General features: G+C 40.6%; 3 protein-coding genes across 5 annotated transcripts; 1 reads left to right on the top strand and 2 right to left on the bottom strand.

Moving 5' to 3' along the window:
- Nucleotides 1-1,866: 1,866 nt before the first annotated feature.
- On the bottom strand, nt 1,867-141,871 carry LOC124596494 (diphthine methyltransferase). 3 transcript variants are annotated; one of them, XM_047135652.1, is made up of 5 exons: nt 141,761-141,871; nt 137,945-137,992; nt 86,465-87,118; nt 27,216-27,354; nt 1,867-2,318 (listed from the first exon to the last, which is right to left on the bottom strand). In XM_047135652.1, exons 3-5 carry the CDS (start codon nt 87,111-87,113, stop codon nt 1,970-1,972), a joined length of 1,137 nt encoding a protein of 378 aa, XP_046991608.1. In that variant the 5' UTR covers nt 87,114-87,118; nt 137,945-137,992; nt 141,761-141,871; the 3' UTR covers nt 1,867-1,969. The 3 variants fall into 3 exon arrangements, with proteins under 3 accessions (XP_046991608.1, XP_046991607.1, XP_046991609.1); XM_047135651.1 differs by having other exon boundaries at nt 141,592-141,816; XM_047135653.1 differs by lacking the exon at nt 137,945-137,992 and having other exon boundaries at nt 141,592-141,817.
- On the bottom strand, nt 141,078-141,422 carry LOC124594688 (cyclin-dependent kinase 2-associated protein 1-like). The gene has a single exon (XM_047133054.1). It carries the CDS (start codon nt 141,420-141,422, stop codon nt 141,078-141,080), a length of 345 nt encoding a protein of 114 aa, XP_046989010.1.
- A 33-nt stretch (nt 141,872-141,904) lies between the features above and the next one.
- On the top strand, nt 141,905-188,887 carry LOC124596495 (ragulator complex protein LAMTOR2). The gene is made up of 3 exons (XM_047135654.1): nt 141,905-142,099; nt 154,555-154,717; nt 188,477-188,887. The coding sequence occupies exons 1-3, from the start codon at nt 142,032-142,034 to the stop codon at nt 188,621-188,623; spliced, it is 378 nt and encodes a 125-aa protein (XP_046991610.1). The 5' UTR covers nt 141,905-142,031; the 3' UTR covers nt 188,624-188,887.
- The last annotated feature ends 54,906 nt before the right edge of the window (nt 188,888-243,793 follow it).

Here is a 243,793-nt window from a genome sequence, read left to right as displayed (position 1 = left end):
AAAAATTGGGTCCAAGTCTATGCCTGGCTCAAATTTTAATTGTGCTCATTCTGATATACAGCCTTAGCAGGCTCATATTTGCAACTGCAGATTCATTTCCTGTATTTGTTGATGGCTGTAGTCAACTACAGTGCCTGTTCTTTCAGACATGCATGCAGGTCTGAAGGAACACTGCGTTGTACTTCTTAATAATCCACACATTGCTGTTTTGTCTTCAACTTTTGCTATGTCTTGAGTGAGAGCTGAGGACCAAAAGATGTATTCAACGAGTTTGCTTTTATGAATGACACACATATTCTTCCCTCTGAATATGGAGATAATTAAACACACACACACACACACACACACACACACACACACACACACACACACACACACTCTACTAGAACATTCGTACTATAATTGAGAATTGAAATATAACTCTTTTCTCTCCCCCCCCCCCCCTCGCCCCCGCCCTCCCCACTCTCCCCTTTACCGCTGCAGTTATGAATACTTCCTCCCAGGAAGATCTGTATTTTCTATAAAGAAAATTCTGTTGTACAATTTTCCTGTTTCATACATGGTATACTGCTTGTCTGCTGGCTGGAAGCTGGGTCACAATCTTGCTATACACCACTCAGCTGTTGAATCTGATGTTCCTGTTACTAGGCAACCCATCAAATGCAGGCGACCTGAGAAAATCAGAATGTAATCTCTAATTTGAATGAGAGAGATCAAAAAACTGTAAAAACAAAATTTGAATCTGTTCTCGGAATCATGTAACGGTATCTTAACACACGGATCAAAATTGAACATGAGTCTCATATGAAAGCATAATACCAACCCAACCGCCCTGTTATTTGTATGGTCATATTACAAGTATGTGGTGGCTGAACGAATACCGATGAATATTCCCACATTTAGTTATTCAGCTATGTATACTATAACTACATGCACTTGTCACATCACTCCTCATTTATTGTGTAAAGCCATGGTGTAGCCTGTAGAACAAATGATGTCATATGAACACTACTATTAAATGTGAATGCAATTAGCATTTAGTTTATGCTATTTATTTGGCTCTTTTTCAAATACTTTGTTAACTGCAAAACTGTACAGATCTCATAAATGATTCCTATGACTCTTCTCAACATTGCTGTGAATATCCAAGAACTGGCAGACTTGTTTTTGTGAGAAATATATGAAATGAACCATGTACTTAATGACTCTATCAATAATACTTTGTGTGATTCATGTCATTATTAGGTGAGTGTAGCATCCATTACCATATATAGAATTTTTTACATGCGACTGTATGTAAATTTTCTCATTTATTACTTGTAGACGATCAAATGATAACATCGTGTATGTTGTACCACTAGAGTTAGCTTCTCACCCAGTGTTCATCTTTTTCAATGAACAACTATTTTTCACCTTGTTTCATCTGAGTATTTCTGGGAGTAGAATGTACATTTCTGCTACTTCCATATTTGCACAAATAAGTGTACTTGAAGATATGAAAAAGTGTGCTAATGTACTGAATTAGGAATTATTGCAAAGTTGACAGCCTTTCAAGAAGATAATTAAGTAATGTAAAACTTTAAGCATCGACTATTTCTAGGTACGGTAGTTAACTTTTGTTCACGCAATTACTACTGATATATTGTATGTGTAATATTGTGTTTAGCACCTGAAAGAAGAGATTGGATGTGGCGTTCTCATGACATTTCTTTGACAAAAAACTGTGGAGTTTAAGTAAGTCACACGAATGAAATTTTTTTCACGCAGAATAACTTGCACTGTTAGAAAAACTTGTGCAGTGCATACACTGTTAGGGAGATACCAACTTTATTATCAGTATCCACCAAATTATATTATTAATCATCATTTCATTACATGCTAAATTATTTATTTATTGTTATATGTATTTTTCTTTCATTGTACAATAAAGTGTATCTCTCATTTCACTCAGCTACAGCTATCAGCAGTTTTAGCTTACACAGTCATCTTTGTACAATCTAACAGCAGAAACACACAACATGTGGTCATAGAAGGAACATGTGCTGATGAGGAATGAGTCATCCTGCTTTGGAGATGGTGCATGGCACCAGTCAGCTCCGTAGGCAATGCTAGTGTGCTCCCCCTCGTACTCGCCGAGCAGTTGCAGGCAGCCCCGTTTAGACTGAACTAACCGAAAACCGCCATAGATACAAGCAGCAACGATGTGCTCCCCTGTATAGGGATCCCATTTGACACGCCAGATTCCACCACCCAGTGGAAGTGACGAGATAGGTTGCTGTGTGCTACGTGTGTCCCACAGCCTCAGTGTCTCGTCGTAGCTATGCATACAAAAGAAGTCAAGATTTCAACTGGTGGAAAGTCCATGATGAGATAACAACAACAACAGAATAAGGAGGCACTGAGTCAAAAACAGTCACAATGAAAAGAATAACAGAAATATTTAAGCTTTCAGAAAAAAGTCCTTCCTCAGAGGTACAACCAACACACATGGCTACTGTTGTTGTTACTGTTGTTGCCTGTAAGCTTAAATATTTATAATATTAGTTTCATTGTGTCTGTCTGACACTCAAAAACTGTAATTTGATACATACAATAGATAATAGCTCCGGTATACTGGACTGATATAAATGAAAAACAACTAACGGCCAGAGCAATTCAAAGGATGAAAATATAGTTATTTAAGTGTATTCTAAGATAACATATATTAAAACATCCTCCAAATCAAATTATTTACAAATCCTTTTAATGTATGAAAACTACATTAATTAATTTTCATAAATAAATTTTATTTCTCAAACTCTTTGAGTATAAAAAACCATCAATTAAAAACTGGAGAGGAATTGTGCCATATGCAAGACACAGTTTTACAGTTTTAGTTTCACCCAGACATATTTCAGCACTTTTGTGCTACTTTCAGTATGTTTATTTGTCTATTTTCTTCTTCACATCAAGCTACTACTTGTATATACTGGTTGTTTCAAATGCACTATTCAGTCTACTGTTTGTCATTGTGTTTGTTTTAGTGTTTCTTCTATTGCTTGTGTAAAGTTAAGGGGGTAGGACGTCAAACGGGCTGACTTGGAGCATGAGAGGCACTACGGGACATTTTAATATCCACTGTCTATACTTTTACGAATAAATCCATACAATTATGTCAACACGACCAGAAAGGATCCAGGATTCATACCCATAGCAGTGGAAGTTCAAAAACATAACAAAATAAATATTTTTACTTGTGAAATTTCATCATTTTTTCACTTACTATTGGCTGCATTTGTTGCTGTAGGTACACTTTTCTTCATAAGGAAGTGAGATTCTTCGATGAATTTTGCACAGCATACAAAATATACTTACAGGTGTATGAAACTCTAGAATTATTAAAAACTGTAGTAAAAATTTAGATAATTAGCAATAAAATTTGAGATTTTTTCCAAACATGAAGTTTAAAATGTAACACCTCAATCATTTTTTCATAAATTAACTAAATTCTAGAGTTTCATACCCCTGTAAGTACAGTTTGTATGCTGTGTAAAATTCATCGAAGAATCTCTCTTACTTATGAAAAAATATGTACCTATAGTAACAAATGCAGCCAATAGCAAGTGAAAAAAATGATGAAATTTCACATATTTTGTTATGGTTTTGAACTTTCACCACTATGAGTGTGAATTCTGAATCCTTCCTAGTCTTGCTGACAAAGTTTTATGAATTCATTTGTAAAAGTATAGACAGTGGAAATTAAAATGTCCTGTGGTGCCTCTCCTGGTCCAAATCGGCCCGTTTGACGTCCTACCCCCCTTAATGCAATTGTTTCTTTTGCTGTTGTCATTGCACATGCATTTTGTATAATTTGTTAGCCAAGCATGTTATAAGAACAACATGTGAAGTGGTGGCAGAAACTGTGCTTGGCTAACAAATCATACAAATCTACATGTAGCAACAACAGCAAGAGAATTGAGCATGTTAGCTTGACACTTCATATTCAATTAATAGCTTCATGTGAGAAAGAAAATGCACAAATAGGCCTAAATCTAATGAAGATGGCACAAAAAGTGATAAAACCTGTTTGGATGAAAACAAAACAATAAAACAACATCTTGCATAAATAAGAATTCCTCTCCAGTTTTTCTTAGCAGACACAGAAATGAGAACTACAACAGCTCTATTATTTACAAATTACATCATGCTTTTGCTACTGAAAAATTTTCAGTTCTGGATTATTTTAGCAAAATAGTCAATTTACAAATCCTGTAATGATTAACTTTCACTGAGTACTCTTCTTCAATTCAATAATCAATGCAAAAATTTTAATTTTGAAATGAAGTGTAAAAGTGTAGTAATGAGCTCAGAAGCAGCCTGACAAGGTTCAACCTACAGTTTTTGAAAGAAAACTATTAAAAACCAGCTTGAAATGCATGTTAAAGAACTTCTTACTCCCACATTGTAGGGAGGGAGATATTAGAGCTGTTATGGTTCTATATTTACACACAGTATTAAGCAAAGAATCTAGAAATGTACTCAAGCTTATACTGCTCGATTACAGTGATGAGACTATACTGATTACATTGCACACAGAGGCATTTAAAGAATCATTCTTCCCACGCTCCATGTGTGACTGTGTCAGAACAAACACAGTGAAATAAGTAATTCTGAATATGAAAAATGCAGGAACAAGTCAAGCTGAATTTTAACATTAACAGTGCATTACACTATGTCGTTAAGGTAATGCCACAGAGTATACAAGAGATCTATGGCATTCTGTGCAGTACATTTTGGCGCACCCACTTTCACATAAAAATATATATTGTTCATATATACCCAAGAGACTGAAACAGGAGGAAACACTAACATACAGTGCAATGTTGAGTGCCATCTTCTGTTCACTTCAAAGAGGTTTGCAGAATATGTATGTAGATGTAGATGAAGTGTAAAACAGCTGCAGAGTTGTCACAAACATGAATTAGTGAAAGGAATGAGAATATTGTTTCCATGTGTTGGGTTGTACTACAGCCTTTGTGATGACTGATGCTGGTAATTTTTAGTAATTTTTAGCACTGCACTGACTGACACCATTGCCACTCACAGGACATCATATTGAAGCTTCAAGCTGATTTGGTAATTTCACAGCAATGATTACTGTTAAATGCCAGACGTAATTTGCAGTGGTAATGTTAGGATCAGATTAGAATGTTGGTTTATAGTCATGTGTCTCAAATCTGTGAGAAGAGCCATCAGATTCAGTAAGTGTATTAGCTTTAGTCCAAGTATCTCCACCAGCTTTATTGCTCCGAAGACTGTGGACAAAAGCATGCACAAGCTAACAAGTTCAAAAACAGTTTTACAAGCAACCCAAGGTTTTAAGGAACATTGTTAATAAAATCAACAAACTGTATTACTATACTGTAGTTAGAGAGCAAGGAGGGAGGGGGGAGGGGAGGGGGGGGGGAGGAAGGAATGAGAATTCTTATGGTTCTTGCCGACTAACAGGCTTTAAGCCATGTGTAGACACTGATTTCAGCTACAATTTAGGCATTTTTTGAGAGATATTTTGGAAAGGATGATGTGTGTCTCGAGTATGGAGTGTAGGTAACTGTTTGGGTCATATCCTACATTATGCCATTAAGGTTGAAAGCCAGCACATCACAGTGAATGCACCTCATGTCAGAATGAAGATGATGCTTCAGGAAATAACTTTTCCACAGATACACTTCATATTTTTATTCCTTTGTCACAACTTATTTCAAGATTTAAGCCACTTTATCAAGTTCTCATGCTTGTTGAAGCCAGACATAAGTTGTCATAACAGTATATAGGATTACAGGAGTCAGATCACATCTAACACAGCTGTTGACCTGTGAGGTAGCTCATTTTAGATGTGATCTGGCCTTTCCGATGTGACGTGTACTTTGGTTTTATTCTAGGTGATGCTGTTTACACCACCAACAGACATTAGTTTGAGAAACACAACACTTAAGTAGATTTCAAAAACCACTATGTTAATATGACATGATAGTTCATCTGGTTATGATGCTGTTTGCAGCAGAATATTCAAATGTATATATGGAAACAGTAACTGTTCTCAAAAGAACAGATACAGTTGATGACCGTGCAGCTTTTCCCTGGAATAAATGATGATTAACTGAAACCCTCAGCTGCCGACAGGTGTCGTTGATTTACCTCGATGTGGACAGCTGAAAATGTGTGCCCCGACCAGGACTCGAACCCAGGATCTCCTGCTTACATGGCAGACACTCTATCCATCTGAGCCACCGAGGACACAGATGAATATCGTGACTGCAGGGACTTATCCCTTGCATGCTTCCCGTGAGACCCACATTCCCAACTGTCCACAATTCTACATATGTAATGCACTTTATAGATATCTGCCCATCCACTCATTACTCGCGCACACTTTGGCGATTCCCGTAAGTGTTTGGGCAACCTGTGCGCATTCGCACAGACGAAAGTCAATGGCTGGGTAGCCTTTAACTGTATATATGGAAACAGTAACTGTTCTCGAAACAACAGATACTGTGGATGACCATGCAGCTTTTCCCTGGAATAAATGATGATTAACTGAAATCCTCAGCTGCCGACAGGTGTTGTTGATTTACCTTGATGTGGACAGCTGAAAATGTGTGCCCCGACCGGGACTCGAACCTGGGATCTCCTGCTTACATGGCAGATGCTCTATCCATCTGTAATGAGTGGATGGGCAAATATCTATAAAGTGCATTACATATGTAGAATTTTGGACAGTTGGGAATGTGGGTCTCACGGGAAGCATGCAAGGGATAAGTCCCTGCAGTCGCGCTATTCATCTGTGTCCTCGGTGGCTCAGATGGATAGAGCATCTGCCATGTAATCAGGAGACCCCGGGTTCGAGTCCCGGTCGGGGCACACATTTTCAGCTGCCCACATCAAGGTACATCAGCAACACCTGTCGGCAGCTGAGGGTTTCAGTTAATCGTCATTTATTCCAGGGAAAAGCTACACGGTCATCAACAGTATCTGTTCTTTCGAGAACAGTTACTGTTTCCATATATACAGTTAAAGGCTACCCAGCCATTGACCTTCGTCTGTGCGAATGTGCACAGGTTGCCCAAACTCTTACGGGAATCGCCAAAGTGTGCGCGAGTAATTAGTGAATGGGCAGATATCTATAAAGTGCATTACATATGTAGAATTGTGAACAGTTGGGAATGTGGGTCTCACGGGAAGCGTGCAAGGGATAAGTCCCTGAAGTCGCGCTATTCATCTGTGTCCTCCGTGGCTCAGATGGACAGAGCGTCTGCCATGTAAGCAGGAGATCCCGGGTTTGAGTCCCGGTCAGGGCACACATTTTCAGCTGTCCACATCGAGGTAAATCAACAACACCTGTCGGCAGCTGAGGGTTTCAGTTAATCATCGAATATTAAAATGTTGCGCTGACGTGATAGGGCTGGCTTGACAATTATCTTTGTAACTTGTCAGTGACTCAAGGGATATTTCCTAAACGATTTAACATACGTGGTAGTGAATTCACATACAAAAACTGGGATAAGAAATTCACCCCTTCCAGAATTATGAATTTCACTTTTGTTGAAAATAAGGACTTCAATACACTACTGAGTCATTTTCCATAGCATAAATTTCTAACTGCAAATTTGGCTTACTAAGTCTAGATTTTTAATGACCAGTTCCAGGCAGTACAGCTATCTTTAGATCTGATTATCTGAAAACTCACCACAGCAACTGTTATCAACTCACTCTGGCTTTTTTAGAACACTTTCTATAAAGGAGCCCCATATGGTCTCATAAATGAAAGCATGGCAGATCCAAACGACAATACAATTTCCCCTTTGGCACCGTCAATGTCATCATTCACTACTGTACTTTAAACGTAAACTTAAGTCCTATAGTACAGTAAGTTTAATCTTTAGAGCTGTCAGCTAAGCTTAAAGGCATCTTTAATGCTGTCAGCCAAATTTAAACTGTATATTTCAATTATGCTCTTGTTCATTTGAAGAGTGAAACTGGTAAATAAAAAATACAAAGTGCGACTTGCAGCTGCTTTAAAAAACTTAAAACGAGATATACTCCTTAATGATTTTGTCGCTAATACAAAAAATCAGTTTCAGGCAAATTGTGATACTGTTATTGTTGGTACATTATGTGAACTTCCCAAGGCCTTTGTGTGGACCTTAAAATTCTACTTGGAAAAATAAAATATTATGGTACTACTGGCTCCCTTCTTGTATCAATGAAGTTTCACCTTCACATCAGAAAGCAAAGAGTAACTTTAACAGACTTACATTCATTCACTTTATTTGTGGTGATATGTAGCTCCCCAGAGAAGTGAGAAGTAACCAAACATCCTTTTTGCCATTGAATCATACTCGTGAATGAAAACTATAAAATAAGATGTTCCAAGTAAGAGCACAGATATTTTCTGGTACAGTTAGTTTTATTTGCATGTGGTGACTGATTCTGAGGGACAACACATGTCCTATTTACATTTATTTATGCTGGCCGCTGTGGCCGAGTGGTTCTAGATGCTTCAGTCCAGGACCGTGCTGCTGCTACAGTCACACGTTCGAATTGTGCCTCGTGCATGGATGTCCTTAGGTTAGTTAGCTTTCAGTAGTTCTAAGTCTAGGGGACTTATGACCTCAGATGTTAAGTCCCATAGTGCTTAGAGCCATTTGAACCATTTGAACATTTATTTACATTTGCTTTGCATGGAGCCATCACAATGATGGCTTCTGCAATGTCAGAAATAACAGTATGACAATAATCACGCTTAGAAAACATGTTATATACTGTAATTGTTGCATCTTGTAACTATTTTATAATTTTATTACATTAAAGCTGATACACAACTGATTTATGTTACAACCAGTGTCATAAAATTCGTTTAATGAATATAAACTTCTTTCCATCAGAAAATATTTTTATTTTGTGTTAAAATCATTCCACATATAGTTTCTTAGAGAGTTTAGTAGTTTGTTAAACAAAATCAAACCACTGCTGTAAGTGTTCCTATCTGCTATTTTTTAATGTTATTCTTTTCTGGAATTAGTTATATTTTGTCCTTGTGCTGCTCTCATGCAGAATCTCAGACATAAAACTTGGCTGCCACAGAGACCATGTCACACTCATTCATGTAAGGTGGCCAATATAACTGGCCATCCCTCAGAATCTAAGTTTATGCATATGCACAATCTAGCAACACTGTAGGATGTGGAAGTGTACAAAGGAAGTGCTGTCTTTCTTTGTGAACCATTACAGAGCTGTACCCACTCATGGTCTAATGGTGCCAACATGGTAGGTCAAGTATGTTTGGTCGGAGGGCTAGGTGTCCTCAGTGAAAAAAAACTCTGACCTTGAACAAGTGTCATGTAGCATCCACTCAGACCTACTGACAAAAGCAAAAACAAACAAAATGAGAAAAAAAGTAGATAAAAATTCACAAATTTGAAACCCCTCTGTGCCTCCCCACTCCCCGTTTTTTAATTGAATTTCAGATGTCTGTTAAAGTTATGTCTGTTGGAACCTCAAAGATAATTTGCTTCACTGTCTAAACCACCAGACTTTCAGAAACAATTCTGCCAAACAGCTTGTGGTTGTGTCAAAATTAGAACACTTCATGCTCGAGAGTTTCCTTGCCCTACAGCAGCCATTGTCCACACATGACCCATCGCCTAACTCCAAGTGCCATCTGATCAGGTAAAAGTGATGCGGCACTATGGGTGTATTATCTGTTATTTTCTTATTTGCAGTTGTTGCATCTATCTTGCAGTTCCATAATGTGTCATGCATGACTGAAATTTATGAACATTGTTCAAGTGTTGTAAAATAGACTCACAAGTGAAAAAATTCCTCACATTTAGATGTTTTATTTGGTAGCAGGTTAATAGAGGGGAGAAGGCAACAAAGGCAGCTCAGAACCTGTGAGGTAAGTGCTTTTGGGAAAACACCTCAGAAAAGGATTTTCTTGTTTCAAGAAAGATCATTCTGACATTCAGGAAGTGTTGGTAACAGACATAGCCTATATGATGAACTGTGACCATTTCAATGTCATGTGATATTTGCTCCATGTTTCCCTTAATGTAATTAGTAAAATATCAAAAAGCTCACTTTGCTGTAAGACAAGTCCTTAAATAAGAATCTGCGAGTGGTAGTAATGCACAAAAGGAAACAGCCTCATACATGGCAATGTACAGTCATAAAATTGCATACGCTGAAGCTGATACAGCCCATCCAAAGATAATGTGAGATGTGGCAGACCGACAACGACAGCTACGAGTTGGGGGAATCCCTATGTTGAAATGGGCCACATTGGGTGGAAAAGTGGCAATGGGGGACCCTCTGCATCCAGTGAGAGAGACGACTGATGTCTGTTCGACGACGTAGTGCCTATCTGTTTGTTAGCTGCTGTCAAATAAGATAAATTTCTCTGTTTCCTGGAAGTGCAAGAAGTGTGAAGAGGAGGCTTTTATGTCAAAGAGCTGCTAATGAGTAATGCTCAACTGTGTATCAGATGATTCACCGTACGGCTTCCGTGGAAGGGGATATTCACTCTGACTGGAGCAGAGTCATATTTTCCAACTAGAAAATATTTGCTGTCATTACTGATGCCCCTGTCTAGATAAGATATCAATAAATTGATTGTATAGAGTACTGTAAATGCAAATGTTTCGGATAAAACTGTCTGTACATTATTGTGGTGCAGAACACTCATTATAAAATCTGTTCCCCCTGTTTTATAGTTAACCTGTTTCATTTTGCATTTGTCAAATAAATGAATTTGTGAGTGGGTTTCTTAACAGCTAACTGGTTTTAATATTACTAGGTGTATCAACCATGGAGAGAGTGCTTCAATCTGAATTATCTCATGGAAAGTGAGATAAGTGGACGTTTTCCTGTTGGTATTTGGGGTTACATCTCAGCTTGGTGAGCAGGGTGGCTGTGGAAAATTCAGGGAAACCTGAATGGAAAAGTCTATGTTAATATCCCAGAATACATATTGAAGGCAAGTGTTGAGTTGCTGTATCTTCAACAAGACATCCATTTCCTGCAGACCAATAGCAAAAAGCATAAAGTTTTTTATGATTTTCAAATATTCATCCATCCATTTCCTAAGTACTACAATTTGTTGAAGTAACCATCCTACTCTGTTATCTGGTATTTTCCTGATGTCCCTAGTATTTATAGTTGGTTGGTTGGTTGACTTGGGGGAGAGGACCGAACAGCGAAGTCATTGGTCCCATGATCATGGATGGTAGAGGAAAGAACAGGAGATTGGGGGGGGGGGGGGGGGGTGAAGTGGAAACAGGGAGAGCATGGGTGCTCCAGAAATCCTACATACAGGGGGAGGGGGGGGGGGGGGGGCACCGGCACCACCACTGACCTGTAGGGAAAAGGGAGGAGGACCTGGCTGGTGTGGAGGCAAGGTTAATGTCTCCGTAACCAACGCCTATGCTAACTGAGGAACTAATTTCAGAGGAAGATTCGAGGACTTATACCTGAGAGTACAAACCACTTTCATGAAGAAAATTGAGAACAGACGTAACCGTGCAGGGCTCATCCACTAACAACTGAGACAAGAAGGATGGGAGGGCATATTTAGAGCAAAGGGCCAAAAACCACGGGCAGTCCAACAAAATTTGGATTACTGTGAGTGCAGCCCCACAACTACAAAGAATGGGCAGAGGAGGGGGTGAAGGTTGGTTCATTGCACAGTAAAAAGACGATGGGTAAATCTAGTATGGCCAATACAAAGATGGCAGAGGATGGTAGATTACCATCAGGAGAGGCAGAGGTAAGAAAGCCAACATGACGAGAGTCTCCTTGATGGCACGAAGTTTATTAGACAGAGAGGTAACCTCCCAACATTCAGTCCATGAGTGAGCAAAAAGGGATTTGATGTAAAGCCTTAAATCTGGCCCCAGAGGGTTCGTGGAGAATGGGAGAGAGGTGGTCAGATCAGCAATTTCAGTGACTGGGATATCTACAGGGCCAGGAACCCAAAGGAAATCAACCAAACAAGCAGCATCACCGAGATCAGCGACAAGGTTGTGGGTGGCCAAGACCGAGGGGTGGCAGGAAAACTATCGGGTGATAGTCATAAGGTCACTCACTGAGTCTGTACATAATAAAACTTAGGTGAGGAAGGACTGTTTAGCAAAACACAGGGCCCAATAATGGCCATCAGTTCCTCAGTAAATACCCCACATGTGGCAGGCAAGAGATGGTGCTCCATGCCAGCAGAGGAGATGAAGGCATACCCTACATGATCAATGGATTTACAGCCACTGATGTAAAAATCAATGGCATGCTGAAACTCCTGTAAAAGCATTCAGAATGCACAATGGGACACCATTGCTGTGATGGAGGCTTTCAGTCTTTGGAAAGGATCCATTGGAATCCGTGACAGAGGTACTAACAAATAGGGGGGGGGGGCAGCTGGGAGAATGGGGGGAAGAGGATAAGGAAGGGAGACAGAACGCATGGTGGAGAGAAGGAGAGAAGCGAGGCAGAGCACAATCGATAAACCCACCCATGGGTGAGCAGTAGGTGGGCAATGATCCAAAGCTAAGAAAATAATAGAATAGGAAAGGTGAGCAGGAGAAGAGTGGATAGTGATGGCATAGGAAACCAGGAGCTGGGACTGCCAAATGGAAAGAAGGATCCTAGTGTCAATCAGAAAACTATTGACAGGGCTGGTGCAAAAGGCACCGGCGGCTAAATGGGTATCACGATGGTGAACCAGGTCCGAGAGGAACTATATGAAAGGGGCACCTGATCCATAAACCTTACAGCCACAGTCCATATGGAACAGAACCAATGCCAGTAAAGGCAGAGAAGGGTTGAACAATCCACAAGGAAGTGAAGGGCACAGAGTTTATGAAAACAGCCAACCTTTAGACAGTGGATATGGGCCAACGAGGTAAGTTTGTTGTCAAAAAGAAGACCCAAGAAACAGAACTGGGGGACCACAGTCAGATGCTGGGAATAGAGGTACAGCTCCAAATCAGGATGAGCTGTAGTCCAGTGACAGAAGTGCACCAGCTGCAATTTAAAGGGAAAGAACTGAAAAACATGCGGGAGTGTCCGTGTGGAAGCGCACCAGATGACACCCTGGAGCTGTCGTTCTGCAGAGGCCACTGAGTGGGAGGTAGTCCAAACACAGAAATCATCCACATAGGAAGCACAGGTGACCAACAGTATGACAGAGGCCACAAGTCCATTAATAGCAATTAGAAAAAGGACACATAACACAGAGCCCTGTGGAATGCCATTCTCCCGGATCCCCCGTTATCTGAAAACATTGCCGACTGGACTTTGAATGATCGGTGGGACAGGAACTGGCAAATAAAAATTGAGGGGGCCACGAAGACCCCACTTGTGGAGCATAAGGAGGATACGTTGGCATCAAGCTGTGTTGTAGGCCTTACAAAGATCGCAGAAAACAGTGACGAGATCGTGCCACAGAGAAGAGGCCTGTTGAACTGCAGTTTCAAATTGAAGCAGATGATCAATTGCAGATCGTACCTCCCAAAAGTCGCTCTGGTAAGGGGGTAAAAGGTCCCGAAATTCAAGGACCGATGTGAGCGAACGAGCCACCATCTGTTTGAATAACTTACAGGAAACATTGGTCAGGCTGAAGGGCTGGTAACTATCAAGGGACAATGGATCCTTGTCATGCTTAAGAACAGGAACAACAATACTGTCTCTCCATTGAGAGGGGAAAAGGCATTGGAGCCAAATATGGTAAAATGTCTTGAGAAGATTTATTTATTATTTAGGAGGACTGAGGTGTTGAAGCAATTGGTTAGGGATGGAATCAGGGCCAGGAGCTGAAATGTGGGAAGAGTTTGCCAGAAGTAGTTCCCATTCAGTAAAAGGTTCATTATAGGGTTCTGCCTGTTAAGGGATAAAACAGAAGCAGGAAGCTTCAGATGGATAGGAGGACGATGCCGAAGACATCACAAAATGGGTCGCGAAGTGTTCTGTGAGAACTGATGGATCAGTACAAATGTCACTTGGAAGGGCAAGGCCTGGAACGGATGACTGCTGCTGACAACCTTGCAGGGTGCGGAGTGTAACCCACACCCTTGATGAAGGGGCAGAAGAATCTAGAGAGGAGACAAAGTGTTACAAACACATCCGTTTGCTCTTCTGGATTAAATAACAGGGGCTTTGATGTGAAAACGTTTGAAGGTAATATGACTGGCAGAGGACAGGTGTCACTTAAGATGTTGCATGACGCAACGACAATCACAGACAGCAATCGCAATAGCCGTGCTCCACTGCGAAACTGGCCGACACCGAACGGGGCTTGGACAGTGGGGAATGGCAATGCAGCCAGCACGGATTATCAGATCACAGATGCATTAATCCAACCTGACAAAGAAGGTGGAAACACGACCTGTGTGTTATACAGAGGCCAATCAGCACGATGGAAAGCCCGGCGGGGTAACCTGGTCATCAGGGGGTGAAAAGGGGACGAGAGAATCGACGGGAAGTGGTCACAAACATAGAGACCGTCGTGTGGCGACCAGTGTACAGATGGAAGAGGAGGAGTGGAAGAGAGGGAAAGAGCAGTGGCAAAGAAAGTGCTCTATGCAGCACTAAAATGAATAGGGGAACCATTATTAAGAAGGCAAAAGTCAAACAGTAACAGCTTCCAATGTGGTACGAAGTGGGATCCACGTACTAAGAATATCCGTACGGACCAACGTGTAGACACCACCAGAAGCCCTCAAAGGGCCGACCTGGTTCTGACAGAAAGCACGAAACCCATGAAGGCACAGTGAGTGAGCATCATTAAAATGAGTTTCCCGGAGATCGACACACGCTGCCGAGTAGAAGGCAATAAGGGATTGCAGCTCTGGGAGGTGACGGTAATAGTCATTACAGTGCCATCGAATGATCTCGAAGTGTGTATCCAAACGGGTGGTGCATAGGTCGGAGCCAATCACGTCGCCAGATCACCGACGACGATGGGGTCACGTCCGTCAATCAGATGTCAGACTCAGGTTACGATGGGGGAGATGGTACCTCCGTGGGCACCGGGGTGGAGTCTTCTGTTCCTTCTTCTTCTCTTTTGGAGGTTGAGGAGCAAAGGGCACAAAGGGAGAGCAGGCTTCTGCAAGATCGAGAACCAAAACATAGCAGGTGACCTCGGGGTGCACAGACAGTGTGTCCCGTGGCCGACATGTGGTAGACGTGGAGCCCCATCACAGGCAGACGCCGAAGGAGGGGGGCATTTCCTCAGCTGGGGAGGGGGGGTGGCACCCTGAGTGGAGGGCACGGGACCCGGAGGAGAGGGGGGAGAAGAGAGGGGGACAGGACTTGGGTAAGGAAGTGGTAGGAAGGGGAAAGGATGTAACAGAGGCAAACGTAGAAGACTTTGACACAGGGTGGAGTCGGTCATATTTTTGACAAGCCTAAGTACAAGATAGATGATCCAGGGACTTATACCCCTATATCTTCTTTTCTTTATTGTAAGCTGGGCAATCTGGTGAGCACGGAGGCTGGCAGTCACGACAAATTACACACAAAGGTGGTGGAACACAGTAGCTTCTGTCACAGAGAGTGTATCTGCGTCACCACAAAGAGCGTCCCGCTATACAATGGAAACACGTGTGCCCAAAAAACAAGCACTGAAAGCACCTCCTGTTTGGTGGCATGTACAGCTTCACATCACATTGGTAACACATAACCTTGACCTTCTCCCTTGAAAGCCAGAATAAAGGCACCGGTATAGGTGCAGTTGTCTTTATGACCCTCCTGCACACTTCGAACAAAATGAATGCTGTGTTACTCCAGGATAGCCCAGAGTTCCTGATCAGTTTGAAGGATGAGATTCCTACGAAAAAGCACCCCCTGGACCATATTCGGAGACGGGTGTGAGGTAACAGACGTCAGGATGTCACCGAGACGATCACAAGTGTGAAGAGCTGCAAACTGTGAGGCTGAAGCAGCTTTGATCGACAGGGAGCCCGACCGCATCTTACTGAGAGACGCCACTTCGCCATATTTGCCCTCAATATTCTCCACAAAGAACAATTGCTTTATGGTGGTGATTATGTCCCCATCCATCGTAGTACAGACCGGATAGCAGGGAAAGTGTTTTATCCCGAGATGGTGAACCTGGCCCTCCTGCAAGGTGTGGCCAGGAAAGGAACGGCTGCAGGGTCACACGAAGCAGCGTTCAATGACGTGCTACCATTCGAAGAGATGGCCGTTTGAGAATGGTCAGATTTTTACAGTCTGATAGCTGCACACGCCATATGTGCCACAACTAGGGCCATCTGGCACAGCGGCCATTGCTGGCATTCCGATGCTCCGGGATGACAAGCAACAACTATACGGCATACATACGGAGACGACAGCTCAGGAATCAGTAGTGTGATCCCTGTGTCGTCAGGGGGCTCAGCCAAATAGGTACATAACAGCCCTACCACACGGACTGGCTACACGTGCTGGTCACCTAGTTGGGGGAAGGGGGCTACAGTGGGGAAGGATGAGAGAAAGGAATGGGGGGAGAGGAATCCACACCACAGGCTCACACTAAAGACAGAAAATTTAGAAGTGGAGATCAAACACCAAGGGGGAACCAAAAAGTCAGAAAGAATGAAAGAGGAACAAAGTCGCGAGGAATATAGGGAATGAGGTCAATAGCCAGCTCGACATAAATCAGAACAGCGAGAAAGGGGAAGGAGGGGGCGTCCCGCTATACAATGGAAACACGTATGCCCAAAAAACAAGCACTGAAAGCACCTCCTGTTTGGTGGCATGTACAGCTTCACATCACATTGGTAACACATAACCTTGACCTTCTCCCTTGAAAGCCAGAATAAAGGCACCGGTATAGGTGCAGTTGTCTTTATGACCCTCCTGCACACTTCGAACAAAATGAATGCTGTGTTACTCCAGGATAGCCCAGAGTTCCTGATCAGTTTGAAGGATGAGATTCCTACGAAAAAGCACCCCCTGGACCATATTCGGAGACGGGTGTGAGGTAACAGACGTCAGGATGTCACCGAGACGATCACAAGTGTGAAGAGCTGCAAACTGTGAGGCTGAAGCAGCTTTGATCGACAGGGAGCCCGACCGCATCTTACTGAGAGACGCCACTTCGCCATATTTGCCCTCAATATTCTCCACAAAGAACAATTGCTTTATGGTGGTGATTATGTCCCCATCCATCGTAGTACAGACCGGATAGCAGGGAAAGTGTTTTATCCCGAGATGGTGAACCTGGCCCTCCTGCAAGGTGTGGCCAGGAAAGGAACGGCTGCAGGGTCACACGAAGCAGCGTTCAATGACGTGCTACCATTCGAAGAGATGGCCGTTTGAGAATGGTCAGATTTTTACAGTCTGATAGCTGCACACGCCATATGTGCCACAACTAGGGCCATCTGGCACAGCGGCCATTGCTGGCATTCCGATGCTCCGGGATGACAAGCAACAACTATACGGCATACATACGGAGACGACAGCTCAGGAATCAGTAGTGTGATCCCTGTGTCGTCAGGGGGCTCAGCCAAATAGGTACATAACAGCCCTACCACACGGACTGGCTACACGTGCTGGTCACCTAGTTGGGGGAAGGGGGCTACAGTGGGGAAGGATGAGAGAAAGGAATGGGGGGAGAGGAATCCACACCACAGGCTCACACTAAAGACAGAAAATTTAGAAGTGGAGATCAAACACCAAGGGGGAACCAAAAAGTCAGAAAGAATGAAAGAGGAACAAAGTCGCGAGGAATATAGGGAATGAGGTCAATAGCCAGCTCGACATAAATCAGAACAGCGAGAAAGGGGAAGGAGGGGGCAGAGGGGAAGGAGTGAGGATAGGGAGGGAGGGACACGGTGAAGATAATGCAACCCGGGAAGGAAGAACGAGCTGCAATAGCTTGGGGTCCCGTGTGTACCAGACGTGACTCACGAAAGAACCGTGAGCCCCTGGGGAACCCCAGTACTGATATTGCATTTTGTTCTGGTCATTGGGTCCTTAAAGTAAGTCCTCTTTGACACTGATACGTTTTCCCTAAATACATTGGTGAGGAAGGTAATGTGTCAAAAGGTGTATCAAATGAATTGCATCTTCCCTTTTTTATTTTGTAGATTTGCCTTCTTTATTCCTTGTAGTTATTTCAGATTTTTTATTGTTTACAGCTAAATTGTTCTGTTCTTTGTCTTCTGCATGTAAATTACTGTTGCTTCCAGTCAGTTCTCTGCTCGATTCCTGAGGGTTCATAGAGACATAAATCGCACACAGCTGATTTTGCATTGTAGCTATGAATTTTCTCCGATATGTTAGAATGATTTAACGGTAAATGCTTGTTTTATTGTTATTATTTTTATATTCACATGTGTTAAGCATCTATCATGACTGTATCATTACTTCTGAGATAGTTGAACAGCCTGACTTGATTAGTTTTAGTACCCAAAGTTTTTACATGTTTGTTGAACTCCCTAGTGATTTTCTCCACTGATATTAATTTAACCATCTGGTTTTTTAAGTTACTTCAAACTTCCTCTTATGTAAAGCATGGATAGCATCTTCATTGTCATGTTTATTTTCTAGATCTGCAACTACTGCTATGTCATATTCCTCAAATTTTCTTGTACAGTTGTTATTTGTTACTCCATTGAGGGAAGTTTTTGTGCAACACTGTTGCCATGTAGAAGTTAAAATTGTCTAATTTTTTTGTACATCTCATTTCAATACAGCACCATTTGCATCTGACTCAGCCAACTGGCATTATTATGGTTCTCAGCCAACTAGCCAGCTATGACTCTCATCATATGTTGTGCTCGGTAAACTGTGTTCCTAATCGGATTGTTTAATCTACATCTCTCAGCTATGACAGGACCTCAATTCTTAACTGCTGTAGAATATACTAATACATAGTGCCAGTGACAATATATTTCTTAAGTAGAATTAGATGAAATGAGTAGATAACAATTTATTTGCAGTACCACAAAGCAGATCTGTTCAGTATCGGTTTAGGGCCATGACAGCATAAAGCTAACGGCATTTGTTCCACGATCACAGGACCTCAATGTGTGGGACGAGGTATCAGTGTCACTGCTGTGCAAACTACAAATGCAAGTGACATTCAAACAAATATAGAAAATGCATGCTGGGAGATACACCATCACACAATTAGTGGAATAACTGCCACAGTACCTTCAACAAATCTTATGTTGTCATCCCCATTAAGATATGAAAGACAAGCAACAATAAAAATTGCATAAAATATCCCTGTGAAGTATTGTAATGCAATGGCACATTACAAAATTAATGTTTACTAAACCTGTGCCCTGCATGTTACATTAACTGCAACAATAAACAGTATGCAGTTTGTTTATATTTGCTGACTGACTGATCCTAGGATATAAATAGAAAGACATCAACTTGGCTGTGAGTGTAGTGTGCAGATATACTTGTCAAGTAGCCAACATCAAACTATTCACAGATTTGACAGAGCAAGTGGAACCAGTAGGATGTCATTAGTAATCAGAATACTGTCCACTGGCTTTTGGCCCGAAGAAAAAGTAAGATGGGGTGACACCAAAATTTACACGTCACCCAAAAAGGAATTAAGGAGCTTTTTTTGCACTTGGTAGCAGTACACAAGTAAACTATTTTTCTCAGAAGCAGATAATTTGATTCCTCCTCTCAATTCAAAACACTTGTTTCAATATGAAATAAGCACACGGCACAAGATTGACACGAGTTTGTTATTGTAATCACAATCAGAAACATTGAAAACACCTGGAATTTCTCCATTCTTTCATCTGACAGGCTATTTCCTTTCAGCATTACTACCACTCACAGATTCTTATATAGGTACATGTGGATATAGCATGTTTCTGCACAATGCGCCCTATGTGGCGGTTTTTTTTTTTTTTTTTTTTACTAAATTTCTGACACATTCACCCAGAAGTACTCACCCCACATGCAGTACAAAGGTTCTGTGCCAAGTCTGTTGCCTTCACCCCTCTCTCTATTTTACAAAGTCTCGAACAATATTCCAAGCATTCAAAACCCAATATGTAACAACAAGATAAATGTTACAACTGCAAATAAGAAAATGATAGTCGATAATGGACTCGTAGTGACACGCGGTGTTTGCCCAGTCAGATGGCACCTGGCATTAGGTGGTGGGTGGCATATGGCCAGTGGCTGCTGTAGGGCAAAGAAACTGTTGAGTGTGAAATATTCAGATCTCCCCCTCCCCCCCCCCCCCTCCCCCCCCATCAACCATAGACCTTGCCGTTGGTGGGGAGGCTTGCGTGCCTCAGCAACACAGGTAGCCGTACCGTAGGTGCAACCACAACGGAGGGGTATCTGTTGAGAGGCCAGACAAACATGTGGTTCCTGAAAAGGAGCAGCAGCCTTTTCAGTAGTTGCAGGGGCAACAGCCTGGATGATTGACTGATCTGGCCTTGTAACATTAACCAAAACGGCCTTGCTGTGCTGGTACTGCGAACGGCTGAATGCAAGGGGAAACTACGGCCGTAATTTTTCCTGAGGGCATGCAGCTTTACTGTATGGATAAATGATGATGGCGCCCTCTTGGGTAAAATATTCCGGAGGTAAAATAGTTCCCCATTCAGACCTCCGGGCGGGGACTACTCAAGAGGATGTCGTTAACAGGAGAAAGAAAACTGGCGTTCTACGGATCGGAGCGTGGAATGTCAGATCCCTTAATCGGGCAGGTAGATTAGAAAATTTAAAAAGGGAAATGGATAGGTTAAAGTTAGATATAGTGGGAATTAGCGAAGTTTGGTGGCAGGAGGAACAAGACTTTTGGTCAGGTGAATACAGGGTTATAAATACAAAATCAACTAGGGGTAATGCAGGAGTAGGTTTAATAATGAATAAAAAAATAGGAGTTCGGGTAAGCTACTACAAACAGCATAGTGAACGCATTATTGTGGCCAAGATAGACACGAAGCCCACGCCTACAACAGTAGTACAAGTCTAGCTCTGCAGATGATGAAGAAATAGAAGAAATGTATGATGAGATAAAAGAAATTATTCAGATAGCGAAGAGAGACAAAAATTTAATAGTCATGGCTGACTGGAATTCGATAGCAGGAAAAGGAAGAGAAGGAAATGTAGTAGGTGAATATGGATTGTGGGCAAGAAATGAAAGAGGAAGCCGCCTGGTTGAATTTTGCACAGAGCACAACTTAATCATAGCTAACACTTGGTTCAAGAATCATAAAAGGAGGTTGTATACATGGAAGAATTCTGGAGATACTGACAGGTTTCAGGTAGATTATATAATGGTAAGACAGAGATTTAGGAACCAGGTTTTAATCTGTAAGACATTTCCAGGGGCAGATGTGGACTCTGACCACAATCTATTGGTTATGAACTGTAGATTAAAACTGAAGAAACTGCAAAATGGTGGGAAATTGAGGGGATGGGACCTGGATAAACTGAAAGAACCAGAGGTTGTAGAGAGTTTCAGGAAGAGCATAAAGGAGCAATTGACAAGAATGGGGGAAAGAAATACAGTAGAAGAAGAATGGATATCTTTGAGAGATGAAGTAGCGAAGGCAGCAGAGGATCAAGTAGGTAAAAAGACGAGGGCTAGTAGAAATCCTTGGGTGACAGACGAAATACTGAATTTAATTGATGAAAGGAGAAAATATAAAAATGCAGTAAAGGAAGCAGGCAAAAAGGAATACAAACGTCTCAAAAACGAGATCGACAGGAATTGCAAAATGGCTAAGCAGGCGTGGCTAAAGGACAAATGTAAGGATGCAGAGGCTTACCTCACTAGGGGTAAGATAGATACTGCCTACAGAAAAAGTAAGGAGACCTTTGGAAAAAAGAGAACCACTTGTATGAATATCAAGGGCTCAGATGGAAACCCAGTTCTAAGCAAAGAAGGGAAAGCAGAAAGGTGGAAGGAGTATATAGTGGGACTGTACAAGGGAAATCTACTTGAGGGGAATATTATGGAAATGGAAGAGGATGTAGATGATACTGCGTGAAGAATTTGATAGAGCACTGAAAGACCTAAGTCGAAACAAGGCCCCGGGAGTAGACAACATTCCATTAGAACTACTGACAGCCTTGGGAGAGCCAGTCCTGACAAAACTCTACCATCTGGTGAGCAAAATGTATGAGACAGGCAAAATACCCTCAGACTTCAAGAAGAATATAATAATTCCAATCCCAAAGAAAGCAGGCATTGACAGATGTGAAAATTACCGAACTATCAGTTTAATAAGTCACAGCTGCAAAATACTAATGCGAATACTGTACAGAGGAATGGAAAAACTGGTAGAAGCCGACCTCAGGGAAGATCAGTTTGGATTCCGTAGAAATATGGGAACATGTGAGGCAATACTGACCCTACGACTTATCTTAGAAGCTAGATTAAGAAACAGCAAACCTACGTTTCTAGCATTTGTAGACTTCGAGAAAGCTTTTGACAATGTTGACTGGAATAATCTCTTTCAAATTCTGAAGGTGGCAGGGGTAAAATACAGGGAGCGAAAGGCTATTTACAATTTGTGCAGAAACCAGATGGCAGTTATAAGAGTCGAGGGACATCAAAGGGAAGCAGTGGTTGGGAAGGGAGTGAGACAGGGTTGTAGCCTCTCCCCGATGTTATTCAATCTGTATATTGAGCAAGCAGTAAAGGAAACAAAAGAAAAATTCAGAGTAGGTATTAAAATCCACGGAGAAGAAATAAAAACTTTTAAGGTTCGCCGATGACATTGTAATTCTGCCAGAGACAGCAAAGGACTTGGAAGAGCAGTTGAACAGAATGGACAGTGTCTTGAAGGGAGGATATAAGATGAACATCAACAAATGCAAAACGAGGATAATGGAATGTAGTCGAATTAATCAGGGTGATGCTGAGAGAATTAGATTAGGAGATGAGACACTTAAAGCAGTAAAGGAGTTTTGCTATTTGGGGAGCAAAGTAACTGATGATGGTCGAAGTAGAGAGGATATAAAATGTAGACTGACAATGGCAAGGAAATCATTTCTGAAGAAGAGAAATTTGTTAAAATTGAGTATAGATTTATATGTCAGGAAGTCGTTTCTGAAAGTATTTGTATGGAGTGTAGCCATGTATGGAAGTGAAACATGGACGATAAATAGTTTGGACAAGAAGAGAATAGAAGCCTTTGAAATGTGGTGCTACAGAAGAATGCTGAAGATTAGATGGGTAGATCACATAACTGATGAGGAAGTATTGAATAGGATTGGGGAGAAGAGGAGTTTGTGGCACAACTTGACAAGAAGAAGGGATCGGTTGGTAGGATATGTTCTGAGGATGTAGGCTGCAGTACGTACTGGGAGATGAGAGGGTTTAGATGCAGCAGATCAACAGTGGACCAACTATTTACCCTACGTCAAACAACTGAGAAATGCTGGGAATATAATACAGACATGCACATGCTCTTCATTGACTTAAAAAAAGTCTATGACAGTGTACATGTGGGTATTATAATCATGGCACTAAAAGAATTTGAGTTTCCATCAAAAATAATTCGCTTGGTGGCATTGTGTCTAGAACAAACACTCTGTAAAGTGCAGACAAGTACCGGTCTATCAGAACAGTTCAAAGTTCGAACTGGCCTCAGACAGGGAGACACCCTCTCCCCTATATTATTCAACCTTGTGCTGGAAAAAATAGACTGGGAATTTATGAAAACTGACCTCATTGGAATACCCTTAGACAACATGTCCATGACCCGACTGGCATACGTGGATGATATAATCCTAATCAGCGGTAGTAGAGAAGAGCTCAGAAGAATGGCAGGCTCGTAATGCAAGATTGCCAGTAGGGCAGGCCTGCAAGTCAGTGAAGATAAGACAGAATACATGGTCCTGAGCAAGTCAGCAACAGATGGGGACCCGCTCACTGTGGGCAGTCTCCGATTCAAAATGTCAAATACTTGCAAATACCTTGGTAGTTTCTGCAATGATCAGAACATCTGTGAAATCAAAATAAATGCAAGAATTGTTGGAGGCAACAGAGCATACGTTAGCCTTCAGGATGTGCTGAAGAAAAGATCCCAGTCAAGAAGTTTTAAGATCAGGCTGTACCAAAGTATGATTATGCCAGTGGGTATGTACAGTTGTGAAAGCCTGACCCTTAGGAGAACAGACGAAGAGAAACTACTTGTTTTCGAATGAAAAATCCTCAGAAAAATATATGGTCCTGTGATAGATTCACAAACAGGGGAATGGAGAATTTGACAAAACCAAGAATTAAAAGAGCTTTACCCATCAGCCTGACATTATAAAATGAATAATAGGAAGATGGTTGACCTTGGCTGGACATGTAGCAAGGATGAATGAAGGGAGGATATCCCACGATGTGTTTCTGGGAGCTGTAGCTGGAAGGAGATATCGAGGATGGCCGCGGACAAGATGGAAGGACAGTATTGACAAGAACACTGAGGACATGGGACTAGGAGCGGGTGAGTGGTGGCAGGAGGCTCGCAATCAGGAGTGATGGAGGAGTGTGGAGCAGGATATGGTCACTAAGGCCCAAGCCATGGATAAGTAAGTAAGTAAGTTTTAATTGTAATTTCTGTAAATTTAACTTTAAACAATGTTTAGCTTCAGGACCTATTATTGTGACGATATATAAGAGCCCGATTTTTGGTTGCGGGATAGTCAGTTCATGGCCGAGTTTCACAAGAGTAACCTGTGCTGGTTAGAACAACAACAATGCTTCAAATTAACTGTGGAATAAGTGTCTGCTCCATATATACCTGATCATTCTTCAAGAACTGTGAACTTTGTGGTTAGGTTTTTACTGCTCGTAGATGTTCAACAGTAAATTATTGTAGCGGTATGTGGAGGTTCGCCTGCTAAATTTTAATGAGGGTTATTGGAAGTTATAAAACAGTGCACTGGCCATATGACTGTGTATTATTAGGGGGTTGTGAAAAGTGAAATTAAAGTACTGTTAAATGCAACTGTGTATCTGTTGGCTACGTTATTTACTGTAGTCTGTTTCCAAATTACAAACCCCAATTTTCAGCCAGTGTAGCAAGGCAGTAGTCAACACTGAGGATAACAAATGAAGAAATAAAAACAGGTGAACTGCTACAATATGTACACTCTAATGGGTTTACTGCTAATACTAACAATCTGTTTCTGAGAAACTGTGTGTTACACTACAGCAATGCAAGACAGAACAATAATTTCCATGTAGATTTTCTCTCTTTACATACAGGTCAATGTAAGGGTCTTTACTACAGTGTGAAGGTCTTCATTGAGTTTCCATCTGATATAATGCATGAAATAGGGAATCTCCATAGATTAAAAAAAACACACACATACCTTATTGACTACTCAGTCTATAAATTATCGGGTGGTCTAGAATCAGTATTTGAAGATTCATGACAGCTGAATGACAAGTAGTAAACTGACATCTAGTTGCAAAGAATGTTGCTAGTCAATGTTCTATGACAAATATTGAAGTGTTAATACAGATAGTTAGCTAGCAATATGTGACAAACTCTAGATATTTAATACAACTGAGAAAGCAAGAGCTTGTGGTGCAGTAGAATGCACATATGTCCTAATATGGGGTCAAACACTGAGATTTAAAGGGCTTGTATGGAGGAGGAAGTGTTGGCTCATATATAAACTGTTACTGTGCCATTTACATTTTTATATGTATTGCTTGAGGTTCTTGTGAATGGCAGAATAGCAATTAGCAGTTGACAATGGGTCAGAGGTGGAAGGGGGAGAAATGTAATGTGACCAGTAGATAGCAAACCACCTCTGACAGCTGTTGCACTCACAGTGGAGGGAGGGCAAATGGTGCAGCATAATGTCATCCACAGGTGAACATACAAAATGTAATCATAATTGTAAAAATGTCATGTTAAATGAAAATGTGAGTTCTTTGAATGTTCTCATGATGGTGATACCAGACACCAAACTTTCACTGAAGGCAGCTTGTAGCCAGCATATTGAATAAACATGAATGTTAACTGCAGGTTTGTCGATAAAAATTTGTGCGAATAAAACAATAACAAAAAAAGTCAGCCTAAATTTGGTAGATCTATGTGACCTATAAAATGGTAATGCGATTGAGCATTTCTGGTCATAACAACATACAACGTAGAAAAACAACAAAATTTGTTAAACCACAATGAATCAAAATAATTATTACTATATCCTAGATTATTAAAAACAAATGTCAAAAGCTTTTTACAAAGTAGAAGCATTCATATTAATGGTCCTATGTTATATTTAGTTTAAGACATCAGAGACATTTTATTTAAGTTTAACAATTATTAAATACTGCCTGTTACCCATGGCTATGCTCGCAAATCGATAGTTCAGTTATGACGAGTGATGGTACCCCAGTAAGCTATTGTACACGCAATAACGTCAACTGCATTCACGTGTCTGCCTCTTCTTGTAAGCACAGCTCACAGTGGGCCCTGACGCAACACACGGCAACACACAGCACTGCTGCTGAGTGGTGCCTGTGGAGGGGCATTGGCATCTGTACATTGTACGGCATATACAGTTTGCTACAAATTTAATAATTTTTTAACTCGGTTTATGTTCACTGAGGTGAGAAAAAGATATTCCATTCTTTCCTTCATCCTCCTAGTGGTTCTGCTCATGGTTCAAGCTATCTCCATACCACATTTCATCAACATTGGTTCAATGGTTTAGTTGCCTGGAAATATAACCAACAGAGTTAATTCTGCATTTAACAATATTGGTATGGAAGTGAGGATTACACACAATGAGGATTGTATAAGTATTGTACCCCAACCCTCAGCCAAGGCTGTGCTTGCATGTCAATAGAGAGAGAGAGAGAGAGAGAGAGAGAGAGAGAGAGAGAGAGAGAGAGAGAGACTCACCACTCTCACACTCACTCTCTCTCTCTCTCTCTCTCTCTCTCTCTCTCTGAAACACACACACACACTAGCAGCTGCAATAGACGCATCTCCAGTGCCAGATTTGTGTGTGTGTGTGTGTGTGTGTGTGTGTGTGTGTGTGTGTGTGTGTGTGTGTGTGTTTTTTGTTTACTAGACTAATAAATCCTTGACCAACAGATATAAAATAAAAAATATATATGTTTGTGATGGAAGACATTGGGAATATCAAATTTGCACATAACTGCACAAGGAAAAAAAAAATTGCAGGCCAAATTTTTACATATAATGTCATATGATTTATGCCACAGAACATACCTTCCTGAAACCAATGTATTGGGATGCATTGCATTGCAGTGTAGGCTTGTCACACCTGTTTCGTGACTCTTATTTGTTACTGTTGGTTGACTAACGCCACATCTCAAATCGAAGGTGTGAAACTTGCAGTCATCTCCACCTTTCACAACAGAAAAAATGGTTTCTATGTGTAATAACATTCACCTGTGTTCTTTTTGGAAAGAATTGGCAAGTTTTAAATGATCATGATGTCATGATAAAACTTTTTAAGACCAAGAATCTGCTATCACTTTCCATTCAAATCTATAAGGGTATTCATGATAATATAATTACAATTAAAATATAGATTACAAAATACCAGGGGCGTTCAATAAGTAATGAAACACTTTTTTTTAACCCTATTTTTCAACAATCTCCAATCAATGTGATGGCCTTATACCACCACACTGAGAGGGCCTGTATGCCCACATGGTAGCACCCTACTGACCGATGTCAGAGTCAGTGTCTTGCTGCACTGATACCCTTTTCATAATTCGTATACTGATTCCTGCAGAGTGCATCCTTCATTGAGCCAAACAGACGGAAGCTCTTTATGGGCTTCTGTTAGGAAATGAGAAACCCAGAAGGCAAACATCTTTGAGTATCCCCACTTGTGGGCAGTAAGTTGTTCAACTGTGATTCAACGATCACCTCAAATGAAAGTGTCCCAATGTTCCAACACTGCAGGAGTCACAGCTGTGTACGGCCAGCTGGCACATGGGAGATCGGACAGGTTTGCACCTCGTTGCGACGTTGACAGGTACCTCGCCCGATGACTCGCCCTGCTTCTTTTCACTGCCAGGTTGCCGTAGACATTCTGGGAGCATCTATGAATATTTTCGATGCTCTGGTTTTCCACCAAAATGAATTCAGTGAGAACTCCATATCTCTATTACATATGCCACTTTGAAGGCTACGTATAGTGCTGCCACCTATTGGAACTTTATGAAACTACGGGGGTTGAAGCAGGAATATTCCACAATGTTCCACAATAAATTCTGCATTTTTTCAAATGAAACTGGTTGAGAAAAAAATGTATTGGATTACTTATTGAATGCCCCTCATGCAGGTCACATGAAGTAGAAAAATAAACATGGCAAGGTAAGTTTTCGTAGAATGCAAACAATCTAGGAGTTTAGGAGACCACAACCAAATAGTTACATAGTTGCATGCTGAGTCATTTAGAGGCACACAAAAAGGGATGAGAGCTTTGCTAGCTTTTGGACAAATTCTTTAACAAAACACACACACACACACACACACACACACACACACACACACACACACACACACACACAGTGCAGCTGCATTTGTCTGAAAGCTAAAAACATTTTAATTGTTTTTTTGTGTGCCTGTTGATGACTCAGTGCTTCTACTATTTGGTGAAAAGCAGAAAATTATTACACTATATGTATTACAGTGCTGTGTTGAAACTTTTTTCCTTGTAGCCATATGGAATGTCGCTAAAAGTTGCTGCCATGTGCAATGAGCAATTAACACATAACTGATGTGAGCACCTCTTACTGCATTCCTTAATTTACATTTTAAAGAGATGGTGCAAACAAATTCAGTGAGGGTGACACTTGAAACAACTCCACTTGTGCAAATAATGTACAGGAGTACCCGTGGTTATTCCCAAATATTGTCAGGAAGATTCCTGTACATAACTTGATAATTTTCCAGTAATTTTGCCTTTATGTCGTCATAGGTGGCCTGCTTCAGTTATCTTTTCATTAATAATGGTAGGGTCTAATCCACCTAATTTCTGGCATTGGGGGGTTAGCAAGTGTTGGAGATGGTCAATTTCACAGTGGTACTCTGAGAAAAATAGGTAAAATGGCACTGAAATTATTAAAAGCTGTGTGCTTACAACCATGGTCTGAAACTGAACCCACATTTAAAACTGGAATATGAGGGTAGACTCTAAAGACATGTCAATATGTATAGTATTCAACTGTGTTCCCACAGAGGTTTGAAACCTGCTTTGCATATAAATCAACAAAGAGAAACCTTTGGTGACAGAGAAGACCAACAATAGAATTAGCAAATAAGTAGGAAAAAAGTGCACGACCAACTGTTCTGGGAGACGGTGAAGCACCACAGAACAAGTTGATGTGGGAATTATAAGTAGTGCCAGTGTAGACCAGAATAAGAAGTACAGCATCATATACAGAATACAGTGCAACCAGCAATGAGGGATGGCCGCTAGTGTGAGTACTGCTGAAGATATATGCAGCACAAACATGTTGATGCTTTCTTGACCATTTAGATAAATTGCCTGATGGCTTCTGCACTCAAATGTCGGTGCAACAGCTACATATAATCTGCAGCTGCAAGCTCGATTCCAGTCCACCACCAGCAGTGGAGGGTGAGCCACTCTTGACGGCTAAATGTCAGAAAAAACATCGAACAATTAAGAGACAAAGAACATAAGACAGAAGACAACAGGCAATTTGTTATATATGTATGGGGTATAAATTGCAATTTGTAATTGGAAAAACAATTTCTTGGTAGGGAAGGGTCAGCACTGTATCTGGGATGGAGACTGCTCTACAGGTATAGAATTAACTTTGGGTATGCTTTCGGCAAAATGTGTTGGGCCCTTAGGTTTTCATGTTGTACGTTAATGATCTTGCACACAATATTAATAATAACCTCAGATGATGCAGTTATATATACCGGGCGAGTCGGAAATCGCAGTACACCCCCGTTACTTCAAAAACGCTGCAGGAATGGGGAAACCAAAATTTTCCAGCAAGGTATGGGTGAGGTGGTCCAACTTTTATGCTATGCACTGAACATGGGTGCCATCTTGAAATCGGCCATCTTGAATCTAAGCTTTTTTTTATGTAAAGGGGGGGGAGGGGGGGTCATGCGACATATCAAATAACATCAGCATTTTCTGACATGTTCATTCCTGCAGTCAGATTTGAAGTAGCAGGTATAGTTCAAAAGTTACAACACATTTTGGTAGAAATTACAGATTGAACTGTTCTTCATAAAGGACAGTCATTTAATATGTTCAACACTGTGTCCCTCACGGTCAATGCACATTTGAAGGCACTGAATCCAACTGTCTTGCATTCACAAAGGTTTTCCACAGAAATGCCAGCTAATGCTTCTTCAATGCATTTCTCGAGATGGTGTCTGTTCCTTATTGTCTCCACATATACGGGTTGCTTTAAATCACCCAACAGATAAAAGTGGAGCAAGATCAGGTGATCTGGGTGGCCACTCCATGGAACCACATCAGCCAAACCAATGTCCACAAAACTGACCATCTAACCACTGAGTAACAACTGCTCTGTTATGAGGTGGAGTCCCATCCTGTTGAAATTAAGAGGGAAAGCTGTCGTCTTCATTAAGAACTAACAGAAACACCACTTCTTGCAGCATTTCCAGATAGCATTGAGCATTTAGGTTCTGGTCCATGAAAATGGGTCAACTTCCACACCACACCATAATCTTTATGTCACCAGCTACCTCAGACAGTTCCATCCAATGTGAATTCTGGTTACTCCAGTATCTGTGGTTGTGATGGTTGACTTCACCACTGACAAAAAAGTTTGTTTCATCACTGAACAAGATACTTTGTGCAAAAGAGTGATCTTGTTGAACTTGCTCTGGGGCCCACATATGCAAAACTGCATACGTCTGTCTGTGTCATCCCCTGCTAGGTGCCAGAGTAGCCGAATCTCGAACAGATGCTATCAGTAAGCACGAAGGATTCGTAGGATAGATGCCTGGCTAATTCCACATTGTATGACAAACACTATGTGCTGCAGTGTGGGCTCTTCACAAAGAATGCCAAAACCACTGTCGGGGTTGTATCATCAGTAGCATTTTTTGGACGGCCACTCTGTCCCTTAGCCACAGTCCCACTTTCTCCGAATTAGGAAATTAAGCATCTGTCAGTGTCATGTGAAATTGGAGGTCTGTCTGGGAGCTGGTTGTTAAAATCTCCCACTGCAACATGGACACTCCATTCTACAGACATTAAAATAACCTCAGTTTTCTCTTCTTTCGTCAAAGCCATCTTCAGTTACCTGAACCATAACTGCTATTTCAAACATGTTTACAGGAATGCCCTTGTCAGGAAATGCTGATGTCATACGATGTATCACACGACTCCCTTCCGATTTAAGAAAACTGGCTTAGATTCAAGATGAAACAATGGAAACTCTATGTAGGAATATCAACAATGTAGGAAAAGACAGATTGCTGTTTATTGTAAAGAAGACACATCAAGTTATAGACAGGCACAATTAAAAGACACTCACATATAATTTTTGGCCACAGCCTTTGTTAGTAAAACACACACACACACACACACACACACACACACACACACACACACACACACAGAGAGAGAGAGAGAGAGAGAGAGAGAGAGAGAGAGAGAGAGAAGTACGCACACCTCATGCACACGACTGTCAACTCCAGAATCTGGGGCCGGAATGCAACATCACGTGGGATGCAAGCAGGAATCTGCACGGTGTGGGGAAATGGAAGGGATAGTAGTTTATGGGTGGGGAGAGAGACGAACACTGTCTGGCAGAGTTCCAGGGACTCGATTGTCACCAGGTGCAGCATTGGAAGGTTGTGGGGCAAGGAGTTGGGGGAAAAAAGGAACAAAAAAGGAGAGAAGTGAGGAAAGATGGGCAGATGCGTTGGCAGGGGGCTGCAAATAAACGCGATGGGAAATGAGAATGGGGAGGAGACAATAGGACGGACGGGGTGGAAACTGTCGGGTGGAGGGCATTTGGACAGTACGTTACCGTAGGTCGAGGCCGGGATATTTACAGGAGCGGAGAATGTGTCGTAAGGGTAGCTCTCACCTCCACAGTTAAGAAAAGCTGCTGGTGGAGGGAAGGATCCAGATGGCTCAGGTAGTAAAGCAGAATACATCAACCCAGCACTTCCTAGTCTAGTCCTGTCACACATTTATTTACCCCATAAGAGGCCACCAGTCATTTACCAGCTCTGCTGCAAACATTGCACAGCTTTTTATATTGGTTCGAATACCAACTAATTGTCCACCGGGGTTAACGGCTACCAAAGTAGACCACCCTGTGGCACAACACACAGCTGAACACAACAATGGCTGCTGCACTACTTGAGCCGTCTGGGTCCTTCCCTCCACCAACAGCTTTTCTGGAGTATGCAGATGGGAGTTATCCTAACAACACATTCTCCATTCCCGTAACTAACTCTGCCTCAACCTACAGTAACATACTGTTCCCGTGCCCTCCATCCAACGGTTTCCACTCCCTCTGTCCTATCATCTCCTCCCCACTCTCATCTCCCACCTTCTTTATTTGTTGCCCCCTGCCAAGGTATCTGCTCATCTTTCCCTGCTCCTCTCATTTTTTGTTCGTTTTTCCCACCTCCTTACCCCACAACCTCCTGGTGCTGCACCTGTTGGCATTCCAGTCCCTGCACACTCCACCAAACAGCTTTCGCCTCTCTCCCCACCCATACAGTACCTTCCCTTCCCCTTGCCCACCCTCTACAGATTGCTGCTTGCATCCCATGTGATGCTGCATTGCAGTTGGTGGTCATGTGTGCTTGAGGTGTGTGTGTGTGTGTGTGTGTGTATTTTAGTTTTACTGGTGAAGGTGGTGGTTGACAGCTATATGTGAGTGTCTTAATTGTGCCTGTCTGCAGCTGGACATGTCATCTATACAGTAAGTAGCAATCTGTCTTTTCCTACATTGTTTAGCTTCAAGATGGCCAATTTTAAGATGGCACCCATGTTCGGTACATACCGTAAAATATAGATCAACTCACCAGTATCCAACTGGAATATTAGAGTTTCCCCATTCCTGTAAGGTTTTTGACATAATAGGGTGTACAGTGACTTCTGACCCGTCCTGTAGATTAGGTTAGTACTGCCTGCAGAAAGCTGCACAAATATTCAGTTGAATCTCGAAAAAATTTTAGAGTGGTGCAATTATTGGTAACTTGCTTTAAATGTTCAGAAATGTAAAACTGCATGCTTCACAACATGAATAAAAATTGAAGTGTCCCACAACTACAGTATCAGTGATGCACAATTCAAATTCGTCAGCTCGTACAAATACCTGATGCGACACGGTAGGGATATGAAATGGAATGATCGCATTAGCTCAGTTGTAGGTAAAGCAGGCTGCCCACTTTGGTTTACCAGTAGAATACTAGGGAAAGATCTTTCATCGGAAAAATTCCCTTCAGATGCTCACATCTTCAGATCGAGTCCTCTCTGCACCTGTACACCTGTATGACTTCCTATCACTACTTAAATCATTAGGTCAATTTCATAATTGTCTCTTCACAATCCCTCTCCATCATCCCTCTCTCACCTCCCTTGGCCCCTACAAGATTATCTAAGATATATTGGTCAAACCACTCAGGACATCTAACTGTGGCTTTTTACTTTACTCTCACTGAGAAGCTCCCTGCCTTTTTAGACCAACATCTTCAACCAACCGTTCATAGCCTATCCTTTGACTAAAAGGTGCTAATCACTCTTACCACTGGCTCTCAACAATTCCTGGCGCTTCACCACCTGTCTCCCTGTTTATCAATGCCGATGCCACTTCCCTTTATATCAGTATCCCCAATCCTCACAATGTTGCCGATGTCGAACGCTACCATCTCTGACAACTGGCTGAATCGAAATGTACCTCTTCCAGCCTGGTAAACGGGACTAACCGTACTCTCACTCGTAACTATTTCCACATTAAAGATACTGTCTACAAATAAATCCACGACACTGCCATTGTCATTCAAATATGACTGCCCTATGCCAACATGTTCACAGGTCATATACACCGATGAGCCAAAACATTATGAATACCAGCTAAACAGCTTGTTTGTCCATCTTTGGAACAAAATACGTCACTGATTCTGCATATCCAGAATCGGTAAGGTTTGTGGAGGTATGTGGCAATTCATCTCTACTCACAAGTCATGTAATTTACATAAATAACAAGCCGCTGATCTGCATATGCGGTGATGGTGCCCGATAGTGACCCAGATGGGTTCCGTAGGATTTTCGTCATGTGAACTTGGTCACCGATACACCAATGAGAGTGCACTATAATGCTCCTCAAACCACTGTCGCATAGACAATTATATTGCTGAAAGATGACACTGCCGTCGGGGAAGACACTGAGCACGAAGCAATGTAGGTGGTTCACAGTTAACAATTACTACCAAATGTCCCAGACAAGTGCAGGAGAATATCTCTCATAGCATAATACTGCTACCACAAACCTGTGTCCGTGGCACATTGCACCTTTCAAGCTGCCATTCACCTTGACGAAGGCGTTCATGAAGATGACCATCGACTTAATGTAGCAAAAGCGTTATTTTTATTTTTGATTTACACGTCAAGTTCCGTAGGACCAAATTGAGGACCGAATCTCCAAGGTGATGGAACGTGTCAGTACATAATATTTCAATGTAAAAGTAATACCAGATAAAAATAAGTCAAGCCATCAGTTTAAGTACATGCACTCAACAATACAACAAGAACCAGCTTCATTTTTCAAGGAACTTCTCGACAACATAGAACGAGTGACCCATGAGGAAACTATTCAGATTCAATTCGAAAGTGTGTGGATTACTGAGAAGATTTTTGAATCCTTGTGCTACCTTATAGAAAATGGATGCAGTAGTATAATGCACATCTTTCTGCACATGAGTTAAAGAAGTCCGATCCAAATGCAGGTTTGATTTCTGCTGAGTATTAAATGAGTGAAAGCTGCTTATTCTTGGGAATAAGCTGATATTGTTAACAAGAAATGACAGTAAAGAATATATGTATTGAGAGGCCTATGTGAAAATACCCAGATTATGAACAGGAGTCAACAAGAGGTTAACAAACTTACACAACTTATTGCCCGAACCACCCATTTCTGAGCCAAAAATATCCTTTTATAATGGTAAGAGTTACCCAAAAATATAATGCCATATGACATAAGTGAATGAAAATAATCAAAGTAGACTAATTTTCGTGTCAAACAATCACTTACATCAGATACCATTCGAATAGTAAAAATGGCAGCAATAAGTCTCTGAACAAGATCCTGAACGTGGGCTTTCCATGAAAGTTCACTATCTATCTGAACACCTAGAAATCTGAACTGTTCAGTTTCATATGCCCATTCTATGAAATTAAAATGGCAGGTTTAGTTGAATTGTCTGTTAGAAACTGTAAAAACTGAGTCTTACTGTGATTTAGCATTAGTTTATTTTCTACAAGCCAGGAACTTGGGTCATGTACTACACTATTTGAAACTGAGCCAATGTTGCACACAACATCCTTTACTACCAAGTTAGTGTCATCAGCAAACAGAAATATTTTAGAGTTACCCGTAATACTAGAGGGCAAATCATTTATATAAATAAGGAACAGGATCCCTGGGGCATCCCCCATTTGACTGTACCTCACTCACACCCCACATCACAGCCATTCTGAGCACTGTGAATACAGTACAGTCTGTTGCTAAAGTAAGAGGTGAAAGAATTGTGAGCTACTCCCCGTATTCCGTAATGGTCCAACTTCTGGAGCAATATTTGTGATCAACACAATCAGATGCCTTATTTAAATCAAAAAATATTCCTTGCATTCGAAACCTTTTGTTTAACCAACCCAGTACCTCACAGAGAAAAGAGAATATAGCATTTTCAGTTGTTAAACAACTTCTAAAGCCGAACTGTACATTTGATAGGAAATCGTGTGATATAAAATGATCAATTATCCATACATACAGTCTTTTCAATAACTTTTGCAAACGCTGATGACATAGATATAGGTCTAAAATTATCTACATTATCCCTTTCTCCCTTTTTATAAAGGGGCTTTATTACTGAGTACTTTAATCGTTCAGGAAACCGACCATTCCTACAGGAAAAATTACAAATATGGCTAAATTCAGGGCTAAAATGTGCAGCACAGTACTTTAATAATCTGCTAGACACTCCATCATAACCATGAGAGTCCTTAGTCTTCAGTGATTTAATTATTGACTCAATCTCCCCCTTGTCTGTATCACAGATGAGTCTTTCAGACAACAGTCTCGGTGAGGCATTTGCCAAGAATGTTATACGATTCCCTGTAGAAACTAAATTTTTATTTAATTCACCAGCAATATTCAGAAAATGAGTGTTAAATACTGTACACATATCTGATTTATCAGTAACAGAAATATTTTTACTGCGAACTGACTTTATATCGTTGACCTTGTGCTGCTGACCAGACACTTCCTTCACAACTGACCATATGGTTTTAATTTTATCCTGTGAATTAGCTATTCTATTTGCATACCACATACTCTTTGCCTTCCTGATAACATTTTTAAGCACCTAACAATACCGTTTGTAATGGGCTACAGTAGGTTGATTGTGACTACTTCTAACATTTTGATATAATTCCCACTTTGTTCTACCTTATATCCTTATCCCACTCGTCAGCAACCCTGGCTGCCTATTACTGCTAGAACATTCTAATGGAAAGCAACTCTAAAAGAACACGAGAAATGTGTTAAGGAAAGCATTGTATTTGTCATCTGTTATTGGCATTATAAACATCCTGCCACTCTTGTTCTTTGATGAGTTTTAAAAAGCTCTCTACTGCCGCTGGATTAACTTTCCTACATACTTGGTAATTGTATGTGACATTTGTTCAAGTACAAAAGCCTTTTAGTGTTAAAATTTGTGTATCATGGTCTGAAAGGCCATTCACCCTTTTACTAACAGAATGCCCATCTAGTAAAGAAGAATGAATAAAAATATTGTCTATGGCTGTGATACTGTTCCCCTGCACCCTAGTTGGAAAAAACACAATCTGCATCAGATCATAAGAATTTAGGAGATCTACCAACATATTTTTTCTTGCACCATCATATACTCAATTAATATTGAAGTCAACACATATAACTAATTTCTAGTACTTCCCATAAAGTGAATCAAGTACCCTCTCTAGCTTGAACAGAAATGCTCTGCAGTCAGTGTTAGGGGACTTATAAACAACAACAATTAGAAGTTTAGTTTCACTACATTAAACTGCCCCTGCACAACATCCAACTACTGTTCAGCGCAGTGCCGTGATACATTTATGGACCCACTCCACAAGGAACTCCTTGAAAAATGACCAGCTAATCTGCATCCTGGTAAAGGCAGCTTCTGAATTGTCAAATTATTTAAGTGGTGCTCCGATATACCAATAATTTCAGAGTCAACATCTATACTATAAGCAGTTCACTAACTTTATCTCTAATACCTCTTATAATCTGATGAAATATGCTAATTCCTTCTCTATTTGGTAAAATGACATCCTCTGAAGGTGATCTCTTAGTTAGAGGGACTTCCTTTAAGAAGGTATGCCTATCAGCTGACTTCAATCTAAAAAAATGTGCAGCTCTAACACCAACTACCACAGGAATTTTCCATGAGTGATCCCACCACCACCCACTACACTGTCACCTACAACCTTTGCCAGCCTCCCCTTCCCATACCTATTGAGGTGCAGGCCATGCCTACTGAAATCCGATCTACTGATAGACCCTACTGGCACCACTGAAATGTGACCCATGCCCCTATGTGCTATCAGTGCCCTCCCCAGCCCCATGTTAACGTGACTAACAGCCGAATTAAGGTGAGGCCGATGATAATGCTGAAACAGTTGCACGAAATGCACATTAGTGCCACCAGTTTGAGTAGCTATCTTTATCAGGTCACCACCTACATCATATTCCCTGTCTCTATCAAGACTGTTCCCTGCTCCACCCACTATCACTACCTGATCCTCCTCCATAAAATTCCTACTAACTCCCCTATGCTGTCAGTCACTTGAGCCAACCCTGCACTAGGCTTCACAATGCTGGTGACCTGGTACTCACTCCCCAACACTTCCTGCAACTACTGGTCCACACCTCTACTGTGCAAACTACCTAGCAACAGAACCTCCTTCTTTCTGTTAGACTTTGCAACTGACCTAGGCTTCCTAATTGCTGAGGACTGCTGTATGTTTCCTACACCTACAGCTACAAGAGGCTCCTCTCCACTCAACTCTGACAGTTGGTCAAATCTGTTGTATATACATAAAGTACAACTGTTTGAATACCTCCTCCTCCTAGCTGCCTTCTTGCCAACTGCAAGTTCCCATTCCCCAGCACACTTCAGCCTCCTCAACCTATCTAGTTCTACATCTACATCTGCATCCATACTCTGCAAGACACCTGACAGTGTGTGGTGGAGGGTACCTTGAGTACCTCTATCGGTTCTCCCTTCTATTCCAGTCTCGTATTGTTCATGGAAAGAAAGATTGTCGGTATGCCTCTGTGTGGGCTCTAATCTCTCTGATTTTATCCTCATGGTCTCTTTGTGAGATATACGTAGGAGGGAGGAACATACTGCTTGACTCCTCGGTGAACGAATGTTCTCGAAACTTCATCAAAAGCCTGTACCGAGCTACTGACTGTCTCTCTTGCAAAGCCTTCTACTGGAGTTTATCTATCATCTCCGTAATGCTTTTGCGATTAGTAAATGATCCTGTACTGAAGCGCGCTGCTCTTGCTTGGATCTTCTCTATCTCTTCTATCAACCCTATCTGGTATGGATCCCACGCCAGTGAGCAGTATTCAAGCAGTGGGTTAACAAGTGTACTGTAACCTACTTCCTTTGTTTTCAGACTGCATTTCCTTAGGATTCTTCCGGTGAATCTCAGTCTGGAATCTGCTTTACTGACGATTAATTTTATATGGTCATTCCATTTTAAGAGGAAGTGGGATATGTCCGGAAATGCTGAAGATGGGCAAGCATACAAAAGTGCAAAGAAGGAGGCAAAACGAGCCATGGCTAAAGCTAAAGCTGAATCAGTAAGGGAGGCATACGAACAACTACAGAAAAATCAGGATATGAGACAATTGATACGGATAGGCAACTCAAGAGATAAAGCTTCTAAGGATCTAACAGCAATAAAACAAATGAAAGATGAAACGGGAATAATTCTGCATGACCATGGAAAAATAATCCAAAGGTGGTTGAATTATTTTGAGAAATTGCTGAATGAAGAAAATGCAAGAGTGAGAACTGAGGAAGGAGGGGCAAACGAAGGATTAACGATGGATACAAGTAGAGAGGAAGTCGAACGGGCAGTTTAAAAGAAGAAAAATGGGAAGGCAGCTGGCCCAGACTAGATCCACGTAGAGGCATGGAAGTGTCTCGGTAAAAAGGGAATTGAGTTCCTTTGGGATTTAATGAAGAAGATTTGGCGAGAGGAGGAGATGCCAGGTGAGTGAAGAACTAGTGTACTGATCCCAATATTTACGGGGAAAGGTGATGTGCAGGACTGCAGTAACTACAGAGGTATTAAACTGATGGCACACACAACGAAAATTTGGGAAAGAGTTATAGAACCAAGATTACGCAAGGAGACTGTGGTGTGTGAAGAATAGTTTGGGTCCATGCCTGGGAGAGGAACAACTGATGCAATATATGCTTTAAGGTGAATAGTGGAGAGACATGGTGAGCTACAAGTCGATATACATAAGGCTCTCATTGATTTGGAGAAAGCATATGACAGGGTCCCAAGGGACAAAATATGGAGAAGCATGAGAGAGCAGTGCGTGCCAGAGAAGTATGTGAGGGTAGTGAAGGAAATGTACAGAGGAGCAATGACACAGGTGAGAAGTAGTGTGGGCATGACAAAGGAGTTTCCAGTAAAAGTAGGGTTACATCAAGGGTCTGCACTTAGTCCCACTCTCTTTGACCTGATTATGGATATGCTGGTGAAAGATGTGAAGAAGGAAGCACCGTGGAATATGATGTTTGCGGATGATGTGGTTCTTTGTGAACAGAGCATCGACAGACTTGAGGAAAAGCTGGAGGATTGGAGGAAGGAACTAGAAGAAAGAGGGGTGAAAATTAGCAGTACAAAGTTAGAATATTTAGCACTGAAGGATGTGCAGATGAGGTCTTGCAAGATCCAGGATGATGAGCTGAAATCGGTCTGCAAATTTAAATACCTGGGGTCTTACATACAGAGGGATGGAGGACTGGAAAGCGAGATACAACACCGAATACATTGCGGTTGGAACAACTGGAGGAAAATGAGTGGAGTGTTGTGTGACAAGAAGGTGAGCATTGGGTTGAAAGGGAAAGTGTACAAGTCGGTGATAAGGCCTGCTATGATATACGGGGCAGACACATGGCCAATCATAGTAGCCCAGGAAAGGGAAGTGGTGGAAATGAGGATGCTGAGGTGGATGTGTGGGGTAGCAAGGAAGGACAGAATCAGAAATGAATTCGTTAGAGGAGCTGTGAAAGTGGGACCCGTGGGGAAAAAGATACAAGATAGCAGACTAAGGTGGTACGGACACTTACAGAGAAAAGGGGAAGAGTATATCGGAGACAGAGTTGACGATATAAAGACCGAAGATGAGGTGGAAGATTAAGATATCCGGGGACCTAAGGGAGAAAGGATGGAAGAAGGAAGAGGCAATGGATTGAGTACTATGGACGAGAAGGATCCAGAAGAGCAACGCCGACCCTACGTGCTGTGGGACAAGGCAATGATAAAGAAGAAGAAGAAGAAGAAGAAGAAGAAGAAGAAGATTCCATTTTAAATCACTCCTAATGCCTACTCCCAGATAATTTATGGAATTAACTGCTTCGAGTTGCTGACCTGTTATATTGTAGCTAAATGATAAACGATCTTTCTTTCTATGTATTTGCAGCACATTACACTTGTCTACGTTGAGATTCAGTTGCCATTCCCTGCACCATGTATCAATTCGTTGCAGATCCTCCTGCATTTCAGTAGAATTTTCCATTGTTACATCCTCTCGATATACTACAGCACCATCTGCAAAAAGCCTCAGTGAACTTCCAATGTTATCCACAAGGTCATTTATATATTTTGTGAATAGCAATGGTCCTACAACACCCCCCATGCGGTGCACCTGAAATCACTCTTACTTCGGAAGACTTCTCTCCATTGAGGATGACATGCTGCATTCTGTTATCTAGGAACTCTTCAATCCAATCACACAATTGGTCTGATAGTCCATATGCTCTTACTTTGTTCAATAAACGACTGTGGGGAACTGTATGAAACGCCTTGTGGAAGTCAAGAAACACGGCATCTACCTGGGAACCCATGTCAATGGCCCTCTGAATCTCGTGGGTAAATAGCGCGAGCTGGGTTTCACACAATCGTCTTCAAAAATAAATCAATCGTGTTCAAAAATTCTACAACTGATTGTTAGAGATATAGGTCTATAGTTCTGCACATCAGTTTGACATCCCTTCTTGAAAACGGGGATGACCTGTGCCCTTTTACAATCTTTTGGAATGCTACACTCTTCTAGAGACCTACGGTACACTGCTGCAAGAAGGGGGGCAAGTTCCTTCGTGTACTCTGTGTAAAATCGAACTGGTATCCCATCAGGTCCAGCGGTCTTTCGTCTTTTGAGCGATTTTCATTGTTCTTCTATCCCTCTGTCATCTATTTCAATATCTACCATTTTGTCATCTGTGCGACATACTAGAGAAGGAACTACTGTGCAGTCTTCCTCTGTGAAACAGATTTGGAAAAAGATATTTAGTATTTTTGACTTTAGTCTGTCATCCTATGTTTCAGTACCATTTTGGTCACAGAGTGTCTGGACATTTTGTTTTGTTCCACATACCGCTTTGACATAAGACCAAAATTTCTTATGATTTTCTGCCAAGTCAGTACATAGAAGTTTACTTTCGAATTCGTAAGGCTTTGGCTATGTTTATGCTTGCTGTGAAGTTCCCTTCGCTCCCGTAGCAGTTTTCTAACTTGGTTGTTGTACAACGGTGGCTCTTTTCCACTCTTACAATCTTGCTTGGCACATACTCATCTAATGGATATTGTACGATGGTTTTGAACTTTTTCCACTGATTCTCAACACTATCTGTACTTGAGATAAAACATTTGTGTTGAGCCGTCAAGTACTCTGAAATCTGCTTTTTGTCACTTTTGCTAAACAGAAAAATCTTCCTACCTTTTTTAATATTTCTGTTTACGGCTGATATCACTGATGCTGTAACCGCTTTATGATTGCTGATGCTCTGTTCTGCGTTAACTGTTTCAAACAGTTCGGGTCCGTTTGTCAGCAGAAGGTCTAATATGTTATTGCCACAAGTCAGAAACAGCTAAAATTAAAAACACCCTAGGGCTTAATTATATAGAATCTGCAGTTGTATTAGCTCTCATTTTAACTATAATGTTCTGTAGATTCTTTGAATTAAATGCTACATCCATAGGCTGGAAGAAAGAACAGATCACACCTGTCTGAAAGAAGGCTAATAGACATGATCCCCACAACTACCACCCAATCTCATTGAGATCCATCCAAGATAGATTCCCAGACCATATTCTGAGTTGTAAGATGATGTATTTTCAACTGAATATACACCTCCATGTCAACCGGCATTAAATCTGCAAACATCAACCACACGATACCTAACTTTCCCTTTTCTCTCAGGACATCCGTTGGGAAAGTTGTCTACATCTACATCTACATGGATACTCTGCAAATCGCATTTAAGTGCCTGGCAGAAGGTTCATCGAACCACCTTGACATTTCTCTATTATTACAATCTCGTATAGTGTGTGAAAAGAACAAACACCTACATATTTCAGTTCGAGCTCTGCTTTCCCTTATTTTATCGTGGTGATCATTTCTCCCTATCTAGGTCGCTGTCAACAACATATTTTTGCATTCGGAGGAGAATGTTGGTAATTGGAATTTTGTGAGAAGATTCTGTCACAGTGTAAAACGCCTATCTTTTAATGATGTCCAGCCCAAATCCTGTATCATTTCAGTGACAATCTCTCCCATATTTCGCAATAATACAAAACATGCTGCCTTTCGTTGAACTTTTTCGATGTACTCTGCCAGTCCTATCTGGTACGGATCCCACACCATGCAGCAGTATTCTAAAAGAGGGCAGACAAGCATAGTGTAGGCAGTCTCCTTAGTAGATCTGTTACATTTTCTAAGTGTCCAATTTAAGTTGTTCGTAATTGTAATCCTAGGTATTTAGTTGCACTTGCGGCCTTTATATTTGACTGAGTTATCGTGTAACTGAAGTTTAATAGATTCTTTTTTAGCACTCATGTGGAGGACTTCACACTCTTCATTATTTAGGGTCAGCTGTCAATTTTCACACCATTCAGATATCTTTTCTAAATCATTTTGCAGTTTGTTTTGATCTTCTGATGACTTTATTAGTCGATAAATGACAGCGTCATCTGCAAACAACCTAGAACGGCTGCTCAGATTGTCTTCCAAATTGTTTATATAGATATGGAACAGCTAAGGGCCTATAACACTACTGTTTTACTTGATGACTTTGTATTAGTTACTACAAACTGTGACCTCTCTGACACGAAGTCACAAATCCAGTCACATAATTGAGATGATATTCCATAAGCACGCAATTTCACTACAAACAACTTGTGGGGTACAGTGTCAAAAGTCCTCTGGAAATCCATAAATACAGAATCGACCTGAAATCCCTTGTCAATAGCGTCAACACTTCATGCGAATAAAGAGCTAGTTGTGTTTCACAAGAACAATGTATCCTAAACCCATGTTGAGTGTGTGTCAATAGACCGTTTTCTTCGAGGTAATTCATAATGTTTGAACACAATATATGTTCCAGAATCCTACTGCATATCAACGTTAACGATATGGGCCTGTAATTAAGTGGATTACTCCTACTACCTTCCTTGAATATTCGTGTGACCTGTCCAACTTTCCAGTCTTTGGGTATGGATCTTATGTCGAGCGAACAGTTTTATATGATTGTTATGGATGGAGCTAATGCACCAGCATACTCTGAAAGTAACCTAATTGGTATACAGAAGACTTGCTTTTATTAAGTGATTTAAGTTGCTTCATTATCCTGAGGATATTTACTTCTATGTTACTCATGTTGGCAGCTGTTCTTGATTCAAATTCTGGAATAATTACTTTGTCTTCTTTTGTGAAGGCATTTCAGAAGGCTGTGTTTAGTAACTCTGCCTTGGCAGCAGTGTCTTTGATAGTATCTCCATTGCTATCGTGCAGAGAAAGCATTGATTGTTTCTTGCCACTAACATACTCCACATATGACCAGAATATCTTTGTATTTTCTGCCAGGTTTTGAGACAAAGTTTCATTGTGGAAACTGTTATAAGCATCTCGCATTGAAGTCTGCTTCTGAAAAAGATTGCTAATCTTGGGGATTTTGCATATGTTTAAATTTGGCATGTTCGTTTCATTGTCTCTGCAACAGTGTGCTGCCCTGTTTTGTGTACCAAGGAGGATCAGCTCTGTCATTTGTCAATTTATTTGGTATAAATCTCTCAATTGCTGCTGATACTGTTTCTCTGAATTTAAGCCACATATCTGTCTACTTTGAGGTTCGCCGATGACATTGTAATTCTGTCAGAGACAGCAAAGAACTTGGAAGAGCAGCTGAATGGAATGGACAGTGTCGTGAAAGGAGGATATAAGATGAACATCAACAAAAGCAAAACGAGGATAATGGAATGTAGTTGAATTAAGTCGGGTGATGCTGAGGTAATTAGATTAGGAAATGAGACACTTAAAGTAGTAAAGGAGTTTTGCTATTTGGGGAGCAAAATAACTGATGATGGTCGAAGTAGAGAGGATATAAAATGTAGACTGGCAATGGCAAGGAAATCATTTCTGAAGAAGAGAAATTTGTTAACATCGAGGATAGATTTAATTGTCAGGAAGTTGTTTCTGAAAGTATTTGTATGGAGTGTAGCCACGTATGGAAGTGAAACATGGACGATAAATAGTTTGGACAAGAAGAGAATAGAAGCTTTTGAAATGTGGTGCTACAGAAGAATGCTGAAGATTAGATGGGTAGATAACGTAACTAATGAGGAGGTATTGAATAGAATGGGGGAGAAGAGGAGTTTGTGGCACAACTTGACAAGAAGAAGGGATCGGTTGGTAGGACATGTTCTGAGGCATCAAGGGATCACCAATTTAGTATTGGAGGGCAGCGTGGAGGGTAAAAATCGTAGATGGAGACCAAAAGATGAATACACTAAGCAGATTCAGAAGGATGTAGGTTGCAGTAAGTACTGGGAGATGAAGAAGCTTGCACAGGATAGAGTAGCATGGAGAGCTGCATCAAACCAGTCTCAGGATTGAACACCACAACAACAACAAATCTGTCTACACTTATATCATTTATTTGGAAGGAGTGGAGGTTGTCTCTCAGGAAGGCATCAAGTGAATTTTTATCTGATTTTTTGAATAGGTATATTTTTCATTTATTTTTGGAGGGTTTGGAGGTTACAATATTCAATCTCGCTATGAGAATCCTGTGTACACTAATCCCTGTGGCGGTTTTGTTTTAACCCAGGATTATTTGTTGCTAACAGGTCAAGTGTGTTTTCACAACAATTTACTATTCACATGGGCTCACAAACTAACTGATCGAAATAATTTTCAGGGAATGCGTTTAGCACAATTTCAGATGTTTTATGCATACCTCCAGAATTAAACATGTATTTTTGCCAACATATCAAGGGTAAATTAAAGTCATCACCAACTATAATCGTATGAGTTGGGTACATGTTTGAAATCAAACTGAGGTTTTCTTTGAACTTTTCAGAAACTGTATCATCTGAATTGGGAGGTTGGTAAAAGGATCCAATTATTATTTTATTCTGGTTACCAACAATGACCTCTGCACATACTATCTCACAGGAACTATCTACTTCAATTTTGCACTAAGATAAACTACTCCTAACAGCAACAAACAGCCACTGCCAACTGTGTTTAGCCTATCCTTTCGGAACGCTGTTAGGTTTCAGGTATACCAATAGGTTCTTCACAAAAATTTCATCTGAGCTTATGTCCGACTTTAGCCAGCTTTCAGTGCCTATAACAATGTGAGCATCAGTGCTTTCTATTAGTGTTCGGAGCTCTGGTACTTGCCCAATACAGCTATGGCCATTTACAACTGTTATACCGATGGTTCCTGTATCTACGTTCCTCCTGTGTTCAGCCTGCACACTTTGTGACTGAAGCCCTTCTTGTGTTTTCCCGAGACCCTCTAACCTAAAAAACCACCCAGTCCACACCACACAGCCCCCACTACCCGTTTAGCTGCCTCCTGTGTTAGTGGACACCTGACCTATTCAGGGGAACCCGAAACCCGACCACCCTTTGGTGAAGTCGAGGAATCTGCAGTCTACATGGTTGCAAAACCGTCTGAGCCTCTGATGCAGACCCTCCACTCGGCTCTGTATCAGACTTCTGCAGTCGGTCCTGTTGAGTATGTGCTGCAAATGGTCAGCTCTGCTTTCCTCTTGCGAGAAAGACTGACAACCTTCACCACTTCTGTTAGCCGCTCGAAACCAGAGAGAATCTCTTCTGAAACAAAGTGACACACATCATTGTTACCGATGTGAGCAACCATCTGCAGTTGGCTGCACCCTGTAACTGAGTGCTACTATTAATTCTGTCCAAACATCCACAGTACCAGAAAAGTGTATACTGCTATAGTTCTTTAAAGATGGCAGATTGCACACAACAGCTCTCAACTTTTAGACCTGCTTGACATTGTGCCACTAGAACAGAAATGTGGCAACACCTAGGAAATAACCAATAACATTTATTAAGAGTTGTTGTTGTTGTTGTTGTGGTCTTCAGTCCTGAGACTGGTTTGATGCAGCTCTCCACGCTACTCTATCCTGTGCAAGCTTCTTCATCTCCCAGTACCTACTGCGACCTACATCCTTCTGAATCTGCTTGGTGTATTCATCTCTTGGTCTCCCTCTACAATTTTTACCCTCCACGCTGCCCTACAATACTAAATTGGTGATCCCTTGATGCCTCAGAACATGTCCTACCAACCGATCCCTTCTTCTAGTCAAGTTGTGCCACAAACTTCTCTTCTCCCCAATCCTATTCAACACCTCCTCATTAGTTATGTGATCTACCCATCTAATCTTCAGCATTCTTCTGTAGCACCACATTTCAAAAGCTTCTATTCTCTTCTTGTCTAAACTATTTATCGTCCATGTTTCACTTCCATTTATTTATTAAGAGTATATTACAAAATTGCACTCAACTTCAGTACAGTTTGATGCACAGTACTTCACACTCTGAATCTAATACAATGAAATATAAATAATTTTGCCATCTCTAGGCAGTCTACAATATTGTCACTGTGAGTAAAAGAAATATTGCAGACACATGTGATTGACCCTCCATTCCATAAATAGTGACTGCTAAGTTGGAATGTAGTCTCGAAGAGCAGTGCTACGCTGGTCAAAGACACCAAACTGAACTGTCTGACTGCCCGATAAGAACTGTCCTAGTGCCCGGGCTGTGTCGTGTTTCGAGCCTGCCATCTCTGCCAGTACAAGGTGGAAGAAACTAAGATACTTCAGTACACAAAGTAAAAGTTGTGTAATGTGATGCACCTCCTGAAGAGAGAGAGAGAGAGAATGGAGGTTTATACAGCATGTCATCCTACAGATGGGAACCTATGTCAGATTAGGGTGGACTTGAAAGAGGAATGACCACATTTTTTAGAGTGATGGGAGGAGGAGGTGAGGAGTGTGCATCACATCAAGCTCGAGTATGATGGGGAAAGGGTAACTACCCTGTAGCCGGCCGGAGTGGGCGAGCGGTTCTAGGCGCTACAGTCCGGAACCGCGTCACCGCTACGGTCGCAGGTTCGAATCCTACCTTAGGCACGGACTTGTGTGATGTCCTTAGGTTAGTTGGGTTTAAGTAATTCTAAGTTCTAGGGGACTGATGACCTCAGCAGTTAAGTCCCATAGTGCTCAGAGCCATTTGAACCATTTGAACTACCCTGTAAATTTGGCAGAGTGTAGAAAACTTAGCAAAGGGCAAATGTTTTATTTGAAATTAGTTTGCCTCCAGATTGAAGAAAGAATGATGTAACAGTAATAAGGGAATTATGAGACTTACCTATTTCTGAGCTTCACTGTACTGGCTGTACCACGTTCTGACATTTGGTCCAACAAAATAAGACTGAAGTGCTGGCACATCTCTGAATCTATCAAATTTAAGTTGCAATGCAAGCAAAGTTTCACTGAACACAGTTTTTTTATATGAGAAATATAAACACATTTAGACTCTTATCAGTTCTGGAACCAAGAGTTCCCTTTGGCCAATATATTATAATTTAATGAATAATTGTAATTAAAAAGAAAAAGAAAGAATGTGGACTTGATGAATCTTCATGTAACATAAATTTGAAAATGTTAAGGAAATACTTCAAGAAAACAAATGCCGAGTATTATTAAGGGTTACAGAAAATGTTCAGTGGTGAGTTTGTAGTAGTATCCGAGGCTATGAAATGTATGCCTCAGTGATGTAAAGAAGTACAAGGGTCATTAGTGTGATATCCTCCATTTGAAGTTGGGGAGTATGTGGTGTGGTGCCCCATAACATTTCAATGGGAAAGACCATGGTACAACATTAGGCTTTTTAAAGTATGGAGGATAGCTGTGTGAATGAAATACTAAAAGCAGCTTAGATGGAGTTTGTAAAAATAGTACACTGATGAGAGGGGTGTCTTTGTGCAGTGTGCAGAATCCAGTGAGATAAGGCAGTGTGTGTGTGTGTGTGTGTGTGTGTGTGTGTGTGTGTGTGTGTGCGCAGCCTGAGCAGTGAGCAGGAGCGTACACTTGCTGATAGAGCGCACCATTCCATGCTGCCACCAGTCGATGGTGCATTGGAAGGGCTGCCATAGAATATGGAAGCAGAGCACCCCAAGACTTTCAATGATAGTAAAGACACAAAAGAGACTGGCTGATTTTGGGTGAAGCTCCAGATCAAAAGTCACTGATTATATGGTTGCAAATTGTAATTGCATAAGTTTATGGAGGAAAATACAGTGTTTAAAGCAAAGTCACTGTCGAAAATAATTTACGTAGGTAAAGACGGCAGAAACCCTGCTCTCTTTCAGGGAGGCATTCGCACTTCGGAAAAGAAGTTACCGAGCGTGGCAAGAAGTCGAGTTGAAACTGACTAGCAGGTCTAGCTGATGACTACGAAGGTGGTTTGAAAAGTTCTTGGAACAGAATAGAAATAAAGTACTTACTGAAACTTTTTTTCTTATTTTTCAATGTAGATTAATGCACTCGGTCCAACGATGTTCCAGTGCCTCGATCCCATCTCAAAAATGACTTTCCTCCAGGCCTGCAAAATAGTTGTCAACTCTGGCTATCAATTCTTCATTTGAGCTGAATCTTCATCCACCAAGAAAAATTTCCAGTTTTTGGAAAATATGGAAGTCTGACAGAGCAATATCAGGTGAGTAAGGCTGGTGTGGCAACAGTTCATACTTTAGTTTGTGTAATTTTGCCATGGCGATGGCACACGTCAAGTCACAGCACACATCTGGCAGATAATTTTCTTCATTTCAATTTCTTCAGTTAAAATGTGATATACCCTTTGGATGACATCTGGCAAGCATGAGCAATTTCACACACTTTCAATTGGCAATCCTCCATGACTATTTTATGTATTTTTGCAATGATTTCTGGAGTAGTGACACATCTTGGCCAACTGCTGCACCAGATCACATCTAATCTCTCCCGACCAAATTTAAATTCATTTGTCCACTTGGCAACAGTTGAATAGGAAGCCGCAGAGTATCCCAGTGTATTCTGGAAATCAGCACGAATGTCCTTTGCTTTCACACCTTCCTTTATGAAGTACTTCATCACTGCTCAAATCTTAATTTTTTCCATTTTCACAAATCACTAACAAATCACTATGTGGGAACAATAACAGAGCCATGTCACCACCACAGTTCTCTTACGAGATCACTGATGTGGCATGTGTTTACAGGCAACAGTCCAATGAATATCATGTGGACAATTCGTTGCACTAGCGCTAATCTCTCGTGGTATTTACGAGAACTTTTCAAACCACCCTCATATTATTAAAAGCAACCATCAGTCTCGTGTTAACATATTGTACATTCAACCACTTACAGGGAAGGTGGTGTTACACCTGGTGTCAAGAATGCTGAAGCACAGCAGCACCAGGGATTTTGATAAATTCCACATATACAGACTGGCAATGACCAGAATAGTGTTTCTGAAGAAGAGAAATTTGTCAGCATCTATCAGAGATTTAAGTATTAGGATATCTTTCCTCAAGGTATTTGTCTGAAGTGTAGCCATGTATGGAAGTGAAAGATGGATGATAAACAGTTTAGACAAGAAAATAATAGAGGCTTTTGAAATGTTGAAGATTAAATGGATGGATTGCGTAACTAATGAGGGAATATTGAATGAAATTGGAGAGTCAGGAAATTTGCGGTCTGACATGACTGTTAGTTGATAGGACAAATTCTCAGAGATCGAGGAATTACCAACTAAGTTCTGGAGGAAAGTGTGAGGTGTGAAAGTCATAGGGGGAGACTAAGGGATGAATCCAGTAAGCAGGTTCAGAAGACCATAGGTTGCAGTAGTTATTCAGAGATCAAGAGGCCTGCACAGGATACAGTAGCATAGACAGCTGCATTAAACCAGTCTTCAGACCAAAGACCACAACAGTCAGTACATGAAAAGACAGCTATACATTTTAGCTTTCAGCCAAAAAGTCTTCTTATGAAGTAGAAACCACAGACACATTTACACAAGCAAAACTCACACACTCATGATACTGTCTCTAGCCACTGTTTGAACTGGTTCACAAGCTTTTCCCTCATAAAGATCTTGATGACTTGAGTTATTCCAACATTAAGGGCAAGCTGGGTACCTATTTTCAAAATACTCTTCTGGTTGCGGTGGCACATCAAAAATTCTATCATACGTATAAGGCATCTAACTGGGTGACCACCTCACAGGGTCTTACTCAAGAATTTCACTTCAAATGTGAAAACAAAGACTGTTTTCTTTCATATGTGGACAATGCAGTGAGGAATATGTTAATTATTCACAACTCAGATGCTGGTCAATGCAACGACCGCATTCATTTGGATAACTGCACATTACAGGGGAGCTTAACACCTCTGCAAACTTTCGAACAAGCCGAAATCTCAGATCGGATGCTTCACTGCAAGGAGCCTCAAATCTTTCAGATGACTTTTCAGTGTTCTGTGATTCCCTCTGATACACAGAATGGTCACCGACAACAAGCACCTACACCTCAGACTACCCCGCACTCAACTTCAACCAAACCTTCCTCTCAACATTTTGTGACTGTCGACAGACAGTCTTGTTCTACGTGCACAGAAAATCTTTATTTTACCATCAGTTCAGCCATAAGGCTGAAGTTTGTCTCACAAAATTATGTTGTACTGACAAGTACTTCACTTCCATCAGTTCCACAGGCAATTTTGTTCGTTTAGTTAATCTTAATGGTTTTGTGCATGCAGTATATACTGTTAGGCCAGATGAGGTTACTACTGACGAAAAGCACAACACACACGCATACAGTCAGTCTTCTCTCGCATAGCAAGTTGGACTCTAGTGTTGTTAAATCGGATACTGCAGACTGTGTTTTTTCACATACTGATGCTGCTGTGTTTGTGGATATCAATATTAATGCACAAGTGATTCATTTTCAAACAGACACTGGTGCACCTAAGTCTCTTATCAATGTCACTACTTATGCCTTAACTGAATCTTCAAAGTTACTGAAATTGACTGGCACTCTTAAAAGTCGCAGTTGACATGTAGTGCCAACTAAAGGTTGTCATGATTCATGTGTTCATTATAAACCGACTACATTGCCAGCTCAGTTTCCCTCACACAGCAGCCAATATCTCGGACCTCAGTCTCTCCCTGCATCTGTATTCCAGGTCCCCAGTTCCAATGGCTGCATTCATCTCACGAATGTGGCAGACCACGGGACATCACTACCTCCTCCTCTGCCCAGACTACAGTTATCGCAGCTGTGAAGTTAGCTCCACCTACGTTCCGTAGGTTTTTTCCGGTTACACGTGGCTTCATTGTGTCGGGGACCCTCACGGGCTTCCCTAATGTGGTACAGGTGGACGACCGGGCCACAACCCCACGGTCCGAGCATTCATCGTGGATGATCCTCGAGTCATCCTAATGGATCACAAAGTCTCCTCAGTGACTCATAACTTCCTCTCCCACTGCACAGCTCACAGCACCTGGCACATCGACCGTGTGACTGTTTCACCCGCACATTTAACACTCAGATGCGACAGCCAGTAGTTGACTTCCCTCTTAAGGACATCTTCCTTATTTTTCTTTCTGCTTACAGAAATGCCTCCCCCCACCACCACCACCACAGTGCATCACAACAGAAAGTTGCACAGGTGTCCGATGTGGACCTTCCAGTTCCGGTCAGTATTCCATTGCCGGGACTGCGGGCATTACTAGCCACTTACAGTCCAGGCCGTGATGTCCGAGAGGGGGAATCGGACAGGACAACACTGCAACACACACTGAAATGCCACAAGGGAGTTTCGACAGAGCTGTGGCCCACTGTCGCCGGTGCCAGATCGTCACTGGTGTCGATTAGATACAGAGATCTGCATTGCCAGATGCACCTGGAGGTGAGGTCGCAGACAGATGCCATCCACAACTCGTGGTAGCAGCTGACGACAAAGAGGTTTCTCCTCTTCCTCCTGCGGGGAGGGAGGAATGTCAGATACTACTGCTACCCTGCCAGATACACTCCTTCCCACATCACTGTGTTCTGGGTTGCAGGCAACACAGAGAGCAGTGCCAGTCCGACAGCTGCTCAACAGAGGTCATCTCGAGCTGAGGAACTACTTTTCTGTGCATCCCTTAGGCACCAGTCCGAGACTACAATACAATCACCGGCCCAGGAAAGCTGACCGGCGATAAGCTTGCTACCTCTGACAGCCGCAGTCAATCATGTGACTCCTCTGCATACATCTGTGTGGTGTTATAATCTGTGACTGACGGTTGCACAGGTAGTTGCATTGTGGAGTCACATCCCTGAGATATAATGTTGAGTTACAACTGGCAGTTGTTCTGTCAAAGTGAATTAATTTGGATTCTATCTCTGAATACACCACAGCAGTGGTGAACTATTTATTGTAGCAGCACATTTAAATAATGTAATGCTATTAGGACTATGTGTCAAGTATAGAATGGACGATTGGAAGTATTCAGAGTTCTCACCAAGGTATTTGTGAGTTACAATAAAGTAGATGATGATGATGATGATGATGATGATGACGATGACGATATTTGGTTTGTGGGGCGCTCAACTGCGTGGTTATCAGCGCCCGTACAAATTCCCGACCTTTGCTCAGTCCAATCGCGCCACTTCCGTGAATGATGATGAAATGATGAGGATAACACAAACACACAGTCATCTCGAGACAGGTGAAAATCCCTGACTCCACTGGGAATCAAGCCCAGGACCCCGTGCTTGGGAAGGGAGAACACGACCGGGAGACCACGAGCTGTGGACACAATAAGGTAGAGTTTCTGGACTTTAACTAATTTGTTGTGCAGTGATTTACTTCTCTCCTTTTCTGCTCCCCCCGCCAATATAACCATCTGACTGCATCTAGCTGCTCTACCTTATACCCACCTCATCCCTGTATGGTCCCATGAGCTTCCTCCACCTCCACCCCCACCCTTTTATCTCTTCCCATCCCTGTCCCAGAATCCTCCTTATGCCCACCACCCGGATTGCTTCTCCCAACATGTGGTGCATGTGCATGTGTGAATGAATATAGGTGTGTAGGTGTGTAGGTGTGTGTGTGTGTGTAGGTGTGTGTGTGTGTGTGTGTGTGTGTGTGTGTGTGTGTGTGTGTGTGTGTTTTGTCTGCATTAGAAGAAGACTTTTTAACCAAAAGCTGATGTGTTCCCCCCCTCCACCACAGGATTTGATAAAAAGCAAACTAGCTGTAATCGTACATCAAAATTTCTACAGATTTCAAATGGTACACAGTGACAACATGTCTGGGAACCCCTGCTGCATGAATATTGAAAACCCCCAAAAATTCTACATAAAGTACTAGAAGGACGTACAATGAACAATTTGGAGGAAATGGAAATTTTCACTCATATAGAAAAATATGCAGAACACAACCTCAATAAACAAACAGATTTTAAACATAAAAAATACCTTAAAAATTTTATTGGCATTATAAAATAGAAAAGGTAAATTATTGCAACAAACACAGAGCAATACAACACTAATCATTTATGTAAAAACCACAAGAATACTATTTCTCCTCAATTAAATGTAATCAATGACTTTCTGTAAAACAGAAATTCCTTTGTAAACATATAGTTTCGTTGGAGCCAAAGTTGTCAAAGACTGTCAGAAATAACTTTAGAAGAGCATGAAAATAGAAAGTAAACATATAAATAACATGATCATACCATAACAAAAAGACAACTGACATTTGTGCTCCGCAATATGCCATATGGACCACGTCATGCCAGCTGAGACATAAACATAAGTTGCCATACATAGACATCGACTAACATAGATATAAGGAACACTATTATATCTATTATACCATATTCACAGGTAAACTCGATAACAGCAAAATGCTCAAACAAGCTCATTGTGTAACTTGTATCGCTACTATCAATTACATAAATAGTGCAGCAAAAAACTTGTAAGTAAAATAAAATTATCAGCACCCTTTGATGAGCTACTGAAGCATTTGCAATGAAGTACCATCATCTGAAGCACTTCTAAAAAGCAGTACAGTTCCCATGACACTTGTTACTGAAAGCTGGATAGAACTCAAATTTGATAACAGTTATATTGTTGGAGTAGCCTACCTACACATAAGTGTACATCGAATGGACAGGTTAATGAGAAGTGCAGGTGGATTATTTGTCACTGTAGCCACGAAGCTCAGACCTATCGAGATATAAAATGAAGCTGCATAAGAGACTTTGGGCAAGAATCAGAATCAAGTGTTGGTATAGAGGTACATTAGGAACTTTCTATTAACCAGCAGACTGGTCTGGATACAAGCAAAAACTCAGTACACTAGTAGGAATATTCTCCAGTGATATTGTTATCACTGGAGGAGTTTTAAATTTTCAGCAACTAACTGTGATAATTAGACAAGCTATCCCATGAAACAGTATTAAATACCCAAGTAGAATGCTCTCCCCAACACAAACTTCAATTCATATTTTCAGCTTATTTACCCCTTACGTTGTCACTATTGCCAGGGCTCTCCGGCATTGGAATAGCACCCCAGCACATTAAATATCTTCTCTAAAAGCCACCTACAACAGATTGGTGAAAAGACTAGCCTGACACATCATATTCACATGCATATCAATACAAAATACGTGAATAAATAGTGTTTACACTCACGTGATATTAATTTAAAATTATCATGCATATTTTATCTATATTTTTTATAATTAATCCTTTTTCAAATTTCACTTTATTTTCAAAAGATAAAATCCTTGCTAACTGCCTGCTTCCACAAACAATATTTGTAGATCTAACGGCCTTGATTGACCTCAGGATGAAAAGAACGCATACACAAGGGGAGACATAAGGCTGCCTAGCCATTGTAGGGAAAAACAACAACAACAACCACTTTCATTGTAGTGATGTGAGGCCATTGCCGAATTTTTGTTATCCCCCCATCAAACTAAACAAGCACGCAGTGTACTGATGGACGAATAGAATGTAACATGTTCATTGTTCAAAATCTATTCTACTTTCAGTATGTGAATAGTTCAACAGGAGATAACATCAAAAACACATACTTCAAAGTCTAGTCCTGCAAGACTATGGCTATTAGAGATTCTGTACTATATGACAGATGGAAAAATTATGTTCTCAGGTTTTCTTGCCAGTTGGGAATTGCGAATTTCTTCTCACATCTTTCGACACCAGAGCATCTGTGAAGCACATTATCTTGTAAATATTGCTTAAAATAATGCTAATAGCCACTGGAACTCAATGGTCACTTTTATTATAATTTTTAAGTTTCTGGGTTCAGTTTTGATAGAAAAGGACAAGTAAGCGGTGTGAAAAATGTCATACCTATAGGTCAAAGCACACATGTTCTTAAAATAATGCACCAAGTTTTGATTTTTTAAAACTTTTGGGTTGTAACAAACATCTACTTAGTGACAGGAGAGCTGGGAAACTACAATTGCTGAACTTTATAGAACTTTTTTATTTTATTTTTGTTATTTTGCTAAAATTAATTACCAGTGTCCCTTAACAGTACAAAATACTTATTACACACACTTGTATATAGCGTTTTGTTTCTTTCTTGTGTTAGGTTTCTGGTTATAAAAAGTCCCAGTCAGCTCAGCATGCAGATGGACGGTTACGTGCAGTAAATATTGAGTGAAAACATTTTACACCCTGAGTAAATGTACTTGCCTGGTAAGACCAGTAAACATTTGTTATTTAGCATTTATCATTTCTAGAAGGTTCTCAAAATGTCTTATGTTTGTAAGGTTGGCTGAAATATTCCATGTTTTTATAAATATCAGCACTCTCCATCCAGAAGCCAATTCTGTTCTGTTTGTACACTGTTGTCCAAAATAAATATTCTTTCAGTAAAGTGTTGCATTTCACTGATGATCCCTCCTTCAGACCTAAACTCAACTGTGGTTACAATGTGGCACTGTTTACTGTTTGGTGGAGACACCCTCAAAACATATGCATCATCGTGGCTCCAATGTAAAACTCACCACCTATGTGTACAGCAACCAGAATACAAACAGTTTGTTGTGCCCTAGGTCCATACAGTCAAGAGACCAATGGATTCCAAAACAGCAGTAAGTTAGGCATCTGTAATTGCTTTTTTGGAGATGCTGGTCAGGACATGATTAAATGGCTGAAAGGATTTTATATAGTCTGTAAATGCAACAGGTTGGATGACCTGATGTTTTAGTCCACTTTACAGAAGAAAATCACAGAATGTTTTGGCCTTATGCGATACTGCGAATCTCAAAATGACGGAAGGTGACAAACTCTCACACTTTGCGAAAGGAGTCACAGAAGGTATGTACCAAACTCTTCTGGTAAAGGCTGTCACAACATGAAGTTACGAGCATCTTACGGAAAACTTTTCCATGATTAGAGGTCATCAAACTCAGTGCCTGTGCTTCAAAATGATGTGTTCTGCAAGTAACCTTGCATTTTATGGATCTGTGGCACTTGGCACAACTCTGGTGACAATCAAACACCCTGACTTTTGCCGTAGTTCGATTCACAGTATGTGGTTGCGCACTGTCATGAAGGACAATGGAAGCAATCATAACAGCTAGTGCATTACGTGTCGTAGTAAGAGCAAATAAGAGGTAGAGAGTAACTAGTGTTACCAGTGCAGGGATTTCAGTTCATATGTGTCAATGGAGTAAAGAAACAAGTTTTAATGAAAATGAGATACAGAGACAAAACAGTGAGAAATATTGTTACAGTGGTATTAGATCCTATTGCGGGAAAGAATCTCTCAGTACACCGTGCTTATGTCACGAGTTTTTAGAAGGGCAGAACAAGGGTAAGGCACGTAGTACGGAGACTACAATGAAATTTGCAAATATTGATGTTTCTTACAGAGAAATGATAAAGCAATACTATTATAGGGGATTATTATTTATGATTTAGCAGTCAATTAAAGAATAATTTAATAAAATAATTAGTTAACAGATACACAAGTTGAAAAAAAATGTTTGAATGAGACAATGAAAATATTAGTGTATCACATAATTAGTCAGTTGTTTGTAAGGAACTCATAGTGGATTTAAAAACATACATTCATTAGTTAATAAAATTGTCACTTGGAGGTTCTTTTGAATTTGCCACTTGGGTCAAATAAAGATCATTATTATCAAAGTATTCAGCATATGGAAAATGTAAACATTTGTTATTATCTTGTTTCTAAAATGTATGTTTTTTTTCATGTAGGCTACTCATACTAAACTTAATGGTGGATGGAAACACAGGAAATTTTGGAGCAAAAATAACCAGATGACATGCCTATGCCCCATAAACTGGCCCAGGTGTAAAAACCGTGCCTTCTGGGCACTGGTTGACAAGAAGGCTGCTGACGTCCCAGCAGAAAATTACCTCATTGTCACTAGTGACCTTAATGGACACATGCTGGACAAAGAAAAGAAGATCACGAGGCCCACAGTGGACATGGATAGGAGAGAAGAACGATGATGACAAGAAAATTCTCAATTATGCAGAACTCACAATCCGGCCATCCCAAACACTTGGTTCAAATATTATAAACTCACCCAATCACATTCTATAGTGGATCAAACCCAACTAAGATTGACTACATCCTAGTTCAATGTCAGAACCTCAAAGATGTGTCAGATGCAAAAGTTGTTCCGTGTGAAACTGTCAGAAAGCAACACTGAACAGTCATCTGTAACATTAGATTTAACCCACCGAGATCTAGGTACTGTATCAAAAACAGACCACAAAGAATCAAATGGTGGTACATAGAGGGGAAAAAAGGCTGACATTAAAACAGAAATTACAGTGCCACCAATTACCACAGCTGAAGATAGGTCTACTAAATTGAAGGTACGCATTCGCGAAATCGTGTACTATATTCTCGAAACATCAAAACTAGGATGACAGAGGATCAACAGAGACATGTCGTTTTGGAATGACAACGTTAAGAATGCTGTATGCAAGAAGAACAAATTTTACCACGAGTTTCTTGCAGACAAAACACTATCTCATTGAATGCCAACCAACAAGTCAGTAGAGAGATGAAGGAGGTCGTTCCAATCAAAAAAGCAGACAAGTATTCAGATCTCTACTTGAAACAAGATACACACAGAGGAGAACATAACATTTATTAACTAGTCAAATCAAAACCTCAGAAAACTTCAGAAATCTAACACTTTCACGGCATCAATGATGAAACAGGTGAGCTATCAGTCGACCGGAAGACAGCGAGGAGACTTCTGCAGAGCTACTTTGCGAGAATTTCGGCAGAGGAATTTTCCAATCCACCAATACCGACAACATCAGCAAACAAAGGACCAGTCATGGAAATTAAAATTGCTAAAGTTGAGGCTTCTCTGAAGGAGACCAAGAGGTGGGAAGCCACTGGCCCTACTGACCTCCCAGCAGAGCTACGGTGTTCTCAACAGCGGAATTCGCCAGATTGGCTGACAGATCTTTTTAACCAGAAGGTAGAATACCAACAGAGTGGCAACAGAGCACCAACGTACTAGTCTTTAAGAAGTAAAGAAACCCCTCTGAGTGTCCTAATTACTGTCCAGTTGGATTACTGAGTAACAAAATTAACAACTTTGAACTCATTCTTAGCAAAAGGATTTGTGACTAGCTCAAAACACAAAGAACCATGCTATATTTTTGAAAAATTGTGGCAGAACTGATGCAATCCATGCTCCATAGCTTCTGGTAAAAAAGAATGACCCACAGCATCTTGAAATGGCTTTCCATAGGCTATCATATGAATCATGTGACCTTATATGTTTTGCGTTTGGAGTGACTTGTTAACTGGGTACAACTTCTGTAAGCAAAACTGAGGACCTATGACAAATGGCTGCAGGGGCATCAAATTACTTTCTCTGGTGATGGTACTCACTATTCCAGAGAGTGCCACAGAAGAATCGATAAGCCGTGCTCGAAGCACTCATAACACAGCTGCCGTACGGGTTGGCAGTATGAACTGTACCCAGGTGTAATAATTTCAACATCAAATGATGTGGACATTTCACAAGAAGTATCATTTAAGTTGAGTATTTCTTTGTATTTAATAAATAATATTTTATTATTAATTGTTGGGTACCTTCTGATTCAAATTTTTGGGTTTTTTAGGTTAGAGAATTCCCTCCCTAGGCCCGACAAGACGCCTGCTGTGACGCAACAAGGTAGCAGTAGGCAAAACGCAACAGGAAATGACAATATTAATGTGGTAATAGTAAACTGCATGAGCATCTATAGAAAGGTCCCAGAACTGCTCTCATTAATAAACGGTCACAATGCCCACATGGACGGAAAGTTGGCTGAAACCAGATTTAAACAGTAACGAAATTCTAAACTCAGATTGGAATGTATACCACAGAGACAGGCTGGACAGTGAAAGGGGAGGCGTGTTTATAGCGATAAAAAGTGCAATAGTATCGAAGGAAACTGACGGAGATCCGAAATGTGAAATAATTTGGGTGAAGGTCATGGTTAAAGCAGGCTCAAACATGGTAATTGGATGTGTCTATAGGTCCCCTGGTGCAACAGTTGTTGTGGCAGAACACCCGAAGAAAAATTTGGAAAATATTTCAAGTAGATTTCCCAACCATGTTATAGTTTTGGTGGAGATTTTAATTTACCAGATATAGACTGGGAGACTCAAACGTTTTATAACAGGGACAAAAATCCAGTGAAATTTTTTAAAGTGCATTATCTGAAAACTACCTTGAGCAGTTAAACAGAGAACTGACTAACATATTAGACCTTCTGCTGACAAACAGACCTGAACTATTTGAAACAGTTAACGCAGAACAGGGGATCAGCAATCAAAAAGCAGTTACAGCATTGGTGATATCAGCCATAAATAGAAATATTAAAAAATAATAATATAATATTAAAAAAGGTAGGAAGATTTTTCTGTTTAGCAAAAGTGACAAAAAGCAGATTTCAGAGTACTTGATGGCTCAACACAAAAGTTCTATCTCAAGTACAGATAGTGTTGAGGATCAGTGGAAAAAGTTCACAACCATTGTACAATATGCATTAGATGAATATGTGCCAACCTAGATCATAAGACATGGAAAAGAGCCACCGTGGTACAACAACCGAATTAGAAAACTGCTACAGAAGCAAAGGGAACTTCACAGCAAACATAAACATAGCCAAAGCCTTGCAGACAAACAAAAATTACATGAAGCGAAATATAGTGTGAGGAGGGCTATGTGAGAGGCATTCAACGAATTCGAAAGTAAAGTTCTATGTAATGACTTGGGAGAAAATCCTAAGAAATTTTGGTCTTATGTAAAAGTGGTATGTGGATCAAAACAAAATGTCCAGACACTCTGTGACCAAAAAGGTATAGAAACAGAGGATGACAGACTGAAGGCCAAAATACTAAATGTCTTTTTCCAAAGTTTTTTCACAGAGGAAGACTGCACTGTAGTTCCTGCTCTAGATCGTCGCACAGATGACAAAATGGTAGATATCAAAATAAGTGACGGAGGGATAGAAAAACAATTAAAATCGCTCAAAAGAGGAAAGGCCAGTGGACCTGATTTTACACAGAGTACACAAAGGAACGTGCCCCCCTTCTTGCAGCGGTGTACCATAGGTCTCTAGAAGAGTGTAGCATTCCAAAAGATTGTAAAAGGGCACAGGTCATCCCCGTTTTCAAGAAGGGATGTCAAACTGATGTGCAGAACTATAGACCTATATCTCTAACAATCAGTTGTAGAATTTTTGAACATGATTGATTTATTTTTGAAGACGATTGTGTGAAACCCAGCTCGCGCTATTTACCCACGAGATTCAGAGGGCCATTGACATGGGTTCCCAGGTAGATGCCGTGTTTCTTGACTTCCGCAAGGCGTTTTATACAGTTCCCCACAGTCATTTAATGAACAAAGTAAGAGCGTATCGACTATCAGACCAGTTGTGTGATTGGATTCAAGAGTTCCTAGATAACAGAATGCAGCATGTCATCCTCAATGGACAGAAGTCTTCCGAAGTAAGAGTGATTTCAGGTGCACCGCAGGGGAGTGTCGTAGGACCGTTGCTATTCACGAAATATATAAATGACCTTGTGGATAACATCAGAAGTTCACTGAGGCATTTTGCGAATGATGCTGTAGTATATCGAAAGGATGTAACAATGGAAAATTCTACTGAAATGCAGGAGAATTTGCAATGAATTGACGCATGGTGCAGCGAATGGCAACTGAATCTCAATGTAGACAAGTGTAATGTGCTGCAAATACATAGAAAGAAAGATCGTTTATCATTTAGCTACAATATAACAGGTCAGCAACTCGAACCAGTTAATTCCATAAATTATCTGGGAGTAGGCATTAGGAGTGATTTACAATGGAATGACCATATAAAATTAATTGTTGGTAAAGCAGATGCCAGACTGAGATTTATTGGAAGAATCCTAAGGAAATGCAGTCCTAAAACAAAGGAAGTAGGTTACAGTACGCTTGTTCGCCCACTGCTTGAATACTGCTCACTGGTGTGGGATCCGTACCGGATAGGGTTGATAGAAGAGATAGAGCAGATCCAACAGAGAGCAGCGCACTTCATTACAGGATCATTTAGTAATCACGAACGCATTACGGAGATGACAGATAAACACCAGTGGAGGACTCTGCAAGAGAGACGTTCAGTAGCTCGGTACAGGCTTTTGTTGGAGTTTCAAGAACATACCTTCACCGAGGTGTCAGGAAGTATACTGCTCCCCCCTATGTATATCTCGCAAAGAGACCACGAGGATAAAATCAGAGAGATTAGAGCCCACACAGAGGCATACCGACAATCTTTCTTTCCACAAACAATACGAAACTGGAATAGAAGCGAGAACTGATAGAGGTACTCAAGGTACCCTCCGCCACACACCGTCAGGCGGCTTGCGGAGTATGGATGTAGAAGTGGGTGTGGATGCAGATGTAGATATAGAAGATAACCTATGCTGTCCTCCTGCATTCCCAACAAATTGGCACAATTGGAAATTTCTGCTTGATATACCGTTTTCTCGACAGTGATCATCAGATGGTGGAAAAATAGTGTAGTGCTTGTGCATAATACTTTACTGTGCATGTAGGTAATTTTCTGTTACAGAAAGGTGGACAGCAGAACTTAATTTAACAGTATTTCTCATTTATCTCACATCTGTGTGATCCATTATTTACCATGATGCCTAATGAGTATGTGAAGTTACATGAAGCATTTTTGTCTCAGTCACACCAGATCATGCAGGTCGTGGCTGCTCATCAAACATTGCCACTTAGACAAGAGGGACAAAGCGATAAAATCGTTGTCTCACTTTTTTGTTGTTATGATGAGAAGGTAGAAGACTGGTAGATTTACCTTCCACAGCTACAGCAGCACTTTGCAGCCTACAGTATCAAAGGTGAGGATCGTCGATCATTTTTTCTAAGCTGAGTTGGCAAGGAGACTTCCAGTCTCCTCGTCAAACTTTTTCACAAGTCTGACCTGGAGAAGTGCACTTATGAGCAGATTATTACATCTCTGACAGATTATTACGACAACAAAATCCACGTTGCTGTCGCTCGATTCAAATCTTTTCATTGTACCAAATGACCACAGAAAACCCACAAGGAATGGCTAAGTGGTCTTATTAGAAATTGCAAATCTGACTTGTGATGTGGGAAATCATTTGCCAATGAAATGCTCTGTGGCGCAATTGCTCAGAATGTATCATGCCAGATGTTCTTGAATCATGGGAGACTTGTGATTTAGCAAACACTTTCATGTCATTTTGTGGAATCGCTGCTGTTGATAAAGTGTCACAGCAAACAGCTGACAGCAAGCGAGGGCAGTTACTCTTCTGCGGGTTGGCACAGGCACAACATTCTCAGAAACGAGAGATGTATTCGCACAAACCTACATTACGTGCATCTGCCGGAAAGAAGTTAAAATCATGCCCACAATGCTTTGTCCATCAAAAATGTAAACTCTGTCCTCATAAAGATGCTGCATGTTTTTTCTGTAACGTACCTGTCATGTACAGCAAGTCTGCTCTTAAAAGTTATGTTTACAAAAGCCTTACACACACAGACAGCAAGGAGAACACATGGACGTAAATGTTATTAATGCCACAAAAATGTCAAGTCACGCAGACATCTGGTACTGCTAATAAAGGAAAACTTGTCCAGAGCTGAGCAAAAGTCACTAGTAGTTCAAAGAAATTGTTTATACCTCTGAAAATTGGTCAGTGTGAAGTGCAATTTGAACTGGATACAGATGCATCTCTTACATTACTGAATCAATATACTTACAAATTGCTTGGCAACTCATCATTGCTCCCTTCAAATATGTGTGTGATGACTTCAGATGGCGCTAAACTTGACACTTCAGGAACATGTGTCTTAAATGCTACTTATAAGAAAACCACAAATTCAGTGACATTTACTGTCCTTCGTGCCGCTTCGAGTCATAACATGTTTGTTTCAGATGCAGCTGATCTCTTTGGACTGAAAATGTGCTGCACCTGGCTTCTTTAAACTTCTTTTACCGATGTTAATGCCTTATGTGGTGAATTTCAAATTTTATTTGATGGATCTTTGGGGTGCACAAAAGATTATGCTGCACATATTACTCTTCACCCAGACACAATTCCAAAGTTTTGTAGGACACTTCGTGACAAAGTTGCAACGGAGCTATGCCGCTTGCAGAGCACTGGTGTTTTACAGCCTATTACAGCAAGTCAATGGGCATCACCTCTCATTGTAGTAACCAAACCTAATGAAGACATTATAATTTGTGTGGATTTCAAATTGCTGTAAATGCCCAGACCATAGTCGACACTCTTCCTCTGCCTCGCCCTGAAGATCTTATTGATAAACTTCAATCTGGCACATATTTCCCCACAATTGATCTAAAGTATGCCTACCTCCAAATACCACTGGATGAAGAAACCCAACAGTTCACGACGATCAATACTGACACTGACCTCTTCTGCTTTCAACACTTACTGCTCGGCAGTTCGTCTGTTTCTGCATTATTTCAAAAGTAATTAGAACAACTATTGAGTAATGTCCCATGTTGTGCCACATATCTGGATGATATTTTAGTTTTGGGATCATTGCCTGAAGATCACTTGAACAACTTCAGAAACGTTTTTACTGTTTTAGTTTCAGCTTGTCTTAAATGAACTGATCGTGGCAAGTGTGAACTTTTTGTTCTCGAGTTGGAATATTTAGCCATTTGATTGATAAAGCAGGCATTCATCCAGCTGAAAAGCATTTGGATGCTATTTGCTGGCTACTGGCACCAAAGAATTTGTACAAACTAAACACTGTTTCGGGGAAACCCCCGACACAGCTCAGATCGCTGCTCTGTTTGATCGCCTTCGGCAAAAGCGCGTGTCTTTTCAATGGACGAGGCAATGTCAACGTGCTTATCAAAAACTTAAGAATCCACTTCTCAATGACTCTCACCTCATGCCTTTTGATCCAGTGAAGCCACTTGTCCTTGCAACAGACTCCCTCTTTGTCACATAAAGTCGGCTCCTCAAAACGACCCACTGCATTCGCATCCAAGTTGCTCGCCGAGACCCCACATAATCACAGCCATATAGAGAAGGAGGCTTTGGGCATCGTCTTTGATGTTTCTAAGTTTCACCAGTATCTCCATGGAATGCGGTTTACTTTAATCACTGACCACAAGATATTGATTTCTTTGTTTCACCCATCCAAGAACATAACAGATCAATCAAAAATGGTTCAAATGGCTCTGAGCACTATGGGACTTAACATCTGAGGTCATCAGTCCCCTAGACCTTAGAACTACTTAAACCTAACTAACCTAAGGACATCACACACATCCACGCCCAAGGCAGGATTCGAACCTGCGACCGTAGCGGTTGCGCAGTTCCAGACTGAAGCGCCTAGAGCCGTATGGCCACACCAGCCGGCAACAGATCAATCAGCTAAGAAACTTCAAGGTTGGGTATTGATTCTTTCCAATTATAATTATGATATTGTCTATAGGCCCACCACTAAGCATGCAAATGCAGATACATTTTCACGTCTGCCAGTGAGTGAACACACAGCTTTCGATTCTTTGGAAGATCCTCATTGTCAACTGGATCAGTCTGAACTTGAAACATTGTAATCCCCCTGATCTACATGTGGATCACTGCGATCTGCAACTGGAAGGACTTTCTCAATTCATTTGACACGGATGGGTGACTAACAGACTGGAGATCACGGATACTGTCATTTGCCATTAATTTACACAACATCAGGCATTGCCATTACAGTAAGGTTTTATTCTGGTCCACTCACCAAACGGATATACTCAAGTCCTAGTTCCTCACGAGTGTCGAGCTTCTGTTTTGAGCCAGATCTACACTGGACATTAGGGTCTAGTTAAGACCAGATAGCTCGCTCGTCGATATTGTACTCGATTTGGACTCAATAATCGGACTTGACGCATCACTGCACACTGTCACACATGTTCTGAGCATTCTGCAGGACCTCAGCAAGAGTATTTCAGTTGACTTTGTTCTACTGTTCCACGGGAATGTATTCGCACTGACTTTTGTCGACCATTCTGGAATACAAGATGGGTGATTGTAATGGACACATACAGTAGATTTCCATTCTGCATCTCTATTCACTTTACAACATCAATGAGCACCAATTGCACATTGAAGACTATTTTCCGTTTAGACGGATTATCGAAAGTGATTGTTTCCGACAATACACCTCCATTTGTTTCTGCAGAATTTGGCCAGTTTTGTTTCCTCAGTGGTATCAACATTTGACTATGGTGCCTTTTTCACCAGAAAACAATGGGGAAGCCAAATGCTTTGTATGATCATTTAATGCAGAAGCTCTGCCGAGGACATTTCAGAGAGAACACTCTTCCCTAATTCCTCAGTTCTTGTTAATCTCTGCCTTCTACTAGCAAGTCTCCAGCAGAGCTTCTACACGGACATCCTCACAGTACTATTTTGAGCTTATTGCATCCCCAAACTGTGCATCTCTTCAGCAGTACGCGCACAAATTTTGCAGTGTCTGACAAAGTATACTTCCACGTGTACAATCGGCAACAGACCCGGGAGCTGGGCACCGTGGTTGCTGTTCGTGGTCAGGCAACATCGCATCAGGTTCTCTGTCGCCAACTACCGTCGAGGACACCCGACAGTTCCCCAGTGTACGTTTAATTGTTTTCGCAAGACAGATTCGAGGTGCGGGCCAGCAGGTGTCATCTGCCACAGTTCTGCTACCAGTCCCCTCATCTACGTCCAGCAGCAGTGCTCCTCCCCACCCCCACAGCCAATGTTCTCCACACAGCTGCCCAATGACGGTGCATCAACTCAGAGAGGGAGAGGTGCGGTGACGGTAGTTACTACTCCAGAGAGTACCGCACCACAAACGATAAGCCGTGTTCAAAACACTCGTAGCACAGCAGCTGTACGGGTTGGCAGTATGAACTATCCTGACGTTTGTAAGAGCTGCAGCTGCCAACCCATGGGAATCACGTGTGTGGACAGCAATCGGTTGATGTCTCTTTAAATACTGGAGTACTAAGCTATGGCAGACCACTCTCTTCAGTGCATCAAGTCGTGTACAACCTCCAGTCCACAAGCTGAAGTGTTCGTCTGTTGTATCTGGGACTCGAGTTCCGTAGGCATCGTAGGCCAGCTCTGGACTCTACGCAGGCATTACCCACAGGCACAATGACAGGAATTTATTATTTTGGAGGACTTGCAGTAATTTCGCCATCTAACTGTCCTGGAAATTTCACAATAATAATTGTTTAGGTATCATTTTATTACTAATCTTTCTGATAACCTACACCTTTCTCCTGCCATCCCAACACTTAGGAGCCTACCAAGGCTTGACCTTATCACCATTGCTGTTCACTCTTGTAATGGACACTGACTGTCACATCGGACCTGCACATGCCATTACCACAGACAGTTCTTATGCTGATGATATTGTGTTGGCTGGAGAAAACAAGTTTGATCTCCAGCACCAAACACAAGTGTGGAATGACCGACTCACGCAATAAGGTCTTTGTATCAACAAAAAGACAACTAAGAATGTGACATCAGATGTGCAAGAAGTCGGGACCGTCAATGTCGACGGAGAAGATCTGCCGAGAGTAGCGGAATTTAAGTATCTCGGTTCTACAATCTCTAGAGGTGGTCAACTCACAACCGAGGTAAACGCGAGGACACAGGCAGCCCAGATAAAGTGGTGAATGACAACAGGTGTCACCTGCGATCGCCGGATTGAGAACAATCTGAAGTAAAAGATTTACCGGACTGTCACCTATACTGTTGCTGTATATGGCACCGGGTGTTGGCCAACTGCAACACAGGCAGAATGATGACTGGGGGTCAAGCAGATTATGACGCTTAGACAGACAAGTGGCATCACTCAGCTGGATCGTGTTTGAAATGACACAATTGGGATACATATCGAAATAGCGCCAATGCAGAAGAAAATGCGAGAGAGCCTCTGTGACAGTTTGAATTCGTGTTGCGTGCAGAGGACGATACCACTGCAAAGGCAGCATACACAGTGCAAGCTGTGGGAAAGAGACCTGAGGGACAACTCAGTGACGGGCTGACACTCTGCACAACGGCTCGAATGGTGTAAATCTTCATCCAGACATGGCCCACGATCGAACAAAATTGAGACAGTGAATCCACTCAGCAGACCCTACATCGGGCAGGACAAATGCTAAAGAAAAAGAAGAAGATAACTAGATGATATGCATTAAGAGCCAAACCAGATGAGCAGTCACACAAGAGATGTGGTTCACGTTTTCTCACGTAATTATTGTCGTAAGGGAACACGGAGCAACTTTGGTCAGTGGGTAACAGTGTTTCGAGCAAAGTTAATGCCTCTGTGCCACGAGCTCTCAAAGAATGACCTTGAGTTGTAAGTGGTGTTAAAAAATATTACGGTGAAAGGCAATGCACCACAGTAGGGTGAAGAGAGATAAATTTCCCATGTGTATTGTGTATAATGGTTTGTGTATTCAGTCAATTTTGTATCTCTGTAGTGTAAATTGTGGAAAAATCCTCTGACAGATTTCTTTGGGATGCTCAACCACCCAGTGGAAAATGTGAGCAAAATATTCTCCTGTTTTTCATAAAATTTTGTAAAATCAAATAATATTTTGCTAATGATATTAGCACATTTTGTATACCTAATCAGTACTCAGAAACTGATATTTGTTGGCTTAGATATAGCGTTTGAAGTGTTATGTTTCCTATGGTATTAATTCAAAGAGTCTGTTAATGCAGTTAACCATAATTTAAGGAAATCTGTTTAGTAGCCACAAAATTGAGCAATCAAATTGTGTGTTTGAAAGTTTCAAAATACTGTAAATAATTAGATGATGGAAAAAAGACAAATGACGATGATGATGATGATGATGATGATGATAATGAAGAGAGACATAAAATGACCTAAATTGTACAGGCTGCTCCTAAAAATTGTAAGACACAATCCTAGTGTTCCCAAAATTGCAAATTTTTGTTTGTAAACCCCCACAATTTTAAAAAGAAATTAGCAAAGTGGGATTTGTACAGTACCCCTTATTTTTGGTTTACGTTTTATTCCTTATTTTCATGATTTACATTTTACATCAGGGTTGCAGATACAAGCAGCATTCAATAAGCCGAGGCAGCACTATGGGTCACAGAGCAGGGAATGAGACTGCAGTTGCCTAGTGTTCCCAAAATTGCAATTTTTGTTTGTAAACCCCCACAATTTTAAAAAGAAATTAGCAAAGTGGGATTTGTACAGTACCCCTTATTTTTGGTTTACGTTTTATTCCTTATTTTCATGATTTACATTTTACATCAGGGTTGCAGATACAAGCAGCATTCAATAAGTCGAGGCAGCAATATGGGTCACAGAGCAGGGAATAAGACTGCAGTTGCCATGCCAGCTGAAGTAGATGCTGGATCACCTGGCATTGCCGGTACACAGTGGGGTGAGGTGCTGAGGTTAGCTGTGAGAAAGACAGCACGATACATACATATACGACAGCCATTCTGGCATGAGGACAATAATTTTGTTAAATAAATATTTAGTAATAAAAGTCACTTTTTTCACAACAGGTATTGGAGAAACTCACTGGTCAAAAACACTTTCTTACAGGAATATTATGATGTGAGAAAGCAGTCATTTCAGCAAACAGAGGAATAATGTTTAAGCTAACGAACTTGTACAAATAACTATGATGTTTCACAATTGTACGTACAAGATCTAGAGTGTGCCATAGTTGCCAGTCACCAATAGGATTCTCTTCAAACTAGATCTGCTGCAAAACCATGCTCTAAAGAAACTGCTACTTTTGAGTTAATAAGTAACATATTGTTTCATTTATCATCAGGTTACAGTATTTTTGTAAATACACACATCTTAAAGGCATCCATAAACACTGTTTCAACTAATATAGCTTCCCACATCATCACCTGGAAATTACAGGATATGGATACGGAATTGCAGTTTCCAGAGAATCTGATAGCACTGATACTGTTTCTGTGAGTGATGTCAACTACAAGAGTTTTGCAGCAAAATAGGTAGGAAGAAGACCTATGCAACGACTCACTATAAGATAATCCGAAGATGGGTTTTCTTAATCTCTGTAAGACTCAGATGGGAAAGCACGGCCAGTCAAACTTTACATCCCATATGCCATGTTCTATGTTCTTCCTAACTAAGCAGAGACACTTCTTCTGGATGTTTAGTGAAAAAGAGGGGGGGGGGGGGGGGATATCTTACAGGTTCAGCAGTGTCATCTGTAAGTTAGGGTATTTGGAGAACGATCTTGTAACAGAAGGTAATAAGTTAATAGTAGGAAGTGCAGGAAACAGTCTGGACCACAAATGTAGTTATACAAATGGTATAAATCAGGCGGAAAAGACTGGGTGTGGTGGTGGAATGACGGCTGTACAGTGCTGGAATGGAAACAGGGAAGGGGCTGGATGGGTGAGGACAGTGACTTAATGAAGGTTGAGGCCAGGAGGGTTACGGGATCATAGGATGTATTGCAGGGAAAGTTCCCACCTGTGCAATTCAAAAAAGCTGGTGTTGGTGGGAAGGATCCATATAGCACAGGCTGTGAAGCAGTCATTGAACTGAAGGATATCATGTTCGGCAGCGTTTTCAGCAACAGCGTGGTCCACCTGTTTCTTGGCGGGCATTCATGTGGACAGACAGCTTGTTGGTTGTCATGCCTAGATAGAATGCAGCACAGTGGTTGCAGCTTAGCTTGTAGACCCCATGAGTGGTTTCTCAGGTAGTCTTGCCTTTGATGTGACAGGCGATGTTTGTGAATGTAGGTGATGGCGGGAGGATGTATGGGACAGGTCCTGCATCTAAGTATATTACAAGAGTATGAGCCATGATGTAAGGGGTTGGGAGCAGGGCTTGTGTAAGGATGGATGAGTATATTGGGTAGGTTCAGTGGATGGCGGAATACTACTGTGGGATGGGTGGAGAAGGATAGTGGGCAGGACGTTTCTCATTTCAGGGCACGATGAGAGGTATTCGAAACCCTGGTGGAGAATGTAATTCAGTTGCTCCAGTCCCGGGGGTACTGAGTTACGAGGGGAATGTTCCTCTGTGGCCAGACAGTGCGATTTTGGGAGGTGGTGGGAGACTGGTAAGATAAGGCATGGGAGATCTGTTTTTGTACAAGGATGGGAGGATAATTACAGTCAGTTAAGGCTGCAGTGAGACACTTGGTATATTTCAAGAGGGACTACTCATCTCTGCAGATGCGACGACCACAGGTGGATAGGCTGTGCAGAAGGCATTTCTTGGTATATAACGGGTGGTAGCCATTGAAGTGGAGGTATTGCTGGTAGTAAGTAGATTTGATATGGATGGAGGTACTGATGTAGCCATCTTTGAAGTGGAGGTCAACATCTGGGAAGATGGCTGGTCGGGTTGAGTAGGACCACATGAAGCAAATGGGGGAGAAGTTGTTGAGGTTCTGGTGGAATGTGGATAGGGCATCCTCACCTTCGATCCACACACCAAAGATGTCATCAATGAATCTGAACCAGGTGAGGGGTTTAGGATTCTGGGTCCACCACACCTAGTCTTTTTATTTCTCTCCTTTTCCACTTCTTCCCCCCACCCCCCACCACTGCCCACCCCTCCGTCTAGGCTGCAGCACTTCACTGTCCACCAGCCCCATGATACTATCCCTCCCCCTCACCACCCCTGCCTCCTCCTTACTCCAACCCGGTCACCACTCCCATCACGCACTGGTGCTGCTGCTTTCAGTTTCCTGAGACTGCAGGGTGTTTCAAAAATGACCGGTATATTTGAAACAGCAATAAAAACTAAATGAGAAGCGATAGAAATACACCGTTTGTTGCAATATGCTTGGGACAACAGTACATTTTCAGGCAGACAAACTTTCGAAATTACAGTAGTTACAATTTTCAACAACAGATGGCGCTGCGGTCTGGGAAACTCTATAGTACGATATTTTCCACATATCCACCATGCGTAGCAATAATATGGCGTAGTCTCTGAATGAAATTACCCGAAACCTTTGACAACGTGTCTGGCGGAATGGCTTCACATGCAGATGAGATGTACTGCTTCAGCTGTTCAATTGTTTCTGGATTCTGGCGGTACACCTGGTCTTTCAAGTGTCCCCACAGAAAGAAGTCACAGGGGTTCATGTCTGGCGAATAGGGAGGCCAATCCACGCCGCCTCCTGTATGTTTCGGATAGCCCAAAGCAATCACACGATCATCGAAATATTCATTCAGGAAATTAAAGACGTCGGCCGTGCGATGTGGCCGGGCACCATCTTGCATAAACCACGAGGTGTTCGCAGTGTTGTCCAAGGCAGTTTGTACCGCCACAAATTCACGAAGAATGTCCAGATAGCGTGATGCAGTAATCGTTTTGGATCTGAAAAATGGGCCAATGATTCCTTTGGAAGAAATGGCGGCCCAGACCAGTACTTTTTGAGGATGCAGGGACGATGGGACTGCAACATGGGGCTTTTCGGTTCCCCATATGCGCCAGTTCTGTTTATTGACGAAGCTGTCCAGGTAAAAATAAGCTTCGTCAGTAAACCAAATGCTGCCCACATGCATATCGCCGTCATCAATCCTGTGCACTATATCGTTAGCGAATGTCTCTCGTGCAGCAATGGTAGCGGCGCTGAGGGGTTGCCGCGTTTGAATTTTGTATGGATAGAGGTGTAAACTCTGGCGCATGAGAAGATACGTGGACGTTGGCGTCATTTGGACCGCAGCTGCAACACGGCGAACGGAAACCCGAGGCCGCTGTTGGATCACCTGCTGCACTAGCTGCGCGTTGCCCTCTGTGGTTGCCGTACGCGGTCGCCCTACCTTTCCAGCACGTTCAGCCGTCACGTTCCCAGTCCGTTGAAATTTTTCAAACAGATCCTTTATTGTATCGCTTTTCGGTCCTTTGGTTACATTAAACCTCCGTTGAAAACTTCGTCTTGTTGCAACAACACTGTGTTCTAGGCGGTGGAATTCCAACACCAGGAAGATCCTCTGTTCTAAGGAATAAACCATGTTGTCTGCAGCACACTTGCACGTTGTGAACAGCACACGCTTACAGCAGAAAGACGACGTACAGAATGGCGCACCCACAGACTGCATTGTCTTCTATATCTTTCACATCACTTGCAGCGCCATCTGTTGTTGAAAATTGTAACTACTGTAATTTCGAAAGTTTGTCCGCCTGAAAATGTACTGTTGTCCCAAGCATATTGCAACAGATGGTGTATTTCTATCGCTGCTCGTTTAGTTTTTATTGCCGGCGTGGAATATTCGATACGCCGGGAAAACTTCAAGAGTCACATCAAATACCTCGTCTGGGAGGAGATGGCATCTAACATCCAGAAGTTGGATAAGTTACGAAATAAACGTGTGAGATTGTTAAGTGCTTTATGTTTCTTACTGAAATGCCGGGATAATGGCCTTGTTCCAAAGTTCGCCAGAGTGACACATTTTATTAAGACCGCCGCTGCGAAGTTCATCACTCGTAAAGCAAGTTTAGCCCTTGTGAAGGAGAGGATACGCTTCACTCGCCGGGAACTGGACTTTGTTTCGAAAGAGCTGTTTTATTTGCATATTGAGATTGCATCTAATCTTCCTTCCCTCTCCTGGGAATGGGTCGATGGTGTAACATGGGCCAAATCGGACTGGGTCCACCAGGAGTATTCTTTAAGACAATCATCGAAGTTCGACCGACTCTCAGCAACGTCACGACTAGAAGATGTTTTTCGACGCTCCGTAGTAAATTTCACGGATAAGGATTTAGACAACGTGACACTGTCGGTACTTGGGAAAGGTCTGAACTTCGCACCGACACCTAGGACCTTACCTTCAACAGATTTTATTAGTGCTGTTGAAGAAGCTGTCAGGCCTCTATCCAGTGAAAAAGCAGAAGAAATCAGGCGGGAAACATGTCGCGCCCTTACGAGAACTCGGCCTCAGAAGAGCAACATTTCTTCAATGGAAAGGGCTGCGCTGCGCAAGTTACGGGAAGATACTCAGACGGTGGTCCTTCCGGCGGATAAGGGGAATGCTACTGTGCTGTTGCCATGTGATATGTATGATCAGAAGATATATAGTTTGCCGAGTGAGACAACGTACAAGAAGCTCGATAAAGACCCTACTCGGAAAGTAGAAAGGAAAATGTCAGAGTTGCTAAACTCCTCTTCTCTGCCGCAAGAAGTTGTGAAAAGATTGAGACCTCACAGTTCTGTTCCACCGAGGTTATATGGTCTTCCAAAGATCCATAAGGATAATGTGCCCTTACGCCCCATCGTGAGCAATGTCGGTGCTCCAACATATGATTTATCTAGTCATTTGGCTTCGCTACTGAGACCTTTTGTTGGCAAATGTACGCACCATATTCGCAACTCTGCGGACTTTATCAATAGACTGAGAACACTACAGCTGAAGGATTCGGACTTATTAGTAAGTTTCGATGTCGTTTCACTCTTTACGAGGGTCCCTCTTTTGGATTCATTGTCACTTATCGGCTATAAGTTTACGGCCGATATAACGGCGCTGTTTCACCATGCCCTGTCCTCTACTTACTTTCTATTTAATAATGAATATTTTGAGCAACTTGACGGTGTTGCCATGGGCAGTCCTCTGTCCCCTCTGGTGGCAAACTTTTATATGGAAGACTTTGAGGAGAGGGCTCTCGATTTGGCGATGTTGAAACCAAGTCTTCTGGCGGTGCGTGGACGATACCTTTGTAGTGTGGCCTCACGGTGAAGAAGAGCTTTCACGGTTTTTACAACATCTGAATTCCATCCACACAAACATTCAGTTTACGATGGAAGCTGAAAAGGATGGTTGCCTACCATTTCTGGACGTCATGGTTAAACGCAGGGTGGATGGGTCATTGGGGTATTCGGTCTATCGAAAACCCACGCATACGGATCTGTACCTGCAAGCGTCAAGCTGTCATCACCCGTCACAAACTATTGGCGTCCTTCGAACGTTGGTGCATAGGGCACATGTCGTGCCTGATAAAGACAGCCTTGCAGACGAATTAGAGCACTTGAAATCGGTATTTCAACGTAATGGATATTCTGCACATCAGGTCAGTACTGGTTTAAGGAGGAAAAAACGTGACCACCAACAAGATCAAGAGGATAAAGAGGTGTTTAAGTCCATAGCATTTCTCCCAGATGTCGGGAACATTTCATCGAAAGTAGGCAGAATTTTAAAGAAACATCGTGTGAAAGCAATCTTCCAGCCACCTACAAAGACTCGTGCTCTTCTGGGCTCAGCCAAGGATGACCTGGGATTATGGAAGGCTGGAATTTATAAAATACCTTGCGAGTGTGGGAAAGCCTACATTGGTCAAACCACACGCACAGTACACGACCGCTGCGTTGAACATGAGCGTCACACTCGCCTTTTACAGCCAAGTAAGTCGGCTATAGCCGAACATTGTATTTCCACAGGACATACTATGGATTATTCGGCCACGAAAATCTTGGCCCCATCGAGATCCTTCTGGGATTCAGTTGTGAAGGAATCCGTGGAAATACGTTTAGCGGATAATCTCATTAATCGTGATGGCAGCTTTTTATTGAATAAGGCCTGGGACCCGTTGATTTCTTTAATTTCAACCAAAAGAAAACTTTTTATGGCTTCTGACACGTCGAGCGACAAGTAATTTTAATATTGAAATTTTATTGTTTTGGACACGTCTGCGTGCATGTTTTACTTTTCTCACGCATTCGATTGCGCTCCATAGATGCAGTAATATTGTAGAGGGCCTTGGAATTGACAGGTGGCGCGCATGCTACGGTAACTTGCGCATGCGCGCCTGCGGCACTTTTACGTATAAATAGAGCGACTTGCACTAGCAATCTCCAGTGTCAAACACTCGCCTGAAGATGGCTGTAAGGTTGTCAGCCGAAATATCGTGGAAAGAAGTCGATGAGATCCGGCTGCAATCTCGAAATCTTGTGAAATATTCGATACACCGGGAAAACTTCAAGAGTCACATTTTGATGTTGCTGTCATTGGAGAAGCTTAATGCACTTCACCACTTCACATAACATTTCTCCAACTGCAGGCTCTTGTGTAATGTACTTTCTTACATCACACATGTTATTTAAGATCAGTTGTTTTTTATTAGCGATATCAGCTAACATATTCAAGTTTAAATGCAATCCCCCAATGTCTAGGTCATTTTTGAAAAACTCAGTTGATTTTTCCAAATTTGTTTCACCTCTGTTTACTAAAAGCAAGCACTCTTGTTCAACTGCAATGACCTGTGTGAGTCCAGTTGAAGCAAACCGCTCAGTAACGCAAGATTGCACCATTTCAAAAACTTCAATGTAAATAGCTTTGAAGTATTCCTTTAGGGTTTTGAAAGTGTGCAGTGAGCTGGCTTCATTGTTTTCATCCTTCTTTGGCATACTTTGATTCCAAGGAAGCAAAGGATCATCAACTTGTGATGGTTTTTCTTTGAAACACAATTCCCAAAAGTGTTCAAAACTATCACGCCTTCCATTCAATATACAAATCAAGCCCTCATATATTTTTTCCATATCAGCAACACTTACATGAGGGCATTGAATTTTGTCATTGACATCCTCTACTGGGTTCACTGCATGGCCATAAAGACATAAAAAGAAATAAGTCTTGAATTGTAACATTGACTCAAGGTAGCCGCACATTTGTAACTTGCCTCTATATTGCCCTCTTCAAAAAACGTTTCAAAAAAACTCTAGAAGTTCTTCAACGTTTTCCAATATTCTCAAGATACTAGCTTACATAGTCCATCAAGTCGGGCAAAGGGGTCGTAGACCAGATTGGTCATTGGCGCTCTCACAGCGTATGCTCCTGAAAAGTCCCATCCTTTCGTTGTATTCCCTTGCGGTGTTTATTAAGCCCTTGGCTAAAGCATTAATATCCCTCATAGACATAAGATGGCGGAGACTGTCTACAACTGCCAAGTTTAAACTGTGAGCAGTGCCGTGCACATAACGTGCTTTCAGCTGTATATCCAACACTAACTTTTTTAGTCCTTTGAACTTCCCTCTTGCCTCCCATACTCGAGGCACCATCATAGCACTGTCCTCTTAAGTTATCCATTGACAAATCAAGATGAGCAAAAACGTCTTTTACGATACTAAACAGAGTTTGTGATTCAGTGTTGGGGGTCTCGTATAAGCCAATAAAGTCTTTGTTGATGATTAAGGAATAATCAACAGTACAAATACAAAATGACACTTGTTCGTGAATCGAAGAATCACTTGCTTGGTCAACCATAATACAAAAATGTCCAGTCTTCTTGATTGAAGCCAATACCTTTCTCAATGCAGACTTTCCTAGGAGATCAATGATCTGGTTTTGAATATCATGGGATGCCCACTTATACCCTAAATGCCATAACCAATCTTTAAACTCAGGTATGTCATTCTTTCAGATTTCCAACAATTGAAAAAAATTTGAGTTTACATCTTTATGCCCTCTAATTGCTAGTCCTTGTCAGCATAGAAACTGCATGATAGTAAAAATTGTCTCAAGAGCTAAACGGCCTTTCTTCATATCACTATCTCAATGTTCATTAAATTGGGAGGCCACACTTCAGTTAGTGATAGAATTTAGTTTCAGAACACCTTCTTTATGCGTAAATGTATTTTCATGAAGACAGAATTTTTCAAAAGCCTTTTTCCAGTTAGAAAACCCTACAGAAGTAAATGTGTCTTCTTTTTTGGAAGAAAATTGTAATAGACTTTCAGCATCTCCCTCTTTGCAGGTTTTGCAAAAAACTTCTTCGGTAGATGCTTCATATTCTAGCCATGTATATTTGATGAATCAAGACTTCTGAAATGATCTTCCCTTACCGGATTGTCCAGGTTTCAGCTGCGAATGGTTCTCGCCTGAAGATAATGAAGCAGTTGATGACACAATAATTGTTGGAGGTTGACTTGCAGTATCATCAACTTCCAAGTGTGCCTTTTTGGTAACAAATTTATCCATTGCAAACTTAATTCACTGTACACTAAGAGACTAAAGTAAATGAATAAAATATACTCATATACGAGGGTCGGTCAAAAAGTAATGCCTCCCATTTTTTTTCTACTTAAAGAAATTAAGTTAAGTGAAAAATTTGAATTTGGCGCCATTCCTCAAACCTTCTTCTGCAATCCACTGCAGTAGTAACTTTCTGTGTCAACAGGTGGCAGCACAGCAGAAGTTTGTAAGATGGCCGACATCGATGTTCGTTTGAGACAGCGTTGTGTGATTGAATTCTTGAATGCAGAAGGTGAAACGCCCATACGCATTCATGAAAGACTGAAGAAGGTGTATGGTGTTGTGACAGTGGATGTCAGCACTGTTAGACGATGGGTTCGTCGTTGTAAGGAAGCTGAAGGGCAAACACCGTTGACTGACGAAAAGCGGAGCGGCAGGCCGGTGAGTGCAGTGACTCCACACAACATTCAGCAAGTTGATGACATCATTCGTGGTGACCGTCGGGTGACTGCAGATGAAGTGTGTCGCATTATTTCTCTTAGTAAAGGCAGTGTGATCACGATTATTAAACAATTGGGGTACTCAAAAGTTTGTGCACGATGGGTTCCAAGAATGTTAACCGATCAGAATAAAGAGGCAAGGAAAACAATAGCCTCCCAACACTTGCAGCGCTTCCGTTTGGAGGGAGATGAGTTTCTGAAAAAAATTGTGACCGGGGACGAAACATGGGCGCATTTTTTTGAACCCGAATCAAAGAGGCAGTCAATGGAGTGGCGTCACACAAGCTCGCCGAGGAAGAAAAAATTCAAAACTGTGCGATCGGCAGGGAAAGTTATGGCAACAGTTTTCTGGGATACAGAGGGTGTGATTCTGGTTGATTTTTTGGAGCAGGGATGCACAATAAATTCTGTTCAATACGTCACAACCCTCAACAAACTTAAAGCACGTCTTCAGCGAGTTCGCCCAACAAAATCAATGGCAGATGTTCTTCTTTTGCATGACAATGCAAGACCACACACCAGTTGTCACACCTCTGACGAGATTGTCAAAATTGGATGGGAAGTTTTGCCTCATCCCCCATACAGCCCTGACCTGGCACCATCAGACTTCCATCTGTTCGGGCCACTAAAAGAAGCTCATCGTGGGATTCATTTTGAAGATGAGGAGGCCGTCAAAACATCCGTGCGTCAATGGCTTAGGAAGCAGAGCTGTGATTTTTACCGTGCTGGGATACATGCCCTTGTTCAAAGATGGACCAAAACTGTAGAGATGGGCGGAGATTACATTGAAAAATGACAAAATGATCCTCAATGTTGTGGTTTTCAACCTATGTAATTGCATTTAAATTTCCTGACAATTAAACGTAGAAAAAAAAATAGGAGGCATTACTTTTTGACTGACCCTCGTAAAATAGTCCACTAGACACTAAAGTCGGAAAACTAAACACGTCGGCAGCATGCACTGAACGAAACTATCCACACGGAATGACTGCAACAGCAGGGTGGGGTTTATATAGCCGCAGCATTGTAATGTCTCGAAGCGTCAAGGTGATGCAAGGTGGAGGGTTTCAGGCACTTCTGCTCCAGTCCTTTTGATGTCGCCGCGGCTGCAGCACTGGCCCATTGGCACCAGACTTTACCCGAAGGGTCGCACCGGGACAGATTATAAGTGTGCCCGCAGCACCATAACATTATCATGATTCACACCACTCATTTTCAGTTAACCTGCTTACTACCATAATAATTATTTGTTTTAACTCATTACTGAATGTATTTTAAAAAGTAGCTATTGGCAAACAAGGAAAATAAAAATTTCCAAAATAATTTTGTGATTTTACAAAGAATAATATAACTAATAATTTTCTTAAATTTTGGGGGGGGGGGGGGGGGGCTCCACACCCACAAATGAATTTTTGAGGGGGTTCGGGCCCCCTTGGGCCCCATAGAGGGTTGAGGGTTAATTTGGGGGAAGGAGACCAAACTGCGAGGTCATTGGTCTCATCGGATTAGGGAAGGATGGGGAAGGAAGTCTGCCATGCCCTTTCAAAGGAACCATCCCGGCATTTGCCTGAGGCGATTTAGGGAAATCACAGAAAACCTAAATCAGAATGGCTAGATGTGGGATTGAGCAGGTGTCCTCAATATAAAAAATTGTAAAATGATTCCAGCAGAGCTGGTATACGATGTGGCTACTTTCACAGGTGGACGATTCTCTGATGGGGTAGGATAGGCCTGTGACAGGACTAGAATAGGAAGTGCTGGGTGGGTGGATTGGGCAGGTCTTGCACCTGGGTTTCTATGGGTATATGATCCTTGGGCAAGGAGTTGAGGGTTGGGATTGGCTTAGCTATGGACTAGGATGTTGTGGAGGATGGAACACCACTTCAGGAGGGGTGGAAAGGATCTTGTGTACGATTTCCCTCATTTCAGGGCTTGACAAAGGGTATGGTTCAGTTTCTGTAGTCCGGGATGGTACTGGGATGAAAGGGCACTCCTTTGTGACAGTTTCTTGGGGATGGTGGGAGGACTGGGGGTGTCAGGAGAAATGGCATTGCAGCACTGTTTGCAGACTGGGTCTAGGGAATAGTGTCTATCTGTGAAAAACTATGAGGACCAGGTGAACCAGGTGGCAGAGAAGGTGTTGAGGTTGAGAAGGAATGAGGATAGGGTGTCTTGCCCCTGAGTCCAGATCATGAAGGTATCACCAATAAACCTGAAGCAGACTAATAGTTTGGCATTTTGGAAGGCTTGGAAGTTCTCTAGATGGCCCATAAACAGTTTGGAATGGACGGTGGCTGTGCCACGGTTTTGTTTGTATATCTTACCTTCACAGGAGAAGTTGTGGGTTAGGATAAAGTTAGCAAGGTGTACGAGGAATGAGGCAGTGGGTTTGGAGTGTGAAGGACGTTGGGAAAGGTAGTGCTCAATAGTGGTAAGACTAAGGGCACAAGGGTCGTTGATGTATAGGGAGGTAGGGTCAACAGTGACTAGCAGAGATCCGTGTGGCAATGGGTTGGGGATGGTCGAGAGAAGGAAGTGATTGTTATCTTTGATATGCGAGGCTAGATTATGGGCAATTGGTTGGAGGTGTTGCTCAAAAAGAGCCAAAATTCTTCTAGTGGGGGCACAAAACTGGCTACAATGGGGCTTCCAGGACTGTTGGGTTTGCGGATATTGAGGAGCATGTAAAAGGTAGGTGTGCAGAATGTCAAAGGGATGAGGAGGGTAGTGGATTCAGAAGAGAGGTTCTGGGAAGAGCCTAAGGCTTTAATAAGGGATTGAACGTTATGTTGGACTTCAATTATGGGATCACTCTGGCAGAGTCTATAGGCGTAGGTGTACGACAGCTGGTGGAGGCCTTCCGCCAAGTAGTCACTGCGACTCCTAATGACAGTGGTGGAACCTTTGTCTGCAGGTAGGATGATAAGATCAGAATCTGGTTTGAGGTTGTGTTCGGCTGTCGTTCCTTCTGCTGAAAGGCTGGTGTTCTGAGGAATGGACCTGCGGAAGGATGGTAAAGCCAAGCCAGAGGTAATATATCAACGAAAATAACCAGTTTTTTAAAATATAACATAATTTTATAGATAAAAAATCTACTCAACAAGTGGTAGCAGGACAACATGCATATAAAGGTATTAAAGTCTGCAAGCTTTCAGAGCCAGTGGCTCCTTCTTCTGGTGGATGTGTTGAAGAGGAAGGACAGGGGGTGAAGAAAGAGGACTAGTGAGGCTTAGGAAAAGAGGTCGAGATTGGAAAAGTTGTAAAGAACCCCATGTCAGAGGAGACTTACCGGATGAGATGAAAAGGAAAGACTGATAGTTTGGGGATTGCAATGGGCAAGATTTGAAACCCTGAGAGCTTAAAGGTGAAAGATAGGGTAATATGCAAGACCAAGATTACTGCCAAAGAGTCTTGCACGAGTTAATACGAGTGGAAAGCTAAATGCACTTCATGTGATAGAGGTGGAAAAGGGGGGGGGGGTGAAAAATAGATACGTCAGAAAATGACAGATATAGAAAACTAACAGAGAATGAAGAAAGGAATAGTGACTCCAAAAAAAATACTGTGACCAAAGAAATTCTTGTAAATAAGGCTAGATGGGTGGCGAGAACAAAGGACATGTTGTAGTGCCAGTTCCCACCTGCAGGGTTCTGAGAAAATGGTGTCTGGGGGAAGAATCCGGACGGCACATGTGGTGAAACAGGCACTGAGGTCACAACTGTCATGTTGCAGAGCATGCTCTGGAGCAGGATATTTTGTGTTGCCATTATACACTCTCTACTTACACCTATTAATCATCACTGATGACTCGGTGGTAGTCACGCCGATGTAAAAGGCTGAACAGTGTTTCCATAACAGATAGTATAAAACATGTGTTGTTTCACAAGTGCCTGTCCCATTGATGGTATATATTTTTCCAGTTACAGGGCTGATATAGGTGGTGGTATGAGGAAGGATGCATAGGGCAAATCTTACAGTGGGGAGTCACAGGGGTGGGTGCCATAAGGTAGAAAATGAATGCAGAAGTATAGAGTCCCCAAGGGTGGTGTGCAAAATGTCAGGCAGAGTGGACTTCATTTCAGTGAATGAATGTAGGAAGTCATAACATTGTTGAAGTAGCTGATTAATACATTCAAGATCAGGACAATACTGAGTGACAAGTGGTGTACTCCTATGCTGTCTTTTGGAGGGATTGGATGTGATGGCCTGGGTATCTGCTTCTGAACTAGGATGGAGGGGTAAGTTATGTCCAGTGAAGGCTGAGGTAAGAATGGTGGTGTATTTGCTGTAAAGTGTATGCATCTGCAAAATACATTTGCCTTGAATACCAAGGATATATGGGAAGGACCATTTGACATGAAAAGGATTGCAACTGGCAAAATATAAGTATTGTTGTTTGTTAGTAGATTTAATGTGAACAGAAAAGTGTAGTTGACATTCAGTGAGGATGAGATAAACGTCAAGAGGAGTGGCATGGGATTCAGAATAGGACCATATGAAATTTAATTTGGAAGATTGTGTTTACAGATGCCAAGAAGAATCAACCTTTCACCAGAAGAAAGTACAGCCATACATCATCTCAAAACAAATCCTGACCTAATCATCCACCATCATCACCATGAATCGCAGTGAGTACATGGCAGAAGGCCTCCATCAATTATCTTACGCCTACATTTATAAACTCTGCCAGAGCGATCACAGCCTAGAAGTCTGACATAACCTCCATCCCTACTTAAATCCTTAGACCTTCCCAGAACCTCTCTTATGAATCCTGTTCCTTCATCATCCCTGTGACGCCCTGCACACCCACCTTCTTCATGCTCCACAATATCAGCAAACCCAACAATCCTGGAAGCCCCACTGTAGCCAGTTATTGTGCCCCCACTAGAATAATTTCGGCTCTTTTTGACCAACACCTCCAACCAATTGCCCATAATCTAGCCTCCCATATCAATGATCACAACCACTTCCTTCACTGACTCTCGACCATCCTCACCCCATTACTTCATGGATCCCTGCTCGTCACTGTTGACACACCAACAGCCCTCAAGCCCTTAATCTTACCACTCCTAACCACTACCTTTCCCAATGCCCTTCACACTCCAAACCCACAACCTCATTCCTCGTACACCTTGCTAACTTTATCCTAACCCACAACTACTTCTCCTATGAAGGTAAGATATACAAACAAAACCGTGGCACTTGCATGCCACCCTCCAATCCAAACTTTTTATGGGACATCTAGAGAACTTCCAAGATGCCAAACTCTTAGTCTGGTTTAGGTTTATTGGTGATATCTTCATGGTCTGGTCTCAGGGGCAAGACACTCTGTCCTCATTCCTTCTCAACCTCAACACCTTTTCTCCCACCTGCTTCACCTGGTCCTCCTCAATCCAGCACACTACCTTCCTAGACATTAACCTCCTCTTCTCCGATGGCTCAGTCCACACTTCTGTCCATATTCAACTCAGCTGTCATACCTTCCAGACTGAATAATCCCTCCCATACTGTCTGGCCACCTGAGAATGCCAAATCTGTAGTGACAAGAACTCCCCTGCCCGGTACACCCATCACACCCAGGAATCAGCTACAAAGGAATGTCCCTGTTGTCACCCAATACTGCCAGAACAACTGAACCACATCATTCATCAGGGCTTTTACTAGATATTGTCGTGCCTTGGAATGAAGGTACATCCTACCCAAGATCTTTCCCATCCTCCTAAAGTGGTCACCCATCCAACCTCCTCAACATCCTAGTCCATCCCTATGCCACTCTGACATAACCTCCATCCCTACTTAAAGCCTTAGACCTTCCCAGAACCTCTCCCCAACCCCTTGCCACATGGATCATATTCTTGTGGAAGACCGAGGTGCAAGACCTGCCCAATCCAACCACCCAGAACTTCCTATTCCAGTCCTGTCACAAGTTTATTCTACCCTGTCAGAGGCTGGGCCACTTGTGGAACCAGCCATGTCATATACTAGCTCTGCTGCAAACATTGGTATGACCACCAACCAGCTGTCCACCAGGCTCAATGGCCATTGCCAAACTGTGGCCAACAGCAAAGTAGACCACCCTGAGATACAACATGCAGCTGAACATAACATGCTTGATTTCAGTGGTTGCCTAGTAACCTGGGCCACCTGGGTACCCCAATCCACCACCACCACCACCACCATCTTTTCTGAACTACACAGATAGGAGTTACAACACATTTTCCACTCCTGATATTATCCCAGCCCCAACCTATGGTAACAAACTGTCCCCTTCCCCTCCACCCAACAGCTCTCATCCCCCCTCCCCCCTGCCACCATCCTACTCTCTTCTCCCACCCTCTTTGTGTGTCACCCTCCACCAACTCATCTGCTCATCTATCCATTTCTCTGCTCCTCTCCTTTTTTGCTCCCCATTTCTCTTCCCCCCTCCTCATCCTCCTGCCCCACAGTCGAAAGTGCTCTTCTCTCTCTCTCTCTCTCTCTCTGTCTCTCTCTCTCTCTCTCTCTCTCTCTCTCTCTCTATCTCTCTCTCTCTCTCTCCCTCCCCCACCCCACCCCACCTGTGTCATGCTGTCCCTTCCCCTTCCCTGCTCCCTCCAGATGACTGCTTCTGTGCTACCTGACAGCTCAATTCTGTTCCGAGGTGCCGGAGATGTTGTCATGTGTGCACGATGTGTGCTTGCTCATGTGAATGAATGGATGTGTGTTTTCTAAACTGAAGTTGGCTTTGGCCAAAAGCTATGTATAAGTCTCTTTCTGTTGTGCCTGTCTGCAAACTGAACACGTCTCCTTTATGGAGTAGCAACCTATCGCTTCTTTATATTATTGTTATACATTAATTTTATTTTTACACACTCCCCCCTTCTCTCTCTCTCTCTCTCTCTCTCTCTCTCTCTCTCTCTCTCTGTGTGTGTGTGTGTGTGTGTGTGTGTGTGTGTGTGTGTCCACATCTAATGTATAGATGTATGTGGCTACGTTATGTGTATTACATGTCTCACATACACCTCTACTTTTCAATCTATCTTCTTTGGTTTGAAGATGGCACAGTATTTATGATGCACTATCTTTGACATGCTTTACTCCATCTTCTCTTACCTTCCTCTTGTCAATTCATAGCCTAAGTTAGGTGTAGCTTGCATCCACTTTTCCTTCTTTCTCCTTTTTTCCTTCCCTCCTCTCCTGTCACTGGTGAAGGAACAAAGCTATGTTTCATTTACTTTCATCAGTTTTGCATGACTACTGGCTGTACTGAGGTAGAGTGAGTACTGGCCAGGCCATATGTCGTTTGGATATTGCTAATTTGGACTAGGAACAGCTACAGCATCTAATACAAAGATTGGCACAATAATATGAAGACTTTTGAACGAAAAGTGCTCGAAGTCTAGAAATACAGGGAACAAACATGGTGTTTATCATTTGCTGACACTTTCTATTAGTAGGGCATACATGCTCTATAATATACTTTTATGTTCCATCTTTGTAGTCAACACATGAACAGTCAAACTAATGGATATTTGGAGCAATTTTTAATAAGCTTACCTGTGTAAATCACATTACTATTCCAGTAATCAAATGCTGTTATCCAAGCTTCAGCATTATGTGCTTTCCACTGTTGTACAATTTCGAGTGTGTCATCTTTAAGCTGCGCGAGAGTGATAATTCCTCTGGAATCGCTAACACAAACATGAGGATTATCAGTACTTCGACCAGTAGACCAATCGAGTGAAAGTGCCAAAACACCTTTTGTGTCAGGTGCACAGATGCTGAGTTCTGTAAGCTTATAAAGCTGGCACCCGTCACTCTCTGGTTTACATTCGGGCAATCCGTCACTGGGTTTCACGTTTTTCATTTCATATAAAACCACGTAGCCAGCTTCATTTACAACACACAGTAAAATCTTCCCTTGTATTTCCTTATGACACCACTTGCTATCTAGTACAGCAGGCATTGCAAGGACTTGTAAAACTTCAATTTTATTTTCAGAGTTAAATCTCAGCAAATATAAACGGCCATATTTTTTTTGTTCTGGGTTACTTTCAGGATTTGTCTCTGTTCCTGTGTTTTGTGTTACTTCTAGCTGGTAGGTTCCACATACAAAATAATCCTGGCATGGAGGCAATGGACACCACTCGACAGAGTCTGCACTGAGTTCGGTATCCCATGATGAGAGAGTTGTTATAGACACCATTTCATCTGAAATGAAACAAATGATGAAAAGTTAATGAGCAGTACACTCTAAATCATTTTTAAACATGTAAAATGGATAACTGCCAATGATGGAGAAGAGTAGTCAAATAATAATATAAGGATCTTCATTAAAATCCACATTACACTGAAAAATTAACATCAATGTCCCACATAAGGAACAAGCTCTCATTTTTCAGTACAAGAAGAAAGAAATAGATATTGACTCTGAAATTATTGGTATATCAGAGCACCACTTTAATAATTTGACAATTCAGAGGCTTCCTTTACCAGGATTCAGATTAGCTGGCTGTTTTTCAAGGCATTCTTTGCAGGGTGGGGAAGTGGCAATATACATAAAAAATAGTATTCCATTTGAGTCCATAGATGTATCACACATTTGAATGTTGTGCAGGGGCAGTTGAATTTAGTGAAACTAAACTTTTAATTGTTGTTGTTTATAGGTCCCCTAACTCTGACTTCAGAGCAGTTCTGTTCAAGCTAGAGAGAATTCTTGAATCACTTTGTGGCAAGTACCAGAAATTAGTTATATGTGGTGACTTCAATATAAATTTTGTATATGATGGTGCAAGAAAAAGGATGTTGGTAGATCTCATAAATTCATACAATCTGATGCAGGGTGCAGGGGAACAGTATCATCGCCATAGACAATATCTTTATTGATTCTTATTTACTAGTTGGGCATTCTGTTAGTAAAAGGGTGAATGGGCTTTCAGACCATGATACACAAATTTTAACACTAAAAGGCTTTTGTACTTGACCAAATGTCACATATAATTACCAAGTCTGTGGGAAAGTTAATCCAGTGGCAATAGAGAGTTTTTTAAAACACGTCAAGGCACAAGAATGGAAGGATGTTTATAGTGCCGATAACATAGATGACAAATATAATGCTTTCCTTAAAACATTTCTCATGTTCCCTGAGAGTTGCTTTCCATTAGAATGTTATAGCAGTAATAGGCACCCAGGGTGGCTGACTAGTGGGATAAGGATATCATGTAGACCAAAGCGGGAATTATATCAAAATGTTAGAAGCAGTCACAATCAAGCTACTGTAGCCCATTACAAACGGTATTGTTAGGTGCTTAAAAATGTTATTAGGAAGGCAAAGAGTATGTGGTATGCAAATAGAATAGCTAATTCACAGGATAAAATTAAAACCATATGGTCAGTTGTGAAGGAAGTGTCCGGTCAGCAGCACAAGGTCGATGATATAAAGTCAGTTCGCAGTAAAAATATTTCTGTTACTGATAAATCAGATATGTGTACAGTATTTAACACTCATTTTTTGAATATTGCTGGTGAATTAAATAAAAATTTAGTTTCTACAGGGAATCATATAACATTCTTGGCAAATGCCTTTCTGAGATTGATGTCTGAAATACTCCTCTGTGATACAGACAAGAGGTAGATTGAGTCAATAATTAAATCACTGAGGACTAAGGACTATCATGGTTATGATGGAGTGCCTAGCAGGACATCGACATACTGTGCCGCACATGTTAGCCCTGTATTTAGCCATTTTTTGTTTAGGAATAGTCAGTTTCCTGAATGATTAAAGTACTCAGTAGTAAAACCGCTTTATAAAAAGGGAGAAAGGGATAATGTAGATAATTTTAGACCTATTTCTATGCCATCAGTGTCTGCTAAAGTTATTGAAAAGGCTGTATATGTAAGGAAAACTGATCATTTTATATCACACGATTTTCTATCAAATGTACAGTTCAGCTTTAGTAGTCAGTTAACAACTGAAAATGCTATATTCTCTTTTCTCTGTGTGGTACTGGGTTGGTTAAACAAAAGGTTTTGAATACTAGGCATATTTTTTTATTTAAATAAGGCATCTCATTATGTTGATTACAAAATATTGCTCCAGAAGTTGGACCATTATAGAATACAGGAAATAGCTCACAATTGGTCACCTCTCACTTTAGCAACAGACAGCAAAAGGTCATTATTCACAATGTTGAGAATGGTTGTGATGTGGGGGTCTGAGTGGGGTACAGTCAAGTGGGGAGTGCCCCAGGGATGAGTGTTGGGGCCACTCCTGTTCCTCATTTATATAAATGATTTGCCCTCTAGTATTATGGGTAACTCTAAAATATTTCTGTTTGCTGATGACACTAGCTTGGTAGTAAAGGATGTTGTGTGCAACATTGGCTTGGTTTCAAATACTGCAGTTCATGACCTAAGTTCATGGCTTGTAGAAAATAAACTAATACTAAATCCTTAGTTTTTACAGTTTCTAACAGACAATTCAACAAAATCTGATGTTTTAATTTCATAGAATGGGCATATGATCAGTGAAACTGAACATCTCTAATTTATAGGTGTTCAGATAGATAGTGAACTTTCATGGAAAGCCCACGTTCAGGATCTTGTTCAGAGACTTACTGCTGCCATTTTTACTATTCGAATGGTATCTGATGTAAGCGATTGTTTGACACAAAAATTAGTCTACTTTGATTATTTTCATTCACTTATGTCATATGGTATTATATTTTGGGGTAACTCTTCTCATTATAAAAGGATATTTTTGGCTCAGAAATAGGTGGTTCGGGCAATAAGTTGTGTAAGTTCGTGAACCTCTTGTTGACCCCTGTTCATTAGTCTGGGTATTTTGACACTAGCCTCTCAATACATGTGTTCTTTACTGTCATTTCTTGTTAACAATATCAGCTTATTCCCAAGAATAAGCAGCATTCACTCATTTAATACTCAGCAGAAATCAAACCTGCATTTGGATCGGACTTCCTTAACTCATGTGCAGAAAGGTGTGCATTATACTGCTGCATCCATTTTCAATAAGCTACCACTCGAATTCAAAAATCTTAGCAGTAATCTATACGCTTTCAAATCAGAACTGAAGAGTTTCCTCATGGGTCACTCCTCCTATGTTGTCGAGGAGTTCCTTGAAAAATTAAGCTGATTCTTGTTGTATTGTTCATTGCATTTACTCAAACTTATGGACTGACTTTTTTCAGCTTCATAAACATTTATTTTTTTCTGTTATTACTTTTATGTTTTAATTTCATGTACTGACATGTTCTATGACCTTGGAGATTTGCTCCTCAATTTGGTCCTATGGAACTGGACGTTTAAATAAAAAATAAACAAACACAACAATACTAGGCATTTCAGAAGTAACTTCTATTTGTATGACAATGAGCTTTAGTGAATCATTAGTGAATATCATTTATTTCCAAGTGCATAGGTGTCTCAACCTGTTTGCTAGAGAGAAAAAGGTAATGTGATCACCCATCAATAGCAACATCATCATCATCTGTTCTTTGTTTTAGTTGATCATTATACTTACTCCACTATCTTTTTACTAGCTTTATTCAGAATAATCTTAACATGCTTGTTGCATCCAGATATCTCTCACTTCTCTCTCGGTTGTCATTCTGGTACATCAATTTCAAATTAATGCTGATACAATTTTCAGTATATGACCAATTTTTTTGCAACCAGTACATTTACTTCTAGCTAAATGAGTTATTCAACAATATTATGAAAAGGAGAGATAGCTACTTATGGTAAAGATGATCCATTGTGTTGCAGACAGGCACAATGAAGAAACAGTTATACATTCAAAGTGGACAACTGGTTGGTAGTCACACCAAAATAAAAAGTTGTACAATGGTTGTAGCAGAGCTAGTATACAACATGGTTGCTTTCACAGGTGACCTGGCCTCTTCAGTTGTACAACAAGCCTGTGACAGGACTGGAATAGGAAGTGATGGGCAGATGCATTGGGCATGTCTTGCCCCTGGGTCATATCCCTGTGACAAGGGGTTGGAACTGGGAGTGGCTCCCTCACCTTCTTGTGTTTCGCACTCTGACAATGTACACCCTTGCCCTTTCTTCTTCGCTTCTCCTCTCCTTTTCTGCTCCCCACTTTTCCCCCTACACTCTGGACACTGCACCCGGCAGTCTCTATTCCCTGCAAGCCCCACCAGACACCACTTTTCTCTCTCTCCACCCCCTAGTACCCTGATATCTCTCCCCCTTCCCCAACCCACTACAGATTGCTATTCATATGACAGTCACATTCCAGCTAGAGCTGTAGTAGCGGTCATGTGTGTGTGTGTGTGTGTGTGTGTGTGTGTGTGTGTGTGTGTTTTACTTTTTCTGAAGAAGCCTTTGGCTGAAAGCTATAATGTGTAAAGTCATTTCGTTGTGCCTGTCTGCTATTCAACAGGTCGTCTTTATGGACAGAAGCAATCTGTCCTTTTCCTAATACTGCTGATAGAAGAACCTGAAGTTTCCATAACAGAGTCATTTAAAATTATAAAAGGGTAGACTGCTATTCACCATGTAGAGGGGGTGTTGAGTTGCAGACAGGCACCATGTCAAAGACTAATAAACCTCTAAGCTTTCAGTCAAAAGGCCTTCTTCAGAAATAGAAGCACAACTCACCCACACACGGTCACTTTCTCCAGCCACTGTAGCCCACCTGTGGACTGCAACTTGTTTGAAGTGAGCAGATTTGGGGGTAGGTAGTAGCAGTAAGGAGGCGGCATGGGGAAGGGAGAGGAGGAATGGTGGGGTAAAGTGTTGTGCAGCCTGCAAGTGCATGCAGGTACATGGTGGGGACAGGATAGGGCTGCTAGGTGCAGAGTTGAGACACTGTGCTGTAGGTGGGGCAGAAATGTGAGAGGGGAGAAGCAGAGAAGGGAAAAACGACTAGTGCACGTGTTGGTGGAATAGAAGGCGTGTGTCGCTAGAATGGGAGCAGTGAAGGGGATATGTAGGTGGTGGACTAGAACTAATGTAGGTTGAGTGCAAGGAGGGTTGGAGGGCAAAGAGTACATTGTAGGCAGAGTTCCCACCTGCACAATTCAGAAAAGTTGGTGTCGGAGGGAAGGATCTATATGGCGCAGGCTGTGAAGCAGTCGCCGAAATGAAGGACTTCGTGTCAGACAGTGTGCTCAGCAACTTGGTGGTCCAGCTATTTACTGGCCACAGTTTGTCAGTGGCCATTCGTGTAGACAGTCAGCTCATTCGTTGTCAAACCCACGAAGAACATAGCACGTTGGGTGCAGCTTATTTTGTAGCCCTGCCTCTGATGGAATAGGACATGCCTGTTACAGGATTGGAGGAGTTGGTGCTGGGAGGATGTACGGAACAGGTCTTGCATATAGGTTTATTGCAAGGATATGTGCCATGAGGCAAGGGGCTGAGAAGAGGGGGGATTACAGATGGGCAATGATACTGTGTAGGTTCAGTGAGCAGTGGAATGCCACTATAGAATGGATGGGGAGGATAGTGGGTAAGATGTTCCTCATTTCAGGACATGACGAGAGATAGTCAGAACCCTGGTGGAGAATGTGATTCAGTTGTTCCAGTCCTGGATGGTAGTGAGTGAAGAGAGTAGTGTTCCTCTGTGCCAGATGGTGGATAGAGACAAGGCACAAGAGATCTGTTTATGAACAATTTGATCAGTGAAGGCCTCAGTGGGACCCTCGGTATATTTGGAAAGAGACTGCACGGCACTAAAGAGGCGACAACCACGGGTGTCTAGGCTGTATGGAAGGGACTTCCCGGTGTGGTATGGGTGACAGATGTCACAGTAGAGGTGTCCTCAGTGGTTGGAGGTACTGAAGTAGCCATCATCGATGTAGAGATCAACATTGAGGACGGTGGCTCGATTGGTAGAGGAGGACTACCTGAAGCGAATGAGGGAGATGGTGTTTAGGTTCTGTAAGAATGTGGACAAGGTGTCCTCCCCCTCAGTCCAGACCACAAAGATGTCATCAATGAATCTGAACTAGGAGAGACGTTTGGGATTCTGGGTGGTTAGGAACGGTTCCTCTAGATGGCCAACGACTAGGCCGTCATAGGATGGCGGCATGCAGGTGCCAGTTGCTGTGCCGTTGGTTTGTTTGTAGGTGATTCGTTAAAAGGAGAAGTCATTATTGGTGACGAGAGAGGTTGTAGGTTTGGAGTCAGTCAGCCATTGGAAAACATAATGTTCAGTAGTGGCAAGATCAAGGGCACTGGGGATATTAGTGTAGAGGGAGATGGCATTAACAATGATGAGTAGGGCACTATGTGGTTAAGAACAGGAATTGTGGAGAGCTGGTGGAGAAAGTGATTGGTATCTTTTATATAGGAGTGTAGGTTACCAGCAGTCTGCATGAGAGCAGAGATTCTGTGAGGGCACGGTAACTGGCCACAATGGGGCATCTTTGGTCAGTGGGTTTAAGTACTTTAGGAAGTATGTTGGAGGTAGGAGTTCAGACGATGGTGGGCATGAGGGGAGAGGGAGATGGGGAGGGGGAGGCGGAGGGAGAGGAGGAGGGAGGGGGAGGGGGAGAGGGAGAGGTATAGAGAGAGAGGGAGAGGGAGAGGGAGGGGGAGGGGGAGAGGGAGAGGTATAGAGAGAGAGGGAGAGGGAGAGGGAGAGGGAGAGGGAGAGGTTCTGGGATTAGCCTAAGGATCTGAGGAGGGAATGGAGATCTTGTTGGATTTCTGGAATGATTGCACTATCAGCAACTGAGAGCAGCAGTACCAGTGCACGATGGGAATGGAGGCTGGGTGCTGGGAGGCTGGGACAGGGAGAGGGAGCGGTGGCAGCCATCGGCTCGCTGCTGGGGAGCATGCGGGGACTAGGTGGAGAGAGGGTAGGGCAGCTTTGTGCAGTCGGGACGTAAGACGGAGGGCAGCGGAGAGGTGGGGACGGAGGGGTTAGTGGAAAAGGAGAGAAATACAAAGTATGGGTGCAATGGTGGAATGAGGGCTGTGAAGTGTTGGAACAGAAAAAGAGAAGAGGCTGGATGGGAGAGGACACTGACTAACAAAGGTCAAGGCCACGAGGATTATGGATAGGTAGGATATATTGCAGGGAAAGTTCCCACTTGCTCAATTCAGAAAAAGATGGTGTCGGTGGGAAGGATCCACATGGCAGAGGCTGTGAAACAGTCACCAAAATGAAGGATGTCACGTTTGGCAGCATGCTCAGCAACAGGGTGGTCCACTCGTTTCTCGGCTAAAGTTTCTCGCTAGCCATTCGTCCAGACAGACAGCTTGTGGGTTGTCATGTCAGCACAGTGGTTGCAGCTTAGCTCGTAGACCACGTGACTGGTTTCACAGGTAGTCCTGCCTTTGATGTGATAGGTGATGTTTGTTACTGTACGTGGTGGTGGGAGGATGTATGGGACAGGTCTTGCATCCACATCTAGGTCTTTTACAGGGGTATGAGCCATGACGTAAAGGGTTGGAAGCAGGGGTTGTGTAGGACTGGAGAGTATATTGTGTAGGTTCAGTGGACAGCAGAATACTACTGTGGGAGGGGTGAGAAGGATAGTGGGTAGGACATTTCTCATTTCAGGACACGACGAGAGACAGTTGAAACCCTGGTGGAGAATGTAATTCAGTTGCTTCTGTCCTGGGCGGTACTGAATTACGAGGGGAACTCCTCTGTGACCGGACAGTGGGACTTTGGGAGGTGGTGGGAGACTGGAAAGATAAGGCAGTGGAGATTTATTTTTTTACAGGGTTGGGAGGATAATTGTGGTCTGTCAAGGCTTCAGTGAGACCCTCGGTATATTTCGAGGGGGACTGCTCGTCACTGCAGATGTGATGACCGTGGGTGGCTAGGCTGTGCGGAAGGGACTTCTCGGTATGAAATGGGTGGCAGCTGTCAAAGTGGAGGCATTGCTGGTGGCTAGTACGTTTGATATGGACAGAAGTACTGACGATTTTCACATTCTCTCATTCACTATTCACTAGCTATTACCTCAACAGAAAAAAATGTACAGGACTTTTTTAGAAAATGTAACGTAGATAAATTTCCCTAGGGATACATTTTCCCTAGCGGCCATAGTTTTTGAGTTATTAAAAAAAAAGAAAAAAAAAAACATACAAAAGTGATCATTAAATGCATCCCCACTCCCACATTCAGCCCCAGCGAGTCAGGATTTCTAGTATATTGTTCGCGGCACTCCTTCCTACCACAGCCCAAAAGTTTGTGACTATACAAATTATTTCCCACATTTGACCTTTTTTGGTGTCCACTGACTGGTCTTATTACGCCAGCAGCTTAGTTGAGCATTTGCAAATTGTAAAACTGACATTTGTGTAAATTTTACTTAACACTTTTGTGACTTTTAACAGCATAAAATAAACAATTATATCATTGTATTCATCAGGCTTTCTGACTATGAAACTAGAGTGCTTGTAAGGGTTAATTTTGGATAGAACTGTCAACATAATTAGTTTTAGTGTAATGTTTACAAAAGTCACTTTTATTTCATTACCCTAACAAGTGCATTTAAATTAACAATGTTAATGAAATAGCCAAATATGGTGGTGGCAGAACAGCCCAATCAAATGAGACCAAAAAAGGTCAAATATGAGGAACAGTTCGTGTAGTCGGAAATTTTTGTACAGTGGTAAGGAGGGAGTCCCACGAACATTGTACTAAAAATCCTGACTGGTAGCGACGAATCTCGGGTTGCCAGTGTATCTGAAGATCACTTTTGTGTGTTTTTCTTGAGTAACTCAAAAATGGTGGCATTCAGTGAAAACTTATCCCAGTACAAAATTTAGCTGCACTAAATTTCCTGCAAAAGGATCCCGTCCATTTTTTCTGTAGAACTAATACTACGCACGTAGCGAGCAAAGGAATACAAAAATCTCACATGTGGTTTTTGAAGGCCAGATATAAAATTTCAGGTCGTATAAAATGATATTGGTAGGGGCTGCTCAGTCACCCCGTACATACGACACGAACAGCAGGGATCCAGACAGACCTCCCCGGGGCACATCTGAAGTCAATTCCACACCTGTCGACGATTCTCCATTCGAGGTACCGTGCCGCAACCTCCCTACCGAGACACATTTCAGTCGGTACACCATAAAATCATACCTTTGCCAGTACACGTTAATGTGATACCGAGACAAATGTTTCTCGGAAGTCAAAAAATGTCGCACACACTGGACTGCCTCGGTCCACAGCTTATACTACGCTGTATTAGAAAAGAGTGCATCCAGCTTCACTCGACCAATATTGTGGAAATCCGTGCTGACTGGCACGGAGAAGATCATTATCTTTGAATTCAAAATATATTCTAAGGTTCTACAACAACTACTTGTGAGTAGTTCTGTGGCTCACATCTACAGCTGCTCTTGTGGAGAGGGTGTTGCCTTTGTTTCCTCCAACAACTGGGCACCATTTTTTGCTCGAGGGATCTAAAGTATTTTACGGTTAAAAGAGGAGCTAACTCAGTCAAAAATACAGTACAGACTCTGACAGGGACTCCGTCGAGCTCTGTTCGAATTTAACGACTCTGACTGTTTCTCGACTCCATCGATATACCTATTTCACTCGTCTTTGAGTGGTGAGAGAATTAAATTGGGGCAATACTCTTACAGTTTCCTTTGCAAAGGAAAGTGGTGGGAGAATTAAGTTGAGGCAAAACTTCTAGACCTTCCTTTGCAACGAAAATTTTCAAATGGCGTTCAGAATTTCTGCTTTTGATTTGCTACATTCAACTTCAGTTCCTGCCTAATCCGTGAGTGCCCTTACATACGACCACTATTTCTTAGTGTTTTGTGCGAAATCTTTTTATAATATTCTGATACCGGATGTCACTGAAGGCTTCGTGCAATGGCCTCTTGACAGCCGAATGCATTTAATTCAGTCTCTCTCTCTCTTTCCCTTCCCCCCCCCCCCTCCCCCCAAGCCTCTATGGCCCTATAGAATGTCCTACACTTATTATGCAGTAACATCTATTTCTTTTGAAGTTTCTTTACAGCGGCTGTATACCGTGGAGGTTTCCTTCCATCTTCAACCGTTCTATCTGTTAAGTGCACGGTCAATCATTCTTTTAAACTTGAGCCACAGTCCCTCTACAGGCTCCTGCTCAGAGCTCCCTGACACATCTTTACCATCAAGCTAAGGAGGAGGAGAAATTTTGTCACACCCTATAGAGAATATTCTTTGACATGTCTTCTCAGCAGACCACTGGAGTTTCTCTCAATGATGAACTACAGAGAGTAGAGCTCGGCATCGTAGAGATCGCGATAAAGCTACGGTGCGGATAATGCGATAGATTTAGAATAACGAACTTGTCTTACAGCGAGGTGCTGCCAACTGTATACAGTTCCCAGTTAACGGAGATATTATCTGGAAGAGAAGAACCTAGTAGACTGTCTTACACGAGGACTCGGCGGTGAGCAACTACTTTTTGTATACAACTGACGGAAGGCTCTTCCGCGGTTTATACATCCTGAACCATGTCGGCCACCCGATAACTCTCCTATGACTTATTTAGTAATTGCATTCTGAAAACTTTCCCTTCTCTGTCTCCAAAGCAGTTTGTACAAAACATTCATAACATTCTAAATTCTCCACAACATAATAGCCTACTTTTTTAAAAAGTTAACTCTAAGGTTCAATAATAAAGACACCAATTTAAACAATATAACCTGACAAAATGAAAATTAAGGATCTGTTTGATCACAATCAGTTTGTTTGCTTTAGGGAAGGTAAAGGCACCAGAGAGATGATCCTAACATTGGAAGCAAGACAAGAAAACTCGAGATATCTACATAGGATTCATCATCCTGGAAAAAGCATTTGACAAGGTAAAATGGTGTAACGTATTTGAAATTACAATAAAAATAGAAGTAAGCTATAGGGACCGATGGGTAACATACAATACTTACAAGAAACAAGAAGGGGCAAAACGCTTGGAACACCGAGAATAAAGTGCTCAAATAAAAAACTGCATACGACAGAGGTGCAGTTTTGCACCCTTCGATCTATAAATAGAAGAAGGCAATGATGGAGGTGAAAGAAAGGTTCCAGAGAGGGATTAAAGTTCAAAGTGAAATAAAATCAACAATAAGATTTGCTTAAGACATCATTAGACTCAGTGAAGGTGAAGAAGAATTACAGAATCTGTTGAATGGCGGCAGACAGTTCAATGAGCAGAGAACATGGATTGAGAGTAACCCGAAAAAAAAGATAAAAACAATGAGAAATAGCAGAAATGAGAAAAGCGAGAAGATTAACATTGTAATTAGTGATCACAAAGTAGTAGAAGCTGAGGACCACTCTACCTCGGAAGAAAATAACCTGTGACAGGCGATGCGAGGAGGACATAAAAAGCAGACTAGCAAATGCAAAGTGGTATTCCTGGCCAAAAGAAGTCTGTCAGTATCAAATACAGGCCATAATATGAGGAAGAAATTTCTGAGAGTTCAACAGCATTCACCACGGATAAGATTCATCTGAGAGTGTACGTTTGGAGCGCAGCATTGTATGGCTGTGAATCACGAATTATGGGAAAATCGAAACAGAAGAGAAATGAGGCATTTGAGATGAGGTGCTATGGAAGAATGTTGAAAACTGGGTGGACTGATAAGGTAAGGAATGAGATGGTTCTCTGCAGAATTGGTATAGAAAAGAACATGTATGAAAAAACTAACAAAAAAGAGGGACTGTTGGATAACATGTGTGTTAAGTCATCAGGGAAAACTTCCATAGCTGTAGAGGGTAAAAGCTGTAGATAATGACAGTGATTGGAATACATCCACCAAATAATAGAGGAAATTGGGTGCAAAGGCTACTCTGAGAGGAGGATGTTGACACAGAAGAGGCATTTGTGGCAGGACGCATCAAACCAGTCAGAAGACTCCTGGGCATTTCCTGCTGATATTTTGCCCCTATACAGACTGTTTATTCGATATTATGAGTAGATCTCAGGTTTGTGTGGAACAGTAAGTCTCACTTGGCACAACTCCACACAGGTTTCATACATAATATACACGATTCTACACATCTAACATTAAACATTTAATATCGTAGTTATAAAGGAAATTTGTGGTAAGTTCTATGGGACCAAACTGCTCAGGTAATCAGTCCCAAAGCTTACACACTACTTAACCTAACTTAAACTAACTTGCGCTAAGGGCAACACGCACATCCGTGCCTGAGGGAGGACTCGAACCTCTGACAGGAAGGGAGCCGTGGGAACCGTGGCGAGGTGTCTCAGACTGCACGGCTACCCCACACGGCTCGTAGTTATAATTAAGTGTCCAATTACTGAACAACTCAGCAAAACACTGAGTCATCACAATTCTTTTTAGATGGACATAAGAGCATATTACTGGTTACTGACATATTTAAACTACACTAAATAACAATTACATATGCTACTACACAACAGCACAACCCTTCACAGACCACAGAGTCTTGTAAGCTGGTTCTTATACGACTTATATCCCAATGAGCAACACAGCACGGTGGTAACAGACTGGACTCGCATTCAGGAAATGCTAGTTCTAATACTTGTTCAGCCATCCAGATTTAGGCTTTCTGTGGATTCACTAAATGCCAGGACGATTCCTCTGATGTCTTTCCCTGGTAGCTCATGCTCCACCTCTACTAACCCTACTTTCAGTGAGGACCTCCCCCAAGAAAAGAATCACGTACATTACGCAACAGCCATTCATACATCTGTCAGCCTTATAGAGTGATTCTAATTCAGCTCTTATTGGGAGATAGTTTGTACAAATACATTAAAATCTTTATCAAGCTTCCAAACTGTGGAATGAGTTAACAGCTGTGGAACAGACTTGGGCACATCATACTGAATGCAAGCGGTGCAGTGCAGGAGCCACAAACACTCCGTAACAATCAGCTACTATCAAATTAACTGAAAATTTGAATAACAGTATACACAAAGAATCTATGTCTCTAGGAAAACGTAGTATCACTTCCTACCATATAGTCTTTAAGTGTTCTGTATTAGTAGCTGATTTTACCAAATTTAAGCTTAGTACTTGCAAGAGTATGGGAGGCAGGGTGGTTCATAACAAATGCTGACTCCATCATTGTCATAGTGCATGTCTGTTGAAAAAACACCTATAAAAACATTACTGTCTGTAAGATGTGGAGTAATAAGAAGCTTAGTTCACTGTCAATCAGTGACACATTTTTATGCTGTGGAGACTGTGAATGGGCTGCATGGTAGGAGAAATAGCAATTTAGCAGAATGGTAAGACACGATTCAACTGTTATGTGGCGGTTGTCATCACCAGTTTGGCTTACACGGTACAATACCCTGCCTCAATACCAATTGTTTTAATCTTGGATACGTTGCAAAAATGGTGATTTAGTATACATCTGTGCTGTAGTTTGAATCATACCAAATCAGATGGTTGCATTATTTCATGACAGAAAGTATTTTGCTCAGTACTGGACGGATGATTATTAGCAAAAGTACGATTATTTAAGATATCGGACATGATTTGTGATTGGTTTACCCTTTTCAGAATGGAGAGTTATCAGCAGAAGTACAGGTAAATTCAGAAGTGCCCCACGGAAATGTGTTGGGATCCTTGTCGTTCATAGTGTATACTAACAACCAGACAGACAATACTAGCAATAACCTCAGACTTTTAGCAGATGGTACAGTTATCTTTAATGAAGTACTAGACTAGAAGGCTACATAAATATGCAGTCACATCTTCAACATATTTCAAAGTGGTGCAAATATTGGCAACTTGCTTTCATGTACAGACATGTAAAACTGTGTACTTAACAAAACACAGAAAAGTAGTATGCTATAACTACAACATCAAAGAGTAGCAACTGGGATCAGCTGACTAACACAGGTACCTTAGGGTAACAATTTTTTGGGATAAGAAAAACAGTAGAATGATCACATAGGTTCAGTAGTAGGCAAGGAGATGGTAGACATTGACTCATTGGCAGGATACTGGGGAGGTGTAGCCAGACCACAAAGGTTAGTGCATTTCATCTTACAATATTAATGATGTGTGTGGACAAACACCAGACAGGATTAGCTGTGGACACTGAACAAAGGGCATTACCAATTGTCACAGGTTTGTTTGGCTCACTGGAGGGTATCATGGAAGTGTTGAAAAACCTAAATTCACACATTATTTAGGACAGACACCAATTATCCCTGTTTACAAAATTTTAAGGACTGCCATACCACTCTACTAGGGGTTGTGGAGCCAAGATTAGACAGCATGCAAATGGGAATTTAACCAGTCATTCCTCCCATTGTGAATTACCACAATAATTACTTTCCGCCATGTACTTCACCACGTACCCCCCCATGAACGATGGACCTTGCCGTTGGTGGGGGGCTTGCGTGCCTCAGCGATACAGATGCCCGTACCGTAGGTGCAACCACAACGGAGGGGTATCTGTTGAGAGGCCAGACAAATGTGTGGTTCCTGAAGAGGGGCAGAAGCCTTCTCAGTAGTTGCAAGGGCAACAGTCTGGCTGATTGACTGATCTGGCCTTGTAACACTAACCAAAATGGCCTTGCTGTGCTGGTACTGTGAACGGCTGAAAGCAAGGGGAAACTACAGCCATAATTTTTCCCGAGGGCATGCAGCTGTACGGTATGGTTAATGATGATGGCATCCTCTTGGGTAAAATATTCCGGAGGTAAAATAGTTCCCCATTCAGACCTCCGGGCGGGGACTACTCAAGAGGACATCGTTAACAGGAAAAAGAAAACTGGCGTTCTACGGATCGGAGAGTGGAATGTCAGATCCCTTAATCGGGCAGGTAGGTTAGAAAATTTAAAAAGGGAAATGGATAGGTTAAAGTTCGATATAGTGGGAATTAGCGAAGTTTTGTGGCAGGAGGAACAAGACTTTTGGTCAGGTGAATACAGGGTTATAAATACAAAATCAAATAGGGGTAATGCAGGAGCAGGTTTAATAATGAATAAGTGCAGATAAGCTACTACAAACAGCATAGTGAACACATTCTTTTTGCCAAGAAACCACACCGCATGGACGAAGTGTCGATCGTCACCTTCGATGACCGTGTGCACGTGCTCTTAACAGACACCGCGGCCCCGCCCAACAACAGGCAGTTAAATGTCAGTGTAGTGCATATCCTGTCCCTCTCCCACGAGTGCGGCCCATCAGAAATTCGCGCGTTCATCTCATCGGACAGCTCGACCTGCATTCGGGGCAGGCACTCCTGCACCACACCGCAGGCCATTCCACACGCCTGCTCTCAGGCCGGCCGACGCATCGTCCGACCCTGCCGGTCGATTGACTACGAGGTGGACCTGCCGCCAACCACTCCGCCTCGACCGAGATGGAAATCCCGGTCGTGCGCCTGCCACTTCACACAACTACTACCGACACCGACGCCCACACGACCTCCGCTCTAGCCTCACAGGTGGTACTCCGTACTGCGGGGAGGGGGGCTGTGGGCATCGAGAGGTCGTATTGACCACGATTAACACCATAACTCTTATTGCTCTGCCAAGCCTCCGTGTTAGTTTTTAGTTCTGTTCTGTATCTCAAGCTGTGTACACGTTTATGGCTAACTACGAAATATATCTCTACGTGGAATTTTAATGGGGATAGTTATTGCACTCAACCGATTATCATATCCTGTTCCCATAAGGCCAATGTCAATGTATCCAGACTAATGAACAGAGGTCGAAAAGAAGTTGCAAATTTACATCAGTTATTGCCTGAACAGCCTGTTTCTGAGCAGAAAATACCCTCTGAGAATGGGAAGAGTTACTCCAAAATATAATGCCATACATCATAAGTAAATAAAAATATGCAAAGTAGACTACTTTTCATGTCGAACTATCACTTGCTTCAGACAATGTTCTAATAGTAAAAATGGCAGCATAAAGTCTATGAACAAGATCCTGAACATGAGCTTTCCATGACAGTTTACTATGTATCTGGGCACCTAGAAATTTGAACTGTTCAGTCTCACTAATAAAATGCCCTTTCTGTGTAATAAGAATGTCAGGTTTTTTTTTTAATTGTGTTATAAACTCTAAAAACTGAGTCTTAATGTGACTTAGTGTTAGTTTATTTTCTACAAGCCACGAACTTATGTCTTGAACTGCACTATTTGAAGCAGTGCCAACATTGCATCTAACATCCTTTACTACCGAACAAGTATCATCAGCAAACAGAAAGATTTTAGAATCACCTGTAACACTAGAAGGGATATCATTTATATAAATAAGGAACAGGGGTGGCCCCAGCACTGATCTGTGGGGTGCTCCTCCCCTCCCCCCATTTAACTGGACCCCACATCACAGCCGTCCCCCGTACCACAGAGAACGACATTTTTCTGTTTGTTCTTAAAGTAAGAGGTGAACCAACTGCGAGGTCCTCCCCATATTGCACAATGGCCCACTTCTGGAGCAATATTTTGTGATCAACACAATCAAATGCCTTTGTTAAATTAAATAAAAGATGCCTAGTGTTCGAAACCTTTTGTATAATCCATCTAGTACCTCACGGAGAAAAGAGCATACGGCACCACGCACAATCACTACCTGATCCTCTTTCATAAAGTTCGTACATAACTCCCCTAAGTTAACAGTCACCTAGGTCAAACCTGCACTAGACTTCATATCCTGATCAGTATCAAAATCATACCAAATTCTTGAAAAATTTCTTATGCACGCAGTAGTAAACATGCGAAATTTGCACTTCCTTTTTGGTGCAGAGTTCCTGACAATGTGTACGAGACCAGATGTGTGTTAACCAAACAGAGTGATCACACAAAGTCACCCAAGCTGTAGGGAGAGGTTTAATCTCCCTGAGCTTGTTTCCACAGAGAGACAACTAATGTTTGTACAAGATGCAAATAATCTTTTGCTCCCTGTACTTTGCCCCCTCTGATTCAAAATCTGAGAGAGTGTAGTCTAGGCAACATTGTCAAAAACTTCCTCTAAAGCTACAAATGCTATAAATAGTATGACTTTATTCACAGATAATATTATCTCAGCAACTTTAGTATATATTTCTGAATAAAATTCAGTTGTCAGTTGCGCGATTGAAGTGTTCCCTTAACATCCATTAAGTTGTTTTTCCATTCCTTGCAGTAATTGTACCTCTACAAACCAGTCTTCGTGCTGACAAAATATTCTTACCCTGTAATGCCCTCTAGAAACATCTGACAGCTGTGTTGCTCCAAGTGGTCATTCGATAGACTGCCGTAGCCAGTACACAAACAACTTTGACATATTTATCAGTGGCAGAGTATCTGTATTATGTAATTTACTTGCCCACGTCACATAGGAAGTAAAAAGTGACTGCAAACAAAATATTTGAAGCCATTGTGGCGGTCCGAGTGTGAGTATGAGAACTAACTGACTGGAAGGCAACTAAACTTCATTGCACAAAGAAATGTTTTCTAAAAAAACATGCCCAACAAATGAAGAAGGAATCCATGAATGATTTGGGGCTGTAAATGACAAGAACACACAAGATACATTAATGTTATGTTTAATTGAAAAGAAAATATCATCTAGAATATCTAATGCAACCATATCTAGTTGGAGTCATAGCTCCACCTACAATTACCAAATGCAACAATAATAAGATTCTAAACTGCAAATCCATGTTCCAAAGAATGTTGCAAGTTACCAAGAGTCATTTCAAAACAGTTTTAAAGGTGTTAAATGCTGGTGCTCTTACAGTGGGAGACAAAAGAAGAAAACATAGTAACAGATGGCAGAAAATAGCAACAGAAATAAGGGAAATGGCCGGATCTAACTGCGGTCAGTTTCCTTCCAAACCAACACATTACTGTTGGGGCCAAATCTGAAAAGAAGCATTTTGAAAACACTGACCTTAGTGTTGCAAAATTATTCACATCATTTCAATAACATTTTCAATAACATTTTCTCCGTGAAACAAATACAGAACTCTAGACAAAGTGCTAAACTTATCGTAAGTTCTTTAAGGAGAATAGTCCATATTTATTCCAAAAACTGAGAACTAATACCTGTGATTTCTGTCAGGAATGTGCAGTTATGTTGAGCATTGATGCAAATTATTCTCATAGAGATGTGTATGAAGAACACAAACTAAAGATTGTGAAGTACAGTACACTCAAAGACAAGTATTTGAGGTTGGCCAAAGTTGACAACACAGATACCTTATTGCTCGAGTTTGATTACACACAGAACCTGCCTGTGCCTAAAATGAGCATTACTGTGCAATTTTATGAGAGGCTACTGTGGTTGAATTTATTTAATGTTAATTGTCGCAATGACCAGTCAAGTACATTTTATTGATTTCTCAGAGATTGATTTAAAAAAGGTTCAAATTCTGTTTGTTACTAAATGCATGACTTCATAAGTATGAAATTCCAGAAGTAAAACAATATTAAGACCATTATACTTCTATCGGATTTGGGTAGGGGTTCAAAATAAAAATATGTAACTTCAGCCTATATGGAAAAATGCTACGAGATACTGAAAACATTGAGAATGTGTGCCAATATACTTTGACGCTTCAATCGCCCTTTGGGGTGGAGGAGGACTGGGCATCAGCTTTATCACCATACCATGTCACAAAAACCAAAGAAAAGACACTATTGGTGGAACACAAATATATGTTACTTTGTATTACAGTGAAAATACATTTTCAGTCTCACCAGATTTATTTAGTCTCAGCAGACATATTTAGTCCTCACCAAATAAAGAAACAAGAATGTGCATTACCAGTAAGGAAGACGACATGCAGATAGTGAAGACATCTCATCCTGGGACTATGGATGCAATGTTGAAGGATACGTTCACACTACTCAAGTTCCTTCAAGACAACAAAGCAGAAATGCTAGAGGCGACTGTCAACAGTTATGCACCTGTGACACACAATGACTGCTCAGGATGTGAAAGAGAAACATGATCGGTAATAACCGTGCAAAAACTGTTGCAGATAATTGTTGTGGAAGGCAGTGTATGTCTCTAATTGAATAAATGTATTGCTTTCACTTTATGGTTGATTATTTTAGAACTAGATTTTTAAGGAGATATTCACGGGTATGTATAATGCCTTCAGGAACACCTTTACAATGTGCTGTTACTTACAAAACTAGTTATGTTTTTCGAATTCCAATGACACTCGTACGGCATTGATGGCCGGGAGTCCCCGCCTGATGATCTTCGGCTGCCGCGCTGCAAGTCTTTTTGATTGACAACCACATTGGGCGACTCATGTGTCGACGATGATAGGGATAACACAACTCTCTGTACGTGATTGGAGAAAATCTCCGACTCGGCTGGGAATCGAACCCAGGCCTACTGCGTGGCAATTGGACATGCTGACCACTCAGCTAATGAGGCGGGTGTTTGTTGAATAAAAGTATAGTTTTTGTTGCTTTACTTTACAGTCTGAGGATGCTACTTTTTAGCTTTAATGACTGTTTAATAGCCAAATATGGAAAACGTTGTTTTCTTTTCTATGTTACACACTGATCTATGGAGAAAACACCTTAAGTGTGGAAATGTATTATGTGTTTAAATCAGTAAGTAAGACATACACATTAAAATATCATGTCATTTATTCTGAAACATCAATATGTCATTTCCATTTGACTGAAATTTTGTCCATGTACGGGGTTTTCCAAGGAATGAAAACCTTACGTCAAATGTTTGCTGCTCTGTATCTTTATTTCAATACACTGCAGGTCAGTCGTGGTCCCAGAGAATGTCTCAATTAATTTTATTTTGCTTTATTGGTTTCAACAATTTAATCTGTCATCTTCAGGAACAAACAAAACTTATTATAAATTTATTATAAATCATCATTAGCCTACCCCCATGAACCATGGACATTGCCGTTGGTAGGGAGGCTTGTGTGCCTCAGCGATACAGATGGCCGTACCGTAGGTGCAACCACAACGGAGGGGCATCTGTTGAGAGGCCAGACAAACGTGGGGTTCCTGAAGAGGGGCAGAAGCCCTCTCAGTAGTTGCAAGGGCAACAGTCTGGCTGATTGACTGATCTGGCCTTGTAACGCTAACCAAAACGGCATTGCTGTGCTGGTACTGCGAACGGTTGAAAGGAAGGGGAAATTACAGCCGTAATTTTTCCCGAAGGCATGCAGCTTTACTGTATGGTTAAATGACGATGGCGTCCTCTTAGGTAAAATATTCCGGAGGTAAAATAGTCCCCCATTCGGATCTCCCGGCGGGGACTACTCAAGAGGACGTCGTTATCAGGAGAAAGAAAACTAGCGTTCTACGGATCAGAGTGTGGAATGTCAGATCCCTTAAACGGGCAGGTAGGTTAGAAAATTTAAAAAGGGAAATGGATAGGTTAAAGTTGGATATAGTGGGAATTAGTGAAGTTCGGTGACAGGAGGAACAAGACTTTTGGTCAGGTGAATACAGAGTTATAAAAACAAAATCAAATAGGGGTAATGCAGGAGTAGGTTTAATAATGAATAAAAAAATAGGAGTGCGGGTAAGCTACTACCAACAGCATAGTGAACGCATTATTGTGGCCAAGATAGACACGAAGCCCATGCCTACTACAGTAGTACAAGTTTATATGCCAACTAGCTCTGCAGATGACGAAGAAATTGAAGAAATGTATGACGAAATAAGAGAAATTATTCAGATAGTGAAGGGAGCCGAAAATTTAATAGTCGTGAGTGACAGGAATTCGAGAGAAGGAAAAGGGAGAGAAGGAAACATAGTGGGTGAATATGGATTGGGGGAGAGAAATGAAAGAGGATGCTGTCTGGTAGAATTTTGCATTGAGCATAACTTAATCATAGCTAACACTTGGTTCAAGAATCATAAAAGCAGGTTTTATACATGGAAGAATCCTGGAGATACTAGAAGGTATCAGATAGATTACATAACGGCAAGACAGAGATTTAGGAACCAGGTTTTAAATTGTAAGACATTTCCAGGAGCAGATGTGGACTCTGACCACAATCTACTGGTTATGAAAAAAGGTGGGAATTTAAGGAGGTGGGACCTGGATAAAATGACTAAACCAGAGGTTGTACAGAGTTTCAGGGAGAGCATATGGGAAAGAAATACAGTAGAAGAAGAATGGGTAGCTCTGAGGGATGAAGTAGTGAAGACAGCAGAGGATCAAGTAGGTAAAAAGACGAGGGCTAGTAGAAATCGTTGGGTAACAGAAGAAATAGTGAATTTAATTGATGGAAGGAGAAAATATAAAAATGCAGTAAAGGAAGCAAGAAAAAAGCATTACAAACGTCTCCAAAATGAGATCAACAGGAAGTGCAAAGTGGTTAAGCAGGGATGGCTAGAGGACAAATGTAAGGATGTAGAGGCTTATCTCACTAGGGGTAAGATAGATACTGCGTACAGGAAAATTAAAGAGACCTTTGGAGAAAAGAGAGCCACTTGTATGAATATCAAGAGCTGAGATGGAAACCCAGTTCTAAGCAAAGAAGGGAACGCAGAAACGTGGAAGGAGTATGTAGAGGGTCTATACAAGGGCGATGTACTTGAGGACAGTATTATGGAAATGGAAGAGGATGTAGATGAAGATGAAATGGGAGATACGATACTGCGTGAAGAGTTTGACAGAGAACTGAAAGACCTGAGTCGAAACAAGGCCCCGGAAGTAGACAACATTCCATTAGAACTACTGACAGCCTTGGGAGAGCCAGTCCTGACAAAAACTCTACCATCTGGTGAGCAAGATGTATGAAACAGGCGAAATACCCTCAGACTTCAAGAAGAATATAATAATTCAAATCTCAAAGAAAGCAGGTGTTGACAGGTGTGATAATTACCTAACAAATAGGTTAGTAAGTCACAGCTGCAAAATACTAACGTGAATTCTTTATAGATGAATGGAAAAACTGGTAGAAGCCGACCTCGGCAAAGATCAGTTTGGATTCCGCAGAAATGTTGGAACACGTGAGGCACTACTGACCCTACGACTTATCTTAGAACATAGATTAAGGAAAGGCAAACCTACATTTCTAGCATTTGTAGACTTAGAGAAAGCTTTTGACAATGTTGACTGGAACACTCTCTTTCAAATTCTAAAGGTGGCAGGAGTAAAATACAGGGAGAGAAAGGCTATTTACAATTTGTACAGAAACCAGATGGCAGTTATAAGAATCGAGGGGCATGAAAGGGAAGCAGCGGTTGGGAAGGGTGTGAGACAGGGTTGTAGCCTGTCCCGGATGTTATTCAATCTGTATATTGAGCAAGTAGTAAAGGAAACAAAAGAAAAATTCGGAGTAGGTATTTAAGTCCGTGGAGAAGAAATAAAAACGTTGAGGTTCGCTGACGACATTGTAATTCTGTCAGAGACAGCAAAGGACTTGGAAGAGCAGTTGAACGGAATAGACAGTGTCTTGAAAGGAGGATATAAAATGAACATCAACAAAAGCAAAACGAGGATAATGGAATGTAGTCGAATTAAGCCAGGTGATGCTGAGGGAATTAGATTAGGAAATGAGACACTTAAAGTAGTAAAGGAGTTTTGCTATTTGGGAGCAAAATAACTGATGATGGTAGAAGCAGAGCGGATATAAAATGTAGACTGGCAATGGCAAGGAAATCATTTCTGAAGAAGAGAAATTTGTTAACATCAAGTATAGATTTTAGTGTCAGGAAGTCGTTTCTGAAAGTATTTGTATGAAGTGTAGCCATGTATGGAAGTGAAACATGGACAATAAATAGTTTGGACAAGAAGAGGATAGAAGCTATCGAAATGTGGTGCTACAGAAGAATGCTGAAGATTAGGTGGGTAGATCACACAACTAATGAGGAGGTATTGAATAGGATTGGGGTAAGAGGAGTTTGTGGCACAACTTGACAAGAAGAAGGGACCAGTTGGTAGGGCATGTTCTGAGGCATCAAGTGATCACAAATTTAGCATTGGAGGGCAGCATGGAGGGTAAAAATTGTAGAGGGAGAGCAAGGGATGAATACACTAAGCAGATTCAGAAGGATGTAGGTTGCAGTAGGTACTGGGAGATGAAGAAGCTTGCACAGGATAGAGTAGCATGCAGAGCTGCATCAAACCAGTCTCAGGACTGAAGACAACAACAACAAACAACATAAATCATCAGATATTGGCTATACATTTCTGTGAAGTATCTGAAGTGTATCATAAAACTAACTTACTATCAGTCTTCACAGAAGCATGCCTTACATGTCCAAAAATGTAAATAAGGTATGTGATAATTAGAAACACAAGTTGATAATTTACAGTAAATGAATCACATAAGTCCAGCTTTTCAGATAAAATTGACAGGGAGGATATTTAAGATCCTCTTCAATGAGCTCTTGTTCAACAAAGACAGTGAAAATTCATATAAGTCAACTTTTGTGTAACACCTCAGAATTGAGACTCACACTCTTCCTCCTCCATCCCTGCTTCACATGAAAATTTTGCATGCAGTTGACAAGGACTACAAAATAAACCTATTAGAAGAATAGACCTTGCCATTGGTGGGGAGGCTTGCGTGCCTCAGCGATACACATAGCCGTACCGTAGGTACAACCACAACGGAGGGGTATCTGTTGAGAGGCCAGACAAATGTATGGTTCCTGAAGAGGGGCAGCAGCCTTTTCAGTAGTTGCAGGGGCAATAGTCTGGATGATTGACTGATCTGGCCTTGTAACACTAACCAAAACGGCCTTGCTGTGCTGGTACTGCGAACGGCTGAAAGCAAGCCGTAATTTTTCCCGAGGGCATGCAGCTGTACTGTATGGTTAAATGATGATGTCACATCTAAGAAGTTCAGGTGACCATCGATGATCAAATGCCTCTACGGGGAGGATATGTCAGTATCAGTTTGACAGTTTGAAAGCATGTGCAAGAAGAAGTCACAACAACTGTGTTCACTCACCTTCCTGTTACGCTGTAGGGACATGTCAACTGTTCTGAAATTTCTGCAAGTGAAGAGGATGTTCCACTCGGTACAAGCTCATTGAATTTACATCTGTATGGAATCAGAAATGTTGCAAGATAGGATTCACCAGATGCGGCGAGCACTGGTGAAAACCAACAGTAAGCTATTTCAACATCATATTCTCATTAGTAATACCGTGCAGTATGACGATAGGAATAAGATTGACAACCTTACATTTAGAATGATGGAAGTAAGTCAAGAAATATCAGTGATTAGACAAAAGATAGCTTACAGAAGATCGCGTCGGGAGGCACAAGAGAGGATAATTCTCTGACAGTTATTAACCTTTCAGACAAAGTCTTGACTGTAGATGAAGTTTCAGTACTTGCTAAGGGTGGAAATTTTGCAGTGACGCCCCAAATGGTTCCCACGGAAGATATTGTGGCTAATGTTGAGGCAGGTATCTGTCAGCTGTCACAGCAGTCCGCTGATGTTATAAGAATGGAAACAGCTAGAATTTTGTGCGCTTGTAAGCCACCTGATAGTAATCTATCACAGGCACAAAGGAAGGCACTGAGGGACATCAACGCAGATGAAAACGTCATCGTGCTTTCTGCAGATAAGAGCAACACCACTGTCGTAATGAAGAGTAAAGATTATCATGAAAAAATCATGGACATTTTGGATCCCAACAATTACAAACAACTTCAGAAGGATCCAACATCGAAGGTTTTAAAAATGACCAATCAATTGGTGAAAGCGTCTTCCCTCTCTTCGGTCAACAAGAAGCAACTCCTTGAATCAGAAGCTTACTCACCCAGACTCTATGGGTGACCCAAGGTCCACAAACAGCTGGTGCCTCAGAGACCTATAGTCAGCACAATAGGGTCTCCCACCCATGAATGAGCTGGACACCTTGCCTCGCTGCTGAAACCTCACGTTGGTGGAACCGACAGTCATGTTAAAAATTCTTATCACTTCATCGATATTATTAAGGAAATTAGTGTTGGCCCTAATGATATCCTGGTCAATTTTGATGTGGTGTCATTGTATACCATGATCCCGGTGAATGAAGCGATCACATGTATAGCCTACGTTGTTCCTAGTGATAGTTTGGCATTATTCAGACATTGCCTTACAACAACTTATTTTCAATATAATAATGTTTTTTTATGAACAGATTGACTATGGGAAGCCTTCTTAGTCCAGCTGTGGCCAACTTGTTCATGGAGAACTCTGAACAACGGGCACTGCAAACAGCTAGAAAAAGACCAGCCAGATGGTATCGTTGTGTAGACGATGCATTTGGACCCATGGGGAAGAGGAACTGGATGTCTTCCTGTTACATCTGATTAGTATTAATCCAAGAATTCATTTCACTATGGAAAAGGAAATCGATGGTCACCTGATCTTCTTAGAAGTGACTGTAATCAAACAAGAGGACGGATCATTGGGTCATAAGGTTTCCAGAAAAGACACACACACTGATCGTTATCTGCAGAAAGATTCTAACCACCACCCAAGACATAAAAGAGGGGTGATTAAAACATTAATAGACAGGGCACACAAAATATGTGAACCAGCTCACTTAGATGATGTGATTTAACATCTTACAGCGACCTTCAAGAAGAATGAGTATTCCAACAGAGAGATAGATTGTGCACTACGTCCTAGACTGACAACCAGGACAGATGAGGATCAACACCAACCCAAGGGGAAAGTGTTCTTACCATTTATCAGTAAAAAATTTTAAGCAAGTATGATGTGGAAACTGTTTTCAGACCCACCACGAAAATAAAAGAATGTTTAAGATCCGCAAAAGATAAACGACATCATCTATCTACACCCGGAGTCTATAAAATTCCGTGCAGATGTGGAAAGGTCTATATAGGCACAACAAAAAGAAGCGTCAACACCTGTCTGGGTGAACATAAAAAGAACTGCCGTCTCGGACATATTGATAAAGTGGCTGTAGCGGAACATGTGTTTCAGGAAGGTGATCATGAAATAAAGCTTAGTGAGACGACCGTCATAGCAAAGATGTAGCATTATTATGCACAAATGTTCAAAGAGGCCATTGAGATTACACAACACTGCAATAATTTTAATAGAAAAGATGCAGGCATTAAGCTGGATAAGATAAGGATGTCAACATTGCAGCAACAGCGTGACAATCGATTAATTTGAATTGAGGAAGTTGGCAATATCAGAGATCATAGCACAGCTGACATCACGTGATTTACAGCGGCGCCCTCTGGATGGCTTATATATATGGCGCTCACTCGCGCTCTCATTACAGTTCGCCAATTTTCCTCGGAGGATCCCTTCCGCAGTCGAAGGCGAAACATCAGACGAGAGTTTTATGTATGGACCACGGCATCTCAGCCCGGAAGTGTTAAGTGATGAAAATGTGTGTGTCCATCAGCTGCTCAAGGCCTCCACTATGTGGTGTGTGTAGTTATCTTTACCCATTTGATTATTTCTACCCAATCCAGAAATTTCCATTATAATATTCATACTGTTATCATGCCTTCTGTTTTTTGTTTTCTTTTTCCTCCGCATCAATGTATTTTTCAAGGGAAAAGATTTGATATAGTTCTACGTCGTTTTTGAGCTTTTACCGATATTCTCGAATGCTCTAGAATACAACTTGAAAACAGAACATATCAAATGATCCACACTCCAGCAAAAGAGTCCTACCCAATGAGTTGTGTGACATAGTAAAGATGGAGGAACAATTCAGTTGGAAAAATATATTCATTTATAGAGAGAAACTACATTAACAACGAATGGCTTTGTGAGCAAACAATTTTAGCAACAAAAAATAACAGTTTATCACACAAATCAGCTCAAAGAGGTGTGATACTAGAGGACTGAAAAGTATTTAATTCCCACCGATACAATGATGATCCAAGGCAAAAACATGAACTTCACAACAGAATTCTTAATTCACTCAATTTTACCAGAGTGCCCTCACAAAAAGGCTTCTAAGCATCACAGAAGCATAAATATTAACAGGAAAAGAAGACACGCAAGACAGTATTCATACCACGAAGTCCAGTCATTTCAACTAACTTACCTTTCAGCTATAAAAGGCCAGTAAGTTTACCATATGGTATGTCTATTAGTAAAGAACGAGGACAAAAATTCCAATGTCACTGACTGAGCTGCGTTAATTACACAGACATCTCTACATCGTGTGTTCAGCAACCATAAAACTTTTTCCATCTTTGTACCTGAAGGTAAAACACCAAATGTAGTTTATAAGAATATACCTACACGCTGGCTACCAATACTATCCAACATTGGTCCAGCTCACTTTCATGAAGACTGCTCTTCTACTGACTGTCAGCAAGTTCCTAAAAATGAATCAAACCCTCTTCATGATGATTTACTCTTCCTGCTTACGAAACAATTCAAGTCCAGAAGATCTGCATATGAGAGAGTCCAACCACAAACTTACGGACGACCCAACTGTTAAGGCCCAGGCTTTCATCATCCTTGGGGTGTATGGGTACAGCTCAACAGATTCTGGACAGGAGAAGGTGTGTGGCAATACAACTGGCACAAATGGGTATTTTATGAGGTGGAATCCAAAATTTTTGGGACTGGTGCTTCCATATGGAAAGTAGGAGTAGTAGATCTTTGCACTGCTAGGTGGTGAGAGCTGCATATCTGAAGAGTCAGTATGCGGAGTGGCACTGAGGTGGGAGGACGTGTTGCGTGTCAACAGTGATTTCTGTAATACTCTGTGTTTGGTGTGTGGCAATTTTATGATGGATCCGCGAAGAGAACAGCGCGTGTGTATGAAATTGTGTGTGAATCTTTGGAAAAGTGCTACAGAGACCCTTGCAATGTTTCAACATGTGTTTGGGGGACAGAGCGTGAGCTGTACGCAAGTGCTTGAGTTGTATGCTCAGTTCAGGGCCAGCCATACAGACAGCAAAGACGATGCTCACAATGGAAGGCCCGTTAGCCGCACAACGCCAGACACTGTTGCCAAACTTCAACAATTGGTTCGTGCGGATCGACGTCAAACCATTTGAGACCTTGAGGATGAAGCGGGTATTGGTTATGGGACATGTCAACGAATGTTGAGTGATGAATTCAGTACGCATCGTGTCACTGCAAAATTTGTACCAAGGATCTTGACTGCCAGATCAGAAGGCACAGTGTGTTGAAGTGTGCACGGACCTTCGTCAGACCGCATCTGATGATCTAACTTTCTTGTCACGGGTTGTCATCAGCAACGAGAGCTGGATTTACGGTAATGACCCAGAGACAAAGCAACAATCGTCCCAGTGGAAGAGCTCGGGCTCTCCAAGACCTAAAAAAGCGAGACAGGTGAAGAGCAAAGTGAAGAGCATGATCATCGATTTCTTTGATACCATGAGAATTGTGCACAAAGAATTCTTCCCATCCAACCAAACAGTGAATTCCACATACTACTGTGATGTTTTGCGACAGCTCCGTGAAAATGTGTGGCAACGGCGGCCCGAACTTTCGCGTCGTGGAACTGGCTGCTGCATCACAACAACGCACCCTGTCACATGTCCTTGCTCACCAGGACCTTTTTGGCAAAAAACAACATGGCAGTTGTACCCCACCCACTGTACTCACCAGATCTGGCACCTTGTGACTTTGCGCTATTCCCAAAACTGATATTCAAGTTGAAAGGCTATCAGTTTGACACAATAAAGTGGATTCAAACTACTTCAAGGGTGATGGTGACCATTAGTCCAAAGGTAAGGTTTTCAACAGATGGCAGCACCAGCCCCAAAAATTTTGGGTAGCACTCCATACACCAACAGCAATGTGTGACTGTCGTGATATTCAGTGAGTCACATTGTAAATGAGTGCCCCAACAGATGCTCTCTGGTGGTATCAAGAGCCTGCATGAAGCATTTGATGAGGCACTCCGTTGGATTGAGTCTTCTGACATTTGCATATAGTCTGCACTGTCAAATGGTTATACAGAGTGTTGAAGGAGGAATGGTGGAATATGACAGGAATGTTCACATAAAAAAGAGACTGCTTTATACGTATTTAGGCCTTATTCCAAATGGTTTTCCAGTTAGAGCACATTTAATGTGCATTTGGTTTTGGGCTAGTGGTGCACCTTTTTGATGTTTTCTTCTGGCTCAACCTACCTTGTTACTTTCAACCTCTTCGCTCTGTTCGCCTTCCTACCACTAAACAATCCCATTGAACACACAGTTGTCCACGGTGTGTTGTGCATAAAGTAGTGCAACGGACTGAGAGTGTATTAGAGAGAAGCAGCAGTTAACCATGTTTGTACACCTGCTGGCTAAAATATTACAAATATGCAATAATGAAAAATATGGTTTACCACACAGAGTTTTCGGGATGTTACATGAAACAGTTATTCTTCTAAGTTCCCATTTTTCTCCTGAATGTGTGCACGAATAGCAGCACATTGTTAAACAGTGCAGCATAGTCCCACTATCAGCACACAGCAACTTTCGACACATATTATTTGATGTGTATGATAATGCTTAGAGACGAATGTATTAAAATAACATATTCTGTAACCGATACTTAGTAAACTTTACAATATGCATTTTACAATTTGTTTTATGTGTGTAAACCTGTCAATATACTGAAAAATACAGAAAATAAATAACAATCTACATTATATGTGTTCTATCTTGCAAACCATTTGGAATAAGGTGTATGTCAATATGAAGTTTTTTGCTTCAAATGATTGTTCCTGTCATATCCCTGAATATTCACCATTGCTTCTGGGAGTGTATAGAGTAAATAGCAGCACACATGCAATATATGTAAAACAGTGTTGTTATTTTAACTGTTGCACACAATAATAGTAATCAAAATAAGTGATTGAACTTTTTTTTAAATATTAAGAAGAGAGCCCACAAAGAGAAAAGTTTATAAGTGAAAAAAAGTGCAATAGTGAATGTTGTTTTGCTGAAGTACACATTGTTGCTAACACACCAATCCTACTATGGACTAAATGCAAATGGGTCTTGCTTATAATATTGTGGGAGTCACCAGAGGAACATCTTTGAATGCACAGTGAAACACAGCAATATTCTGTGGTGACAACTGCACAGCCAATCTGCTTTACTCTTTGATTTTTATTAGTATTCTCGGTACTGACTTAGATTTTTCAGTTGACTGATGAACGAGGTTATTGAAATAAAAAGTTATTGCCTGACTACTTTGTTGTATCTCTTTAGGAGACAGAGATAAGCTGTAGTTGGCTATAAGTGGTGACCCCACATACTCAATTCCGTTTTACACAAGCAAATGCAGCACCATTTGGTGTCATCCGTGTGGCACACAGAGTACTACGGATTGGCGCGATGCTTTGTTGAAGTATATCGAAGATTTACGACGTGACATTGAAAACCAGGAAAATGCAGTGCTGAACTTTTCTAGTGCATCAAGGAACGGCAATTCATCGGATTGCACTAGCAAGATGAAGATACGTCCACTGCAGTTCATTCCTGATAATCCTGACTTACGGTTTGCAATGCTCGATCTGACTTTTCAGCATCACAGCACTGTAAACGAAGATACCAAATTTATGATCGCTGTTCATGCGCTCGACAATAAAACAGCAACAATCAGTACAGATATAATACTCAGCCCACCCGCCACGCTTAAGTGTATGCACTTTAAACAGTTACTCCTTGAGCGGCTATGTCAGCCAGTGGAACAATGTATCCAAGAAGCACTACATGGTGGAAAGAGAGGAGACAAGTTGCCTTTGGAATTTTGACAGCATCTGTGTAGCTTAGCCGATGACACTGAGTTGCCAGGTACGATGCTGCAACACGTATGATATGTATAGTTGTCAGAGGCAGTTACAATGGCTGTGGTGCTTTCTGACACACAAGATATTTCACCGTTGCTCTCACTAGCCGACAAGGTCTATGCTTCATTAGATGCAGGGCATACGTCATCTTTGACATTCAAATGTACCAGTACAGACATTCATGAAGCTGCACTGATTCAACAATGCCAACGAATGGATGTTACTCAACAACTGGATGAGCTACAAAATCACACTGACGACTTGCGGTGATAGATATCGACATTGCTTGGAAGCAATGTAACTGCATACAAGAAGATCAAGGAGGATGGCAATGTGCCTAAGCAACGTATCCACTAGTACCACCATCGTTTCAGAAACAAGGCGATGTGATGCACATCACCCTGCATTCACCCAAATGGCAACAATGGCCACTGATAGGAGCCGCCAGTTGCGAGTTCAAGCACCAGCACCTACCACTGCGAGGTGAGAGTGTTGACAGACACCTACTAGTTAGTAAGCTTTCTTCTTTACCCTTGCTGTCCCACTGACTTTTTGTCACAGACGTTAAACCCAACCGCACTTGGCTAATCGACTCAGGCTCAGACGTCAGTGCATTGCCAGTTAGAATTTGTGATGTGCAGCTTCCTCCATGTCAATCAAAGATCACAGCGGCAAACCAGACTTCAGTAATGACTTATGGAAAATGCCAGACAGACGTAGACCTTGGTATTCAAGGTAATTCACCATGGTCTTTCGTGTTTGCCGATGTGTCAGATGCAATATTGGGTGCGGATTTCTTGTTTCATTATACAGTTGAAGTAGATATCCGCTCATTGAGTATCCGCCAGCATAAGTGGTGCATTAAAGCCACCCTAGGACGAGGTTCTCTGCCTACATACGATGGCAGACAGGGAGTGACACAACACATTGCAAATAGCGAATCCGTGCCGTGTGCGCAGACAGGTAAGCGCAACATTGTCCATCACATCAGGACTACACCCAGTCAACCAGTATCTCAGCACCCATGCCAGTTAGCTCCTGATCATTTCGCTGCAGTGAAGGCTGAATTCGAAGAACAATTGCACTCGGGAGTACTCTGTAGGTCCAACAGCCCTTGGCCATCACCACTTCATCTAGTAGAGAAGACAGACAGGTTCTGGAGACTACCGGGCATTCAATACCAGTACTATTCCTGATAGCTATCCAATACCACATATTAGGGATTTTACGTATGCGTTGGCAGGCGCGACCATTTTCTTGTCACTGATTGTCAGAAAGCATATCACTGTATACTGGTAGCACCTTCTGATATATTTAAGACAGCTGCCCCAACACCATTTGGGTTATTCAAATACCTCTGTATGCCATTTGGTTTGAAAAATGTTGCACAAACTTGGTAATGGTTTGTCTACGAAGTACTAAGAGGTTTACCATGATGCTTCGCTTACCTTGATGATGTCCTGGTCTTTACGGTGTCCAAGAAATTGCACGACCTGTATCTAAAGACCAAAACATTCTACATCTCTACATCTACATCCATACTCCTCAAGCCACCTGACAGTGTGTGGCAGAGGGTACCTTGAGTACCTCCATCGGTTCTCCTTCTGTTCCAGTTTCGTATTGTTCGTGTAAAGAATGGTTGTCGGTATGACTCTGTGTGGGCTCTAATCTCTGATTTTATCCTCATGGTCTCTTTGCAAGATATACGTAGGAGTGACCAATACACTGCCTGACTCCTCGGTGAAGGTATGTTCTCGAAACTTCAACAAAAGCCAATAACAAGCTACGGAGCATCTCTCTTTGAGACTCTTCCACTGGAGTTTATCTATCATTTCCGTAACGCTTTCGCGATTACTAAATGATTCTGTAACGAAGCGCACTGCTCTCTATTGGATCTCCTCTATATCTTCTATCAACCCTATCTGGTATGGATCCCACACCGGTGAGCAGTATTCAAGCAGTGGGCGAACAAGCGTACTGTATCCTACTTCCTTTGTTTTCAGATTGCATTTCCTTAGGATTCTTCCAATGAATCTCAGTCTGGCATCTGCTTTACCGACTTCATATGATCATTCCATCTTAAATCACTCCTAATGCGTACTCCCAGATAATTTATGGAATTAACCGCTTCCAGTTGCTGACCTGCTATATTGTAGCTAAATGATAAGGGATCTTTCTTTCTATGTATCCACAGCACATTACACTTGTCTACATTGAGATTTAATTGCCATTCCCTGCACCATGCGTCAATTCGCTGCAGATTCTCCTGCATTTGAGTACAATTTTCCATTGTTACAACCTCTTGATATACCACAGCATCATCCACAAAAAGCCTCACTGAACTTCCGATATTATCCACAAGGTCATGTACATATATTGTGAATAGCAATGGTTCTACGACACTCAACTGCGGCGCACCTGAAATCACTCTTACTTTGGAAGACTTCTCTCCATTGAGAATGACATGCTGCGTTCAGTTATCTAGGAACTCTTCAATACAATCACACAACTGGTCTGATAGTCCATATGCTCTTACTTTGTTCATTAAACGACTGTGGGGAACTGTATCAAATGCCTTGCGGAAGTCAAGAAACACAGCATCTACCTGGGAACCCGTGTCTATGGCCCTCTGAGTCTCGTGGACGAGCTGGGTTTCACACGACCGTCTTTTTCAAAACCCATGCTGATTCCTACAGAGAAAAGTCATTATACTCTAGCATAATACGTGTTCTAAAATTTTACAACTGATCGACGTTAGAGATATAGATCAATAGTTCTGCACATCTGTTCAATGTCCCTTCTTGAAAACGGGGATGACCTGCGCCCTTTTCCAATCCTTTGGAACGCTACGCTCTTGTAGAGACCTACGGTACACCGCTGCAAGAAGGGGGGCAAGTTCCTTCATGTACTCTGTGTAAAATCAAACTGGTATCCCATCCGGTCCAGCGGTCTTTCATCTTTTGAGCACTTTTAATTGTTTCTCTATTCCTCTGTCGTCTATTTCGATATTTACCATTTTGTCATCTGTGCGACAATCTAGAGCAGGAACTACAGTGCAGTCTTCCTCTGTGAAACAGCTTTGGAAAAAGACATTTAGTATTGCGGCCTTTAGTCTGTCATCCTCTATTTCAGTACCAGTTTGGTCACAGAGTGTCTGGACATTTTGTTTTGATCCACCTACCGCTTTGACATAAGACCAAAATTTCTTAGGATTTTCTGCCAAGTCAGTACACAGAACTTTACTTTCGAATTCATTGAACGCCTCTCGCATAGCCCTCCTCACACTACATTTCGCTTCGCTTAATTTTTGTTTGTCTGCAAGGCTTTGGCTATGTTTATGTTTGCTGTGAAGTTCCCTTTGCTTCCACAGCAGTTTTCTAACTCGGTTGTTGTACAACGGTGGCTCTTTTGCAACTCTTACGATCTTGCTTGGCACATACTCATCTAACGCATATTGTACGATGGTTTTGAATTTTGTCCCCTGATCCTCAACACTATCTGTACTTGAGACAAAACTTTTGTGTTGAGCCGTCAGGTACTCTGAAATCTGCTTTTTGGCACTTTTGCTAAACAGAAAAATCTTCCTACCTTATTTAATATTTCTATTTACGGCTGAAATCATCGATGCAGTAACCACTTTATGATCGCTGATTCCCTGTTCTGCATTAGCTGTTTCAAATAGTTCGGGTCTGTTTGTCACCAGAAGGTCTAATATGTTATTGCCACGAGTCTGTTCTCTGTTTAACTGCTCAAGGTAGTTTTCAGATAAAGCACTTAAAAAAATTTCACTGGATTCTTTGTTTCTGCCACCCGTTATGAACGTCTGAGTCTCCCAGTCTATATCCGGCAAATTAAAATCTCCACCCAGAACTATAACATGTTGGGGAAATCTACTCGAAACATTTTCCAAATTATCCTTCAGGTGCTCAGCCACAACAGCTGCTGAGACAGGGGGCCTATAGAGACATCCAATTACCATGTCTGAGCCTGCTTTAACCGTGACCTTCACCCAAATTATTTTATATTGATGCATATGCCATTTCAGTCAATGAATCAAAGTGTTTACGTCAACGGCGTGAGGTGCCATCCTTAGGATACTCATTGACTATCGAAGATTATCACCACCTACACAGGTTCCTTGGAGCAGTTAAATTCTACAGACATCATCTGCCTAATGCAGTGGCCATCCAGGCACCTTTGACATCAGCAATAGCTGGCAAGGACACAGTGGGCAAACAGCGTATGCAGTGGACACCAGAGATGTTGATGACATTTGATAAGACCAAGGCACATCTATGTCAGGCAATCATGTAGGCACACCCAGTTCCTCAGGTGCAACTCACAATTGTTGTGGGCATTAGACAGTAAGCCATTGGCGCAGCTCTACACCAGCGTGTCGAAGGCCACTGGCTTCTTGTCTCATAAGCTTATGTCATAACAATGGAGCACTTCCAAGAGGGAGTTGCTGGTAATTTATGAAGCTGTTAGAGATTTCTGGCCACAAATGGAAGCCAGGCCATTCACAGTTTATCATAGATCACAAGCCAATCACTTTCGCCTTCAGAATGATCAAGGATGGCTGCTCACCACGACAATTTAGAGAACTTGAATTCATCGCCCAATTCATGACAGACCTGCAGCATATAAAAGGAGCTGAGAATTCGGTTCGGTTCGGTTGTTTGGGGAAGGAGACCAGACAGCGAGGTCATCGGTCTCATCGGATTAGGGAAGGATGGGGGCGGAAGTCGGCCGTGCCCTTTCAACGGAACCATCCCGGCATTTGCCTGGAGCGATTTAGGGAAATCACAGAAAACCTAAATCACGATGGCCGGACGCGGGATTGAACCGTCGTCCTCCCGAATGCGAGTCCAGTGTCTAACCACTGCGCCACCTCGCTCGGTGTGGAGTTGAGAATGTCGTGGTGGATTTCCTGCCTCAGTTGGAATCAATCTCTCAAGCTATTGACTACAAGGAGTTTGCTGCTGTGCAAGAGACACACCAACAAGTCGCAAAATTCCATTGCGACAGTACATCCGGGTTACATCTGCAGCAAATACAACCTGCAGGTGAGCGTTTGTTAGTTTGGTGAGACGTATCACACCGAAAACCGAGACCTATTGTACTTAAGAACTGCGACCACAATTATTTGACAGCATCCACGGGATGGCTTATCCAGGAATAAACGCCACTGCCAAACTGATGACAGACAAATTCATGTGGCCCAATATAAAGGACTGCTGTAGTAGGGCAAAAACGTGCTTACGTTGTTAGAGGGCCGAGGTTGGACAACATGTGCACAAAGCAGTAGGAGGCTTCCCACTTACGATACAACGTTTCACACATGTGCACCTGGACATTGTGGGAGCTCTATTGCCGTTGGAAGGATACCGTCACCCCCTCACAGCAGTGGACCACTTCACCAAGTGGGCACAGGCGATTTAGTTATGAGACATTTCCACGGAAATGGTGGCATGGGTATTTCTTTCATCATGTATCGCACATTTCGGTTGCCCTTTACACATCACCACAGACCAGGGACGTCAATTCTAATCAACACCATTCTCAAAATTGGCCAACCTCTACCATTTACACAATCATCATACCACAGCTTACCACCCAAAAAGCAATGGAATGGTGAAACATTGGCACAGAACAAAATTGGCATAGAATAAAAGCCGCATTTATCTGCTACGCACAGTCTTGGTCGTCAGCTTTGTCATTGGTTTTGTTGGGTCTCTGTACAGCATTGAAAGCAGATTTAGGAGCATCCACTGCACAACTGGTTTGTGGTGAACCCTTAAGACTGCCTGCAGAATTCTTCACTGATCAAACTGGTGCATGACATACCAAATTGCTTTATGTACTCCAAATGGTGCTCAAGCATATGGCCAGACTTTGCCCATCCGCTGTCTCGAGACATGGGGCAGTACTAATGTTCATGCACAAAGATGTATGGTCATGTACACATGTGATGCTACAGACACACACGCTTTCCAGTCACCACAGCAGCCCCCATATTCTGGACCCTACAGAGTTCTCTCCCGGGATGAACATGCCATTCATATAGATCAAAGTGGGAAGACCCAAATGGTATCATTGGAATGGGTCAAATCTACACCGTTACCGACCGATGATGGTGTACACACTGAATACGAAGTGTCACCTTCCACACTACTGGACACGGACGATACTATCTCGCTGCCACAAAAGGAAGTAGTACCCTCGCTGCCAGCACCCAGAGGCTGAAGAAGTTCAAGCAGTGCCTTCAGTACATACAAGAGGTGGACGTTGGGTGAAATATAAATACCCTTACGCTCCCAGAGCTCTGCTCTACTGGGGAAGGGCAAGGGGCTGGAGGGACAGCTGTATGTGAGTCACCAGAAGAACATCTGCGAATGCACAGCGAAACACAGCATTATTCCGTGGCAATGTGCACATGAACAATCTGCTTTATGCTTTGATTTTTATTAGTATTCTTGGTACTGACTTACATTTTTTATTTGATTGGTGTTCGAGCTTAAGGAAATAAGTTATTGCCTGACCACTTCATTGTATCTCTGGAGATCAGCTTTAGTTGGCTAAAATATGATGACTCTCAGCCTGTTGCATTAATCACACAGTTTGTTCATGGTTTAAGATGGGAGCATGCAAGGTGCAACGGTTCCTGCAAATAAAATTCTTTCATATCCACAATCCTGTACTTTCTCTATTTCATTCCACATGATAACAAAGTCAGGCAAACTGGGTATGAAACAAACTGTTTTGTGCAAACTCATGAATAGGAAAAGGTAATGGTTTAAATTTATATACATACATTATAGTTACAAGAAAAGCTAGGCTTTCACATATAACATTGGTCAAAAAAAATATTTGTTTTCTTCTTCCAAGTATATGGTTAGTTAGGACCCCGGAGCACAGCTTAAATTGCAGTACCTGAATATTTCTGACAAGCTTGAGTATGAATTTGTAATCTATGAAAGAACTAGAATAAATACACAAAACTAAGCTTGAAACTTGGTCTTTTTAGCATATGTTGCCCTTTAATACATACCAAACACAAAAGTGCCAGTAAAATAGTAAATAATGGCTTAAATGACTGGTCTCCTAAGGCCTGAAATTTTACTAAGTTGCTGGTCCTCAAAGTGTTTAAGTTTTGAATGAGAGTCAAAAGTTCTACGATTTAAGAAATTCATCACCCATTCTCACATGCAACATAATTCACTGACTTTGAAACGCAATGCTTCCCAAATCACTGTTCGCAATATTTTCTCGCAGTCTATTAGAAATATAAACAGTCGTGACATCAGGCTCATCGAAAGCAGTTTGTTGTTCATCCCCACCCTACAACCTTTGACACATTTTGGACTTGGCAGACGATTGCGAGTGCACTCGTGTTTTGTGGTTATAAATGGTGCACTTTCTTTGCAACTGCAGTTATATTTTGAAGTTATTCTTTCATTTATGTTTTATTACTGTGGTATTATTCTGTAGTGGTGGGCAAAAGTAAATTCTTTGTTAAAGTTCTTACCAGCCATAATTACAAAAATTTAACTGAAAACTAAAACAATGAAAATTTTCCGGAATTCTAACAAATTTAAAGATGATAAAAAACACGAGTTTTTCCTGGATTTCCCAGGGTGCATACACACTGTAACAACACATTAATTTGATCAAAACTCAAATACCATATGGCAGCATATTTGTTTCCTGCAAATGCACCATTCTGGCATTAATGGCAAGAAACTCAAGTGACATATATTGTCTCAGCCATGAAAAAAGAAATACGCTTTGATTCATAGTAGTGACATATTTAGACCAATAGTATTTGCTTTATGGGATTTGTATGGGTTGAAAGAATCAGACATTATACAGTGTTTCAAAGGAGCACTTGACAATGTTTGACTGGAATGGGGAAACAGAACACAGAAGAAGGTGAATAGGCAATTATGAAGGATGAAATAGTGAAGACTGAGTACGAAATGGGTAGGTAAGAAGACAAGGCATAGCAGAAATTCTTGGATAACAAAAGAGATATTGAATTTAATTGAAAAAATGATGAAGTTTAAAAATGCAACAGGCTAAAGGGAATACAGTCATCTAACAAATGAGATTGGTAGAAGGGGCAAGATGGCTAACCAGGAATGGCTCGAGGGCAAATGCAGGGCTGTAAAGGAATATAGAACTAGAGGAAAGATAAATACTGCTATATGAGGATTAAAGAAACCTTTAAAGAAAAGGAAAGCAGCTGTGTGAATATCAAGAGCTCAGGCAGCAAGCCAATACTAAGTAAAGAACGGAAGTCTGAAGAGTGGAAGGAATAGAGGGACTCTACAAGGGAAATCAACTTGAAGACAGTATTATAGAAACGAAAGAGGAAGTAGATGAAAATGAGATGGGAGATATGATACTCCAAAAAGAATTTGATAGAGTGCTGAAAGATATTAATAAAAACAAGCCCCTAGAGTAGACGACATTCTCTCAATTACTGTGATCCTCGAGAGAGCCAATCGTAACAAAACTATTTTTTCTGCTGCACAAGATATATGAGGCAGATGAAATCCCCTCAGACTTCAAGAAGAAGTTAACAGGATCAGTTCCAACCAAAGTAGGCACTGACAGGTGCAAATATTACCAAACTATCAATTTAATGTGTCACAGGTGCAAAATATTAACCCAATTTACTTACAAAAGACTAGAGAAAAATGGTAGAAGCTGACCTTGGGGTATCTTTCTAACAGGTGTAAATATTCCCAAGCTGTTTTTCTTGGAGATTAGTTGGAGCTCCGAAGAAATGTAGAAATAATTGAAGCAATACAGATGCTATGACTTACCTTACAAGACAGACTGAAGCAAGGCAAAACTATATTTACATGATTTTTCAACTTAGAGAAAGCTTTTGACGACACTAAGTGGAATACGCTCTGAAATTCTGGAGGTAGTATGGATAAATTACTGGCAGTAATAATTTATACACAGTCTGTACAAAAACCATGTTACAGTTTTAACACTCAAAGAGCACCTAAGAAAAGCGGTAGTTGAGAGCAGAGTGAGACAGGATTGCATCCTATCCCAAGTGTTATTCAACCTATATACTGAACAAGCAATAAAGGAAAACAAGAATTTGGCATAGTAATTAAAGTTCAGAAAGAAGAAATAAAAACTTTGAGGTTTGCTGATGACACTGTTATTCTGTCAGACACAGACTTGGAAGAACAGCTGAACAACAATAGAGGGTGTCCTGAAAAGCGGTTTAGGATGAGCAGCAAAAAAAAAAGAGGATAATAGAACTTAGTTGAGTGAAATCAGGTGTTGCAGAGGAAATTAGATTATAAAAAGATACACTAAAATCAGTAGATGAGCTTTGGTAATTGGACTGCAAAATAGATAATGGTAATGAAGTAAAAAGTATATGAAATGCGGACTGCTTATAAAAAGGAAATAATTTCTGAAAAAAGAGGGATTTGTTAACACTGAATATAAATTTAAGTGATGGAAGTCTTTTCTGAAGTTATCTGTATGGAGTGTAGCCTTGCAGGGAAGTGAAATGCGAGTAACGCGCAGCTCGAGATGAGAACAGAAATTATTGAAATGTGGCATTATATAAGAATGCTAAATATTGGAGGGCTAGAGCGTGTAAATAATAAAGAGGTACTCAACTGAATTGCCCCCCCCCCCCCCCCCCCATGAACCACGGACCTTGCCATTGGTGCTTACGTGCCTCAACGATACAGACAGCCGTACTGTAAGTGCAACCACAACGGAGGGGTATCTGTTGAGAGTCCAGACAAACGTATGGTTCCTGAAGAGGGGCAGCAGCCTTTTCAGTAGTTGCAGGGGCAACAGTCTGGATGATTAACTGATCTGGCGTTGTGACACTAACCAAAACGGCCTTGCTGTGCTGGTACTGCGAACGGCTGAAAGCAAGGAGAAACTACAGCCTTAATATTTCCCTGAGGGCATGCACCATTACTGTATGGTTAAATAAATGATAATGGTGTCCTCTTGGGTAAAATATTCTGGAGGTAAAATAATCCCCCATTCGGATCTCTGGGCAGAGACTACTCAGGAGGACGTTGTTATCAGGAGAAAGACAACTGGCATTCTACGGGTTGGAGCATGGAATGTCAGATCCCTTAATCGGGCAGGAAGGTTAGAAAATTTAAAAAGGGAAATGGATAAGTTAAAGTTAGATATAATGGGAATTAGTGAAGTTCCGTGGCAGGAGGAACAAGACTTCTGGTCAGGTGAATACAGGGTTATAAATACAAAATCAAATAGGGGTAATACAGGAGTAGGTTTAATAATGAATAAAAAAATAGGAGTGCGGGTAAACTACTACAAACAGCATAGTGAGCGCATTATTGTGGCCAAGGTAGATACAAAGCCCATGCCTACCACAATAGTACAAGTTTAAATGCTGACTAGCTCCACAGATGATGAAGAGATTGATGAAATGTATGATGAGGTAAGAGAAATTTTTAAGATATTAAAGGGAGACGAAAATTTAATAGTCATGGGTGACTGGAGTAGGAAAAGGAAGAGAAGGAAACGTAGTAGGTGAATATGGAATGGGGGTAAGGAATGAAAGAGGAAGCCGCCTGGTAGAATTTTGCACAGAGCATAACTTCATCATAGCTAACACTTTGTTCAAGAATCATAAAAGAAGATCGTATACATGGAAGAAGTCTAGAGATACTGACAGGTTTCAGATAGATTGTATAATGGTAAGACAGAGATTTAGGAACCAGGTTTTAAATTGTAAGACATTTCCAGGGACATATGTGGACTCTGACCACACCCTATTGGTTATGAACTGTAGATCAAAACTGAAGAAACTGCAAAAAGGGGGGAATTTAAGGAGATGGGACCTGGATTAACTGACAGAACCAGAGGTTCTACAGAGTTACACGGAGAGCATTAGGGAACGATTGACAAGAATGGGGGAAAGAAATACAGTAGAAGAAGAATGGGTAACTTTGAGAGATGAAATAGCGAGGGCAGCAGAGGATGAAGTAGGTAAAAAGACGAGGGCTAATAGAAATCTTTGGGTAACAGAAGAGATACTGAATTTAATTGATGAAAGGAGGAAATATAAAATTGCAGTAAATGAAGCAGGCAAAAAGGAATACAAACGTCTCAAAAATGAGATCGACAGGAAGTGCAAAATGGCTAAGCAGGGATGGCTAGAGGACAAATGTAAGGATGTAGAGGCTTATCTCACTAGGGGTAAGATAGATACTGCCTACAGGAAAATTAGAGAGACCTTTGGAGAAAAGAGAACCACTTGTATGAATATCAAGGGCTCAGATGGAAACCCAGTTCTAAGCAAAGAAGGGAAAGCAGAAAGGTGGAAGGAGTATATAGAGGGCCTATACAAGGGCGAGGTACTTGAGGGGAATATTATGGAAATGGAAGAGGATGTAGATGAAGATGAAACAGGAGATATGATACTGCGTGAAGAGTCTGACAGAGTACTGAAAGACCTGAGTCGAAACAAGGCCCCGGGAGTAGACAACACTCCATTAGAACTACTGACGGCCTTGGGAGAGCCAGTCATGACAAAACTCTACCATCTGGTGAGCAAGATGTATGAGATAGGCGAAATACCCTCAGACTTCAAGAAGAATATAATAATTCCAATCCCAAAGAAAGCAGGTGTTGGCAGATGTGAAAATTACCAAACTATCAGCTTAATAAGCCATGGCTGCAAAATCCTAACACGAATTCTTTACAGACGAATGGAAAAACTGGTAGAAGCCGAGCTCAGGGAAGATCAGTTTGGATTCCGTAGAAATGTTGGAACATGAAATTTACAGCGCAACTTAACAAAAAGGAGGGACTGGTTTGTGGGACACATTCTACAGCATCAAGTAATTGTGTGTCTGGTTTTGGAAGGAAGTGTGGTGGGTAAAAATGACAGTGAGACCAAGGTATGAGCATAACAGGTAGGCCCAAATGGATGTGGCTTGCAGTAGTTTTACATATATCACAGAGTAGACTACTATGGAGAGTTGCTTCAAATCAGTCTTCAGACTGAAGACAACCACCACCACCACCACCACCACCACCACCACCACCACCACCACCAACAACAACAACAAAAAGTGCTACTTAAACACTGTTTATTTCAGAGTAATCACCTACAGACAAGCACAGTGACAATAATTATATGTCAGAAACAAGGTTAACATATATCTCTTTGTCGGGGGTAAATATTAAACTCATCCCAGATACTATACAATACAATAATACTAGCAAAATACTATTTCATTCTGAGATATTGAAATACAGTATACAGCATTTAGAATCTACAGTCAGGACAGGAGACATTCTTATATTAATATTTATTCTCACTACAAACATTTCATTCAACTATAGTATAATATAGCTTTCAGCAAAACTACAAACATTGGCATTAGATTTCATCACAAAACAATTTACAAATACAATTTGAGTATCTCTACTAAAAAATTATAAATTAAACTGATTATTCTCAATATCACGATACTTTTAAGGAACATATTTCGTGAATAATCAGTCAGTTAACAGATGCATTGTGTGTGTGTATACTGTCTGTATATGTTAACATTTCCATTACACAGTTAGCAGGTAATTTACAATAAAAATTTCCACAAATAAGTTTGTATTGTTCAGCTTTAATCACTTCAAAACATAACACCAAAAATGTGTCTAAGATTGCCTCATGTCTGCTGCTTAATTCTGCTACAAAAATCATAAGAAAATAGGATTTTTTAGATCATATGATACTTAAGGCATGATACCATTTACCATACGAACAATAGACTATGGTAGCTAACATTCTCAAAACTGTCGAAATTCACAAATAATAGCACATAACTCGCATTAGCTGCAAAATGTAGACTATACTCAACAAAGCATATCGTGTACAAATAAAGTGGCGCCAATATATGCTCACAAGATGTATGGATGATACCTTCATATAAGAGAAAAATAAGAGAAAAAGTGTTTCCAGCAACATTATATGACTAACAAATTTTTGTACTGAAGTTTGTTAATGAGATTACCTGAGGACATGAGGCACTAAATACATCATCTTGATTTTCAGTTGGGTAACAGGGAAGCAGTCAAACTTTGGAGAGACATGTTACTGTGCATAATGCAGAAATTTAAAAATGTTATCTGTTTAGTGATTCCATTTTTCTGATATATCAGTGCCATTCATATCTTTAAAGACAGGAACTGCATCTTTTCAAAGCATGCTCAATCATTTGATGACTAGAACTATTTTGGTAAGTATGGACAAAACACCAGCAATAACCCAATGAGAAATTTTAGATTTTCACTATGACGCCGTTCAAAGACTGCATATAAATGTTACCACCTACAGACACACAGCTCACTGCAGTCTAATTCCACATAAATACTTACTCCTTATTTGATTACACATCATTCACATGGAATAACTATTTCTGGTACTATTACACTGATTTCACTATAATACTACCTACATTTCACACAACCTCTGATATGATGCAATCTGATAAATGTTTTTGTTTTTTACATTCCTGAGTACAATATAGTAGCATAGAATCAGTGGTTACACTGAAAGTATACAAAGTAATAATTTATCATACATAAATAATATACACAATTTGTTTGATTTGCATTTGCCTCTTACCACTTACACAAATATACCTTATACTAGTAGGAATACATAACTGATATTGTATGTGTAAATTTATGCATCAAAAAAGTTATTATTGTCCCAGACCGAGAGTATACATTGTTTGTTAATCAGCATAAACACATTAGAGTGCTATTTCACTTCACTTCACTTATTACATCCATAGCTAGAATTGAAAAATACGACCGTTGGCTATGTGTCAGCATTGCCAACTTAGTGTATCTACATTTAGTGAGTGGGAAAGTGTGTAACTATGACAATACAACGTATTGCATGTTTCTGTTACTGAAGAGAGATTATGAAAATATTTCTTTTTTTGTATAATGGGGGAGTATGGACAGAAAAACAAGAAAAGCAAGTAGCTGCTGGCACTAAGAACACAGAAGAGTTCCGAGGACAGGTGTGCAGGGGTGTGTGTGTGTGTGTGTGTGTGTGTGTGTGTGTGTGTGTGTGTGTGTGTGTGTGTGTTGAAGGACACACACTCAAAAAGGGAGGGGGGCAGACAGAGAGAGCAAACAGATTAAGTTTTTATTTTGTGGTGTAGCCAAGCTGTACAAAACTGACTGGTCACCGAGTCCACCCCTCCCCCTCACTCCAACCAATATGTTTTACACCATTAATTAACTCATATTTATTTTTTTGTTTTATAAATGTTGCTTCTCAACCTTCCGCCCTTTGTTAGGCTGAATCTCCACTAAGTTGATATTTAGCTCTTAGTGGATTTTATAAAAGTACAATCAGAGTGCTCTCCGAGAACACATCAGAGTGAGCATTTTGCAGGCGCAAGAGATATTTTACAGGAGTGTTCAGTGGACTGTTTTTGGTGTCACTACAGGGACAATAATGTTCATGCTTATTAAGAACACATACGAAGTGTCTGAATTTTTAAAGAAGTTCTCTCAACAATAAAAAATGAACCAGTTGTATCTATTCAAAAATGGATATATAAAGCAGCCCGACGGATGTCAAACAAAAACATTCTCACAGTCTTATCATAGATAACAGCTAGTAACTAAAATTTGTTGGATCTAATACCGTATAATTTAGCAAGAGCATCTACAGTATTTTGAATTTATGTATGTTATTCGCTAACTGCACCTTACTCACTAAATCTTCTTACATTTGCAATATAAAAACACACCTAGGACTGTTTTGCCCGTGAATAGCAAAGATGTACAATTCTGACACAGCTCTTGAAATTTTTCTGGTGATTGAAATAATTCTATTTCAGATTATGTATGTTACACCTTGGCAGAAAATTAAAAAAGTCTTAGATCCGATTACATATTTCACTATTTCTGTGTGATAGCAACATGATAGAGGAAGAAAAAAAAAAGTGGGTGGATAAACAAGAATTTGTATGGCTGGGACTGAATCCTTATTCATGTTATGCCTGATGCGGGGAGAAGAAAAATTGAGATTTTATTTTTCAACTAAAATCATGTTTGTATTCTTCAGTAACAGAAACCTCTATTATTTAGTGGGAAAAGGAATCAATTTTAACATTTCTTTGCTTAACTTCAGGATTTTGTAACAATAATTATGTTGACAAATAAAGTTAGGTGTAGATAGAAAGTACGGAGTCCTGGCAATATTGATTGCAATAGTTGTTCATTCAGATTCTAATAAAAACTAAAGTGATGTAAAAACTATGATCTGTGATATTATTAAACAATAAAATAAGAAATACCTGTGTATTAGAACGTGCTGATGCTGTATACAACAATGCTGTTACATACAGATTGTGTTGCTAAGACATGACTGTAAAATTCCCTTTGTGTTACTTTGCACTATCTGACAGATGTAAAGTTAAATATTTTGTGAAGCTAATTTCAGTCTTTTGTATTTAGCAGTCAGTACAATGGTATGGATAAGTTTACAGAATTAACACGAAACTGCAAACTAAAAGTTTCACAGTCTTCACAAAAACTACTGTAGTAATTATTTAAGATTGTTTTGAGATCATATTTCACACTTCCTGTGTATTTAAGCTATAATATAGCAATGGAAACACATAGGAATATCAACAATGTAGGAAAAGATAGATTGGTACTTACCATTATTAAGACACATTAAGTTGCAGACAGGCACAATTAAAAGATACTTACACGAAGCTTTCGGCCACAGCCTTCAGCAGCAAAAGAGAAGCACACGCCATTCACACATACTAGAAATCACACCTCATGCACACATGACTGCCAACTCTGGCATCTCGGGCCAGAAGTGTGCCTGCCCGTGTGAACGAATGGTGTGTGTTTCTCTTTTGCTGATGAAGGCTGTGGCCAAAAGCTTTGTGTAAGAGTATTTTAAATTTGCCTGTCTGCAACTTAGTGTGTCTTCTTTATGGTAAGTATCAATCTTTTCCTACATTGTTACGCTATAATACATTTATTAAATACCGTATTTTGGTCAAAGGTGTATTCAGTTATAAGTCCGCCTGAAAATTAATAAAAGGTACTTAACATCCATTTAGTGATGGTAGTTTCTATGACTATCCATAAGCTCTTTTGGATTTTTGTGACAGAAAAAAAAATCTTAAGTTTTGTTAACAGAAGTACAAATGGTTACTTTATACTCTAGTGATTTGATTATTAATTACTTCATATACTTTCAATCATAAATAGTAACTATAATCAATCTACTTTACTAAATATGATTTGTCAAAGGACACATTTACAGCACAGTTTCACCTATGAAAGAAACTGTTCTTGAATGTTGTTGAACTGTTCAGTATACAAATCAGTATCACTAACTGTATTTGTACTATATTCCATATGTCAATGGTCTACACGAGTTACATGATAAAATGTTATGTTGGATCCAGAAGATAACTCTTGGCAGAATGTTTCAAAACAAAATCAATCAATTAATATAGTTCATTAATTGAAGTTTAAAATAACCTGTGTGCTTAGGTGCCATATTTGGAGTACTCCACAAACTTAACCCCAATAATGTGCTTCAAAAGGCACACTAAAAAAATTAAAAGCATCTGCCTTCTTGCAAGAACACAACTTTGCCATATTTTCCAAATAGTTTCACCACAGTTGTGGCATCTTCAGTGGATTTTTCTTTTTATTACTTTTTTTTAATATTGTATGTACCCTGTGGCTGTTAAACAAAAATCAGCTACAGGCTTATATTAATACATCTCATCACTACAGCAGTTTATCTGGAATCAACTGGTATGTGGCTACTAGATGTGTTGTTACATTTACATTTAAAGTGACATTTTCTTGTACCAATTGATGAATTCCAGTTGTTAAGTTGCAGATGAGGTATTACTTGATAACAATATTACTGCACCTTGGAGCGAGGGCTATCACGAGTCGCTGCGGAACTGGCATCAATAGCTTATGCACAACTGATCTGTCAGCATTGACAGTGTGATGCGTTTTCCTTATTCACCACCGTACTTGTCTACTGTAATTTCACTTTGTGTTTCCTATGTCGGCCAAGTGCAATAACATTATGGTTGAGCAGTAAATGTGCAGCAAAACTTGTGTAAGCCACAGTAATGAAGTTACAACAAGAATTTTCCACTGAGTATGAAACAGAAAATACCAACTTCTACACAGTTATCTGCTGAGCACAACAAGAATTTTCCACTGAGTATGAAACAGAAAATACCAACTTCTACACAGTTATCTGCTGAGCACTAACCAAGTACAGCTCAGAACAAATCAACTATAGCAATGAAAATGCTGTATTAATATGTACTTGTGGCTGATTTTGTTTGACAGCCACAGGACATATACAATGTAACACAAGAAGCAATAAAAGAAAAATCCACTAAATATGCCACAAATGTAGTGAAACATATTGGGAAATAAAAAAATTACATTTTTGCAAATAAGTCAACCCCTTTAATACATTATTATTATTTTCTGCAAGCATGGAACTTAGCTTAATTTCCATTATGGTGGTTCAAATGATAGGTTTGCCTGCATACAAATTTACTTAAAGCACAAAAACAATAATGTCCTTCAAATGGCGATTCAAGCTTGAGAGTGAGCATATATTTTGTTGTACATTCCTTCCAAGTTATTAAGATTTAACACTGAGCAATTGGAAATTGCTTACTCCTGTTTTAATTTGTTCACAGAAATCATCACCTCCCTGCAAAGTATTGTCCAGAGCTTCAGTTTTTCAGACAAAGTTTCAGCACTTCCAAAACACCTATAGACCTGCAACCAGCAAAGTGGTGAGAGACACACACACAGACGTTCTGGTGTCAGGGATGACAAGGCTGTTACATAACTGTACAGTTAATTCACCCAACCTAGGAAGAGACACCAGCATAGAAAGTATGTTCACTCTCTCTCTCTCACTCACCTGCTGTGCCATAATTTTGGAAGATTTTTGTTTCATTCCAATTAGTCCCATTTCTTGCCACCATTTACTATCTTTCTTCCTGTATCTGCATAAACTTTTTTCATGTGTCTACCGTCACAGGTAAGCAGGCACGTTTTCTATCATATTTGGTCATAGTTTCATTTTTATAGCTTTCTGCATAGATTAATAGTAGAATTATGAGCATATATACACAATAATGCTCATAATGGAAGCAAACATATTATGTATACATAGAAAAACTAGATACTTCACATTAAGTTACAAAAAATGGGATCTGAACAAGTTACACATACATTCGTGTAAATGAAGTGCTTTTTATCATCTACATAAGTAAATTAAATTACAGTAAATGCCCTATTTTATGACTTAAGCACCTTTAGCATGAAATGATTCACAAACTGCTATCAAAACAAATTTCTGCAATGAGTAGATCTGCCAACGGTGATTAAAATGTCTGTCCCTGATAATATGATGGAAAAATAGTGCTATATTAACTTCCACACATCCTTCTAACAGGACTTGCTGATGCTTTTTCCACATACTAAATACACAAAAATTTCAAGTCTTTCGGATACAGCCGAAGACTTCCCTTCCTCTTAAACACTGCAGCTGTAACCGGTGGATTCTGAATGCTTTTTTCCATTTAATTTTAATTTGCAGAAAATCTTCAAGTTTTTAAAGGAACTAGTAGCACAATGCATTTAAATGGTCACATTTGATTTTATAAAAACAGTACTCCACTCATGCTCTAAGAACAAACAGTATTTGTTTTGTAGCTTTCATTGATTTACCAATACCTATTAAGACATAAAACCTAGAAAAATATTATCACAATGTGGAAAAAGACTTTGCATATACGCGGGTTTCTGAAAGCAAACTACAGAACAATCCACAAAAAACTGCACACAAAATATATAAAATTCTCTTCAGGAATAAACTACAACTTGCCTTTTGCTTCCTTCACCCGCTTCCTTTTTCATTTCTAAGAGACAAATAGAACTTTTAAGGCATTAATGTTTGGCATATCTCATGAGGTAGCCTAGAATAACCAATTTTATTCTAAAAAGACACTTTATTACATTTCTGCTCTTGAAACTTCTCATCCACTGTATCCTAAACTCTTTAATAAGTAAAAAATGTTGAGATGATTAAAGGATATTCTCATTTCATGTTACAAAAGGTTCACGTAGCACAGATTGAAAACATTTCCAACCAGTGCAAATGCATTCTGCTTTGCACCATGAATTGTTCTCAATGCAAGTAAATACTAAATGCCAACCCTCCCAATTCCATTCACTCCTATTTTAGCAGTGACATTATAAACTGCTAGGGTGCTCATAACAATGTCATCACTATGACACTCATGGTTCTCTCATCCATTTTTCCCTTCTTCTTAGAAATAGATTAACCACACAACATCTGCTACAGAAGAACAAAACATTTAAAAGTCAGTTGCATACTAAGAAAATTAGTGATCAGGTCTGACGTGGCAATCCATCTTTGGAAAGGTTTTAGTGCAGGTGGTTTTCCGCTTACTTCCTTCAACTTGTCATAAAGTCGTCTGACATGTCGATGTGTCAAGCGTATAACTTGACTGATGAGCAACTGCACAGTGTGCTGCTGATTTTTGTTGTGGATGAAGAGGAGGGAGATAGTGAAACTCAACGCCAGCATAACCTACCGCTCTCAAGGGACCAATGGGGCCACCACACAACGTCCCCATCCAAACGACAGATCACCATCAACAGTGTCATGTGCCCTCACTTGGTGGTATGTCAAAAGGTTTGGAATTCAATCCAGTGCATTGCCACAAAGTTTGGTGATCAGAAATTTTATGTCAACAATACTACTCCCCAAAATGGTGAAATGTAGCTAGTCAGGATGTCTTGCACCACCAGGATTTGAAGTGGATACTGTGGTAAAAGCATGTTTTAGTTACCCTAACTAGGAGGCCAAATAAAATTATGCACTGAAAAGCTTACAGTTTCATTAGATGCAAAGAATCACATTCAATTTTCACATATATTAGAAATGAGGCAGGTCCTTAAAAGTGATATTAAAGGACGCTGAAGATCATAGACAAGTATCTGTGTGCACATGGACAAGAAAAATGGGGATTGGATGCACCCTATCCCAGAATTTGAAGTGCCCTTTCTCGAAAACTTTATGCAATTACCACAATGCAACTAACATGCATATGGTTGTTATCTAGAATGAAATCCTACCAGGATACGCATTTGCTCCTACAACAAGGCAATCCAATTTCATATTTTCTTTTGGGAAAAACATTAATTCCATTTTAGCATAGTTTTTTCGGGGAAAAATGTATAACGTAAACAATTAAACAATAAGCACTCACCGACAATTCTGCGTAAGAATTTTTCATTTACAGAGAGACTGTAATAACCTGAAAAACAGAAATCAAATTTTCTAACAATCCATTTTTAATTGTTTCATAAAGGAAACAATGGCTGCAAAACAGAAATTTCTGTTGAAAGCTGCAGGTGAGCATAAGGCAGGAAATGCTATAGTTTATGTACACAACAAACTATACACAACAAATGATTTAAATTTAGCATTCAAGTTGAATCATTCTTACTCAGAGAAACAATATTAAATTATCCAGAGTGGCCAGTGAAACTAGTCAACATTACATGGCAGGCAGGGATGAGTGGAAAGAAAGAAAGAAAAATATGAAGAAGTGATGTGTTGCACTGTAAGCAGAAATGAAATCTTATCACATAAAAGGCAGAGTCATATAGAAAGTACAGAATCTGTTGCAGCAACAGCAGTAATAAGAGTAAATAAATTACTAATGCAAAAAATGATATGGTGAGGCAGTGGGCAGGTAAAGATATAAGTTTATTCTTACTATAAAGTAAAAGCAGCAACTAATCATTGTTAATAATATCATTTATTCACAGCAAATAATACTACTACCAGTTTCAAACCAACAAGCTCACCATCAGACAACAATTCACATTCCTTACTTCAAGCGTCTTATACTGCACAAGAGACGTTGATTGTTTTTCACTGTAGCGAGAGTTTCTTAGGGATGTGGATTTTTATGGCACAATCATCTAGGGAAAATCCTCCACACCAAGGAACTTTTGCCACAACCAGATCTAATTCTCAGCACAAGATGAAGGAAATGCGACACGTGCACAGCTCTCCTATCAGATCAAAAGCGATAACACTGCTTAACAAGTAGCATTATTAAGAGGGGTTGGTTGCTGCTTTTATTTTCCTTGTATGATTAACCTGTAAACTAGAATACATATGGTTCTCTTTTTGCCTCTATTGTCCTCTCCGCTATTCTTAAATATAGTCCTAAACTGACAAGTCACTTATACTAATACAAAACCTCATCAATTCCTATGAGATACCAAATGTTCCCAAGTGTTGTCCTCTCAATAGCACCATCACAAGTGAAATCACATCCACAGCTGTCACAACTATTTCTACATTAGTGACATTTATTTACCCAGCCAACCTTCTTCCTTCTTGCAAGGTTCTCACAAGTTTCTCCTGATACAAAATTGCAGAAGAGTTATTGTCTCACAACTCTCTAGTTAGGGTGTTTTTACTCTTATCAGGCTTTGAAACAAAAGCAACTCCACATGTAACATGCTTATTTTTCATAATGTTTCACTGTCTACTTAATTTTAGTTCATTGTGCAAGGTAGTAGATTTAAAGAATCCCTTATATGCTATAGTTAAACCATGAAATCTTAGTTATTGTCTTTAAACTGGCTCTTAAGAAAGTAATCAATGGCAAATGTTTGGGTGAACCACAGGTAACTGGTAGACGTGAAACTGTGCAGAGATGGGTTATGTGATCACTAAGACAACACATAGCACACTAGTACCAAATATAAATAGTTGTACTACTCTTTAAATACTACGAAGAAGTTGCAGGACTGATATGGGTGCTCCACACACCACTAATCATATGGTAAGTCGAGTTAAGAGACTGCACAAGCAAGATAGTTTCAGCAACCTACACCACTCTATATTTCATTAATTAGAAATAAAAATGTAAAAGACTCACTCAGATATCTGGATAATGCAGGACTTCATTCTTGTGTAATTATAAGTAGACACAAATTTTACAGCGTAAGAATCAACTTACATAGCTTAAGTCTTGGACAAAAACTAGTAATATCTACCACTTACCACTGATATGCTTGAGTTTTGTCTTAAATGATGAACAATGCCACACTGCAGACAATATTTAATATTAAAATAGGAAAAAATAAGAATGAGCTCAGTCACATTTAAATTCAAGCTGTGCACATTACCAGTTTGGCTGCATAACAGAGCTCCTAGTATCTGCATATTTTGCCTGGTCCTTGGCAGTATTCCATAATAATACAAACTGGTAACGGAACAATTTTATTCTCAGCAGTTAAATGACTGACATCTAAGACGAACTGTTCCATTAATAAAACAACTTGCTTTTCTGTTTACTAAAAGCCTGCGCTGTGATGAAGTCATTTTTGTGAACAGTCTCTGCTTTGCTTGCTTGCAGAAAATACCAATACAATTAAATACAGTAATATATGTAAATAATCATAACATTACCCTATTAAGTCTTTCTTAGTAAGGACTGATAAGTGTTGCACCAACTGTCAGTAAATCACTCTTCTTATAAAGTAGTTTTACATTTTCTGGATCCAACAACTACCCAAATCCCTTATGCAGCACAGGAAGTAAACTTAAATCACATAGTCCTGAAGAAGAGATCTATTTACAAAATACACTTAAGTGGCACAAACACACACATTTGATACCCGCCTACATACTGTTTGCTGACTGAATCATATGAAACTTCAGCACAAAAATAAAATACTACATTATGCGGTATCAACTTTACTATTTCCCTAATTCTGAGAAGCATATACATATATTTATATTATATGATACAAATGCACAGACTGCAATTGTTATAATTATCATCATAGGACTCAAACTGTCAGACAATAACAAGACAGCTGCACATCTGAGATTCCTTAAAATAATGTTATTTCTGTAACGAACTTCCACCGATATGTTATGACATGCATTGCATTATGATATCAAATTATGTAAGTCCAATATATTTACTACCTTCGTGGCTAGGAAATTTAATGCTACTTTCGCATTAGGAACAGATTTCGCAAATCACACATTGCTTCCTTTATGTAAAACAGTTTCCTTCGGAGGGCAACACACAACTATTCGTCCTCTTATTTTTCTACTCCGCGTAAAACCAGTCATTGAAACATTGTCGCTTTTTTATGAGAAAACTAAATATGTACTAAGTAACAGTGCGCAAAATAATATCGCTCGAGTGTGATCGTTGAAAGCAGTAACAAATACAGGAAAGTTTCCACTTCAAAATAATTTTATATTGGTAATTGTAATCCCTCGGCACGTTACTTTTTGTGCATGTATTCTTCAAGTAAATTGTGTAACACAGCATCAAATGAAACGTCCGGCATTCCCGTGGGTCATTGTCTCGCACTCCTTTCGGTCTCCATCAGGCATTCACGTACGAGGATTCGTGCGTGGACTATTCCTCTTTTCAGTCGCTCTGCGGAACTCTTACTCCCGGCGTAAGTTGGCCTGATATCCTTTCCCATTTCTTCAATAACTGCAAGCAACTGGGCATACTTCGACTGCCCGGGAGGCGCTGGAGGAATCGCTGGATGCTGTCTGAGAACGTTGGCTCCGCTTCCAAGAGCTGTGGGAAATGCTCCTGGAGATGACATAAGATCAGCTGGAAGCATCATTGTTGCCGCTGCACTTGGCGTCATTGGTGAGTCCACACTTTGAATGTCATCATCCATCATCATGATGCGAATGCTGTGGTATTCACGACAGATATTTTCCGTTGAAGAGTAGCAAGTGCGGATAAAAAGAAACAGAAGCACGTACAAATCAACACCTGTGCGGTTTATCAGGCACTACAGAACTGACAACACACCATTACAAGTAGTTTCATTCAGTCTTTAAACAGCGTACCTTAGTGATGAACAGCCGTTTGAATTTCAGCGATAGTTTACAACTTTACGGTAGTGAAGTATCAAGACAAAAATCAGTTACACATATATGTAAGGTATCTGAAAATGTTCTTAAATGTGTGCTCACGAAAAGTGTTAATATAGGTTATCCTTAATTGAAAGGAACGTACTTTACTGTAAATTGTCTCTATAAAAATAATAATTAACACATGACTAACGCCACAGCAGCACAGTAGCGCCATCAACGGTGCCATGTGGAAAGCAATTCAGTAGCTTCGTCGTTAACATTCCTTCAGCAACTGAGTGCGTCGAACAAAGATGCTATTAAAAACTAAGTATTGTGATATCTTTGACATCGGCAGCGAGATAAAAGTCACGCGGTTATGTTTGGTGATTGACGAATCCGGTTGTGTATGAGATGTAATAGTGGTATATACAAAAATGCTGAAACCTAAAGCTTTAACGCAGGTTTTAAGCCAGGCAAATACCGGCGGAGTGGAGAATACGCTGTAAGTTAGTTAGTTAGTTAGTAGTAGTAGTAGTAGTAGTAGTAGAGAATGCGCTGTAACTTAGTTAGTAGTAGCAGCAGAAGCAGCTTTATTCATCTGTAGATCTCTTTTTACAAGGATATAGAACACTTCTTATTTTAACCTTATCTCGAAGAAGATCCAAAAGTTCTACAGGTTCTCCTATTATACTTATTTTAGGAAAGAGACCAGAATGTACTAATTGTGCTGTTGTTAGTAACGTAACACGTTTGACTACCTTTGTTGCAAAATACAAATGCTATGTAAGTCATGTGAGCTACAGGGAATGACCCTTGGCTAGAGCTGTGCTGTAATAGAACTCGTTAGCACTCCATTATTTAAGTTGTAAATTTCGTGCTAACTCGTTAGCACTCCATTATTAGGTAACCTGCTAAGTGCTATCACACCAGTAATCTGCAAGTGACAGACCAGTTACAGATCTAGTGGCCAAGAGGTTCCACAGCTTTTACATTATCCAGTAATACGTGCCGGCAAGACTATATATTGTTTGGTAACTTAATTAAATGTTCCATGAAGAATATGCACAATATCTGTTGCGATGGTGTGAAACAAATTGACACATGTTATGTAGGTCCTACTGGTATATTTGTATTGCAGTGCAGTGCTGTGTGCTGGCCATTCACAGGTCAGCATATAACACAGTGCTATAAATTTCAATATCAATTTACATTTCAGTCTTTGTACTTCTTGTTAATAGTGAAGAGCGAATTTAATAGAACATGTTTGCCTGCTATATTGTGTGCATTACCTGCAGTAGATTGTACATTTATGGTGCAGGTCACTACCCCCATGAACAACGAACTATGTCATGGTGGTGTGACTTGGGTATGTCAATGATACCATAGGTGTAACTGCAGTGGAAGGGTATTTATTGAACGGCTCGACAACTAAATGGTTACTTACTAAAAAGTCAGCTGCTTTTTCAGTAGTTGGAGGGGCAACAGTCTGGATGGTTAAGTGATCTGGCTTTGTAACATCAACCAATGTGGCCTTGCTGAGCTGGCATTGCAAACAGCTGGGAGCTGATATTTTTCCAGAAGATGTCGCTCTACTGTGTGGTTAAATAATGTGGCATTCACTTCGGTGAAATAGTCTGGAGGTAATATAGCTCCCCATTTGGATATTCAGGTAGGGAGTACTTAGGAGGATGAAAACACCAGGAAAAACAAAACTGCAAATCCGTGAATTACAGTGGAGAATGTTAGATCCCTTAATCAGGCAGATAGGTAAGAAAATTTAAAAAGGGAAATGGATACATTGAAGATAGATATAATGGAGATTAATGAAGTTTGGTAACAAGATGGATAGAACTTCTCATCGGGTGAGAACAGGATTATAAATACAGAATCAAATAAATTTAAAGCAGGAGTAGGTGTGATGACAGAACTTAAACGCAAGAATATACGGAGAGTTGGTGCAAGTCAAGTGCGAGTCATATGCACAAATCCAGATGGTGGTAGTATTGTGTACACAAGACATAAAAGGACAGTGCATTGGTGGACCTGTCATTGGTACGTAGGTGTTTCACGTGAAAAGATTTCTGCTGTGGTCATGGCTGGACAATGGGAATTGTCAGACTTCGACTGCAGAATGGTAGTTGGAGTTACTCTTGGGATATTCTATTTCAGAAATCATTTGAGAATTCAATAATCTGAGACTCACAGTGTTGAGAATACAAACTTCAGGCATTACCTCTCACCATGGTCAACACAGTGTCTGACAGCCTTTACTTAACAACTGAGGGCAGCAGCATTTGACTATAGTTCTCAGTGCTAAAACACAAGCAACAATGGATAAAATAACAACAGAAATAAACACGGGACGTACACTGAGTGTATCAATTGGGACAGTGCAGTGAAATTTGACGTTAATGGGCTGTGGCGTCGGATGACCAGTGTGAATGCCTTTGCTTACAGCATGTCGCCTACAGTGCTTCTTCTGGCTTCGTGACAGTATCAGTTGATTGTAGACGATTGGAAAACTGTGACATGGTCAGATGAGTCCTGTTTTCAGTTGGTTAGAGCTGATGTTAGGGTTCGATTGTAGTGCAGCAGGCCCCCTGAAGTTGTCAACAAGGCACCGTGCAGGCTGGTGGTACTTCCTTAATGTTGTGGGCCATGTTTATGTGGAATGGACAGGTCCTCTGGTCCAATTAAACTGACCATTGACTTAAAATGATTATGTTCAGCTACTTGAAGACCTGTATTCATTTTTGGACTTCATGGAACTTTTATGAATGACAGTACACCATGTCACAAGGCCACAAGGGAGACAGAGGTGGATACAAAACTGGATTCCAAAGCCTATAATTAATCTTACGCAACTTGAAAGAACTCCCATGAAAGAAGAGTGATCTTAGAACAATGAAACTTCATGGAAATACTTGTTAAGGACATATGGAACAGGAAATAATGAATAAACCATTGAAAAAAGAAAAATCAGTTTCCCGATGAGAGGCTAACATTTGTTGTGTGTGTACCATGTTTGCATTATAGGCCTAGGTTACAAATATTGCTCAATGTTACAACCACCTGCACCTACAGAAGCCTGAAACCGCACTAGATACTACTTCGCAATTCTTCAGAGCACTTTTTGAACAGTGGATAATAGAATGTTAAGCTTTCGTGACACAGCTCGTGCACTGCTTGAAAATTCTGTGTTGTGTCCAGCATTCTTAGCCACGTCTTCAACAATTTATGGCACAATTGGCCATCAGCCATTCCCAAGAGCAGTTCCCAAATCACCAGTTAATTCAAACTTTCAAATAACGTTCTTCAGTTGGAGTGTAGAAAGAGGATGTCAGTGTATTCATTCCATGCATCGATACTCATGAAGAGCAGCAGGATTATTGCTACTGTTTTAGCAAAACAACTCTATGAATACAGTCGTGTTTGCCTTGTCCAGACCTGTGTTGACTCTCCACAACTGATGCTTACTTCAACGCTGCATCACTGATCTAACAGCAAGTCATGACACTAACCTACTAGCAATGCGTATCCCACAGTGCACAGTCTGAACATCATTCCTACAAAGTTGGGTACACATATGGTAAACAGTTCTGTGTATACACTGGCTCAATTTCTGAAAGTTTAATTATAACAACCCTCTAGGTAACAGTAGTTATGTGGAGATGAAGAGGCTTGCACAGGATAGAGTAGCGTGGCGAATTGCATCAAGCCATAATCGGACTGAAAACAACAGAACAGACCTTCTCTGTGTGAAATAATTTTTAAAATTTGCTCTGCTAACTGTAAGTTTTATTATTGGGCAAGTGGTCAAAGACATTTTTAGGCTGCACGTTGAACTGTCTGAGACACTGACAGCTTAAATAATGAGTATCATAAATTTTTGCCCCTATAGTATAGTTACTATTGTTTCCAAATTGTAATGGATTCTTTATGATACATTTCATTAGCAGATTATTTAATGTGAAACTGCTCTTAATGCCTTAGACCTCAGAGATATTTACAGAAGGCTAAGTGAATGCCATAGTTAGTACAACTTGATTATGTACAGTCATTAGCTGTTAACTAACTGCTTATCTCGGAAGGCAATGTCGTCATACTTTTGAGTGGAAGTATGTTATAATATTGATATAATTGCTCGAACAGTCCACGGGTATACTGCCTGTTCATAGTGTCCAACGAGCACAATATTTCGGCGATCAGACATGTTGCCATTGTCAGGTGCGCTGATGAACAGTTAGTCAGCGCACCTGACGATGGCAACATGTCTGATCGCCGAAATATTGTGCCCTTTGGACACTATGTACAGACAGTATACCCGTGGACTGTTCGAGCAACAAATACGCCGGGAGAAACTGAAGAATCGTATTGATATAATTGCTTCCAAAACTAGGAATTATGCCAATAGAAAAAGTTGCTGTTTGAAAAGTACAGTATTATACAGAATATTGGTAGTAGAGAGAAGCAACCAGCCACAATTTATATATATATATATAAAAAAAAAAACAAAGATGATGTGACTTACCATATGAAAGCACTGGCAGGTCGATAGAAACACAAACACATACATTCACACAAAATTCTAGCTTTCGCAACCAATGGTTGCTTCGTCAGGAAAGAGGGAAGGAGAGGGAAAGACGAAAGGATGAGACTTAAAACCCACATCCTTTCGTCTTTCCCTCTCCTTCATGTGCTGTGTTAATTTTTGGCATTACTCGTTGTTGTACAGAACTCTGTATAATGTACTCTAATTAAAGCAATGAAAAATGCAGGACGGAATGTAACAACATTGTGAGAAGAAAAGTTGATACTCGCCATACAGCGGGGATGCTGAGTCGCAGATAGGCGCAACAAGACTCTCAATTATAGCTATTGGCCGTTAAGGCCTTTGTCAACAATACACACATGCACGTGTGCACATTCAGATGCAACTCTCATACACGACTGTAGTCTCGGGCAACTGAAACTGCATTGTGAACAGCAGCACCAGTGCATGATGGAAGTGGCAACTGGGTGGGGGTAAGGAGGAGGCTGGAGTGGGGAGAGGGAGGGATAATATGGTGGGAGTGGCAGTGAAGTGCTGCGGGTTAGACTGTGGGCAGGGGAGAGGTGGAGAGGGGATGGGGGGAAATAACGGAAAAGGAGAGAAATAAAGACTGGTGTGGCAGTGTAATGACGTCTGTGTGGTGCTGGAATGGAAACAGGGACGGGTGAGAACAGTGACTAACAAAGGTTGAGGGTTATGGGAATGTAGGATGTATTGCAGGGAAAGTTTTCACCTGCGCAATTCAGAAAAGCTGGTGTAGGTGGGAAGGATCCATACGGCACAGTCTGTATAGCAGTGATTGAAATGAAGGGTTTCATGTCTGGCAGCATGCTCAGCAATAGTTTGGTCCACTTGTTTCTTGACTACAGTTTGTCGGTGGCCATTCGTGTGGGCAGACAGCCTGTTGGTTGTCTTGCCCACATATAATGCAACACAGTGGTTGCAGCTTAGCTTGTAGATCACATGACTGGTTTCACAAGTAGGCGGTGGTTTGTGACTGTATGTGGTGGTGGCAGGACGCATGGGACAGATCTTGCACTAAGTTACTTCACACGCTGTGAGGAGAATGGAACAGTCTCAGTTGTGATGTTGAAATTACTGTTTATTTATTCATCAGTAACAGATATTTCGGCTTATTCAAGGCATCTTCAGATTGGCCGATAAAAGATAAGCAGGTTACGAGTATTGATGATGATGATGATAAAACATCTGCAGAAATAAAGTGCTCTCGTCATATGCAAGAAAAATAGTCAAGGCAAATACATGCTCCCATCGTGTATTAAAATCATAACATCTAATAATCTTGCTGGGGTGCATAATGTGGACTAGTGAATACAATGCAGGATAAAGCCTGTGCAATCTGTCAAATGGTAAAAGTGCTGGAAGCATCATTCTACATCCTGTGACTACATACACAGTACTGAAGCAATACCAGTAAATCCTTTAGGATCCTCTGAAACCGAACTTAAAAATTTTAGTAGTTTTATGTAGTATTTTTATAGCACAGTATAAGTTATTGAAAAGTGTGTCCTGAATAATGACACTTTTTTTTTTTTTTTTTTAAAAAATCTTCGTGAGGATTGTTCTTATTTTTAGTATATTGATTCCATAAACTGAGCTGTCTGAAAAAGATATAATTTTAATATCAATGCAATGTTATTCAAATAGTGCATCGCGGTAGGAAACTACAAGAAGTCTGAGTATCTCATTAATATTTTGTCAGATAATTAATGCAATACATTAACAACAAGGGCCACAACACACTTTTCTGGGGTACATCTGATATTACATTTACTTCTGTCGATGTCTCTCCAACCTAGATAACACACAGTCTCCTCCAGAAAAACACTCACTCTGGTCAAATTTAAGTAGCACTATGTATGACAATACTTATGTTAAGAAATCTTGTAGCAGTACTGAGTAAAATGTTTCTCAGGTGTCAGAAAATACATCAACCATGGGTTTCAGCATGTCATGTGAGGAAGCACAGTTTCGGTTTCACTTGATTGCTGTTTTTGGAATCCATTCTGGTTGGTATGTTGGTAATTCTGTTTAAGACACCTCATTATACGTGACGTCAAACAAAATGTGACTGGGCTGGGTATTTCTTCATAGTGAGGCCGTACATGTACTCTCGGATGGCAAACCGTATTAGTAGTAACATCAGACATTTGCAGAGATTAGAGTCACTGACGTAGCATATGCAAAAGCTGTACAACTATTCAAACAGACCGTTAAAGGACTTCAAAGTGGTGTAAAGATTAGCATCTTGTTTTTAATGTATGGGAAAGTAGTATTGTATGACTGCAATAGCAACGAGCCACAATTGGAATCATACTTGCTGTGTGTTATTAAAATGAGGTGCTTGTGTCCACTATTTTGATGATATCGTGGATCAAAACTGACATCGCACACAAATGATTCAGTATTTCGATTTACAGCCATCCGTGAGCACAGGCGAGCATGTGAACACTGTTGACCTGTGCGACCGCTGCTGTAGACTGTCAAGTTAATGGAGGCTTTACCCGTGATTGTTGTTCTTGTGAAGGAAACTGTTTAAATTGTCTTGTGTATTTTCCTGTTGATTGTGATTGGCTGCTTGGCAAGAGTACTATCATGCCCAGTTGATTTACTCCTGTTGAACTCATTCTCATGCCACTGCTGATTTGTTTCATTGTCTTGGCTGTAGGTGATGCTTATGCTTTGTTTTGGATGTGTGAACAGGTTACACTGTCTTGCCATTGCAACCAACCCTTCAGTTTACCTCATAAACTCCCAGCAAGTGTAACATGTCGATAACATATTTTGTCAAATTTGGCCACTGTCAGAATTTGTTGTCACTGTGTAGGAAGTAAGTGATAGCAGACTGCCTGCATGTGTTGTAAAAGGAAATATGACAGTGTGCCATTGCCTTTTACGTGTAGACTCTTCTTCAGTGTAATGCACAAAGCATAAATCTGTGCTACATTTGTAACTGTTTGGAGGGCTAGTACACAATTGTGTCTCTGCTGTTATTGATGATGATTACCGCAAGGAAGGAATGGATAGGGCAGTACATAACCTAATCCTGTCAGGTAGTACTGAGGGATTCACAGAATTTAATGTCCAGTTGTTGGATTACTGTCAATACATACTGTATGGTGACTTGTGGAAAGTAGGTGCAGATGTAACGAAGAGCACTTGCGTTAGTGCCTCCAAGGCACATTACAGATAAGTTTAAAACTAATCCACAGTTTTAGCGCAGTCTTGTGATATCTGTAAGTCACGTGTACTCCATTTAGTAGCCATATACTTAAAATTGCTGCCAATTACATGATTTTGACAGCCGCATCTACATAAGCTGCCTTCTCACTAATGCTTATTACTAGTGTCCATTATGGCTGTGTGAGGATTAGGACTGACATTCTAGTCCACAAGCAGAGTCTACACCCATATCTGTATCCCACCCACCACCATACGTTCAGTGTCAGAGGGAGCATCATAGGATAAGCATATCATTCCCCTCCCACAGCCCCCACTCTTTTCCCAACTCCTGTTCCATTCACAGATGGCAGACGTGAAAGAAAACTCTTATTACCCTCTAAGAGTACTCCTCTAAGAGCCTGAACATCTTAGTTTTAGCACTGTGCTCATAATGTGAGGAGAAAGTAATGTGTTTATGAACGCGTTTTAGAAAATAAGTTCCAACTAAAATTACTTTCTTAGTGACGTTCCAGTAAGTCGTGTAGTAGGAGCCAGCTGCCAGGCAACTTTAGTTCTTTCTCAGGTGCCACCTGCTTACTGTGCTGCCAGTTTTGTAGAAACTTGTAGTGTGTTGACTTCCATGGCTGGGTGTCCCCTGCCTCCTCCCCCAAGCCACTGCACTTTATTAGTCAAAGTGTAATTTTAATTGGAGTATAAGGCACAGCAGGTTTCCTGAAATGACTTCTGATGCTGTTCATTAACCATTTCTGTGATAAGCTCATAGTGATTAAATTGACTTCTGACACAATGTACAGCTCCTTTGAATCGTTTCTGTCTTCAGTCAATCTGACTCGTTAAGGATCCCAAGCTGACAAACAGTAACCAAGAATTGGTCAGAAAAGTATTTTAAAACTGACTTCTTTCATTTATCAATTGACACCTTAGAATACTCCCATGGTGAAATTTCTCCCATCATTGCAACTTACATCACTAAGGTGAGAAACTCGTAAGTATGAGATAGTGTCACACTGCAAATTCGTCTCCACTATTGTTGTTGTAGTTGTGGTCTTCAGTCCTGAGACTGGTGTGATGCAGTTCTCCATGCTACTCTATCCTGTGCAAGCTGCTTCATCTCCCAATACGTACTGCAGCCTACATCCTTCTGAATCTGCTTAGTGTATTCATCTCTTGGTCTCCCTCTAAGTCTTTGCACTCCACGCTGCCCTCCAATACTAAATTGGTGATCCCCTGATGCCCCGGAACATGTCCTACCAACCGATCCCTTCTTCTAGTCAAGTTGTGCCACAAACTTCTCTTCTCCCCAATCCTATTCAATACTTCCTCATTAGTTATATGATCTACCCGTCTAATCTTCAGCATTCTTCTGTAGCACCACATTTCAAAAGCTTCTATTCTCTTCTTGTCCAAACTATTTATCGTCCATCTTTCACTTCCATACACGGCTACACTCCACGTAAATACTTTCAGAAACAACTTCCTGACACTTAAATCTATACTCGATGTTAACAAATTTCTCTTCTTCAGAAACTCTTTCCTTGCCAGTCTACATTTTATATCCGCTCTACTTCTACCATCATCAGTTATTGTGCTCCCCAAATAGCAAAACTCCTCTACTACTTTAAGTGTCTCATTTCCTATTCTAATTCCCTCAGCATCACTCGACTTAATTCGACTTCATTCCATTATCCTCATTTTGCTTTTGTTGATGTTCATCTTATATCCTCCTTTCAAGACACTGTCCATTCCGTTCAACTGTTCTTCCAAGTCCTTTGCTGTCTCTGACAGAATTACAATGTCATTGGCAAACCTCAAAGTTTCCATTTCCTTGCCATGGATTTTAATACCTACTCTGAATTTTTCCTTTGTTTCCTTCATTGCTTACTCAATATACAGATTGAATAACATTGGGGAGAGGCTACAAGCCTGCCTCACTTCCTTCCCAACCAATACTTCCCTTTCATGTCCCTTGACTCTTATAACTGCCGTCTGGTTCTGTACAAATTGTAAATAGCTTTTCGCTCCCTGTATTTTACCCCTGCTACCTTCAGAATTTGAAACAGAGTATTCCAGTCAACATTGTCAAAAGCTTTCTCTAAGTCTATAAATGCCAGAAACGTAGGTTTGCCTTTCCTTAATCCATTTTCTAAGATAAGCCGTAGGGTCAGTATTGCCTCAAGTGTTCCAACATTTCTACGGAATCCAAACTGATCTTCCCTGAGGTCGGCTTCTACCATTCGTCTGTAAAGAAATCACGTTAGTATTTTGCAGCCGAGACTTATTAAATTGATAGTTCGGTAATTTTCGCATCTGTCAGCACCTGCTTTCTTTGGGATTGGAATTATTATATTCTTCTTGATGTCTGAGGGTATTTCGCCTGTCTCATACATTTTGCTCACCAGATGGTAGAGTTTTGTCAGGACTGGCTCTCCCAAGGCTGTCAGTAGTTCTAATGGAGTGTTGTCTACTCCCGGGGCCTTGTTTCGACTCAGGTCTTTCAGTACTCTGTCAGACTCTTCACACAGTATCTTATCTCCCATTTCATCTTCATCTACGTCCTGTTCCATTTCCATGATATTCCCCTCAAGTACCTCGCCCTTGTATAGACCCTCCATATACTCCTTCCACCTTTCTGCTTTCACTTCTTTCCTTAGAACAGGGTTTCCATCTGAGCTTTTGATATTCATGCAAGTTGTTCTCTTTTCTCCAAAGGTCTCTTTAATTTTCCCCTAGTAAGATAAGCCTCTACATCCCCACATTTCTCCTCTAGCCATGCCTGCTTAGCCATTTTGCACTTCCTGTTGATCCCATTTTTTGAGACATGTGTATTCCTTTTTGCCTGCTTCATTTACTGCATTTTTATATTTTCTCCTTTCATCAATTAAATTCAATATTTCTTCTGTTACCCAACGATTTCTACTAGCCCTCGTCTTTTTACATACTTGATCGTCTGCTGCCTTCACTATTTCATCCCTCAAAGCTTCCCATTCATCTTCTACTGTATTTCTTTCCCCCATTCCTGTCAATTGTTCCCTTATGCTCTCCCTGGAACTCTTTACAACCTCTGGTTTTTAGTCAGTTTATCTAGGTCCCATCTCCTTAAATTCCCCCGTTTCTGCAGTTTCTTCAGTTTTAATCTACAGTTCATAACCAATAGATTGTGGTCAGAGTTCACATCTGCCTCTGGAAATGTCTTACAATTTAAAACCTGGTTCCTAAATCTCTGTCTTACCATTATATAATCTATCTGATACCTTCTAGTATCTCCAGGATTCTTTCATGTATACAACCTTCTTTTATGATTCTTGAACCAAGTGTTAGCTATGATTAAGTTGTGCTCTGTGCAAAATTCTACCAGGCGGCTTCCTCTTTCATTTCTTCCCCCCAATCCACATTCACCTACTACGTTTCCTTTTTTTCCCTTTTCCTGCTACCGAATTCCAGTCACCCATGACTATTAAATTTTCATCTCCCTTCTCTATCTGAATAATTTCTTTTATTTCATCATACATTTCTTCAATTTCTTCATCAGCAGAGCTAGTTGGCATATAAACTTGTACTACTGTAGTAGGCATGGGCTTCGTGTCTATCTTGGCCACAATAATGCGTTCACTATGCTGTTTGTAGTAGCTACCCGCATTCCTATTTTTTTATTCATTATTAAACCTACTTCTGTATTACCGCTATTTGATTTTGTGTTTATAACCCTGTATTCACCTGACCAAAAGTCTTTTTCCTCCTGCCACCGAACGTCACTAATTCCCACTATATCTAACTTTAACGTATCCATTTCCCTTTTCAAATTTTCTAACCTACCTGCCCGATTAAGGGATCTGACATTCCACGCTCTGATCCGTAGAACGCCAGTTTTCTTTCTCCTGATAACGACGTCCTTTTGAGTAGTCCCCACCCAGAGATCCGAATGGGGGACTATTTTACCTCCGCAATATTTTACCCAAGAGGACGCCATCATCATTTAACCATACAGTAAAGTTGCATGCCCTCGGGAAAAATTACGGCTGTAGTTTCCCCTTGCTTTCAACCGTTCGCAGTACCAGCACAGCTAGGCAGTTTTGGTTAGTGTTGCAAGGCCAGGTCTGTCAATCATCCAGACTGTTGCCCCTGCAAATACTGAAAAGGCTGCTGCCCCTCTTCAGGAACCACATGTTTGTCTGGCCTCTCACAGATACTCCTCCGTTGTGGTTGCACCTACGGTACGGCTATCTCCACTATTATTTTTGGGATATTTATTTATTTTCAAGGAGTACTTCAGTTCATCAAGTACTGACAGTAAATGCGAAATTACTACCACCAGAAAAGATTGAAGAGAAGGTTAAAAGCTAACAGAAACAATTAAAAAGTAAGAAAGAAAGAAATCCTGATCTGGATTCTTTCTGAGATGGTTAGAGAAAAAAAAAGAAACAAAAAATAGAATTTAAAGCAATGCGTGCAGCAGACAAAATGAATCCAATTATTACTTGGTTTCACTCACATTGAATTACATGTTCTAAAAATTCATGCTTAGGCTGTATGCAGAAAGTACAGCATGGCACAGTGTGGCTGGTGGTGTCACAGGTGCAAGTAGCAGGTAACTCAGTTTTCCGTATTGAAGGTGACTGCTAGTATAGTATTGGTCGTTTTGCTATGGCTTTTGTTGTGGTGTATTGGTGTTCACCTCATCAGCTACTATACATCCACGTAGTAGGAGGAGGAGATTAGTGTTTAACGTCCCATCGACAACGAGCTCATTAGAGACGGAGCACAAGCTCGGGTGAGGGAAGGATGGGGAAGGAAATCGGCCGTGCCCTTTCAAAGGAACCATCCTGGCATTTGCCTGAAGCGATTTAGGGAAATCACGGAAAACCTAAATCAGGATGGCCGGAGACAGGATTGAACCGTCGTCCTCCCGAATGCGAGTCCAGTGTGCTAACCACTGCGCCACCTCGCTCTGTTCCACGTAGTACATTTACAGCAATGTCAGCAGTACCAACCACAAAGAAGGGGGGGAAAAAACTGAATGTCTTGTCAGTAATTGGCAAGCACATTATAAATGATCTTATTCTTACAGTTAGATGTATTTTCATGTATAGTTCTGGGTAACAGCTTCCTTTTTTTTTTTTTTTTTTTTAAAAAAAAGGCTGTTTACCATTGCTTTTGTTTACCATTGCTTTTTATTTCTTCTCCAACACTGCACTGTGTTTCAGGCTGTTGAACCATGAAGGTGCTCTTCTGGCCTACAGTGGCTATGGAGACAGGGATGCAAGAGTGACAGCGGCAATTGCGAGCAACATTTGGTCAGCATATGAGAAGAATGGAAGGAATGCGTTCAAGGAAGACAATCTCCAGCTGGTGTTAATGGAATGCACAGTTTGTGTTTCATTCTTTTCATATCTGATATTCTTTAAACTTCTGAAAGTTTATTGCTACTTAATATCTTTAATTTAATATTGCTTTCTAATTTCTATATTGTATGGCACTATAGAATACAGTGTAAAACTTTTGGTATCCATTAATTCCTTTGTTTGGAATGTCTGTCACAGGTGATCATAGCAAATCTAGGTGGTGGAACAGGTGATTTGTATAAAGATAATGAAAACTTCACATTCATGTTTGAATCTATATTCACATTCATTGGCTTCACCAAATCTCAACGAGACTATAACCTGCTGATTCAACCTGAATCTCATGCGTTGCTAAAGATTAGTCTATATAACAGCATTTGAAATGAAATCGTTAATAACCATTTCAGAATTTGTTAATAACCATTTTGACATTAACAGTGGAGTCATTTGAAGATCCCAATACCAGATGTCAGCTTTGACTTGTGATGTAATGATGTGGGGCAGGACATCATGCATCCACAAACAGAAGTAGACAAAACGAAGACAATATTTGTTCTTTGATTTTTAGGTTGGGCTGACAGACTGGTCTCCAGCAGAGGTCAAGGTTAGATTAGAAGATTTGCTTGTGATGTGACACAGAGGTTACGAGAATAAGAATTATTCTCGTTATGCCGTGTATTTTACATGAATTTGATTTTGACTTGTTATTTACCATTTTGTTTACATTAGGCATTAAGAAATGTTTGGTCTTGATAGATTTGACAATGAAGTTTGTGAAATAAGTGAAATGTAATATGTGGCAACAGCAGAACGTGAAGGAAGGGCACTCTATGCAGTGAAAGTATTTGGTATTTTCTGGCATAAGAGCATCATCTGGTTCACAGCTCAGCTGAACATAGGCTGTCTTATACTATCGTCCCATTAGCTGTTTTCGCCTCGGCACTGAGGTGCATTGGCAACATCTGCTTTATGTTGCACATAAACACACCCCTTGGATGATCTTTATTAAAGTTCAGCTGCATCCTCCTTTCAGATAGGGCTTGTGTGATTCTGAGGACAGTGTGCGTGTGCATGTGTGTCTGTCTCTGTTATGTAGAGATGAAGAGACTTGCACACAATAGACTACTGTGGAAAGTTCAGAAAAGTCTCATTGTTTGATTTTAATTCCTTAGTGACAGTTCATCTTTGATGTTGAATGTGGCATGGTGATATTTGTTCATCCTCTTACTTTGATGAACAAAAAAGAAATTAATCAGATTGGAATCCGTATGATTCCCTTGTGTGCAGCAGTTATTGAGTATAGACGGTGGAGAAAAGAACAGCAGTGGATTGCGGAATCGCTCATTTTAGTACTGCGGATCTAGATTTCAACTATATCATCTTAATTGCTAAATATTACAGAACAAGAGAACCAGGAAAAGGTGTAAGACAGGTGACAACGTATCGTAAGTGTCCAGAGTGTCGCGTAGTAAACAATATTGGTTGAAATCAAACAATGGAAAATCCAGGATGGAATGTAACAATACCAGAGAAGGAAAGTTGCTACTCACCATAGAGCAGAGATGCTGAGTTGCGATAGGCACGATAAAAAAGATTCACACAATCGTAGCTTTCGGCCACACACGCGCTCACACATACTCACGCAAGTGCAACTTGCACACACGTCTGCTGTCTCAGAGCTGAAACTTCACTCAATTTCAGCTCTCTGAGACTGCAGACATGCGCGCAAGTTGCGCTGTGTGTGTGTGTGTGTGTGTGTGTGTGTGTGTGTGTGTGTGTGTGTGTGTGTGTGTCTACTGCTGACAAAGGCCTTAATGGCTGAAAGCTTAGATTGTGTGAATCTTTTTATTGTGTCTATCGCGACTCTGTATCTCCGCTATATATGGTGAGTAGCAACTTTCCTTCTCTCGTATTGTTACAATATTGGTTGATGTAGACCATACAAGGGTCTAACATGAATTGAAGCCATTGCTTAAATGGTTGAACAGGAAGAATTGTGAAGTCAGAGCCACTCTATCAAGGTGCCAATGGATAGTTCAATAATAATAAATCTATATAATTTTGAAAAATTAGTATTTTTAGATGACACTGAACATAAACCACAAGTAATGGTAAAATCGTGGAAAGCAAATCACGTGTGTGGAGCCATAAGTGTAGCCCAGCCAGTGATAGTAGGTACATGATAATGTGTCATGTATTTTTGCATTACAAACTAATGGAAGAAGATCCATTTAAAGTTTCTTACAACACCAAAAGTGCAATGTCAAAATAATGTACTAACATAATTAAAATGTAAAGAAATGAAACTAACACAGTAAAACTTGGTGTGCCCTCTCTGGTCACAAACAAAAATTATACGACTCATATAAACACAGTAATGTCATCTCTTGGTTTACAGTCTAAACAAGTGGAATAAAGCAGCATTAAAATGTCAAAAGGTATGAATCTAGCCATTGTCACATAAAAAATGAACAAATAAGGAATGAAGTATTACAATAAAAAAATTGTGTATCCTCTTTGAGCATAAACTAAAATCATACCGATTGTAAAAATATATTGGTGCTATCTGTGGGCTTATAGTAAAAACATGTGGAATAAAACGGGTACAGTGTATAACTCTCCCTCGGTGACCGAGGGGGAGGATTACATAGAGAAAACTATTTATATTTTTTAGAATGAGAGTAGACTAGTACTCCGTCACTAGAATGACATGCTCGCAATACCTAATTCGTGACTCTGTGAATATTATTGCAGACATGCCAGTTTTATACACATTGGACTGTGTAATGGAATGACTGAAGGCTCTATAGAAGTTTGCTACCCTTGGTAGTGATCTACGTGTAGAAAATGGCTGCTAATTGTTTGTTGGCAAGCCATTATTCTGGGAAGTGTTAAAGGTACTTACAGGGACCTCACATGTGGTCTGTCAGATGGGAAAAATGATTTTAATTAATCTTACAGGTACACCATTTCCACTTAATGCAATTATTATTATCTAATAATCACAGATGCTGTAAAAGGAGATGAAAATCTAATAATCATGGGGGCTGGAATGCAGTTGTAGTACAAGGAGTAAAAGAAAAGGTTACAGGAGAATATGGGCTTGAGACAAGAAATGAGGGAGAGACTAGTTGTGTTCTGTAATAAATTTCAGCTAATGATAGCAGATACTCTGTTCAAGAATCAGAAGAGGGGGTGGTATAGATACGGAAATATTTCATTTAGATTAAATCATGGTCAGACAGAGATTCTGAAACCAGTTACTGTATTGTAAGGGCCCAGAAGCAGATATAGACTCGGATCACAATGTAATAGGAATTAAGAGTAGGCTGAAGTTTGAGATTCTTCAGGAAGAAGCAATGCGCAAAGAAGTGGGATACAGAAGTACTACGGAATGATGAGATATGCTTGAAGTTCTCTAAGGCTATGGATACGGCAGTAAGGAATAGCTCAGTAGGCAGTACAGTTGAAGAGGAAGGGACATCTCAAAAAAAAAAGGCAATCATAGAAGTTGGGAAGAAAATGTAGATACAAAGAAGGTAACTGTGAAAAAACAATGGGTAACAGAGGAAATACTTAAGTTGATTGATAAAAGAAGGAAGTACAAAAACATTCAGGGAAATTCAGAAATACAGAAACAAATGTTGCAGAGGAATAAAATAAATAGGAAGTGCGGGGAAGCTAAGATGAAATGGCTGAATGGAAAAATGTAAAGAAATCGAAAAAGAAATGATTGTTGGAAGAACTGTCTTGGCTTATAGGAAAGTGAAAATAACCTTTGGTGAAATTAAAAGCAAGAGTAGTAACATTAAGGATCCAATGGGAATTCTACGGTTAAATGCAGAGGAGAGAGCAGATAGGTGGAATGGAAACATTTAAGGCCTCTGTAAGGGGGAAGACCTATCTGATTTAATAGAAGACGCAGGAGTCGACAGGGAAGAGATAGGGGATCCAGTATTAGAATCAAAAATTAAGAGAGCTATGGAGGACTTAAGATCAAATAAGGCAGAAAGGATAGATAACATTCCATCAGAATTTCTAAAATCATTGTGGGGAAGTGACGACAAAATGACCATTCACGTTGGTGTATAGAATGTATGAGTCTGGTGACGTTCAGAAAAATATTATCTGCACAATTCCGAAGACTGAAAGAGCTGACAAGTGTAAGAATTATCACACAATCTGCTTAACAGCTCATACATCCAAGTTGCTGGCAAAATACAGAAGAATGGAAAAGAAAACTGAAAATGTTAGATGACGATCAGCATGGGTTTAGGAAAACAATTCTGATATTGCAGTTGATAATGGAAATCAGACAAAAGAAAAATCAACACGTTTATAGGATATGTCGATCTGGAAGAGCATTCGACAATGTAAAATGGTGCAAGATGTTTGAAGTTCTGAGAAAAATAGGGGTAAGTTGTAGGGAGAGATGGATAATGTATAATATGTACAAGAGGCAAGAGAGAATAATTAGAGTGGACGACCGAGTACGAAGTCCTCGAATTAAAAGGAATATAAGACAGGGATGTAGTTTTTCACCCCTTCTGTTCATTCTGTACATTGAAGAAGCAGTGATGGAAATAAAATAAAGGTTCAGGAGTGAATAAAATTCAGGGTGAAAGAATATCAATGATACAATTCGCTGATGACATTGCTATCCTGAGAGAAAGTGAAGAAGAATTACATGAGCTGCTGAACGAAATTGACAGTGTAATGGATACAGAGTATGAACTGAGAGTAAATTGGTGGAAGATGAAAGTAACGAGAAGTAGCAGAAATGAGAACGAGAAACTTTGACATCAGGGTTGACAGTCAGAAAGTAGATGGAGTCAAGGAGTTTTGGTACCGTGGAAGCAAAATAACCAGTCATAGACTGAGTGCTAGGGGGACATCAAAAGCAGAATAGCGCTGTAAAAAAGTGCATTGCTGGCCAAGAGAAGTCTGCTAGTATCAAACATAAGCCTTAATTTGAGGAAGGAATTTCTGAGAATGTAAATTTGGAGCACAGCATTGTATAGTAGTAAAACATGGTCTGGAACAGAAGAGAATCAAAGGATTTGAAATATGGTGCTACAGATGAATGTTGAAAATTAGGTGGACTGATAAGGTAAGGAATGAGGAGGTTCCGCACAGAATCAGAGGGGCAGAAATATGTGGAAAACACTGAAAAGGAGGGACAGTATGATAGGACATCAGTTAAGACAGGGCCTGACGTCCATGATACAAGAGAGCTGTAGAGGGCAAAAACTGTTGAGGAAGAGAGAGATTAGAATATATCCTGCAAATAATTGAGGACATAGGTTGCAAGAGCTACTCTGAGATGAGGAGGTGGGCACAGGAGAGGAATTCATGGCGGGCCACATGAGACCAGTCAGAAGACTGATAACTAACAAGAAAAGATTTTTGTTTACATTCAAAGAGGGCACACAGTGTTGGATTGTAACATTTCACTCCTTTATTTTCTTATTTTTATGCATCACTGACCTTTTGCTATTATAATGCTACATTAGTCCACATGTTTATACTGTAAGCCCAGCAATGACACTAAGGTATTTTTGAGTTATACGATTTTAGTTTATGGCCAGAGATGGCATGCCATGTTTTGTTCTACTACTTTCATTCCTTTAAATTTAGATTATATTATTTTAACGTTGTAATTTTCATGTTGTATGTAATTGTAAATGAATCTTTTTCCATTACCCTGTAACACAAAAACACAAGACGTACTATCCTGTACTTTTTGTTGACAAGCAGTTACACTTATGGCTTAATACATCTGATTTGCTTTCCATGGTTTTACCGTTACTTGTAGTTTGTTGTTCAGTATATTAAAAAAAAATTAAAAATCACATGCCTTTACTATGATTTGACTACTCACCTGCACCTCTATGGAGAGACCACGTGGCTCTGACATGCGCTTTTCCTGTTTAACCATGTTGTAGCGGTATCAGTTCATGTTTGAGCCTTATATCCTCTGCTGTACACTAGCCAATATTTTGGTTATTGTGTGACATTTTAGACTGTCTCCTATTGTTATAAGGTATGTAAGTGTGTGGTTCTTATGTTGTCAGCTGTCTTATATTTGTTCCTGATTCTCCTGTTTTGTAATTTGTAGCACTGAAGATGACTATGCAATAGCTGAAATCTAGATCTGCTGTAGGAAAACAATGGATTTTGTGATCGGTTGCTGTTCCTTCTTCCATTGTCTAAAAAGAAATTGTTTAAAGAGCTTTCATGTATAAGGTTGTATTCAGAGCTCAGCAGTTTCCATTGTGCCTGTAGTGATCTTGTCAGTCATTTGCTGGTTTGGCTCATGCCAACAATGTTCTGAGTTGAATGAAATGATTCGAAATTTTCAGAGAGATTCTATAAACAATTTTTCAAATTGTGTAATGATTGTGAAAGAAGTTATTCCCAAAAACTAGGAGATTTAAATTCATCCAGCAACACAAGAAAGGAGCCAGACAAGATATAAGAACTATACAGGGTGTACATAGTCCGGGAACACCTGCAATTATTTATTCCACAAGAACAAAACATTGTACAAATATCATACACCATTTTGAAGAGAAACCCTGAAAGTTCAGCAGAACGGGGCTCCATCCCATTTTTCATTATGAAGTTCATGGGTACGTGAACACGGAGCTGCCGTATAGATGCTGTTTCATGAAATGGCCTCGCCGATCACCAGATCTCACTCTGTGTGAGTTTTATGTGGTGTCACATTAAAGATTTGGTCTGTGTACTGCCTCTACCATGTTATGTAGCAGAGCTCCGGGAGAGAACACAGGAATAGACTGCCACAGTTGACGATGCCATGTTGGGACAGGTATGGCTAGAACTCGATTACCATATTGACGTCTGCCGGGTCATTCGTGGTTTGCATATCAAATGTTTGCAAAAAATACTTAAAGTTCTCTTCAAAATGCATTATGTATGACCTCTATAGAATGTTTCATTCTTGGGCATTAAATAATTGAAAGCGTTACCGGACTTTACATACACCCTGTATATCTGTCACCCACCACATTTAAAAGAATAGATTTTAATCAAACAGAAGAACAAAGAAGCTTTAGAAATGGATGCAATGCTCTGAATTATTTGGAAGTTGTAAAGAAATTACAGAATGTGGCCATGACTGCAGATTACCATACATACATGAACTTGACACACATTCTGATAGCATTGTAGTGTCTGCCTGTGGTGCAGATACACTCAAACAAGAAATGGAAGAACTTTTAACAGAGCACGTTTGCAAACAGCCCAGAAATTGTGTTATGAGTATGGAGAACAGTGGAAAGGAAAAAGTTGGTAGTTACTGGGAGTGACAAGAGACTAAAGACAATACGGCGGCCATACCTCAAAGGGGATATCCCGGCCAATGAATGCCATACAGTCATTTCATTTTTTGAGACTAAAGAAATGGATCAAAGATACACTGGAATGGAATAAGTAATTATTATTGTATTTGAAAGGAAATGGAGATAGGCAGGACATGTAGCTATAATCTCCACATATCGAGAAAGGAGAAAAGAGGGAACACTTGATGGTGTAATGGGAGATGGGAAACATTTGCGGTTTTGATTTTTGTGGAAAAGGAAAAACACAATGGAATTGCAAACAAGGACTGGCTAGGAATATTCAGGTAAACTTTACAGGTGAAACAATGGAAACAGTTCTGGAAGCAGAAATTCTAAGCATAGGGTTTAATTTCTATTTGTTTGCCCCTCTTATTTTCTCAAGGGATTGAATATAAGCTGAAAGGGGAAGTGTCAAGAGCATGGAAGGAATCCTTGACATCAAGAATCAAGGTATTGTGTGTGTGAGACAGATGGACTCCTGTCTAGTTCAAAGAAGTAACCAGCCAGGTACAGAGGTTGCTAAGAAAAATATTGTTAAGTCCTTCAGGTTTGTCATATAAAGCGTGCACTACTATAACATGACTCATTACTCAGATAATAGTGGCAACACATGAAAATTGATTTGTCGTTTATTTAAAGCATAGTTCATGGAATATTCTTAACAGTAGCAAAAAAAGCATAATGGCAGATAACGAACAAGCTAATTCATTTGCTTCATAAATACTTAGACATTTCATGTACATCTGTGAACTCTAATAAGTGGTCATTGCTGTCAAACTGAGGTAGATGGTACAGTTATTAGTGCACTGTATTTATGGTTGTGAATCCTAGTGAAGAAATTCTTTTACTCTGCACGTATTTGATCAGCAAGAGACCTAGTAAAATGCTGTGGTTGAAATTATTAATTTTTCCACTATCTGATGGAGTAAGAGCTTGTCAAAAGTGCCGTACATCTACACTCTGCAAGCCCCCTTATGGTTTGGTGGAAGGTTCTCAGTGTATCACTGTCAGTTTTGCCTGTTCCCATTCGTTAGGAATTTTTTGTCGGCAGGCCTCAAAGTCAGCTGGAATCTCTGTTTTACGTTTGTGTTCGTTCTGGGGGATATATTTAGAAGTAAGCTCTATTGGAATTTTAACACCAAACCACACTGATGTAGAATGTCTCTTTTGCAGTGTCTGCCACTCAAGTTAGCTGAAAATCTCTGCGACACTTTTGTGCTTGATGGTGATATTTCCATCCAGATGAGGATGTTAAATTCTGCACAACCCTCTTTTTGGGAGGGAGGGGGAGCAGATAAATGATCTATAACAGCATAACAAATACTACAACATTTGAAAGACACAACAGTAGTCCATTTCTCCCTGTACCCTGCCCAGCATATCAACTGTGCCAGTAAGGGGAGCTGCTGTAATGCAGTGTCACAAGTGTTTGATGTTTAGTGGTAGTGGTGGAACATCAACACTATCCTCAAAGTAACCCCATAAGAGAAAGTTGCAAGGCGAGTCTGACAGCTGTGGCGAACACTGGAGCAGTGCCTGGTCAGCAGCCACGTCTCAGCCTGTCCGGCATCATTGCAGAATCTCATTTTGGTAATCTCTTGCACGGGCCTGATTTGAGAAAAATCTTACACACAAACAGTGTATCGTTCGGTGACAACCCCCCCCCCCCCCCCGCCCCCCGCCCCCCCCCCCCCCCTACGTCTGACATTATTTGCCTTCCTTGGAGGAGACATTTAAAAGTAAATCTAAATGTAGTGATGGTGGAAATGCCCATTTGTACATATTGGTCCACAGCTGCAGCAAATTTATTGAGGAAGCCATTGTCTGTGTATGCTGGTTTTTATTTATGAAATAAAAACTTTATTTAATGCTGCTACTTTTAGCTAGTTTTCCCCCCTGTGCATTTTCAAGTTACCTCGGCCTCAGTGGAAAAACTGTACTCGTATATCCTATTTTCCGCCCGTAATTGTTGACGAAGCATCATCCAATAGTATTTCTAATAAAGGTTAAAATGAACTTGGCAGAAAGGGGGCACAATTTTCACACATGTGAACACCGTATGTAAAATGATAAAATCCAACCCATGTGCAGGTATAAATCGCATTAAAATCCATTGGTTCATATTTTAAGTAAAGCTACTCATGAGGTGTTCAGTGGCTACAAAGTCTAAAAATAAATTTGATTTTTAGGCGTCGGCCATATCGTGTAGCTTTACGGAAGTGTTAACTAACATATTTCAATGTGGTTTATGCAGGCACAGTGACAATAGGTGTACAATTTTATCATTTTTACATATGGAACTTGCATCCGTGGAAGTTTTGTCTGTTACCACTGTGTTTGTAAGTAACCTGTGTTGGGGATACTACTACATGGTGCTTCATCCACACTATCATGTGAAAAAGGTGTGACTTAAGATTTTTCACTGTGAAACAGGTAGCTTGAAAATGCCAAAGTGGATGAAATTAAATAAGCACAACAGCAGAAAATGAAGTGTGTATTTCAAAATGCCTACAAAGGATAACAGCTTCCCTCAATGTCGGAAAAGGCTGGCTTTTTTCTTTTTTGGAATCCTGGGAGTTTTTTATGGTTTCGGTTTTCATTTCAATTTCTGTAATTTTGCCTGCTTCTCTAACAAAGAATTTTGCTTTAGCTGATACTGCAGAGTAATGCGGGGTAAGAGAAAAACGCCAATATAAAATGTGAGTTGCAAAGAAAGTGCACAATTTTCAACAACAAAACACACTGTGCACACAAGCAATTTGACTGCAAAATGTGTCAAAGGTTAAAGGATGAAGACTATGCAATACTTCGTTACGACAAACTGTTTTCAACGAGCGTAACATCACAACTGTTTGAAAGATGTTCATTTTAGCACTTTGAAGCTAGTCTGCATTCAGTGACACAAAAAACAGTCGTCAGACACTGTCGTAGAGGGTCCCCGATAACATCGGCCAACGGTGTAGTCATAGTGTGTTAGATTTCCTTGGCCAGTTTTTGGCCGGGTCAAGGATATTAGGTCAGGCTAGAATCTATTCTGCGTATGAAGTAGGTTATATTTTAACCTCGTAGGGTAGGGTGGATACCACAGTGCCTCTGTGCAGCACAGCGGCTTATGCTATTAGCGAGATGCCAAGTGCATGTGAATGAGCTTTCCTGTCCTGTAAAGAATGTGGTGAGCATTATACATTCTGTCCTCAGTTATCAAAATAAGGAGACAAGTTTTAAGAATACATGAGATGACGGGAGAACTGTTGTCTCATATACGAGATAACTTGTGGTGACCTTGAAAACCAAGTTATGAATGATTTGTTTCGCTGTATTTATTTAAAGCTGTGCAGATATGTCAGTTAACTTTAAATGACTGTCATTTAGCACACGAGTGAAAGACAAGCATAAAGTGTAGCATAAGACATCCAGGAAACCTAAAGTTGCAAGCAACTTCATAGTAACAGAATCACTACCCTACTGGCATAAAAAGCCAGTAAGCAGTAATAATTTTTAGACAGTTAATGACAACCTACTACAGAAAATCCAGTACAATAGCTACAAGTATATAAGTTACACCACACTTTTCACTTGAACAAATTATTTTTGAGTTTATAATATGTGTCTATTTGAGGCTTTGAATAAACCTACAATTTTAGTCCATAGATTCCGGACCATATCCGAATTATGATATTTTCATCCTCAGGATGCCACAAATGCGTTCTTTCTTGGACTAAACTTATCAGTTTCTCACGCTCCATATTTTGTGTGTGAACACGTCAGCTGATTTGACCAATGAAAAGAAAAAAACTTGATTTGAATTTCACCTAATGTCATCAGAAGTCTGTACATTTGGGATATAAGATCAGCTACAGTGTGACCGCACACACAGTGATGTACTGATTTGAAAAGATCAGCAGTCCCCAGTTGTTGGCCAGATCCACCGATATCAGAGTCAAGGTGACTACAGCTTAGCTGTTTTAGCAGTAGCTGCAAGCAGCCAGATGCTACACAGAAAAATTTCCCAAGCTGCCAGACTTGCGCTTGAGCTGAGCAGTCAGAGTTGTAGTGGCAAGTAGTCTCCACCTGACCCCTGTTTACGTTTCATGATTTTGTTGTCCTCTGCTCGCTTACAGCCTCATGCCAAATGAAAACAAAATGGATTTCTTTGGCTAGGAGCTATCAAGTGAATTAAAATACATTCACATAATTATGGAAGACTAAAATATTTTATTAGTTTCAGTTTTCTGATTTTTGTTTTCTTGTTACTGGCAGTTGAGCATTGACTTGTTTAACACTGAAGTTATTTTTGTCAGTTTGCTAAAGAAATTTATTTTCCACAGAGGCAGTCAATTGAGTGGAAACAAAGAGTTTCATTCTATACTTGTTTCAGCTGTTTTCATCTCCTGGCATCTTATGCTATAATGAAGAATCAAACGTGAGGTAATACAGTACTGGTACTCCAAGAAAATTGACTGCCTGAGAACCACACTGATAAGCTGTAGCAAATTTTACATAGCTACCTTTTGTGAAACACAATATTTTTCAATCACAAGATATTATGGCGACGTATTACAGTGACAGTAGTCCAGATACAATAGTTGAGAAGTTAATCAACACTGTCTATTCTTTGCAATTTACTGGTTGTCATAGTTTAGCATTTAGCAGAGTAATAATAAACATTTGGTTTTTGTGTTCGACACAAATCTAGACTGAAGCGCCAAAGGAACTTGTATAGGCATGCGTATTCAAATACAGAGATGTGTAAACAGGCAGAATACGCTGCTGCGATCGACAACACCTACATAAGACAAGTTTCTGGCACTGTCCTTAGATTGGTTACTGCTGTTACAGTGGCAGGTTGTCAAGATGTAGGTAAGTTTGAATGTGATGTTATAGTCGGTGCACGAGTGACGGGACACAGCACCTCCAAGGTAGCGATGAAACGGGAATTTTCTCGTACGACTGTTTTAGGAGTGTGCTGTGAATATCAGGAATCTCCAACATAGCTGTGGCTGGAAAAAGATCCTGCAAACCGACGACAACTGAAGAGAATCATGCAACTCTTCTGCAAATGGCTGCGGATTTCAGTGCTGGGCCATCAGCAAGTGTCAGCATGAAAACCATTTATAATCCGTATGGGCTTTCGGAGCTAAAGGCCCACTTGTGTACCTTTGACAACTGCACAACACACAGCTTTTGCATCACCTGGGCCCATCTGCACTGACGTTGGACTGTTAATGACTGGAAACACGTTGCCTGGTTGGACGAGTCTCATTTCAGATTGTAATCAAGCGAATGTACGAGCACAGGTATTGAGACAACCTCATGAATCCAGGGACCCTGCATGTCAGCAGGAGACTGTTCCAGCTGGTGGAGGCTCTGTAATCGTGTGGGACGTGTGGAGTTGGAGTGATATGGGACTCCTTATAATCTAGATGCGACTCTGATAGATGATACTTATGTAAGCATCCTAGCTCATCACCAGCAGCACAGTGCAACACCCCACACATCCAGAATTGCTACAGAGTGGCTCCAGGAACACTCTTCTGAGTTTAAACACTTCCGCTTGCCACCTAACTCCCCAGGCATGAACATTATTGAGCATATCTGGGATGCCTTGCAATGTACTGTTCAGAAGAGATCACCCCCTCATATTCTTATGGATTTATGAACAACCCTGCAGGATTCATGGTGTCAGTTCCCTCCAGCACTACTTCAGACATCAGTCAAGTCAATGCCACGTCAAGCTGCGGCACTTCTGCGTGCTCGTGGGATCCTACACGATATTAGGCAGTCGTACCAGTTTCTTTAGCTCTTCAGTGTATTAATCCAGTTATTTTGGAGAATATAGCGGCTACATTGGTGACCCTGAATGAAAAAAGAATACAGAGAAAATCACAAATAAAAAGCAGTGTAGCAGTATGATGGCAGAGCAAAGGGAAGATATGAGTGTACAGTCGTCTTCGGCACACATAAGCAAGTCCACTACAGCAACGAGAAGTATGACTACAACAGTACATTTGCCGAAATTTTGGACTGAATTATCAGGAGAGTGGTTTATAAGACAAGAAAGCATTTCTCAGCAATATAATGTGAACAGTGACAGCGACAAACTAAGCTCTATTTTTGGGAGTATGGACTAAGGCAGCACAAATATCACCATGAAGCCATTTCATGAACAGTTGTATCAAGCCTGTAAAGAGACAGTCATAAAATGCTCAGTATTGTTCAAGGTACAACACATGTATGTGTTTTGTTTGAGGAAACAATCAGAGATCATACTCCATCAGAATTACTGCAACATTTATGCAACTTGGCAGGATATAGTCTATTTTTGGACAAAACATTTCATGTATTTGGCTCAACCATCTTCCAACGAATGTCGGATTAGTAATGGCAGCCTATGATAACTCGTCACTATCAGAATTGGCGGAAAAAGCTGATGCAGTCTCCCAGTTCTCACCAGTGACTACAACATCGAGGAAATCTGCTGCTGTTAAGGGGGAATCGGAGGATAGACCTCAAGAGGACAGAACAGAAAAGAGGAATGTGGAGCCTCGAGAGACCTACATTGCCACTTTGATATCGGGAGAACAACTCGTTGCTAGTCGGCATCCAAGGGAGACAATACAACCACAGGCCACGTTCAAGAAGGGAAAATTTGGTAGTGTGGTGCTTGTATCACAGCAGGTTCGGTTTATGAGCTAAGAAGTGTGAACAACCAAGCGGGTACTCAAATGGCAAGAGGGGCCGATAAGGGGTGTTAATGACTGCCACAAACCGCTTCAAAAGACGTGAGCAATACAATGTAACTGTAGTACAAAGTGATAATCAACAAATCAGCAGTACCAAAGATAGGCATATTTTTTGTCAAGAACACTATGAATGGGAAAGAATATCTCGTCAACAGCAGATCGGATATTATCATACTGCCACAACAGTGCATTGCGATGATGCATCACAAGCAAATGATAACGCTGAAAGCAGCAATTGACTCAATGATATGGATATTTGATACAACTTGAATGTCAGTGACACTAATTTCAGAGATTCAGGGAAAATGGAATTTTGTTGTGGCTGCGGTTGTCCATCCTATCTTGGGATGGACTTTCTTGAACTTTTAACTTGATAATTGATATAAATAATAAACAACTAATTACCAACAATTTGTCACACAAGATTCCTGACATCACCTACCAATCTCTCACACACAATTCCTGACACCAAACTGGGGGAATTTGAAACATCAACAATCACAGCTAAGACTGATGACCCCTTTTGACAGATACTGCATGACTACCCGGAGTTCGTCCCTCAGACAACACAAGGGAAGCAGTCAGCTTTCTCCAGCAAGGCAATCGACCACTCCTAGGCGTACATGGAGAGGGAACAGCTCAGGTACCAGTAGTGTGATCCATGTAAATCCCTGTCTGTACCTGGTCTGTTGGTCTATGGCTAGGCCAGCTGCCTAGCACCAGTGAAGTACACAGCAGCCAAACAACACTTAGATACACAAGCTGCGACATCATCACGAAAAAACAGTGACCCATATTGTAATAAGTTTCCTTTAATTTATGTCTGTGGTCACAAACTTTGTAACAGATTACCGGTTTTGGTCTTGAATGACCATCATCAGATTTGTTTCATAAAAACAAACCCCTCTTTCCACTTTCTCGGTGTTCTAATTTATATCGACCTGGTTGCCTGTTTTGCTTGCAATTCTTTTCCTTCTGCCTGTGCTCTTTCATCCTTTCTGGCATTTAGGTCCCTGTGTGAGGTTTGACCTCCACTTCTAAATTTTCCATTTTTAGTGTGAACCTTTTGGGCAAGAACTTTCTTCCTAGTGTCAATGGCGTGGATTCCTCCCCCCCCCCCCCCCCCCCTTTGCTTCCTCGCAGTAGCCACCCTGCAGCATGTGTAGCCAGTCCATGTGGTAGGGCTGTTATGTACGTATCTGGCTGAGCTCTCTGACAACGCAGGGATCACATTACTACTGATACCTGAGCTGTTCCCTCCCCATTTATGCCAAGGAGTGGTTGCTTGCCTTCCTGGAGCATCGGAACTCCCAGCAGTGGCCCCCAAGCCATGCGACCCTAGCTGTGGCTGGGTGGAGCCCTGTGGGGAGAGACCCTGATCGGAGTGGGTGGTATCAGGGCAGATGCTTGCAAAAATCTGGTTGTTCTCAAATGGCCACCTCCCTCTGCGGGTCCGGGGGATAGAATAGGACCAAGGTATTACTGCCTGTCATACGAGGCAACTAAAAAAGAGTTTCACACATTTCCACCTTTATGTGATGGTCCCCTGTAGGGTTTGACCTCCATTCTCCAAAATTTTCCTGAAGAGCGAGCCACTTGGGGAAGGGCACCTAACAAGGTGCATCGTGTCCGTAGTGCATTGAGATCTTTAGCCCACTTTCTCATCGTCGCATTGCAATCCTGCCCATTCTCCATCTCTTGGGCGAGGACACTTTCCTGGGTGCGTTTTCCATCATGTACTATGCAGTGTCGATTTCTGCGTCGGCGATAACCGTGGACTTCTTTGCACCTTATATCCAGCACAGTAGCCAGTCCGTTGCGGCAGGGCTGCAATGTACCCTGTTGGTTGTAGCCCCCTGACCACACAGGGATTGCTCTGCTTATGCCTGCACTGTTAACTCCCCACGTATGCCAAGGGGTAGATGTCCATCCCCCCTGGGGCATCGGGACTCCCGGCAATGGCCATCCTGCCAGGCGCCCATTGCTGCGGCTAGGTGGCACCCGTGGGGAGGTGCCCTGGTCGGAGTGGGTGGCATCAGGGCGGATGAAACACGATGAAGGGTAGTCCATCATGTCTTGCTGGTGGTGAAAACGCCAGCAGTCTCTAAACGATCACAAGCTCAATTCAACGCACAGCAGTACAACCCCAAATCGTTCTCCTCCCTGGGATGAACGTCAGGCTAAGAATGGCTGCAGATCTTATTTGCCCCGGTACCTTGTATGTTCGAGAGCTGATCAGGATTCTTTCGTGACAATGAAGCGTCAGTTTTTTGTTGAGCATTTAGAGGACAAGTTCGGAGAGGTGGAGGGCTTGTCCAAAATGAGATCTGGGTAAGTCTTGGCTAAACAGCATCCTCTGCCCAGTCACGGGAGTTACTCACTTGTGACAAGCTGGGAGATGTTTCTATAACCATCACGGCCCATAAGAGCTTAAATATGGTCCAGGGTATCATATTCCATAGAGACCTGCTTTTGCAGTCTGATAATGAGCTGCGCGCCAATGTAGAGGGGCGAGGTGTAAATTTCTTCTGGCGTGTCCACCAGGGTCCGAAGGATAATCAGGTTGCCACCGGTGCCTTCATCTTGGCCTTTGAGGGTGAAACGTTGCCCGAGAAGGTCAAGGTGATGGTCTGACGGTGTGATGTAAAGCTCTATATCCCTCCCCCGAAGCGGTGCTTTGAGTGCTGGAGGTTTGGCCATATGTCTTCCCGCTATACTTCCAGCATCGCGTGCTGAGATTGCGTATGCCCATCACATACCGATACTCCATGTGCCCCACCTCCCATCTATGTCAACTGCGGAGAGCACCATTCGCTTTGCTCGCCTGACAGCGGGATTCTCCAGAAAGAAAGGAAAATCATAGAGTAAAAGGCCCTGGACCGACTGACCTACACTGAGGCTAAGAGAAAATTTGAACGCCTGCATCCTGTGCATATGAAATCGTCGTACGCCGCTGCTACAACAGTTCTGGCGCCATCAGCTCCGCCAACCCAGGTCACTTCTCTGAGCTGGAAGACGACACCTGCCCCCTTGATGGTGGGGGGGCATTTCCCTCCCTGTTGCTCCTGCACCACCTACTTTAGGAACAACACCTCCACCCTCTCCCATCCATCGGAGACGTCTGTCCCCACTTCTAAGCTGGATAAGCTGCGCAGGCAATAAGTCAGTGGCAGCAGGTGACTGAGGTGTAAACTGCATCATTCAATGTTCCATGCCTTCCCACTCTCGCATGATGATATCATCCTCCCTACCCCGGAGCACCTCATGGCCTTCAAACGGCTCCGTGCCCATGTTCACTGCCTTATCAAACAACTGAAAGAGTGTTGGGAGAGATACGTCTCCACCATTGGGTGCCACATGTCACCTCCCCAAGTCTGGGCAAAGATCAAACGTCTTTTCGGGTACCACGCCCCGACAGCTGTCCCTGGTGTTGCCATAAATGGCGAGTTATATACTGACACAAACGTGATTACCGAGCACTTTGCTCGACCCTCTGCGTTGAAGAATTACCCCCCCCCCCCCCCCCCCCCCAGCCTTTAGCACACTCAAACAGCGGCTAGAAGGAAACGTCCTCTCATTCACTACACACTGCAGTGAATCCTACAATGCCCCATTTACGGAGTGGGAGCTCCTCAGTGCCCTTGCACATTGCCTCGACGCAGCTCCTGAGCCTGATTGCATCCACAGCCAGATGATTAAACATCTCTCATCTGACTACAAGCAACATTTTCTCGTCATCCTCAACCAGATCTGGTGCGATGGCGTCGTTCCATCGCAATTGCGGGAGAGCGCCATCATTCCAGTGCTAAAACCTGGTAAAAACCCACATGATGCGGATAGCTATTGGTCTATCAGCCTCACCAACATTCTTTGTAAGCTGCTGGAACATATGTTATGTCGGCGGTTGGGTTGGGTCCTGGAGTCACGCGGCTTGTTGGCTCCATGTCAGGGCGGCTTACGCCAGAGTTGCTCTGCCACTGATAATCTTGTGTCCATCGAGTCTGCCATTCCAACAGCCTTTTCCCGATGGCAACACCTGATTGCTGTCTTTTTTGACGTATGTAAAGCACACGACACGACTTGGCGACATCGATCCTTGCCACATTGTATGAGTGGCGTCTCCAGGGACCACTCCCGATTTTTATCCAAAACTTCCTGTCGCTCCATACTTTCCATGTCCAAGTTGGTGACTCCCATAATTCCATCCATATCCAGGAGAATGGAGTCCTGCAGGGCTCTGTATTTTGTGTGTCTCTCTATTTTTAGTGGCCATTAACAGTCTAGCAGCAGCTGTCGGGCCCTCCGTCTCACCTTCTCTGCATGCAAATGACTTCTGCATTTCGTACTACTGCTCCAGTGCTGTTGTTGCTGAGCGATGCCTCCAGGGAGCCATCCACAAGGTGCAGTCATGGGCTCTACCCCACAGCTTCCAGTTTTCAGCCACAAAGTCGTGTCTCATGCACTTCTGTCGGCGTCATACTGTTCATCCGGAACCCGCACTTTACCTTAATTACAATCCACTCACTGTAGTGGAGACATATCAATTCCTAGGACTGGTTTTCGACGCTCAATTGACTTGGCTCCCTCATCTGCGTCAGCTTAAGCAGAAGTGCTGGCAGCACCTCAATTTCCTCTGTTGCCTGAGCAACACCAATTGCAGTGCAGATCACTCTACACTGCTGCAGCTCTGCAGAGCCCTTGTACCAATCCCGAGTTGACTATGGGAGTGTGGTTTATGGTTCAGCATTGCATTTATTCGATTCTGTGCACCAATATGGGGATTGATTAGCAACAGGAACTTTTAGGACGAGTCTGGTGACCAGCGTACTGGTGGAGGCTGGTGTCCCTCCATTGCAGATGAGACGTGCGCAACTGCTCGCCAGTTACGCAGCACACATTCATAATTCCCCTGAGCATCCGAATTACCGTCTCCTTTTCCCGCCTGTGGCAGTCCACCTCCCGCGTCGGCGGCCCAGATCGGGGCTAAAGATTGCGGTTTGCGTGCGGTCCCTTCTCTCCGAACTGGAGTCCTTCCCTTTACCATCTCTACTTGCTGGTCCTTTCACATATGCCTCCATGGTGTATGCCTCGGCCACAGCTTCGTCTGGACCTTTTGCATGGCCCTAAGGACACCGTTAACCCCACCGCTCTCCGCTGTCACTTCCTTTCAATTCCTGATGTGTTCCAGGGCTCTAGAGTGGTTTACATCAATGGCTGAATGGCTGATGGTCGTGTAGGCTTTGCATATGTTCATGGAGGACATATTGAGCAGCACTCTTTGCCAGTTGGCTGCAGTGTTTTCACTGCAGAGCTGGCGGCCATATCTCACACTCTCGAGTACATCTGCTCATGCCCTGGTGAGTCATTTCTCCTGTGTACTGACTCATTGAGCAACCTACAAGCTATCAACCTGTGGTAGCATAAATTCCAGAGTCCATATATGCCCTGGAACAGTCCCGCCATTCCGTGGTGTTTGTGTGGACCCCAGGACACGTTGGAATCCCCGGCAACCAACTTGCCGACAGGCTGGCCGAACAGGCAACACGGAAGCAGCTTCTGGAGATAGGCATCTCCGAAGCTGACCGGCATTCTGTCTTACACTGCAGGGTTTTCTGGCTTTGGGAGACGTAATGCCGTAACAGCACACCGAACAAACTGTGTGTCGTCAAGGAGACTATGAATGTGTGGAAGTCTTCCATGCAGGCCTCTCGCAGGGAATCAGTTTTCCTCTGCCATCCCGGCATTGACCATACATGGCTAACGCATGGTTACCTACTACGGCGCGAGGAGCCACCTCAGTGTTGCTGCGGCTCCCACTTTTAGCCACTCTGCGGCAGACTTTTGACTTTCCCAGCACCCTGCCCTCGGTGTTGGCCGACAATGCCTCCACAGCAGCTTTAGTTTTATGTTTTATTCGTGAGAGTGGGTTTTATACTTTTATCTAGGTTTTAGCATGTGTCCTTTGTCCTTCTGTGTGCTCCACCCTAGTGCTTTTAGGGTGGTGGCTTTGATGTATTGCCAAGTGGCTGACTTTCCCTTTTTATTCACGTGGTTGGCCAGCCACTGTATTCTGCTTTCATGTTTTACTCTCTTCTGTTTGTAGCATCTCTCTGTTGTTTTCTTGTCCTCTTTTGTTCCTTTCAGTGTTCGCTGCCTTCCCTTCGTTCTTGTGGCTTTTCCTTTTTTCTGTTTTGTGTTATATGTTTTGTCTGTTTTATTCTCACACTTGTGGCATTGTTTTATTAGGAACAAGGGACCGATGACCTCATAGTTTGGTCCCTTCTCCCACCTCTAAACCAACCTACCAATCAACCAACCAACAATCAAACAGCCGTATCTTTGAATGGTGAAAAATCATTGAATGCTGCTGCGTATGACCCGGGCAGCCTTCTCTTCTCTGGCTACGCCACGGGAGTAAGGCCAGGCTCTTCATCTCGAGATGAAACTTTCCCCGCTACCTGATCTGTACTAGGACAGATGAGGACATTCACTGCCACAAAGCCATTGTTTTTTGTGAAGAATATAGAGGATAAGTTTGGTGAAGTGGAGTCTCTCGCTAAGATGTGGTAAGGCTCCCTGTTGATCAAAGCTGCTTCTGCCACCCAACCTGCTTCTCTTCGTGCTTGTAATCGTCTCGGCAATGTCCCTGTGGCTATTACCCCTCGCCAATCTGTGAATACGGTCCAGGTGTGATTTTTTTTTTTTTTTTTTTTTTTTTCATAAGGAATTCATCCTGTAATCTGATGAAGAACTCCGGGTTAATCTGGAGCACTGCAGTATTAATTTTGTTCGACATATACAGAAGGGTCACAAAGACAGCTACACTGATCCCAGCACCTTCATTCCGACTTTTGAGGGGGATACCCTCCCAGAGAAGGTCAAGGTTATGTACTACAGATGTGACGTAAAGCCGTACGTACTACCACCCACGAGGTGGTCTCTGTGCTTACATTTTGGACATACGTCTTCCAGCTGTACGGCGGACCTTCAGTATGGTGACTGGACAACCAGTCCGTGAGGGAAGCCCCTGTGTTCTGCCACACGTGTGTCAATTGTCACGACCGCTACTCCCCTCGCTCACTGGATTGCCCAGCTTACAAGAGAGAAATTAACTGCAAGAGTACAAGTCACTGTATCACCTGTCTTATACTGAGGCTCACCAAAAATAGGAGAGATTCCACCCAGTATCACATTCGTCAACTGTTACTCCATTACATCCTTTCCCCTCCTACCTCTTCCTTATCCCAATTCTGCCCCCCCCCTCTCCACTCCCGCTCCCCTGCAGTTCCAAAGACCTCCAGTCCAGGAGCCACTCCCCCTCCCCATCCGGAGAAGTGGCCCCCCCCCCCCCCCCCTCCTTCGTTCTTCGGCACGTGCCGATGATGGGGGTCCCCAACAGGATCCCTCTCTCCAGTATCTCTGACCAGAAGCCTCCTACCACAACTCAGCCACGAAACGCACAATCTGTGCGCCCCGAGGTAGCCTGGTCTCTTTCGGTTCTAGATCTTACAGACGCCTGCAATCCTGTGTGCTGCCCTCCTCCACCTCCGAAAGAGAAGAAGGAGAAACTTAAGTCTGAAGGCCGAGTGACACAACCTCCTCGTGGTGTCTTTATGTCTAACTTGGCCTCTTGCCACACGATCGTCCAGTGGAATTGCAGTGGATGCTATGGTCACCTGTGGGAAATACAACCTTTTCCGATGTCATTATTGGCTGGATCCCCCTTCTGTCTCCTCCTTGGGCACTTAAATGCCCACTACCCTCTGTGAGGGAGAGCCACTTCAACAGGTAGGGCCTCCTAATCGACCGACTTATTAAAGGCTTTGATTCGTGTCTCCTCAATGATGGTTCCCCTACCCACATTAGTGCAGCTCAATGCACCTTTACTGCTGTTGATCCACACTCACCTCTCCTGCTCTCGTGGCTTCCGCATATTGGTAATACCACGATGATCTTTGTGACGGTGCCCACTTTACAGTGATTCTATCATTTTCCTGCTGCTGCCAGGCAGACAGGCCCCCATGTTGGGCATTCCGCAGAGCTAATTGGCTTTTATATATGTCTGCTGTGCACTTCGACACATCCCTCTCGAATTGCATTGACGTGGTTGTGCGAGACGTCTGTGCTGCTGTTCTTCGTGCTACTGGCACTGCTGTCCCCCTATCCACAGGTCCTCGTCGTCGTCAACCGGTACCGTGGTGGACCGGGGATGTAGCAGTCACTGCCCAGGACCGCTGACGGTCACTGCAGTGATTTAAATGACATCCTTCATAGACCAGCCTCCTCACTTTCAAGTGTCTCAGTGCTAAGCCTTGTTACCTTATTAAGTGGAATAAAATGAATGCTGGGAGCACTATGTTTCCTCCCTGGGGCCATAGCATCAGTTAGCTGTCCAGGGTCTTAACCTCCAAGATGGTCTGTGCACTGATCCATTGGTCCTGGCAGAACACCTCGCAACACTCTTCGTGACAGCCTTGGAGTCCCCTTCCTAACCTCCTGCCTTTCTCTGGCAGAAACGCAGAGTTGAACAGACCCCTCTCTGTTTCATGCCGCACCGTGCTGAACCAGTCACAAAATGGGAATTCTTGAGGGCTCTTACCCCTTCGTGTGATACGGCCACAGGACCGCATAACATCCACAACCAGAAGCTACGACACTTGGATGTTCTCCGCATTTGGTTCGTGGATGCATTCCCATCAGAATGACAACAGTATTGTTATCTCCATCCTTAAGCCCGGGAAGAACCCAACTTCTCTCTACAGCTACTGCCTGATTAGCCTGACAAATGTACTTTGTAAATTGCTAAAGAGGATGGTTTAGCTTCAGCTTATGTGGGTACTCAAATCTTGGGGCCTTTTGTCCCCGTATCAGAGTGGTTTCTGGGAAGGACCAGTACATTTGTTACCTTCCATGACTGGGCCTTCTGTAGCTCCCTTCAGACTTATCCCCGAGTTTTTATCTCAATGGCTCGTCTGGGTTTTTGTTGGCACTGCACCCAGTGCCCATCGGATTCAGGAGAACGGTATCCCCCTCGTCAAACTCTTCCTCATAGCCATCAATGGGCTTTTAACTGTGTTGGGCCTGTCGTTAGCCCAGTGTTGTACCTCGACAATTTTTGCATCTGGTGCAGCTCCCTTTCGTTTACATATGCTGAGTCCCTGCTCCAAGGCGCCACCCGACAGGCCTCTGCATTGGCCATCTCCCACGACTTCGTTTTCTCTCTCCAAAATGCAGGTTATGCAATTTTGTTCTTGACCTGCAGTACACCCCGATTCAGAACTTAATTTAGGCGACTAGCTCCTTGATGTTGTAGCACTGCCCTGTTTCTTGTGCCTTATTTCTGATAAAAAGTTGATGTGGCTGCCCAATATTCACCACCTAAAGACTACATGCTTACAGAAGCATAATGCTCTCTGCCTCCTGGCCAACACATTTTTGGGTGCAGACCATACCACTGTTCTCCATCTTTACCGTGTTCTGGTCTTGTCCAGACTAGATTATGGTAGTCAAGTTTATGACTCAGCGGCTCCTTCCACTCTGCAAATACTTGCCCCTGTTCATCACAGTGGGGTGCGTCTGGCTGTTGGTACCTTTTTCACTAGTCCCATTGACAGTCTTCCTGCAGAAGCGTGGCTTCTCCCTCTGCAAATACGACAGAGCCAACTCCTGGTTTCTTATGCAGTCATTTGCCAGTTTCCCTATCCAACCATCCCATGTACTCTGTCCTCCTTGCAAATGAGGGATGTCTCCCTCCTGACAACTGCCCTCAGGTTGGAATGCATCTCACTTCCCACTGTCGGGATCTCCATCTCCATTTGCCGGAATGCGGCCCGTGTATTTCCTCCCATATCCCCGTTTGTATGGTGCTTAGACCACAGTTTAGGGCTAACCTATTTCAGGGTCCTAAGATCTCTGTTGTCCCTGTGGTATTCCAGTGGTCTTGTACGTGTCATCCTTAGAGTTCCAGGGTGCCATCGTCTTCTGCACAAATGGTTCTAAGATAATAACTAAAGTGGAATATGCTTTCACATCTCCTACTGGCTGAGAACACCATTTATTTCTGGGATTATGTAGTGTGTACACCGCAGAACTTCTAGCCATTCACAGAGCCCTCCATTTTGTTTCTCAGGCCTCCCTTCACAGTGTTTTAATTTGTACCGACTTAATAGCAGCCTGCAGGCTATCAACCGATGCTACTCTTGTCATTCTTTGGTCTCTGATGTCCATGGCAATCTCTCTGCCCTTGTCTTCCTCTGGGTCCCAAGTCGTGGGCATCCCAAGGAATGAACTGGCTGACTGTTTGGCTAGAGAAGCAGATCTTACCCCCCATTCCCTTTCATGATTCCAGCTGCGGATATGCTGATCTCTGTCAAATCTCTCTTTGCCCAAAAGTGGAACGACAACTTGTGCGCTACTGCTCACAGTAATAAACTCGGCACAATCAAGGAGTCTACTGCGGTTTGGCGGTCTTCCTTCCGCTCATCTCAGAAGGAGTCGACTGTTTTATGCCGTCTACAGATTGGTCATACAAGGCTCACCCATTGTTTCCTCCTGTGTAATGAACCTCCTCCATGATTTGATTTTGGAGCCAGACTGACAGTATCCTACATTGTTGGAATGTCCCCTTCTTTTGGCCCTTCATGCTAAGTATAGTATTCCAGATTACTTAATTTTAATATCAGCAGACGATTCAGAGATGGTTGAACTGGTCCTCAGTTTCCTCTGTGGAGGTGGTTTTTATTTCCAGGTATAAGGTTTCGCTTTCCTCCTGGAACAAGGGAAGGGTGATTGTGGTTGGGACCTATCTTCATGTCTTCTCAGCCTGGGACCCCATGGCCACTCTCCCATGGAAAGGCTGCTCCTTTTCCTTCCGGTTTTTAGATTTGGTCTCTCCTTTTATGCCTCTTACTGTGTGTGTTTTACTTCATTATTTTATAATATGACTCCCCTGACTGGATCCATCCATTTTTAGCAGACCCCCTGTTTCTTCTGTGAGTAACTTCAGAACCGCGGGACTGATGTCCTCGCCATATGGTCATGTAAACCCTCTCCGTTAATTAATCAACAATCAGTCAAAGATGGTACCCATGACCTTGTGGTGATTTCAGGGCATTAAATGCCACGACAGTGCCAGACCGTTTCTCAGTCCCAAACATTCGAGACTTTTCGGGTATGCTACAGGGCAGTGCCATAGGTTGTGATAAGGCGTACTCCCAGATCCTGATGGCTCCCTGTTATATTCCAAAAACAATGATTATAACATCTTCTGGGCTATTTGAATTTCAATTTAAGCCATTTGGGTTATGGAATGCTGCGCAAACATGGCTGCAATTCATGGATGAGGTCTTACGTGGATTAAACTTTTTCGCCTATATCGATGATATTTTCATGTTCTCATGAGACGAGGAAGAACACAAGAGATGTTTACAACAATTGTTCTGTCGTTTACAGAAATTTGATGTCCTTTTAAACTCTGACAAATGTACATTAGGATAAAGCAAGATCAAATTCCTGGGTACGAGGTAACAGCAGAAGGTATAAGAATCCTTCCAGAACGTATACAAGCAACAGTAAATATGCCTCAACCAGAAACATACGAAGAGCTGCATCATTTCTTGGGATTGATAAATTTTTACAGATGTCACTTACCAAATGTTGCTGAGATTGAAGAGCCCGTTAATGCGGTGTTAGCAGGGAAATGTACAAAATGGTAAACATCAGGTGCTGTGGCCACAGCAGATGACAGGAGCTTTCTCTAGTCTCGAGGGCTTAATTGGTGTCGGCTACTCTGTTGTCGTCAAAGTCATAGTGCAAGGCTGACTCTAATGGTTGATGCAAGCCAGAGCTCCATAGGTGAACAATGCAGCAGTAGTTAGCAGGGATATATCAGCCATTGGCATTCCTTTCAGGAAAGCTCAAGCCAGCTCAGACTTTGTGGCCAGCTATTGATATTGCGTTATTGGCAATGTAAAAGTGATAAAATTTCCGCACAGATTTAGAGAAAAGACCTTCTCTATTTGTACAGACCACCGCCCAGTAGTCAACGCCTTTGAGAAGATCCATCAAGAGTGTTCCCCATGTTGCTTCAGACATTTGTAATTCATAGGACAACTTAACCAATGGACTGAAGTCACATCAATGGTTATGGCAACATTGTGGTGGACACTCTGTCAAGAACATGTACAGTAATTCAAGTAATTTCATGGCTAGCTATTGCGTTGCCACACTGCGTTGAAGAACTGCAGAGATTAAAGGAAAACAAAAATTCGTTATGAATTAAAAGAAATTTACATACCTGCCATGCAGGCAACATTGTAAAGTGACACAGCATGCAGTCAGATTAGCCCCTACATTCCTGAACAATACCTTAAGATCATATTTCACACAGTTCACGGCCTTTCACATCGAGGAATCCACCCATTGGCACGTGCAGTTACTCAGCGTTTTACTTTACCGAACGCCGACAGTGATTGTTGACAACTGGCAAGAGAATGTTTACGGTGTCAACAATGTAAGGTTGGACAGTATGCATTTGCACCCATTGGTAGCATCAGTACTTCAGCAAAAAGATTTATCCATATACATGTAGACATCGCAGAATCATTAACCTTGTCTAAATGATATAGGTACCTACTTACAATTAACCACTCTACATGTGGACTAGAAATGAACATCTCAGCAGGGACAGTGGCTAGGAACTTTCCAGTGTGTGGATCACCAGATTTGGTGTCCCAACCACAGTGGCAACCAGCCAGGGATGTCAGTTAAGTATGAACTTTTTTCAGAGCTTAAGAGACTATGTGGAAAATCCCATTTGCAGAACTACAAGCTGTCATCCTGCCAGCAGTGACATGGTAGTAAGTCTCCATAGAACTCTTAAAGCTGCACTCATGTGTCACTATGAGACATGGACCGAAGGTTTGGGGATAGTGCTGCTTGGGTTGCGAACAGCTGTTAAAACGGATATCAACCTAGCACCAAGTTAATCGGTTGTTGGTCAGCAGATTCGTATTCCTGCCAATTTAATTGAGAAACAAAATACAATGATACCCTCAGCTAGCGTGCTGCAAGGGCTTTACAAAAATTGTGGTGTTCAGTGCAAAAACTTTATCCGCAGGCTCCTCTGCATCACACTACAATACCTGTACTTAGTCGTAAAAATATTCATCAGTGTTCACATGTGTCGTTATGAGTAGATGCAATCAAACCACCGTTGCCAGACATGTGTGGGAACATACCAAGTTGTGAAGTGTAAGACACATACTTTTGTTATAGAGCAAGAAGGCAGGGCCACAACAATCTCTATAGTGGGATGAAAACTAGCGTATATGGCAGAGGAGGAGGAGGAAGAGGAGGAGGACACAGTGCAGCCTAAAACACCTGACTATGCAGCGGGCTTTACAAATGAGAGGAAAAGTAGTTCACAGGCATGTGAGAAGAAAGAGGACAAGCAGCCAGTTGAGTACGCAGTCCAGGCGGAATATAGAATGTGGACAGGAAGAACAGTCATACCTCGGTGTCCCTACACTCCAGACTCCTCTGCAGCCAATCCCTCGCAGCCACAGGAACAGCAAAAAAAAAAAAAAAAAACGTGGGCACCTGCTGTGGTACCTTGTGAGAGACACCTCGATAAACAACAGGACAGTGCAGAGAAGTGTTCTCCCAAGCTGGACACCGCCTTTATCATACATGACCAGAGGTTCCAGGTGCACCAGGGTTTCAGAAGATTTTTATGATCAGAAGAGAAGAAACAGCAGCCACAGTCTCCAGACAATCATCACAAAATGGTATCTGCATGCCCCACATTGGAAAAGGGGGCCTACTATGGTGACTTTATTCTTTGTGGTTAACTGGTTATCATAGCTTAGTGTTTATCAGAGTAGTAATAAAGATTTGGTTTTTTGGGTTAGACATGAACCTATTAATCCAGGTATTTCGGAGAGTAGTGAGCAGCTACTATACGTTTAAACACTTGTCTGGTATCTCCTCTAGGCTTGCAGTTATTTCTTAATTAGTGTTGTTTGCATCTTAAATTTGCAGAACACCATTCTTCAGTAAATTATAGACTTGCAACACTCCATGTTTTATCATAGTAACTCACCACAGGACTTCGTATTCTATTCGGGAGTAAATATAAACTGCCAGTTATAAAACAGTTCTTTTTTTTCCCCGCTAGCTTTTTGCACTGCTGTATGGATATAAACTTCATTGTAAATTGTATTACAGAACGCAAACGAAAAACAAATTATTTTAAAGTCATCACATAACAAAGTATTGGGGTGCTTTGAGTTGTAAAGTCTAGTTTCAAAATAAATATTGTGCGAAGGACTGCTTTCTAATTTTGCATTCCTTATCTGGGAAGGATATTGTAAGACAATTGCCCTAAGTACAATAACCCTATATGTCCACTCCGAACATGACGCAGTGCTGTACATGGTCATGTGATGCCCCACTACAGATGGAATTTCAAACAGAAATGCGATGTAAGATGTATGAACAGAGCAAACACAAAGCACGGGCATCCTTCGTCATTGTATCAGCACATGTGCAGTAATGCTTCATTTTTAGTGCTCTCTTGCAACTGCTCAGACGAACCCACTTCATCGGAAATTATTGCAAACTGCATTCTCCTTTTATGGAAGGTGAATTATGTTACATGTGAGAATGTGTGATGAATTTCTTCCTTTGACTCTTAACAATTTCAGGACTTAACCACTTAGAAAAATTTCAAGCCCATAAGACCAGACATGTATGTCATTATTTAAAATTTTACTGGGACACTTATGTTTTATATGTCTTAAAGGGTAACACATGCAAAGAAGACACAAGTGTAGCTTTCCTTGTAGCTGTGCTGTTGTTGTTGTGGTCTTCAGTCCTGAGACTGGTTTGATGCAGCTCTCCATGCTACTCTATCCTGTGCAAGCTTCTTCATCTCCCAGTACCTACTGCAACCTACATCCTTCTGAATCTGCTTAGTGTATTCATCTCTTGATCTCCCTCTACGGTTTTTACCCTCCACGCTGCCCTCCAGTGCTAAATTTGTGATCCCTTGATGCCTCAAAACATGTCCTACCAACCGATCCCTTCTTCTAGTCAAGTTGTGCCACAAACTTCTCGTCTCCCCAATCCTATTCAATACCTCCTCATTAGTTACTTGATCTATCCACCTTATCTTCAGCATTCTTGTGTGGCACCACATTTCGAAAGCTTCTATCCTCTTCCTGTCCAAACTAGTTATCGTCCATGTTTCACTTACATACATGGCTACATTGCATACAAATACTTTCAGAAACGACTTCCTGACACTTAAATCTATACTCGATGTTAACAAATTTCTCTTCTTCAGAAACGATTTCCTTGCCATTGCCAGTCTACATTTTATATCCTCTCTACTTCGACCATCATCAGTTATTTTACTCCTCATTTCCTAATCTAATTCCCTCAGCATCACCCGATTTAATTTGACTACATTCCATTATCCTCGTTTTGCTTTTGTTAATGTTCATCTTATATCCTCCTTTCAGGACACTGTCCATTCCGTTCAACTGCTCGTCCAAGTCCTTTGCTGTCTCTGACAGAATTACAATGTCATCGGCGAACCTCAACGTTTTTTACTTCTTCTCCATGAATTTTAATACCTACTCCGAATTTTTCTTTTGTTCCCGTTACTGCTTGCTCAATATACAGATTGAATAACATCGAGGAGAGGCTACAATCCTGTCTCACTCCCTTCCCAGCCACTGCTTCCCTTTCATGTCCCTTGACTCTTATAACTGCCATCTGGTTTCTGTACAAATTGTAAATAGCCTTTCGCTCCCGATATTTTACCCCTGCCACCTTTAGAATTTGAAAGAGAGTATTCCAGTCAACATTGACGAAAGCTTTCTCTAAGTCTACAAATGCTAGAAACGTAAGTTTGCCTTTTCTTAATCTTTCTTCTAAGATAAGTCGAATGTTAGTATTGCCTCACGTGTTCCAACATTTCTACGGAATCCAAACTGATCTTCCCCGAGGTCCGCTTCTACCAGTTTTTCCATTCGTCTGTAAAGAATTTGCGTTAGTATTTTGCAGCTGTGACTTATTAAACTGATAGTTCGGTAATTTTCACATCTGTCAACACCTGCTTTCTTTGGGATTGGGATTATTATATTCTTCTTGAAGTCTGAGGGTATTTCGCCTATCTCATACATCTTGCTCACCAGATGGTAGAGTTTTGTCATGACTGGCTCTCCCAAGGCCGTCAGTAGTTCTAATGGAGTGTTGTCTACTCCCGGGGCCTTGTTTCGACTCAGGTCTTTCAGTACTCTGTCAGACTCTTCACACAGTATCTTATCTCCCATTTCGTCTTCATCTACATCCTCTTCCATTTCCATAATATTGTCCTCAAGTACATCGCCCTTGTATAAACCCTCTATATACTCCTTCCACCTTTCTGCCTTTCCTTCTTTGCTTAGAACTGGGTTGCCATCTGAGTTCTTGATATTCATACAAGTGGTTCTCTTTTCTCCAAAGGTCTCTTTAATTTTCCTGTAGGCAGCATCTATCTTACCCCTAGTGAGACAAGCCTCTACATCCTTACATTTGTCCTCTAGCAATCCCTGCATAGCCATTTTGCACATCCTGTCGATCTCATTTTTGAGACATTTGTATTCCTTTTTGCCTGCTTCATTTACTGCATTTTTATATTTTCTCCTTCCAGCAATTAAATTCAATATTTCTTCTGTTACCCAAGGATTTCTATTAGCCCTAGTCTTTTTACCTACTTGATCGTCTGCTGCCTTCACTACTTTATCCCTCAGAGCTACCCATTCTTCTTCTTCTGTATTTCTTTCCCCCATTCCTGTCAATTGTTCCCTTATGCTCTCCCTGAAACTCTGTACAACCTCTGGTTCTGTCAGTTAATCCAGGTCCCATCTCCTTAAATTAGCACCTTTTTGTAGTTTCTTCAGTTTTAATCTACAGTTCATAACCAATAGATTGTGGTCAGTCCACATCTGCCTCTGGAAATGTCTTAAAATTTAAAACCTGGTTCCTAAATCTCTGTCTTACCATTATATAATCTATCTGATACCTTCTAGTATCTCCAGGATTCTTCCAGGTATACAACCTTCTTTTATGATTCTTAAACCAAGTGTTAGCTGTGATTAAGTTATGCTCTGTGCAAAATTCCAAAAGGCAGCTTCCTCTTTCATTTCTTCCCCCCAATCCATATTCACCTACTATGTTTCCTTCTCTCCCTTTTCCTACTGACGAATTCCAGTCACCCATGACTATTAAATTTTAGTCTCCCTTCACTACCTGAATAATTTCTTTTGTCTCGTCATACATTTCATCAATTTCTTCATCATGTGCAGAGCTAGTTGGCATATAAACTTGTACTACTGTAGTAGGTGTGGGCTTCGTGTCTATCTTGGCCACAATAATTCGTTCGCTATGCTGTTTGTAGTAGCTTACCCGCACTCCTATTTCTTTATTCATTATTAAACCTACTCCTGCATTACCCCTTTCTGATTTTGTATTTATAATACTGTATTCACCTGACCAAAAGTCTTGTTCCTCCTGCCACCGAACTTCACTAATTCCCACTATATCTAACTTCAACATATCCATTTCCCTTTTTAAATTTTCTAACCTACCTGCCCGATTAAGGGATCTGACATTCCGCGCTCCGATCTGTAGAATGCCAGTTTTCTTTCTCCTGATAACGACGTCCTCTTGAGTAGTCCCCGCCCGGAGATCCGAATGGGGAACTATTTTACCCCCGGAATATTTTACCCAAGAGGACGCCATCATCATTTAATCATACAGTAAAGCTGCATGTCCTCGGGAAAAATTACGGCTGTAGTTTCCCCTTGCTTTCAGCCGTTCGCAGTACCAGCACGGCAAGGCCGTTTTGGTTAGTGTTACAAGGCCAGATCAGTCAATCATCCAGACTGTTGCCCCTGCAACTACTGAAAAGGCTGCTGCCCCTCTTCAGGAACCACATGTTTGTCTGGCCTCTCAACAGATACCCCTCCGTTGTGGTTGCACCTACGGTACGGCCATCTGTATCGCTGAGGCATGCAAGCCTCCCCACCAACGTCAAGGTCCATGGTTCATGGGGGGGGGGGGGGGGGGGGCTGTGCTATATTTATAATAATTTAAACCACGAACTTTTCGTATTTTTATTTGTTCACACTGTTAAACAGTGATGTTGCTCTTGGCTGACATCGTGTGTCCTATATTCTGAATTTGGCTGGTGAGATCACATGATGGGAGTGACAATTGGCTAATAAAAGTGCATCTCAATCTCAATTTCAGTGCTTCTGAAACTAACATGCTGTGTTTGGTGGAATTAGTATTTATGTTTTTGTAATAGCAAAGTGCGCAGCATGTATGTTGCTGTGCATCGAAAGATCTTTCCAAAATTTTCCTCTTGGCCCCCCCCCCCCCACCCCCCCGCAAGGTGCCACTATACAAAACATTTACCATTTGGAGGATTGATAAGTTTTACAGTTCCGAGGAAAAGCATACTGTTATTTAACACAGAAAATGTGTATTTTCACCCAGGAAAATGTGTATTTTATCAGGTTTTTTTTTACCCGCATAAACACTCAGCTAGATGAAATCCTTGCTATTTGCTTAAAGTTGTTGTACGAATGGGCGTATCGCCTATCTTGACGGTTCTCTGAGTGAAAAGGTAGGGTCTGTATACAGTCTTGTTTGACATGGCTCAGAATACTTTAACCTCCTCAGAATCCCAAACCTGTTAGACTGTTGTGTGTGGATTCCCTGTCTCTCATATGCACTTCGTGAGTTCACCCTTCACCCCAAAAAAAAGTGAGTGCATCACTGAAGATTAATTATTCTTCAAGGTCATTTTTGAGCTGGTTCTACATGTCGGAGCAAAACTACTGATGGCATTATTGGGTGCCATGGCGTATAACTTGGATGAGATGCAATCTGTACAGGTTCACTGTTAATCACTTACGAAGGATTTTGCATGTATTTGGCTATGGAATGTTCAGTATTGCAGTACCTTGACAGGTAGACCTTGTGGGGCTTTGCAGCAGACTCCTCCTACCTTCTGTACCATGTCGCTGTGCTGGTGTTAGCCATTGGTGTCTTTTGAAACTTGCTTGCCATGGGAAGCTGTTTGTACACTGATTGACAATGGGCAAATTCTAGCATACAAAATGCTTTTTGTGTCTGATCCACCACCAACTGCCAATGGTGCTGTGCTTTTCAGTGTTTTCCAAATTAACTTGCGAACACCAGACTAAAAAAACTTTGGTTTTTCTTTCACATACTATACTATTTGTTACCTTATATTTAGTGATCTACTGATTTTGATTTTTAAAAACGAATTATTCGTGGGCTTCATAATTACCCTATGCAATTTTTAAACCGAAACACTGTGTCTACACTCCCAGTCTCATACAAATGGCACCTTGTTCTAGTTAAGACCTCAGTACCATCTTTTGAAGCAAAAAACAGTTGTGGAACGAAAACGAGATCTTCATATGTACAGGTTGCTTAGTAAAATTTCGCCCTCATTTGATAACCTTTATATTTAGCTGTACAAAACCTAGCTCCAGATTTCACTTCACTCCCTTATTAGCTTAAAAACTGTTGCAAATTTATAATAATACTTCTACAGTATGGCATGTATTTATTTATTTCCTTGTTTTTTCACAGGAAGGAAAAGTGGCAGTGACACAGGTTGCTAATCTGCTCCTCTGTCTGTATGCAAAAGAAGGTGTTGGATTTGGGCTTCTAAAAGAAAAAGCACAGGCACTTGCAAAGTACTTGGATGGACCACTGAAACAAGTTGCAACATCATAAATAAAATGGATTTCAACTTTGTTACAGCCAATTAATGCTTATTTATTTACACTGTAATTTTATATAATTAAAATACAAAGTGATCTCATAATGTTACAGTTCACACTTAAGTCATCAGTTATTAAGGCAAATTAGTTTTAATACTTGTATGGTTTTTATAATTGATAGTGCTACACAAATTTATTGTTGCTTCTGACATTGCTGATCGATATTCTTGTTTCGCGCCTTTGAGCAAATACATTTGAAGTATAATTGTACCACAAATACTTAATTAATAATTTACAATTGGACATCCCTTTTGTAAATATTTTTATCCTTCCCATGAACCTACAAGTGTGAATGCAGATGTAGTCCTTTAAGAACAAATAAATATGACAGGTAGTCCAGTTGGCAGGTACACTGTGGTGGTTCTGCCTGCTTTTATTTCTTTGTCGATTGACGAATGTCCTCGGTGTCGACGTACTGTGTTGCTCAAGTGACTGAAAAATGAGTTTGGATTCAGACAGTGACTACTGTAAATAATGTAGCCTACAGGTGTGTATTTCACCATACTTCAATTTCACTTTGCACGCCCCCCCCCCCCCCAATCCGCCCCCCATCCCCCCAATTATACACAGTTATATGGCCAGTGCACCTTCGGTAAGCCTCATTAATAGTTAGCAGGCGAAACTCCACACACTGCTACAATAGTTTCTTGTTGGACACCTACGCTTAAAGAATAATCAGGTACATATGGAGCAGACATTGTCATTGTTTTTACACACGGCCTAATTGTTTATCACTTGTTCCAGTGTTAATTTGAAGCATTGTTGTTGTCCTTACCAGCACAGGTTACTCGTCTGAAACTCGGCCATGGACTGACTGTCTCGTGACCAAAATTTGGGCCCTTACATATCATGACAATAATAGGTACTGAAACTGCACATTGTTCAAAGTTAAGTTTTAATTGTAATTTCTTGAAATTTAACTCATTATATTAACTGAATACATTGAAAAATTACATCCTTTCGACAGTTTCTTGTACTACAAGAGTTAGGCCAGATTATTTGTTTAAATCTTGAAATCAACACATATAGTTACACAAACAATACTTTTGGCAAAACCGTTTAATTACTTTGGTATTAATGAAGGGCTGGACTTGCTAACATGTTTTTTAATAGAGCTAAATAGATCTTCCAAATGTTTACAATTAGTACAGAATTTATATTTGTTTGTATTTCGACAATAGAATTTAAGTTACGAAAAAATCACTGATTTCTCCCTATAACAAACAATACTAAGTAGGAATAGTAAAAATAAATTGGAAAAGTCAATTACATACATAAAAGTACACACACAATTAGATCTGGTGTTATATTCTGTAAAACTAAGGCCAATCTTTCTCTTTTGTAAAAATACAGCTTATACTCACATATGTTAATGTTAATAAAGTCAAATTAAAAAAAAAATGAATTTTAAGGAGGCAGATGACAAAAGAGGGGAATTAAAATTATCCCAGCTTTCTTACCAAATATCCAAATATCGTGAACTTTCAGTACTTGTATGTAGGTGGAGCATTGTGTAGAGTGAAAGATTCCCCCACCTCCCCTTAAGTACTCTGTACTAACCTTGAGGCAACTGAACCACAGTGAGATGTTGGCATCTCCCCCCCCGGCGATGTCATTGGTTAAGGTTTTCCCTTCATCGTAATCTCTTGACAGCTTTCTCTTCAAGGTTTGGCACAGGTGAATTATCACATACGTGGCCATAGTGTTTGCCAATTACAGAACACTGAAGTACTGCATTTTTGAAGCTACAGGCCTATGTGCTATACCCTTTCATACAGTTACAAGGAAGAATTTACAGTGCATTTTTCTTTGTTATAGGATCACTTGTTGTTGTTAAGCTTGCAAGCCTGAACTGATGAAATCTGTTTGTTACCCAGCCATGTCTGTGCTTTATAGCTGGGTATGAAAAGAATAATACTGAGAGTTTCTTGACTTGGAATTTGGGTTTAACTACAGATCTGGAGCACTGTCAATGGCAAATATCTCCTCAGTCATCTATGAAGACAATAAGTCAACAGGCTTTGAGATAATGGTGTTCATTGTCATCACATTGGCATCTTTCACTGCCTAGTGAATCACAGTGCTCTTTGCTGCCATTTTACTCATCAGCATTAAAAGTAAGTTCTTTCCGTTTGTGTTGTTCGATAAAAATTTTTCTTGTAACACTAACAGGAGCAGTTAAAGAGGAGACTAATTATGTGGACAAGTTTAGTAAAATCTGTAGCTTTGGTGCTTTCGTTACAGGCATCGCTATATAACCCATCAAAAACAACTATAGCATTACATCCAAAGTGGTTTTTACCCATAGTCCACACAGATCTTGCACACTGCCTCAAACACAGGTGTTGTAGCCAGCTACTGAGCATTTGCACATCCTAATATCCACTTATGCTCATATCAGACAATACTGACTTTTTACCCTGGCAGATACCATCCTCGGTAAAGACACACTTTGGAAAGAGTGCAAGTTCAACCTTATTCTTTCTTTCACATCCTCAAATTTTTTCTTGCACCATTATATTTGTGAGTTCAAGTGAAATAAGTTTACTTCTGTTTCCTGTGCTGAGTATCACTATCTCAAGGAATGGTGTGCTTTCAAGAAACATTGCCTGTGTGGGAAGGTGCCATATCTACATGTTGTTACGATGTTCGTGTCATACCTCAGTGATACTTGCTATTTGTTTACAAACGTGGCGTAGGTATAACATACCCAAAGTCCATAGGCACAGCATACTATCAGTTACAGTGATAGTGAGATGGTGCACCGTGACTTTAGTGTATACTATCAGTTACAGTGATAGTGAGATGGTGCACCGTGACTTTAGTGTCAGTAGCATCTACTCTATGGCCATATCTGATTGCATGCCTGACCAGAATTATCTGGTATAATAGATACTAATGTGGCATTCTGGCATGAATTTGTGAAATTCTGGAGGATTCATTTTGTCTTTTAGTCTGATTAGGTCCTTGTAGTAGAGATGTGCACATGGAGCATAGTTTGCAAGACCTACTGCGAGTTTGTGAAATAGTTCTTTTATACATTTAGCATACATGTTCGGGTCCCAAACCTGTTCACCTTTAATGAAGTTTTTCGTTGCAGCACATATATTGAAGTACTGAACCTGTAGCATAGCAGCAGGACCAAAAAATAAATAAAAATTATGTGAAGCAGCTCAGTTTTAACAGTAAATCGGGCAGAAATGGAAGGTTGAGGCAGGATGACAGAGGGCCTCCCAATGACACTGCCTGCAACGCTCCACGCTTGTGCCCTGCCATCACTATGTGAGCAACGCACACAGACATACACAATGATGGTAAAAGCAGAGTATACTGTGGAATTACTATTACCTCTGCTTTGCTTATCATACACAATAGATTATTGTTGTGAAACATAATCTGATTGATTAAAAAGAAATACAGCATTGCAGATACAGGGATTATCAGCTTAGGTATCCTTTGCATAATAATTACCAAAAGAAATAGCATCAATCCTTGACACCTAATAGTTAAGCACTGCACATTGTTATATCAGTTTGCAGTTACAGTGTGGATGTACTGATAACATTTGGGGGGGGGGGGGGGGGGGGGGGACCTCATCCACTTCATTTGTGTGCTGCGTGACTCACTACTTCGAGATGTGCCCAATAAACAGATTACAAATTGTGCTATATACTCAGAACAGCTCTATCTTTAGGTAGCAAATAATGCTATTTCTTGCTTCCTTGCTGTTTAAGTTTAGGCAGACTAGGCAGCTGCTTAGGGCTGTGGATTTTAAGCAGTGGAAAGAGGATGTGAACTTTACTCACGATGAAATGGATATGAATAGCTTTGGCAGCAATCAGCTCACATTTCATGAACGGTCTTGTCAGGCACAGAAAAAGGACAGGTTTTGTTTTAATAATGACATCACGTCATGACAATATGACCATTATTCACTTTATTCAGTGTCATGCTTTCTCATGTTGTATACATTAGGAAGGCTAATCTCATTGACTGTAATTAATCTTTGTGATGGGAGATGCCACTAACACAGTCATAGGAGTGTCAGCCCTTGACAATGTCCATTCAAACTCCAAATTCAAAGAAAATGCCACCAGTCATTCTAACAGCTGGTTACTGAGCTGGCTGTTCAGTTTGATTTGCTTTTGCTCTTTCAAGCACAGTTTAGTGTTTTTGATGTATATTTTAGTATTGATTAAAATGAGTGCATTGGGGGAAGGGTAAGTGGTTCTCGGTACCGGAAACTCTTAAAAGATAATGCAATAAAGAAGAATAAAATTCCGAGAAGAGTTCAAAAATCGATGTGTTAAATCGCACACACCCAGCTAGCTCTAGTTAGAGTTTAATAATGTGGAGTTAAGAATTTTATGAGCAGTATTGAAAACAGTGTAGCATGTGATGTATCTAAGTAAGACATTTAGGATATTTAGTATTTTATCCATCCTCTGCAGCTGTAGTCATAGATAGTGAAATAATAAACAACCAGTTGTGTAAAAGAAATTTAATTTCTTTACCAGTTTTGGGCACTTAGTGCTCTTCTTCAGAAGGTTGTACCTATAGCAGTATTTTAGAGATGCCATGAACCATTGTAATGGTACTTCGACTTCCGCAAAGTTATAATTTACGATCGTGCACGCAGAAGAGCGCTGCGCCAGCGACCGATTTTATAAATAATTTTTTCTTTTTTACTTTTGCGTAGTTTTTTTGTTTTTAAGAACTAATGGATGTCTCTCTCTCTCTTGTCTTGATGTGAAATATGTGTATTTTTCCGCGATGTGTTGAATGTGCTTTTCGGTGGAAATTAAAATTACATTACAAAGCGAGGTTGTTTCAATAGCTAATGAGGAGAAGATAATAAAAGGAAACACTACAATTGGCGTCCTGGTGACAGGACTTGCAATCTTCGGATTTGATACAAGTGCAGTTACTATAAATTTTGGACATTTTATCTAATTTTAACCACTTAATAGCATCAGAAAAAGAATTTGGACTAAGTCTCATTCATTTCAATTGTAATGTTACATGCATGCAATTTACAACAATATTGTTTTCCCTGTTATTAATTTGTGTTAATTTTCATTTTCATGCTGAGGAAATTAATTTGGTAAAAAAAAAAAGGGAAAAGGATAACGTTCCATAAAATAATTTGCACGGACGCGAAAGAAAAATTTTGGATTGAAAACTGTATATTTGACGCTACATTTGCAACATAAGACTGAAAAAAAAAAAAAAAAAAAAAATTGGTGTTACAGAAATTTACATTTTTTCCAGTTTCAAGCAGCCATCTGTACTTCCTTTATTCCGATCCATTTATTTCGAAATTATTTTTTCAAATTGTAGTTAAAATTGATTTACTACTATTATTATTTATTTGTGAGAGGGAAATTTCAGTACCAGTTTAATAATTCAATTTCTAATTAGAAATCATATAGAAATATCCATTTCCATAAGAGAAATTTCAGATTTCAACACATCATATTTCAAAAATAATTTTTTTACCATTGGAAAATTTTATTTGCAATTAATTACGAAAATCGCAAGATGGACGCTAGACGCGTAGAAATTGCTTCCGCGGACGAGCTTAGTGAAAGTGACACATTACAAAACATGTCCGACAGTCAAATGAATATTGAACTTAATAGGGAGGATGTTCAGGACATAATTTTACCGGATCGATTAAGACAACAACCCCTATATTTAAACAGATATAGAGGCGAATGGAGAGCGAGTACTACGCGACAAAACGTGACATTGACAACGTCAACTTCAGAACCAGACATCAATCAGACACGAAAAAATGACAAAACTAAGACACAGGACTCTGACATGCTCAACCAGATTCTGAAGTTACTTGGTGACCAAAACAGAAAATTTGACACTTTAGACAAAAGATTTGACGCTTTAGACGAGAAAAATGACAATTTAAAACGTGACATTGGAAATTTGACACTAAATTCGATGAACTGACACGGGACATAAAACAAAATTTTGAAAAACAATCAAGACAAATTGCCGACTTGACAGAAACCACCAGTAGTCTTGGAAGGAAATTTACTGACTTATCAGACAAGGTTACGAGACAAGAAAAGGTATTTGTGGAATTCAGTGACGAGACAAAAACTGACTTACAACAATGTAATGAGAAATCGTTAACAGTAGTTTTTGAACAACAGAAAACCAGTACCCAAGTTGACGAATTACGACAGTCACACAATTCCGTAAAAACAAACCAAGAACACTTAGACCTAACCATTACAGACCTTTCAGACAGATTAAATGATGTAACATTGGAGCAGAAATCCTTACAGGAAAAGTTAGAAAAGCTTGAAGACAGAGCAGATGTAGCATCTTTAAAGAATGACACAACTCTAGCAGAAAAACTTGTACATGAATGCAAATAATGTGATGATTATTTAGATGAGAAGTTTGAGACAATGACACAGATCATTTTAGATAAGACAAAGGAACAAATAAAGGCAGAAACATATAATATTCAGAAAGAGGTACGTAAACTTAAGAGAATGTAATACCAAGTTCGTCAGTGATACCAAAACCCATAACAGACAACCAAAACATAAATGAGAATCATAATAATGCTAGACCCAGCACACAGCCGAAAATAGAATTACCAATGAGTGATACAAATCCCAATGAACCATTTTCAATGCTACCACAAAATCAAAATTACTATCAGACATCACCACATACTATGCACAGTTTGACACAAAATACAGGACCCATAATACCATCAGGAGTAGCTGATGAAACATTAGTACGACATGGATACTTTCAGACATTTTCATGTGATGAGAAAGACAAAGTGCATCCGATTGTTTTCATCCGCTCTTTTGATGGTATTTTCCCGAGACATTGGTTAGAAGTCGACAAAATTCGATATGTTACAAATTTGTTACGTGGATGAGCAGCTAAGTGGGGAGCAGCAATTAAAAGACGATGTTTAACATTTGAACAGTTTGAACAAGCATTTCTTGAGGAATTCTGGTCGATCACAGAACAGCAAAGTTTAAAACTAGAAGTATACAATCCAGAAATTTGCAACCCGAAGAAAGAGACTTTACGACAATGCTTTGAACGCTACCTAGACAAAACATTATATTGGACAAAACCAGCAGATTTACCAGACGTAATTAGAACACTTAAAAGCCACTTACCATTTCCTTACTGTGATAAATTAATAGGAGTGTCCGAGGACAACATAAAGAATTTTTTCAGTTAGGTTGATGAGATAGATGTTGTTTACAGAGATGAGATCAGGAATTTCAATCAATTGTATCCAATCCATCCAAGCAATTCGCGTACTCACAACAGAAATGACAGAGGCTATTGGAATCTGCCTCCGACACCACAACAAAACACTCGAAGAAACAACTCGCACTACACTGGGACAAATCCATTCAATATTAGGAGAAACAACTCGCAGCATTGGCAAGGAAACAGTAATTATTACTATAATGGTTATCCGAACAGTAATTACAATCAGAACAATAACAGTTATATTCAAAATAACAACAACAGAAGAAGGAACCGAAATCATAGAGATCAAAGAAGAGAGGATAACAGGTACCATCCAGGATATTTTCAGAGAAACAACATCCAAACATGTATTGCAGGAATAACAGTAATGACAATACCAGTTACAGTCATGGGCGAAATAATGTATGGGAAAATCACAATGGACAACCGCCACGACACATGCAATACAGCAACCCTCAATTTGTACCTAACGGAACTCCCAATGCGACGCGGGGTAATGTCAACAACCAAACAGCTGATACTTGGGTGACGCGCACAGAAATGTAAATATTATTGAGTTGGGCAATGAACCCAACCCGCAGCAACAACCGAATTTGCCGGAAAACGAACGACGACCGAGCTAAGCGCTCGAGTTACAGTCGATAGGGAGCAGAGCGCAACGGAACCGACAAATTGTTTTCTCCGATATGATGACTGTAAGAAAATAGAAAAAGAATTATATCAGGATGTAGATTTTAATAGTACCAGTAAATCAGAGAAGATAATTAATATGATATACAGTTATGATGAGCCTACATTTAAGTTATACAGATACTTACAATCTAATGAATGCAGGTAAGTCTAGAAAGCAATGTGAACCATCCAATAGCTAATAAGATATTTGGTTATAGGAGGAGTTGCTATTGAGGCATATACACATTAGAGGAGGCAGAGAACTGAACAGAATTATTTTCTTTAGGAGGCATGCGATAATAGTAATGTTGATATGAGTGATGTGACTGACTGAATGAGATGAGTGAATGTAATTTTAGTTTAATAAGAGGACAAATAGTAATACGGAGAGAGGTAAATGGTATATAAGATGAGAGAATGGTATTATTATTATTATTATTGTTGTTGTTGTTGAAGTAAAAAGTAAGTGGTGATGAATAAGAGGTAGGTATATATATATATAATGCTGAGGAATAAGTATATGTTATTTTGTGAAGAATGAATAATGGATAGGTGAGAATGTTATGAGTAATTGAGAATATGTTGAGAGGAGAGAAACTAGATTTGAACGCTATATCACATGTACTCATGGAATACAGAATGAAAGTAGTGGAAAGAATATTATTTATTGAAAGATTGGTATGCCTGAGATAATAACTTATGTGGTGTCTTATATATTCTTATAACTAAAGGTGAAAGTATAGATTTATGTGGAAAGAATTATTTACAGCAGCCACTGTTGGAAATATACCAGAAGATTTAAATCTATAACACTTTATCACTAATCTAATGGGAACTTATAATGAAATTTTTGGAGTTATGTAGGCTTGACACTTCAGATTGGAAGAATTATTTAAGAGAACATATTTAGCAGTCATCTAATGACATAATTAAAGCTCATCTACTGAACTGAACTGATGCACCATTAAATAGAAAGGAGAATAAGGAGAAAACAAAACGTCAGTCCTCTGTTGCGGCTCATACTCTCACCCCTTCCTTAGAAAAATTTATACATGTTGATGAAATATTTGACATTATATAATTCTTGATTATCTGACAGTATGGAGAGACATACACACACACACATTTATTTATGAATAGAATTTTACAGGTAACACAAGGTAAATACAGAATGGATATACAGCATGGAACGCAGCAGCAATTATCTAAGAAGATTTATTTATTTATTTATTAAGTAAAACATTTATTTATATTGCTTGATACTCATGAAAGGAAGGAGATGAACTACACAAACTTTATAGGAACATGATTGACTTGAACTATATATATATATATATATATACCACACTGATGTACATACTTGTAGGATCCTAAGATATTTAGAGGGACACCACTCTTAGAAACGGTAATAGAGGGGTACCACTCTTAGAAACAGCAATAGTGGGGACACCACACTTAGAAACGGTATTAGGTATAGGAACTTTTACGTTATATTAAGTTAACATGTATTTTATTTATCATATTTTATTTTGTGTAGTCCACTGTAGGGGATGACTTTACTAGTATTTATGAAGTAGTTAGCAACCATCCCATGAACCTATCCTCCTACAGAGGGCTGTCTTGAAGCTTGAAATATGTGTAAATTTTATTCCAGGAGGCAAGATGAATTTTAAGTTGAATATTCTAGCAAGTTGCCACAATTATCCTCAAATGTTGCAAGTGTAACGAGAAAAAAAAAATGAGCTAACAAATAAAATGTATATTTCAATGTGAATGTAATGTAATTCACATGTCAGCACAATGATATTGAATGTAACGTAAAAATTTACTATATTTTTCATTTAATTCTGTATATGTGCTATATGACAACAATGTAACTATCTCATGTAATGATTAATTGTAAATATTTGTATATTTATGTACTTACTATATCAAGAAATGTTTTTAAGGAGATGTTAATGAGCTGCAAAGGACTTGTGCATGTAGCACATGATTCATATAAATGGAACTGAAAATGCAAAGAAGAAACCAACGTGATGGAACACTGGTCAAGAAATATTTACGTAGTGTCAATATGCTTTGAAGTGTATCGTGTTGTGGAAGCCGGCAGGTCTTCAGGTTGGTGTAAAAGACAAGCTCATCACCTGTCGTAGGCAGTGAGGTGTTTCCTGTGCCCTCATTGACCATTTATACCCCGGTAGACGCCACCAAAATTCGACTGCTGGAGATCACAATTTCGTGTTGACACATTGAACAAACTTTGGATTTTCTTCAAGTCACACGCAAGAGATCCAGGCAGTACACACACACTCAGAATCCGGAAATACAGAAGCGTCCGATCTTACCCGTCGGCTTTGACCCATGACGTCACAAATACCGCGGAAACGACTATAAACAATTCCAATATGGCGGATATAAAAACATCGCATACGTATTGTAAACACTGAATTACACAAGTTTCACAAAAAGCCTAATGACTGTAACGGGACAAGCGTGGGAAATTAGGGGTTTTTGGGTGCGGAGAAACTAAATATACAGAAATGTAGCCACCGACCGCCATTCAAAACCACGCAAAACAACGAAATAAATCAACATCACAAAACTGACCAAATACCAAAAAACACATTCCTATCCATAATCGGACACTTCCCTTAACCTATATAGCTCAACAGAACCTACCGATCACATCCCCCAATAGAAAACTAAGAAACGAAAGCTTCCCTTACACCTACATACATCGGCACTTATGCAGTTTAGCAGGTACGGAAAAAATTTTTCATTTTTTTTCAAAATTTGATCATCATGTGTCGTTATGCGGTGGGGGGAGTCTGCAGTGCCCCCCCATCCCCCCACAGGCTTCATTAGTGTCAAATCAATATTTTCGAATCATAGGCGGCCGCTGCCGCGGCCGCATTCCAAAAAAAAACTCCCAACCTAACCTCAAGTGGGCTACGCTACAGATCAATATGTTCATCAAATTGCTTCATATTACGTATACATGTTCATTAGTGTCAAATCAATATTTTCGAATCATAGGCGGCCGCTGCCGCGGCCGCATTCCAAAAAAAAAAACTCCCAACCTAACCTCAAGTGGGCTACGCTACAGATCAATATGTTCATCAAATTGCTTCATATTACGTATACATGTTCATTAGTGTCAAATCAATATTTTCGAATCATAGGCGGCCGCTGCCGCGGCCGCATTCCAAAAAAAAACTCCCAACCTAACCTCGTATTCAGGGCTACGCTACAGATCAATGTGTAGGTCCCTTACGTCCTAAAGCTGTCTCCCCCATCATCGCCCTCAACCGAACACTGTTAAGGCGGTCTTTCATATCCATTCCTGAACAAAAAACCACAACCAAATACACTCAATAACAAACTCACCCGACGTACAGCAATGAGCATTAAATTAACCATTAACTCACTAATAGAAATTCCGCTTCAAATCCAACACCTGAGCAACAGAAAACTGACCCCACCACACGAAACAAACGAAACAAACGAAAACCATGAACACACCACCAGAGAGCACGACAAACAAAAACAAGACATCTACAAACACGCCACAATCGCAAATCAAACTCCGCGCCGTAATGACGTCACACACCACAACACGCTTACGTCACGGGTCAAAGCCGACGGGTAAGATCGGACGCTTCTGTTGACCCCAGAATCCGATACTACGTTTAAAGACATTGGAGCAATATAATAGAAACATTTATTGTTCGAATTAATTCCATTGTAAACACGAATCATGTGAACTGAATTCAAACGCTGTGCTAAGCAACGATAATACGCTGCAATTCCTAAAGAAGATACACACCAAAAAGACTGTATACAAAGACTGATATGCAAAGAGCATTGTGCTCAGAAATATTTTTTGTAATATGTAAATTTCTTATTTTCTCATATATGTATGTATCTATGTAAATTTTCTATACTGCCACGCTCGCTTGCGGAGCGTGTCAGTAGAGGAGTCTTTGTAATGGCACTTCGACTTCCGCAAAGTTATAATTTACGATTGCGCACGCAGAAGAGTGCTGCGCCAGCGACCGATTTTATAAATAATTTTTTTCTTTTTTACTTTTGCGTAGTTTTTTTTTGTTTTTAAGAACTAATGGATGCTCTCTCTCTCTCTCTTGTCTTGATACGAAAGACGTGTATTTTTCCGCCATGTGTTGAATGTGCTTTTCGGTGGAAATTAAAATTACATTACAAAGTGAGGTTGTTTCAATAGCTAATGAGGAGAAGATAATAAAAGGAAACACTACACCATATGACCATGACATTTTGTTGCATGCAACTTATTGTTGGCACTAACAAATAATGCGATAGGTATAACCTTCTGAAGAAGGGTACAAAGTGCCTGAAACCGGTACAGTAATTATATTTCGTTTATGCAACTCATCGCTTACTATTTCATTGTATTTCTGATATTAGGAACACTGATAATAGTACAGAAACTATCATTTCAGTTGATACAAATGACAGTAGTGATTCAATTTCTGATGATAACACAAACCAGATAATAAATTAATTTCTTCGTGATCAAGATCCTGTCACACAGAATGTAATTCGTGCAAGGCTATATGCTGACTTTCTGAGGTACTTATATAAAGATTGTCTTTTTCAAAGGAATGGCGAGAAGTAACATGGACTACTTTTAGTATACTCTTAAAGCACGGTTGGTGTAATTTGCCCCCCATGCTTATTGTTTAATGGAACATTGCAGTTTGCAAAACCTAATGAGAGAATTAATAACTGGAAAAACGGTCAGCCCCATGACAAGTCAACTGAACGTAAGAAATGCGGGATAACTAGTTAGAGGACAAATCACTGGGAGATTAGGTAGCAAAAATTTCAGCTTAAAGCAAAAGTAAGTTGCTTTGGTCAAAAACTTTCCATATAACGGCCGTCTTGCATGGGTTACAACTACAGGCTTGGGTCAAATTTAGAGATGGCACTACAGCAGAATTTGACCTTTTTCTGGCTAAACATATAGAAGTTTGTGGGGAAAAGGGAGGACATTATAATTTTGTTTCCAAATGTGTGCAGAATTTATATCAATTCTGGCAGAAAGAGTGGTGGAGTATAATAGATGAAGTGAAGGAAATTAAATATTTTTCCTCAATATTAGACTCCAACCCCCAGCATACATGTGGATCAGATGTCTTTTTGTTGTAATTTATGAGGTATTTATCAAAAGATGGAATTCCCATTGGAAAAATGTCTCTGTTTTATCCCAAATTACAGGCACAAATCAAAAGAATCAGCTGATTCATTACTAAATTAATTATGTAAATATGGTTTGGGCAGTCACTTATGCAGGATTCAGTCATATGACAATGTAAGCAATATGGCATGTACTTTATCCCAGCAAAAATGAAACAAATCAGTCCTCTTGCTGTGTGTGTATGGTGTGCAGCACACTTCCTTAATTTAGTAGGAGAGTGTTGTTCTCAAGCAGCTTTGTTTTTCTGTTTGCTGCAAAAGATTTACACTTCCTTCTCTGCTTCGATGAGCCACTAGAAAATTTTGCAGTCAAAATTAATTAGTTCTGTGTCCTTAAAATGATTTTCAGAAACACACACGTCAGAGCATCATGATCCCTGCTATAATCTCAATGTTAAATGGGTAGAACATATATCGACTTCAAAAGTTATTCGAGATGATGATATTCAGAAGACTCCACTAAGATTTGAGGTGACGGGAATGCTGGTTATTCGAGATGATGATATTCAGAAGACTCCACTAAGATTTGAGGTGACGGGAATGCTGAGCAGTCTGCAGTGTGAGGAAACTGGTGTAATGCCGATTTTTTGGTCAGCAATATTGTGGAGATTCAATGCCACAAATAAATTGTTGCAAATTGTTGGTACCAATATTATGACTGTAATAAAGTTGTACAGTTCTTTACTTCACAATGTTCGACAGAATTGTTCCTTGTGCAACACATTTGAAACTGCTGGCATTAAAGAGAGTTCATTGAATATGTGCAAAATAGCTTCAAAAAGGAAAGTCAAGAAAACTGAAAGTGGGCAAAATAGCAGAGCTTCATATTACTTTTGAGGGAATGAAGATATTTATGTGAAAACATAAACATTTCAAGTTGTTATATAGAGACTGATTTTTTAATTGGGGGGTGGGGAAGAGAGAGAATATCATTGGAGTTTTAGAACAATTTTGAATTACTAAGTAATTTTGCTGGATGAGACAACTGAACTATGGAAATGTGCTGGAAACTGCAACAGTTTTACAAAGATAACTTCGAAGAATTATTGAGTGATGAGGTGATTCATTTTAAAGCAAATCTCAAGAGCAATGGAATAAATATGTCATAACACTACTTTGTATAGAGTGCTGCGTGAAAGCTATGTTCAAGAATTGTTTCCTGATTTTGAGGTTACACTATGAATTTATTTTTCAACTGCTGCAACCAGTTGTTCGCTGAGTGCTGTCTCACTTTCCAAAAGACTCAAAAATTATTTGCAGTCATCCAAGTCACAGAATCGAGTAAACAGTCTTGTCGTTCTCCCCATGAATTCTGACATATCGCAGCAAGTAGAGTGTCTGATAGATGAATTTCCTACAAAAGAAGCACACAGTAAACAGCTATGCATGACTTGAAGAGTGGTGCGTTAAATATGCATGAATTTAATAATATTTGTTATTATTAGAAGTGGCAGCAGTCGTAGTATTCAGTTACATACAGATGTAAGTTACTTGCTGCTACATGTGTGTCGATATGAGGGGGTGGAAGTACTTTCCTCTGCCTTGGGGCAGCAAATAGCTTAATTCTCCCCAGATGCTACCACATTAAAAAATAAATAAAGAGAGAGAAAGTGGCCACTCTTCTCACTGGACATGTTGCTTCCTGTGGATAGCTGCAAATTCTGGATAACAGTCAATACAATTTCTGATCCAACATCATTTCCTTAAATGTAACTCCAAACCCTTTCAGAACTCCCTTTTTTTAACAACCAATGATCACAATTTCTCCCCAACATAATATTCCATTTACCAGGTTAAATATTACTGTAATAAGTAAAGATTTTGCCTCTTCTCTCCAGAAGTTGGCGAAACCAAAACATTGAAAATGACACTAGGATACTGAAGAGTTCAAGGTGTACCTGATTCACCTAATTCAAATGACCATTCCATACCAAACACACAGCCTACTAGAAACCTAAAACTCAACTTGCCTTAAAAAAACATTTTGATCCTGAATATGAATCTATAGTAAGAAAGTAGTTTGTATCGTCATAGATTCAAAACATGCTTGACTTTGTGGACTATAAGTATCTCTTCTAAATTCTGAAAGATGAAGGTCTGGATCACAAAACAGCGGCAATTATTAGCGAAGCACTAAATGGTACAAAATCTAAGATAAATTTCAGGGAGGAATGGTATAATACCATTTTGAAATTAAAATGGGTGCAAGACAGAGTGATGAAATGTCACAATTTCTTTTCAACTCCTTGGAGAAAAAGTAATCGGAGATTGGTGGAAAATCTTGAACAAACGTTTTGATAGATTTTTGTGGACAATCCAGCTATTATATGTGAGGACATGCAAACAGGAAAAAACAAATAGATATTTAAAGAAACAGTGGAAAAAGAGACAGCAACTACCTGGCATCAAGAGTCTAAAAGTGAAATACGGGAACATTTATTTTCACTTTGTACAAAAAAACAACTAAAGTTTATCACGTAAGCACACACGTTACCGGGCACCCAGAATCAGTTAATTACACGTTTTTGAACACAATACGTAAGCTTTTATCATCGCTGACTATCCACGTCCTGTCCACGTACTCTCAACAGCAGTTCAATGTCTAATAAACAGTCACTATTTCGAGTCTCTCCATTCGTTTTTTAACAATACAATGCTACATTACTCTTTGCAGCCAGCCACGGAGCTTCCGGGCCGTATTTGCTTATTCTTGGCAGGTTGCGCTGAACACTTGCCAGTGCCGACAAATTACCTGCCTTCCAGCTTCGCCTGCACAAACAATAAATGGGTGTAGTATCCCATGCTCATCCTTACAGCCTGCTTTAAAATAACGCGTGTTCGAAACGGCTGGAACACAAGTGTCTCCAGACTTTCGTAAAATTCTGGGGCCACTACAATTGCGCTCCCAGGCTGCTTACTGACCAGCACAAAGTGGAAGTAATGGCTTGTGCTTTTGATTGTTTGAACCAATATCAGAAGTAAGGTGATCAATTTTTAGAGAACGTTGTCGTACTTTCTCACTAGACCCCAGAGTCTAAACATCAGTCAATGGGATGACATCACCAGTCAGAGCCGAGGCTGAAGCTACAATATCACCACGAGAGTCAAGTTTGTGCAGCAAGGTGTAACAATAAATGCAGCCGCGTACTGCGCTCCCCAGACTAATCTTCAACATGTAACACAGAATGAGCAACATGGCCTTCTGACATCTCGATTTTTGTTGCTGCGTGACAGTGCCATACCTTATTCACAACCAAAATATGATCAGATCTTTTAGATTAGTAAAGATTGTCCATGCAACATTGAGTCCAGACTTGGTGCCAAGTGATTTTCACTTGTTCTGCTGCTTAAAGGAGCTTTATGGCAGCTAGGGTTTTCTGACAGATGACAAGGTGGAGGTAGCAGTTATGGACTGGTTATCCTCACAGTTGCAGACATCTACAGCTTAGGAAACCAAAAGCTTGTAAAATGTTATGACAATTGTCTAAACAAATATGGAAAGTGCGGATAGAAATAGAGGAACATATAAGGAATTAAAATAGTTTTTTGAAAAAATCTATGAAGCTTATAAAATAAATAAAATAAATAAATAAAAATATATTGTTATTTAGATATTGATTATTCTATCTGTATGATGGTGATTGTGATTGCAATTGTATTTGCTTATCTGGAACGTGGACGTTTAATTATTCGATATCAGACGCTTGACAATGGCTTTTTCGTAAAGACAATGTTACTCGTAGTTGACCGTGAAATAAAACTGAATAATCGGACTTCGTAATTAAATCGTTTCCAAAGACTGCTGCGGTAGGTGCGGACTCATAATCTAAATCTCAATATTACAATAATTTGCCAGCCATGCCAATACGTCGTACAGAGGTGATTGTCTACTAAACATAAAAAAGTTACACAGTTAGTTAAATCAGATATATTCAATGAATAAGCCTACAGTTCATAATCCTACTTACTTTTATAAATATAATTCTTTACAGAATCGAGTGCCTAGTGTGGTTGCAACTCGCAGTATTCTTCTATAACATGAAATATGGCGGTGTGCCAGACAATAAAATAAAATACGTGCTTCTCGCACCACTTCAACCAGAGCTCTCTCTTTCTTAATCAAACATAAGAGTAACGTAATTGTGCTTTGGTTTTATCAGCGACACAGCGCTGCAGTTGTGTGCCATAGGCTTTATTTATTTGTCACTGATTATTTATTTAATTAATATTTCGCGTTTCCGAGGAAACTCACGCTCGACATGCAAATGTGCCTTTATATTGCCCCCTGAATTGCGAGGCGAAAGGACACACCTGCAGGCGAGCAATTCACCTAAAGGCACAAGAAAATCTAAGTTATCTACAACTATTTACATGACTTACATTACACATTATATACAAAATTTGAATGACGCGGGTGCGCCGTAAAAGTTCTTATGTTGGCAGATAGAGTGCGCGCATGCGCAGAAGCGTCTGTGTAACTGCAGCACTGCCGTTATATCGTACAGTTAGATCACGCGGCACAGTATTGCAGATCATATTGTTCGTGTGCGCGCGTTTTTCAGTCGTTGCACAAAGAAAATATTCAACCAAGATTACATATGAAGACTACATTCTATGACAGGTAACTTAGTTTTAAATTTACAATATTTGTTATAACACAATACAACTTAGATTGTTGAATGTTCTTAGTTACATAGTATTGTTTTGAAATACTTCAAAGAAAAATGTCCGTATTTTTCAGGTGCGTTGACCTATACACATCGTGTCGTTATTACAGTTCATATTCATCCGCTGCACAATAATTTTTTACAGGTTAGTATCGTCGTGGTAAAGTTTTTTGATCACAGTAACATCATTGTATAACAACGTGATTAATACATAAGCGTGTCCATTTCTCATTTCCATTATAGTCGTAGTGATGCAGTTCGTTGTGACTAAAAGCATTGCTTATTACAGATCAGACGTGACCCGTCGAGTAATTGGTCCACGTGCAGTTCGTTTTTTACATTCCGTGGAAGCTTGGTTGCAGAACCTCGGACGGCACATAGCTGGCGTCGATCCTTGGACAATCCAGGTAAGAGTGTCCGTCACATTTCGAGAACATTTCATTCCCTGAAGTTCCAACCAAAATTCTTCCACCCGTCGTGTTGTTTTCTGGACAGGCACTTTGTGTCCATTTAATCCAGTTAACATCTTGAAGTTGGGTACTGTAGTAATATCACTAGACGATGCACGAATTATGCACTTCACATTTTCAGTTTTTTGCTGAATATAGCTCACCTAAATGTTCGTAGTTATTAATCAAGGAAATCGTTCATCGCGTTCACATAGATACGCTGCATAATGAATGGCATTAACAGTTTCTTTCACATAGGTTTCCGCGTAGTTGCAGAGTTAGTAATGTTCGTTAATGTCCGTGAACAGTGGTTCACTATGCAATGTCTTTTTGGCACTCGTTTTGTTCAAATTTTTACATAGTAACAGTTACACTATACATCAGTTAAAAAAATAAGTAATTATACATACACACGTCACATATTTTCTTAGCATAAACATAATATAGTTGCACATAAACATGTTTACATCATCATTACATCGCTATAGGTTATTACATTGTGTCACATTTGATTACATGAATTGCAGATATTTACATCCTCCTTAGCGGTTTTGCTGGGATATTATCGATGTTTTTTGTGATGTCATCTGAAATTAAGATAGGTTAGACACAACATTCATTACATCAGTAGGCAAGACCAGGCGTTTTCACTACTCAATAAATATTCAAAATAGTAAGAGAGAGAAAATGTTCGATTCCTCGCGTTTTGTGCGTGTGTGTAGAGTGTCTGTGTGGCCTTGACTACTGATAGATGCTTTTCGTGTTGAGAGATGTGCGTCTAATCTATTTCTCAAAGTAAAAGATCGCTTCACAGATGACGTCTGTCAGTTCGTCAGGTGTCACACCAAGTCAGTGGTACCTTCAGTAACAAATGTTCCGTGAAAAATTAATATGTCATCCACTGCTACGTAATCATAAATTTTACTTTAATATTCCGTCTTTCAGGTGGAGGCGCGCGCTGAAAGAAGAGTTCTTCTGTCTTCAACTGCGTCACTGGAACCGCTGAAATGAAAATTTCTATACTACTTATTATCTGTGTTGTAACAACAGAGTTTTTCGAGTTGCTTAGCAATATTTTGCTGGGTATGACTTTGACATTATTCAGCATGAAATGCTCTAAGATCTCGGTGTGCGTATAGCCCAATAATTTTGTTAGTTCTAGGATGTTGTAACAGATACGCACCAGGATGCGGTATGTTAACAATTATATAAGGTCCTTCATATAGCAGACGCCACTTAGCGTTGCGTCGTTTGAGTGCTACAGATTTATGATGAGTACGAAGTAGTACAAGCATTCCTACCTCGAATTTTTGTTTTCTTTTTATTATGTTTCTGTGATGTTTGTTTCGTATTTGTGCGTGATGTGTCAATGTAGTCAATACTTCTTTTATTTTCTGTTCAGGTGTGATTTCCTTGTCTGACAACTTAGGTAATGGTTCTATCCACTGATCGTTCTGTTTGCAGTTGAACATGATCTCGTTAGGTGTGTAATTCGTATCGTAAATATTTAAGTTATTGTGTACGTCTTCGAAAAGACTTAGGTAGGACACCCAATTAGTATGTTTTGATGAAATATAGGTCCTCATGAATCGATTTAATTCTCGGAAAAGTCTCTCAGTCGCGTTACATTGTGGACTAAACCTCGAAATAAATATACTTTTAATGTTATTGTCCTTCAAGAAATTTCTCCATTTGTACCCAGAGTAGTATGCTGCATTATCTGATAGAATTGCTTTAGGTTTTCCCACGTGCGTCAGGTAATCACTTGAGAATCTTCGTATTATAGCATTTGCAGTGGCGGATTTTAAAGCATAAAGTTTTACATGTTTAGAAAATATATCGTAAAAAGCTAAGATATATTTGACGCCTCCAGAGCATGCTGGATGCGGTCCACTGATGTCAGTACACAGAATTTCCAGGGGTTTACTAGGTAAAATAGAATGTAAATCTGTTTTTGTGGATAAATTCTGAGGTTTTGATTTTTGACATATGACACATGTTTTTAGTTCCCTGTAAATTTTTCTTCTCATATTGCTAAAATAACAGTATGTACTGAGCTTTGCCAAACACTTTTTTGTCCCATAATGACCCCAAACTAAGTGTGTGTGCCAAATTAAATTACGTTCAGACTCTTTGGGAATGCATACACACCAGTTAGTAGCATTTGGATGTCGTCGATAAAATAGCACATCATTGTGTAACTTGTAATACTTAGTCAAAGGATGATTGTGTTTTTCTACCAGTAATGTTATTATCTTATACCAGTGAGGATCAGATTTTTGTAATTCAGCCATGTTTCTGCACATATCAATATAATATTGGTGATACTGCTTGTCTTGCATTAAGAGAATCCTGTAGTCATTTATATTTTCTAAGTCACTGTTGGTATCATTCATACCTTGTGGAAGTCTAGACAAAGTGTCTGCAATGGTGTTGTCCTTACCTCTTATGTACTTAATTTCAAAAGAGTATTTCTGAAGTGTAACTGCCCATCGTGATAGTCTAGGATGTACAAGTTTACAAGTTAACAAAAATGTCAGGGCCTGGTGATCGGTGTAAATTACTGTATGTTTTCCAAATAAATAATAATTGAATTTCTTGAATGCCCATACTATGGAAAGTGTTTCTAACTCAGTAGTGGAGTATGTACGCTCACATTCAGTTAGAGTGCGACTCGCAAACCCAATAATTCTTATCTGTTCCTCCTCTTTATTCTTTACAACTTGAAATAAGCAACAGCCCAAGCCAGTACGTGAAGCGTCACAAGTCATACAAAAATCTAAATTGAAATCTGGATGGCTCAATATGTTAGCATTCACTAAAGCATGTTTAATTGTATTAAAGTCATTCTGGCACTGTTCCGACCAGATCCAAACTTGATTCTTTCTGAGTAGATTTAGCAGATGTTTACTGTTCAAAAGTGGTTGTGGCAAAAAACGTCTGAAAAATGAACATAGCCCAAGGAATGATTTTAACTGCTTTTTAGTTCGAGGGCTAGGAAAGTTTCTGATAGCATCTAATTTACTGGGATCCGGACGTATGCCCTGTGAATTAATGATATGTCCTAAATATTTTATCTCACTGCAACCAAATTTTGATTTTCTTAGGTTGGCTGTGACTCCAGCTTGTGCAAATTTTTCTAAAATTCTTTGAAGAGTGTCAACGTGTTCATTCCAAGATTGTGTAGCTATCAGTATATCATCTACATAGTGTGTGACTGTCTCAACTAAATCGTCGCCAAGCACGGTATCCAGGGCTGTAATGAATACCCCAGAGCTGACATTCAGTCCGAAGGGTAGAACACAAAACTGATAGGTTCGCCCCCCGAACATAAACGCAGTATATTTCCGAGAATCAGGAGTGATACCCACCTGCCAAAACGAATTAGCGAGATCTATTGTGGAAAAATATTTTGCATCTAGAGATTTCTGTAATTGCTCTTCTAAATTTTCAGGTTTTGTGTGAACCGGTAAAATTATTTCATTAATAGCTCGTGCGTCTAACACTAACCTAATGCTTCCATTTGATTTTTTGACAACAAGTAGAGGACTACAATAAGGTGAGGTGGATGGTTCAATGACCTTCCAGTCTAACATTTGTTTTAATTCTTGCCACACAGCAGGTCGTTGAGATAACGGTACGTTATATGTCTTATGGTAGAAGATCTTGTGAGGCTTAACTTCAATCTTGTACACATACGTGTTGATAACACCTAATCGTTTGGTAAAAACTTGTAAATATTTGGATAACACTTCCTGTAGTTTTATACGTTCATGTACACTGAGAGCTGTAGCTTCACTTATCTTATGATCAGGCAATGTTTTCAAGTCCATTAGCTCTGTGTCAGATGAGTGTGTTTGCATGTCTTGAATGTCATTGTCAAGTACTAACTGAACCTTGTACCCTGTACAGTGTTTGTCATGCTTTAGAGTTCTCCTGTCCAAATCAATAATAATTACACTGCCTTTATCATTTAAAATACATTTACCTTTGGAGAAGTCTATAATGCAGTCCTTCTCGCTCATAATATCTATTCCTAATATGCAATTTGTCACAAGGTTTTGTACAACCAGGAATGGCCATTGTACGGTTCCATTACCTATTTTAACGTTTACAAAAACTTGCTTTGTAACCCTACATGACTTATTACCTAGTGCAGTAGTTATTTTACAGTTTTGGGCAGGAAACTCAGGCACAGGTTCCAATTCACACATCTTTTTATAGAAATTAAAAGACAAAACGCTTACAGCTGCACCTGTATCTAGGATAATAGTAGTTGGAATCCCACCTACTACACCAGTAGTAGATGCTAAAACAATTTCATTTGTGTTTAAACGACATTGTGTACTGTCTTGTAAAAGTTCATCTGATATATTGTTATTGTGGTTGTATCTTATAAATAAAACAGGTAGTTTTTGTTTAGAATTACTCGGCATATCATTATTCTGTTGTTCAAGTGTGGTGTCGAATAACTGATTAACATTGAAGTCACCCCCCAAGAATTCTTCAGCCACGACCTGGGGCAAAGTAGTGACTGTTTCTAGTTTGTTGGATTAGCATTTGTACTAGGTACTGACACAGATTGAGGTTGTGCATCAGGTGTCATTTCTATTATATTCACATTCGGATATTGCCTATTATGATCTCCAAACTTTTGCGGTTGTTGTTGCTGTTGCGCATTATAACTTACCTGTCGGTCGTAAGGTATGCTCCAATTTTGACCTGGTGGCTGCTGTGGTAAAGCAGAGTTTGAATGAAAGTACTGATCGTTACGAGTCCAACCTTGATGCTGTCTTGGCTCGTAGTTATTATTATTTCTATTTCTGTTTGTGTTTTTGTTATTACCCTTGTATCCGTTGTTACCGTTGTAGTTATTACCGCGGTGCCTTTTGTATGGATTGCCGCATGAAATGTTATTACTGTTGTAACTATTGTTTGTATTGGAATACGCGTGTTGATTTTGATTTCCGTACTGAGACGGCATGTGAGTTTGCTGTTTTTGTTGTACCGCGTATCCAACTGTGGGCGCGCCAGAATTGTGTTGGCAAGCCTGCATGTTTTGCATACCACTAGTGTAAACATTGTGGCTGCTGTTTTGCCGCGCGAAGCGCTGATCTTCAAGTAACATGTCAACCGAATCTAAAGCTGTTAAAAAATAATCTGAATCGTCATCCGGGATATGTAGAAGTTTTTCCTTAATGTTGAAAGGCAATTTGGCCTTCAACGCTCGGAGTATATCACGCGTTGCGACTGGTTCGTCTAAAAAATGTCCCATGTTCAAGTATTTTTCAAAATATCTGCGTAAGTTACCATTTTTACTGTTAAAAGTTTCAGGTTCTAAAATTTGTCTTCTGAGTCGCTCCTGGACGGATTGCGACCAGAATTTGTTCAGAAAAGCACGCTCAAACTCACTGTACGTGGTACATACGTCAGCTTGACTGTATGCCCAGACAGCTGCATCGCCATGGATGTAACCGACAATATATGAAATCTTTTTCCGGTCACTCCAAGTGCGTGGAAATGCGTTACTAAAAGATTTAAGAAAAATCACCGGATGAATGGTTCGTTTTTCTGGGATAAAAATCTGAAATTGCCTGTGTTTCATTAAGCTTTCATCTTCCTTCGCATTGTGATATGGATTTATTCCACTGTAATTACTGGTATGTTCAGCTGGCGAGTAATTACGATAATGTTGCTGTGGTTTACCATGATAATAGCTTGTGTTTGTGTTTCCACATCGTGGTATGTGTTGTAGTCGTGGTGTGTTTTGTTCTTGTGTATTTGTCGTGTGCGGAATGTGTGTATCATACTCGAATGTATATTGGTTTCTGAACTGTACATTTTGACTGATATTTTCGTTACATTCAGACTGTAGTTGATCGGTGAATTGTCTCATGGGTGCAGTGACGGATTGTACTGCGTCACTGATCAGCTGTTTGTTATTAGTAATGTATTGCGCTACGGAGTCGTGTACAATTGTTGGTAAATTTTCACGTAAGCATCTATCAAAATGTTTGTCTTTGTTCTCAACCCAATCATGAAATTCTTTATTAATATTTTGAAAATGAGCTGTGGCATCTGATTGTAAGATGTCAGTCAGGTGTTGTTCAACATTGTCAAATTTATTCTGTACGTCAGTAATTCGTTTTTCAAGATTGTCATTTACTGAAAGATATGTTTGAATTTGTTCAGTAAGAACTTCACACGTGACATTAAGGTTTTTTACTTGTGTCTGTAAAAGTGCTACGTCAGTTGTAGTCTTTTCTTGTCTCGTATTGAGCTGGGAAAATTTAGTACTGAGATCGGTCATCTGTTTGGTCAGTGTGGCGTCTATAAGTTCCACACGCTTACATAAAGTGTCATTACCTATCTTGATTGCTATGAGATCAGATTTGATTTCGTCATTTTGTGTTTTTAACTGTTCATTTTGTGTCTCTAATTGTGCCTTTAAGGTTGCCATGTTTTCGGCGTTTTGTTTCATTAGCATTTGTAACATGTCGGCAATGTTTACCGTTTGCAAGGTCTCTGCCCCCGCCGCGTCATTAGACGTGACGTCATGCATTAACATGGGCTCTGATTGAGATTTTGAAATTTTTGTAGTGGACGGCCTATCGTCAAAATTTTCGTCAACACTTGCGTCAATGTTTGATGAATCGTCACTACCGGTTGCTGTCGTAAAGTCATTTTCTAACACTTGTCTCACGTCCGAGTCGGATTGCGTCTGAATAGTACGTCCTTGCTGTTCCATTTTTGCGTATTGTTTTCTAGTTATTACCATGCCACACGTGATATATGTTTCAAGAAAATTTTTGACACTGATTTTAAAATAAAATGTAGTTGAGCATGAATCGCTCGTAGCAACAATGGCTGTCTGTTAATTTAAAAATATAAACTGAATTTGAGATTATTGGTAATGGCTGCTGGCCATGTTACATGATATCGTACAGAAGTCGGCCATATTGTACACTCGTGTATTGGTATTGTTGCATACGTTATTGTTTAGGGAAAAGTACTGAGAATGAAATTTATCACTGAAACTGTTATGCGGAAAAGAAACACTACAGAATTTACTGAAAAGCTAATACACTGAATTATACGTCTGGTCAAGCCTGCCAATGCAAAGATGCTGCGTCTTACCTTATTTTGCTGGAAGTTTCATTGCGTCTTCCCGCAAAATTTCAGAATTGGAAAATATCTTCAGATTTTGTTATCTCTCATACATCGACGTCCAGGTCCAGAAAGTTGATTTTTTACATGAAACAAAGAGAACAATGTAACAAATGACAAAATAACAAGTCCGACACGCAGTCGCCAATATAAAATAAATAAAATAAATAAATAAAAATATATTTTTATTTAGATATTGATTATTCTATCTGTATGATGGTGATTGTGATTGCAATTGTATTTGCTTATCTGGAACGTGGACGTTTAATTATTCGATATCAGACGCTTGACAATGGCTTTTTCGTAAAGGCAATGTTACTCGTAGTTGACCGTGAAATAAAACTGAATAATCGGACTTCGTAATTAAATCGTTTCCAAAGACTGCTGCGGTAGGTGCGGACTCATAATCTAAATCTCAATATTACAATAATTTGCCAGCCATGCCAATACGTCGTAACGAGGTGATTGTCTACTAAACATAAAAAAGTTACACAGTTAGTTAAATCAGATATATTCAATGAATAAGCCTACAGTTCATAATCCTACTTACTTTTATAAATATAATTCTTTACAGAATCGAGTGCCTAGTGTGGTTGCAACTCGCAGTATTCTTCTATAACATGAAATATGGCGGTGTGCCAGACAATAAAATAAAATACGTGCTTCTCGCACCACTTCAACCAGAGCTCTCTCTTTCTTAATCAGACATAAGAGTAACGTAATTGTGCTTTTGTTTTATCAGCGACACAGCGCTGCAGTTGTGTGCCATAGGCTTTATTTATTTGTCACTGATTATTTATTTAATTAATATTTCGCGTTTCCGAGGAAACTCACGCTCGACATGCAAATGTGCCTTTATAAGCTTTATGTTTTGTAAGATTTCGGGCCTTACTTTCCAAATAACCCTCGTAATAGGGCACAAAGAAAAGCTAAAAAGAAATTCTGAATATGCCTCATGTTGTACATCACATCATCCGTAAAGGTTAAAGTGTGAATGATGATGAATATATAATAATACAACTATCCATGTAATTTAAACAAAAGTATCATTGGCATCCAGCCTGACATGTACCTGTACATACTGTAGTGGGATACCTTTCTTACACGATGCTTGATTGTCATTATGGCACGTCACATATCTCACTTTTTTAATTTTGTTGATGATTTGAGAAATCTGCCATTCCCCTGAAGCTCTGTGTCTGATGAAAGGAGACATTTACCCACTGTAAATAGTAGAAAATTTAAACCTCAGGTTTAAGTGCTTTTTGTTATAGGATGAAAGGGAATAAAATTATACAGAAAAAAATAAACAAGTGTCAAAATTTCTCAGTTTTTCAGTTCTGTTCTAGTCAGTACAGGGTACTTTAGATCAAAAACATATTGTGTGCATTACAGGCCACCCACATACAGCACACCGAAAGAAATTCAGAGAATTTGGACCTTTTGTAAGACACTTTCCGTGTTGATTACCTGACGGCTGGACTATGAATGTATCAACAGAGGGAATTGAGATAGCTCCATTGCATAATGTGAGAGCACATAATACCAAATATTCCATCACAGTAATTGCATCACCATGTGTGTGTTAGTGATTTTGGGGATCAGGAGTGACAGAAGTCCTAAACAGAATTACTATTGTTGAAAACTTAAAAATTTAACTAACGTATTTACCCGAATCTAAGCCGCGCTTTTTTTCCGGTTTTTGTAATCCAAAAAACCGCCTGCGGCTTAGAATCGAGTACAAAGCAAGCGGAAGTTCTGAAAAATGTCGATAGGTGCCGCCACAACTAACTTCTGCCGTCGAATACATGTAGTACACAGGCATGCTTTGTAGGCACAAAGATAAATACTGGCGCCAAAACCTCTGTGTCAGTAAATAAATTAAAAAAAAAAAAGTGGAAGACGAGCTTTTTTTCTCCTCCCCGAGTTTCAATCACTGCATTTTCATACATTATCCAACGAAGTAAATACAAATTCCGTATTGCTCATCTTCGAATGTAGCAGAATTTCAATGTACTACGAAAATCCGACTGGCAAGACTGCTTGAGATGTTTGTCAATATGGTCAACTCTACGTTCTGAATTTTTTCCTACCTGTGAGAAGAGATGGTTGCTAATAGGAACCTGATGAAATGTGAATCACATGCATTATTCTTTTCACCATAAGAATAATACGAATATAAACATTTTGCCATGTATTCTTTCGTGTTTGCTGCTATCTCGTTTAAATCCTGTCTGGCTAATAAACTACGAAACTAGAGTGAGACAACAGCAAACGCGGAAGAATATACGTATCGTGTCGTGTTTATATTCATATTATTCTTATGCCTAATAGTGATACAGTCAGAAATGAAGCACGACAAACAACTGACTAGATTTTTAAATCTAAGATGGCTGTAATTTTTGTGCAGTATTTGATGTACTACAGAAGCGGCCGCAAAGATTTTCAAACGGAGAAAAATTTTCGCCCAACTCTCGTTCAGAACATGTTCTATCATATGCAGTCTATTATTTGGTTCTTGTTGATCATTATCAAAGAAAGCAGCAGTTTAAGTAACAACAAATAGCAGTCTCTTGCCATTGTTTCGCTAATGAGACGATTTTTTCTCTCTCTAATTTTTTTTTAAAAAAAAGCGGCAGTAACGCACACCAAAGAAAGCCATGCCGCGAGCGGCGGCAGGCAGTGAACACTCACTATCAGAATGCGACAAACAATGCATGACACAGTACAGTAATGCATTTTCAGCTTAGAGTGACATAAACACCTATAACAAAGAAAACGGCACTTATCAGATCAAACAAAATAAGCAATCGATTCAAACCAGGCGAAGCACGTGAAAAAGGAAGGGTACCCATATAAATACGGACGGAGCGCCTGACGCGTAGCAATGGCTACCTGGTAAAGCTTAACTGCTAAGCTTACGACTCGAACGAAACTACTGTAGCTGTATCGTCATTCATTCGACCTAAATTGTCTCTCACATTACAATGGACCAACTTTGTTTCGATTTGGAGGTGCGGCCTAAAACTTTTCTCTCCCCTTGAATTTCGAGTCTCAAATTTCACGTGCGGCTTAGATTCGGGAACCTTTTTTTCCTTTATTTCGAGTCTCATTTTTCAGGTGCGGCTTAGATTCGAGTAAATACGGTATTTGGGGCTTCCACGTCGTGAATAGTACTCCATGAACAAATTGTCAGACATCTTGACTCTTGTATGAGAATAAATATGACTGTAATGCAAGAGATCGTGCAAGTATAAAGCAGTTTTTACTTGACTCTCATAGTTTTCAGTACTGTTTCATTAAAGTGCTGTGACCGATTTTATATATAAGGTCTTTGTAACAATTAGTAAAAAATGATACGCTCCTACAATAACTGAATAATTATTCACAAGTTAATTTAAATAAATTACGTACAGTCATATTTACACCAATGATGAACGATAATGATATATATATATATATATATATATATATATATATATATATATATATATATAACTAACTGAGAACAAAGGCATGTGTAGAATAATTAACAGTTAAATCATCGACCTTATGCATAAAAAGTTTTACAACAACTGCTTGAAAGTCATATGTTCTTAAAATAGTGGAAAACCTTACTAATTTATTTTATGATAATTTCTGCATGTACATCTACATCTATACTGTGCAAACCACTGTGAGGTGCATGGCAGAAGGTATGTCCCATTGTACCAGTTATTACGGTTTCTTCCTATTCCATTCACATATGACGTGCGGGAAGAATGCTTGTTTGAATCCTTGTGCATACAGTAATTATTCTAATCTTCAGTATCCCTACATGAGCAGTATGTAGGGGACTGTGATATAATCCTAGAGTCACCATGTAAAGCTGGTTCTTGAAACTTCGTTAATAGAATTTCTCAGGATAGTTTAACATCTATCTTCAAGAGTCTTCAAGTACAGTATTTCTGTGACATTCTCCCATGGATTAAACAAACCTATGACCATTTGTGCTCCCCTTCTCTGCATATGTTCAATATCCTCTGAGTGTACTATCGGTGTGGGTCCCTCACACTTGATCAGTGTTCTAGAACATGTCACACGAATGATTTGTAAGTAATCTCCTTTGTAGAGTGATTGCACTCCCCAGTATTCTACCAATAAACCGAAGTCTACCACCTACTTGAACCACGACTGAATCTATGTGATCATTCCAGTTCATGCCCCTACAAAGTGGTACACCCAGGTATTTGGTTGAGTTGGCTGATTAAGACAGTGACTCGTTGATATTATAGTCATAGGATACTATGTTTTTTTTCATTTTCTAAAGTGCAAAATTTTACGTTTATGAACATTTAAAGCAAGTTGCCAATCTTTTCACCACATTGAAATATCAAGAGCTGACTGAATATTTATGCAGCTTCTTTCAGATAGTACATCATTATAGATAACTGCATCATCTGCAAAAGTCTGATTTTACAATTAATATTGCCTGAAAGGTCATTAATACACATGAACAGCAAGGGTCCCAACATACTTCCCTGGGGCACACCTGAAGATGACTCTCCATCCGAGATAACATGTTGCATGCTCCCTATCAAAAAGCCCTCAGTCCAGTTATAAATTTCACTTGGTACCTTATATGATCATACTTTCGGTACTGAGACAAATGCTTCATGGAAATCAAGAAATCCAGCATCTACCTAATTGCCTTGATCCAAAGCTTTCAGTATGTGCTGTGAAAAAAGTGCAAGTTGGGTTTCACATGATCAATGTTTTTGAAATCCATGGTGGTTGGCATCGAGGAGGTCATTCTGTTCAAGATACCTCATTATGTTTGAGCTCAGAATATGTTCTAAGATTCTGCAACAAACTGATGTCAAGAATATTGGCCGGTCGGTTTGCTGATTACTTTTACTACCCTTCTTGAAGCGAAGCATCGGAATCTAAATCTGGACTCACAGGAGAGGTTCAAATCATAGAAAGTGCGAGTGTCAGTCCTCTTGTACTTAAGTCAGCATTGTGAATTTTGTCTTAAATCGTCAATAAGAAGGTCCAAGGGATACAGTAAACCTGAAGTGAAGGATCGGAATCTAAAACTGGACTCACAGGAGAGGTTCTAATCAGAGAAATTTAGAGTTTAAGTCCTCTTGTACTTAGGTCGGCATTGTTCCTTTTGTATTAAATTCGGATGCAATTTCTGTGTTTCATCGTCAATATGAAGGTCCAAGAGATACAGTAAACCTGAAGTGAAGCATCGGAATCTAAAACTGGACTCACAGGAGAGGTTCTAATCAGAGAAATTTAGAGTCTAAGTCCTCTTGTACTTAGGTCGGCATTGGTCCTTTTGTATTAAATTCGGATGCAATTTCTGTGTACGATCGTCAATAAGAAGGACCAAGGGATACAGTAAACCTGAAGTGTAGCATCGGAATCTAAAACTGGACTCACAGGGGACGTTCAAATCATAGAAAGTGAGAGTGTCAGTACTCTTGTACTTAAGTCGGCATTGTGCCTTTTGTATTAAATTCGGATGCAATTTCTGTGTTTCATCGTAAATAAGAAGGTCCAAGGGATACAGTAAACCTGAAGTGAAGCATCGGAATCTTAAACTGGACTCACAGGAGAGGTTCAAATCACAGAAAGTTAGAGTGTCAATCCTCTTGTACTTAAGTCGGCATTGTGACTTTTGATTTTAACTCCGATGCAATTTCTGTGTTTCATCGTCAATAAGAAGTTCCTAGGTATACAGTAAACCTGAAGTGAAGCATCGGAATCTAAAACTGGACTCACAGGAGAGGTTCAAATCACAGAAAGTTAGAGTGTCAATCCTCTTGTACTTAAGTTAGCATTGTGCCTTTTGTATTAAATTCAGATGCAATTTCTGTGTTTCATCGTCAACAAGAAGGTACAAGGGATACAGAAAACCTGAAGTGAAGCATCGGAAAATAAAACTGGACTCACAGGACAGGTTCAAATCATAGAAATTTAGAGTGTCAGTCCTCTTGTACTTAAGTTGGTATTGTGCCCTTTGTATTAAATTCGGATGCAATTTCTGTGTTTCATCGTCAATAAGAAGGTCCAAGGGATACAGAAAACCTGAAGTGAAGCATCGGAATCTAAAACTGGACTCACAGGAGAGGTTCAAATCAGAGAAAGTGAGAGTGTCAGTCCTATTGTACTTAAGTCAACATTGTGAATTTTATATTAAATTCGGATGCAATTTCTGTTTTTCATCGTCAATAAGAAGGTTCAAGGTATACAGTAAACCTAAAGTGAAGCATCGGAATCTAAAACTGGACTCATAGGAGAGGTTCTAATTATGGGAAGTGAGAGTGTCAGTCCTCTTGTACTTAAGACGGCATTGTGCCTTTTGTATTAAATTCGGATGCAATTTCTATGATTCATCGTCAATAAGAAGGTCCAAGGTATACATGAAACCTGATGTGCAGCATCGGAATCTAAAACTGGACTCACAGGAGAGGTTCAAATCATACACAGTGAGAGTGTCAGTCCTCTAGTACAGAAGTCGGCATTGTGCTTTTTGTATCAAATTCGGATGCAATTTCTGTGTTTCATCGACAATAAGAGGGTCCAAGGGATACAGTAAACCTAAAGTGAAGCATCGGAATCCAAAACTGGACTCACAGGAGAGGTTCAAATCATAGAAAGTGAGAGTGTCAGTCCTCTTGTACTTAAGTCGGCATTGTGCCTTTTGTATTAAATTCAGATGCAATTTCTGCGTTTCATCGTCAATAAGAAGGTCCAAGGGATACAGTAAACCTGAAGTGAAACATCGGAATCGAAAACTGGACTCACAGGAGAGGTTCAAATCATAGTAAGTTAGAGATTCAGTCCTCTTGTACTTAAGTCGGCATTGTGCCTTTAGAATTTAATTCCGATGCAATTTCTGTGTTTCATCGTCAATAAGAAGTTCCAAGGTATACAGTAAACCTGAAGTGGAGCTTTGGAATCTAAAACTGGACTCGCAGGAGAGGTTCAAATCACAGAAAGTTAGAGTGTCAGTCTTCTTGTACTTAAGTCGGTATTGTGCCTTTTGTATTAAATTCGGATGCAATTTCTGTGTATGATCGTCAATAAGAAGGACCAAGGGATACAGTAAACCTGAAGTGTAGCATCGGAATCTAAAACTGGACTCACAGGGGACGTTCAAATCATAGAAAGTGAGAGTGTCAGTACTCTTGTACTTAAGTCGGCATTGTGCCTTTTGTATTAAATTCGGATGCAATTTCTGTGTTTCATGGTAAATAAGAAGGTCCAAGGGATACAGTAAACCTGAAGTGAAGCATCGGAATCTTAAACTGGACTCACAGGAGAGGTTCAAATCATAGAAATTGAGAGTGTCAGTCCTCTTGTACTTAAGCCGGCATTGTGCCTTTTGTATTAAATTCGGAAGCAATTTCTGTGTTTCATCGTCAGTAAGAAGGTCCAAGGGATACAGTAAACTTGAAGTGAAGCATCGGAATCTTAATGTGGACACACAGGAGTGGTTCAAATCATAGAAAGTGAGAGTGTCAGTACTCTTGTACTTAAGTCGGCATTGTGCCTTTTGTACTTAATTCGGATGCAATTTCTGTGTTTCATCGTCAATAAGAAGGTCCAAGGGATACAGTAAACCTGAAGAGAAGCATCGGAATCTAAAACTGGACTCACAGGAGAGGTTCTAATCAGAGAAATTTAGAGTCTAAGTCCTCTTGTACTTAGGTCGGCATTGTTCCTTTTGTATTAAATTCGGATGCAATTTCTGTGTTTCATCGTCAATATGAAGGTCCAAGAGATACAGTAAACCTGAAGTGAAGCATCGGAATCTAAAACTGGACTCACAGGAGAGGTTCAAATCACAGAAAGTTAGAGTGTCAATCCTCTTGTACTTAAGATAGCATTGTGCCTTTTGTATTAAATTCAGATGCAATTTCTGTGTTTCATCGTCAACAAGAAGGTACAAGGGATACAGAAAACCTGAAGTGAAGCATCGGAAAATAAAACTGGACTCACAGGACAGGTTCAAATCATAGAAATTTAGAGTGTCAGTCCTCTTGTACTTAAGTTGGTATTGTGCCCTTTGTATTAAATTCGGATGCAATTTCTGTGTTTCATCGTCAATAAGAAGGTCCAAGGGATACAGTAAACCTGAAGTGAAGCATCGGAATCTGAAAGTGGACTCACAGGAGAGGTTCAAATCATAGAAAGTGAGAGTGTCAGTCCTCTTGTACTTAAGTCTTCATTGTGCTTTTGTAGTAAATTCGGATGCAATTTCTAAATTTCATCGCCAATAAGAAGGTCCAAGGGATAGAGTAAAAATGAAGTGAAGCATCGGAATATAAACCTGGACTCACAGGAGAGGTTCAAATCAGAGAAATTTAGAGAGTCAGTCCTCTTGGACTTAAGTCTCATTGTGCCTTTTCAATTCAATTCCGGTGCAATTTCTGTATTTCATCGTCAGTAAGAAGTTCCAAGGTATACAGTAAACCTAAAGTGAAGCATCGGAATCTAAAACTGGACTCACAGGAGAGGTTCAAATCAGAGAAAGTGAGAGTGTCAGTCCTATTGTACTTAAGTCGGCATTGTGAATTTTATATTAAATTCGGAAGCAATTTCTGTGTTTCATCGTCAGTAAGAAGGTCCAAGGGATACAGTAAACTTGAAGTGAAGCATCGGAATCTTAATGTGGACACACAGGAGTGGTTCAAATCATAGAAAGTGAGAGTGTCAGTCCTATTGTACTTAAGTCGGCATTGTGCCTTTTGTATTAAATTCGGATGCAATTTCTGTGTTTCATCGTCAATAAGAAGGTCCAAGGTATACATGAAACCTGAAGTGCAGCATCGGAATCTAAAACTGGACTCACAGGAGAGGTTCAAATCATACACAGTGAGAGTGTCAGTCCTCTAGTACAGAAGTCGGCATTGTGCTTTTTGTATCAAATTCGGATGCAATTTCTGTGTTTCATCGACAATAAGAGGGTCCAAGGGATACAGTAAACCTAAAGTGAAGCATCGGAATCCAAAACTGGACTCACAGGAGAGGTTCAAATCATAGAAAGTGAGAGTGTCAGTCCTCTTGTACTTAAGTCGGCATTGTGCCTTTTGTATTAAATTCAGATGCAATTTCTGCGTTTCATCGTCAATAAGACGGTCCAAGGGATACAGTAAACCTGAAGTGAAGCATCGGAATCGAAAACTGGACTCACAGGAGAGGTTCAAATCATAGTAGGTTAGAGATTCAGTCCTCTTGTACTTAAGTCGGCATTGTGCATTGTGAATTTAATTCCGATGCAATTTCTGTGTTTCATCGTCAATAAGAAGTTCCAAGGTATACAGTATACCTGAAGTGAAGCATCGGAATCTAAAACCGGACTCACAGGAGAGGTTCAAATCATAGAAAGTTAGAGTGTCAGTCCTCTTGTACATAAGTTGGCATTGTGGCTTTTGTGTTAAATTCGGATGCAATTTCTGTGTTTCATCGTCAATAAGAAGGTACAAGGTATACAGGAAACCTGAAATGAAGCATCGGAATCTAAAACTGGACTCACAGGAGAGGTTCAAATCATAGACAGTGAGAGTGCAGGCCTCTTGTACTTAAGTCGGCATTGTGCCTTCTGTATTAAATTCGGATGCAATTTCTGAGTTTCATCGTCAATAAGAAGGTCCAGGATATACAGTAAACCTGAAGTGGAGTATCGGAATCTATAACTGGACTTACAGGAGAGGTTCAAATCATAGCAAGTGAGAGTGTCAGTCCTCTTGTACTTAAGTCGGCATTGTGCCTTTTGTAGTAAATTCGGATGCAATTTCTGTGTTCCATCGTCAATAAGAAGGTCCAAGGGATACAGTAAACCTGAAGTGAGGCATCGCCATCTAAAACTGGAATCACAAGAGAGGTTCAAATCATACAAAGTTAGAGTGTCAGTCCTCTTGTACTTAAGTCGGCAATGTGCCTTTTGTATTAAATTTCGATGCAATTTCTGTTTTTCATCGTCAATAAGAAGGTCAAAGGTATATAGTAAACCTAAAGTGAACCATCGGAATCTAATACTGGACTCACAGGAGAGGTTCAAATAATAGAAAGTTAGAGTGTCAGTCCTCTTGTACTTAAGTCGGGATTGTGCCTTTTGTATTAAATTCGGATGCAATTTCTTTGCTTCATCGTCAATAAGAAGGAACAAGGGATACAGTAAACCTGAAGTGAAGCTTCGGAATCTAAATCTGGACTCACAGGAGAGGTTCAAATCAACAAAAGTATGAGTGTCAGTCCTCTTGTACTTAAGTCGGCATTGTGCCTTTTGTATTAAATTCGGATGCAATTTCTGTGTTTCATCGTCAATAAGAAGGTCCAAGGTATACAGGAAACCTGAAGTGAAGCATCGGAATCTAAAAGTGGACTCACAGGAGAGGTTCAAATCATAGACAGTGAGAGTGCAGGCCTCTTGTACTTAAGTCGGCATTGTGCCTTCTGTATTAAATTCGGATGCAATTTCTGAGTTTCATCGTCAATAAGGAGGTCCAAGATATACAGTAAACCTGCAGTGGAGTATCGGCATCTAAAACTGGACTCACAGGAGAGGTTGAAATCATAGAAAGTTAGAGTGTCAGTCCACTTGTACTTAAGTCGCCATTGTGCCTTTTCTATGAAATACGGATGCAATTTCTGTGTTTCATCGTCAATAAGAAGGTACAAGGGATACAGTAAACCTGAAGTGAAGCTTCGGAATCTAAAATTGGACTCACAGGAGACGTTCAAATCATAGAAAGTAAGAGTGTCAGTCCTCTTGTACTTAAGTCGGCATTGTGCCTTTTGTATTGAATTCCGATGCAATTTCTGTGTTTCATCGTTAATAAGAAGGTCCAAGGTATACAGAAAACCTGAAGTGAAGCATCTTAATTTAAAACTGGACTCACAGGAGAGGTACAAATCATAGAAAGTTAGAGTGTCAGTCCTCTTGTATTTCAGTCGGCATTGTGACTTTTGTATTAAATTCGGATGCAATTTCTGTGTTTCATCGTCAATAAGAAGATCCAAGGTATTCAGTAAACCTGAAGTGAAGCATCGGAATCTAAAACTGGACTCACAGTCGCGGTTCAAATCATAGAAATTTAGAGTGTCAGTCCTCTTGTACTTAAGTCGGCATTGTGCCTTGTGTATTAAATTCGGATGCAATTTCTGTGTTTCATCGTCAATAGGAAGGTCCAAGGTATACAGTAAACCTGAAGTGAAGCATCGGAATCTAAAACTGGACTCACAGGCGAGGTTCAAATCATAGAAAGTTAGAATGTCAGTCCTCTTGTACCTAAGTCGCCATTGTGCCTTTTGTATTAAATTCGGATGCAATTTCTGTGCTTCATCGTCGTTAAGAAGGTCCAAGGTTTACAGTAAACCTGAAGTGAAGCATCGGCATCTGAAACTGGACTTACAGGAGAGGTTGAAATCAAAGAAAGTTAGAGTGTCAGTCCTCCTGTACTTAAGTGGGCATTGTGCGTTTTGTATTAAATTTGGATGCAATTTCTTTGCTTCATCGTCAATAAGAAGGTACAAGGGATACAGTAAACCTAAAGTGAAGCATCGGAATCTAAATCTGGACTCACAGGAGAGGTTCAAATCATAGACAGTGAGAGTGCAGGCCTCTTGTACTTAAGTCGGCATTGTGCCTTCTGTATTAAGTTCGGATGCAATTTCTGAGTTTCATCGTCAATAAGAAGGTCCAAGATGTACAGGAAACCTGAAGTGGAGTATCGGAATCTAAAACTGGACTTACAGGAGAGGTTCAAATCATAGAAAGTTAGAGTGTCAGTCCACTTGTACTTAAGTCGCCATTGTGCTTTTTCTATGAAATTCGGATGCAATTTCTGTGTTTCATCGTCAATAAGAAGGTCCAAGGGATACAGTAAACCTGAAGTGAGGCATAGCAACCTAAAACTGGAATCACAAGAGAGGTTCAAATCATACAAAGTTAGAGTGTCAGTCCTCTTGTACTTAAGTCGGCAATGTGCCTTTGGTATTAAATTTAGATGCAATTTCTGTTTTTCATCGTCAATAAGAAGGTCCAAGGTATACAGTAAACCTAAAGTGTAGCATCGGAATCTAAAACTGGACTCACAGGAGAGGCTCATATAATAGAAAGTTAGTGTGTCAGTCCTCTTGTACTTAAGTCGGCATTGTGCCTTTTTTATTAAATTTGGATGCAATTTCTGTGTTCCATCGTCAATAAGAAGGTCCAAGGGATACAGTAAACCTGAAGTGTAGCATCGGAAACTAAAACTGGACTCACAGGAGACGTTCAAATCATAGAAAGTGAGAGGGTCAGTCCACTTGTACTTAAGTCGGCATTGTGCCTTTTGTATTAAATTCGTATGCAATTTCTGTCTTTCATCGCCAATAATAAGGTCCAAGGGATACAGTAAACCTGAAGTGAAGCATCGGAATCCAAAACTTGATTCACAAAAGAGGTTCAAATCTTAGAAATTTAGAGTGTCACTCCTCTTGTACTTGGGTCGGCATTGTGCCTTTTGTATTAAATTCGGATGCAATTTCTGTGTTTCATCGTCAATAAGAAGGTCCAAGGGATACAGTAAACCAGAAGTGAAGCATCGGAATCTAAAACTGCACTCACAGGAGCGGTTCAAATCATAGAAATTTGGAGTGTCAGTCCTCTTGTATTTCAGTCGGCATTGTGCCTTTTGTATTAAATTCGGATGCAATTTCTGTGTTTCATCGTCAATAAGAAGAACCAAGGTATTCAGTAAACCTGAAGTGAAGCATCGGAATCTAAAACTGGACTCACAGGAGCGGTTCAAATCATAGAAATTTGGAGTGTCAGTCCTCTTGTATTTCAGTCGGCATTGTGCCTTGTGTATTAAATTCGGATACAATTTCTGTGTTTCATCGTCAATAAGAAGGTCCAAGGTATACAGTAAACCTGAAGTGAAGCATCGGAATCTAAAACTGGACTCACAGGCGAGGTTCAAATCATAGAAAGTTAGAATGTCAGTCATCTTGTACTTAAGTTGCCATTGAGCCTTTTGTATTAAATTCGGATGCAATTTCTGTGCTTCATCGTCATTAAGAAGGTCCAAGGTATACAGTAAACCTGAAGTGAAGCATCGGCATCTAAAACTGGACTCACAGGAGAGGTTCAAATCAAAAAAAGTTTGAGTGTCAGTCCTCTTGTACTTAAGTCGGCATTGTGCCTTTTGTATTAAATTCGGATGCAATTTCTGTGTTTCATCGTCAATAAGAAGGTCCAAGGGATACAGTAAACCTAAAGTGAAGCATCGGAATCCAAAACTGGACTCACAGGAGAGGTTCAAATCATAGAAAGTGAGAGTGTCAGTCCTCTTGTACTTAAGTCGGCATTGTGCCTTTTGTATTAAATTCGGATGCAATTTCTGTGTTTCATCGTCAATATGAAGGTCCAAGGGATACAGTAAACCTGAAGTGAAGCATCGGAATCTAAAACTGGACTCACAGGAGAGGTTCAAATCATAGTAAATTAGAGATTCAGTCCTCTTGTACTTAAGTCGGCATTGTGCGTTGTGAATTTAATTCCGATGCAATTTCTGTGTTTCATCGTCAATAAGAAGTTCCAAGGTATACAGTATACCTGAAGTGAAGCATCGGAATCTAAAACTGGACTCACAGGAGAGGTTCAAATCATAGAAATGTGGAGTTTAGTCCTTTTGGACTTAAGTCTCATTGTGCCTTTTGAATTTAATTCCGATGCAATTTCTGTGTTTCATCGTCAATAAGAAGGTCCAAGACATGCAGTAAACCGGAAGTGGAGCATCGGAATCTCAAACTGGACTTACAGGAGAGGTTCAAATCATTCAAAATTAGAGTGTCAGTGCTCTTGTATTTAAGTCGGCCTTGTGCCTTTTGTATTAAATTCGGATGCAATTTCTGTGTTTCGTCGTCAATAAGAAGGTCCAAGGGATACAGTAAACCAGAAGTGAGGCATCGGCATCTAAAACTGGACTCACAGGTGAGGTTGAAATCAAAAAAAGTTAGAGTGTCAGTCCTCTTCTACTTAAGTCGGCATTGTGCCTTTGTATTAAATTCGGATGCAACTTTATTGTTTCATCGTCAATAAGAAGGTACAAGGGATACAGTAAACCTGAAGTGAATCATCGGAATCTAAATCTGGACTCACAGGAGAGGTTCAAACCAAAAAAAGTGTGAGTGTCAGTCCTCTTGTACTTAAGTCGGCATAGTGTCTTTTGTATGAAATTCGGATGCAATTCCTGTGTTTCATCGTCAATAAGGTATACAGTAAACCTGAAGTGAGGCATCGCAATCTAAAACTGGACTCACATGAGAGGTTCAAATCATACAAAGTTAGAGTGTCAGTCCTCTTTTACTTAAGTCGGCATTGTGCCTTTTGTATTAAATTTCAATGTAATTTCTGTGCCTCATCATCATTAAGAAGGTCCAAGGTATACAGTAAACCTAAAGTGAAGCATCGGAATCTAAAACTGGACTCACAGGAGAGGTTCAAATCATAGAAAGTTAGAGTGTCAGTCCTCTTGTACTTATGTCGGCATTGCGCCTTTTTCATTAAATTCGGATGCAATTTCTGTGTTTCATCGTCAATAAGAAGGTCCAAGGGATACAGTAAACCTGAAGTGTAGCATCGGAATCTAAAACTGGACTCACAGGAGACGTTCAAATCATAGAAAGTGAGAGTGTCAGTCCTCTTGTACTTAAGTGGGCATTGTGCCTTTTGTATTAAATTCGGATGCAATTTCTGTGTTTCATCGTCAATAAGAAGGTCCAAGGGTTACAGTAAACCTAAAGTGAAGCATCGGAATCCAATACTGGACTCACAGGAGAGGTTCAAATAATAGAAAGTGAGAGTGTCAGGCCTATTGTACTTAAGCCGGCATTGTGCATTTTGTATTAAATTTGGATGCAATTTCTGTGTTTCATAGTCAATAAGATGGTACAAGGTATACAGTAAGCCTGAAGTGAAGCATCGGAATCTAAAACTGGACTCACAGGAGAGGTTCAAATCATGGAAAGTGAAAGTGTCAGTCCTCTCGTACTTAAGTCGGCATTGTGCCTTTTGTATTAAATTCGGATGCATTTTCTGTGTTTCATCGTCAACAAGAAGGTCCAAGGTATATAGGAAACCTGAAGTGAAGCATCGGAATCTAAAACTGGACTCACAGGAGGGATTCAAATCATAGACAGTGAGAGTGAAGGCTCTTTTACTGAAGTCGGCATTGTGCCTTTTGTATTAAATTCTGATGCAATTTCTGTGTTTCATCGTCAATAAGAAGGTCCAAGATATACAGTAAACCTGAAGTGGAGCATCGGAATCTAAAACAGGACTTACAGGAGAGTTTCAAATCATAGAAAGTTAGAGTGTAAGTCCTCTTGTACTTAAGTGGGCATTGTGTCTTTTGTATGAAATTCGGATGCAATTCCTGTGTTTCATCGTCAATAAGAAGGTCCAAGGAATACAGTAAACCTGAAGTGAGGCATCGCAATCTAAAACTGGACTCACATGAGAGGTTCAAATCATACAAAGTTAGAGTGTCAGTCCTCTTGTACTTAATTTGGCATTGCGCATTTTTTATTAAATTCAGATGCAATTTCTGTGTTTCATCGTCAATAAGAAGGTCTAAGGGATACAGTAAACCAGAAGTGAAGCATCGGAATTTAATACTGGACTCACAGGAGAGGTTCAAATCATAGAAAGTTAGAGTGTCAGTCCTCTTGTACTTAAGTCGGCATTGTGCCTTTTGTATTAAATTCGGATGCAATTTCTGTGTTTCATCATCCATAAGAAGGTACAAAGGATACAGTAAACATGAAGTGAAGCATCGGAAAATAAAATTGGACTCACAGGAGAGGTTGAAATCATAGATAGATAGAGTGTCAGTCCTCTTGTACATAAGTTGGCATTGTGCCTTTTGTATTAAATTCGGATGCAATTTCTGTGTTTCATCGTCAATAAGAAGGTACAAGGGATACAGCAAATCTGCAGTGAAGCATCGGAATCTAAAACTGGACTTGAAGGAGAGGTTCAAATCATAGAAAGTGAGAATGTCAGTCCTCTTGTACTTAAGTCGGCATTGCGCCTTTTGTATTAATTTCGGATGCAATTTCTGTGTTTCATCGTCAATAAGAAGGTCCAAGATACACAGTAAACCTGAAGTGGAGCATCGGAATCTAAAACTGGACTTACAGGAGAGGTTCAAATCATAGAAAGTGAGAATGTCAGTCCTCTTGTACTTAATTTGGCATTGCGCATTTTTTATTAAATTCAGATGCAATTTCTGTGTTTCATCGTCAATAAGAGGGTCTAAGGGATACAGTAAACCAGAAGTGAAGCATCGGAATTTAATACTGGACTCACAGGAGAGGTTCAAATCATAGAAAGTTAGAGTGTCAGTCCTCTTGTACTTAAGTCGGCATTGTGCCTTTTGTATTAAATTCGGATGCAATTTCTGTGTTTCATCGTCAATAAGAAGGTCCAAGGGATACAGTAAACCTGAAGTGAGGCATCGCAATCTAAAACTGGACTCACATGAGAGGTTCAAATCGTACAAAGTTAGAGTGTCAGTCCTCTTGTACTTAAGTCGGCATTGTGCCTTTTGTATTAAATTTCGATGCAGTTTCTGTGCTTCACCGTCATTAAGAAGGTCCAAGGTATACAGTAAACCTAAAGTGAAACATCGGTATCTAAAACTGGACCCACAGGAGAATTTCAAATCATAGAAAGTTAGATTGTCAGTCCTCTTGTACTTAAGTCGGCGTTGTGCCTTTTTTATTATATTCGGATGCAATTTCTGTGTTTCATCGTCTATAAGAAGGTCCAAGGGATACAGTAAACCTGAAGTGTAGTATCGGAATCTAAAACTGGACTCACAGGAGACGTTCAAATCATAGAAAGTGAGAGTGTCAGTCCCCTTGTACTTAAGTCGGCATTGTGCCTTTTGTATTAAATTCGGATGCAATTTCTGTTTTTCATCGTCAATAATAAGGTCCAAGGGATACAGTAAATCTGAAGTGAAGCTTCGGCATCTAAAACTGGACTCACAGGAGAGGTAGAAATCAAGGAAAGTTAGAGTGTCAGTCCTATTGTACTTATGTCGTCATTGTGCCTTTTGTGTTAAATTCGGATGCAATCTCTAGGTTTCATCGTCAATGAGAAAGTCCAAGTGATATAGTAAACGTAAAATGAAGCATCGGAATGTAAAACTGGACTCACAGGAGGGGTTCAAATCATAGAAAGTTAGATTGTCAGTCCTCTTGTACTTAAGTCGGCATTGTGCCTTTTGTATTAAATTCGGATGCAATTTCTGTGTATCATCGTCAATAAGAAGGTCCAAGGGATACAGTAAACCTGAAGTTCGGAATCTAAAACTGGACTCACAGGTGAGGATCAAATCATAGGGAGTTAGAGTGTCAGTCCTCTTGTACTTAAATCGGCATTGTTCCTTGTGTATTAAATTCGGATACAATTTCTGTGTTTAGCCGTCAATAAGAAGGTACAAGGGATACAGTAAACCTAAAGTGAAGCATCGGAATCTAAATCTCTACTCACAGGAGAGGTTCAAATCAAAAAAAGTATGTGTGTCAGTCCTCTTGTACTTAAGTCGGCATTGTGCCTTTTGTATTAAATTCGGATGCAATTTCTGTGCTTCATCGTCTATAAGAAAGTCCAAGGGATAAAGTAAACGTGAAGGGAAGCATCGGAATCTAAAACTGGACTCATAGGAGAGGTTCAAATCACAGTAAGTTAGAGATTGGGTCCTCTTGTACCTAAGTCGGCATAGTGCCTTGTGAATTTAATTCCGATGCAATTTCTGTGTTTCATCGTCAATGAGAAGTAACAAGGTATAAAGTATACCTGAAGTGAAGCATCGGAATCTAAAACTGGACTCACAGGAGAGGTTCAAATCATAGAAAGTTAGAGTGTCAGCCCTCTTGTACTTAAGTTGGCATTGTGCCTTTTGTATTAAATTCGGATGCAATTTCTGTGTTTCATCGTCAATAAGAGGGCCCAAGGGATACAGTAAACCTGAAGGGAAGCATCGGAATCTAAAACTGGACTCCTAGGAGAGGTTCAAATCATAGAAAGTTAGAGAGTCAGTCCTATTGTACTTAAGTCGGCATTGTGCCTTTTGTATTAAATTCGGATCCAATTTCTGTGTTTCATCGTCAATAAGAAGGTCCAAGGGATACAGTAAACCCAAAGTGAAGCATCGGAATCCAAAACTGGACTCACAGGAGAGGTTCAAATCATAGAATGTGAGAGAGTCAGTCCTCTTGTACTTAAGTCGGCATTGTGCCTTTTGTATTAAATTCGGATGCAATTTCTGTGTTTCATCGTCTATAAGAAGGCCCAAGGGATACAGTAAATCTGAAGTGAAGCATCGGAATCTAAAACTGGACTCACAGGAGAGGTTCAAATCACACTAAGTTAGAGATTCAGTCCTCTTGTACTCAAGTCGGCATTGTGCATTGTGAATTTAATTCCAGTGCAATATCTGTGTTTCATCGTCTATAAGAAGGCCCAAGGGATACAGTAAATCTGAAGTGAAGCATCAGAAAATAAAAACTGGACTCACAGGAGAGGTTCAAATCATAGAAAGTTAGAAAGTCAGTCCTCTTGTACATAAGTTGGCATTGTGCCTTTTGTATTAAATTTGGATGCAATTTCTGTGTTTCATCGTCAATAAGAACGTCCAAGGTATACAGTAAGCCTGAAGCGAAGCTTCGGAATCTAAAACTGGACTCACGGGAGAGGTTGAAATCATGGAAAGTAAAAGTGTCAGTCCTCTCGTACTTAGGTCGGCATTGTGCCTTTTGTATTAAATTCGAATCCAATTTCTATGTTTCATCGTCAAAAAGAAGGTCCAAGGTATACAGGAAACCTGAAGTGAAGCATCGTAATCTAAAACTGGACTCACAGGAGGGGTTCAAATCATATACAGTGAGAGTGTCCGTCCTCTTGTACTTAAGTCGGCCTTGTGCCTTTTGTATTAAATTCGGATGCAATTTCTGTGTTTCATCGTCAATAAGAAGGTCCAAGGCATACAGTAAACCTGAAGTGTAGCATCGGAATCTGAAACTGGAATTACAGGAGACGTTCAAATCATAGAAAGTTAGAGTGTCAGTCCTCTAGTACTTAAGTTGGCATTGTGCCTATTGTATTAAATTCGGATGCAATTTCAGTGTTTCATCGTCCATAAGAAGGTCCAAGGGATACAGTAAATCTGAAGTGAAGCATCGGAATCTAAAACTGGACTCACAGGAGAGGTTCAAATCATAGAAAGTTAGAGTGTCAGTCCTCTTGTACTTAAGTCGGCCTTGTGTCTTTTGTATTAAATTCGGATGCAATTTCTGTGTTTCATCATCAATAAGAATGTCCAAGAGATACAGTAAATCTGAAGTGAAGCATCGGAATCTAAAACTGGACTCACAGGAGAGGTTCAAATCATAGAAAGTTAGAGTGTCAGTCCTCTTGTACTTAAGTCGGCATTGTGCCTTTTGTATTAAATTCGGATACAATTTCTGTGATTAGCCGTCAATAAGATGGTCCGAGGTATAAAGGAAACTTGAAGTGAAGCATCGGAATCTAAAACTGGATTCACAGGAGAGGTTCAAATCATAGAAAGTTAGAGTGTCAGTCCTCTAGTACTTCAGTTGGCATTGTGCCTTTTGTATTAAATTCAGGTGCAATTTCTGTGTTTCATCGTCAATAAGCAGGTACAAGGGAAACAGTAAACCTGAAGTGAAGCATCGGAAAATAAAACTGGACTCACAGGAGAGGTTCAAATCATAGATAGTTAGAGTATAAGTCCTCTTGTACATAAGTTGGCATTGTCACTTTTGTATTAAATTCGGATGCAATTTCTGTGTTTCATCGTCAATAAGAAGGTGCAAGGGATACAGTAAACCTGAAGTGAAGCATCGGAATCTAAAACTGGACTCACAGGAGAGGTTCAAATCATAGTCCTCTCGTACTTCAGTCGGCATTGTGCCTTTTGTATTAAATTCGGATGCATTTTCTTTGTTTCATCGTCAATAAGAAGGTCCAAGGTATACAGGAAACCTGAAGTGAAGCATCGGAATCTAAAACTGGACTCACAGGACGGGTTCAAATCATAGACAGTGAGAGTGAAGGCTCTTGTCCTTAAGCCGGCATTGTGCCTTTTGCATTAAATTCTGATGCAATTTCTGTGTTTCATCGTCAATAAGAAGGTCCAAGATATACAGTAAACGTGAAGTGGAGCATCGGAATCAAAAACTGGACTTACAGGAGAGGTTCAAATCATAAAAAGTTAGAGTGTCAGTCCTCTTGTACTTAAGTCGGCATTGTGCCTCTTGTATTAAATTTCGATGCAATTTTTGTGCTTCATCGTCTTTAAAAAGGTCCAAGGTATACAGTAAACCTAAAGTGAAGCATCGGAGTCTAAAACTGGACTCACAGGAGAGGTTCAAATCATAGAAACTTAGAGTGTCAGTCCTCTTGTACTTAAGTCGGCATTGCGCCTTTTGTATGAAATTCGGATGCAATTTCTGTTTTTCATCGTCAATAAGTAGGTCCAAGGGATACAGTAAACCTGAAGTGAGGGATCGCAATCATAAACTGGACTCACATGAGAGGTTCAAATCATACAAAGTTAGAGTGTCAGTCCTCTTGTACTTAAGTCGGCACTGTGCCTTTTATATTAAATTTCCATGCAATTTCAGTGCTTCATCGTCATTAAGAAGGTCCAAGGTATACAGTAAACCTAAAGTGAAGCATCGGAATCTAAAACTGGACTCACAGGAGAGGTTCAAATCATAGAAAGTTAGACTGTCAGTCCTCTTGTACTTAAGTCGGCATTGTGCCTTTTTTATTAAATTCGGATGCAATTTCTGTAATTCATCGTCAATAAGAAGGTCCAAGGGATACAGTAAACCTGAAGTGTAGCATCGGAATCTGAAACTGGAATTACAGGAGACGTTCAAATCATAGAAAGTGAGAGTGTCAGTCCTCTTGTACTTAAGTCGGCATTGTGCCTTTTGTATTAAATTCGGATGCAATTTCTGTGTTTCATCGTCCATAAGAAGGTCCAAGATATACAGTAAACCTAAAGTGGAGCATCGGAATCTAAAACTGGGCTTACAGGAGAGGTTCAAATCATAGAAAGTTAGAGTGTAAGTCCTCTTGTACTTAAGTCGGCATTGTGTCTTTTGTATGAAATTCGGATGCAATTCCTGTGTTTCATCGTCAATAAGAAGGTCCAAGGTATACAGTAAACCTGAAGTGAGGCATCGCAATCTAAAACTGGAGTCACATGAGAGGTTCAAATCATAGAAAGTGAGAGTGTCAGTCCTCTTGTACTTAAGTCGGCATTGTGCCTTTTGTATTAAATTCGGATGCAATGTCTGTGCGTCATCGTCAATAATAAGGTCCAAGGGATACAGTAAACCTGAAGTGAAGCATCGGAATCTAAAACTGGACTCACAAAAGAGGTTCAAATCATAGAAATTTAGAAAGTCAGTCCTCTTGTACTTAGGTCGGCATTGTGCCTTTTGTATTAAATTCGGATGCAATTTCAGTGTTTCATCGTCCATAAGAAGGTCCAAGGGATACAGTAAATCTGAAGTGAAGCATCGGAATCTAAAACTGGACTCACAGGATAGGTTCAAATCATTCAAAGTTAGAGTGTCCGTCCTCTTGTACTTATGTCGGCCTTGTGCCTTTTCTATTAAATTCGGATGCAATTTCTGTGTTTCATCGTCAATACGAAGCTCCAAGGTATACAGTAAACCTGAAGTGAAGCATCTGAATCTAAAACTGGACTCACAGGAGACGTTCAAATCATAGAAAGTTACAGTGTCAGTCCTATTGTACTTGAGTCGTCATTGTGCCTTTTATAATCAATTCGGATGCAATCTCTGTGTTTCATTGTCAATAAGAAAGTCCAAGGGATACAGTAAACCTGAAATGAAGCATCGGAATCTAAAACTGGACTCACAATGGAGGGTCAAATCATAGAAAGTTAGAGTGTCAGTCCTCTAGTACTTAAGTCGGCATTGTGCCTTTTGTATTAAATTCAGATGCAATTTCAGTGTTTCATCGTCCATAAGAAGGTCCAAGGGATACAGTAAATCTGAAGTGAAGCATCGGAATCTAAAACTGGACTCACAGGATAGGTTCAAATCATTCAAAGTTAGAGTGTCCGTCCTCTTGTACTTAAGTCGGCCTTGTGCCTTTTGTATTAAATTCGGATGCAATTTCTGTGTTTCATCGTCAATAAGAAGGTCCAAGGGATACAGTAAACCTGAAGTGTAGCATCGGAATCTGAAACTGGAATTACAGGAGACGTTCAAATCATAGAAAGTGAGAGTGTCAGTCCTCTTGTACTTAAGTCGGCATTGTGCCTTTTGTATTAAATTCGGATGCAATTTCTGTGTTTCATCGTCAATACGAAGCTCCAAGGTATACAGTAAACCTGAAGTGAAGCATCTGAATCTAAAACTGAACTCACAGGAGACGTTCAAATCATAGAAAGTTACAGTGTCAGTCCTATTGTACTTGAGTCGTCATTGTGCCTTTTATAATCAATTCGGATGCAATCTCTGTGTTTCATCGTCAATAAGAAAGTCCAAGGGATACAGTAAACCTGAAATGAAGCATCGGAATCCAAAACTGGACTCACAATGGAGGTTCAAATCATAGAATGTTAGAGTGTCAAACCTCTAGTACTCAAGTCGGCATTGTGCCTTTTGTATTAAATTCGGATGCAATTTCTGTGTTTCATCGTCAATAAGAAAGTCCAAGGGATACAGTAAACCTGAAATGAAGCATCGGAATCCAAAACTGGACTCACAATGGGGGTTCAAATCATAGAATGTTAGAGTGTCAGTCCTCTCGTCCCTTAAGTAGGCATTGTGCCTTTTGTATTAAATTCGGATGCAATTTCTTTGTTTCATCGTCAATAAGAAGGTACAAGGGATACAGTAAACCTGAAGTGAAGCATAGGAATCTAAAACTGGTCTCACAGGATATGTTCAAATCAAAAAAAGTATGAGTGTCAGTCCTCTTGTACTTAAGTCGTCATTTGGCCTTTTGTATTAAATTCGGATGCAATTTCTGTGTTTCATCGTCTATAGGAAGGTCCAAGGGATAAAGTAAACCTGAAGTGAAGCATCGGAATCTAAAACTAGACTCACAGTAGAGGTTCAAATCTTAGAAAGTTAGAGTGTCAGTCCTCTTGTACTTAAGTCGGCATTGTGCCTTTTGTATTAAATTCGGATGCAATTTCTGTGTTTCATCGTCAATAAGAAGGTCCAAGGGATACAGTAAACCTGGAGTGAAGCATCGGAATCTAAAACTGCACTCACAGGAGAGGTTCAAATCATAGAAAGTTAGAGGGTCAGTCCTCTTGCACTTAAGTCGTCATTGTGCCTTTTGTATTAAATTCGGATGCAATTTCTGTGTTTCATCGTCAATAAGAAGGTCCAAGGGATACAGTTAACCTCAAGTGAAGCATCGGAATCCAAAACTGGACTCACAGGAGAGGTTCAAATCATAGAAAGTTAGAGTGTCAGTCCTCTTGTACTTAAGTCGGCCTTGTGCCTTTTGTATTAAATTCGGATGCAATTTCTGTGTTTCATCGTCTATAAGAAGTCCAAGGGATAAAGTAAACCTGAAGTGAAGCATCGGAATCTAAAACTAGACTCACAGGAGAGGTTCAAATCTTAGAAAGTTAGAGTGTCAGTCCTGTTGTACTTAAGTCGGCATTGTGCTTTTGTATTAAATTCGGATGCAAATTCTGTGTTTCATCGTCAATAAGAGGGTCCAAGGGATACAGTAAACCTGAAGTGAAGCATCTTAATTTAAAACTGGACACACAGGAGAGGTTCAAATTATAGAAAGCTTGAGTGTCAGTCCTCTTGTACTTCTGTCGGCATTGTGAATTTTGTATTAAATTCGGATATAAATTCTGTGTTTCATCACAATAATAAGGTACAAGGGATACAGTAAACCTGAAGTGAAGCATCGGAATCTATAACTGGACTCACAGGAGACGTTCAAATCATAGAAAGTTAGAGTGACAGTCCTCTTGTACTTAAGTCGTCATTGTGCCTTTTGTATTAAATTCGGATGCAATTTCTGTGTTTCATCGTCCATCAGAAGGTACAAGGGATACAGTGAACCTGAAGAGAAGCTTCGGAATCTATAATTGGACTCACAGGAGACGTTCAAATCATAGAAAGTAAGAGTGAAACTCCTCTTGTACTTAAGTTGGCATTGTGCCTTTTGTATGAAATTCCGATGCAATTTCTGTGTATCATCGTCAATAAGAAGGTCCAAGGTATACAGGAAACCTGAAGGGAAGCATCGGAATCTAAATCTGGACTCACAGGAGAGGTTCAAATCATAGAAAGTTAGAGTGTCAGTCCTCTTGTACTTGAGTCGGCATTGTGCCTTTTGTATTAAATTCGGATGCAAATTCTGTGTTTCATCGTCATTAAGAGGGTAAAAGGGATACAGTAAACCTTAATTGAAGCATCGGAATCTAAAACTGGACTCACAGGAGAGGTTCAAATCAAAAAAAGTATGAGTGTCAGTTCTCTGGTACTTAAGTCGGCATTGTGCCTTTTGTATTAAATTCGGAGGCAATTTCAGTACTTCATTGTCAATAAGAAGGTCCAAGGTATACAGTAAACCTGAGGTGAGGCATCGGAATCTCAAACTGGACTCACAGGAGAGGTTTAAATCATTGAAAGTTATAGTGTGAGTCCTCTCGTACTTAAGTCGGCATTGTGCCCTTTGCATTAAATTCGGATGCTATTTTTGTGTTTCATCGTCAATAGGAAGGTCCAAGGTATACAGTAAACCTGAAGTGAAGCATCGGCATCTAAAACTGGACTCACAGGAGAGGCTGAAATCATTGAAAGTTATAGTGTGAGTCCTCTCGTACTTAAGTCGGCATTGTGCCTATTGTATTAAATTCGGATGCAATTTCAGTATTTCATCGTCCATAAGAAGGTCCAAGGGATACAGTAAATCTGAAGTGAAGCATCGGAATCTAAAACTGGACTCACAGGAGAGGTTCAAATCATACAAAGTTAGAGTGTCAGTCCTCTTGTACTTAAGTCGGCCTTGTGCCTTTTGTATTAAATTCGGATGCAATTTCTGTGTTTCATCGTCAATAAGAATGTCCAAGAGATACAGTAAACCTGATGTGAAGCATAGGAATCTAAAACTCAACTCACAGGAGATGTTCAAATCATAGAGAGTTAGAGTGTCAGTCCTCTTGTACTTCAGTCGGCATTGTGCCTTTTGTATTAAATTCGGATGCAATTTCCGTGTATCATCGTCAATAAGAAGGTCCAAGGGATACAGTAAACCTGAAGTTCAGAATCTAAAACTGGACTCACAGGTGAGGTTCTAAACATAGAGAGTTAGAGTGTCAGTCCTCTTGTACTTAAGTCGGCATTGTGCCTTTTGTATTAAATTCGGATACAATTTCTGTGATTAGCCGTCAATAAGAAGGTCCGAGGTATAAAGGAAACCTGAAGTGAAGCATCGGAATCTAAAACTGGACTCACAGGAGAGGTTCAAATCATAGAAAGTTAGAGTGTCTGTCCTCTTGTACTTAAGTCGGCATTGTGCCTTTTGTATTAAATTCGGATGCAATTTCTTTGTTTCATCGTCAATAAGAAGGTACAAGGGATACAGTAATCCTGAAGTGAAGCATAGGAATCTAAAACTGGACTCACAGGAGGGGCTCAAATCAAAAAAAGTATGAGTGTCAGTCCTCTTGTACTTAAGTGGTCATTGTGCCTTTTGTATTAAATTCGGATACAATTTCTGTGTTTCATCATCTATAAGAAGGTCCAAGGAATAAAGTAAACCTGAAGTGAAGCATCGGAATGTAAAACTAGACTCACAGGAGAGGTTCAAATCTTAGAAAGTTAGAGTGTCAGTCCTCTTGTACTTAAGTCGGCATTGTGCTTTTTGTATTATATTCGGATGCAAATTCTGTGTTTCATCGTCAATAAGAGGGTCCAAGGGATACAGTAAACCTGAAGTGAGGCATCGAAATCTAAAACTGGACTCACAGGAGAGGTTCAAATCATAGAAAGTTAGAGTGTCAGTCCTGTTGTACTTAAGTCGGCATTGTGCCTTGTGTATTAAATTCGGATGCAATTTCTGTGTTTCATCGTCAATAAGAAGGTACAAGGGATACAGTAAACCGAAGAGAAGCTTCGGAATCTAAAATTGGACTGACAGGAGACGTTCAAATCATAGAAAGTAAGAGTGAAAGTCCTCTTGTACTTAAGTCGGCATTGTGCCTTTTGTATTAAATTAGGATGCAATTTCTGTGTTTCATCGTCAACAAGAAGGTCCAAGGGATACAGTAAACCTCAAGTGAAGCATCGGAATCTAAAACTGGACTCACAGGAGAGGTTCAAATCATAGAATGTTAGAGTGTCAGTCCTCTTATATTTCAGTCGGCATTGTGCCTTTTGTATTAAATTCGGATATAATTTCTGTGTTTACTCGTCAATAAGAAAAACCAAGGTATTCAGTAAACGTGAAGTGAAGCATCGGAATCTAAAACTTGACTCACAGGATATGTTCAAATCATAGAAAGTTAGAGTGTCAGTCCTCTTGTACTTAAGTCGGCATTGTGCCTTGTGTATTAAATTCGGATGCAATTTCTGTGATTCATCGTCAATAAGAACGTTCAAGGTATACAGTAAACCTGAAGTGAAGCATCGGAATCTAAAACTGGACTCACAGGAGAGGTTCAAATCATAGAAAGTTAGAATGTCAGTCCTCTTGTACTTAAGTCGCAATTGTGCATTTTGTATTAAATTCGGAGGCAATTTCTGTGCTTCATTGTCAATAAGAAGGTCCAAGGTATACAGTAAACCTGTAGTTAAGCATCGGAATCTAAAACTGGACTCACAGGAGAGGTTTAAATCATTGAAAATTATAGTGTGAGTCCTCTCGTTCTTAAGTCGTCATTGTGCCCTTTGTATTAAATTCGGATGCAAATTTTGTGTTTCATCGTCAATAAGAAGGTCCAAGGTATACAGTAAACCTGAAGTTAAGCATCGGCATCTAAAACTGGACTCACAGGAGAGGCTGAAATCAAAGAAAGTTAGAGTGTCAGTCCTCTTGTACTTAAGTCGGCAGTGTGACTTTTGTATTAAGTTCGGATGCAATTTCTGTGTTTCATCGTCAATACGAAGGTCCAAGGTATGCAGTAAATTTGAAGTGAAGCATCTGAATCTAAAACTGGACTCACAGGAGAGGTTCAAATCAAAAAAAGTATGAGTGTCAGTCCTCTTGTACTTAAGTCGTCATTGTGCCTTTTGTATTAAATTCGGTTGCAATTTCTGTGTTTCATCGTCTACAAGAAGGTCCAAGGGATAAAGTAAACCTGAAGTGAAGCATCGGAATCTAAAACTAGACTCACAGGAGAGGTTCAAATCATAGAAAGTTAGAGTGTCAGTCCTCTTGTACTTAAGTCGGCATTGTGCTTTTTCTATTAAATTCGGATGCAATATCTGTGTTTCTTCGTCTATAAGCAGGTCTAAGGGATACAGTAAACCTGAAGTGTAGCGTCGGAAACTGAAACTGGACTTACAGGAGAGGTTCAAATCATAGAGTGTTAGAGTGTCAGTCCTCTTGTACTTAAAACGGCATTGTGCATTTTGTATTAAATTCGGATGCAATTTCTGTGTTTCATCGTCAATAAGAAGGTCCAAGGGGTACAGTAATCCTGGAGTGAAGCATCGGAATCTAAAACTGTACTCACAGGAGAGGTTCAAATCATAGGAAGTTAGAGTGTCAGTCCTCTTGTACTTATGTCGACATTGTGCCTTTTGTATTAAATTCGGATGCAATTTCTGTGTTTCATCGTCCATCAGAAGGTACAAGGGATACAGTGAACCTGAAGAGAAGCTTCGGAATCTAAAATAGGACTCACAGGAGACGTTCAAATCATAGAAAGTAAGAGTGTAACTCCTCTTGTACTTAAGTTGGCATTGTGCCTTTTGTATGAAATTGCGATGCAATTTCTGTGTATCATCGTCAATAAGAAGGTCCAAGGTATACAGGAAACCTGAAGTGAAGCATCTTAATTTAAAACTGGACTCACAGGAGAGGTTCAAACTATAGAACGCTTGAGTGTCAGTCCTCTTGTACTTCTGTCGGCATTGTGAATTTTGTATTAAATTCGGATAAAAATCCTGTGTTTCATCACAATAATAAGGTACAAGGTATACAGTAAACCTGAAGGGAAGCCTCGGAATCTAAAACTGGACTCACAGGTGAGGTTCAAAACATAGAGAGTTAGAGTGTCAGTCCCCTTGTACTTAAGTCGGCATTGTGCCTTTTGTATTAAATTCGGATACAGTTTCTGTGATTAGCCGTCAATAAGAAGGTCTGAGGTATAAAGGAAACCTGAAGTCAAGCATCGGAATCTAAAACTGGACTCACAGGAGAGGTTCAAATCATAGAAAGTTAGAGTGTCAGTCCTCTTGTACTTAAGTCGGCATTGTGCCTTTTGTATTAAATTCGGATGCAAATTCTGTGTTTCATCGTCAATAAGTGGGTAAAAGGGATACAGTAAACCTTAATTGAAGCATCGGAATCTAAAACTGGGCTCACAAGGGAGGTTCAAATCATAGAAAAATAGAGTGTCAGTCCTCTTGTACTTAAGTCGGCATTGTGCCTTTTCTATTAAATTCGGATGCAATATCTGTGTTTCTTCGTCTATAAGAATGTCCAAGAGATACAGTAAACCTGATGTGAAGAATAGGAATCTAAAACTTAACTCACAGGAGAGGTTCAAATCATAGAGAGTTAGAGTGTCAGTCCTCTTGTACTTCACTCGGCATTGTGTCTTTTGTATTAAATTCGGATGCAATTTCTGTGTTTCATCGTCAATAAGAAGGTCCAAGGGATACAGTTAACCCCAAGTGAAGCATCGGAATCCAAAACTGGACTCACAGGAGAAGTTCAAATCATAGAAAGTTAGAGTGTCAGTCCTCTTGTACTTAAGTCGGCCTTGTGGCTTTTGTATTAAATTCGGATGCAATTTCTGTGTTTCATCGTCAATAAGAATGTCCAAGAGATACAGTAAACCTGATGTGAAGAATAGGAATCTAAAACTTAACTCACAGGAGAGGTTCAAATCGTAGAGAGTTAGAGTGTCAGTCCTCTTGTACTTCACTCGGCATTGTGTCTTTTGTATTAAATTCGGATGCAATTTCTGTGTATCATCGCCAATAAGAAGGTCCAAGGGATACAGTAAACCTGAAGTTCGGAATCTAAAACTGGACGCACAGGTGAGGTTCAAATCATAGGGAGTTAGAGTGTCAGTCCTCTTGTACTTAAGTCGGCATTGTGCCTTTTGTATTAAATTCGGGTACAATTTCTGTGTTTAGCCGTCAATAAGAAGGTCCGAGGTATTAAGGAAACCTGAAGTGAATCATCGGAATCTAAAACTGGACTCACAGGAGAGGTTCAAATCGTAGAATGTTAGAGTGTCATTCCTGTTTGACTTAAGTCGGCATTGTGCCTTTTGTATTAAATTCGGATGCAATTTCTTTGTTTCATCGTCAATAAGAAGGTACAAGGGATACAGTAAACCTGAAGTGAAGCATCGGAATCTAAAACTGGACTCACAGGAG

Source organism: Schistocerca americana, chromosome 2, assembly GCF_021461395.2.
Source record: "Schistocerca americana isolate TAMUIC-IGC-003095 chromosome 2, iqSchAmer2.1, whole genome shotgun sequence".
Taxonomy (NCBI): Eukaryota; Metazoa; Arthropoda; class Insecta; order Orthoptera; family Acrididae; genus Schistocerca; species Schistocerca americana.
This window is presented reverse-complemented; position numbering and strand designations above follow the sequence as displayed.

Bases quoted from the DNA above. Each gene is read 5' to 3' on its own strand.
- LOC124596494 (XM_047135652.1), bottom strand. From the start codon at position 87,113: ATGGTGTCTATAACAACTCTCTCATCATGGGATACCGAACTCAGTGCA. The intron at 27,355-86,464 runs GTAAGCTTATTA...CTGTTGTGAAAG, and splicing joins TAGTAATGTGATTTACACAG to GTGGAGATGACTGCAAGTTT. The intron at 2,319-27,215 runs GTATGTTCTGTG...TTGTATGCATAG, and splicing joins AATACATTGGTTTCAGGAAG to CTACGACGAGACACTGAGGC.
- LOC124594688 (XM_047133054.1), bottom strand. From the start codon at position 141,422: ATGATGATGGATGATGACATTCAAAGTGTGGACTCACCAATGACGCCA.
- LOC124596495 (XM_047135654.1), top strand. From the start codon at position 142,032: ATGCTGAAACCTAAAGCTTTAACGCAGGTTTTAAGCCAGGCAAATACC. The intron at 142,100-154,554 runs GTAAGTTAGTTA...ACTGTGTTTCAG, and splicing joins GGCGGAGTGGAGAATACGCT to GCTGTTGAACCATGAAGGTG. The intron at 154,718-188,476 runs GTTTGTGTTTCA...GTTTTTTCACAG, and splicing joins TGGTGTTAATGGAATGCACA to GAAGGAAAAGTGGCAGTGAC.